At 44.0% G+C, this 288,358-nt stretch overlaps 2 protein-coding genes across 12 annotated transcripts; one reads left to right on the top strand and one right to left on the bottom strand.

Moving 5' to 3' along the window:
• Positions 1-49,001: 49,001 nt before the first annotated feature.
• On the bottom strand, positions 49,002-176,948 carry STPG1 (sperm tail PG-rich repeat containing 1). 6 transcript variants are annotated; one of them, XM_068268986.1, is made up of 9 exons: positions 176,855-176,948; positions 143,137-143,220; positions 123,365-123,486; positions 109,372-109,470; positions 107,063-107,242; positions 101,131-101,242; positions 98,642-98,810; positions 85,280-85,470; positions 49,002-51,198 (listed from the first exon to the last, which is right to left on the bottom strand). In XM_068268986.1, the coding sequence occupies exons 2-9, from the start codon at positions 143,216-143,218 to the stop codon at positions 51,125-51,127; spliced, it is 1,029 nt and encodes a 342-aa protein (XP_068125087.1). In that variant the 5' UTR covers positions 143,219-143,220; positions 176,855-176,948; the 3' UTR covers positions 49,002-51,124. The 6 variants fall into 6 exon arrangements, with proteins under 6 accessions (XP_068125087.1, XP_068125088.1, XP_068125085.1 ...); XM_068268987.1 differs by lacking the exon at positions 176,855-176,948 and adding an exon at positions 176,301-176,365; XM_068268984.1 differs by lacking the exon at positions 176,855-176,948 and adding an exon at positions 176,081-176,207.
• NIPAL3 (NIPA like domain containing 3) lies at positions 176,563-271,847 on the top strand. Of its 6 annotated transcripts, none has more exons than XM_068268978.1 (13): positions 176,570-176,620; positions 212,255-212,369; positions 216,296-216,540; positions 222,031-222,099; positions 229,637-229,808; positions 233,838-233,897; positions 236,483-236,628; positions 239,530-239,626; positions 253,321-253,456; positions 261,805-261,893; positions 265,953-266,016; positions 267,767-267,861; positions 271,458-271,847. In XM_068268978.1, the coding sequence occupies exons 3-13, from the start codon at positions 216,451-216,453 to the stop codon at positions 271,643-271,645; spliced, it is 1,206 nt and encodes a 401-aa protein (XP_068125079.1). In that variant the 5' UTR covers positions 176,570-176,620; positions 212,255-212,369; positions 216,296-216,450; the 3' UTR covers positions 271,646-271,847. The 6 variants fall into 6 exon arrangements, with proteins under 6 accessions (XP_068125080.1, XP_068125079.1, XP_068125083.1 ...); XM_068268982.1 differs by lacking the exon at positions 176,570-176,620 and adding an exon at positions 177,052-179,656 and having other exon boundaries at positions 236,507-236,628; XM_068268977.1 differs by lacking the exon at positions 176,570-176,620 and adding an exon at positions 177,054-179,656.
• Positions 271,848-288,358: the final 16,511 nt, after the last annotated feature.

Genomic DNA, 288,358 nt, shown 5'->3' with positions numbered 1-288,358 from the left:
AGGGTGACTAATTGAGTAGAAGTGTCTAACCACTCTGTGGGAGCCAGAACTCTTAATGGTTGGTAGGGGTTCAAAAACTTATTTCACTCAATGAAATGCAAATCAGTTGCTATCTTTTATTTAAGGTTATTTTTTCGATTTTCCTTTTGATGTGCTATCTGCCACTGTTAAAATAAACCTACCATTGAAATGATACTGTTCTGAGACTTTTCATTTCTTTGTCATTGGACAAACTTACAAAATCAGTGAGGGGGTCAAATAATTATTTCCTCCACTGTACTGCAAGCTTCTAATCTACCTGAATTTCATATTGCTACTGACTGCTTGTTGCGTTGTAGGTTATCCCTTTCATTTTAGAGAAAAGGAAAAGGCTAATTTATGAGCAGTATTTAAAGTAAACCTGTAAGGATAAAAACCTCCTCTTGGGGGTACTCATCTCAGGATCCTAAAGAGACTTCCAGACACAGGAAAAGAAAATCCAGCCGCCGCTGCACGCAGACACAGTAGCGGCTTTCCCTTCAGGTTTTTGAGGAATTAGCTGAGTCTGATTGTGTCCACTCTACTGCACAGGTGCAGATGGCTCTCACATTCTTATTTTAGGTTTAATGCTGGGAATACACAGTTCGTTTCTGCCGCTCTATTCTCCGCTCGATCGTTTTTGTCGATCGATTCTGCAGTCGATTCTCTTATTTTCCACTCGTTTTTCTTATCTTTTTTCATTCACTTCATTTCAGAAATCAAGCGGCGAAACGATCGAACAGGAGATTGGACACGTCGGAAATTATCTATCGAGCCATCTATCTGCGGCAGAAACAAACCGTGTATTGCCGGCATAAGAGTTGCAATTCTAATATGTATGAGTATAAACAGCAGTCATGAAACTGTGAGGTGGAATCTGGTTCATTCATCACTATTTGAACCTTTATCTCATCATCTCACACATCAATCCAGGTACATATTAAAGTGGATCCGAAATGAAAAAAATAACTTTAGCAAGAAACTTGTCTATATATCTTACCTAAAGTTTAGATGGCGACGTTTCGGAGCGCAGCTCCTTTCTCAAGTTAATGACATCCTGAAAACGTGTATGTGATATCCCCTGGTTTATATACCCACCCACCCCTATGAGCCAACCAATCATGTTGTTGGATCAAAAGAAACCAATCACCGCTCTTGCTACAGAGCGGACTTGATGGGGAACTTACTACTAGGAAATGGAGCCAATCATGGAGCGGCCTACACCCCATGTGACCAGATGAAAGAAGAAGCGAAAATGTAGGCGCGGCCGCCGGAGCGGACGCCGCCCTTCCTCCGCCCGTCTATGTCACTGTACCTCCCACAGGTCAGACGGACCTGATGGGAGACAGGACTCCTATGCGTCTACACGTAGGTGTGATGCAATCCAGTACGCATGCCCCCGACGCCAGCACACGCGACTTGCCTCTTCCGCCCACCTCAACCCGTCATCCGCCCCCATGGCAACCAGTAAACAGACGGCAAGTGTAAACACTATGCCGCTCTGCTCATCTGGACTACCACAGCTAGCGGGTAGCGGGAGGGGCAGCGGAGAGGCACAGCCACAAGAGATGCGGGGACCGATAGTGCACAAAGTACACGCCGGATCCCCCCATACTCAAACCGCTGTCACCACTAGCGCAGGCGCAGGGCACATACCTGGATAAAGAAGAATGTTAAAGCTGAGGCGACAAGCGGAGGAGATGATTCGCCCCTCCATTTACAAGTCAGATGAAGCAATGTCACATAAGACCCTTCCTGTAAACAATAAATAAACAACAAATAAATAAAATAAAATAAATGGTAAAAGGTCATATTCTCTATTGAGTCCACGTGGTTCCATGCAATCAAGGGTTTTCATCCAGTATGCTTCTCTAAGGAGCAATTGTTTGTATCTATCACCACCTCTTTTAAGAGAAGGAACTGTCTCAATAATTTGACATCTTAACTGGCTGACGTTATGTCCACAGATTTTAAAGAGATAGGAGACAGCTTGGTCCTCTAATTTTTTACGAATGGCATGCTTATGCGAAGACAGACGCACCTTAAATTTAGTGGTGGTCTGCCCCACATAAACAAGACCACATGGACATTTTAATAAATATACCGCAAATTGTGTGTCGCATGTATAACAACCCTTAATCTCATATCTTTTTCCTGTATGTGGATGGGAAAAATATCTACCCCTGGCTATGGAATTGCAGTGGACACAATTTAAACATAGGTAAGTGCCCCTTCTGGTGGACTCTGGGGGTCTTACCAGAGTTTTCATCTCTGCGTGACACAAACGGTCTTTCAAAGTGGGTGGTTTTTTGTATGACATGAGGGGTGCATTCTGGAACTCAGCCACCGACGGGAAGGACTTGCTCAAAATAGACCAATGTTTTTTAATAATATTATCAAATATCTTACTGTAAGTACTATATTGTGAGACAAACGGTATACGTGCCTCATTGGTCCTTCTCCTTACCGGCCGAGCCCCTCTTGCACCCCCAATGTCCCTACTAGCTGTGTCTATGAGATCCTTTGGGTATGATCGGGCTAGGAATTTGTCTGACATCTCCCTAAATCTTAACTGTTTGATGTCCTCATCATTAACTATACTATATACCCTTTGGAACTGACCCTTTGGAATTGCTCGTCTAGTGCTAAGGGGATGAAAACTTTCATACGAGAGCAATGCATTGCGATCTGTTGGTTTAACATAAAGATCAGAACATAGTCTGCCTGTTTGCAGACATACCATAGTATCCCAAAAATTAATTTTACTTTCATCACAAAGCATTGTCAATCGTATGGTCCCACATTGCAGATGGACACATTTGATAAGCTCCTCTAGGGCCGAACGCGGCCCCACCCACACGCAAAATACATCATCTATATAACAAAGCCATGTTTTGGCATATTTCTGAAAAATCTTATTACTGTAAATGAACATCTCCTCATAGATATTCATGAAGATGTTTGTGTAGGATGGGGCTACGTTCGACCCCATCGCCGTTCCTTGTACCTGTAAGAAAAATTAATTGTCAAAAATGAAATAATTAGACATCAACACCAATTTAAGCAGTTCCATAAGAAACTCAACCTGAGGTGTGGAAAAATCTGAACAAGTGGTCAGAGTGTGGAGTACTGCTTCTACACCCCCATCATGTAGGATGGAGGTGTAGAGGCTCTCCACATCTAATGTCACCAAAAGACTATAATCAGGTATATCCTCCATAGAGCTAATAATTTCTAAGAACATATTTGTGTCCTTTAGATATGATTTCTGAGAGATAACATAAGGTCTAAGATGAAAATCCAATAATTTGACCAGAAGAGATAATACAGAATCAATCCCTGATACTATTGGCCTACCAGGCGGCTTGGATAGGCTCTTATGTATTTTAGGGCATAAATATAGTGTTAAAGTCCTTGGGTGTTGACATACTAAGAATTTGGCCAATTTTTCATCTATAATATTTCTCTGAACTGCCCTATGGAGAACCTCCTCTATTTTCTTTTGTGTCTCTGGAAGGGGGTCGCAGGGTAGTCTGGTATAGGTAGTTTCATCCATTAGTTGGCGATACGCCTCATTTCTATAGTCCTCAATATCCATGACTACCACTGCGCCCCCTTTATCTGCCGGCTTGATAATAATAGATGGTTCCTCCATCAGTTCTTTAAGTGCAGAACGTAAATCTGGTGTTAAGTTGTGTGTGACTCTAAAGTCAATTTTTCCTTTTCTCATGAATTCATCAACATCTTTCTGAACTTGCTGTATAAATGTGTCAATCACTTGACATGACGGAGGATTGCATGTACTTTTCAATCTTAATGATGTGTCTCCTAGTCTGAGAAGTTCGATATCTCCACTTGTGGTATCCACAGTATTGAAACAAGGTTGATTAAAATAATGTTTCAACTTTATCCTTCAAAAAAATCATTGTAGATCTATGTCCAACTGCAAAGGGTCAGGCCAATGAGTAGGAGCAAAAGACAAGCCCTTATTGAGGAGGGTGATTTGTGCAGATGAAAGTTCATATGACGAGATATTAGTAACCAGGTTGTTCACAGTTAGGGTTTCTGCTTGGGGCGCTGACAAGCCTTTCTGTTGGGATCCTGTGGTGGTGGTGGATTGTTGCCACTCTGGGTTTTTTTTGGACCACGTGGTTTAGGTGGCCTATTAGGTTTCTTGTTAGGCTGTTGCCATACATAAACGTATCCCGTGGTATAGTCAGCCTCATCACGTTGGAATTTTTGACGTTTAACTATTTCAATCTTGTGTGTAACATTGATGCAGAAAGTTTCCAGTTCCTTTTGTTGAGCCTCATATTGTTCTGCTGTTAATAATAATTTCAGTTTCTCATTCAGTTGTGTTATCTGAAGTTCTAATTTAGGAAGTTCTACTTGAATCTCTGTGATGGTTAGTAGCATAGAGTCAAACGATGCTTTGTTCCATATCATCGCCCAAGTATTGCAGAATGTGCTATTATTTGGAAACATGATAGGGCTGACATGTGCTCTAATTCCCCTAGGGATTCTTCCTTTACGATGATATTCAGCTAAAGTTGCTGCATGTAATTCAAACACTATCCATGTTTTATGTAGGCGTTCAAGATGGCGACGTATGGATTTTGTATCTGCTCTGTACAAGAAGGCAGTCTCCAGCGTCACTGATGTTACGATCCTTGCTGCATCCTCAGGTGAAAATGAGAAGGTGATGGCATCAACCATGTTTGGCTCCATTGGTAGGTAAAATGCAGACAGGTGCACAGCAAAAGGTAAATATGCATATATTGTAGTTATGCACCCTGTCACTGAAGTTGTCGTGCCAGGCAAAAGGATGACCAATCCAAAAATTAGATAAGGAAGAGGCCGGCACCGACTTGTTCTGATGCAAATCTTCTTATTTATTCAGTATTGTCATAGAAAACGACGTTTCGGAGCGCAGCTCCTTTCTCAAGTTAATGACATCCTGACAACGTGTATGTGATATCCCCTGGTTTATATACCCACCCACCCCTATGAGCCAACCAATCATGTTGTTGGATCAAAAGAAACCAATCACCGCTCTTGCTACAGAGCGGACTTGATGGGGAACTTACTACTAGGAAATGGAGCCAATCATGGAGCGGCCTACACCCCATGTGACCAGATGAAAGAAGAAGCGAATACTGAATAAATAAGAAGCTTTGCATCAGAACAAGTCGGTGCCGGCCTCTTCCTTATCTAATTTTTGGATTGGTCATCCTTTTGCCTGGCACGACAACTTCAGTGACAGGGTGCATAACTACAATATATGCCTAAAGTTTAGATGGTTTACACAGTATATGGTAATTTCTTCATGTGATACAATGAGAGCAGCCATGTTTTTGCTTGTCATCGTCACACACAGGCAAAGCTGCTCTGTATCTCCACCCCTCAGCCTGTGAACTTTACTCCCCTCTCCACCCCCTTGCATCTGTATATACACTATATAGTATAGATGGCCCCAGTATAGACAGTATACTTGCCCAAGTCAGTATAGCTAGTATAGTTTCCCCAGCATAGCTAGTATAGTGGCCCCCCAGTATAAATAGTATAGTTGGCCCAAGTCAGTATAACTAGTGTAGTTTCCCCACAGCAGAGATAGTATAGTTGGCCCCAGGCAGTATAGCAAGTATAGTTGGCCCTTAGAATAGATAGTATAGTCAGTCCCAGTCAGTATAGCTAGTGTAGTTGCCCCCCAGTATAGATAGTATAGTTGGCCCCAGTATAGTTCCCCCAGTCTGTATAGCTAGTATAGTTGTACCGCTCAGTATAGGTAGTATGGTGTCAGTTCAGAATACCCCCCCCCCTCGCGCGCGCCGCCAATCGTCCTACGGTGGCCGGGCCGCTTCCCCTGTAAACTGTCTCCCTCTCCCTCCGGTACTCAGACCCGCATGTCAGAGCGACCGGCGACAGGACAGCGGGTCGCCTATCAGGGTGTATACAGGAAGACTGCCTGTATGCGCGCTGATAGGCGACCCGCTGTCCTGTCAAAGTGGCGCAGCGGGTCGCTCTGACATGCTGGTCTGAGTACCGGAGGGAGAGGGAGACAATTACAGGGTAAGCGGCCACCAATCTAGATGCCAGTGTGCGCTGCCTATGGCCCCCTCCTCGCAAAGCAGCTTCCTGCCTCCGCTCCAGCCCCACTGTGCTCCTCCACCAATCAGCGAACAGTGGGGCAGGCCAATGATAATGAGACCTTCCTCCTCGCCAGGCTCAGCTCCCATGATTAATTGCAGCATGGGACTGAATGACTCGGCGTTGGATAAGTTGGGGGCGGGGCTCCTGTAGTTTTATTAGTTTAAAATTTATCAGTGTAATTAATATAAGCATTTGGGGGGAAGAATGCCCCTGAAACTATATGTAAGGGGCACAAAAATGAAAACAACAAAAGTTTGTCTGGGATCCACTTTAAGGTCAGACACAAAGTGGAGGTTAATGCTAGGCAGAAGCATGAAGAGTAAAGCTACCCATATATCTAGCGATTCTGATTCAATTGACAAAGCAATCGACTTTATTAAGGAATCGGCTTCAGTATGGTTAATCGAAAGACAACTGACTAGTGACTACACACTACAAACGATATCCTATGCGATTCACATTCACATTGAGTTCAGAGTCGATCGAATGACATGTGAATTGTAGTCGATTCCTGTGCCATCAACCGATATCTTGCATCCTGCTTGATCGACTAAGCTGGTCAATTCGATATGTAATCAGCCACTTTTCATCGATTGGGAATTCTGGAACACACTCGATTCTATAAAATAATTGAATCGAATGGTCGATCGTACAGCCAAATTACTAGATGTATGGCCACCTTTAGAGCTATACTCTCCAAAGTTGTGGGCTTAGGAACCACGTGGAGAGGATAGGTTGTGACACCAAAGAGAGTTAGGGTTAGGCATTGAGGAGTGGTTGGATTTCAGCACCAAGGAGGGTGATTATGGTTATACCCTGGGGTAAGGTTAGCATTAGGTATTGGGAGAATGTTTGGTTAAGTATCTTGTGGTGTTTAGGGTTATACACCAGGACTATGTTTGAGTAGGGCACCAGGAAGGGAGGTTATAGGTAGTTAGGGTAAATTTAAGATTAAAATGAAAATATTAAAGATCAGGTTTTGCCAACATTCAAGCTATTCAGATCATTCAGATCTCATGGCATATAAGCACATATGAGCACACCTGAACCAGTAGCTCCACCTCTCGGCAGGCAACAGGTGGCGCTACTGGTTCAAGTGTGCTTATATGTCAATGGCTTTTCTGTGTAAATATAGCTATGATTAAGGACTGAGCGAGTCCGAAACATGTCAGCTTGAGATGTGATGGTATTTTATCTTGGACATGTCCATCAATAAAGAAGAAGTATAATGGATTGGTGCAAACCTTCTTTGTATCTATAAATTCAATCGGGCCTTGCTGACCTGGTCCTGCACGGTCTATTGCTTGTTGGGTGTAGGAGTGTCCATCTTTTCTAAAAAACTGGAGAGCACATTGGTCTCCAAATATGTGTACCTCATGAGTCACATGTGTTGCTGTTGGTTATTATTTCTGAACAATACTGACCTTTCTCCAGAAAATTGTGTATTAAAAGACACTTTAAGTGAGAAGCATATGTGGGCTCCTGTGTTTATCTCCTTTTTAACAATACTAGTTACCTGGCAGCCCTGCTGTTTTTTTCTGCCATTAGTAGTGTCAGAATCCCACACATGAAACAAGGATGTCAGATCCAGTCAGACTTCAGTCAGAAACACCTGTTCAGGGTCTATGACTGGCCTGTTTCCACTACACGCAGATTCTGCATGCAGAAAACTGACTCCAATGAATGCCTATGGGAAATCTGCATCAGAAAAATTGCGTTCAGTGGAAACAGGCCCATAGGCTTTCATTGGAGTCAGTTTTCTGCATGCAGAATCTGCGTGTAGTGGAAACAGGCCCTAAAAAAGTATTACAGGCAGAGGATCAGCAGGACTGCCAGGCAGTTTGCATTGTTTAAAATAAATAAATACATATGCCAGCCTTCATATCCCTCTCACTTTAGGGGCTCGATTCACAAAGCGGTGATAACTCAGTTATCACGCCTAAAAGACTTTAGGCGTGATAACCTTTGCACCACTGAGTTATCACCGATTTTTGCTCTAACTCGCGCGAAGTTTCCGCTCGTACGCGCGCACGTGCGCGCGCAAAGTCCCATAGGGCTTAATGGGAGCTTCGCGCGGGGAACACTTTGCACCGCTTTGTGAATCAAGCCCTAGGTGTGCTTGAAATACATTTGGTGTGGATTTCTTTCGATATTTAATATATGGAGGATTCAAAAGTAAAATATAGTAAAAAAAAAATATATATAATAGTAGCTCCTATACATCATTATTTAGGCTTTTTATTTTAATTCGCTTGAGCTATACTGGAGGTACACAAATTCTTGTGAAAATAAAGGAATTTCACCTACAGAGCTTACATCTTTTTTCAATGTTGCTTTAATACAAGCATATAAATATTTTGAGCAAAACATGCAAAGTGGATTTTTGTTTGAACATAAATAAGATAAAGTCTGTAAAACCTGGTATGTATACATGTAGATATTCTGAACAAAAACAGTACCTGAAATCAAACAGCATGAATATACAGTATAGAGGAGATATGTAAATTTTTAACATTTCATGAGATTCAATGGATTAATAGCAACATTAAATATTAATTACACTGTACATCATCACATACATACTGTAATGCTGGGGGGTCATACTTTCTGACCACCCAGCGCAACAAGGCTAAGAGCTGGATAATGGAAGAGGTTACACAGGCTGCCCAGAGCAACTGCAGCTCTGGGCTTCCGATATCGCTACAAATAAAACACAATGGCAGCGCAGTGCGATGTTGCGCTGCCTTAGTTCGATAGTAAGCATTCAGACAGGTACAAGACAGGACTATAGATTGGAGTGTAACTAGTAGTAACCGCAGCTCACAGTCCCGTCCACAGAAGCAGAGCAAGCAGGCTACCAACAGTCACCAGCAAGCATCCACCAAGGCAAAACTACAGGTTAGAACGTAACTAATAGCAACTGCAGCCTATAGTTACGTTCCCAGAAACTAGAGTAGCAGAAAATGGATAATGGACTTCACTGACCCACCGCGGATGCAGCGAACGTCCATCAAGCATGGAACTAGGCAATACACAATAATAAGAAAAATAACTGCTCAACTAACGTATAAATATATATAACCAAGTCTGCATGTATATTTATCAAGAACTAGCTAAAGCACAAGTAATAAGGTCGCATAGAACTACAATAACAGAACTATACAGAGTAACAAGGTGCCCAGTAGATCAGTGTACTGACCACTATGATGGGCTGGGTATGAAATGGGAGGCAGACTTTTATGTTGGCATCAGCCAATGGATGCAGGTATGCAAATCTCCACACAGCTGAATGGTAATCACTCAATCCTGAGCTGGCTTGATTACCATTATTTGTTAGCTGGCTGTGAATGCAAAGGACCCCCATAAGAAATACATGCAGTATTATGTAACAACATGCATGCAAGAAATCCAGGGCTATCTGGCCGCAGCTAAGCTGCAACAAGCAATTGGTGGAATGATGACAGCATCCTGAGCTGCCCAGAACTGCAGAGCGATTGCAAATGACAATGAGACCCATTGCAAATGCACAACCGAAAGCAAGCAGATAAGCCAGAACTGTCCGTTTGCAGCTCCACTGCAATGGACAGAATACGCTACAGGAGGGATCCTTACACATACACTTTGCTTCTTCAGTAAAAAAAATATCAATGTTGCAGTAAAATCAATTTTGCAGAAATCAGAAGCTTAAGCCAACAAGGAGAATAAAATAAACAAGGATTTATTTATAAAAATGGGAGATAAAAAGCATTAAAACAGACTAAAAATATTTTTTCCTTCGGATTTGCAGTATTAACCTCCCTAGCGGTATGGACAGAAATGTCCGTTCAAAAAAACATGCTGTGAACAGTATAAACATGCATACACATCAATACTCTCCTGCACTGTATACTAGACCCTTGCTTGACACATTTTGGCAAGTTACAGGAAAAAAAAAGTTTTAAAAATAAATGTTATCACTGTTTGCACAGAAACCCTGGGGAAATTGAACGCTGGGTAGGTTAAAAAGCTTCAATATACTGTGAGGAACTATGGAGTTAATGAATCAACAGTGGAATTTGTACCAGGTGCTTCAAAATATTCCAAGCATAAAGTAAGACAGTTACACAGAGCGGGGTCAGGGTGGGTTGATAATGCAAAGGAACAATGCATAACCAAACCGATTGTGTTCATTTACATGTCTCTGCTGGTGAGAAGAAGACAACAAAGAAAATATTGAGCACATTTCTGATTTTAAGCCAAGAATTCATGCATTCTAATATTTTTTATGTGACAGTAATATGGTAACAGACGATCAGATGAAAATGTAGTTGGCTGTTTGTATTCTGGTCAGAAGCCAGATACTGTTGAAAAGATAGTCAAAATAAATTCTCATGTTTCACTGTCCACATCCTCAAGGAGCAATAAGAATTGATTCATTAGCTGACTGATGTCTTGTTGCATCTTCAATGTGGATTGCAAAAACTTCATAAAGGACATGAGAGATGTAAAGTGCACACAGGCCGTTCTTATCACTACAGACCCAACTCAACTAGATGTAATAAACAGACTTCAGAAAAATGTGGGAGAGAGCATTCTAACAAGATACGCTAATATGAGTCTTTTCTGTATCTAGATTGCACTACTACCCCAATATAGGCAGACTTAATGGTAGTGAAGTGATTTAAAAGGTGGGTAATTTAAAAGGTGGGGAAGTGCAACATCTGAACACCAGAGTTATGCTATCAGCAGTAGCCCTAAAGGCAGTCCTGGAGCATTCTTTTCTTTTCCAACAAAGCCCTGTTGCTGCTTTATTGTGATCAAGTTCCTATGTGAATTCCTGAAAAAAATCAGAACCTGGCATTTCTGCCAATTTTTCATAAATCCCATTTTTTTTTTTTGACAAGAAAGGCTACACCTGACACCCTTCAGAAATGTAAATAGGTTTGCTAGGATCATTGTATCTATGGTTGATAAGCACAGTTGAAGTTGAAAAGAAAGAGTGCTCTTTACTTTATGGGGCCTCTTCCAGCTCCCATAGTCTTGTAGGTCCCGTGCTTTCCTCCAAGTCCTTATCCTTAATCCACTGTGTGGCCAGGTAAAGTGCACAACTTAACTAAGTGAAGCACTACTGCACATGCACTTTACCAGGCAGCACAGCGGATCAACAATAAGGACTGGGAGGACAGCGAGAGATCTTCAAGACTACGAGGCCGGAAGAAGCCTTGTATTAGCCAGTAGCTTTTAGTGCCAGTTGCTTCTGTCTTGTTTGGCTCTATTGTATGTTTACTTTATGTGCAGGGCCGGATTTACCATAAGGCACTGTAGGCACGTGACTACAGGCGATTGATGATGGAAAGTCAACTCACTACCCTCCCCAAAGTGCCTCCCTTGACTCTGCAGAGTCCTGAACAGAGTGTAAATGGGTCACTCGGGTCTCTGCATTCCACTGACGACATATCCCTTCAGCCAGGGGCACCTCTAGCTACCACATACTTGGGGGCACCTCTAGCTATTTAATAATGAGGATAGCTCTGGCTACCTAATACTAAGAGGCACCTGTAGCTATGACGGGTGAGGGAGAAGTGACAGCTGTGCCAGCCAGCACACTTGCGGAGCGGTGCAGCGGAGGTTTGTAGGTTCATGGAGGTTAAAGTCTAGGGTGCCAGGACATCTGTGCTTATAGGCTCCTGTGATGTAAATCCAGGCCTGTTTATGTGTGCTTCATTATCATGATCAAAGTTACATATTTTACTTTGCTGTTGTACATTGCAAAGACTATTAAAATTGTGTTTTTATGAGTTTGGGTGGTTAACAGGAATATTGCTCCATAAAGACTTTGCAACATCTTTAACCCTGTGTTGCATACATACTGTAATTCACTTGCCTAAACCGCGAGTCTTGGCAACTTAACACCAGCATTAGTGGTCTGGTGGTATTGTAGATTTAATGTTGAGTTGTACCTTTTAATCTAGAATTCTTTGAACCCTTCTGTAAATAAGCTGAACAGTGTATGCAGTCCAGGAAATAAATGCTATCACATAATGTGCTAAAAAAATAACCATTGAAGAAGCCCCTCTATTAAGATTTTGTTGGGTTGCTCAGCAACTGAATGGTCTACAATGTTACCGCATATAGATACTTGTACATCTGATGCCTCCTAAGAATCTTCCATCTCAAGCTTTGAGCTTGCATCAACTGATGGCAGATGTACTTCTACACATCACACTTTCGCATGCCTCTTACTAAGAGTTTCACCTTCAAAATTGTTTCATGATGTGACATTATTTCCTTCTGACTACTTTCTGAGAGAACAGAAAAGGTCACGTGGAACATTACAGCATTCAGACACAAGTACTACAAAGGGCATGCTAAGGGAAGCATGTTCCATTACAAAGGATTTTTTCCTCAATGACTTTCTTTACCTATTGAATGGATATTACAAAGGTGTATGTTCTGTGCATTTCTGTTGCTAAAACCAACATAATAAATGCAGTGATTTTCTATTAGGTTCACACACTTTGAAAATAATCATTGGTCTTAACAGTCATTGCAAGCATTGATGTGAATAGCATAACTGTCAGGTAACCAACTTCAAAGTCTGCATCAGCTTACTTCCACCACATACCCATAATTAAGGCTGTCACATTAATGGATTATCTGGCTGTACTGTACTCTTCATCCAGGGGCTCCTAAGAGACATACTTAATGTACATGTGCTTCTTCAGTTTATACTGTCCAGTCCTGTTCCAAACTATGTTATTCATAAAATTGATGAAAAACTGATATTTACAGTTAGGCTTTATTAGGTATTGCTGAACTGACTCTTGGCTGAGAGTCTGGCCGAAAATATTCACTCTAGAAAATCCCTTCAACTTTTTTACACCACTGCACAATCTTTCTTCTAACGTCCATTCTTTCAGTTCAAGCGATATTTGCTATTAGCCTGTTCACTGTACAGCTTATAGGAAAGAGAATGGTACTGCAGGAGAATGTCCTAGCATGGACAATATTGGCCAGGTTCTTAGCTAACGTTGCAAGCATGCATGAACATGGTCCTCTTCTCGTCCTGTGTCATAGTTTGTTCTCGTCAATATAACTTATAACTATTCATTACCTTTTGTTTATTGAAAAGCATTGTAATATTAAGTATGATATGTTATGTTATAGCAAATACAAATAATAAGATTAATTAGGCGGGGGTTTGCATTAGAAGGGGATAGCACTCATATTTGTCATTGTTGCCAACTAAAATTCAGTATATCACAAAAATGTATAGCTTGCAATAGGTTGATTGCTGAATTATTTCAAGAAAGGGCATATTTACTGAACTCGCTGTACACCATAAGACCCTAATGGAGCGCAATCTTTCTATAGACATTTGTATGCTGACACACTGTTAACCCTGTCACTAATGGCTGACAAGGGCTCTCCTGGGGCATAGAGTTTTTTGTTCGTTTTCCTTGCCAGCACATATATTAAGTGATGAAAGTGTAAAAATTATTCACTTTTTTATCTATGTGTAATTTTCTCAATTGATGAAACATGTATGTGAATCTGACAATTGTCAAGACCCTTTTTGAACCCTGAGCTATAATTTATCATCTGCCATACAGAGCTCAATTCACTAAGCATTGCCACATTTGTTAATGCAGAAAACTGCTGATTTTACCAAACATCTTATCAAATGTCAATTCAGTAAGACTCAATAAGTGCCTTCAATACCTCAATAAGTGTAATTCACAAAGATTAGAGCATTTTGGTAAGTGAGAATTAATGGGCTACAATGTAAGGCAGTATCATAATTCCCCAGTAATAATGCTATATCATAGACTTTCCGCTGGAGCAAGAAGAAGATACAACAGAAAGTATCAGCAGTGGTCATGTCACCAAAACTTTGAATAAAAACGCTTCTAGATATTTATTTTTATTGAAATATCTGGAAACAATTGGAAGGTGGGGCCCGTACTCCAGGTTTATTTTATGGTAACTGAAAATAAGACTGTAAGGGAGCTCAGAGTTTACCAATATACAAAAACGTTATTGCACATTATAAACAATATAATGCTTTAATATCCAGCTTAAAAACACCTTTAAAGCAGCAGAGACAGCCATACTATCCCAGGAAAAAAACACATATACATAAGTAGATAACTACTTGTTCTACTTACATAACATACTGTATGTATTGTACTGTCAACATTTTGAATTAATTTCATACAGTTAATAAAGAGAAAACTGTTCCTGGCATTTTCCATCTTAACTCCCTCTGACTGAAGCCAATCCTGATTCCTACCTTACTTTTTTTTCTCATAGAAACTGCTCTGTCATAGCTAGCTTGCTTTGTAAACACTTGTGAGCACAGCATAGATCATATTTCAGCAGCTCACTGATCTGCCCTCAGCCAATCAGTGAGGAGCAGGAATATGGGAGGGGGGGTGACAGGCTTCCTTATTGTTGGCAATGTACCAAACAGAGCCAGACTGACTGAGATATGATTTATTACAGCAGAAACATTTTTGAATAGACTGGAGTGCTTGCGATGCAGGGTTAGGTTGCAGGCTAACTGTCAACATTTTGAATTAATTTCATACAGTTAATAAAGAGAAAACTGTTCCTGGCATTTTCCATCTTAACTCCCTCTGACTGAAGCCAATCCTGATTCCTACCTTACTTTTTTTTCTCATAGAAACTGCTCTGTCATAGCTAGCTTGCTTTGTAAACACTTGTGAGCACAGCATAGATCATATTTCAGCAGCTCACTGATCTGCCCTCAGCCAATCAGTGAGGAGCAGGAATATGGGAGGGGGGGTGACAGGCTTCCTTATTGTTGGCAATGTACCAAACAGAGCCAGACTGACTGAGATATGATTTATTACAGCAGAAACATTTTTGAATAGACTGGAGTGCTTGCGATGCAGGGTTAGGTTGCAGGCTGGTTAACAAACACAGAGCAGTGGATACATTGAATTTGATCTTGTGGCTGACAATCCCTCTTTAAAAACAAATCTATGAGGTCTATCCAACTAATATAAAGAACGTACTCCTTAACTTTAAGGAATGTACTCCAATTAAACCGAATACTGGTATTTTCATATCTTCAGTCCCAATTTACAGGATTGTCCACCTAAGCACGACATTCACTGAAGGAGTCCACTTTCAACCATCTGTCAGTATATTTGAATTGCCATTTCATTTCTATGTCACATGTAGGCAACCACTGACTGATTGAGAAAAAAAATCAGTTGGACAGGCTTGAAAACTTGATTAAAGTTCAATTCTCCTGCCAGTTTTGGGAAGTTGTCCTATTTTCTCTCGTCCCCTTAGCTTATATATACAAATATACATATTTATGTTACAACACATATATTAGCCTGGGCTGGAAGACAGAACCTTCATATACAATCACCTTTGCACATACTGTACATGCAAACAGAACTTAAGATATTCTTCAGTGTTCACTATATTAAATCACAGAAAAATACCAAGAGCCCCCTGAAAAAAGATCAAACTGGTAGACCTTGAAAAACTGGAAAAGCCAGTATGAAGCCAGAGGCTCCTGCACTATTCTCTCAGCACCTAAGGAGAAAAAGAACTGGAGGGCTTCTTGTCTCTCATTAGCTCTACCTTAAGGAAATCTCTTGTTGACTGTCTGTCTCCAAAGTCCCCTAAGGGGGTGGTTTGACATTAGTCACCTCTCCTAGGTTTTGACATATTTATTGTTCCATTGAGAACCTGGAATGTGGTTTTATTGTAACTCATTTTCAAAGTCTGAATGCATGACCCTGATAATTTACTGAAGCACCTGTATTATCCAGGTACTCCATAGAAATCACGCAGCATGTTTGCAAAAGCTATAATTCCTATCAATACCAGATCTGAAGAAGACGCCAGTAGCTAAAACATAACCTGTACAGAACCAAACAATTCAAACCGTTTCTGCTGAACAAAGAAAATCTAAATGACTGAGACAAAAAAAAAACCTCTTGCGTCATTTCATAGGAGTCTGACACATAGTCATCTTTATATAGGGGTAAATGGTATATGGTCTAAGTCAACCAGAACTGAAGGCACAACAGTGGGATTTAGAAGAATTAGTACTTGGATTGTGAGACTTCACAAGCGTGGGTCAGTATATCAGCAGTATTTCTCTCAGACCCTTTTCATGGACATTTTTAAGTCTCATTTAAGGAGCATGTCATGACCCAAGCCTTTTCTTGTATTAAAACAATTACAAATTACAATTCTACAATAGATTATCATCACAAATAAGTAGCTTTCTGTAACTGTCACCCTAGGTCCATACCAAAATTCAACTGACTCATATTGATCTTTACACGTGATAGCTCAGGTCTTAGTCCTGTCCTTTTGCTCTAGTTTTTGTTCCTAGCATTTAAAGAAATAATGTACTTATGTATGGCAATGTACTTCTACTGCAATTTTCGCATAGATCTTTCTTATGGTTGCACCAATCATATAGCATAACAATGCTAATAATTTCCCCTCCTCCCAATATGGGGTTTTGAATAAATTATCTAGGTCGTCAGGAGTTTAATGGGGATAAGCATAAGAATAGAGTCAGGAGAATCACATGCAATTCAAAAATATAAAGCCTTAAAGTGAATGGGAACCGCATAAAAAAAAAATGAGACAGATACTTACCCAAGGAGAGGGAAGGCTCTGGGTCCTATAGAGCCTTCCCGCTCCTCTCCTGGTCCCCTCGTTCCAGTGCTGTCTCGCCCGGTAGCAGTATTTGACTAAATTAGTCAAATACTGCTTTACCCGGCTGAAGGAGGCTTCAGAAGTCTTCAGGGAGCCCAAGTGCTCCTGAAGAAGGGCGGCCTGCGCAAGCATGCTCTCTTGCATGCTCACGCCTGTGCAGTATGGAGCCGCACGTCTTCGGGAGGACATGGCTCCCGAAGACTTCCAAATACCCTTTCGGCGGGGGGTTGAAACGGGGGGGGGGGAGCCAGCACAGGATAGAGAGCACCGAGAGAGGAGATGAAAGGCTCTATACAACCCAGAGCCTTCCCTCTCCTTAGGTAAGTATTTGCTTCATTTTTTTTTAAATGCGGTTCCCATTCACTTTAATTCTTATTTTCAACATTTTTAATTTTTGGGGGATTTACAATACAAACATGGAAATATGAAAATAAAAAAGATTGATATTTTTATGTCTCATGGTTACATATAATGCCATTACATCACATACAGTGTATACAAACTTACAAACCACATAAGGAAAGATAAAGATAATTTTCTTATGGCGGGTGCGGGGCAATAATTCCCTAATAGGTCACAAGACATATCGATTCAATGTATTACAAATATATTTTTCAAGGCCAAGCACGTAACTCAACACATTTTGTTGAGATACACTTCACTTCCTTACTCAGGAGGTGTTCAGCCCTTGATTGGGCAGTTTGATATAAATAAATAAACAAAGATAAATATATAAATATATATATATATATATATATATATATATATATATATATATATATATATATACACACATAGGGTTGAAGGGGAAGGAAGGGAGAAATGAGGGAGAGGGGGAAGGGGAAAGGGAGGAAAAGATTGGGAGAAGGAAAGGAGAAAGTGGAGGAAAAGGTACTTGGATTGTGAGGCTTCACAAGTTTGGGTCATCATTATTTATTTCAGACCCTTTTCATGGACAACTTGCAGTCTCATTTAAAAAGGATGTCATGATGACCAAAGACCCTTCTTGCATTAAAACATTTACAATCTACGGTAGATCAGAATTTAACCTCCTTGCCGGTTATCCCGAGCTCTGCTCGGGGTAACCTGCGTAGGAGGATTTCTTAGGCCCCGCTGGGCGGATTTTCAAAAAAATTTTTATTGCACGCAGCTAGCACTTTGCTAGCTGCGTGCATAATCCGCTCGCCGCCGATTCGCCGCTACCCGCCGCGCCACCCCCCCCTCCAGACCCCTTGCGCAGCCTGGCCAATCAGTGCCAGGCAGCACTGAGGGTTGGATCGGGATTCCCTCTGACGCCCGACGTCCATGACGTTGGTGACGTCATCCCGCCCTGTTGCCATGGTGACCGGGGAAGCCCAGCAGGAAATCCCGTTCTGTACGGGATTTCCTGCTTACTCTGATCGCCGGAGGCGATCGGAGTGGGTGGGGGGATGCCGCTGCTCAGCGGCTATCATGTAGCGAGCCCTGGGCTCGCTACATGATTTAAAAAAAAATAAATTAAAAAAAGTGCTCTGCTGCCCCCTTGCCGCAGGAATTAGACCGGCAAGGGGGTTAAAACATCTCTCTTTGCAGACGATATCATTTTTTCCTTAACTAACCCTACGGTCTCCCTCCCAAACCTTTTTCTAGAAATTGACAGATTTTGCACTTTTTCTGAGTTTAAAATCAACCACACCAAATCCGAAGCTATACCATTTAGCATTGCAGACGAGCAACAGATTTCCTTTTCCCGCACTTTTGGATTTAAATTTAAGCCAGCAGGAATTAAGTATTTGGGAGTCATTTTATCCCAGAATCTGGACGACCTATACAAACTAAATTATACTCCCATGTTTAAAAAGCTTTATAGTCTAATGGAAGAAATGCAACCCTATCGTATCTCCTTATTGGGGCATATATATTCATTGAAAATGACCTTATTGCCTAAAATCCTATATCTGTTTAGAGCGCTCCCTATTAGAATTGTTAGAAAAGATATAGAAGTCTTACAGTCCAGAATAACTAACTTTATCTGGAAGGGCAAGAGGCCCAGAATTAAATACTTACACTTAACGCCTCACACGCTTCAAGGAGGATTGGGAGCTCCTAGTATTATGCATTATTGCCTCTGCTGCCAGACTAGCTCAACTATTCACAATGGTCCTCCCCCAGAGGAACAGTTAGATGGGTTGATTTAGAACAGGAAATGATCTCCCCCTTCCCAATTAGCTGCCTTTTTTGGACTCCTAAGCCCTGCCTAGGCCTTGACACCCTTCCACTCCCTATACATGAATCCCTCAAGTTAAAAAAGACCCTCGTCAAAATGTTAGGTCCGACAGGCCGACGTTCCTGTTTAGAATCATTATTTTGTAACACGGATTTCCCTCTGGGGATTTTTCGATTGGTTTGGGGTAACTGGAAATCCAGGAGAATAATCTCCATTGGAGATATGATGAAGGACAGCCTCCCCTGCCTTGGGCACAACTGCAGGAGAAATTCAATTTACCAGACTCAGAAGCCTTTAAATACCTCCAGGCTAGCCATTTTTTACAATCACGACGATCAGATGGTCTGCCATTAGCTCCTTCTGGTTTAGAACCATTACCCAACGGCCTTATCTCCTCTCTATATCACAAACTTTGGTACTCTAGACACGATTCAATCTCCACAGCCATGTTGAAATGGCAAGATAGACTGAATGCTACCTGTGACACAAGGCAGTGGGAGGCTATCTTTTTGGGCATGTCCACATCATCTAGGAATATAATAACTAAGGAACGCAACTATAAGATCTTTTTTGATTGGTACAGGACACCTGCCCAACTGTTTAAGTGGGGGCTGCTCTCATCTGATTTATGTTTCCGCGTTGCGAAACCGCAGCTGATCAAGTACACTGTTAGTGGCCGTGCTCTTTAGTAACAGGCTTTTGGGACATGTGCTATTCACTTGCATCTGCAGTATTAGATAAGCAAATTCAACCAGATCCATGGTCGGCTTTGTTCCATAGGCCTCATTCTCAACTTTCCAAATCTCAGAACAAACTACTGGGACAAATTTGTAATGCTGCAAAGGCTCTCTAGAATTCAAAGTATATATGCGATGGAAAGAATCACTGCAACAATTCGAGAGTCCACTCCCCAATTTGACCTGATATGGGATCCTTGGACAGCATGGTTGACTTCACAGAATTTCCAGTAACCCCACCCCCTTTCAAATCTGATCGCTTTAAAACTATTATATTGGCATATGATAATCTGTTTTATCACTGCTGTTGTCACCCGCTGGACAATGTTCAAGTATGTTTACTGCTGTTGTATTCCTGATATTGTTATATGTTCTTTATTGTTTTTGAATAATAAAAAGATAATTGCAAAAAAACATTTACAATCTACAATTCTACAATGTATTGTTATCACAAATAAGTACCTTTCTGTGGCTGTCTTCTCAGGCCCCTAGCAAAACTCAACTGTCTCATATTGATCTTTGGAAGTGGTAGTGGTAGTTCAAATCTTAGTCCTGTCCTTTTGCTTCAGTTTTTGTTCCTAGCATTTAAAGAAATAATGTATCAATGCATGGCTATGTACTTAAACAGTCTGACAGTCAGTCTGATATTGAAACTATTTCCAGAAATTCAGAATGTTGTAAAAAGCTTAGTGCACATTGCATAACTATCAAAATAGGAACAGTACAGGCAACATTTGGTTGGAACTTTTTTTAATATAATTTTTATTTGTACTCAACCAATGAAAGTTAACAAACATTTTCATACAGATTTTACATTATTGCTGAACAGGTGTTTTCCAATAATTACCTCTGCAATGCTGTTGCAAAGTGCTCAATGTAATGCAAAACCTTAAGCAGTCTCACGTATACCTTTATAATTTACACATTATGTTAATCTCCCTTCCTGGTGAGTGAAAATTTAAAGAAGAAGAGAAAAGGAAAAATAAAAAGAGAAACAAAAAGAAGAAGACTAAAAAGAAGAAGAAAAAGAAAGAGAAGTGAACAACGTAACATATAACAACTACCGTATATACTCGCAAGCAAGCCGAATTTTTGACCCCCCAAAAGTGGGCCAAAAGTTGGGGGGTCGGCTTGCTTGCGAGTCATGTGTGGGTGGGTGGGTGGATAGGTGCTGTCCCTCCCCGCTCCCCCCGCGGCCACCGCTGCTATTACCTTAGGCGGCGCCGCTGCCTCTATCCCCGTCCTCCTCCGGTAACTCATTCACAGCAGCGCGCCCCCCGCTGCTGTGATGACGCAGGAAACCATAGAGAGCGGTTCCCATAGTAACGGCATCACGCTACAGGAAGCCGCTCTCTATGGTTTCCTCGTCATCACAGCAGCGAGAGGCGGGCTGCTGTGAATGAGTTACTACCGGAGGAGGACGGGGATAGAGGAAGCGGCGCCGCCTGAGGTAATAGCAGCAGCGGCGGCCGCAGGGGGAGCGGGGAGGGACAGCACCTACCCACCCACCTACCCACCCATACTGGGGCACTATGCTAGCTATATGGGGCACTATACTAGCTATAATGGGGCTCTATACTAGCTATACTGGGGGCACTATACTAGCTATACTGGGGGCACTATACTAGCTATACTGGGGGCACTATACTGGGGGCACTATACTAGCTATACTGGGGGCACTATACTAGCTATACTGGGGGCACTATACTAGCTATAATGGGGCACTATACTAGCTATAATGGGGCACTATACTGAGCACTATACTAGCTAAACTGGGGCACTTCACTAGCTATACTGAGCACTATACTAGCTATACTGAGCACTATACTAGCTATACTGAGCACTATACTGAGCACTATACTAGCTATACTGAGCACTATACTAGCTATACTGGGGCATTTTACTAGCTATACTGAGCACTACCTACCTATACTGAGCACTATACTAGCTAAACTGGGGCACTTCACTAGCTATAATGAGCACTATACTAGCTATACTGAGCACTATACTAGCTATAATGAGCACTATACTAGCTATACTGAGCACTATACTAGCTATACTGGGGCATTTTACTTGCTATACTGAGCACTACCTACCTATACTGGGCACTATACTAGCTATACTGGGACATACTGGGGGGATCACGCGGCCAGCGTTTCCTACCCCCGGCTTACATGAGGGTCAATCATTTTTTCCTGTTTTTTGGGGTAAAAGTGGGGGGGTTGGCTTACATGCGGGTCGGCTTGCTTGCGAGTATATACGGTATATGCGCACATCATACCTCTTAACTGTCTATTCTGTCATTTCTCTAAGTAACACCTCGTTTAGTCCAAGTTTTCCACACTCACTATCTGTTTATAGGTATCTGTATCCTGGAATAGGAGCCATGGGAACCATACCTTCCTGTGTTTTCCCCTTTATCTCTACCTGTCATAATTATTTCTTCCGCTTCATGCAATTTATTTATTCTCTGAAACCATTCTTTAATGGATGGGGGACTGGTCGAACGCCAATATCGTGGGATCAGGCTTTTTGCTGCATTTAGTAGAAAGGGCATGATAGAGGCCTTATAATTTTTTGAGGGTATTGGGGCTAAATGTGATTTCTTTGATTATTGTAATGACCTTTTCCCAAAAGGATGAGCGTACAGGACACTCCCAGAATAGGTGAAGAATGGTTCCACAGCCCCACATCCTCTCCAACATTTGTTATCAGTCCCATAGATCCTTGCTAGAAAGACCGGGGTTCTATACCATCGTGTCAATAGCTTATAACAGCCCTTCTGTATGTGAGTGCTAATAGAAGACACATGAGACATGCTTAAGACTCTGGACCGTTGTGCTTCCGAGAGTACATGGCCCGTCTCCCTTTCCCACTCCCTGAAGTATATCGGTTTGCCCTTATTTAATTCTAACAACAAAGCTTTGTATATCCAGGAAATCGCATGAGGAAGTTTCTCTTCTTGAACAAATAGCTTTTCCCACTCCGTCATGTCAATAATTGCCCTTATATTTCCTCTAGTGCTGAGCCAATGCGCGATTTGGTTTAGTCTCCAAGCATCAAAGGGAAAGGGGCCATACTCCCTTCTTAATTCGGTAATTGTTTTCAATTTAGTCCCATTTAGGAAATGCCCTAGCATCATTGTTTTATCCCCTTTCCATTTCCCAAAATATCCCTTCTCTAATCCCGGAGGAAAATGCATAAAGCCTTCCAATGGGGTTAAAGGTGAGGGCTCCCGTGTCCAACTTGCAGTTTTCCTTGTTTCATCCCACTGTCTTAGTGTGTACCTTACCCATGGAGGTGTCCCGTCTGAAAGGCTACGATATTCCGGCTCTACCCATACTGCACCCGCTAAGTTCCTTCCTGCTAGTATCTTCTACAATTTTACCCAGCCTTTATTCATCCCATTGTGTTGCCAATCTAAGACTCTATTGAGAGCAACCGCTTTATGGTATGTCTTAAGATCTGGTACCCCCAGACCACCCCCTTCTTTTGATCTAATCATTATTTTATATGCCAGCCTAGGTCTTTTTCCCCTCCAAAGAAATTTTATTAATAGGGAACTAATTTTCCCAAAATATGTTCTGGGCAGGGAGATTGGAATCATAGACATCAGGAAGAGTAATCTAGGGAGCACGTTCATTTTGAAAATACTAACCCTCCCCAGCCAAGTGTAGCTATGATTGTTCCATCTGTCTAGGACTTTACCTATGGTCTCCAATAGTGGGATAAAGTTTAGTGCATAAAGCTCAGCTATATTAGCAGGTAATTTAATTCCTAGATACTTCAGGGACCCTTCTTTTGCAGAAAAAGGGAAACTTTGTTTAATGCTATCGAGGTCTGTCTGACTAAAGCCCACCTCCAGAAATTCTGATTTGCTCGGATTGATTTTAAAGTCAGAAATGGCTCCATAATTTTGGAACTCTACTAACAGTTCGGAGAGGGAGGCCTGTGGATCTGTCACATACAACAATATATCGTCTGCGAAAGCCGAAAGTTTGTAGGTTTGATCCCCTAACTGTACTCCTTTAATTTGCTGATTCATTCTTATGCTTCGAAGAAGCGGCTCCAGGGTTAACACAAAGAGCAGCGGGGAGAGGGGGCAACCCTGCCTTGTGCCATTCGTCAATGGGAAACTTTGGGACAGGGTCCCATTCACTCTGATTCGCGCTGAGGGGTTAGTGTATAGGCTAGATATCCAAGACCTCATTATGGGCCCAAGGCCTACATGAGCCAGCACCTCTTGTATAAGACCCCAGTTCACCCTGTCAAAAGCTTTTTCTGCGTCCATGGAGAGGAGAAGAAGCGGGGCCCCACTATAACGTGCCCAATGAATCAGATTCAATGCTTTATAAGAGTTGTCTCTCGCTTCTCTTCCCACCACAAAACCCGCCTGATCAGGGTGAACCAGAGCCGGAAGACCAATTTTAATTCTATTGGCTAGTACTTTTGAAACTAATTTAATATCTAGATTAATGAGGAATATTGGTCTGTAGCTCGGGCACAAGGCAGGGTCTTTCCCCTCCTTTGGGATAACAACAATGTGGGCTTCCATGCTCTGTGCCGGAAAATTTCCTCCTCCCTTCAGTTCATTCAGAGCTGAGGTTAGGTGAGGGAGCAGTTGATCAGCAAAGGTGTAATAATATTTTTTCGAAAGGCCATCCGGTCCCGGCGCTTTACCATTAGGCATATCTTTTAGGACCCCCTTTATTTCCTCTACTGTTATATCTTTTTCCAGATCCACACACCACTCCTCCGACCATCTAGGCATTCTTACCCTCTCTAGGTAGTCTTTAATTTTTAATTTACCCTGTTCTGCAGATTCCTTGGACTGTTATTTTCTTATGTTGTACAGAGCCTCGTAGTATTTCCTAAAAAGACTCACTATTTTGTCGGCCCCATACTCCATCAGACCCCTCTGATCTTTTATCTTATGGATATAATTCAGGTCCCTCTTCTTCCGTATACTATTGGCCAGCACCCTTCCACATTTATTATTAAATTCATAAACTCTAGCCCACCAGTGCCTTTGTTTATGTTTCGTTTTACGCTCCAGAATCTTAAGCAGAGCTCCCCTTTCCTCTCTTAGGGCCTTTTCTATTTCTTCTGATGGATTTTTTTATGTATCTGCTCTAATGAAGAGATTTTTTCCAAGGTATTCACTATCCACCCTTGTTCCTCCCTCTTTATACGTGCCCTCTGGGATATAAGCTCCCCCCCTTACCACTGCCTTATGGGCTTCCCATACAGTGCATTCTGAAATCTCTGCAGAAATATTTTCCCTGAAATAGTGAGTAATTACCCGTTCAACTGTCTGTTTAACCTCAAGGTCTTCTAGGAGAGCCTCATTCAATCTCCAGTGGAACCCCCTAAAGGAAGAGGGAGACAGATGTATATCCACCCATACCCCTGCATGGTCAGAAACTGTTATATTTTCAATTTTGGCTTTTTGCAGGTCATGTAAGTGATACTGATCGACCCATATCGAATCAATACGGGTGTAGACCTTGTGTACTTGTGAGAAATATGAGAAGTCCTTATCCAACGGATGCATGTATCGCCAGCAATCTATCAAGTGCATTTGCTTCATCAGGTCATTAAAATCTTTCAAAGTTTTGTAGGATAAGGCGGATGAGCCGGTAGACGCATCCATTTTAGGATTACTCACTATATTCAGGTCTCCCCCAAACACTAAAGCCCCTTCTGCAAAGGCCCGGATTTTCTTTTGAATATTTTTCAGAAAGTGTACCTGGTGCACATTAGGCACATATACGTTTACAAATGTGAATTTCCTCTCCCCCAATTGTGTCTTCACAGCCACATATCTGCCTGAATCATCCTTATCAGATGCAAGAATTTGAAAGGGTACTTCTTTAGCAAAGGCTAGCGCCACACCTTTAGCCCTACTGATATTAGCGTTATTAAAGAACCAGTTATTAAAAATATGTTTAGGCAGCGTGGGATACATCCATCTCTAAAGTATGTTTCCTGAAGGAAAAGCACCTGCGGTCTCAGCCGCTTGATTTATGACCATAGCCTTTCCCGTTTACAGGGTGAGCATAAACCTCGGACATTATATGTCATCACTCTTAATTTTCCCTTTTGAGCCATGACAGAACACTGATATAGATATACAGTAATACAACCCAGTATGTGTGCACAAACCAGAAATTCGAAAAATAATAAACTAAACTCATATAATAACATAGAACATAACCAAATGAGCCTGTAGTGTGGCTCAGAGAAGGTTTCTGCCAGTCAGAGCAAAACTTATAGATCTCTGAGTATCTTCCCTTAACCAAGGGAGCCCTATTGGGGGGAAAGCACATCACCTCTCAACCGACCGCTCTTGCTTTCTTCCCCCCAGCAAGTGCTTTTGAATATGGCTAAAAAGGGAACCTCTCTCTTCCGCCATCATAAACCAAAGTACATTTCCTGCATTCAAAGTATCTGGTGTTCTCCTATATAACTGTTAACCTAATGATCGCACAAGGAAAGGAAAAACCCCTCTTAACCCTGCTCTTGGTGTTCTCCCCGTCTCTTGCTACACCTCTAAGTTGCCTCTTCATCTTGGCTCCGGTGAGCTGTAGGGGAGCCTGGATGTGAAAAGTGGGCATGTGCCCTCTTTCTCTTAGGATCTTTTGTTTGCCAGCGTTTCCTTTGCGACAGGGGTGTGATGCTGGGTGGGCCTCTCCAATCATCGAAGGTAACTGATGGCAGGCTTAAGTCCTCCAAAAATTGAGATAGGTCATCTTTAGTTTTCAATGTAGCAGAGACTCCGTCTACCGTTGCGTGTAGCGCAAAGGGGTATCCCCACTTATACAGACCCCCTTTTTGTTTAATGGCTGCTAGTAATGGTTTCACCGCTTTTCTTTGCATTAGTGTCCTCCTTGAGAGATCAGGGAAGAGCGTGATTCTTGCGCCTGCATATTCTATAAATTCTTTATCCCTCATGTTGTGCAGTAATTGCTCAGCATCTGTGAATCTGAGTAGGCGGCAAACTATATCTCGTGGTCTATTTGGGTCGGTGTTCTTGGGTCCCAGGGCGCTGTGCGCCCTTTCAATGTCTATGTGTTCTAAGATCGGGCGGTTCAGGATTATATTGTAGATTTCAGAAGCTGAGGCTTTAGGGTCCTCTGCTCCTGTGACTTCAGGGAGACAGCGAATTCTTACATTTTGCCTCCTGGAGCGATTCTCTTGATCGTCCATTTGTGAGATCTGCTTGTCCTGAGTTTTCAGTTTAGTCTGCATGGCCGCCATCTTGGTATCAGCCTCCTCTCTCTGATCCTCTAAGTTCACCACTCTGTGCCCGATTGCTGTTATGTCTTTGTGGAGCTCATCCATTTCCCTCCTAAAAGACCTCTCAATACGGCTAGCAAATGAATCTAGGTCCTCCTTTGTAGGTAAGTTGCGGATCTGTGTACGGAGATCCTCTATTGCCTCCTTCTGCTGTGTGGACTGGGGGCCCGGCGAGCCACGGGATTTCCCGTTTTGTAGGCTCGGACTGTCCACCTCCCCTCTCTGAGACCCAGTACCTGGTGAGCTCGGCTGAGCTTGGGGACTTTGTGCTGCTCGAGGTGTCTGAGGTGGGGTATTTTCATCCGTAGCTGCGCCGGCCTTCTCCTGCTGTACCGGCGTCATCTTAGAGAGCATGGTCTTTTCCGTATTTGCGTCTTTCAGATAGCGCTGGATACCGGACCCTTTTATGGACTCTTTCCCCTTCTTTCTGTTGTTTTTGGGGGCCTGCGACCCCTCAGGCATCCTTCCCTCTCACGGAGGTGTAGCAGTTAGCGGGTTAGCTGTTGTCTATTGCAGGAAAATAGCTTCTGCTTGCCGGGAGCTCAGAGCGCAGCGTCCTACTCCTCCATTAGTTGGCCACGCCCCCCATTTGGTTGGAACTTAAGATATAATCAGGGCACAGTCAAGATCAGAACAGATGCTTTAAAGTAAACCTACACCGAAGATTAAAAAACAGTTTCACTCACCTGGGCTTCTACAAGCCCCTAGCAGCGCCCTGTGCCCACACCATCCCTCAAGGATCCTCCAGTCTTCTGCAGCAGCTAAGTTTCATTTCAGAGAAGTACCTGAATATTTCGTGCTGTGCATGTGCAGAATGCTCCCACCAACGGGAGCGTGATTGAGGACTCGTGCGGCCAGGGCCGTGCAGGCGCAGTGGCCATTGACTGGCCAGTCGCTCTGAATCGAAACTTAGCCACTGAGGGGCACCAAAGGATCCTTCAGTAACGGCGCGGGCACAGGGTGACTGCAGGGGGCTGGTAGAAGCCCCAGGTAAGTGAACTTCGGTTTAAGTTCACATTAAACATATGGGGCCCCTGATGAGTTAGATAGAAAGTTAAAACATGTTGCAAATTGGAATGTGGAAGAGATTTGTAAATTGGAAGGTGAAGGAGATTTGCAAATAGGAAGGTAAAGGAGTGGGGCAGATGGAGGCCATTGAGCGGAATGCTGCTCGGGTGGAATGTTAAACACTTTCTTGAGTCATATTCACATTCAAAGAGCTTTTGCAGTAGGTCTAGAGGGCGATTTTAAGTTTTACACGATGGATGTTGAATTTTATTTTAAGAAAAAAAGTTGAGGGAAAGATTTTAGACTGGACCAAGTAATTCAGGAAAAAAAGTACAAAGCGAGAAGCCCACCAACAATTTGGCTTCAATTCACTAAGACAGGTTTGTTAAAAAATAAATGGTAAGTGAAATATAAATGGTTGGTAAATTACTGCATGTAGTGTTTTAGACTTTTTTTTTATTTTTACCAAATTAACTAAGATTTTCACACATACAGTAATAGTAATTTACCAGAAAACTGCATGACAATTCACTAAGATTTTTACCTCATGTGGTATTTAATTTGGTATTTGATGGATTATTGCAGTGCAGGGGAAAAATATTAAAAATGTTATACAGATAGCAATATTTTATTATACTAAGTAAAAGGTAAGCAAAGTGCAAATCCAAGGTGCATAAACTTAACATAACATTTGTACCAGCTCAGAACTATTAGCACCTTATTAGCTATTTTTCTATTTTTAGTTTCTACATACTAATATTGTGAAATTAGGGAAATATGTTTTTTCTTATTAACCTTCTTATTTTCCTGAACAGTTGAATTAGTTTTTGCCTTTTTTTTCCACTCTGTTTCCTCCCTTCTATAATCTTTCTAATATCTTATTGTTAGTTACTGACAAGTCCAGGCGGGTGATAAAATACTGAAACACTGCATGCTCTAATCTTTGTGAATTGACATTTATTGAGGTATTTACCTCGCAAGTTGATAATTTACCACACTAGTTGGTAATGTTAGTAATGTTGGTAATGCCAAGCGTTAACAGCATTAGTTATCTACTCAAGGAGGAAAGATTTTTTTATATATTTATATATTGGGATTTATTTAAAGTACACCCTTAACTTTTAATAAACAAAAAAACTGATACCTCGGGAGGGGGAAAACTCTGCATTCTTAAGAGGTATTCCACTCCTCCTCCAGTGGCACAATCCAGCTCTGTCACCCCTAAACTAATTAAATGTATAATCAGTGGCGTAGCTACAAACCTCTGGGCCCCGATGCGGAATCTGGATGTGGGCCCCCCCCCGGCAACAACAGCCCCCCCTCCCCCGGCAACACCCGACGCACACACATATCAAAATCCCTATAGCCAGCTATAGGTCCCCCCAGTATAGGTAGCCAGGCATAGGTAAGCCAGTATAGTTGCCCCCGGTATAGGTGAGATAGGCAGGCGCCGCCGGTATAAGTTAGATAGATAGGTGCCCCCAGTACAGGTTAGCTAGGTGCGTGCCTCTAATATAGGTAGCCAGAATAGTTGCCCCCAGCGTAGGTTAGATAGGTAGGTGCCTCCAGTATAGGTTAGTTAGGTAGGTGCCTCCAATATAGGTAGCCAGTTTAGTTGCCACCTGTATAGGCTAGCTAGGTGCCCCCAATACAGGTTAGATAAGTAAGTGCCCCCAGTATAGGTTAGATTAGGTAGGTGCCCCCCATTATAGGTTAGATTAGGTAGGTGCCCCCCAGTATAGGTTAGATTAGGTAGCTGCCCCCCAGGATAGATTAGGTAGCTGCCCCCAGGATAGATTAGGTAGCTGCCCCCAGGATAGGGTAGGTAGGTAAGTGCCCCGTCCCCATAATGGAGGGGGGAGCCGCAGCCGCGGGGAGGGCAGCCCGACCTCTCCCTCCCTTCCTCTCCCCGGGGCCCCCCCTTAGATGCAGAGTGAGCGGCTCACGGAAGCGCTGTAGGCAGAACTCACCTCCCTGCGTTCCAATCGCCGGTCGTCTCCTCCCGCTCTGCATAGATGCTGTTACACACGCAGCTTCCTGTTTAGCCGGAAGCAGTGTGTAACAGCATCTATGCAGAGCCAGAGAGGAGATCAACGGCGATTGGAACGCAGGGAGGTGAGTTCTGCCTACAGCGCTTCCGTGAGCCGCTCACTCTGCATCTGAGGGGGGGGCCCCAGGGAGAGGAAGGGAGGGAGAGGTCGGGCTTCCCTCCCCGCGGCTGCGGCTCGCCCCTACCAGCGCGCATGGGCCGCATGGCCCTCCAAACGGAGATGGGCCCCCCGGGCCCCTCCCCCGCCTCCTCAGGAGCCGGGCCCGGTCGCCAAGGCGACCGCTGCGACCGCGGGCCCTACGTGTATAATAATAACAGTCACCAATGCACAGTAGAGCAGACCCGATCGGGCTCAACTATTTCCACCAGAGCATGAGTGGAAAGCTGCTGGTGCACCTTTCTGGGGAGCCAGAGCTGGATCCCCTCTGCTGAGGAGAATGGGGAAGCCACTGTAGGATCCACACACTTTCCCCTCCTGAGGTAAGTACCCCCCAGGACACTTTTTCACCTTCAGTATCACCAGCACAGTCTGACAATGGTGCCTGGATGGGAAGGCAGTGTGCTGTCATTTACTGGTTATGATAATGCACATCTACAGCCTTTGAAGGGCCACATAAAATGGGCAGGAGGGCCAGATTTGGCACACGACCTTGAGCTGTAGTACATTGGGTAGATTACCCAATGTACTATTTTCCATTGTGAAGTGCTCATAAGCACAAAGGTTTGTGCAATCAAAAAAGGTTTATGCAAAAATTTAGCAAAATACACATTACAGTTTTCAATGCACACCCAGTAAAGCTGATTCTATTTGACTAGAAGACTGGAAGATCAGTATTTATCACTGCAAAACAATCCAAAGGTGGAATATCATTATTTCATTAGTGCAGGAACATGTTAAACTAATTTGTTTAGATTCCTAGTAGTCACCATGAGTACGAATCAATGAAATACAACGCATTTGCTAGAGACCCTAGCAAAGAGGAGTAGTCTTCACTGCATGACACTCCCATGTTATGGCCTCCAACTTACCCCACAGGTGACACATGATGAGCAGACATACTATCAAAGGGAGTACCAGGCAAAAATGTAGTGTGCAAACTGGCAAAGATGAGAGAAAGCTGTTCTCTCTCAGTCATTGCACAGGTAGAAAATCAAGGTAAGTTACAATCAAATGATAGGTAGAAACCAGAAACTAGGCCAAGGTCATGGCCAAGGTAGAAGACAGGACACAAAATAATGAGGAAATCATTGATTAATCACTAATTTGAAACTACAAGAACATTTGTTTAGGCAGTGAAACAATGCAGTGAGCAGGAACTGTACTAGTTAGCTGGTGGTGACATCAGAGTCATGCTGGAACATGTTAGCATTGCAATTCTCCATTTCAGGAAGAGGATACCATGGGTTTTTGCCCAGCAACAGAGCTTCAAAACAAAGGAGAAAGACAAATCCACGTGGGCAGACCGCCTTGTGAAAGGACATAGACAACAATACCGTATACACATTTTAACTCTCTCCTGGACTTGTTGAAAACAAGAATGCTTTCATTTACAGTTAAAGGAGGTCAAAATCTAGTTTTCACCTTGTATTCTATGGCTCTCAATACAGGTTAAATGAGGCTTAAAGGGAACCTAAACTGAGAGGGATATGGATGTTTCCTTTTAAACAATACCAGTTGCTTGTTAGTCCTGCTGATCTCTTTGCTGCAGTAGTATCTGGATCTCACTCCTGAAACAAGCATGCAGCTAATCCAGTCTGACTTCAGTCAGACCACCTGATCTGCATGCTTGTTGAGGGGCTGTGGGCATAGACGGGTCGATCCGGCGGCCGATTAGCCGCCGGATCGACCCCAGCCGTGTCTCCGCTCGTCCGCGCGTGCGTGCCGATCGATTCCCGCTCATCCCCGCCGGCGGTCCTTATCAGCCGCTCGATTCCCTGCCATTGTCCGCCGGCGGGAATCGAGCGGGCGCGGGTCGAGCGGCTTGATCGGGCCAGCTGAATATTATCAGCTGGCCGGATCAGCTGGTCGATACACGGTACACAAACGTACCGTGTATCCCCAGCATTAGAGACACAGGATCAACAGGAGAGTCTGACAGTTGGTATTGTTTTAAAAGGAAAAATCCATATCCTTCTTACTTTAGGTTCCCTTTAAAGAGAATCTGTAGCCTCCTAAAATGTCCCTTTTTTTCAGCCAGTCTTCTTAAACAGGAACTCCAGTGAAAATAATGTAATAAAAAAGTCCTTCATTTTTACAATAATTATGTATAATTTAGTCAGTATTTAGTCAGTATTTGCCCATTGTCCAAATCTTTTAAATCCCTGATTAACATTTTGACATTTATCACATGGTGCATTTTTACTGTTGGCAGATGATGTAGCTGCTGCATGTTTTTTTGGCAGTTGGAAACAGCTGTAAACAGCTATTTCCCACAATGCAGCAAGGTTCACAGACAGGAGACTGCCAAGAGTACATACTTTTCTTGTTTCTTGTGGGAAGGGTTTCACCACAATATCAGCCATATAGAGCCCCCTGATGGTCTGTTTGTGAAAAGGAATAGATTTCTCATTTAAAAGGGGGTATCAGCTACTGATTGGGATAAAGTTCAATTCTTGGTCGGAGTTTCTCTTTAAGCATTAATAAATTAACTGAAACTCCGCTATCCCACAGCAAAACGAGGCTTTAATCACCCCGAAATTCCCAGGGCAAATTGCGGGGCTCCTTCCTGTTGGAGGCAAAGCTTTTAGCTGTAGCTCTGCCTCCATTTGCGCCAATCTCCCACAGATCTCCACCTCCTCCCTCCCCTCTCAGTCTTCTTTCACTGAGAGGGGCAGGAGGAGGCGGAGATCCGTGGTAGATTTACGCGAATGGAGGCAGAGCTGCAGCTCGAAGCTCTGCCTCCCCGGGCAGCAAAATCCACGACTTTGAAAGTGGTGGATTTTTGCCCCGGTATTTGGGGGTGATTAAAGCCTTGTTTTGCCGTGGGATAGCGGCGTTTCAGCTAATCCATTCATGCTTAATAAGACAAAAAAGGGGCATTCTAGGAGGCTTCAGACTCTCTATTTAGCATTTGACCTTATACTAGCAATTACGGTTGTGTTGCATGATGGCATTACAGCTCTCATTTAGGAGCAAATCATTAAAGAACACATAGTTATATAACCATACAGCAGAGTTATTTAACCTAATGATTTCCATGACACAGCTGTCCATTATTTACAAACCATTTGCACCATGTTAAATGGCTGGTAAGCGCATTTATAAACTGAAAGCATACTTTAGTATCTTCTAGCTGTAGTAAGAGCCAGATTTCTGGAAAGGCCACAAAGGCCAGAGCCTTGTGTGGCTGCAGCCTAAGGAGGCACCTGGACATGAAAGAGGGGTTGCTACATATGGAAGAGGAGGCTGAAAATTGAGAATATTGGTACATTTTATTGAACTGTGTGTATGTGTGTGGGGGGGGGGGGGGTCACTAGACACCAGGGAATGGTTTAGGGGAGGGAGCCACTGGACACCAGGGAACTGTTTAGGGGTGGGAGTGAGCCAGTAAGCCAGTAGACAACAGGGAACTGTGTAGGGGGGGGGGGGAGACCACCAGGCTCCAGGGAACTGTATGGGGAGAAAGGGGGCCACCACATTGTATTTGAGTTTGACACACCCGTCCTAGAGTGTGTAAATGTAATCCAGAGGTTACAACTCTTCCATGTGCTATACAATATTAAGAAGTATAAAAAAGAAAATGTCAAAAGTAAAGTGGAAGCCTTCTTATGTGATCTGTGAAGCATTCCTTTGTCTGCTAAAAATGACTTTATAATGCATAATAATCCTCTGAAAGACATTGGCACGCATTATGAAATAGCTACCTTTAGGACATACTGCCAGTAAATACATTGGATTTTGCAAAAAAAATAATTCTAACCATAAATTAATTTGTGCACAAATAAACAGATTCTTCTTATCCACTTTTTCCACTGCTACAGTATGTCTACATCCTCTGTGACTTCATGTCCTCGCGTCTGCTTGCCTGCCGCTTGAGGCCATGTTTCACGCTATGTTATATCAACATTCTTTCTCCTGAGGGGCATGCTGGAGTGGAATTGCCGCTGAAAAGAGTGCAAAGAGTTTAATCTTAAAGGGAACCTGAACTGAGTAAAATTATTTAAAATAAATACATGAGGTAACTTCAAATGAACATTACATAGTTGCCTTGCCATCAGTTCCTCTCAGAAGCTCACCATTTTCTTCTGATAACGATCCTTTCCAGTTCTGACAACATTTTGTCAGAACTGAAATATATCAGTTGCTGTCAGGTATATGTTTCCCTATGGCTCAAGTGGAGATACTACAGTTTAACAGTTTGCTGACCAGGAAGCTGTTATGGGGTAATAGCCATTTTCAAAATGGAGGACAGAGAATACCATTGATCACAGTGGACAAACATGACACAGGAAAGGAGAAAAAGATTGAGGAGTAGACTACATGGGAGGTAAGTACAGCTTGTGTATGTTTACTTTGACTTTTAATTTTCAGTTCAGGTTTTCTTTAAGCCTATTTTGCTGGTCCGTAGTTGAATCAGCCTCTGAATCTGGTGAGCCTCTAGTTTGTCTAAGTGTGAGCACTGGGCACATATTGGATCACACAAGGAGGTGCTGGATAAACAAACTGGTTCTTTGAAGCTTGATTACGCTATGTAAGGTTTTCTTGTGTCTCCCTGAGTACCTATATAGGAGAAAGGAAGACAACAGGAGTGACATTCATCAAAAAAACGAACTAGCTGATCTGTGATCAAATCAGCCACTGAACGTCAGTGACAGTGTGTAATATTGCTAAAAGTTTGAAGCATATTGCTGAAAACAGTAGAACTTTTTACAAAGGAACTTTTGTTGCTGACTGTGGGGTGTGAGCGCTGTACGGACACTTTTTGAACATTCTACAGGGGAGGTGATACCCCCATTCTGTATAGCGACCCATCTGCCAGAACTGCCGAGTATTCTGTAGAGGCTAGGGAAGTGCCCATACCAACCTCTACACATAAGCTGTGTATTAGGAGAGGAGCGCCCATACCACTTTTGTATAAATAATATAACAAACCTTTTCCAATTTCAACTGCTATATAAATCCAAAGCGATAATACTAATAAATGGTAGTTTTTAAAGGGACTCCGAGCACAAAAAAAAAAAGAAAGTTGTACTCACCATGGGCTTTCTCCAGCCCAGTGCTGGTCGGGAGGTCCCACGCCGGCGTCCTGGCTCCTCTCCTTCTCCCCGCTCCGGAATGGCTGGCAGGCCGCAGCCCGGGCGACACTCTCCCGAGTGTCGGGCTTCTTCTTCCGCATATGACGCGGATTACGTCACACGCCGGCCGCCTCGCGTCATCATGGCGGCCGGCGTGAAAGTACTGCGCATGCGCGCTTTGTTCGCGCATGCGCAGTACTTTCACGCCGGCCGCCATGATGACGCGAGGCGGCCGGCGTGTGACGTAATCCGCGTCATATGCGGAAGAAGAAGCCCGACACTCGGGAGAGTGTCGCCCGGGCTGCGGCCTGCCAGCCATTCCGGAGCGGGGAGAAGGAGAGGAGCCAGGACGCCGGCGTGGGACCTCCCGACCAGCACTGGGCTGGAGAAAGCCCATGGTGAGTACAACTTTCTTTTTTTTTTTGTGCTCGGAGTCCCTTTAAGGATTTTAACAACTGTAAAAATGAACAAAACAGTAAAGAATGTAGTACTTGACCGTGTCACTCATTTAAACTCAAAGACTTAAATCCAAGGCTGGGAAGCATGTCTGGTCTAATTTCACAAATAAGATACCAACATGGAATGAGGAAGAATTAGTGTCAGATAATATATATATATATTGGAACTGTCTCCTATGGTTAAGGAGGTTTATGTTACACATGGATGACATTACAGGCTTACTTCATGCCTACTGATGTATACATACATTTGTTCCTATTTTGATGAGGGTTTCATGTAAATAGCTGTGGTTTGTACTCCTCTATCTGCAAAACAGGCAAAGGTTAGTGGAAAAAAGGTCACTATGACAAGACTACTACCCATCAAGATTTTCAAATTGTTTCAGGTGGTAAGCCTCTACTTACTTGGAAATTTGACATTCTCCACGGGCATCACTTTTTTTTTTGTCCAATCATTTGGTCAGAACATAGAATAAATATTCATAGCATAGTGTTTTCAGTGGGAAATTAACACCTTCATTATGGACAATATACCTTTTGAATGAAAAAGCCATGGAATTTTGTTGGATTGGGCATTGAATATGAATAACATTTATATGTATACTTTTCAATGTCACACATTCTTTAGGAACTATAGTGCTTTAGCTTGCGTGAATGCTTCTAAGCAAGACATGGCAATCATCAAAGAGAGCTACAAATATCGCCAACACACCAAAGCCTTTTTCAAACTTGCCAGACACAGAGCGCCTTACGGATACAATTTAATGCAGCCAAATTGCAGTGTTTTGTAACCCCAATTCATAACATGTAGTGTGGTTACCCGGCAGGGAAAAACCCCATAATGTCGAATCTAAGTGTAGCCACACTCAGATGCGACTTAATGCGGTTGCAGCCTCTCCACCACCCGCGAGAAGCTCTACCAAGCACCCACGGCTTTTGGGCACCAGTGCCATTTCCCAGAACAAATCAAGCCGCATAGACAGTGGATCACCTCGGCCCTGAGTGGGGGTCAGCTCTTCATCGACCTTGCCACTCTTGTCAGTCCGGTACACCTCTGCACTCCCTAGCGTTGCTGGACACTTTCACTTGGGACCTCTTTTCACCGCTGTGTTCAACCTACACTTAGCGGTTTGGTCTCTCTTGCACTCCTTCTGGTTTACTTCCTTCCTGTTCACGCAGGGCAGTTTCTCTTGCACTCTTCCTCCTTCACTTCACTTCTGTCCATGCAAGTTGGTTCTGTTTCCTCATCTCCCATTTCCTTGGTATTGGTTGTTCCCCTCACCTCCGGCTACAACCAGTGGCATCCCTACCATTGGGCGCAGGGGGGCATGGCGCCCCGGGTAACTGACACTCAAGGGGGTGTCGCCACGACCCCCCATGGTAGGGGAAGAGCAACGCTAGAAGGAGGGGTGGGGAACAGCGGCGGGGAGGGGGGACGGATCCCCTCCCTCACCTGGGTCCCCTCCTTCTGCCTCTCTTCCCCGCTGCTCACCCAGGACCCCCCAGGTGTTCGATTCCCCAGCAGAGCAGGGCTTTGGAAAGATGGCTGCCGAAGTCCTGCACTGGAGACTATTTGTGTCTCCAGTACAGGGCTTCGGGCGCCATCTTCCCGTAGCCCTGCACTCTGCCTGTTAGGGCGAGAGATTTGGCTGCAGGAGGATCGTCGCTGGAGGATCGTCGGGGAGCTGCACGTCAGAGGCCGGCCAGGTGAGTGAATTTTTTTTTACAGGTTTATTTTCTGGTGACCGCACCCCACATAGCGATTATTTTCTGGTGACTGCACCCCACATAGCAATTATTTTCTGGTGACTGCACCCCACATAGCGATTATTTTCTGTTGACTGCACCCCACATAGCGATTATTTTCAGGTGACTGCACCCCACATAGCGATTATTTTCTGGTGACTGCACCCCACATAGCGATTATTTTCAGGTGTCTGCACCCCACATAGCGATTATTTTCAGGTGATTGCACCCCACATAGCGATTAGTTTCTGAAGACTGCTCCCCACATAGCGATTATTTTCTGGTGAATGCTGCCCCCATTATGATTATTTTCTGGTGAATGTTCCCCACATAGCGATTATTTTCTGGTGAATGCTGCCCCATTACGATTATTTTCTGGTGAAATGCTGCCCACATTACGATTATTTTCTGGTGAAATGCTGCCCACTTTACGATTATATTCTGGTGAAATGCTGCCCACTTTACGATTATTTGCTGGTGAAATGCTGTTCACTTTACGATTTCTGGTGAAATACAGCTCTATTTACGATAATTTCTGGGTGAAATGCTGCTCTCTTTACGATTTCTAATGAAATGCTGCTCTCTTTACGATTATTTTATGGTGAAATGCTGCCCACTTTACGATTATTTGCTGGTGAAATGCTGTTCACTTTACGATTTCTGGTGAAATACAGCTCTATTTACGATAATTTCTGGGTGAAATGCTGCTCTCTTTACGATTTCTAATGAAATGCTGCTCTCTTTACGATTATTTTCTGGTGAAATGCTGCTCACTTTACGATTATTTTCTGGGGAAATGCTACCCACTTCACGATTATTTTCTGGTGAAATGCTGCCCACTTCATGATTTCTGGTGAAATGCTGCTCTCTTTACGATTACTTTATGGTGAAATGCTGCTCTCTTTATGATTATTTTCTGGTGAAATGCTGTCCACTTTATGATTATTTTCTGGTGAAATGCTGCCCACTTTACGATTTCTGGTGAAATGCTGCCCACTTTACGATTTCTGGTGAAATGCTGCCCACTTTACTATACAGTGAGCACCTATACCTGGCATTACCCACCGTGGCACGCTTAGTATGCCACACTCGCTCCTTTTTTTATTTTTTGAAGGGGAGAAGTTTTTTCTTTTTTTTCATCAATAAGGTTTTTATTGACATATTGTAAGCATACAATTATACTATACGTATACAAATGGCAGTAAAGAACATTTTGACAGAAATTAGTTTCCGGTGTGCGCATTGTCCTTTGGAATTTACACGACCTAATAGGTATCCAAGGCAATTCCGCTGCATATAGGTCTTTGATGTCATCAGTCGGCCAAGGCCAGCACCAAAGATATAGGCTATGAAGTCTGTCTTCTGCATGCTAATGATGGCTGTTTGGTTTCTTACATATTTTCAAAATTTAACAGAGGTCGCTTAGATAGTATAATCACGAATAAACATTAGTCATACAAATAAATTCTATAATAGTGTATTATAATATAAACATAACCATAAACCGAGGTCTAACTCAAACCTCAACTGTCTATCTATGTTCCTCTCACTCTTTAACTTATGACATCCTGTGTGAGTATTGCTTAAAATAAGCGCTCATCATGTGGGTAGGGTCTGATCAGGGATAGGTCAAGTTTCAAGGGGTGCTATGTGTGGGGACTGTCGAAGGCAGCCATGCTGGAGGGATAGAATAATGTTCTCTATTTATGCCTAGTCTGCTTCTGATCATTAGTTCCATGTTTAAGTTGGATCTGGTGTTATTTAAAATATAGGCTGAGGAAAGTTCTTCTTCTGATTTCCAGTTTGAGAGAATTAAGTGTTGGGCACTGAGTATGAGGTGACAGATGAGGTTTCTGGATTTAATGGGCAAGTCTCCGGCACCCACAAAAAGTAGGGCTAGCTGGGGGGTAAGTTTAAACCTAGCCCATAAGGTTCATCTAATTAGGGATTCAACGCTGGACCAGAGGTGAGAAACTATAGGACACTCCCATAACATGTGTATGTATGTGCCTGTACCTTCCTTGCATTTCCAACATAGATGGGAGGAGTTAGGTGAGAATGCGGCCATTTGTCTGGGGGTCAAATACCATCTGAAAAGAATTTTCCTCAAGGTCTCCCAGTGTGTGTTGCATTTGGAGATATATAACGCCATTTTATTAGCTAGAAGTAGTTGTTCAATTGTTATGTTTCTTTTGAGATCAGTAGTCCAGACATCGGCATATCGTTTAAGGGGAGAAGATTGGGTTGTGTTCAGAGTTTTGTACCAAACAGCCGTACTACTTTTAGGGGGGCCTTTGTAGTTGAACATAGTGGCTATGCTGGCTGGTAGGCAAGGTGTAGTTAGGCCCTTTGTTTTGATAAGGTGATAGATTCTGTGGTACGTGAATAGTTGGGATTGGGGCAATGGAAATTGTTTGGTGAGCACAGAAAAGGTTTTAAGTTGAGCATTGTCAAAGATGTTGTGTAGGTTGTCTATCCCTGCTTCTTTCCAGGCCGCAAGATCTAAATCTTGTGTGAAGTGTTCTAGGGCTGAAATTGAGGTTGTGATGGGGATTGATTCGCCCACGGGAGGTGGGTGTTTTACAAAAAATTCCCAAGATTTCAGTGAAGCTTGAATTGTTGGGTATGTGGACGGAGGGGCTTTTGCTCTCATTAGGATGCTAGTTAACATAGGCCTAAATTCAGTGTCTAAAACATGAGATTCAAAGACCACCCAAGGTTTTAGAGAAGTCGGGGACCACCACTGTCTTATTGTTTCCAGGAGTGAAGCTCTGTAGTATAATTCTAGGTTGGGGAGACCCATTCCTCCCATTTTTTTTGCGAGGGTCATTACTTGGAATGAGGTGCGGATTCTCTTCCCCTTCCAAACAAAGGTATTCATACATTTCCTCATATCACTAAACCAAGAATTAGGGATCACCATATGTACAGTACGGAAGACGTAGAGTATCTTGGGCAGGAGAAACGGCTTAAAAGTTGCAATTCGTCCTGACCATGATAGCCAAAGATTAGACATGTCAGAACATTCTTTCTGTATTGACTCTAGTAGAGGTACATAGTTTAGTTTGAACAGATTAGATAGTTGACTAGGTAGTTGTATTCCGATTGAAGGGGAGAAGTTGGGGGGGGGGGGGGGTCTTATAATTAATAACCAGCACCGGGTGTCAAATGTCCTAGGTACGCTACTGGCTACAACCACTAATCTGGTCTTTCTTTGAAGTTATTTGATGACACAGGTTTTAATTGATTACAACCCCTCTTGGTCTCACTCAGGTCTTACCGAGGCTACTTATACTGGCGCTTGTACTGTCTACATGTGAAGAGATCATATTTATATTGTACTATATGGTAACTTACCATGATGCACCCCTGCTCATTTTGCATTTTTAAGTGTTTTTAATTGTTGTACAATAAGGGTATAAGAGGCGCCCTGGTGTAATAAAAACATCTAAAAACAGTTTAAAAACTTATTGTACACCAGGGCGCCTCTTATACCCTTATCGTCCTGGCGGGTCTGGAGTTTGTCCTCACCCGGAACTCATTCCTCTTTGACCGCCAGTGGTACCATCAGGAGGTCGGCACGGCAATGGGGAGCCCGGTGGCCCCCACCTATGCCGGCCTCTTCATGGGCCGCTGGGAGGCGGATTACATTTATTCATCGAGGAATGGGTTCCTGGAGCGGATTAAACTCTGGACCCGCTATATTGATGATATTCTAATAGTATGGGAGGGGCCACAAGCAGTTTTTGAGGAATTTATGAAATATCTGAATTCTAATAATGTCAACATGGCCTTTACCCATTCCTGGGGGGATCAGCGGCTACAATTCTTGGATTTAGATATTCAAGTGCAAGAGGGAATGTTGGTGACTAAAACTCATAGAAAAGAAACAGCAGTTAATACACTTTTAAGTGCCACCAGCTATCATCCATCCTCGACAATCAAGGGGGTCCCCTATGGACAATTCCTCCGGTTACGGAGGAATGCTAGCTCATGGGAGACCTTTCTTGAGCAGTCTGAGGATCTTAAGTCTAGACTGGTAGAGAGAGGATATAAATCGAATGTTATACAGCAAGCATTCTTACGGGCAGCGGGTAAAGATAGGGCCTCTTTATTACAACCAAGGAGGGAAAGGAATCATGATTGTACCCAAGATAGGTTTTTTATGCACTTTTCCTATTCACCAATGTTTCAACATATCAAACAGGCGATAGGGAAGAATTGGTGGATCATTCAACAGGATAAATTATTGAGCTCAAAAAATACATTAAGTCCCTGTGTTTCTTATAAGCGGGTCCCTAATTTGAAAGATAAATTATCACATAGTGAATTCACCAGTCCTCAGTCCCAATCTTGGTTAGGCTCTAACCTCCCAAGGGGCAATTTTAAATGCCAGAGATGTTCCTGCTGTAACTTTTTAGAGTTGGGGAATATCTTTATACGTTTTGGAAAGACATGCAGGATAAAACAATTTATCAACTGCAGAACAAAAGGCCTAGTTTATGCCCTTATATGCCCATGCCAGAGAATCTACGTTGGCGAAACTACGAATATGCTCAAGGACCGTTACCAGGCCCATTGCCGGTCTGTCCATAGTGGGGAAGGTAGCCCCAGAGTGATCGAGCACATGCGAACAGCCCACAATAGTGATGTGACAAAATTGAGATTTTTAGGCTTAGAACAAGTTAAACGGGATAGACGGGGTGGAGACTGGCACCGTAGGCTTCTACAGAGGGAGAGCTTTTGGATATCATATTTTGATGCGGTAGGACCCTTAGGATTGAATGAAAAAAATAATTTAGCAGTATTTATCTGAACAAGTGTTTGTATTTTAATATTATTTTAAATTTCCATAAGTACTCATTCTAGTATATGGTTTACCCCCTTTTTGTAACTTGCATAATCTTTATGATCCCTCCATTAATCCTTTTGTTAATTTTCAGAAATGGCTATGGATCCCGATTCAATGGTCCGTCTCTGTGGGTCTGTGAGTATTTAATGACAGATGTTTGTAATTTGTAATTTATTATACCTTCCTTACCTGTTTGTACCGCATTCCCGCATAGACGGACCTAGTATCCCAGAATTGGGATATATATTGATAATTGGGATTATATATAAGGAGCAGCTGCCATATCTATTATTACTTCCCTAACTTCCATCTATTTGAGAGATTATTTGGTGGCACTAACTTTCTAGGCCACATGATGGCAGTAGTGGACATTTGTACCTTTTTCGGGCATAGGTTTAAATTTATCTACACTCTGGTCGCCCCCTGGTGGATAAAAATTTCTTTTTCCGCGTTCCAAGCGTCCTATGGAACGCATTGGACTGATGCATTGACGTCCAGCGCATACCGGATATGACACGTATGCGTCTTCCGGGTTGCGCTTCACCCAGGCGGAAGTGCCATTTGAGAGGCCAGCAAAACGACTTGGCGTGCGTTCCATGCGCGAATAGTGCGCTATTTTGAAACATCATTGGCAGCTGCTGCTTATGGATGGGGTAAGAGTTTATTTAAGGCGTGAGCACACAAGGGGTGATTGTCCTGACGATGCGCCACAGTGTATAGAGGCGCGAAACAGCTGTCGACCTCCCCACCAGCCTAGTACCTCTCTCAACATTGTACTGGATGTAATGTATGCCGTTTTTATTACCTTTCTACAATAAAAGTGAAGTTTTATAAGGGATGTGCATAGCCCCTTTCTCTCTACCTACTGGATCTGCTACCTGTATTTTGGCAATTTGCACTCCTGCAGTGATCTTTTTCAGCCCATCCTGTGCATGTTTTCCTTGTTTTCTTATATCATCATACCCTTATTGTGCAATCATACCCCCTTACCTCACCCGTCTGAGGGGTGGGTACAGACCACACGTGGCTTCGACCACGGCGGATATCTGTCCCCTTTCTTTTACCAAGGAGAGCGACCGCATCCAGGTCCCTAGGGACCACCCCGAGTGGAGTCGGGTTTGTTGTCTCCACCTGCTTCCTGTGGTCGGTTGCCCCTCTGCAACCCACCTTTGTGAGTAGTGTCTTACTTTTATTACGTTCAATTGTTTTTGACATACTACACTATTGGGCTCCCACTTTTGTCTCCTGTATCTTTTCACTAGAGGGTGTTTTTGACACCCACATCCCACTACTTTTAATTGTTGTGCTCACTATTGTATAAAAATAAAGCTTATTTTGTATTTTTCTTCATGGTTTTAGTGGTGCGGTTTGTATGATCTGATTTCCCTTGTGTTCTTGTCTATATTGATTAATCCTTTCTGCACACTCCCTAGCTCATTTGAATTATCTAGCTTGTTAGCTTTATCAGTATTGGGATTTATGGATGGTGCTTACCTTATTTTTGTTAAATGAAGTTTTCAGAACAAAAAAGGAAGAAGCATAATAATAAATAATAATAAAGCGGATATAAATATAAAATAACAGAAGAAAAATAAAAGAAGCAATATCTTTTTACTTATTATTTTGTTTATTTAACTTTGCACTATAAATGATTAAGGGGTCAACAATAACCCAAACCCATGTACATGGGAGGAGGCTCCCCTTTTTGTCCCAAAACATCAGAGTCCACAATAAGCTCTGCCCCCGGGTTTACCATACAACATAGGGGAACTAACCTCAACATCCCCTGGCATCAAGTAGGGATGAACTCCCTACTCCCACCTTCTTTTTAGACTGCCCTTAATGTTATGGCCCATTTAGGTTGGTAGTGCTGTCTGTATGGGGGGTCAAGGATTAGAGCAATCTTGTGCGTGTGTTGGGGGGAGAGGAGTTAACAAAGGCACTTTTAAATATATTTGCTTATTTAAATACAAAATCCTTTTTTTTCTGACAAAAAAAATGTGGGAAAACATTTAGACTTCTTCCTCGCACACAGTATCTGTACCGGCTATTGAGCATGTGAATTCTGCACCACTGGAAGTGGTAGGCTTTGCCCATGTCTAGAGTATTGCTGGTCTTTCTTTCATAATTGTGTGGATGCCACCAGGAACAGGTACTGGAAAAAAGCAGTTTAACAGTTTAAAAAGGATAGAAGTGGACTTACTGTACCTCTAATTAGAGGATACAAATGCTCTATATCAAGAAAACTCAATTTGCTTTTCCGAAGTTAAGGTACCCATACACTACATTGATTTTCCGCCTATATACAGCATCACTGTGATCAAATCTGCTGTGAAATCATTAACGCAAATGTTGACCGATCGACTGATTACCATCCGAAATCAATCGATTCAGACGGATGTCCAGGCGGAAAATTTTGCTCAATTGCCGGCAGCTCGGGAGCACATCATTAGGGGTGTTCGATTCGGTGACGACCGACGCAGCAATAATCTCACCTGTCCCGCTGGTGTGAGTCCCTGGGTCTGTGCTGTCTCTTTCTCCGGCTGGCCTTCTTCTCCATCTCCTCTTCACTTCCTGTCCCGTCCTGTGAGAAGGCGAAGTTCAAACAGTAGAGCACCCTCTACGGTTTGAACTTCCACTTGTCACAGGATGGGACAGTAAGTGAAAAGGAGATGGAGAAGAAGGCCAGCCGGAGAAAGAGACAGCACAGACCCAGGGACTCACACCAGCGGACAGGTAATATCAATGCTGCTGGCCGGGGGAGATCAAACGGGGGCAACAAGCAGGCAGCAGCTCTACAGGTTGTCAATCGATTTCATGCTGAAATCAATTCAAAATCTGTGTGCAGTGTATGGGCAGCCAATAGATCCCTCTCTGATCAGATTCAATCAGAGAGGGATCTATCTGTTGGTCAATCTGGTGGCAATCGACCAGTGTATGGCTGCCTTAAAAAAAGCTGTTTTGAAATATACTCTATGTGTCGTCTAATTGCAGGTAAATCCACTGCTACATCCTTTTTAAACTGTGTTTAGTGTATTTTAATCTTGTTGGAGTGTCTGTTTTACCTACTACTACATTGCCTATTGCCCACCCTTGATGGAGGGGTGTTACCCCTTGTTTACAGACTCTACAGATAGTGACTTCTTTATTAAAGTGGGATTGGATTTATTCTTCCCACCTGCCTTTACAGTGGTGGCCTTTGTGGTAACCCATGTTTGTAAAGTGTCACTCTACTTTATGTCATTTGAGATCACTTTGAATGGGTACATAATACTACACTATATTGGGCTCTCAGTTTTCTCCCTTTTGTGTTTTCTTCAGACACTGAAAAAAAGTACATACAACCAAAAACTCCAAGTCGTCCATAGTTGGCCACTGTCATCAGAGCAATTTGGGGTGTTTGTTTGTGTGTATCTAATCGGTTCCAATGCCTGTTCCTGGTGTCAACCTCAGCCTGGTTATGCACAGCAATTTACAGCATTTGTTGCGATTCTCTTCGATTCTGAAGTCAGCTGTGTCAGGTTAGTTTTGCCTTACTGCAAACAGATTGTGAACCGATTTCAGCCTGAAACCGTTCACAATCTGTGGTGGTGGTCATGCTGCTGCCGCTCCTCCCTCCCCCCCCCCCCCGCATACATTACCTGCTCCGCCGGCGCGACTCCCCAGATCTCTGCTGTCTTCTTCTCCACTCTGGTCTGGTCTCCGGCATGCTTCACTTCTTCCTGCCTGGCAGGAAGTTTAAACAGTAGCGCGCACTCTACTGTTTAAACTTCCTGCCGGGCAGGAAGAAGTGAAGCATGCCGGAGACCAGACCAGAGCGGAGAAGACAGCAGAGACCAGGGGACTTGCGCCGGCCGGAGCAGGTAATGTATACCCGCTGTATTGCGTCGGTCGCCGGGCATTCGAACACCGCTATCGATGCACTCCCGACCCGCCGGCAATCGTGAAAAATCTTCCGCACAGACGGATCAACGGGAATCGACGGGAACGATCGGTTTCGGACGGAAAACGATCGTTCTGTCAGCGGTGTGCGCGGCGATTTCACGGCCGATTCGATCAGTGTGATCGAATTGGCCGTATAGCAGCGGGAAAATCGTTAGGTGTATGGGCCCCTTAATGCTGGGATTACACAATACGTTTTTTGCGCTCGAATCGGCACACAATCTATTAACCATTCTATTTTCTGCTCGATTCTCTTATCTTCCACTCGTTTTTCTTATCTTTTTTTCCATTGACTTCTATAAGAAATCGAGTGGAAACGAATCGAGCGGAACATCGGACAGGTCGGAATTTTATCATTGAAGGCATCTATTGGAACGATTCTTACAAAAAAACAAATCGTGTAATCCCAGCATTAAGGTGGCCATACACTGGTCGATTTTCCATCAGATCGACCAACAGATAGATCCCTCTCTGATCGAATTTGATCAGAGAGGGATCGTATGGCTGCCTTTACTGAAAACAGATTGTGAATCGATTTCAGCATTAAATCGATTCACCATCTGTGACGCTGCCGCTGCCCCCCCTCATACATTACCTGCTTCGCCGGCGCGTGTCCCCGCTGTCACCGCTGCTCCTTCTCCACTGGGTTCCGGCAGGCTTCACTTCTTCCTGTCGGGGGAAGTTTAAAAAGTAGAGGGCGCTCTACTGTTTAAACTTCCTGTTGGGACAGGAAGAAGTGAAGCCTGCCGGAACCCAGCGGAGGAGGAGCAGCGGTGACAGCGGGGACACGCGCCGGCAGAGCAGGTAATGTATTGCCGCTAGCGTCGGTTGTCGCATATATTCGAACGCCGCTATCGACGCACTCCCGACCCGCCGGCGATCGAGCGAAATCTTCTGTACGGACGGATCGACGGGAACGAACGATTGCGGATGGTAATCGATCGTTCGGTCAGTGTTTGCGCAACGATTTCACAGCAGATTGTATCACAGTGATCGAATCTGCTGTATACCGGCAGGAAAATCGTTAGGTGTATGGACCCCTTAAAGGTGGCCATACACTCATTAGATTAGCAGCAGATAGATCATCAGTAGATTTTCTGATCTATCTGATGTGTTTAGGGACATTTTTTACTAGGAACAAATTTCCAATAGATTTCAGTATGAAATCTATTGAAAATCTATCTGATGGCATTTTGTTGCCATCAGGTTTCTATTAGGTCCAATGCAAAATGATAAGCCATCTCAAGAGATAAGCCTACATTTTAAAACATGTCAGATCGATTGAAATTGATCGAAATTGGCCACAAATCGATCGATTAGTCAATCGATTTGTGATCGATCAATCAGCCGAAAATTGGCTGAGTGTATGGGCCCCTTAACAGAAAATCTAACAGAAAAATCTTACAGAAAATTGTATGGTGAAATCTAACAGAAAATTGTATGGTGTGTGTACAAGGCATAACATGTATTTGCAAATTAATTCAACTTGTACCTGTCTTTTGTTCATTAATTAGACAAAACGTTGCAATAATTTGAGGGTCACCTGAAGTATTTGTCTGTGTGTCTAATATGAAACATTTAGGCAAAAACTGACATAGTACTACAAGCAGAATCATCTTTAAAGAGAGCAACACCAGTATTAAGGGCTGAATGGCATGGAGAGGAAAAACTATTCTCAACTATCCCCATTGTGTGGTGGAAGAAAGTTATAATACCATGAGGTTTTGTTTTTTTTTGGCAGATAGATGGCTCAATAGATAATTTCTGACAGGTCCAATCTGATTGTGATAGTTTTTCTGAACGTTTTTTCATAGTAGTGAACAGAAATCGTTAAAAAAAAGAAAAAATCAAAAAATTGATCGGGAAATCGAACGGAAAAACATTCGGCCAGTAAATCTGCCAATAAAACTCATTGTGTATTCCCATTAGGGTTCCTTGTTTGATTGGCACTAGATTTTACAGAAAATTATGTCTTAACAATTTTATGAAGAACATTTTAATGAATCTTCATGTGAATGAGAAATGTACAGAACATCAATGAAAGCTGCTAACAGTTCACCTATTCTTTTCAAGGGTGGTGTATGAAAGGTCATTATTATTTTTGGCCAGACAACAGACCACAGAGATATTGTATTATTAAACTGCATTGGGTAGTGTACCTGTATTGTTTGTGGGCCTACAGAACATAAACAGATTATAACTTTTCCTAAAACACTTTCGGACGTAGTGTATTGCAATCTACACCCTGGGCTTGAATCATTCCTAAAAACTCAGTTATCACGCCTAAAAGCTTTGCACGTGCAAACTAGGGTGCTAAGTAGTTTGCACCCTAGTTTCCACGTGCAAACTAGAGTGCAAACTACTTAGCAAAAGCTTATAGGTGTGATAACTCAGTTACCACCCTTTTGTGAATCAAGGCCCCTTTGTGTAGCCTCTTATTTCTGCCAGGGTGTAGATTTCAATGGCCTGTCCCCCTGTGCTCCTGCCACCTCTACACTTAGCTATTGGATGACAGCTGACCTCTGTGTGTTGGTCAGGACCATGACCCTATGATCACTGTGCGCCAATCAGGGTAGTATTGAACACTTCAGATCTGTTCATATTTCAGCTAATCAACAGGTTACCATTTATTTATATGTTGGGGAGATATCCCTTTAAATGTCACAGATGTGATAGCAAAAAACACAACCCATACACTTTAAACAATTACAGATTATACTGGGCATTCAATGTTAAATGGCAGAGAGTGAAACCTTAAACTATCTAATAGGTATGAAATACTCATTATTAATTACTGTTTTTTGCTTCTTGATACTCTTGTTGACTTTCTAATTTCACATTTTAGCTTGTGTGCAGAGGACAATAAATACTGAGCAAATTATACACAAAAACCTCTCACTCCTCATTTGTTCAGTAAACTACGACTCTTGATGACCATATGTACTTCTGCATGCCAGATGTCTTTGTCAATCAAAGCTTCTTTCATCTGTTACACAGACATGTTCATAGCTTTACATATGCTGTCTATCCATCTTAGCCTCTGCCATCCTCCTCTTCTTTTGCCCTCAGTTTTTTCAAGCATCAAGGATTTCTCCAAATCCGGTCTACTCATTATGCGAACAAAGTATATATATAGAACTAACACATGTAGCACCAAGTGTTGAAAGTTAAAACCATAAGCGACCCTGTTCTTAATAAATGCAGTGGCACTCCAGTCCCTTCTTCATCTGGACTGCTCCCTACCGATGGCAGAAGAGTCATCATTTATTTTCTTGGAAGACTTCATTACATCAGCAGGTTACTGTATAGGGAACCTCCAAATTATAAAACCGCACCTGTGATAACAGAAATTAAGAAGCTGCCTCTTATTTTAGAAGGTGACAGTATGTTGGCTGATGTCTTGACTTCATACTTAGTTGATACCCTGATGGGAGACAAATATGCAGCCAGTGAAGTCTGAGGATCCTTTTCTACTTTATGTGATACGATTTGCATGTGGCTGCACCGCATTGCACCATTATACACATTTTACACGCATTTTAGTATATGCAGAAGACTATGGTGACAAGGAAATTGTAGGCGACCTGCCTTCAAAAAGTCTCACCCTTTAGTCACGTTCATACTGCTGCACAGGAAGCACGTCATCTGAAAATCTGCATCTGTGCATGCGCACCGCTGACGCACCAAAAATTAAAAATCTGCATGTTACCATTAACTTTAATTGCTTCTGGGGCCGTGCACGTTGCACAATATTGCACTGCAGCTTCTACATCAGCTAGAGCACTTCCAGCGCATCACAGGAAGTGTAACATGTTTCATTGACTTTAATGGCCATTGTGATGAAATGCGTTAGGTGAAAGTGATGCAACGTGGCAAGTGTAAAATGGGCCTTAAAATCTTGACATATATGCTTATTCTGGTAGAAAAGCCAGAAGATGAACAAGATCACCAGGGAACTTCTAAACAAAAGTGAGCAAATTCAGTTCCCACACTGTCAACATCACAGACTCATTTTCCTAGAAAAAAAATAATGTAGTCTACATAATTGGCACAGAAGAAAAAGAACAAAAGTTTAAAGAAACACTGAAGCCAGTTTAAAAATGGCTTTTTACCTTTTATTTATGTGAGGCATGTTTTCCCGTTAAAACACTGCTATCCAGAACAAGGGGTCTTTATCCCCCAAATCCCCTGTGCAAAATCCACGACTTTCTTAGTCATGGATTTTGCTGCTCATGGAGGCAGAGCTTTCGGCTGCAGCTCTGCCTCCATGCGCGTCAATCAACCACGGATCTCCACCTCTCCCCGCCCCTCTCAGTGAAGGAAGACTGAGAGGGGCGGGGAGAGGCAGCGATCAGCGCTGATAGACGCGTGTAAAGACAGAGCTACAGCCAAAAGCACTGGCTCTCACGGAAGTGCTCCCCGCAGTGTGCCCCAGGGGATTTGGGGGGTAAAGACCCCTCGTTCTGCCGCAAGATAGTGGCGTTTTAACAGGGGCAAACATGCCTCACATAAAAAAAAGGTAAAAAGACGTTTTTAAACTGGCTCAGTGTCTCTTTAAAGCATGTTTGAAATAATAATATTACATTATAAAGTATGGCTATAGTTATCCACATAATAGAGTATATTTATATGAAAGTTCGGAATGTTGAAATGTAAAGTTGGGATGATCAAAGAAAGTAGCTATAAACTACGTTTCAGTTACAGTCCATGTCTATGGATACATCCTTATGCTGGAATCCATTTCTTGCCACTGTTGTAGAGAAACGACTGTTTGGTCATACGCTCAGGATCATAAGCTCCTAAAAAAGAAATTCTAATTTAATATAAAACATAATTATCATAGAAATACCGATGGAGGTTAATGGTTTTGTCATGATGGATAAACACGCTATTTGTAAATGTACCATTATCATAAGGATAAAATCCATTAATCATTAAGCCACAGTGCCTTAACAAGCTTCCTGGTTCAACCGTGGTCTCTCTTGTGTCCTAAAATGACGTATTGCATGAGTATAAAACACAGGAACATTGGAAACCAGCACTGCATTAGCCTGATGTAGAATTAAAACAGAAAAACACAAATCCTGTGATTCTCTCGACATTCCTTATAAGCCATACGAAGGGCAACTCCCAGATGGGCAACAATCATTTTTAATCGTCTAATTAGAATTATATTATTTGTAATATTTACATCACCAATTTCCTAGAAATCAGATCATGATGTTAACTTGTACCTATTTTCATTATTTAGCTCTGCATTGTGTTTATATGTTGGACTGTACATTGAATGAAAGACCTGATAAAGGAGAAATAGGGTTTTATTCACTAATGCCAAGTAAAATGTATGTGTGCAGACAGCAAATGTAAATGTTACCAGTCATTACGCACATTACACAGGTAATGCATGAGTAGTGGGTATTGCACGAGTTACACAAATTATGTAACCAGGGTAACATACCCTGATAAGTGAGCAAATTTCTCATGTAGAGGTTGATTCATGAACCTACAGTAAAATTGCCATACACATCAATTTTACCAGTGTTTACGCATGCAACAATCTAACTCCTGCTATAGCAACACACACAAATTAGACTAATTTTTTGCAATGTAATTTTCCCAAAAAATGTGTGAACACTGAATATTGAGATAGTAATTGTATTTTTATATTTGTGCTTGGACATAGGCTTTAAAGCACACTTGAACTGTGCTTAAACTTGTAGCCCTTTACTTAGCTGGAGCTTCTTCCAACCCCCAGTAGTCCGTGAGGTCTCTCGGCATCCTCTGGGTCCCCTCCGTATGGTGTGCATTACAAACGCGACTCGGGTGAACTGCACGTGTGCAGCCCCATCTCAATTGTGCACCCATCGCTGGGAGCATTCTGCATATGCAGGGTTCATTCTGTCGAGAACCACGCATGCGTAGAATGCTCCCAGCAGCGGGAGCACAACTGACATGGCTATAGGTTTAACAGTTTAACAGTTCATGCGTGCTTTAATAATAATTATTAATAGGGATGAGTTTTTGGCATGCAAAATGCCATCTGCCAAGTCGTAACGGAAACAGATTTGGCCTGTGGACAAGGAGGGTTAACTCAACCTGGCAGCAGTCCTCCACCCTTCTGATACTTCCTCATTCACTTTCTCCTGAATAAGGAACTAATCAGTGATGGATCGCAGTGTGAAGGGCTGGCACCAGGGGTGAGTAAACCCCCACTACCCTGGTTGCATCTTTTTTCCATTCAGACTTGGCAGAACAGCATTTTGCATACCGAATGCTCATCCCTAATATTGATCTGTGCTCTGTTCTGATATAAAAAGTGTGATTTAGTAATTGAAGTTTTTCGTCTATAAAATGTCAGAACTATGTGAATGTATTCATAAGACTTCAATGCTACAACAGGATAAGCTCCCCAATATACAATGTACAAACTGTACTCACATGCCATGGAAATACAGTAAAAACAAGCACAAATCAGGTAGCAGTAGCTCCAGTGTATGAATCACATGTTAGGTCACATTTTTCTTACATCCTTTGTTATTGTTTGCTTTGGTGTAGATGGTTCCTTGCTTCTACACACATCATGGCTCTTCTAATAAACACAGACCAAACCATGGGGGAAGGAATGCTAAGAGGGACAAATTCTTCACAAAGCATGTCTCTGTCATGATGAACTCATGCTTTTGCAAAATAGCATTTCCTTCCAATGAAATCATACGTCACTGACTGGAAACATACACCCATATCTTGTCACTTAAACTGTCTTCAGGTATTTCAATATTGATAACCTTAAAGCACAATTCCTGGCACAAATGATTTCCTAATCCTATCTGGGAATTCATTGCAGAGTTTGTTTTAATGTGTGTTTCAAATCTTAGATTGCCTTATGTTCAAGGGCGTAGGGCCCGCGGTCGCAGTGGTCGCCTTGGCGACCGGGCCCGGCTCCGGCTCCTGAGGAGGCGGGGGAGGGGCCCGGGGGGCCCATCTCTGTTTGGAGGGCCATGCGGCCCGTGCCCGCTGGTAGGGGCGAGCCGCAGCCACGGGGAGGGCAGCCCGACCTCTCCCTCCCTTCCTCTCCCTGGGGCCCCCCCCTCAGATGCAGAGTGAGCGGCTCACGGAAGCGCTGTAGGCAGAACTCACCTCCCTGCGTTCCAATCGCCGCTGATCTCCTCTCTGGCTCTGCATAGATGCTGTTACACACTGCTTCCGGCTAAACAGGAAGCTGCGTGTGTAACAGCATCTATGCAGAGCGGGAGGAGACGAGCAGCGATTGGAACGCAGGGAGGTGAGTTCTGCCTACAGCGCTTCCGTGAGCCGCTCACTCTGCATCTGAGGGGGGGGGCCCCGGGGAGAGGAAGGGAGGGAGAGGTCGGGCTGCCCTCCCCGCGGCTGCGGCTCCCCCCTCCATTATGGGGACGGGGCACCTACCTACCTACCCTATCCTGGGGGCAGCTACCTAATCTATCCTGGGGGGCAGCTACCTAATCTATCCTGGGGGCCAGCTACCTAATCTAACCTAATCCTGGGGGGCAGCTACCTAATCTATCCTGGGGGGCAGCTACCTAATCTATCCTGGGGGGCAGCTACCTAATCTATCCTGGGGGGCAGCTACCTAATCTAACCTATACTGGGGGGCACCTACCTAATCTATCCTGGGGGCAGCTACCTAATCTATCCTGGGGGGCAGCTACCTAATCTATCCTGGGGGGCAGCTACCTAATCTAACCTATACTGGGGGCACCTACCTAATCTAACCTATACTGGGGGGCACCTACCTAATCTATCCTGGGGGCAGCTACCTAATCTATCCTGGGGGGCAGCTACCTAATCTAACCTATACTGGGGGGCACCTACCTAATCTAACCTATACTGGGGGGCACCTACCTAATCTAACCTATACTGGGGGGCAGCTACCTAATCTAATTTATACTGGGGGGCAGCTACCTAATCTAATTTATACTGGGGGGCACCTACCTATCTAACCTATACTGGGGGCACTTACTTATCTAACCTGTATTGGGGGCACCTAGCTAGCCTATACAGGTGGCAACTAAACTGGCTACCTATATTGGAGGCACCTACCTAACTAACCTATACTGGGGGCACCTACCTATCTAACCTACGCTGGGGGCAACTATTCTGGCTACTTATATTAGAGGCACCCACCTAGCTAACCTGTACTGGGGGCACCTATCTATCTAACTTATACCGGCGGCGCCTGCCTATCTCACCTATACCGGGGGCAACTATACTGGCTTACCTATGCCTGGCTACCTATACTGGGGGGACCTATAGCTGGCTATAGGGATTTTGATATGTGTGTGCGTCGGGTGTTGCCGGGGAGGGGGGGCTGTTGTTGCCGGGGGGGGGGCCACATCCAGATTCCGCATCGGGGCCCAGAGGTTTGTAGCTACGCCACTGCTTATGTTAAAGAGTTTGTTTTTTAAGTACCTGGTTGGGATCAGTTCACCATGATGCCGGCCCGGCACCCTGTGAGTGGATCTGGAAGCAAAATATAACTTTCCATTTATGTGAGTAAACATCTGGTTCAGAAATGCCAGGATGACACAGGTATTAATATGAACAAAGCCAGACCTCACATACTACATATTGCCTCTGTGCCAGGAGGAACTCTAGGTAATTATGGATCTATTCATATATGTGTCATATTATTTTTTTTGTGCTGCTCCCTTGGATCACAGCTATTGTGCTATTTCAGCATTGCTCTTCTACACAGATGCCATCATCAAACTTGGTGTTGCACCGCTGACATAAGAATTGAAGGAGAATCATAAATAGAGATGGCTCGAACCTCCAATTTTAGGTTCGCGAACCTCGATCACGAACCTCCGCGAAAAGTTCGGTTCGCGCAAACTTTTCGAACCGCAATAGACTTCAATGGGGAGGCGAACTTTGAAAACTAGAAACATTTATGTTGGCCACAAAAGTGATGAAAAGATGTTTCAAGGGTTCTAACATCTGAGTTTTTGCATGGCGGAGTGGGATAGATGCCAAAAGTCCCGGGGAAAAATCTGGATTTGACGCAAAGCAGTGTATTAAGGACAGAAATCACATTGCATGCTAAATTTGAGGCCTAAAGTGCTTTAAAACACCTTGCATGTGTATACATCAATCAGAGAGTGTAATTAGAGTACTGCTTCACACTGACACACCAAACTCACTGTGTAACGCACCGCACACAGCTGTTTGTGTAGTGACGGCCGTGCAGGCGATAGCGGTTTTCAAGCCCATATAGTCGCCGGACTGAGGTAGCTCAATGACAGAACAACAGTGACTGTCCAGCTGATTGAAAGTGGTCTGTCCACAATGAAGCAACGACCTTATTATTTTGAGTGTGCACCCTGAGACACTAATATAGCCGGCGGTCATTGCTTCATTGTGATACGCTAGCCCCTTCACCGCGGCAAGGTAACGATCACGAAGGGGAATTGACACATGTACATGCCTTTTGTGTTGTTGTTGCAGCTGCAGTGCAGCCAGAAATATTAGGCAGGCATGTACACGCACCAGAAAAATGATTATAGCGGCTGCTGCTAGCAGCAGCCTTAAAAATTCAGGAATCCGCCTGGAGTCCTGGACCCTGTTGGTGGTGGCGGAGAAGGCAGTCAAACGGCCTAGAGATGCTGTGTGGGGACCAACTTAGTCATGGGGCAGGCAGTCACACAGCGTGCATGCAGAGATGCTGTGTGTGGGGACTGACTTAGTCTTCGTACGGGCAGTAGCCCTCTGGGATCCATGCCTCATTCATTTTGATAAAGGTGAGGTACTGAACACTTTTGTGACCTAGGCGACTTCTCTTCTCAGTGACAATGCCTCCAGCTGCGCTGAAGGTCCTTTCTGACAGGACGCTTGAGGCAGGGCAAGACAGAAGTTGGATGGCAAATTGTGACAGCTCTGGCCACAGGTCAAGCCTGCGCACCCAGTAGTCCAAGGGTTCATCGCTGCTCACATTGTCTACATCTACACTTAAGGCCAGGTAGTTGGCTACCTGCCGGTCGAGGCGTTGGTGGAGGGTGGATCCGGAAGGGCTAAGGCGAGACGTTGGACTAAAGAATGTCTGCATGTCCGACATCACCATGAGATCACTAGAGTGTCCTGTCCTTGCCTGCGTGGACATGGGAGGAGGAGGATTACTGGCAGTGGCACCTTTATTCCGTTGTGCTGTGACATCACCCTTAAACGCACTGTAAAGCATAGTTTCCAGCTTGTTCTGCAAGTTCTGCATCCTTTCGCAAAAGGTGGATCAGCGCAACACCAGGCCGCCTCCGAATGGCCTCCATCAGAGATGCGCTGAGCCCCCCCAGGAACTACAAATGCACCTTGAACCCAAACAGAAGCTCTGCATATACACCAAAAGCATGGCTGTTAAGTGGGAGCAGCTGACCAAAAACGAATTACATTATTACATAGCAAGGAAATGAGCAGCGCTACTTAAAAACAGACTAGTGCCTACCTGCAAAAGAGTGCAAGCCCCACTTGTGGGGTCGAATACACACCGAGCATACACATGACCTGTCTACCACTAGAGGAGGATGTTGGTTTCCATTAACAGCTTGCATGCAACCTATTAAGTACTCGTCCCTCCCACTGCGAAGAAGTCAATCCTCCACGGGAGGGGCCTAACACTAACTAAATCCTAACCTATGTATATGCATAGCCTGGGTGCGGCTAATCAAATAAAATTGAAAATTGCGCAAAAGGTGGATCAGCGCAACACCAGGCCGCCTCCGAATGGCCTCCATCAGAGATGCGCTGAGCCCCCCCAGGAACTACAAACGCACCTTGAACCCAAACAGAAGCTCTGCATATACACCAAAAGCATGGCTGTTAAGTGGGAGCAGCTGACCAAAAACGAATTACATTAGTACATAGCAAGGAAATGAGCAGCGCTACTTAAAAACAGACTAGTGCCTACCTGCAAAAGAGTGCAAGCCCCACTTGTGGGGTCGAATACACACCGAGCATACACATGACCTGTCTACCACTAGAGGAGGATGTTGGTTTCCATTAACAGCTTGCATACAACCTATTAAGTACTCGTCCCTCCCACTGCGAAGAAGTCAATCCTCCACGGGAGGGGCCTAACACTAACTAAATCCTAACCTATGTATATGCATAGCCTGGGTGCGGCTAATCAAATAAAATTGAAAATTGCGCAAAAGGTGGATCAGCGCAACACCAGGCCGCCTCCGAATGGCCTCCATCAGAGATGCGCTGAGCCCCCCCCCCCCCCCCGTGGAGGATTGACCTCTTCGCAGTGGGAGGGACGGGTACTTAATAGGTTGCATGCAAGCTGTTAATGGAAACCAACATCCTCCTCTAGTGGTAGACAGGTTATGTGTATGCTCGGTGTGTATTCGACCCCACAAGTGGGGCTTGCACTCTTCTGCATCCTTTCTGCCTTCTGGTGATTTGGAAACATCTCCGCCACTTTGTGTCTATACCGAGGGTCTAATAGCGTGGCCACCCAGTACAGCTCATTCCCCTTGAGTTTTTTTATACGGGGGTCCCTCAACAGGCTGGACAGCATGAAAGATGCCATCTGCACAAATTTGGATGCAGACGTACTATCCATCTCCTCTTGCTTTTACCCAGTGATGTTAGGTAAGTTCTCCTCCTCCCCCCAGCCACGAACAATACCACGGGAAAGTTGAGCAGCACAAGCCCCCTGCAACACCTGCTGCGGTTGTTCTTCTGCCTCTTCCTCCTCCTCCCAAAAAAAAAAACACCTTCCTCATCATCTGACTCCTCTTCCTCCTCCTCCTCCCCACTCTGGGCTGCCGCAGGTGTTGAGGAATCTTCTGCTTCTGCTGAGTATTGATCCCACAACTCTTCCTCCTGTTCCTGTTCACACTCCTCCATAGCTTGATCCACAACTCTACGCATGGCACGCTCCAGGAAGAAAGCATATGGGATCAAGTCGCTGATGGTGCCTTCATTGCGACTCACCAGGTTAGTCACCTCCTCAAACGGCCGCATGAGTGTCCAGTACTTTGGCCAGAACATCCCCATCTCCCTAGAGCATGTCCTTTGACTGTAGTTGTAGTGATACTGTTTGACGGCTTTCTCCTGTTGTAGCAGGCGGTTGAACATCAGGAGCATTGAATTCCAGCAAGTCGGGCTATCGCAAATTAAGCGTCTCTCTCTTTGTTTCTCCGCTGAATATTGGCAAAGCGTGCCATGGCCGTGTAAGACCACCTGAAATGCCCACACACCTTCCTGGACTGCTTCAGGATGTCCTGTAAGCCTGGGTACTTACACACAAATCTTTGAATTATTAGATTCAGCACATGTGCCATGCAGGGTACATGTGTCAACTTTCCCAAATTCAAAGCCGAAATGAGATTGCTGCCGTTGTCACACACCACTTTGCCGCTCTCCAGTTGGTGCGTAGTCAGCCACTGATCCACCTGTTTGTTAAGAGCAGCCAAGAGAGCTGCTCCAGTGAGACTCTCCGCTTTGAGGCAAGACATGTTTAAGATGGCGTGACACCGTCATACCTGGCATGCAGCATAGGCCCTGGGGAGCTGGGGCTGTGTAGATGGAGAGAAGATCGCAGCACCAGTAGAGTTGAACTGCCACTCAGCCAAGGAGGATTAGGACGACAGTGAAGAGGATGTAGCAGGAGGAGAGGAGGTTGCAGGAGACTTGCCTGCAAGCCGTGGAGGTGTCACAATTAGGTCCGCTGCACAGCCACGTACTCCCTGCTTGCCAGCGGTCACCAGGTTGACCCAATGGGCTGGGTAAGTAATGTGCCTGCCCTGACCGTGCTTGACAGACCAGGCATCCATGGTCAGATGGACCCTTGACCCAACGCTGTGTGCCAGAGATGACACCACTTGCCTTTCAACTTCACGGTACACTTTGGGTATCGCCTTTTGGGAGAAATAATTGCGGCCTGCTATCTTCCACTGCGGTGTCCTAATGGCCACAAATTTACGGAAGGCATCAGAGTCTACCGGCTGGTATGGTAACAGCTGGCGAGATAACAGTTCCGCCAAGCCAGTTGTCAGACGCCGGGCAAGGGGGCCACTGGCAGACATGGGCTTCTTCTGCTCAAAGATTTCCCTCATGGACACCTGGCTGCTGCTGTGTGCAGAGGAGCAGGAACCGCTCAAGTTGAGAGGCGGAGTGGAGGAGGGTGGCTGTGATTGTGTAGGTGCAAGGGAGAAAGCGGCTGAAAATGATGCACCTGAAGGAGAAAGAGGAGTTGGAGGGTGGCTTTTCTTTTGTGTGCTGCTTTTCCTCAGGTGGCCTTCAATTTTTGGCGGCAGAAAGAACAGATGGCATTGCTCTGATCTGAGGCAGACACACAAAAAAATTTCCACACCGCTGAGCCCAGTGGTGTGGGCACTATGGTGGCATCAGCAGCTGACGTTGAAGGGCATGTTGGCTGGCTGTCCATAGGTGGCGATAGTCTCCTCCTACTCCTCTCTGACTCCCCCTCTGAACTGTTCCCTTGGTCATCTTGTCTATTAGGATCCCACGTGGCATCCGTATCATCATAATCATCCTCCCCAGCTTCGCTTGCCTCAGACACCTCATAAACTGCACCAACAGCAGGTACTTCATCATCCTCCTCCTCACACCTTACGTCCATAGTGCCGCCTAACTCAGACATATGAAGTGGTGTAACTTGCTTAGCACCTTCATCTACCTGTGTGTGCAGCTGTCACACACAGGTAGTCACTGAATGTGCTGGGCCTGGCAAGGCACAGTAGGAATTACCAAGGGGCCAAGGTCCAGCAGCTGCAACTGACTGACAGGGATGTATACGCAACACAAGAGTCTGTGGGACACACACACACACACACACACAAAAAATAGATCACAAGAACAACACTAGCTCTCAAAAGAGCTGTTAAGGATGAGGAGTGTTTTTTTTAGCAATAAGTATCAGCAAGAAGGAGCAACCTAAAAAGCCTAACACAAGAGCCTAACTAAGCTTTCCCTATGTCAGCAGGTTCTCCCCCTTCTCTAATTACTGCAGCCACACAAGTGATTGAAAAGGCTGATGCTGCCTGCGTTTTATAAGGAGGGGGGGCTCCAGGAGGGAGTGTAGCCTGATTGGCTGCCCTGTGTCTGCTGACTGTGATGTACAGGGTCAAAGTTGACCCTAATGATGTAGTATAGGGGGCAGGTCAAAATCGCATATAGTTAGAGGTTCACCGTGAACGCGAGCCACTGAAGTTCGCGCAAATAAGTTCGCTGTCGAACCGTTCGGGCCATCTCTAATCATAAAGCCCAACTCTATGCCAGCACGACATCCAAATGCAAGCATGCTGGTGATTCAATAAATTCCAGATAAAACTTTTATATTTTGCCTTTATAGTTCTGCTTTTATTATTTAAACACGAGTGTGTGTGTGTGTGTGTGTGTGTGTGTGTGTGTGTGTGTGTGTGTGTGTGTGTGTGTGTTTTTGTTTCTTTTTAGCACTACACTGAATAAATAGACCGTATAAAAATCTCCATACATTTTAAGAGCAAACACCAGTATCAAAACTTTAATCAGGTTAGTAAGCTGTTGCCAAAATATTTTGCTAATTATGAATAAAGAAAAATTAACTTTACTTAAAATGATCAAAGAACACTGCAGATGCAGAACAAACATTGATCTGTCTTGGATATATTTGCATGTAACAAAACATCAAAATGTTATTGTAAGCTACATGAAGCAATATCAATTTCCTGTTATATACTGTATATATATAACTTGCCATACAGTCTAAATTGTCTCGCTGTTTGATGACTCAGCTCTATTAGGTGACTAGGCATAAAGTCATGCCCTCACCTGAGCAGCAATAAATATAGACAATGACTCTCTACCAAGATGTATTTCTTACTGAATTGTATCTGTAGGGGAAAAATGATAGAAGAAAGACAATTTAAGTCCCCAGTCATGTGGTTACAGTGGAGGAAATAATTATTTGACCCCTCACTGATTTTGTAAGTTTGTCCAATGACAAAGAAATGAAAAGTCTCAGAACAGTATCATTTCAATGGTAGGTTTATTTTAACAGTAGCAGATAGCACATCAAAAGGAAAATCGAAAAAATAACCTTAAATAAAAGATAGCAACTGATTTGCATTTCATTGAGTGAAATAAGTTTTTGAACCCTCTAATAATAAAAGACTTAATACTTAGTGGGAAAACCCTTGTTTGCAAGCACAGAGGTCAAACGTTTCTTGTAATTGATGACCAAGTTTGCACACATTTTAGGAGGAATATTGGTCCACTCCTCTTTGCAGATCATCTCTAAATCCCTAAGGTTTTGAGGCTGTCTCTGTGCAACTCTGAGCTTGAGCTCCCTCCATAGGTTTTCTATTGGATTAAGGTCCGGAGACTGACTAGGCCACTCCATGACCTTAATGTGCTTCTTCTTGAGCCACTCCTTTGTTGCCTTTGCTGTATGTTTTGGGTCATTGTCGTGCTGGAACACCCATCCACGACCCATTTTCAGTTTCCTGGCAGAGGGCAGGAGGTTGTCGTTCAGAATTTCACGATACATGGCTCCGTCTATTTTCCCGTTAATGCGATTAAGTTGTCCTGTGCCCTTAGCAGAAAAACACCCCCAAAGCAAAATGTTTCCACCCCCATGCTTGACGGTGGGGATGGTGTTTTGGGGGTCATAGGCAGCATTTTTCTTCCTCCAAACACAGCGAGTTGAGTTAATGCCAAAGAGCTCTATTTTGGTCTCATCAGACCACAGCACCTTCTCCCAGTCACTCACAGAATCATTCAGGTGTTCATTGGCAAACTTCAGACGGGCCTGCACATGTGCCTTCTTGAGCAGGGGGACCTTGCGAGCCCTGCAGGATTTTAATCCATTGCGGTGTAATGTGTTTCCAATGGTTTTCTTGGTGACTGTGGTCCCTGAAAATTTGAGGTCATTCACTAACTCCTCCCGTGTAGTTCTAGGGTGCTTTTTCACCTTTCTCAGAACCATTGACACCCCACGAGGTGAGATCTTGCGTGGAGCCCCAGAGCGAGGTCGATTGATGGTCATTTTGTGCTCCTTCCATTTTCGAACAATCGCACTAACAGTTGTCACCTTCTCTCCCAGCTTCTTGCTAATGGTTTTGTAGCCCATTCCAGCCTTGTGCAGGTGTACAATTTTGTCTCTGACATCCTTGGACAGCTCTTTGGTCTTTCCCATGTTGGAGAGTTTGGAGTCTGTTGATTGATTGATTCTGTGGACAGGTGTCTTTTATACAGGTGACTAGTTAAGACAGGTGTCCTTAATGAGGGTGACTAATTGAGTAGAAGTGTCTAACCACTCTGAGGGAGCCAGAACGCTTAATGGTTGGTAGGGGTTCAAAAACTTATTTCCCTCAATGAAATGCAAATCAGTTGCTATCTTTTATTTAAGGTTATTTTTTCGATTTTCCTTTTGATGTGCTATCTGCCACTGTTAAAATAAACCTACCATTGAAATGATACTGTTCTGAGACTTTTCATTTCTTTGTCATTGGACAAACTTACAAAATCAGTGAGGGGTCAAATAATTATTTCCTCCACTGTATAACACTAAGGGCCTGATGTACTAAACATCGGTCAGACTGCAATATCATTCCTGTACACACACTAAAGACACCTTTTCCTTGTGCTTTTGTCTGTCTTATCCAAAAGTCTGAAGTGATTGGACTGCTCAGCTTTACAGTCACTGAAGGAGCTATAAGGGTATGTACACACGTGTTGTCCTAGCGCGACATTGCTTGCTGGCCAGCCTGTACAGACGTGTGTCAGCTATGTAGCTGACCATGCATTGTGTTTCTATACGGAGGGTTGTGGATGGATGATGGAGCAGCACGTGCATGACATTGTACAGCAGGCTGGGGGGCAGCGCAGACAATGTGATTGGCTGTCGCAGGGGGTGAGTTAATGCGCCAGGCAGATTGCTTGCGGGTTGAGGGTCAGCTGCCGTTGCACACATGCCTGACAATTGGCTGAGGCAGTGTTATCGCCCACCTTAGTCAGGCGTGTGTATTGGGCCTTTAGAAGAATGAAAATGCAAATACAGCAGGCGTGAAGGCTCATATCATGGGCAAATATGTTGTCATGACTGGAGTTGATATTCATGACTGGAGGTGTGCATTCAGAGTTGATATTTGCCTATACATTGAGTATTCAGTCCTGCTTCATTTGCATTTCACACTACTCTACTCATCACAGTTCATTCAGTAACCAGAATGCGAGTTTACAGCTGAGTCACTTGCTGGATTTACAGACTGTAACTCTTTTGTTGTTGGGATGAAATACTCTAACACTGTCTGATAAAGGCTTGTGTTATTTATCTAGAGTTTCCCTTTAAGGTGAACCTATGAACTCTGTTTATTCTGCATTTGCCGGTCTTCAGTAATGTGCCTGACACAGGGAAAGGGAGGGCCAATGTTTACGTGAAATTGCATACTTACCTGACCAAATCAAAAATCAAGATTTCTTACAGGTATCTTCTTGCTGCAGCTGTAGAAACAGCATTTAATTCATGATCTGAGTCCTCTGGTGGTTTCCTCTTTTCTGATGATGTCATGGTTTGCCTACTCATCTGACAAGTTCTCCTCTGCTCTCCGATTGCTGCAGAAGGGGCATGTGTAGGCCGTCACTAGTAAAGGTGTGTACACACAAACAGTAACTATGGCAGTACAATTGTCTTTGCCAAGTTTTCTTTCTACCATGTATATGAGGCTTAAGATGTCTGGGGCATGGCAATTTAGGGACAGTAAGGCTGCTCAGAGGCAGCACATCCATCCCTGAAATATAGCTCGGGCTTACCTGCCTACTTTCAGTGACAATTTACTGTGGAAGGAAAGTTACTGAGCCAATATTAAACATATTCTCTTCACAACAAAGTCATTATCTTATCTGATGTGTACATACAGGTATCATTCCTTTTCCATGTATGGCAAAATAACAGGAAGAACATATTGGGTGTGCTCAATATTGTAACAAAGGTGTTGCCTTATTTCCTGAAATGTGTATGAATATATACATAGGCATTTTAATTTAATTTATGCAAAGCTTACAATCTTTACATCCACCTTTTAAATGGGTCATGGTGTGATGCCTATATGCAAACTACCGTATAAAATCTGCCCTTATATTGGTTTATAATAAGTACTCTGTACTTGCACCTACATAATGTATGCTCCAAACTATAGCAGTGGATCTTCGGTAAAATATGTGTCTAGCTTTATTGATCATAAAATTACAAAAGAGGCCATGGCCCTTATTCAGTTCACTTTTTCTCCTAAGAGATCATTTTTATCTTCTATTTAATTAAAATAACATTTGAGCACTCTGCCAAAAAAAAAGTACCAAAAAGTGGGCGAAAAAGTACTGCCAAAATTATTCTGATTATTGTCTTTCTTGCTGCTGGCGTAACAGGCATTTTATTGATTAGAAGTAAAAATATCACCTAGGAGAAAACTTTGGAGAAAAAGTGCTAGATCCCATCCATATCACTGAATAGCATTTGACATTGGGGGCTACCAAAGAACACTTTGCAGAAATATCTGAAAACTGCAGTTGAGAGAATGGTTCTAAATTTGAGAAAATTAAAGTGGCGTGCAAAAGAACCGTGTTCTGTGCTGTCAGGAAAAGCTCATTCATGACTATAGGAAGTGCTTGATTTCAGTTATTCATTCCAAATGGTGTAATAAACAATAGAATGTCAATTTTACCAATTCATTCTTTTATTTTCTGAGGCTGGTTTCACACTGTCAAACGATGTAGTAGCAGTGTTGCGGTGCAGCAATCGCATTGCACCGCAACACTAAAATCAGCCTTCGAGGTTTACCACGGCAATGCGGGGGTAATCTCTCTTCTGGCTAGAGCCAAGCAGGAAGTTAGCTCTCTAGCGCTCACTTCCTGTGGCCAAAATTTTATTTGCACTTAAAGTGAACCTCCAGACTAAAAATTGACTCAGGCTTGGTTTTTCTTTAACTGCTTCACAGCATCAGAACTTTTTTTCTCTTATACAAGCCTCATTTTTAACTGCACAGAAAAAAACTGCCCGGGCATATTTCCCCTAATGCTGTGCAAAGCATGATGGGATTTCTGATGTTGTTGTTCTCGTTCTGCTGTTTTGGTGCAATTTTTTTTTTTTTTACATTTTGAATTTGACATTTGAAGCCTAGCACATGCAGCTGGGAGGAGTGATCAGGACACAGGACAGTTGTAACTGTGTCTCCTGCTCCCTGTTACCTCCTTTCAACCAAAAAGATGCCTGCCCCCATGACAAAGATGGCAGCCCCCATGAATCACAAACATTTGAATGTTCTTTTAAAACGGGGTGGGTAAGAGATTATATTACCTATCTATTCTAATTAACATAATTAATGTAACTTAATGACAGTATGTTTGTTTAGGCTGAAGTTCCCCTTTAAGTATATTGGAAAAAATACACTTCTATGCATGCAAGCCGCAATGCAAATGCCAAAAATGTAAAAAAAGCGTCACCAAACACTGACATGACTTCTGGTTGCAGCACATTGCTGTGCATGTTACCCAACAATGCACTGTTGCCCGTGCATCAAATTCATGACTTCTGGTGGATTGTATCACACCAGATATGAAATGTCCCATAGACTTTCATTAGCGTAGCATTGCCGTGCGACAAAACAACAACACGCCAGTGTGAAAGGGGCCTAAAAGAAACATGCTAAGTGCTCAGTGGAATAACACCATTCTGCAATATTTATAAGAATGATAGAACAGGATTGGACCTACTGCGACCACACACACATGAGCCAAAGGGAGCCAGGAATCCACAGAACTCATAAGACATCAAGTAGAAAAAGGTTCCGCTGCACCAAAGGTTGGGTGAAAAAAGATTGGCTTTTATTATTCCATTAGTGAATACAAAAGATAAAAAGTTCACGCGTATCGGGGCTCATGGCCTCTTAATCATAGCTTGCATACTGATACAAAGTGCTGGTTTATATAGTCTAGTACCTCCCCAGAGAAAAGTGAGGAGGCGTGACTATCAATCTTAAAGTGACATGCACACAAATTTCAGTACAGAGTAACAGAAAATCCTATTTGCAGTAAATTAAAACCAATATACAAGAGTATAAAAATTCTTTTACAAAGGCAACAACAATATCAAGTCGTATGAATGGCATAGGAGAAAAGAAGTATATGTTAGAAATTTCAAAGATCGTTATAAATATTATTATGCAATACAAAATATTCACAATAGAGGAGACATCACTATTTGTAGAAGGACCTATGAGCCAAGGTCATATACTAGATTGATGTCCATCCTAGAATTTAGTCCCTTTGGGGTTCGTGTGTCCAGCCTCCAAATCCAGAGAGCCTCCCTTTTACGTAAGAGTTTGTATGTATCCCCTCCTCTAATGGAACGGACAACCCTCTCCACCCCCTGGAAAACAAAGCCCTTCATGTCACCCTGATGTGTGTTCAAGAAATGTTTTGCTACACTGGACACTTGGGAAATATAGGCCTCGTTCCTAAGGCATCTAGAGGGTCCGTTAAAATGTTCAGAAATGCGTTTGCGTAGGGGACGTGTCATACAACCCACGTATTGTAGCTTGCAAACAGTACAACCGACGAGATAAACCCCATAATTGGTATTACAATTAATGTATTGTTTGATTTGAAATTTAGCATTGTTAGAGGTGGAAATTATCTCACGGGATGGACTGTGAATGCGACAATACCTACAGGTGTTGTACCCACATTTGTAGGAGCCTGTATAAGTTAGCCAGGTGGGGGCCCTCCTCTCCTGACTGGAAAAAAGACTCGGAGAGAGTTGTGACCCCAAGGTAGGGGCTCGTCGCGCAGAGAAGCTGCAACCCCCATTTAAAATTCTATGGAGTTTAGGGTTCGAGTGCAGAATGGGTAAGTATTTTTTGACAACATTGATTATTTTGTTATATTCTAAACTATAGGGAGTTGTGAAGGTCAAACCCCTCTGTTTGCACCCAAATCTGCCATCAGTACCCCTATGCAGCAACTCTACGCGATTCCTGCGTTTTACCTGTTCTTTGGCTTTAGCAATAACAGAATTATCGTAGCCCCTATCCTGGAGTCTCCTCTCAACCAAGTCCAATCATTGGGATCCGAGCAATTTTTGGCAGCCCTCAATAGTTCCCCATATGGGATTGCTTTCAAGGTATGTTTGGGATGACAACTAGAGGCCAAAAGAAGAGAATTTCCAGCACAAGCCTTGCGATAGGTTTTAGTGACAATCCTATTGGAAATCTGTGATCCGCTCAGAGTCAAGTCTAAGTAGTTGACTTCTACCGGGTCATGACAGATCGTAAACGACAAATTGAGGTTATTGTCGTTACAGTAGGACAGAAATTGAGTCACATATTCCGGGGGGCCCTCCCATATCAGCAGCAGGTCATCTATATAACGACCATACCAAAAAATGAATTCTTTAAAGGGGTTCTCCGGTCCAAAGATGCGGAGCTCCTCCCACCATCCCATGTATAAATTCGCTCGGGATGGGGAGAATTTGGCTCCCATAGAAGCTCCGCATCTTTGGAGATAGAAAACCCCATCAAACATAAAGTAATTATGGGTCAACAGATGACCCACCGCCGATATGAGAAAGTCCCCCTGCTCCTGGGCAAAGGAGCCATGCTTGTGGATATGAAAACTCAAAGCTTCAAGTACCAGGTCATGGGGAATCGATGAATACAATGAGGCCACATCCATCGTGATCCACGAGGAGTGATTATCCCATCGCAAAGGTTTCAGACTGTTAAATAGGTGGGTTGTATCTCGTAAATAACCGGGTAATCTCTGGACCAGGGGCTGAAGACAACCATCTACCCACTGGCCCAGACGTTCTCCCAGGGAGCCAATGTCCGCAACAATTCGGGGGAACATCCGGCTTATGTACTTTGGGAAGGTGGTGGAATATAGGGATAACCGGTGTTTCCACCATGAGATAGCTCCTCCCACCATCCCATGTATAAATTCGCTCGGGATGGGTAGAATTTGGCTCCCATAGAAGCTCCGCATCTTTGGAGATAGAAAACCCCATCAAACATAAAGTAATTATGGGTCAACAGATGACCCACCGCCGATATGAGAAAGTCCCCCAACCTTTGGTGCAGCGGAACCTTTTTCTACTTGATGTCTTATGAGTTCTGTGGATTCCTGGCTCCCTTTGGCTCATGTGTGTGTGGTTGCAGTAGGTCCAATCCTGTTCTATTGTTGCATTGCTCGCCCAGGACCTACTCCTACTACACTGGGTGATACCGCATGGCAATCACATAAAGATTTAATCATCCATCAGTGTTTGCTACATATCAAGTCGGACTGGCACCTACCTTGTCACCAGACTGCCTTTTTCCTTTGGACACTTGCTCCTGTTAGCATCTCTCTTTATCGGGCAGAGGAGCGCATTGCTGGAGCTGAATCTGCATTTTAGTGTGGCTTCGTGGTCCATGGAGTCACGGACCTTACGCAGTCGTACTGTGCCCGGCGCTGTGACAGGCGAGCGGCCAGATTCCATCTTCTCGCTGAACAATCCAGGCCAGACTACAACAAAATGGCCACCGCTGGAGACTACCCTAGACGCTGACTCTGCTTCCACTCTACTTTCCGTCCAGAGTGGAAGTCAGGAAACGTCACGCCGCCTGTCGGGGACACAACTGTCTGGTCGCATGATTGCGTCTGTGCCATCCAGCAAGCCCACGGAAGTTGTCCGAGGACACTCTTGGGGCCAGATGCAGATGACAGCACAGCACTCAATTACCTCACATGGGGAAGCAATCTCAGCCATAGTCGATGGCTTGCGGAGGAACTTACATCCTCAGCCTCCTGCACCCACCACAAAAGTGAGTAACCTAACTCCCCAGCCCATACAGCAACAAGACAGTTCACAGGGGTGGGCTAAAACAGGAGCTATCCCTGGGACTGCTTCTAAATCTACTCATGTTCAGGATCTGATTAAGGGGTTTTCTGCCTTGAGGAACCATGATGATAGTGCCTTTAATACACATGGAAACAAGGTCAGTCACAATGTGAACATTACTCTCAACAGCTCTAACTGTGATTCTGTACCTACTTCACATTTACAGACTGTTCCACTAATCGCACAAGGGCAGGAGGACATTGTTTTGAAAGCGGATCTGGAGTCTGTTTCATCGCAGGTCTCAGTGACCCAGCAACCAGCTATTGCCACTGATGTCTCTCATGATCAGGACTTACCGGGTTCAGATTACACGTTGGATATTATAGGGGAATTATTATTAAACCCGGATAGGATGAACAAGTATATTTCTGTGTTTTCTAAACAACCTGGCGCGTTCAGCTTTGGCCATACCCTTAAAGGGACACTTAAAGAGAATCTGTATTGTTAAAATCGCACAAAAGTAAACATACCAGTGCATTAGGGGACATCTCCTATTACCCTCTGTCACAATTTCGCCGCTCCCCGCCGCATTAAAAGTGGTTAAAAACAGTTTTAAAAAGTTTGTTTATAAACAAACAAAATGGCCACCAAAACAGGAAGTAGGTTGATGTACAGTATGTCCACACATAGAAAATACGTCCATACACAAGCAGGCTGTATACAGCCTTCCTTTTGAATCTCAAGAGATCATTTGTGTGTTTCTTTCCTCCTGCAGCTATCTTCCACTGAAGTGTCAGGCTGTTTCTTCCTGCAGAGTGCAGACAGCTCTGCCTGTATGTAATTCCTCAGTATGTGAAAGCCCAGCCAACTCAGAGGAGGATTTATCCAGCTTGTAAAAGATAAGAGAGAAGCTGTCCTAATCTAAATAATACACAGGCAGTGTGCAGAGAGGGGCCTGGAGGGAGTAGATGCATCACAGAACCACAACACTGAAGAACTTGGCAGCCTTCCAGACACAGGCTGACAAGTCTGACAAGAGAGAGATAAGCTGATTTATTAGAGAGATGGTGATAGTAGAACGTGCTGCAGTAAGCCAGAACACATTAGAATAGCTTTTGGAACTTGTAGGATGATAAAAAACAGGATGCAATTTTTGTTACGGAGTCTCTTTAAGTAAAAAAAAAATGAGTTTTACTCACCTGGGGCTTCCAATAGCCCCCTGCAGCTGTCCGGTGCCCTCGCCGTCTCCCTCCGATCCTCCTGGCCCCGCCGGCAGCCACTTCCTGTTTCGGTGACAGGAGCTGACAGGCTGGGGACGCGAGTGATTCTTCGCGTTCCTGGCCACAATAGCGCCATCTATGCTACTATAGCAGATATCATATACCATATAGCAGCATAGAGGGTGCTAATGTGTCTGGGAATGCGAAGAATCACTCGCATCCCCAGCCTGTCAGCTCCTGTCACCGAAACAGGAAGTGGCTGCCGGCGGCGGCGGGGCCAGGAGGATCGGAGGGAGAAGGCGAGGGTACCGGACAGCTGCAGGGGGCTATTGGAAGCCCTAGGGGAGTAAAACTCATTTTTTTTTGTTTGACTTAAGTGTCCCTTTAATTTACAGTCTTGTTTTACAGGTCTAGAATGTTTATTGGATAAAGAGGTACGACTCTGGTGGGACATCACCACACTGAAACATTATGTTTCAGAGGGAATGATTCCTCAGGGTTTCCGTATTAAAAAGATACCCACCACTGTCTACTCCAGTCAGTTTGTGGTCGAGTGGAATCAAATTCTTTCAGATTGTTCCATTCGACTCACGAAACTGATTATCTCTTATGAAGAGAAAAAAACTTGCTGATATTAAAATTCAAATTGCAGAGACCAGAGAGGATGTGAAGAAATTCTCCTCTTTTGATCTGTTTGACGATTTGAACAATAAAATGAAAGAGAATATTGTAAAGATGGAAAATATCATCATGAATACTAAACGTATCAAATTTCTTCGGGATACAGGGGACTACAAAAATGGGGTAGTTTATGAGTGGGGGAGGTGGGAAACGATCCACCGATCCCCCAAACCAATCTTACGCAAACCTTAACTCACCCGAAACAAGAAAGTGAGCTTCAGTTCCGCTGAGAGTTCGGGATCTCTCTCGGACATATCAGAGGACTTAGAAACTAGGGCTCAGTCAGTCTTCGCTGGCACCCCAAATGCGGCTGGGCTCCAGCGTGGACAGACATCAGAATTGAACCCTGCAACGCAGGCCCCTTATTATCAGAAACAAAAGAAAAAACATCGAAAGTACAAAACCAAAAAAGGAAACGCAGAAGGAGGGCGGGTAGGAAACATAGGAGATTAAACAGTCATAATGTTATTAATCTTTCCAAAGTTACGTTAACAGATGTCCAGCTCTCTCTACTTTCCAGAGGCCTTTCTTTTTCCCCTTCGTGTCACATTGACATTTTTAACACTATGTTAGACGTCAATAAATTTGTTCGCAATCTCATGGTGAAAAAACATTTCCTTGATGTGGAGGACTCAAATGTTATGGGGGAGGGCTCGGGGCCGACCGCGGGGCCCGATTTTTCCGCCCTGGCGCCCGGGGGGTCCCTCCTTATAGAAGGGCCTCTACCGCCCTCTCCCTGGGATACTGTCCCAGGGAGAGTGGCGGCCCGGTCGCCGGGGCGGCCGTGGGCCCCATGTCCGTCTCCAACCCTTCTTTTTATCCCATACAGGCCAGGTCTGGGGTGGTTGACACATTTCAGGATATGGTAGAGAGTGAACTCATGCGGATTCAGCGAGTTTTCGGGGCTAAGTCAGACCTTTCCATACGGGAACAGGAGACACTACGGTCCCTCCAAAATGATAAATCTATTGTAATACGCAATGCTGACAAAGGAGGGGCTGTGGTTATTTTAGATGCTGACTCCTATAAAACAGAAGCCTTGAGACAGCTAAATGACACTGACACCTATCAAATTCTTAGTGGGGATCCCACTGCACGTTTCCAGACTGAACTTAAAAAATTGTTGGATGAGGGAGTATCTTTGGGTGTGTTCACTGAGAGGGAACGGGACTATCTCATGGTGGAAACACCGGTTATCCCTATATTCCACCACCTTCCCAAAGTACATAAGCCGGATGTTCCCCCGAATTGTTGCGGACATTGGCTCCCTGGGAGAACGTCTGGGCCAGTGGGTAGATGGTTGTCTTCAGCCCCTGGTCCAGAGATTACCCGGTTATTTACGAGATACAACCCACCTATTTAACAGTCTGAAACCTTTGCGATGGGATAATCACTCCTCGTGGATCACGATGGATGTGGCCTCATTGTATTCATCGATTCCCCATGACCTGGTACTTGAAGCTTTGAGTTTTCATATCCACAAGCATGGCTCCTTTGCCCAGGAGCAGGGGGACTTTCTCATATCGGCGGTGGGTCATCTGTTGACCCATAATTACTTTATGTTTGATGGGGTTTTCTATCTCCAAAGATGCGGAGCTTCTATGGGAGCCAAATTCTCCCCATCCCGAGCGAATTTATACATGGGATGGTGGGAGGAGCTCCGCATCTTTGGACCGGAGAACCCCTTTAAAGAATTCATTTTTTGGTATGGTCGTTATATAGATGACCTGCTGCTGATATGGGAGGGCCCCCCGGAATATGTGACTCAATTTCTGTCCTACTGTAACGACAATAACCTCAATTTGTCGTTTACGATCTGTCATGACCCGGTAGAAGTCAACTACTTAGACTTGACTCTGAGCGGATCACAGATTTCCAATAGGATTGTCACTAAAACCTATCGCAAGGCTTGTGCTGGAAATTCTCTTCTTTTGGCCTCTAGTTGTCATCCCAAACATACCTTGAAAGCAATCCCATATGGGGAACTATTGAGGGCTGCCAGAAATTGCTCGGATCCCAATGATATGGGACGGGAATTGGACTTGGTTGAGAGGAGACTCCAGGATAGGGGCTACAATAATTCTGTTATTGCTAAAGCCAAAGAACAGGTAAAACGCAAGAATCGCGTAGAGTTGTTGCATAGGGGTACTGATGGCAGATTTGGGTGCAAACAGAGGGGTTTGACCTTCACAACTCCCTATAGTTTAGAATATAACAAAATAATCAATGTTGTCAAAAAATACTTACCCATTCTGCACTCGGATCCTAAACTCCATAGAATTTTAAATGGGGGTTGCAGCTTCTCTGCGCGACGAGCCCCTACCTTGGGGTCACAACTCTCTCCGAGTCTTTTTTCCAGTCAGGAGAGGAGGGCCCCCACCTGGCTAACTTATACAGGCTCCTACAAATGTGGGTACAACACCTGTAGGTATTGTCGCATTCACAGTCCATCCCGTGAGATAATTTCCACCTCTAACAATGCTAAATTTCAGATCAAACAATACATTAATTGTAATACCAATTATGAGGTTTATCTCGTCGGTTGTACTGTTTGCAAGCTACAATACATGGGTTGTACGACACGTCCCCTACGCCAACGCATTTCTGAACATTTTAACGGACCCTCTAGATGCCTTAGGAACGAGGCCTATATTTCCCAGGTGTCCAGTGTAGCAAAACATTTCTTGAACACACATCAGGGTGACATGAAGGGCTTTGTTTTCCAGGGGGTGGAGAGGGTTGTCCGTTCCATTAGAGGAGGGGATACATACAAACTCTTACGTAAAAGGGAGGCTCTCTGGATTTGGAGGCTGGACACACGAACCCCAAAGGGACTAAATTCTAGGATGGACATCAATCTAGTATATGACCTTGGCTCATAGGTCCTTCTACAAATAGTGATGTCTCCTCTATTGTGAATATTTTGTATTGCATAATAATATTTATAACGATCTTTGAAATTTCTAACATATACTTCTTTTCTCCTATGCCATTCATACGACTTGATATTGTTGTTGCCTTTGTAAAAGAATTTTTATACTCTTGTATATTGGTTTTAATTTACTGCAAATAGGATTTTCTGTTACTCTATACTGAAATTTGTGTGCATGTCACTTTAAGATTGATAGTCACGCCTCCTCACTTTTCTCTGGGGAGGTACTAGACTATATAAACCAGCACTTTGTATCAGTATGCAAGCTATGATTAAGGGGCCATGAGCCCCGATACGCGTGAGCTTTTTATCTTTTGTATTCACTGATGGAATAATAAAAGCCAATCTTTTTTCACCCAACCTTTGGTGCAGCGGAACCTTTTTCTACTTGATTTATAAGAATGAATCCAATATTATTTTGCAGATTATTTTATTATAGGAAATGTTGAGTAGCAACCCTAGCCTTGAGAGTACCTACAGTATATTTTCTCTCCTTTTTTTAATTCAGTAAAAACATACTTCACTGTATTGCACAGCCCTTGTTTTTTTCTTCTTACCCTCATTTTTCATTCTATATATCGAATAAATCCCGCAGGTAGCACAGTAGGGTAGTGGATATCACTCTCGCCTTGCAGTGCTGGGTTCCTGGTTCAAATTCTAGCCAGAGCACTATCTGCATGTTTGCATGTTCTACCCTGTGTCTGCATGGGTTTCCTCTACGCACTCTGATTTCCTCCCACATCCCAAAAACATACAGGTTAGTTAATTAGCTTCCCCCAAAATTGGCCCTAGACATAGGACTACGGTAGAGATAAGACTGTAAGCAGATCTGAGGGACAGTTAAGTGACAAGACTATATATACTATGTACAGCGCTGCTGAAGATGGTGGCACTATATAAAGAAAAATAATAAACAATAATAATAAAAAAAACTCTTATACATGCATTAAACTGAAGTATGATAGGAAGAAGACAGGCTGTAAACTCAGTACAATTGCTATTGTTGTATAGCAAGATGTTTTGAATCAGGATGATACCATTTACTGGCTACGGTAACTTAAAAGAATAAGAGTACGTTTTGGGCAATTCCGCCTTCATCAGAATGGAATCCTGTATGCTAACAAGTCTTTAAAGCAAACAGCTACATGTATATACATGTAACATCAAAAGGCGATACATAGATTTTTGGGGAAACATAAATACATGTCATTACGATGCCTTAATTAAAACAAGACATTCAAATAGGGTCTGGAGAGGATGTGTAATGAATAGCGGAAATGCCGCCGCGCGGACAGGTGGCAGGGCGGCGGTCTCCGCGTTCAAGCCGGCGGCTGTTTCCGCGCAGCAACATGTCTCTAGTTTGCCTGGTCCTTCTGGTGCACACAGATGGAGAGAGCAATGTGCGCGCGCGCTAGGCGACAGGACCTTTATGCCAGCAGAAGGGGAATCAGCTGATCAGGTCGATCAGCTGATCCCAGCTGGACTCCTGATTGGCTGAGTGGCTGGGGCGGCGCTGCGCAGCGCTGGAAGTATATATAGAGCTTGCTTGTCAGTTGCTGGTTGTCTGCCGTTGCGAATACTCACGTGTGAGCACTCAGACCTCAGTCAGATCCTACAGTGTGTTAGAACCAGTTGGAACTGGGAATTCACACTTAGCCAGATTCTGTTTAGGAGATTACTGTGATATTACTGTGTTATACTTCAGACTAGTTCCCGGGTGTTGAGACCAAGGACCTCACACCCAAGTCTAGGAGATTACTGTGTTATACTTCAGACTAGTTCCCGGGTGTTGAGACCAAGGACCTCACACCTAAGTCTAGGATATTACTGTGTTATACTTCAGACTAGTTCCTGGGTGTTGAGACCAAGGACCTCACACCTAAGTCTAGGATATTACGGTGTTATACTTCAGACTAGTTCCTGGGTGTCGAGACCAAGGACCTCACACCTCAGACTAGGAGTGTGCTATATTGATACTTGTTATGATCTCTAGCTTCGCTGACCTCTCTCTTGCTTTCTGATTCGGTACCTCGCATATCTGATTACCTGTTGCCAACCTTGCCTATACCCTGACACCGAATCAGCCTTCTGTCTCTGTACCTTATCTGCTCGTGTGTTGCCAACCTGGCTTGTATGACCTTTCTGGCTGTCACCCATCCCTTGGGTGAACAGTTACTCTGTCATCCTTGAGACACCAGCTCTATAGGTGTCCATTAGCTGTAAAGGCTGCCTGCTCCTCAGGAAGTCTTCTTACAGTCCAGTCAGGGGACTTTACCTATAGGAGTCCACTGGCTGCAGTACAGTCTGATTCCCAGCCCATCAGGGAATGCTTGGCTGCAGTACAGTCTGATTCCTGAGTCATCAAGGAATCCCTGGCTGCAGTACAACCTCCATCTCCTCCTCCTAGGAGGTTAGTATCTACACCGTAAGAGACCACCTGCTCCACAGGTGTCCACTGGCGGCAGTGCAGTCCAATTCCCTGCTCTCCAGGGGATACTTGGCTGCAGAAGTGTCTGTATCTTCCGCTCCTCGGAAGATAACCTTTCTTACTGTTGCACCAAACACTCACATTACATTGGTGTCCTGTGTCTTGCTGTACTTGTATTATTGGTGATTCTACAGATCACCATATAATCAGGTATAACTTCTGTATTATTGGTGATACTGCAGATCACCAATAATCAGATACACTCTGTGTGCTGACACCAATCGTTACAGGGTGTTAGTTGATTTATGACAAATAGAGAAAACCCTTTGTTTACTCAATCCTCACATAACTGAGACTCTGCCTGGCACAGAGGTATCGAAAATTTTGAGTTCAAGAGTTAGCTACAAGCAGAATGGATGCAATTTGTCCAGGCTCAAATACATATGAACAGACACAGGTACACTATTACAAATCCCAAAACTAATCTCTCAGTTCCTACACACTTTTGTTCCCATGGACACAGCTTAAATGATCTTCGAGTTACTGCCCTGGAGGGTGGCTTTACATCACAGAAAGAGAGATTAATAGCAGAAATAAAATGTATACATTGGTTCAAAATTGTACATAAATAGAAAACAAGGATACCAATTTCTTAAAATTGGTATGAGGATGATGATGATATTTAATGTCATAATAATTGTTCAGCCCAGACTGCATCCATTCATTTGATGTTGCATGTATATAGCTGTGTGCTTTTACAACTTGTCAGCACACAGGATTTTAGTCTGATGAAGACAGAATAGCCAAAAGCTTACTCTTAAGTTAGCCATACACTGGTCGATTTGCCATCAGATTCGACCAACAGATAGATCCCTCTCTGATCGAATCTGATCAGAGAGGGATCGTATGGCTACCTTTACTGCAAACAGATTGTGAACCGATTTCAGCCTGAAACCGTTCACAATCTGTTGTGGTGCTGCCGCCGCTACCCCCCCCCCCCCGCATACATTACCTGCTCCGCCGGCGCGACTGCCCCCGGTCACCACTGCTCCGTCTCCGCTCTGGTCTCCAGGTCCGGCATGCTTTACTTCTTCCTGCCCGGCACCCTCTACTGTTTAATCTTCCTGCCGGGCTAGAAGAAGTGAAGCATGCCGGACTGGAGACCAGACCAGAGCAGAGACGGAGCAGTGGTAACCGGGGACAGTCGCGCCGGTGGAGCAGGTAATGTATGCGGGCTCTATTGCGTCGGTCGTCGGGCACTCGAACGCCGCTAGCGACGCGCTCCCTACCTGCGGGCGATCGACAGTAATTTTCTTCACGGATCAATCGACGGAATCGGACGAAATGGATCGAAATTCGTCGTGTAGCGGGAACGATGTGACAGCAGATTCGATCCCAGTGATCGAATCTGCTGTCGATCTGGCGGGAATCGGCCTAGTGTATTGCCAGCTTTACTCTTTTAACCACTTCAGCCATCAGTCGTTTTCACTTTATGCATCCGAGTAATTATCACCTCCCATTCATCAGCCTATAACTTTATCACTACTTATCACAATGAACTGATCTACATCTTGTTTTTTCCGCCACCAATTAGGCTTTCTTTTGGTGGTACATTTTGCTAAGAGCCACTTTACTGTAAATGCATTTTAACAGGAAGAATAAGAAAAAAAAATCATTATTTCTCAGTTTTTGGCCATTATAGTTTTAAAATAATACATGCCTCCATAATTAAAACCCACATATTGTATTTGCCTAATAGTCCCGGGTATTACACCATTTAAATGATGTTCCTATCACAATCTATGGCAACAATATTTTATTTGGAAATAAAAGTGCATTTTTTCCGTTTTGCATCCATCACTATTTACAAGCTTATAATTAAAAAAAAAAAAAAAAAAAAATTTCATCTTTACAATGATATTTAACCACTTCAGGATTCTGCGTACGAATAAGTACGCCCCTGAATCCTGAAGCGGTTCACGGAGGGTGTCTCCGTGAACACCCTGCGAGCCTCCGATCGCGGCTCGCTTGGTAAATGTAAACATGCGGGGAACATCTTCCCCACTGTTCACATACATACGGCGCTGCTGAAGCCTATCTGAGGCAGCGCAGGATGGATTTCCGTCCTGCGCAGCCCATAATGAAGAGGGGAGGGAGGGAAGGAGGCAGAGAGAGGAATAGCGGCGATCAGACCCCCCCAGCAGGACATCCCCCTAGTGGGGAAAAAAAGGGGGGGGGAGTCTGATCGCCCTGCCTGATATCTGATCTGTGCTGCGGGCTGAAGAGCCCCCGCAGCACAGATCAGCCAAACCACCCGAAATCCGGAAGTGGTTAAAAAGTTTAGACCCTTAGGTAAATATTTACGTTTTTTTTTTATTGTAATGGTTTTTTTTTTTTTTTTTATTAAACATTTTATTTGGGTATTTTTGGGAGGGTGGGGTGTAAATAGTAATTTTTTTATGTAAATATGTGATTATTTTTTATTTTTTTCACATGTAGATGTAGTTTTACTTTTTGGCCACAAGATGGCAACCTTGAGTTTGTTTACATGACGTCACTCTAAGCTCAACATGTACGCTTAGAGGGACGTAGGGGGCATAAGAGGCAGAAAAAGAGAGGCTTCCGAGAGAAGCAGTCGCTTTTTCTGCCGGGGAGAGGAATCAATCATCGGGCACCATGTCCCGATTAATTGATTCCTGGACTAACGACTTGCGGCTAGGAGCGCGCATGTACACGTGTGATCGGGTGCGGGAGCGCACATGGCCTTCTGGATGTAGCTTCTACGTCCAGAAGGCTTAAAGAGAACCAGAGATAAAGCACCCTCTTGTATTTTACCTTATAAATCAGTGGGAACATGACGGTAAACACCTAATCTGCTCTTTGTTTCATTGTGTAATGAATAGCGGAGATGCTGCCGCGTGGGCAAGCGGCAGGGCGGCTATCTCTGCGTTCCAGCTGGCGGCTTCTGCCGCGCAGCAACATGATGCTGGTTCGCCTGGTCCTTCTAGTGCACGCAGATTGAGAGCTACGCGCGCGCGCCAGGCAACAGGACCATCATGCTAGCAGAAGGGGAGTCAGCTGATCATGCCGATCAGCTGATCCCAGCTATGCTCCAGATTGGCTGAGTGACTGGGGTGGCGCTGTGGAGCGCTCTGGGTATATATAGGACTTGCCTGTCAGTTGCAAGTTGTCTGCTGTTGCGAATGCTTACGTGTGAGCGCTCAGACCCCAGTCAGATCTTACAGTGTGTTAGAACCAGCCGGAGCTGGGAATTCACACTTAGTCAGATTCCGTTGATAGCCTCAAAAGTATTATTGTATTGTGTATGTATTAGACTAGTTCCCAGGTGTTGAGACCAAGGACCTCACACATAAGACTAGGAGATTGCTACATGGCTACTGTTTATCTGTTGGACTAGTTACCAGGTGTTGAGACCAAGGACCTCACACCTAAGACTAGGATTGAGATATATTCTGTTACCTGTTATGATCTCTGGCTTTCCTGACCACTCTCCCGCTTACTGATTCGGTACCTTTGCCTATCTGATAACCTGTTGCCAACCTTGCCTGTACCCGGATACCGAATCAGTCTCCCGTCTCTGTACTTTATCTGTCCGTGTGTTGCTGACCTGGCTTGTCATTTCTTGGGTGATCAGCCTTACTGTACTATCCGTGACACTTGCTCTCCAGGTGTTCATTAGCTGCAAGGGTCACCTGCTCCTCAGAAAGACCATCTTGCAGTTCAGTCAGTGGTCTCTAACCCTCCACCGGCTGCAGTACAGTCTGATTCCCAGTCCATCAGGGAATCTTTGGCTGTAGCACAGTCTGATTCCCTGCCCCTCAGGGAATCCTTGGCTGCAGCCCGAGCACATCTCTCACTTTACCAGTTACCACTCCTGCAGCCCAGTCAGTGGTCCCTGCCCCTCAGGTGTCCACTGGCTGCAGTACCATCTGATTCCCTGCTCATCAGGGGATCCTCGGCTGTAGTTCTATTATACCTCTCTTTCACTCAGTTTTCTCTCCTGCAGCCCAGCCAGTGGTCCCTGCTCCTCAGGTGTCCACTGGCTGCAGTATTATCCAAGGTTCCCTGCTCCTCAGGGAATTCTGCACACACAGTTATTTGGTTGAGGTGTTGCAGACACTCCCTAGAAACTACCTCAGGGAATTCTCGGCTGCAGTACAGTCTGCATCTCCTCCACATAAGGAGATCATCTTCAGCACAGTCAGTGGCAACCTGCCCCTCAGGGGTCCACTGGCTGCAGTGCAGTCTGATTCCCTGCTCTTCAGGGAATCCTTGGCTGCAGTAGTGTCTGTATCTCCCACTCCTCGGGAGATAACCTCTCTGATTACTGTTGCATCAAACACTTTATCACATTGGGTGTCCTGTGTCTAGTTATACTAGTATTATTGGTGATTCTGCAGATCACCATATAATCAGGTATAGCATCTGTATTATTGGTGATACTGCAGATCACCAATAATCAGAAAAAACTCTGTGTTGCTGACACCAATCGTTACACATTGTTCTCTGTTTAATCTGACTGTTATCTCCTCTGATAAGACTCCCCGACTGAGCATTCAGTCTGGCTTTGCTACAGAAAAATTATAGCTGAGTCTGACTTCTCTGGTGTCTTTTCAAGCCCAAGCCTGCCCCCTTGTGGCTCTGCTATAATGACTCAGCTATAATTATTCCCTGCAAAGCCAGACTGAATGCTCAGTCCGGGATTCTTATCACAGCTGATAACAGACACTTTTAGCAAAGAGGATGAAACAGAGCATGGTAAGTGTTTTCTCTAATGTTCTTACTGATATATATGGTAAAATACACAAGGGTGCTTCGTCTCTGGTTCCCTTTAAATGGTTAAGTTAGACAATAAATGGTACCATCCTGGTTCAAAACTTCTTGCTTTTACTGATGGTTAATACTGTACAATGCTCAACTGTTATCACTGTATTGGTGTGAGATGGTTGGAATTTCCCTATTACTACAAATGCTAGAGCAAACTAACAGGAATACAACAAGAAGAGGTGGGGCTGTGCTGGTTCCTCATACGGCTTAAGGTGGCCATTAACGATACAGTTCTCCAGATGATAGATCGTGCAATTCGATTGTAATATCAATCAGAAATTATCATTCGTGCCCACTAACGGAAAGAAAGCTGCGATTCAATCAGATTGATGGACTTGATCCATTTTGGATCAATTCCATTAATCTGCTCTAATTACACAGCAACTTTCTTTCTGTCAGTGGGCCAGAACGATCATTACCACTCGATATTAGGATATCATCGGACAATCGTTACTGGCTTCCTTAACGCTCAGTTGTTGGACATAAATGCTAGGTAATTCATCCTAACTGTCAAAAATGTATGCTTTCTAGCTTTAAGAAGCTGTTGTTATAACATTAGCTAGATTTGGAAGGTCTATGCCAGATAAAAGGGGCAGCACACTGAACCTCTGCGCAAGTCTTAAGTACTACAATGGCACAGATGGTTTTAAATAAACATTGGTGCTTCTAAATAGTGTTGGTGTTGGAATTTGAGCACCAACATTACTTATAAATAATGTAAAACAAGTTAAACATCATTATCTTGCATAAATCTGTCCAGGCAATACTATCTATAAACATTTTTTTACCTTCTTATGCTGCTTTTCCACCTGCTGCGATCCACTTCAAAATGCAGATTGCAGCCATTTTACTGATCACAACAGCACCGCAATTTATATGCAAATCACGTTGCTCCTTTTCCATTAGTGTGATTTGTTTTTTGCCCAATTCGCAAACGCTGGCCTGCATGATTTTCGATGCGATTGCGCTTGGTTCACGACAGCTGCATTGCATAATCACGGCGAATGGAATTAACAGGTTGCGCGATCACAAGCACAGTGCGATTGTGGTCATGCTTCCAAGTGGAAAAGGGCCCCAAATCTAAACTTTTCCATAACTTTGCTTGAATCACTCATTCCCTTCATCGGTGTAAACAATAGTAACTGTGTCATCTACAGGTATCTACAGGTCAGAAGAGAGCATTACATTGCATTTCAAATAGAAGCAATGACATGTATTTTTTTTGTCTGTAAAAAAGGATTGATTGATCATCTGTACAATTCTAAATGACTATAGGTGCTGAACCATCACACTTTATTCTTTTGAAAAGCTAAGCTATTTTTACAGGAACAACATGATATCAAAAGCTGTTGTATTGACAGCAGCCTTATACAGTACATACACATAGGGTCAAATCAACAAGATGGCAATTCTTCAGTGTTGAGGTGGTTAAGCAGCCTGCAGTAAGAACATTACGTGCCTAAACTGCATTCCTTCAGAGAATAAGCCATGCACCCTGGAAAGCACTATCTTATACTGACATCTTCATGCATTTAGGCCTTAAGGGTGATTACAAGATCTACTGTTCTGGAATGTGAACTGTTACGAACTCCCCCATGACATTAATAATGAAAACATTATTGTGCGTGGATTAGTAAAATGGAATGGCTGTGAGTCACAGGTGGCTGAAGGATACAAAGATGGGCATGTGCTATTTTTCAACTATTAAAGGACCATGAACTCGAAAGATTGTAAAATATATGTATGCACATGCTATAAGAAATACATTTCTCTGAGAGTAAAATGCACTACAAATTACTAAATTTCTGTCACTTAAAGTAGGCAGTAAAAATCTGACAGGTTTTGGACTAGTACATTGCCTTATGGGGGATACTCAATATTTCCTTTATTCTTTACTAAAGCCATCTCTGGAAAGGATCTATACAAACATGTCAGCCAACTTCACTACTCACTTGCACACTATTTTGGCAGTTGGACTGAGCAACTACCAACTTCAGTAAGTGCTTCTGAAAATAAAAGAAACCATGAGAATACCCCATGAGGAGACAGACTCGTCCAAAAATTGGCAGATCTGTCAGATTTTTACTAATTACTGTAATGGTGCCCCATACATGGTACAATTTTTTCATTTTTTTCGATTAGATAATTTTGTTCGGTTATTTCATTAGATCGAATATAAGTATTTTTCCAACATGTCCAATCGGATTTTTATTGAAAAAACGGGATAATCAATTATTTTTTCTTGATAAAAAAAAATGATTCTTTTAATCTCTCATTCGATTTGATCATTTTGGTTGAATAAACGGGAACATTTTTATTGTACCATGTATGGGCACCTTAAGTGAGAGCGAGGTAGGAAAAAAAATAATTTATAGTGCACTCTGTTTACTCTAAAACAAAGGTACATTTTATACATATGCACTTTTTTTTTTTTTTACAATTTTTCATGATAGTGATCCTTTAAGATCTTTGCAAAACACTTATGGGAAGTATTTCTAAAACATCTTCATGTAGTTAAACTTTAGCTCCAAAATTTTAACAAAGACTTTCTGTTGCCTTAAATTTGGAAGTAAAGCTCTACTTTGGTTAGAGCTTTATTTCCAAATTTACACAGGAAAAATGCAAAGAACCACTGCAGGTATGGCTGTCCAGCTGTCCAGCTCTATCAATATTACATGTGTATAAATCTGGAGGAGCTCATTTTGAAGCAGGATTTTTATCTAGAATGTTTTCATCTCCTGTCTTCGCTATGCAATGCCAATTTCATTAACATGTGGGCATTTGTTTATCCCTCCTTACCCCCAGTTTCCTGGTATTTTACCTTTAACACTTCAAGGTAACACGTTTGAAACCTTAAAATGATACTTAACCGCAAAACAATCCTGACACAAACCCTAGCCTCCAAACAGCAGCAATTCATTTCCATATTCAGCACCTTGGCAGCCTTGGACAGTCCCATACTTTAACTGTCATTAAAAATATTGTGGTTGGCGGTCTGCTTCCTTTTTCTTTCCAACCCTCCACTCTGTGACAGGCACAAACACAGTACCTCTACTAATTATTAAGCTCCGGTAAGATACACCTCCTGTCTGCTGCAGTGAAAATCTTGTCTTGTCTGTCTAGAAATCAGAATTACCGGCACTTGACCAGAGGACACTAACTTGTCGGAGTTAGTAGCTAGCGGAAGGGACTGCTGCTCATTGGATTGCGACACTACTATTTAGACTGCAGGGGAGGGAGGAAGGGGAGGGGACATAGACAGAATTTAGTATAGAGTTGGCAGAGATGGAGTTTCTGACCAGATAGTTTTGAAATTGTTTATTTGCAATCAACTACAAGAAAGAAAAAAACAAGGTCAGCCAATGAGTCCCCGCACAAGACTGCAAAACCATAGATGATTACCACTCCAATGGACTGAAAACATAGTCTGTATCAAAGCACTATGGTGTAGGAAATTCCTTCTGTCTGCTTGGAAGTTGCTGCTTGAGGATAATGGCACACAACATAAAACCCTTTTTTTCTGATATTTCTTCAATATAGAAACCTGAACATAGGCATTATTGCTGGAAGAACAAACATTTATACTACGGGATCAAAATAAAACAAAACAAAAAAACAGGTAAAGGGTTAATCGCCAGAAAGTCAATAAGCCCTTATTCAATTCAATTTTTTCTCCTTGAAGATAATTTTTCATCTTCTCTTTATAAAAAAAAAGAGAGCACTCTACAATTGAAAATGTACCATAAATAGGTGAAAATGTCAATATTATTTTGAGTGTTTTCTTACTTGCTGGTAACCTAAAGGGTATTTTATTGACAAGGTGCTAAATATCTTAGGAGAAAAAGTTAACTGAATAGGGGCTGTAGTGTCATTAATTAGCCTTTTCCCCCAAAAACAGATGAAGCTTTACTTTACTAACCCGGGCCAGGAACATCTCCTCCAGAAGCATCTCCAGCCCATCGACTAGTGTTGGAAACAAAGGAAGAAGTGGAAATGTACTGTCTGGGAGGTCCTTCATAGTCCACAAGCTCATAATGTCCAGGGCCTGGTACATCCGGTGTTTTGGGAACTGGTAGTGCAGGAGCTGAGAAACAGAGGTAATTTTTCCTCCTAAAACAAATGGCAGGTATGTTCTAATTGTGAGCATAAAAACATTCTGTTACAGGTTATTGTATAGCATACACTAGTATACTTTCTATAAAGATTAATAATGACAATTAAAAAATGTTAAATAATAAATCATGAGGATAAAAAAGAGAGAACAAAAGGCAGTTTACTGTTCCACTTTAAAGTGAACCTCCAGACTAAAATCTACTCAGCAGCACTAAAAAGGCTTGGTGTTTCTTTAACAGTTTCACAACATCAAAACGTTGTTTTTCTTACCAAAGCCTCATTTTTAAGTGCTCAGAAGCTAAGCTCCGCCCCATCAAAGAAATCTGCCCTGGCATTTTCCCCTTTATGCTGTGCAAAGCATGATGGGATTTCTGATGTTGTTGTTCTCGTTGCCTAGCGTGCCCAGCTGGGAGGGGTGATCAGAACACAGGACAGTTGGAAATGTGTCTCATGCTCCCCGTCACCTCCTTTCTACCAAAAACAAGGCTGCCCCCATGAAATCACAAAAATGTGTCTTTTCTTTTAAAACAGGGTGGGTAAGAGATTATATTACCTATCTATTTTAATTAGCATAACTAATGTAACTTAATGACAGTATGTTTGTTTAGGCTGAAAATCCTCTTTAAGTAAGAATATTTATATACGGTAAATATGTATAAAAATGGACCTGGAAGGAAAACGTTATAGTAAAATCCTTGTACAGTGCCATAATGGTGGCTGATAAGCATTTCTGAAGAAATGCAATTATCTCGAGAATGTCCCTGTGTGATGGAGGCTGATCTGGTGAAGAATTCCTCTTCAACATGCTGTTGAGTCCATTTAGTTACAGACACTGGAACCCAGAGAAAGGCAGGGGTGTTGCTAGGAACCTAAGAGATCCGGAGCACTTTTTGGCACTCTAGCTGAAAAATGGGTGAGGCATGCACAGAATGTGAGTGTGGTTATGGGTGGAGCCACATTTACATGAACTTAACAGACAACTAAGTAGATCTTCCCAGCAAAATGTTGGATAAAGCCCCACTCTCCGTTAAAATAAAATAACCTAAATGCAGCATATCACTTAAATAGGCAGTGTCACACATAGGCAGAGTTACCTGGCTTCTGTGCTGGCTGATGGGTGGGCTGACCTGATGCCAGATTGTCTGGCAGTCGACCCATAGCATTCCCTGACCTTCTAGTGCATCCCCTCACATGGGCCTACCATTGAGGCACTGTAACTCCCAGCATGCCCATAGAGAAGTACCACAGCTCCATGCATGCCCCCATAAAGGCAGCACAGCACCCAGCATGCCTAGACATACTGCATATATATTGCAGGATTTGTATCAGCTGTAACAGAAATGTTTTTTCTTTAAAGCTTATTATGCTGTTGCATCTTGTAGAGCAGAGAAGAAGTTTTGAGCTCAGATCCGATTTAATCAATACTGCTCTCACTGTTTTTCTATAGCCCTTCTGGTAGAAAGGGGACAGACATGATGGTTATCTTGAAAAAGGAGACTGATAACCAAAACTCACCATTATATTCTGCAGAAGATGGCTTTGTGTCTCTGAAACTGCCTATTAGTGCAAGGTGAGAGGGAATAGAAGAAGAGGAGTCAGCACTACAGTACACTTTGCATGCGACAGAGGGATGTTGGCAGGGTACACAGCCTTCCTTTCCTTTGGCACAGCCAGCGTGCTCTGGCTTGATAGATACAAGTTTCTGAGAGGGAGATAAGAAAGTGCATAAGTCGGCACTGCTGGCAACTGTGTTTATTTCCAAAGGGTGATGGCACATCAAAAATACATATGAGGCAAGAGGTTGCACATACCGTGATGCTGGAGGCTGTGAGCTGGTGGTGGGTGCTGGGCACAGATTAGCCTTACAGCCGTTTCGCACTGAAAATGCGCTTCTACGGAGGCTGTGCCTCCGTAGAAGCGCATTTTCAGCGCGAAACGGTGTAAGGCTAATCTGTGCCCAGCACCCACCACCAGCTCACAGCCTCCAGCATCACGGTATGTGCAACCTCTTGCCTCATATGTATTTTTGATGTGCCATCACCCTTTGGAAATAAACACAGTTGCCAGCAGTGCCGACTTATGCACTTTCTTATCTCCCTCTCAGAAACTGCCTATTAGGCAGCAAGAATATGCTGCACAGAGAGATAAGTATAATCTCCTCCCTAAAGGTACATTCTATATATAGCATTAATGCTTAGAGATCTAATTTAACATTTTGCAGTAAATACGATACCTCTAGGAGGCCATTGGTGGTAATCTGTGTACGTAATGTGGGGTGTGCAGCTAATAGTAAAATATTAGTAATTTAAATTACTTATATTCTACTATGCAGTACCCAGCATCCATTCTCACTTGAACCCTTCACTATACATGCCTAACCCTAACCCCCCACCAAATGCCTAACCCAACCACCCCCCATAGGTACCTAATCCCCCCACCTAATGCTTAAACATAGACCCCCACAGGTGCTTAACTCCCACCAAATGCTTGTACCCTTACTTCCCCCCTGTAGGTGCCTAACCCTACTCCCCCCCATAAGTGCTTAACCTTAACCCCCCTCCTAATGCCTGGTGCCTAACCTTAACATCCCCCTGATCAATGTCTGCCCCTCCAAAGGGGGGTGCCTAAAACTAACCTTGAAACAACCAATAGTTGTAGCCAATCATCTTTGATTGACTAAAACCATGTAATACTATGTAGCAGCCAATTGCCTGCTCACCACATCAGGCACCCAAATCACTGATTGGGCATCCGCTTACTGATAAGTAACAAAGGTGTCCATTAGACCAATGACTGGATCCGATCCATCTACCCTACTATTTAAGAATAAATATAAACATTTGTTGCACTTCTATTGCTAATACCATCAGTTTTTGATGGGAACACTGTTTAAACACTACATAGTACTTGTCATAGTAGATGGAACACACTTTAGCCCCACTCCTAGAAGTGGGAATAAACATGGTGGAGGGGTGGGCATTCTTCTCTCAGACAAATGCTCCTTCAAGCCTCTCACTCCTATTCCTTCTCTCTCCCTGCCATCTTTTGAAGTTCATGCAGTCCGACTATACTCACCCTCAAACCTCCAGATTGCAGTTATTTACCGCCCTCCAGGCCCTGCTTCTGTTTTATTAGATCATTACTCTGCCTGGCTTCTCCAGTTCCTGTCCTCTGACATCCCTACCATCATTATGGGTGATTTTAACATTCCTATTGACACCAAGAACGCTGTCTCCAACAAACTTCTTTCACTCACTTCCTCCTATGGGTTGTCTCAGTGGTCCCCTACCTCAACCCACACTAATGGCCATACGCTTGACCTCGTATTCACTCGTCTCTGCTCTGTCACTGACTTTACTAATGATCCACTACCACTCTCTGACCATAACCTACTTAGCTTCTCTCTCTCCTCCTCTCTTCCTATCACTCTGTCACAAGCACGCTCACATATGCGCAGAAACTATCGCAATCTAGACATGCAATCCGTCTCTGATGGCCTGGCACCTCTCCTCACACAATCCTTCACTGACCCAGACTCAGCTGCTATACACTACAACAGCTCCATTACAAAAGTCATGGATGACTTCGCCCCCCTCGGCAATGTCCGCCCTCACCGTGTCAGTAGCCAACCCTGGATGACCAAAGACACTAAACAGTTAAAAAGATGCTCTAGAGCAGCGGAAAGGCGTTGGAGGAAAAGTAACACCAATGAGGACTTCATTGCATATAAAATAGCCTTGAACAACTTCAGAAACTCTGTGGCAAAACAGGCCTATTTTTCCTCCCTAATATCCGCCCAAGTACACAATCCAAAACGCTTGTTTAGCACCTTCAACTCCGTTCTCCATCCCCCTCCTCCTCCTCCTTCATCTTGCTTATCAGCTGAAGAATTTGCAACATACTTCACTGATAAAATTGACAAAATCAGAAGTGAATTCTCCACACAACCCTCAAATCCCACCTCCACACCTCTCATTGACTGTTCTCTAACTGCCTTCTCTACACTCTCTGAACATTCTCTCTCCTCTATAATATCCAAAGCTAATCTAACCACTTGTTCTTTGGATCCTATTCCCTCCCATTTCATTCCGCAGCTATCCTCATCTCTCATGCCTGCACTAACATCGCTATTTAATCTGTCCCTCTCCACTGGCATCTATCTGTCGCCACTCAAAAAGGCTGTTGTGACACCACTACTTAAAAAACCATCTCAAGATCCTACCACACTCGCCAACTACCGCCCAGTCTCACTTCTCCCATTTGCATCCAAACTAATTGAAAGCCACATACATGCAGAATTAAGCCATTATTTATCAGCTAACTCCCTACTTGATCAGTTCCAGTCTGGCTTTCGCTCCAACCACTCCACGGAAACGGCCCTTACCAAAGTGGCCAATGACCTCCTTACAGCCAAATCCAAAGGTCAATTCTCCATACTCATCCTTCTTGACCTGTCATCAGCATTTGATACGGTTGACCACACCTTACTCTTATGAATACTTTCAAATGTAGGAATAAAGGGCCTTGCTCTCACATGGTTATCTTCCTACCTCTCTGGAAGGTCCTTCAAAGTCTCCTACTCAGATCAGATCTCTTCTCCTCATGCTTTGTCTGTCGGGGTTCCTCAAGGCTCTGTCCTTGGTCCCCTCCTCTTTTCCATCTACATGCACGGTCTTGGTGACTTAATCAACTCATTCAGTTTTCAATACCACCTGTATGCAGACGATACGCAACTGTACCTCTCGGACCCAGACCTTAACTCCCTCCTCAAACGTATTCCTGACTGCTTGTCTGCTATATCCTCCTTCATGTCCTCTCGCTTCCTAAAATTTAATATGAGTAAAACGGAACTAATAATTTTTCCACCGTGTCTTGCCACCTCTCTGCCTGAAGTAACTATAAATGTTAATAACACTCCCATCACTTCAGTTCCCAAAGCACGGTGCTTGGGGGTAATATTCGACTCTTCTCTCTCTTTTATTCCTCATCTTAACTCCATAACCAGCTCCTGCCATCTCCAACTCAAAAATATATCTCGCATCCGTCCCTTTCTCACTCAAGACACAACCAAAATGTTAATACATGCTCTTATAATTTCTCGTCTGGACTACTGCAATGTACTACTTTGTGGACTACCTTCTAACAAACTGGACCCACTCCAGTCGGTACTGAACTCAGCTGCTCGTCTCATTCATCTTTCTTCTCGATCTTCCTCAGCTGACCCTCTCTGTCAAGCTCTTCACTGGCTGCCAATTAACCAGAGGATCCAGTTCAAACTCCTAACCCTAATCTACAAAGCTCTCCACAATCTCTCTCCCCGGTACATATCATCACTCATTTCCAGATACAAACCCAATCGCAATCTCGGTTCTGCACACGATCTTCTGTTGTCCTCCTCTAGAATCACCTCCTCACATTCCCGCTTACAAGATTTTGCACGCGCTTCACCCCTTCTCTGGAATCCCCTCCCACAACACATCCGTCACTCGCCAACCTTTGTTACTTTTTTTTTTTTTTTTTCTTTCCGAACTCAGCTCTGTATCTATGCTACCAGACTCAGCAAATAGGCTTAATCGTAAACCTCTTTATGTCTGGTAAATCAGTTTGCATCATAGTTCGTCATTCTTTATATACTTTCTTTTATTTTGTCCAAATATAGTAAATGCATATTAAATTTACAAAAAATATATACAAACCAACCACAGATTCTTACTCATCCCATCCCACTTATACAACCCGACACATACCCCCTCCCCCCCATTCATCCTACTACTCCTACAAACCCATCTATACCTTCATATACCCATAAACACAAGCTCATATACCCTCATTCAAAAGAATACAGACCAAGTCATTCCCCTCTAACAACCAAACATTCACATCCTGCACCAAACTCCTCGTCAGCCGGTATTACTTATATTCTGTATATTCTGTAAGGGTACTAATCCCATAAAAAACCCAATCTGCACAATCCGGCCCTCAGTGTAACCCGATCCCACCCCTATCCACGACCCAGCCAGATCCGGCATACCCCGCCAGGACCAGATCCCGCCCGACCCACCGCCGTGAACCGTGGTGAGCCGAGCCGAGACCCGACCGGATACGCCGGACCCAGCCGGACCGCAAACGGAACCGCAGCCGAAACGCACAAAGATAATGCACTGCGGAGATGGGGCCCGAACAACAGCCTTCATCATACCAATCATAACCGAAATATACCTCCATACTACCCACCATGGACTCCACATCCTTTTCAACGTTATTTATATCTAACAATCTGCCCCTACCACTAATTCCATCCACCCCTTTTTAAGTCTCCCCAACCAGTTCTCATCACGCATTCCCATATTGTATATTTCTCCATCTGCAGCGGACGCCTCCTCCCAAAAATCAAACATACCTGCTAACCACTCCGATATTTTAATAGGGTCTTTACTTTTCCATTTCTTAGCTATGATATTACCGGCAACCAATGAACCAATTTCTCTCAATTCTTTTACTAGCATATTACTTTCAGAGTCAACAATGCCAAAAATTGCCTCCATTTCATCGATCTGAATACATTTTCCCAAATATTTACCCCAAAAGTCCTCTAGTTCTCCCCATAATCCCCTAACCACCGGACAGCTCCACCACATATGTATCTCATCGCCCCCCCCCCCTGATCACACCGCCAACAATGATTGTTTTGGTTCCCTGAAAACCTTACCATCTTGGCTGGTGTAAAATACCATCTGGCCACGGTTTTGTATTGGGTCCATTGCAGTTTTCTAAAAGGGTATTTCCAGATTATATGGGTCACCTGATTCCACCTATGCTCATCTAAAGTGACTTTCAGATCTTCCTCCCATTTTTCTCGCCACTTAGAAAATCTACCGCAGGTATTCTCCTGCATATATTTATAGCATTTAGATAGAAGCTTTTTTGGTTTCTCATTCATGGCGATCCATCGTTCAATTATATTTAACTGCTTACTAATACCCCCTTTTTTTTCTAACTTTTTTATAAAGTTGCTTATTTGCAGTTTAGCCCAAGATGTTATCTCCCAGTTGGTACCCAAGACCCCCATTATTTTTAAATCCTTGTTACCTTGAATATCTAAGAGTCTAATGTCAGGACTGACATTATTGATTCTGAACCAATCCTTATCTAATGCAGGCGGAAAATCCATGTTATGTCTAAGTGTGACCAATTGGGAAACTCCAAAGTCAAAGGCCCATGTTATTAACATATCATATAATGTTCTAAGAGTTGGTTTAATAATAGGGTGTGATGTTTTCTCCAATAATGCTCTTATATTATCTAGGATCCATGTATTAACCATTTCTAGATTTAAATCTTCCTGTTCTACCTTTATCCAGATTCTTTCGCGGGCAGTTGGACAGCACCATTCTACTATTCTTGTAACATGGATACATTTATAATAGCCCAATACATCTGGGGCCCCCAATCCCCCCCACGTTTCCGCTCTCATCAAGTAATCATAAGCTATCCTATGTTTTTTATTTGCCCATATAAAATTTTGAAAAATACTTCTCCATTCTTGAAACCATCTTTTCGGAAGGGCAATTGGCAAACACTGTAGAACATAAAGTATCTTTGGCAAAACCAGCATCTTAATGATGTCTATCCTGGCTAAAGCTCCAAAACACGGGCGATCTGCAGATCTCAGTATAGCTTTACAATCCGTTGTATAAATCCGTATAGTCACTACATAGTTCAATTCCCAGATATTTAATTGATCTTTTACACCAAGCCAGATGGTCAGCCTTCTGTAATATAGATTTTGTTATTTCGGAACATCCAATATTCAGGATCATAGTTTTCCCCCTATTGATTCTAAAATTAGAAAACTTACTAAATTCATCAAGTATTTCCAGAGCCCTATAAAGGGACACTGAGGGATTTAACAATGTCAACAGAAGATCATCTGCATAGGCGAGAAGTTTAAGCTCATAGTCTTTCATAGGTATACCTTTTATAAGCTTCTCCTTTTGAATTAGATTAATCACCGGTTCCAGACCAAGATTAAAAAGGAGGGGCGACAATGGGCAACCCTGTCTCTCTCCATTATTCAATTTAAATTCTTTTGCCACCCGGCCATTCAGCCTTATGCACGAGTATTGATTTCGATAAAGTTTTTTAATTCTGGAGATAAAGGAATTTTCTATCCCAAATTTTTCTAAAGTATTAAATAGAAAATCTCTTGATATTCGATCAAAGGCTTTCTCTGCGTCCACTGTTACCAAAATACCTTCTTTTTTCCCCTTTTTACACTCGTGCATAAAACCAACAGCCGCATAGACATTTTCTTGTATCAATCTTTTTTTTCTAAAACCAATTTGTTGTTTACCCAATAACTGTTCCACAATATTTTCCAATCTTGTTGCCAATATTTTGGAGTATATTTTAACGTCTACGTTGATTAGGGAAATTGGTCTGTATTGGCTGCATTTGTCAGTAGATTTCCCCTCTTTCGGTATTAATGATATATGAGCCTTGTTTGATTCTCTGGAGAAGGTGACTTCAGAATCTTCAAAATTTACTAGACTGCAGAATATAGGGGCCAAACCCTCCAGACTGTTTGGTAAAATTCAGCTGTATACCCATCTGGGCCTGGGCTCTTCCCTTTTTTTAATTTAAAAACTGTTTCTTTGAATTCTGATTCAGCAATGGGTGCCTCCAGCATCGACCGCATATCCTCATTAATTACTGGTAATCCCGCCTTTTCGAGAAAAGTACTCGGCTCTAAGGTCGAGTCCTTTTCTAGATTATATAATTTTTCATAATAGTCGGTGAAGATTGCACCAATCTCTTTGCTCTTAGTATAAAGGTTCCCACTGTCATCCCGAATCTTCTCAATAAAATTTTTCTTATTCCCCTTCCTTAAATAACCTTTGTTACTTTTAAACGCTCTCTAAAAACTAATTTGTTCCGACAAGCATATGCGCTACCCTAGGCCACTTCCCTTTGTCCTAAGACCAAATTGCACTCTCACTAGGTATCCTAAAACACACTGCCTTTATATATTTTATCGTATACTACCCCTCCTCTTGTTTCCCCCCATTCCCTTTAGATTGTAAGCTCGCAAGGGCAGGGCTCTCTCCCCCTTTTGTGTCTTGGAAATCATTATACATTTTATTCATCATGTTACTTTTATCACTGTCATTACCACTTCTGTATTTTGTACTCTGTATGCTGTATCATTTTTTGTATTTTGTCACTAATTATGTATCTTGTATATTGGTGTACATCATTGTCTGTATTATTCTGTACCCCATGTTTGTTTCTTACTTTGTACAGCGCCATGGAATATGTTGGCGCTTTATAAATCAATAATAATAATAATAATGGGCAAATAAAATGTATGGGATACACTGTGTATTATGTTAGAAACTGAGATGAACTGCCATTAGAAGAATGAATCAAGTTTACTGTCCTGAGAAGAGAAACACAAGACAAAAGGTATGACCTCAAAATGACACATAACTTAATACATAACAAGTTGAGCATTGTTAAGACCTATAGTAGCACATAGAGCACTCTAGGCCAAACTGACTGTTACAGTCCCACAGAAAGTTATTCCTGTATTCTAAAAACATTTGTAAAGTAATGAACTGCCTAAAGGGTTCATATAAAGATCTTCAGAAATATGTCTTTAGAGTCTTTTGAACAACAATTACCCTTTTAGTACTTGTAACCAGTCAGTTACAACAGCTAAGATTACATCTAATCTTGCAGTGATTTTCTTAAGTAGTGATTTCCGTGCCAGCTTTGTCAGCAGTCCAAATATAGGAATATCAAAACATTTTTCTTAAATCAGCTAGGTCAATGGTTTAGTATGCACCGTTAATTTCTATTTGTTTTTGCATACATCAAAATTTGAGACGATCATTAATATGCACTATAGCTAGTAGGGCATGCCACCCATATGCCATTCAAAATGAGTTAAATTTTTATGTAAATAATGCCTAACAGTGCTGCATTAAGAATTGCATAAACAGACTATGAGATCTAAGTCAGTCACTTTGCTCCTGTAGCAAAGAAACCTTGCAGTTTTACAAACCACATTAGAGCAACACATGTATCTGTATGGTCACTGTCAAGGATTATATGCATTCATAGACATGTCCAGCGTGTGATATCAGTACTACTGGATAATCACTGGCATGTACTTGGAAGTTGAATGTGTTTGATCTTGAAGTGGAACTGTATTAAAAATAAGGTAATTAACAAAATTGCTTATTTTGTAACAATATTAAATTATATATTATTTACTCATTTTTTTTCATCCAGATTTACTGTACATTCTGAAATTTATCACCGGTGGCGACATATTTAGTCCTGCCAGGTGATCTATGCAGAATGTTTCTTTACTGAGAGTTGTATGCAGAAGGAGATACTGATTGCTTGGCAGCCTTAAGCAGCTTTTATTTCCCACAATGCAAAAAGGTTCCCAAACAGGAAACGGTCAGGGCCATGACATCACCCTGTGGGAATGGTTTTACCACAGTATCAGCCATACATATGTCCCTGATGATCTATTTGAAAAAAGGTGTAGATATCCCCTGGAAAAGGGGGCATCGGCTACTGATTGGGTTTAACCAGTTCAGCCTTCAGTCGTTTTCACTTTATGCATCCGAGCAATGTTCACCTCCCATTCATTAGCCTATAACTTTATCACTACTTATCACAATGAACTGATCTATATCTTGTTATTTCCGCCACCAATTAGGCTTTCTTTGGGGGGGGGGGTACATTTTGCTAAAAGCTACCTTACTGTAAATGCATTTTAACAGTAAGAATAAGAAAAAAAATGAAAAAATTCATTATTTGTCAGTTTTCGGCCATTATAGTATTAAATTAAAACATGCCTCCATAATTAAAACCCACGTATTGTATTTGCCCATTTGTCACGGTTATTTCACCGTTTAAATTATGTCCCTATCACAATGTATCGCGACAATATTTTATTTGGAAATAAAAGAGCATTTTTTCCATTTTGCATCCATCACTATTTACAAGCTTATAAAAAAAAAAAAATAGAGAGAAATATTTCATCTTTACATAGATATTTTAAAAGTTTAGACCCTTAGGTAAATATTTATGTGGTTTTTTTTAGTAATGTTTTTGTTTTTTTTTATTAAAAATTTTATGTGGGCATTTTTGGGAGGGTGGGATATAAATAGTGTTTTATTTGGGGAAATATTTGTGTATTGTAATGTTTTTTTATTTTTACTTGTAGTTTTACTTTTTGGCCACAAGATGGCAATCTTGAGTTTGTTTACATGACGTCACTCTAAGCGTACAATGTACGCTTAGAGGGACATAGCTTCAGAAAAAGCGTAGCTTCCGAGAGAAGCTGTCGCTTTTTCAGCGGGGGAGAGGAGAGGAATCAGTGATCGGGCACCATAGCCCGATACATTGATTCCTGGGCTACCGAATCCGCGCCTGGGAGTGCGCGTGCACGCGCGCGATCGGCCGCGGGAGCGCGCAGACGCGCACGTGGCCTCCTGGACGTAGGTACTACGTCCTTGAGGCATAAATGGTTAAGTTCAATCCTGTTAAGTTCCTCTTTAACGGAAGTGTTGTATGTTTTTGCTCATTATCTTGCTGCAGATGCCAGCTGTGCTTTACCTGATGCTCATTAATAGGTGACACACCCTGGCCCTTATTCAATTTACATTTTCTCCTAGGTGATATTTTCACATAGTATAAATAAAATGCATTTCAAGCCTCCAAGAAGCAAGTAAATACTCAGAATATTTGGCAGTACCTTTTCACCTACTTTCTGGTACATTTTCAAATGCAGAGTGCTGAAAACTTTTTAAACATAAGATGAAAAATGATCTCCTAGGAGAAAACTTTGGAGAAAAAGTGAATTGAATAAGGGATGTTGTCTTCTAGCAAGAAGTATTAACCACTTCAGGATTCTGCGTACGCAAAAGTACGCCCCTGAATCCTGAAGCGGTTTCCATGGAAACGGCCACTCGTATGTCTCCGTGAACACCCTGCAAGCCTCCGATCGTGGCTCGCAGGGTAAATGTAAACACGCGGGGAACATCTTCCCCCGCTGTTTACATACATACGGCGCTGCTGCGAGATAGGCGATCCCCGGCCTCTGATTGGCCGGGGATCACCGGCATCTGATAGGCTGAAGCCTATCTGAGGCGGCGCGGGACGGATTTCCATCCTGCGCAGCCCATAATGAAGAGAGGAGGGAGGGAAGGAGGCAGAGAGAGGAATAGCGCTGCAGAGGAGGCCCCCGCTAGGCACAGCAGCGCAGCGGGGGCGATCAGACCCCCCCAGCAGGACATCCCCCTAGTGGGGAAAAAAGGGGGGAAGTCTGATCGCCCTGCCTGCTATCTGATCTGTGCTGCGGGCTGAAGAGCCCACGCAGCAAAGATCATCCAAACCACCCGAAACCCGGAAGTGGTTAAAGTATCAAATATTCCCACAAACAGTGTTTTCATTGATTCTTCTTTTACACATTTTAAGCAATATGTTAGGGGGTTTCCCAAGACCCCTGTATACATTAGCCAGAATGAAGGTGCCAAATTCTCTGGTTTTAAGGCAATCAGACAGCACTGTAAACCCTCTTCTTTTATTGTGCATCCCACTTGGACAGAGGGTCTTTCAAAGATCTCTTGAGGTCACCAGCAGTGATTGCAATGCTCTGGAAGGGAATGGAGGAGAAGCTATGCCCCCCTCCTTTTCAGGGCCATGACCCCATTGCTGTTATAGTGGTTATGTATAGTTCCAAAGAGATAAGGTGGCTTTGGGTTTTTTGTTTTTTTTGCATGCTTTCGTGGAGAAAAAACCATTGCAGGCTATGCAAAGAAGCTTTTTATAGCTGTAGCTTAACAGAAATGTTCAGTTGGCCAATAACGAGTAATGCTGTGTCGTAAAGCATCAGCTCACATGTAAGAAAAAGCTCACATTAGTACTATAGCCCAACAAGCCGAAATGCAGACTTTAGCAGTCAGCTGCAATTTATGTGCTGGTTATTGCAGTCTCACTGACGTTAAGTAATTCAGTCTTTGTATCTGTAAAATAACTTTTCAGCACACTGCATGCAAAAAAAGCATGTTTGCTATAAAAATACAGTATACTACGTTCCAATGAAAGGCGTCATTTAACTTTTAAATTGAAACTTGAAATAACTCACGGGAAAACAGTCTTCTTTGTTACTTCAGGGGATCCATATGGGTCATAGCTAGCTGGTCCTGGGTTATTCAAGGCTACGTGCAAAACATCCCGAGTGGTTGTTGACTTGAAGCATGATACTAGGACCTTGGGAGATTCTTTAACCAGCGAATCTTTAACTGTATAGTGGCCTAAAACAACACATTGTTAATTTATTTAAGGCTTACGTGGTGCATGTCAAGCCAGTTGCTTCTTTGTCTGTCCATATTTGTAAATGTACTATTTTGCACAATTCAAAGCCTGTATGTGGACTTGAAAGATTTATAGTGTACATGTTATGAGGAAATACGTGTAAATTGTTTCTTTGTTAACTTTCTTGCTGCAACCTAAGTTAAACTATATTTATTTATAACATTTACAGTATTGTCATCAATAACACTAGAAGTTTCTAGTCCTCAAAGCTTTTATTTTACTATTATGCAGAAATATCCCATCAAACTGAATAGAATAGCATGTCAAGCTATACATTATGTTACTAATACCATTCCATGCATTTCCTATTTATTTAGCCTGTATTGGACGCCGCTGATTTCAGTTTGCGCCCTGTTTATTGCCTCTAATCCCTTCCAGGGCATAGATTTCACTCTCCCGTCCTATTGCTACCATTGAACTGAGCTTCATGCTACAGTCAGAAGCCAATAAACCAATCACAGTGATCACAGCTCTAAAATAGGGGGAAAAGGCTCAGGTCCTTAAAGAAAAGGTAAGAGCAAATAAAAATAAAAAAAATCGACTTACCTGGGGCTACCTCCAGCCCCTTGCAGCATCCTGTGCCCTCGCCGCAGCTCCACATACAGCCGGTGGCCCAGGGTCCCCTCTGTTGCAGATGTCAACCTTGCCAGGTTGGCATCTATTGCACCTGCACGAGAGCTGCTCACGGTTGTGCTGGTGTGGTCTGGAGTGTACTGGGCAGGTGCACTAGTTCTGCGCCTGCTCAGAATACTCCAGACCATGTCAGCGGGACCGTGAGCGGCTCTCGCACAAGCGCAGTAGATGCCCGGGCTACCGGCTAGGAGCGGAGCTGCGGCGAGAGCACAGGACAGGTCGGCTTCCAGGGGCTGGAGGAAGCCCCGGGTAAGTAGATAGTAGATTTAAAAAAAAAATTGCTTGCATCTGTCCTTTAAGGGAAAAAGTGACTGCGGGTCCCAAAAGGGTTAAAATGACTAAGTCTGACTTAGAGAGTGAAGGTCCATACAAACTGTACTTTTTTGATTGCTGAAATGATCATTTGTGATTATTTTGGTCGACAGTCTGATGTTCGTACAGGCATCACCTATGTTCTGTAGCTGTCAAAGAACAGATGACCAGCAATTTCTCAGCTAATTGCTTTGTCTACACACATAGTAGGGAGCCTTCCTTCCCACCTTCTCCAGAACATACATCTTGTCCAAGCTCAGTGTGCATGATTGTCAGAGGTCTGCTTCCAGAGTGTCAACTGAATGTACAGTATTTCAGACATCAGTAGTATACTGTCTGTATAGGGCGTAGCTGTTACGGATGATACACTCTGCGTTCAACTGTGAATTGATTAAATAGCAATCAGCACATAGCAATGTTCTCCCCAGGTTCTTGCGCAGAGAAGCAATGGCCCTGTATTCTCTCATTGCACCCCACCCAGCTACTTTTTTGTGCCACCCAGCTAAATAATTCTGGGGAGAACACTGCATAGGTTCTGAATTACTATTATAGTGTAAATATGCAATATTTACTAAACATAAAAGGTTGCATGCATACCTGAACCATAAATATACACAGCCCACAATAGCAGAAAGGGGAATTCATAAAGTGGTTCCTGATCATTGAAACCCTAGCAGCATTGGTTGCAGTGCTTGTCACCTAAATAACTGGTGATGGTGCAGGGACTGGTATATTAAAACACACAGTGATGTTTTATAAACATTTCATGTGACTTTTTTTGTCCCTGCTGGGTTCAATGGGTAAACATTTCAATTTGTCACAAATATAAAAGCAAAGTGCCTCTCCCAAGACTAATCTACCCTCTCTCCACCATGCTAGCAGGTATTGCCTAAATAGGCAGAGCCATTAAGCATGGGGCTCTGTCCCCTGAACAATACCAGATCATTGTCTACCAATGTGTCCCTCACCGGACTCTGCTTCAACTGAATGAATAAACTGAAAATGTTTGTTATTTTGATTGACAAAATTCTTCAAATCAAAGTAATTTTAATAGGAACTAACATTATTGATGTGCATTATTTCTTAATAAAACTACATATTTTTACATACAGAAGCAAAACAAATAAAAGCATGGCATAATTTGTCCCTAATGTTCAGTCATCTGTAGGTTGGAACTTTCTAACATTACAAAAATGATTGTTGGTTGAGGGTTGCTCAACAAAATGGATAGCCTTCTGTTTCCACATTTACTACTGTATTTATTAGGTCTTACTGAATGTTTATGGTAGGAATCACTTCATGCAATGTACTTACAAGGTGAAGGTCCCTTGAGAGGGTTTAATTGCAGACCTTCTCTCTTTGTTCTTGACACAAAAGCAGCATGAGCTGATACATTATTATTGGGATGGGAATAATTTATAGATGCCTGGAAAAAAACACATTTTCAGAGAATATTAACATACATCTTAATGAGAAATGCATGTATTCATAGTTTAGGTAGGCAAGATGTCAAGATTTATAGACGAGAACAAAGCTGCTCTTGAAAATCAACCACATGCTATAAATCTGCCAAGCAGTTTGCTCGGAAAAGGAGTGAAGATTCAAAATGTGGTATTTGAAGACATTTGTTAGATTAACAACAGACTGACAACAGGTGAAGTGGGGATGTTCAGGGAATCAGGAAAATAATTATTAAATATGTATTTATTTCAGCTTTAAGAGTCTCCGATTGGCCAGAGCTTCTAGATAAACAAAGCCTTTCACCTTCTCAAGAGTTTATTTACCTTGAAGGTCCAAAGCTGGTCAAAGACTATTAGAACAAGGAAATGATCAAAATCTGTACCTGCTCCACTATTTTGCACCACTCAGAAATAGTTTGGCCTAGCTTTCAGATACATAAGATTTCATGAATGCATAGCATCTAATGAAAATATTGATTGATGTTTGATCAACGGGTCATTAGAACAGAGGCACCAAAATAGAATAAAATAGAATAAAAAATGTTTTAAAACTGTTTAAAAAGGAGGTAGTGGTGGACTTACCTCCCATGAAGACAGACACAAAATCTGTTGGTTATAAATCAACAATGCCATTAATTGGGGTACTCCACAATCCAACGCATTTTGCAGGGTCAATCCCGCTTCATCAGGCAAATAATAGATCAAAAACTGGTTAGGGTCTGGTAACAAGCCAAAGCACCTCTGTGGCGCCAGAGGTGCTTTGGCTTGTTACCAGACCCTTACTAGTTTTTGCTCCATTATTTGCCTAATGGAGTGGGATTGAACCTGTGAAACGCGTTGCATCATAGAGTACTCCATTAAAGTGGACCCAAATTGAAAATACAAGATTTCAGAAATAAAATCTATTTTCTAAATTATAATAATAAATACAAGCCTTTTTTCAGCTGCATGATGACACATATACAATATTTTACATTTATTGGAGGAACCCCTCCCTTCCTTTCATATTGCCAGACAGAAACCGGCAGACTGGTGGAGTAGGAGGTGTCCGGCAAAGAAGGAATTGCTAATGGCTGCCACCTGTATAACCTTAGTCATGAAAAGAGAAGGGTGAAAGCATGTACTGAAATGCTGATAGGCTTGCAGGAGTGTTTATCTTTGTAGGTGTCAGAGTGGTGCAACTAAATATTTAGAATTTAAAAAAAAAATTTTGTTTGGGTCCGCTTTAAATGTCATTGTTGATTTAAAACCAATTACACACTGCCCATAGGGCTAAGCCACAAATACCAAAATTGGTCAGAAATGGACCTGTTCCATATACACGACAATGTTATTGTCATAATAATTTATGGGAGGTTTCCTGTCTCGAACAAATGAGGAACAACAAACTGTATGCCTGGTCTGTGGTACTGTCTGTACTGAGGGATGAGGGTCTTTGCTGATCTCCCCCACTAATCGGCTCTTATAGTGGGGTGTAGCTATCTCATTCACAGTATCACCACACGAGACCTGTATCACAGTTCTGTGTCCCCTAAAATATGATACCTAAACAAGTCACATTGTTGTGGCTACACACTGAGCGCAAATTCCCCTAGTATTAGGGTAGCAACGTATTTGCACACAGGTCAATATTGTGGCCAGCCACACTTAAAGGGACCCCATAGGGGTCAGAGTTATAGGTACTACTCCTTCGCAGAAGGTAACTGGGGTGCAAAGTATAGTGGGTGTATAAGTGTCAGTATATACAGTGCTCTCAACAATTGTTTCACCCTAATATAGGGCGTCGTCATGAGAAAATCGTGCACAAAACAATAAACACAGTAAAAAGCTATCCCCACACCGAGTGTCAAAGTTTCCCACAGCAATAGTCCAAGTTAGAGCTAATCGAGTTGCCGGCTGGCTGTGTTTAAATAGCTGTTACCATGCCACACCCCATCCATCAGATCCGCCCCTCATATCTAACCCATCCATGTTGCCTGCATTGAGAATCCTACCTGTCTTCACAGTCTCCCCACATGGCTGCCCCATCCACAGTATATGAGAGCGGTGGTAGTGCGTCCAGCCACCGCTCTCCAAACTTCGTTCTAGCCGCTGACGTCACACCCTGTGATGTCATATCCGCCCTGGTTGCCGTGCGTCCATAGCAACCCATACACTACATGTGGATGACAGCGCTGTGTAAACAAATCTGCGCTCGCCGTCCTAGTTTTAAGGGCGCTGCCATGGCAACCTGGCTGCCCATAGTAGAGCAAGTGATCAGCGTCTGCTGAATACATAGGTGGCGCGAGGTACCCACTACAATTACATCCATTGCTCACATCTTAGTGGATTCACAATCTATACACACAGCTCATATAGATAGGGGGATTAGATGGTCAGGAAAATAGACAGCACACTTGTTACTGTCTGTCAAGTCAAAATATCCCCATACAACTTGCTGTGAGTGCAATGTTGATTGTGCAATGCAGTGGATGGTTCTTAATAGTAATGTCAGGGTGGGGGGGGGGGAAGGTGATGGGGGAGGGAGGGGTAGGAGGATCGCAGGTGCAAAATGGATGGGAGACCATCTATACGGAGGGGGGGGGGGAGGGTTGGGGGATGGCGTGCATAGCGCTATATGTATTAACGGTGGTGACAAGAGATGTACACAAGGTACTATGCCTAGGAGACCAGATAATCAAAAAATAATAGACCAGATAATCAAAAAATAATAAACTTATAGAAAGCATTTAACAGAAAAGTCGTCATTTAGCCCTTTGGGGGCTAGAATATCCAATCGGAAAATCCATGCTGCCTCCAACTGTAATAACTTTTTATCTAGATCTCCCCTCCAGGCTCCACATTTCCACTGCTGTAACCCCCAAAATGAGATTGCATATGAGTTTCCAATATGTAGCGAGTTCATGTGTTTTGAGATAGGGGTGTCTCTTTTGTGTTTAATATCCCCTATGTGTTCCAGGATCCTATCTTTTAAGGCTCTTGTGGTCTTTCCCACATAGAGCAATTCGCAGCTACATCCTGCCACATACACCAATCCCTTGGTATTACAGTTAAAAAATGATCTTATTGGGAAACTTCTGTTTGTAGCTTTTGAGATGAAATTTTTTACTGTGGGCATGTGGTTACAGGCCTTGCAGTGGCCGCATTTAAATGACCCTTTGGGTTTTGGGGGTAGCCACGTAAGGTGGGTTGTCACTTCTTTTTTGGTTGCGTATGTGCTATGCACCAACATGTCCCTCAGATTTTCACTTAGTCTATAAGTGACTGATGGTTTGGTTGTTAGAAACTTAGTCAGGTGTTTGTCCTGGTGTAAAATTGGCCAGTACCTCTCTAGTATTTTGAAAATCTGGTGGGACTGGTTTGAAAATGTCCCTATCATTCTGACAGTTTGTTTTTCGGTGTTCAGAGTCTTGTTTTTAGACGCCAGGGTTTCAGTACGTTTGGTGGTTTTGGCCCTATTATATGCTCTGTCGATAACATATTTAGGGAAGCCCCTTTGGGCGAATCTCCTGTTCATTAGCACACTCTCTTCTTCAAACAGTTCCTCAGTAGAGAGAATTTGCACTCAGTGTGTAGCCACAACAATGTGACTTGTTTAGGTATCATATTTTAGAGGACACAGAACTGTGATACAGGTCTCGTGTGGTGATACTGTGGATGAGATAGCTACACCCCACTATAAGAGCCGATTAGTGGGGGGGGGGGGATCAGCAAAGACCCTCATCCCTCAGTACAGACAGTACCACAGACCACGCATACAGTTTGTTGTTCCTCATTTGTTCGAGACAGGAAACCTCCCATATATTATTATGACAATAATATTGTTGTGTATATGGGACAGGTCCATTTCTGACCAATTTTGGTATTTATGGCTTAGCTCTATGGGCAGTGTGTAATTGCTAAGATATTGCCAGTACCCTCATTCGGTAGTGTGACAGTTGATTTAAAACCAACATAGTAGGGACACGAGTGAAGTATCGCGGTAACAATACTTAAAGTGGATGCGAGGTGAACTTTTACTCATTGCATAATTGTGTTCCTTTCCTATTGTTTGTTTATATGGCATTCCTCAAGCCAAATACTTTTTTGTTTTTGTTTTAATACTCTAATTCCCTATAAACTAAATAAATCACGCCCACAGGTTTTCAGAGAGCCTAGGCAGTAGCAAGGGCTCATGGGAGCTCAGTCTGGGCAGGAGGAGGAGGAGGTGTTACTAGCCATTGATTTCAGAGGCAGAGGGAAGGAGGGAGGAGGGAGGATTAGGTTTTTTTCACAGGCTGAGTGCTCAAGATACAGATAAGCCTGCCTCTGTGTAATGTTTACAAACAGCATGGCTGCTGTCATTGTATCACAGGAAGATATAATCATTTTCTATTAAAGCTGTTTGCAGCTAGATTTGCTGTGTAAACTATCTAAACTTTAGATAAGATATATAGACAAGTTACTTGTTATAGTTAGTTTTTCATCTCGGATCCGCTTAAAAGAGACCGCCTGTGCTGCTATGTAAGGAAGGCAATTTTAGCAGTGCAGCTTGATGAATCAGGCCCTTTGTGTCTGCCTTCTCGGGAGGTAAGTCCACCACTTCTTCCTAACTGGTTTTTAAATGTTTTTTTTCTCCAATTTTAGCACCTCTTTTCAGAACTTGTGTCTCATTGTTATGTCCACCCTTGGTGGAGGGGTGCTATCCCTTCCTTTCCAGTCTACAGAGAGCGACTTCCTCAACTGAGTGGGTCTTAATCTGCCCACCTAATTTTAGAGTGGTTGCCTTTTGTGGTAACCCACACTTGTGAGTTTGTGAGATCAATGACTACATAGCTTTGTACTGCACTGGACAATGCACAGCTAGCAGTCACTTTGGTGTCATCAATATTAAGAAACAATCTGCTGGAATGTGATCTACTAATGGGCAGTGCAACGCTGTAGACCAGGTAAACAATTTCAGAAAGATATTAATCGTTCTACTGATCTAAAACAAATTAGTTTAGATTTTCATTAGCATCTACCTTTGTATCAAATATCAACATAATATCTATTAAAAAGACTCAAGTGATCTATAGAAACAAAGCTAAAATGTAGATTTTATTATATTTGTTGCTATCAGTTGCATTGAAGTTGCCAGTATCTGGATCCTACGTGGGGAGTCTTCAGGGAACTCCAAAGAGACTCTAATGATCCTCTTTGGTGCTTGGCACGAATGTACTTTGCTTTTTTAAAGCAAAATTGCAGCAAAAAATGTTTAATTTGCTCTGCCTAATAATCAAATGTAGACATGACAGTTATATTAAGAGTATCTCGTTTTATACATTTTAACTGGGACTAAATAAACACATATTATTATAAAAATTTATAATATACAGTATAAATGTTTACAGAAGCTGAGACACATCAGTCAGAACAGAAATAATTTTACAGTTACACAGAACATTAAGCTGTATATTCTTAATTTTCCATTTGAAGCCTATTTTAAAATTACCTCACCATACATATTATACTGTTATGACATACTGAAGCCATGAAAAGGAATGAGCAGAAACATCTAAGTCAAATCTCTGATTATCAAAGAAATGGAAGCAGTGCTGGCAAATTAAGGTCAATTCACTGGAACCTATGTTAGTTTATAATTAATTGACAGCAGATGCCTTTTATTTGCGAGAACAGCTTCTACTTCATGGGACAGTGGCGATTTGTATTTCAACAATCTTAACATCAATGAAAATTGATGAGTTGTCAAGAAAAAATGAGCATCAACAAGTATAGCTACTGCTACTTATAACTGATACACTTACATTATACTGATTTGGAGAAGGGGTTTTATGTTTTGTATCATTCACATTTCTTGCAATAGGCTGTTGGAACATGCTGGAGCTGCCTTGACTAAAATCCTTTTTTAAAAACAAAGCATCTTGAATGTGGTATGAGTTAGGTGCAGGAGTACGTTGGACTTTGAAGAGGAACTTTCGAGAAGCCTATGGCATAACAAGAAAGGATACACATATAAGATCATTACTGGAACAACTGAAAAGCCAAAACATATTTTTGTAATGCTAATGGTGCCCATACATGGTACAATTTTTTTGATTAGATTATTTTGTTCAACTATTCCGTAAGATCGAATATTAAGATTTTTCCAACATGTCTGATCAGATTTTTATTGAAAAAAACGGAATAATCGATTATTTTTTCTTGATCAAAAAAAGATTATTTTAAACTTTCATTCGATTTGATAGTTTTGGTTGAATAAACGGGAAAATTTTAACATTTTAATTGTATATGGGCACCATAAGAAATTGACTACCATCACTCTATCTGCAGACTATGATTTGTGATGTCCGTTTGAGGCCACCTCTGTTGAAAATCCGTTGTGTGCATGGCCGCCCCGATGTTTCGACGAAAGATCCCAACTTCGGCATAATCTCGTCTGAGTGCAGGTCAAGGCTATTGTTCTCCTCCTTACCCCTCTCACTCTGTCATGCACCAGGCCATTATCCCTCCACCCTCAACAGAACTCACTGCTAGCTTCTAGGTTACAGAACTCAGCTCCTAAACTTCATATAAAAGTTTTCATTGTTGACAAATCTTTGAACCCTTTTTTATCCTCTAGTGCTTGCCAACCTAAAATGGCAATAACTTTCTGAAAATCCACCAAGATAGTGTCTACTGAAAACATTCAACTCAAGAATTGTATGGACTATTTCTCGAATTCACACTTCTCAGGTCTGGCATAAGTCCTTAAAATATTGTTAATAAAAAAAATTGAGACTTTTCTGGATTCTGAAACCAGTGGAAGTGGACAGTGGCTCTTAATTGTAATCTAGTTTAAATATCTGTAGTCCACACAAAGAAGAGAATGGTCTTTCCTGTACACAAAACAAAAATATCTGAAAAAGTAGACAGTTGAAACCTTTTCTCACATTCTTATCAATATAAATGTCTCGCTCAGGTTCAGATAAGAGGTGCATTTGCCTCTGCCCCTGGCAATATTTCAGTGAAATAGTCATATGCTCAATGGGGTGGAAGCACGTCAGCTTTTTGTCTGTTAAACACATCCAGGAAAAACAGATACCAAGATGGAGCTAATTCTTGAAGTGGTGTTTCAGTACATGAACAAAGATCTGGAAATGATGAGCTAGGGAAACATTTGTGTAGGCTATAGAAGTAGATGAACTGAAGCTCCTCAGAGATCCAATTAACAACAGGTTTGAGGGCTTTATACCATGGAACACCAATGATTACTGAACGGCGTATGACATTGAGTTGGCAAGTTAATCAATTCCTTCCACTTGGGTTAATTTATCCATAAGGACTTCAAGAAGGTTGAAGCAAAATGCTTTAACCTCCTTGGCGGTATGGACGAGCTCAGCTCGTCCATAACCATCACAGGGCAACGCTCCGATTTTTCTTTTAAAACACGCAGCTAGCACTTTGCTAGCTGCGTGTTTGGGACAATCGCCGCCGATGTGCCGCTACCCACCGCGTAACAGGGCCCCCAAGACCCCGTGTGCAGCCTGGCCAATCAGTGCCAGGCAGCGCTGAGGGGTGGATCGGGACTTCCTGTGATGTCACGACGTCATTCCGTTCGTCGCCATGGCGACGGGGGAAGCCCTAAAGGAAATCCCGCTCAGAACGGGATTTCCGGATGGGCTTGATCACCAGCGGCGATTGGAGGGATGACGCAGGGACGGGGGAATCATGTAGCTAGAGCTAGGCTAGCTACATGATTTAAAAAAAATGCAAAAAATACTGCTGCGCCGCCACCCTGGCGCAATCAATAGAACGCCAGGGTGGTTAAGTACTAATTCACTCCAACTGGTATCACTTGTCCATCAACGGAATTCGCTGATGGTTGTTCCACATGCAGGTGAATTTGCACCCAAATAATAGAGTTTCCTAAAAAGAAGTCAGAATTTCTGAATCTGAGCGCTCTTATGTTTTAGCTTGCAAAGAGAAATGCAATCCTATAAATATCAGCAGTCTCACCTGTGAAAACTCCCCTCTCAAGTCCACTTCGTTGTTTCCATATATACTTTTTATACTGGTTTAATATTACGTTTTGACAAATCAACATTAGTCTCTCTAGTGCTTATAATGGGTTTACCTTTGAAGGAAATCCTCCTGTTCCTTTTGCTGACAAAGAGACACTATTGATATCTGGTCCTTTTGCAAGATTGTAAGAACCTGGACCTGGATTATCATTCTGTAATTAATCAAAGCATCATTTATAATGTAAATGTATTGATCATCTTCATGAAAAAGATACATAAACAAATAAACTAGTAATGTTTGCTTGATAATGAATGTTTGGATTGGTTTTAAGTCTTCAAGATATCCCCAAACTTCAACAGAGACCTTCAGCAGAACTGAACTAACTGAATGGAGTGCATAAATATGGGCCTGGGTGGAGGATAACTCACTTTCCACTTGAGAAATATTTCTACATATCATATGGGTGGATCCCACTTTCTAAACAGGAAGGAGGGCATCACATCAGTATGGATAGATATGCAACCGAGGAAACCACAACTTTAAAATGGATTTTGAAATTTGAAAATGCCATGCTAAACGTGATGTTTATTATTTACACTAAACAACATTCCATATATCACCACAGAGAAGCCAACTTTTTGACACCCTCATTTTGGGTGCAAAGGAGGGGAGGGTTGGCCTATCTGTAGGTGATATACCACAGGTGACATGTGTGCAACTCCCGTATTCAGAGCTGGCATTGGAGTGTGTATCTATACCTCCAGCTTCTTGCATCCTGTTGTTTCCCCGGTAACTTCTGAACTGGCCACTACATCTCCAGGCGAACAGTTCAGAAGAATGCCGGGAGTTGCGGGGACCAGAGCCAGAGTGAGTACAAGTAGATATGCATGCTGCACCACGCTTCAATGCACACTCTGCATCCACAGGCACGCTCCAGTGCATGCTCTGCTAAGGTCACTATGGCAGCACATGGGGGGTTTCAGCATTTCCATTGTTTTGATCTTTTTAGGCCAAAAGTGTGTGTGGGTGGGGTGGTCTTATGAGAGGGGTGGCCTATATGATCATATATACTGTATGTGATTTCAGGATTTCCCAACTTTAATTTTAGGTTTGGCACAGTTTTTTGTACACATAAACTCTTCAAATGTATCTCATGTTTTAAAAAAAATTCTGAAAACATGGCTCATTAGTGGGATACTTGACACAAATATAACACAATCATATTTTGGGGAATGTACCATGAACTATCACTTTATTGCTTCTCTTTGTACGGGTACCCTATGTATTTCAGCCATAAGACTTAATGGTGTCAGGGGTGGCAATAGGCAGCACATTAAAGAGCCATAAAATCAACACACACTGATTAAAATGCATATGTGTGGGTAGTGATTAATTCTTTTTTTTCCTCACCCGATCTGACTCAGATAAGCTCCAGGCCTATTCTGAAAAAGAAAAAAAACAGGGAGGGAGAGGAAACAAAACAAAATTCAAACTTGCCTAGAATTCTGTATACTGACAGCTTAAGCTTTTAATGAAACATGGTGTCACGTCACCAAGGAGGAAGTTTCAATACTATGTTTGAGCAAGGACTCAATACACCCATGTGTGTCTTAAAGAGAAACTGTACTGAAAATATTGTAATAAATAAAATTGCTTATTTTTACAATATTACTTTATAAATGATTTAGTCAGTATTTGCCCAATGTAAAATCTTTCCTCACCCAGATTTACATTATGAAATGTATTCCAGGTGGCAAGGTATTTACTGCTGGCAGGTGCATCACTGCAGATAGTTTGTTTACTGTGTGTTCCAAAGCCAAAGCCAACAGAAATATTGCCTAGTCTCCCAGAATGCTCTGGGAGTAGTATTCTGCATAGCTAAACAGCCTAGGCTGTGACATCGCTGGGAGGGCAGGGCTTTATACCAATATAAATCGATAGATATAGTGCTTCTGATGCTGAAGCCAGTATAACTAACAGAAAAGTGGATATCCTGAATAATTTATTACATTCTACTATATGTCACTACCGTGCTCCTTTAAAGCATACCCAAGGTGACATGTGACATGATAATAGAGACATGTGTATGTACAGTGCCTACACAAATAACTATGCTGTGTTCTTTTTTTTTTCATTCTCTGCCTAAAAGAGTTAAAAATCAGGTATGTAAGTGACAGTTTCTGGCCAGGTCGGACTGGGTAAGACTATACCATAACTTTTACTGATTAGTAATTACAGCCATAAAACACTCTTCTGTCAGTAAATTGCTTCTGAGAGCAGGAAAGAGATAAAAAGGGTCAATCCTACCTATTAATAGGCAAGTGCCCCTGCCTTTGTCCGTGTGTCAGTGCTTTTTAGCACTGCGAATGTGCAGGGACAAGATGCAGAGACACTGCCGAGAGCTGGAGGAGGACGGGGCCAGAAGGGGCGGTCGTGTGTGTGTGTGTATGCGCGCGCGGCGAGTGCGCGAGGCGGGGGCGTGCGCGAGCGCAGCTGGCGGCGTGCGCACGCACGGCGGATTACTGACAGACTTAGCACATTTTTAAACGGGCTAAGGTCACTAGTAATTCATAAATTTGAGCTCTGACATACTTCAATGAAGATGTCATTAAGCAGAGACAATGAAACAGTAAAAACGTAAAAACTAGATTTAAATATAAAATAAAACTGTCATAAAATAAAAAAGTCATTATTAGGAGAAGGAGGACTGTATACAATTGTTTTTCTCATAAGCTTATTTTCAGCTCGGATATCCTTTAAACCTGGCTGCATTCATATTGAAGCAGAAATACAGTCTGTTCAGTGACTGTTCAGTCACTGACAAGTGTTATTTTTTTCATCAACCATTGCAAATATTTGGGGTTGGCCATATGGGAAGACCCAACAAACCTTCAAAAAGTGAAGGTTTGTTGTGTCTAGGGGGCACCAAGACTAGGACTTGGGTGTGATTCAGGCACTACTGCAGCCTAATAGGCCAGCAGGGCTCTCAGGCAACTGGTATAGTTAAAAAAAGGAAATAAAAATGGCAGCCTTCATATACCTCTCACTCCAGTTGTCCTTAAGTGAGAGAAGTGGTAGGTTTACATTTATGAACAAAGAACAGAATGGCAATGATGTCGAAATAAGAACTAAAACATGACACTACAGCATTTCTCCATTCTTTTCCTGGATTTACGCTTGTTGTAATATAGAGGAAGGATACACGTATAGAAAGAATGTAGAAAAGATAAAATTAGTGTTCATCTTCCCAGGAAGGTAGTCCTGTTCTGTGAAAAATGCTTCTATTAAAAGCTGCACAGGTGAATGCTCTATAATTACTTAAAGCACCTCTAGTGTGTAGTAAATGCAGTGGCTATCCCTCAGGGCTGATTGCTTAAGAACTTAAAAAAAATAATAAGGAAGGAACGCAAGTCAGAGGGTGTTGCCTGAAGTGCAGCTTGAACTGGATGTACTGAAAGATTGATTGATGAGCTCTCTTTTGAAATAAGAAGCTGCTTATCAAATTCTGATGATGCAGAATGTATTTTTAGGCATGATCACACATTTGTCACATGACACTATAACAATAACCAGTGCAGTTCCTGCAGTGATAAATGTCCAGTGCAAACCAATGATTACATCCATCACACAGTAATTTACTGCAAAACAAAATATAGTGAGATGACAGTAACAATCTATAGAAGCCCAGTGTCATGCAAACTGGTTGTAATGCAGACCACACACACATACACTTATTTTCATTATTTTTATTGTTATTTTGGATTTATATAGGGCCATCATCTTTTATGTTGTTGTAAAAAAACGTATACAACACAGATGGTTATATGGCAACTTTCTTAAAAAAAACTATTAGTTTTACAACAATCACACAAAAAAATCTTAATTGAATGTTTTAGTACGATCTACTTTCTTCGATGCCATCAACATTTTCCAACCCTTCCATTCAATAAAACAGTCACATTTGATTGAAAATGATCACAAGTATATATAGTATAATATACTATATATTGCAAGTATATCCTTTTTCACTTGTCAGTTTGATTTTGCACAGATGTGACTGGCAAATCGAAAAATGTCATCTATCACAATTAAAAGGTGAGTGACCAGCATTAGTGAAGCAGTCAATGTTGATTCATCCTGATAAGTCATTGTCATCACCAGTATTCTCTCTCCTGTCACTCTCCTCCTTGATAATACCTTGTTTAATGGCCGGGTTTACTAGGACCTTTTAGCCTAAAGGCTATATCAGATCATGGCTGGATACCCAAGGCTGTTATTACACAGGCACCTGACAAAAAGATATGTTTACCACTTCAAATATTCACAGGGCACTACGTATTGTGAAGTCTAATGCAAATGCAAATGAAAAGTTTTTTCGAAGTAAGAGAGATTAATTAGTGTAAATGGTTAATTCTATATATTTGCCAGCATACTAGAAAATCTCATCCACCATCCATACTGCCATCTTGAAAAAATTGAGCTTTCTCGTATGTGCTGCAAGTTAAAATGGCAGTGGATTACAATAAAAAAATAACTACACAAAATAACAATCCGACTATACTACAGCGTGTTCTAATGAATACATATAAAAACCATCCCACACATACATTAAAAACAAAAGTTTGCTTTCTTAAAACACAAAGAATTTGCGATAATTCAGGTTGGAGTGAGCTTGAGATGTCTCCCAGAGCAACACTGCTGAATATATGCAAATTAACCATTGTTACCCTTAGAAGCAGTGTTGCACTGGGAGATATCTCAAGCTCACTCCAACCTGAATTATCGCAAATTCTTTCTGTTTTAAGAAAGCAAACTTTTGTTTTTCTTAACATCTTAGTAAGGGGGCTTTTAGGACCATTGTAGTCCCTTACACACTCCAATGAGTTCTGGGTCACTCACCATGAGCTTGCTGGTTAGTCTGTGCCTCTCGACACATACATTACATTCCCAAACACACCTGTATCTATCTGAGAATAAATAACTGATGTTATCTTCATTTAAGTTGTTGATAAGCACTATATAGCAGGCAGCTGGGATAATCCAGTATGCATGGTTTAGCAATCTTCATATCAAGAGGAAAAGACGCCACCTTGCCTTGTTTTTATAACCTCATCAACCTCCAGTCTGTGATAAAAGTTTCAAATGCAAACGAAAGTTAATTCCAAGGTTGCAAAGCCAACTGCTATACTCAAGAACCAAAAACACTGTCTCTCACTCAGGCCAGACAGACTCCTCATCAAGTAAGGAGGAAAAAGGGAGATGGTTCTCTCTGGTGTCCATAAACCAGCATACAATGGGGAACTTATTTCGTGAGGTACTGTGGGTGAAACGGGCCCGAGGAGTGCCTGGTGATTTGGACACCACCATAGGCCACAATGCTATCTGTGGCAAAGGTGGTGCTGAGGCAGTACTTTGGGTGCCAGATTTTGGCTATAGTATAGCTGAATGTGGGGATGCAGTGTGCGGACTCCGGCTAGTGGCGTTTTTTTCATAATGGTCGCTACAGCTGAGCACTGTTTGTCTCCAGCAGTTCATTATCGGAAATAGGTGCTTGACCAATTGCCAGAGAGTTAGTTTGGGCCCTGAGGTTTGGTTACACGGGGCATTAAAGCTTACTTTAAGTCAGTGGGCACATGGCTAAGCTGAGCACTGGGGGGGGGGGGGGGGGGGTTACTTGCTAGTGTTAAGTGTAATAAGAGGGGAGTTTAATGTTAGGTTTAGGTCGGTGGGGGTTTGAGTTAGGCATAGATAGGGAGGAGGTTAGTGTTCGGCGTAAGTAGGGGAGGTTAGTGTTAGGTGAAGTTAGAAAAGAAGTTAGTGTTAGGCATAGGTAGGGAGAAGGTTAGTGTTATGCATACGTAGGGGAGGTTAGTGTTAGGCGTACGTAGGGGAGGTTAGTGTTAGGTGTACATAGGGGGGGGTTAGTGTAAGGTGTAGGTAGGGAGAGGTCAGTGTTAGGGAATAGGTAGGGAAGAGGTAAGTGTTAGGTGTAAGTAAGGGAGGTTAGATTTAGATTTAGGCATAGGTAGGGATAATTTCAATGTGAGGTTTAGGTTAGTGAAGGCAATAGTAGAATAACGGTAACATGTCATGCCCATTTTAACAGGTGCCCCTTTCAAATGAACACACTGCTGGATAGGCTAATGGGAGTATGGATGTTGTCATTTGGATGTCTTACCCGGATGCCTGAGAGTGATTGGTCCGTTTGACTTGAGTGAAAGATGATGATTTCTGCTCCATGCTTATTGTCTTTGCCAACATTGAAAGTGTCTTCACCTAGAGTTGGGGACTTTATAATATACTGGATGTTTATAAGGAAATCAGGAAGTTAACCTGTGCAAACTGGATTACCCTGGCTGCCTGTGATTTATTTATTATGAACAACTTAAAGAGAGACTGAAGTCTCATAAAATTCATGTTTTTATTTTAACTACATAAGGACCACAGTCTTTTCGCCCCTTAAGGACCAGGGCCTTTTTTCCATTCAGACCACTGCAGCTTTAACAGCTTATTGCTCGGTCATACAACCTTCTAAATGAATTTTACCTCCTTTTCTTGTCACTAATACAGCTTTCTTTTGGTGCTATTTGATTGCTGCTGCGATTTTTTGTTTTTATTATATTCATCAAAAAGACATGAATTTTGTCAAAAAAATGATTTTTTTTTAACTTTCTGTGATAAAATTTGTCAAATTAAGTAAAATTTCTGTGTTCATTTTTGTCCAAATTTATTGTGCTACGTGTCTTTGATTAAAAAAAAACCATTCAGTGTATATTTATTGGTTTGGGTAAAGGTTATAGCGTTTACAAACTATGGTGCAAAAAGTGAATTTTCCCATTTTTAAGCATCTCTGACTTTTCTGAGCATCTGTCATGTTTCATGAGGTGCTAAAATTCCAGGATAGTATAAATACCCCCCAAATTACCCCATTTTGGAAAGAAGACATCCCAAAGTATTCACTGAGAGGCATGATGAGTTCATAGAAGATTTTATTTTTTGTCACAAGTTAGCGGAAAATGACGCTTTGAGACAAAAAAAAAGTTTCCATTTCTGCTAACTTGTGACAAAAAAAAAATGAAATCTGTCACGGACTCACCATACCCCTCTCTGAATACCTTGAACTGTCTACTTTCCAAACTGGGGTCATTTGCTGGGGTCATTTGTGGGGTGTGTTTACTGTCCTGGCATTTTGGGGGGTGCTAAATTGTAAGCACTCCTGTAAAGCCTAAAGGTGCTCATTGGACTTTGGGCCCCTTAGCGCAGTTAGGCTGCAAAAAAGTGCCACACATGTGGTATTGCTGTACTCAGGAGAAGTAGTATAATGTGTTTTGGGGAGTATTTTTACACATACCCATGCTGGGTGGGAGAAATATCTCTGTAAATGACAATGTTTTGATTTTTTTTTACACACCATTGTCCATTTACATAGAGATTTCTCCCACCCAGCATGGGTATGTGTAAAAATACACCACAAAACACATTATACTACTTCTCCTGAGTACAGCGATACCACGTGTGGCACTTTTTTGCACCCTAACTGCGCTAAGGGGCCCAAAGTCCAAAGAGTACCTTTAGGATTTCACAGGTCATTTTGAGACATTTGGTTTCAAGACTACGCCTCACGGTTTAGGGCCCCTAAAATGCCAGGGCAGTTTAGGAACCCCACAAGTGACCCCATTTTAAAAATACAACACCACAAGGTTTTCTGTTAGGAGTATGGTTAGTTCATAGAAGATTTTTTTTTTTGTCACAAGTTAGCAGAAATTGACGCTTTGTGAAAAAAAACAATAAAAATCAATTTCCGCTAACTTGTGACAAAAAATAAAATCTTCTATGAACTCGTCATACACCTAACGGAATAACTTGGGGTGTCTTCTTTCTAAAATGGAGTCACTTGTGGGGTTCCTATACTGCCCTGGCATTTTAGGGGCCCTAAACCGTGAGGAGTAGTCTTAAAACCAAATGTCTCAAAATGACCTATGAAATCCTAAAGGTACTTATTGGACTTTGGGCCCCTTAGCGCAGTTAGGCTGCAAAAAAGTGCCACACATGTGGTACCGCCGTACTCAGGAGAAGTAGTATAATGTGTTTTGTGGTGTATTTGTACATATACCCATGCTGGGTGAGAGAAATATCTCTGTAAATGACAATTTATTGATTTTTTTTACACACAATTGTCCATTTACAGAGATATTTCTCTAAGGGGCCCAACGTCCTATTCACAGGTCATTTTGAGGCATTTGGTTTCTAGACTACTCCTCACGGTTTAGGGCCCCTAAAATGCTAGGGCAGTAGAGGAACCCCACAAGTGACCCCATTTTAGAAAGACACCCCAAGGTATTCCGTTAGGTGTATGACAAGTTCATAGAAGATTTTATTTTTTGTCAAAAGTTAGCAGAAATTGATTTTTATTGTTTTTTTCACGAATTGTCATTTTCCACTAACTTGTGACAAAAAATAAAATCTCACCATACACCTAACGGAATACCTTGGGGTGTCTTCTTTCTAAAATGGGGTCACTTGTGGGGTTCCTATACTGCCCTAGCATTTTAGGGTAGCTTCTTGGATTGGCGGTTGCGTATTGTGTGGCATAACGGTTGGTCTCAGCCACAATTAAGTGGTAGAGACCAGCAGTGATCAGAAAAAAAAATTTCTGTCACTGCGGTGGGGGCGGGTGAGGGTTTGGCTGGGTGATCAGAAGCTCGCAGGGGGCGGATTAGGGCCTGATCTGATGGATAGGAGTGCTGGGGGGGGGGGGGTGACAGGAGGTGATTGATGGGTGTCTCAGGGGGTGGTTAGAGGGGAAAATAGATGCAATCAATGCACTGGGGAGGTGATCGGAAGGGGGTCTGAGGGGGATCTGAGGGTTTGGCTGAGTGATCAGGAGCCCACACGGGGCAAATTAGGGCCTGATCTGATGGGTAGGTGTGCTAGGGGGTGACAGGTGGTGACAGGAGGTGATTGATGGGTGTCTCAAGGTGTGATTAGAGGGGGAATAGACGTTAGCAATGCACTGGTGAGGTGATCAGGGCTGGGGTCTGAGGGCATTCTGAGGGTGTGGGCGGGTGATTGGGTGCCCAAGGGGCAGATTAGGGTCTGATCTGATGGGTAGCAGTGACAGGTGGTGGCAGGAGTGATTGATGGGTAATCAGTGGGTGATTAGATGGCAGAACAGATGTAAACAATGTACTTTGGAGGTGATCTGAGGGTGGGTCTGTGGGCGATCTGATGGTGTGGGTGGGTGATCAGATGCCCATAAGAGGCAGGTTAGGGTCTGATCTGATGGGTGGCAGTGACAGGTGGTGATTGATGGGTGATTGACAGGTGATTACAGGTGAGGATAGATGTATAGATGTATACAGTACACAGGGGGGGTCTGGGCAGGATCTGAGAGTGTGGGGGGGGGGCTCAGGAGCCCCCAGGGGGCAGTTTAGGACCTAATCAAAAAAATTGCGTTGACAGATAGTAACAGGGAGTGATTGATGGGTGATTAGGGGGGTGATTGTGTGCAAACAGGGTTCTGGGGGGTGGGCAGGGGGCGTCTGAGGGGTGCTGTGGGTGATCAGAAGGAAGGGGGGGCAGATCAGTGTGCTTGGGTGCTTACCTGGGGGGCTGCAGCCTGCCCTGGTGGTCCCTTGATCACTGGGACCACCAGGGCAGGAGGCAGCCTGTATAATATGCTTTGTATACATTACCAAGCGTATCATACGCTTTGTATGCGGCGATCGAGCAGCTAATAACCCGCCGGCGCGGTACTGCGCCAGGTGGGTGGAGCCTGTCACCGGCGGCAGATCGTGTCATGCGTGACGCGATCACCACATACCCACGCCCGCCACCACCGATGGGCGTATTGCGGTCGTTTAGGCCCAGCCCTTGCCGCCGCCCATCGGCTTAAAGGAAAGGTTCAAGCAAAATAAAAAAAATGAGTTTCACTTACCTGGGGCTTCTACCAGCCCCATGCAGCCATCCTGTGCCCTCGTAGTCACTCACTGCTGCTCCAGTCCCCCGCTGGCAGCTTGCCGACCTCGGAGGTCGGCGGGCCGCATTGCGTACATTTTTACGCATTCCCGCTAGTGCAGGAACATTAATACACACAGTTTACGCATTACTGGTTCAATGCATACATTTTTACGCATTGAACCAGTAATGCGTAAAAATGTATGTGTTAATGTTCCTGCACTAGCGGGCATGCGTAAAAATGTACGCAATCCGGCCCGCCGACCTCCGAGGTCGGCAAGCTGCCAGCAGTGGACTGGAGCAGCAGTGAGTGACTACGAGGGCACAGGATGGCTGCATGGGGCTGGTAGAAGCCCCAGGTAAGTGAAACTCATTTTTTTATTTTGCTTGGACATTCCCTTTAAAGGGAAGGTTCAGGGACAGTTGGTAAAAAATAAAAATCCGAATCCACTTACCTGGGGCTTCCTCCAGCCTGTGGCAGGCAGGAGGTGCCCTCGGCGCCGCTCCGCAGGCTCCCGGTGGTCTCCGGTGGCCGACCCGACCTGGCCAGGCCGGCGGCCAGGTCGGGCCTCTTCTGCGCTCCATTGTGCGTTCCACGCCGGCGCGCTGACGTCATCGGATGTCCTCCGGGCTGTACTGCGCAGGCTCAGAACTACTGAGCCTGCGCAGTACAGCCCGGAGGACGTCCGATGATGTCAGCGCGCCGGCGTAGAACGCACAATGGAGCGCAGAAGAGGCCCGACCTGGCCGCCGGCCTGGCCAGGTTGGGTCGGCCACCGGAGACCACCGGGAGCCTGCGGAGCGGCGCCGAGGGCACCTCCTGCCTGCCACGGGCTGGAGGAAGCCCCAGGTAAGTGGATTCGGATTTTTATTTTTTACCAACTGTCCCTGAACCTTCCCTTTAAGGCGGTCGGCAAGTGATTAAAAATGTGTTCAACATCATAGTCCTAGCTAAAAAGCTGCATCCTTGCGGCTGTAATCGAACTAAATCCCCCCAAACTCCACGGGGGGCAATTTAGGCAGCGCTTCAGTGAGAGGCAGTGCTTTCAGCTGCAGCTCTGCCTCTCCACGCGTTGATCAGCCCGGATCACCGACTAACGCCCGCCGTCGTCAGTCTTCCATCACTGAGAGGGGTGGGGGAGAGGCGGAGATACGCGGCTGATTGACGCGTAAGGAGGCAGAGCTGCGGCTGAAAGCTCTGCCTCCTCCAGCAGCAAAATCCATGACCAAGAAAGTCGTAGAATTTGCGGGGGAGAGGGAGGGGGGAATTAGGGGGGATTTAGTGAGATTGCAGCCACGGGGATGTGGCGTTTTAGGTAGGACTATAATGTTAAACACATTTTTAAAATAAAAACATGAATTTTATGAGACTTCAGAGTCTCTTTAAGATCAAGATAATATCCATTATGAAATTTAACCTCCCTGGCGGTTAATTTTTTTTTTCCTAATTGAAAAATTCCTTTTTTTAAAAAAATTTTTTTTTTGTTTCATGTAAAGCTACCAGAGTGGTAGCTACATGAAACACCACTAGAGGGCGCATGTGGCCCTCTAGTCCGATCGTCGCCGGCATCTATTGCAAACAGGGGAACGCGTATATAACGCGTTCCCCTGTTTGGCTTCTCCTGTCGCCATGGCGACGATCGGGATGACGTCATGGACGTCAGCCGACTTCCTGACGTCAGGCACACCCGATCCAGCCCATAGCGCTGCCCGGAACTCATTGATCCGGGCAGCGCAGGGCTCTGGCGGGGGGGCCCTCTTCAGCCGCTGCGTGCGGCCGATCGCCGCAGAGCGGCGGCGATCAAGCTGTGCGCGCGGCTAGCTGCGCGCACAGCAATTTACAGAATGAAAATCGCCCCACCAGGGGCTGAGATCTCCCCCTGCGCGGCATAGCCCGAGCTCAGCTCGGGCTTACCGCCAGGGAGGTTAAGATAGTATCAAGTTTGTTTGGGAATGCAATCTACATGTTGATGACTGGCATTTTTATTTAACAGAGCACTCTGCAGTATAGCAGGACTGTAATTTTATGTAGGGGTTTTTATTCAACTATAATTTTGTCATGTTTTAGTTATCCTAAACCCGAAGTGAAAATAAAATGATTAATGTGTGAAACTACAGTGCTAATCCCAAGAAGGGCTTTCCTGAAATAATGTACATTAGCCTTGTTTTCATTTTAAAGGTTAAATAAAAAAAACTCAGTTTAAAGTTTTGACTGTATCAACTGAATTAGAACACTTTTTAATGATTATAAAACGTCTAGATGGACAAATCTTAAATGATTTTTCAATTTGTTCCTTGCACTCAGAAGTGTTCCTCAGCCATACATAAGTTTTATAACCTCTAATTAATTATCAAACGGAGTTTCGCTAAGGTCTGGCTACACAGAAACATCATTTAGAATAATTTAGAGCCCTGGATTCTTAGCTCTTAAAGTGAGAAAAAAGAAAAAGAACCTTAACTACTAGTTCCAAGTTGGATTTGGACTGAACATGCATACAGTATGTTTATCTCATCATATTACATATTACTTCAGGTATCCTTTAAGTCACGTGTATCAGCAAGTAATTAAAATATATTGGTTTGTAATCCAGATTAGTAAGCAATCATTTTGTCTGTTTGTTATATTTCTTAATAATGGAAATTTAAGAGTAACTTTAAACAAGGATTGAACTTCATCCCAGTAGCCAATACCCCCTTTCCCACAAGAAATCTTGACCTTTTCTTAAATAAATCATCAGGGACTTCTGTATGGCTGATATTGTGGTGAAACCCCACCCACAGTGTGATGTCATGGCCCTGACAGTTTACTGTCTTTGAACCTCATTGCATTGTGGGAAATAACCAGGGTTTCTAACTGCCAAGCAAACAGTATCTCCCTCTGTGCAAAGGAATCTCAGTAAACGAATATTACAGTGATCTCCTGGCAAGAGTAAAGATATCGCCACCTGTCACACTTTTCAGACTGTTATCCAGGGAAAGTAAAGATTTTACAATGGTCAAACACTGACTAAATAGTATGGTAAAAAAAAAAGTTATTTTATTAATTATGGTATTTTCACTACAGTTCCTTTTTAATTTGCAACTAAATGCCCATCAATGATACAATCTTGATTGTACAATCCAAATCTATGCAGTAAAAGTTGAAATGGATACTTTGGATAGTCCCCATATTACACAGAAGTGGTAAGATTGTACAATTAAGATTGTATAATTAATGAGGACCTTATAATGATCCGAGGAACAAAAAAAAAGGTTCTATTTCCCCGGGGCTTCCTCCAGGCTCTGGCAGCCAATATTTCCCTTGCAGCAGCTCCAGTGTCCTGGAGTCCCATCCATTGCAGATGCCGGCCTTGCCAGGTTAGCATCTTCTGCGCCTGTGCGAATGCGCAGCTTGTGATTGTGCTCATGTGGTCTGGAGTGTTCTGAGTAGGTGCAGTCCAGACCACGTGAGTGTGATCACGGGCGGCGTGGCTGCGCATTCGTGCACGAGCAGTAGATGCCGACCTGGTGAGGTCGGCATCTGCAACGGAGGGGACCCCAAGACACCGGAGCTACGGCAAGGGACATACCGGCTGCCAGAGCCTGGAGGTACGAGAACGTGTTTGTTTGTTTTTTACTTGGATCTTCCCTTTAAGAATTCTGCTGTGATCTTATCTATGATGATTTGGAAAAAGGCAAGAAATCAATACTTCATTCAATTTGCCAGCGTTTGTGCAGTACTGAAATATAGAATTTGTGTGGAGCTGTGTTTTAATTCCAACACAAGATGATTCTGGTGGGCTGGTTTAATTTGAGAATGCTGCAGCATTTTTTGGGGAGAGCCAAGATCCTTTACTTTGGCATTTTTTATTGCTGTGTGTTATGCTTTGCTGCAAATGCAAGGGTTAAAACGGATTTGCATTTGATTTGGCCACAACCCTTTGCACCTCCCCTGCTACTATTTGTGGTCCATCTGGAGGACAGAAATTTAGATTGTTTGGTTTAATGTCAATATACATTCCTTGCTAATAAAATAAATATTCCTCGATTATAATCTACACTTGTGTGAATAATTTATAAAACTGACTACTGTAGAAAATTTCAGAAAAAGTTCAATGATATATGCACTTGAGATTGCACAGATTATATTGAAAGCGTTTTCACATCACCTGATTCTGACTACAAGGAAATCTCAGCGATCCAGAGTTGAAACCTTTCTGTTCTGAGTCAGCAATAAACACAGTCTGGTATTTCGTAGGAATTGAGGAAGGAGTAGTGGGGATCTTGAAACCTTTAATGAGCATAATCAAAAAAGAGAATAAAATAAACAGAGAATCCTGCTATCTGTTAAACCAAAGAAAACAAAATGTGTCAGTAAGTTTAAGAGGCATATTTTGTGTTGTGTAACAAGACATTGTGGCATGTAGGTGAAGATGGAAATTTAGACTTCAAGTACAAAGTAACAATCTGCAACTGTGTTAGGCCTGGGGCCCGCTGAGGATCGCTCCTACACTTGGAAATATGCAAGCACTTTGTCCGGTGATCCAGCAGGATTTGTATTCACCAAACAGAGAAGCTCAATCCTTAGAGTTAGGGGGCTGGGCTACGCAGCAGAAGCTGGACATTGGGACACCAGGCAAGTACCGTAGTTTAAACTTTATTTAAAGTGGACCTGAACTCAGAACTTCCTCTTTCCTCTAAAGAATAGGCAACAACATAATAACCTTTAACCATTCAATGACATTGTAGCATATTAAAATGTCCTGTTTGAGCCTGTTAACGGCAACAGCACGTTTTAATACGTCACTCGCTCCCACCGCCGCTCCGCACGAGTGCGCGCTCCCCTGCCGCCGCCTTTTACCGTTGGGACCCCTTGTTCAAAGATTGGGGAAGAGGACCGAGCGGTCCTCTACCCAATCGCAACGCCTGGAATGATTGGACGTGACCGCAACAGAAAAAAAACAGAAAAGAAAAAGAAAAGTGATCACTTCCTATAAAGGGGGAGAGTGTTCACTAGCGCCATCTAGTGGCCAAAAAGTAAAAATACACATACAGGCAAATACATACATATACACTTATTAAAATATCAATAAAATGAATAACTTACACTTTCAAACCCAACCCCCCCCCCCCCCAAAAAAAAAAATACTTGTACAAAAAAAAAAATCTGTTGTTTTTTTTAAATACATAAATATTTGCCTTAGGGACTCAGCTTTTTTAATCTATATTTTCTGAGGGAAAATTACTTTTACTTTACTACGTAGGGGCTTGTAATTATGGACCAGAAAAGGAAAAAAACTGAAAAATAACACCTATATATTTCCAAATAATATATTGTCGTCATAAATTGTGATAGGGACATAATTTAAATGGTTTAATAATCGGGACAACTGGGCAAATAAAATGTATCGGTTTTATCCACAGGAGAACATTTTATTTTAAAACTATAATGGCCAAAATCTGAGAAATAATTTTTTTTCATTTTTTTCTTATTTTTCCCATTAAAATGCATTTAGAATAAAACAATTCGTAGCAAAATGTACTACCCACAGAAAGCCTAATTAGTGACGAAAAAAACAAGGTATAGATCATTTTGTTGTGATAAGTAGTAATAAAGTTATTGACAAATAAAAGGGAGGAGCACTGACAGGTGAAAATTACTCTGGTCCGTTAGGGTAAAAACCCTTGGGGTTGAACTGGTTAAAAACAAACAAACATACAAATCCTGCAATGTGTCTACTTCCTGCTTTCATGGAAGCAGACATATTGTTAACATCCTGTGTTTACCAGTTAGCTCTCTGCTTTGACAGCCAGCTGACAGATCAAATTACAACGTATGATTAGACACAGATGAGGGGGAATTAGACAGGCTAAACTCTCTAAATACATACAGGGTGCATTTCTCTATGTTTTCTTACTGTCCTGTACAAGAGTTCAGATCCACTTTAAATAGAACAATCACCCACAAAGTCGCTGCAAAATCACTTTTGAAAAGTGATTCAAAAGTGATTTTGCAGCACTCCTATCTCTTTCATTAAAGCACAATCACTCCAAAAATGCTGCACTCAATCATTAGTGTCTAATTTTTTTTTACTCTTCTGCAGCCAGGTTTGCATGCATTTCACAATGTCTACAAAGGGTTTCCGTGTTCGGTTTTGTGCTGTGCATCGTCTCTCCTCTTGTGCTGTGCATCATCATCCTCTCTCTCTAAGGCAGAGGTCCCCAAACTTTTTCGGTGAAGGGCTGGGTCAACATACTTCAGACTGCCGGGGGGCCGGAACATACATACATACTTTCAATCTAGGTATTGTTTCCCCCCCCCCCCCCCTGCCTTCCAATCATGCCTGGAGGAGAACTCCCAGCAGCAGCCATTCAGTCATGTGGCGCACCAAAGAACGTCTTTGTGCACCAGACAATAAAGCATACCCAGGTGACCAAATAACTGCTGGAAGTCAGCGAGACCAGGGTTCAAATCTCGGCTCTGCCTGTTCAGTAAGCGAGCACCTATTCAGCAGGAGACCTTAGGCAAGTCTCCCTAACACTGCTACTGCCTATAGAGCGCGTCCTAGTGGCTGCAGCTCTGGCGCTTTGAGTCCGCAAGGAGAAAAGCGCTATATAAGTGTTTGTCTTTTGTCTTTTATTCTATATGTTAGTAGCCGATATTTACAGGTACAGTGGGCCGTATCTATAAGTTATACATTTTGCGTTTGGGAGGCCAGTGAAAAAGCCTCAGGGGGGCGCATTCGGCCCACGGGACTTAGTTTCAGGACCCCTGCTCTAAGGCCTACAGAACATTATTATATATGTTCAATAGATTAAACGTTATTTAGAACAGAAGCATTGAACCTAACAAAAATCGAATGAAAATCCAGGCCCTCAGGATTGACATGATGGTTAGGAAAAGCTGTTCTTTACAAGTTTGATGTGGATAGACGTGGAGGTGGAGTGGGCAGAAGCCGTGCTGATGTAATATTTCCATAGTTTTGTATTGCATTAAGCAGTACAAAGCTAATGTTGGCAACTGTCTGGTCAACATTACATCAGATGTAATAAGGAGTGTGCATGATCGCTACCCAGGTAAATGGATTTAAGTCACATGTAATGTTTTCCTGATAAGAGGTCACCAGTAATGTGTTTGGTGGTCTTAAGGCCTAGTTCATGCAAATGGTTGAATGGTGCAGTTGCCATGCACTGTTCAGCTACCCTTCTGACATCCATTTGTCATATTATGCAAGCATATTAGGCTTAAATAATGCTTCAGGTGCTGGCAGCTTGACTGATGGTCAACAACCGCACAGTTGCTGTTTGTAATACACTGCCCAGCTACTGCTTTCCAAGATTCCAAACATGGAATACTTGGCTTTTAATGAACTGAAAAATGTTGTTAAAGCATCTGTTTTAAATAAAGAGTGTACAGTATTTTTCTGTAAGGCATCACTCAAATAGATGGCAGTTCTGGTGCACATTATGTCCAAATGTTAAGACTGCATTCCACCCAAGCCAGTCACTGGTATTTTCCCCTGTCCTCAATATACTGCCAAGCTTCAGGCAAGTTCTAAATAGAGATGACAAAAAATAGCATATCTTAACATTTAAAAAGTTAGTATTTGTATCTTGCATTCTTTTTTAAAGTCAGTGACTCATTAGGGAGTGCACTAAGCAGTGAAAGCACAATCTGTTTGACAGTCCTTGACCTTGAACCTTCAAATCAGTTATGCACTCTATATACTATTTTACTTAAAAAAAAATTACATAATAAAAAGTGTCCTAACATAACTCTATTGACTTACTGGACGTAAAGTCTGCATCTATAACACCTGGTTACCAGTACGAAGTTGGAAGATGTATTAACCTCGCCAGTATCACCAAAAATCTGATTCCCTTACCTGCTCAGTATCCAATCAGCCTGCCCCTTTATTTCACCACGGGCTATAAGATCACCAAACAGCACGGTTGGCTCAGACAGCCAGATTGCATCCTGCTTGCAGAAGTGATTCCCAGCCATGAACCACATCGATAGGTATCAACAAATGAAAAAAAGGCTAAAGTGGCAATAAACTGAGATTACACAGTGATGCAATAAGTTATTATTTGTTTATTAAAGGACATCTGAGGTGACATGATGAGATAGATATGTGTATGTACAGTGTCAAGCACACAAATAACTATTCTTTTTTTATTTCTCTGCCTGAAAGAGTTAAAAATCAGGTATGCAAGTGACAATTTCTGTCTGGGTCGGGACTGGGTCGGACTATTGCGGAACCCTCACTGATAAGGAATTGCAGCCATAAAATACTTTCCTGGCAGTAAATGGCTTCTAAGAGCAGGAAAGAGATAAAAAGGTCAATGGCTTATAGATTTTAGCTCTGGCATACTACAATGAATGTGTCAGCGAGCAGGGGCCATCAAACATTAAAAAAAATGTAAAAAGTAGATTTAAATATAAAATAAAACTGTAGGATTACAAAAAAAAAGGTCATATTTAGAAGAAGGAGGATAGATACAATTGTTTATCTCCTTAGTTTATTTTCACCTCGGATGTCCTTTAAGGATTTCATGATACATTACCCCCCCCCCCCCCCCCCCAAAGAGTTTAAAGTAAAAGCATGTAAAAACTGCCTATTAAAAAGAATCATATAAATCAATGTCCAGCAACAACAAGGAAAGTGACTTCATTTCTCATAATTAGCTAAATTGCTAAATATGAAAATACTTCAGCTAAACTTTAGCAGGATGAAACAACATCTACAGAGGCCCGTAAACGTGAGAAGAGCGAGTCCACGCATGCTCAGTACTCATTACATTTTGTTTCCTGATCAGTCTTCTTTTATGTTTTTTTTTATTAGGCAGTGATACTATATTTAGACAGCAGCACTGGTTGCCAATGTTCTCTTTTCATTCACAACCTGATCACAGATGTCGCAGTTGACAAACATTTTGTCAAAAACCGAGGTATAAAAGAATGTTTGTTTGTGACTACAAATATATGCACAATAAGTTGTGTGGTTTACATTTTCTTTATCAACACTAACACAAACTTGTAGTGCAAATATACTACAATGAGACCCACAACCCAAAGCAATGATGATGGACTGTCAAAGTTGTTTGTGTCTAGAGTTGAGCCGAAATTTTCGTAATTTCGCATTACTAAAATTACGCATGCGAAATTTGCGATTACGATGCGAAATTACGGTAGCGTAATTGCCATTAAAATCGTAATTGAAAATACCGTAAGCGTAATTTCCAACGCGTAATTTCGCCTTTCGTTCATGCCGTAATTTCGCATTAAACGCTACCGCAATTTCGCGTTAAACCGTAACGCTCCGTATAATATAAAAAAGCCGCCGACTTTAAGGGTTAATAGCAAAGCCCCCTTAAATGCTAAGAGCCTCAAATTTGGAGAATATATTAAGGAGATCAGGAGGAATAAGAGGAAAACATTTTTTTTCAAAAAGACCTTATAGTTTTTGAGAAAATCGATGTTAAAGTTTCAAAGGAAAAATGTAAACATTTAAAAACCCGCCGACTTTAACGGTTAATAGCAAAGCCTGCTTAAAGTTTAGGAACACCAAATTCACAGGGTATATTAAGGGGATCAGTGGGAATAAGAGGAAAAAATTTTTCTTCAAAAAGACCTTATAGTTTTTGAGAAAATCGATTTTTAAGTTTCAAGGGCGAAAATGTCTTTTAAATGCGGAAAATGTCAGGTTTTTTTGCACAGGTAACAATAGTGTATTATTTTCATAGATTCCCCCAAGTGGGAAGAGTTTTACTTACTTCGTTCTGAGTGTGGGAAATATAAAAAAAAAAACGACGTGGGGTCCCCCCTCCCAGACCTCTTTAACCCCTTGTCCCCTATGCAGGCTGGGATAGCCAGAATGCTCCGCACCGGCCGCGTGGGGCTCCGCACCCTGACTATACCAGCCCGCATGGTCCATGGATTGGGGGGTCTCGGAAGGGGAGGGGCAGCCAAGCTTTCCCGTCCCCCTCCGAGCCCTTGTCCAATCCAAGGACAAGGGGCTCTTCTCCACCTCCAATGGGCGGTGGAGGTGGAGGCCGCGATTTCCTGGGGGGGGGTTCATGGTGGAATCTGGGAGTCCCCTTTAAAAAGGGGTCCCCCAGATGCCCACCCCCCCTCCCAGGAGAAATGAGTATAGAGGTACTTGTACCCCTTACCCATTTCCTTTAAGAGTTAAAGTAAATAAACACACAGACACTTAGAAAAAGTATTTTAATTGAACAAAAAACATAACCACGAAAAAAGTCCTTTAATATTCTTAATTAACCATTAATACTTACCTGTCCCTTTAAATAAATGATCCCTCGCAATATCCTCGGAAATGTTCTATCAGTTACAATGTAACAAAGTTATTACAATGTAACAACTTTGTTACATAGTAACTACGCCGCACCCGACGTCACTCGCCACCGCTGCCGCCGCCGCGTCTGTGCTGCACGGACCCGACAGAGCTCTGAGCTATAGCTCAGAGCTCTCTAAGCATCTTTGTATTTGGGCTCCAAGGAGCCCCATTGGTCCTTAGCAGACCAATGGGGTTCCTTCTGATTTAAAGGAACCCCATTGGTCTGCTAAGGACCAATGGGGCTCCTTGGAGCCCAAATACAAAGATGCTTAGAGAGCTCTGAGCTATAGCTCAGAGCTCTGTCCGGTCCATGCAGCACAGACGCGGCGGCGGCGAGTGACGTCGGGTGCGGCGTAGTTACAATGTAACAAAGTTGTTACATTGTAATAACTTTGTTACATTGTAACTGATAGAACATTTCCAAGGATATTGCGAGGGATCATTTATTTAAAAGGGACAGGTAAGTATTAATGGTTAATTAAGAATATTAAAGGACTTTTTTCGTGGTTATGTTTTTTGTTCAATTAAAATACTTTTTCTAAGTGTCTGTGTGTTTATTTACTTTAACTCTTAAAGAGGAGCTGTTAGGTATAAGGTCTCAGAGAAAATAAACACATATATCAGTAGCTAAAGATTGGCTGTACTTACATTACATATGCATTTCACTGTCCACGTTTGTACTTCACAGAATTTTTATATAGTATATGCAGAGATTGATGCTCCTGACAGCTCATGGCAGGTTCCATGTTTTTCTGTCAAATGTGTCGTCATGTCCTGCCTGCTTCCTGATCACAGAAAAGCTCGTACTGAATAACACAGTGTGCAGTGAATATTAATGAGCCATGTGGCTAGGAACAATAGCTGACTCCTGCAGTGTACTCGGCCCGGAGATTTATCAGTGCTACGCGCTGGACTGATTACAAGCTGCTGTAACGTCTCATTAGCAGCCGAGGGGAGGGCCCCAGAATGCTTTGCAGTATAGTATGCGGCTTGCGTCCTCTTAGGTCTAACAGCTTTTCTGATAAGCACACATCAAAGGTAACTGAGATTTTTATCTTCACTAATGGCTTTTTGGCTTACTTCTAAACTGTTTAACACAGGAGAATAGAGGTTTAAATTAGCTTCTGCAGCCTGACAGTTACTCTTTAAAGGAAATGGGTAAGGGGTACAAGTACCTCTATACTCATTTCTCCTGGGACGGGGGGTGGGCATCTGGGGGACCCCTTTTTAAAGGGGACTCCCAGATTCCACCATGAACCCCCCCCAGGAAATCGCGGCCTCCACCTCCACCGCCCATCGGAGGTGGAGAAGAGCCCCTTGTCCTTGGATTGGACAAGGGCTCGGAGGGGGAGGGGAAAGCTTGGCTGCCCCTCCCCTTCCGAGACCCCCCAATCCATGGACCATGCGGGCTGGTATAGTCAGGGCGCGGAGCCCCACGCGGCCGGTGCTCCGCATTCTGGCTATCCCAGCCTGCATGGGGGACAAGGGGTTAAAGAGGTCTGGGAGGGGGGACCCCACGTCGTTTTTTTTTTATATTTCCCACACTCAGAACGAAGTAAGTAAAACTCTTCCCACTTGGGGGAATCTATGAAAATAATACACTATCGTTACCTGTGCAAAAAAACCTGACATTTTCCACATTTAAAAGACATTTTCACCCTTGAAACTTAAAAATCGATTTTCTCAAAAACTATAAGGTCTTTTTGAAAAAAAAATTTTCCTCTTATTCCCACTGATCCCCTTAATATACCCTGGGAATTTGGTGTTCCTAAACTTTAAGCAGGCTTTGCTATTAACCGTTAAAGTCGGCGGGTTTTTAAATGTTTACATTTTTCCTTTGAAACTTTAACATCGATTTTCTCAAAAACTATAAGGTCTTTTTGAAAAAAAAAAATGTTCCTCTTATTCCTCCTGATCTCCTTAATATATTCTCCAAATTTGAGGCTCTTAGCATTTAAGGGGGCTTTGCTATTAATCCTTAAAGTCGGCGGCTACCTAACATTGATACATGCGTCAACTTTTCCGCTTGGGAGCATGGCCATACGCATTAATTTCATAATACCGACTGTAATGCGAAAATTACGCGAAAATTACGCTTACGCGAAATTTCGCGAAATCCTTCTTCATTGCGATTATGTACTTACGGCCATAATCGTAATTACACTAATTACGCGAAATTTCGCGAAATCGTAATTAGGTCATTACGCTCATCTCTATTTGTGTCTACAATATGTAGATAAGCAATAGTGCTGCTCAATGCATGATCTACTATTTTGCATTTGCAGATGTAGTGCAATAAGCCCCACAACAAAAAGCAATGAGCAGTAAAACTGGTTTATTACAAAACTATATGTGGCTGACATATATCCTGTACATACTAAGTGTGTCATGCAATGTTGTACACAGGCTATCACAACTATATTATAAGTGATCACAGGCATACAATTGTATACTTGCTACCACAAACATCATGGTTTCTGAGCTCCATGCAAGGAGACAGGCTATTGATAATGCTCAGGGCATTATGAAATAGCCAACAAAATGTTCACATTAACATCACCATCATTCAATATTATGAGAGAGTTATACATCATAACCTTTACTAAAAACAAAACAAAAAAAAACCTTCTTTTAACCCCTTTTCCTGGCCCAACTACTGTACTATCTCTCTCCTCCCCTTCTCTTTCAAACTACTTGAGCACCATATCTACTCATACTTCGTCCATCAGTGCCTAATCTAAAGGCTTCTACTCTATATTCATACTTTTAGATCTCTCCTTAGCCTTCATCACCATCAACCAAACTCTCCTTCTCCAAATGCTTTCATCCATGGGTATTCATGGTCTCGGCCTCACCCAGCTTGACTTTTATTACACAGACAGGACATTTAGAGTAGATCACTCTGCAGAAGCGTAGCTAGGTGGGGGCAAGGGGGGGGGGGACATATGTCCCTGGGCACAGCCTCCAGGGGGTACTGAAGAATGCCCTGGACCACAACATCCTCAAAACTACTAGCAGCTTTGAGAGCAGGGCACAGCAACGTTCTACTTCAAGGGACCGCGGGACGTCGGGAGGCCCCACCCCCAAGTTGCCGCTCCAATACCCAGTAAGCCCCCCCCCCTGGTGGAGCAAAGCCACGCCCCCACATGTGACTCTCCAGCACAGGGTCCATAGCAGCAGCAAAAGGCTCAGCATGGCATTCCTCATTGCCAGGTAAGGCTTCATATTTACCTTACTCCTGTCTCATTGCACTGCTAATCTGGTAGGTCTACCTCAGACCTACTGAGCACTTTTAATACACGCTGAAGTGCACTTTTTTTTAATTGTTTTGCATGAGCTGTTTGAATGTCAGTGGCATGGCCAGCCTTTGAGCTAAGCACAGCGCAGTTTCCGGGGGCATATAAATTGCTTCCCATCTTTAGTTGCCTTCAGAAGCAGATATGTGAAGTCCATCCCTCTATTCTCTTATAGTGGGTCTCACCTGCAGCTGGGTGTGGTAGCTCCATTCTTATGGTGCAACTGAAGTTTATGGGGCAAAAACCAAAAGCCCCAGCGTGCTGCAGACAGTGTGAGTGCACTGTTTGTGCGAGTGTGTGTCGCCTATCACCAACAATGCGAATGGAACAAGTAGGCCCCAGCTAGGTGAAGAAGTGATTGTAGCTGTGGTCAGGAGTAGAGGACTACCAATAGGGAAGAAGGGTGTCTCTGTTAGCTGCCTGTTACTGTATCAACCAGGTGATGCCTAACCATGTAGCCTAAACAGCTTTTATCAAACAACCCAGACAGCGATCCACATTGCCTTGTCTCATTTGTGTTTTCTATTGTATAGCACGGAGCTCTATTGTATAGCACGGAGCAGTCTTCCAAGTTACCTATACGCTCTGAACCTTCTTTTTCTGCCGTAATCACTAGACTACCAGGGAACACTATGGGGGGGGGGGGAGAAGACCACTAGACTACCAGCAAACACTATGGGGGGGGGGGGGACACTAGACTACCAAGTAATGGGGGGGGGCTGCAAGTCAAAGTGGCATCAGGCCAGCCAGCCTAGGATCAGGGTAGCCAGCATATATCAGAAGCCAGGCCAGCCAGCCCAGCATGTAAGCCAGGTTTCTCTGCCCGGATATATTTAGAGGACACTGCCTCTTATGTGTTAGGGTGTGTGTGTGTGTGTGTGTGTGTGTGTGTGTGTGTGTGTGTGTGTGTGTGTGTGTGTGTGTGTGTGTGTGTGTGTGTGTGTGTGTATTTATTATTTTTTGTATTGGAGGGGAGGCTTCACCCAACATTTTCCTGGGCAGGCTTACTTACACGGTTGCTAAGTTCATGTACATTTAGCTCCACCTAGGACCACATCCACATTAATTTGCCACACCACACCCACACATTTGCCCACACCCTATTTTTGCGTGGAGCGCTTTGCATGTCCCAGGTGTTCCCAGGGGGTTCCAAAAACTGTCTTTGTCCCCGGGTGCAGAAGACCCTAGCTACGTCTGTGTCACTCTGACACCACCTCCTCTTTGCCTCTCCTTACCTTTAGAGTTCCCCAAGGCTGAGTCCTTGGACCTCTCCTTTTATCTCTCTACACGTATGGTCTTGGTTAGCTCATCAGTTCCTTTGGTTTCTAGTTCCACCTATATGCTGACGACACACAAATATACCTTTCAGCTCCTGACTTAACAACCCTAACAGATCATGTTCCTGACTGCCTCAATGCAATCTCCATCTTCATGACCTTTAGTTTTCTGAAACTCAACATGGACATGATTGAAATGGTATTTTTTACACCCCACAATTCAACAACTGCAGGCCTGCTTCCCCTCTGCACCACACTTCCTGTACCAGTCTCATCAGGATTGTATTCACATACATTTATGTATTGTGAATGTATGATTTGGAGGAAATAAAGCAACAGTGCCCGACCGGGGGTCAAGCTTTACTCTTCCTTGGTGTATTATTTCCAGATACCATCCTACATGCAATCTCCACTTCACTAACAATGTTCTCCTGTCTTTCTGCCTTTCTGGACACCTCTTCTAACTTCTGCTTACAAGACATCTCTCAATCCTCTGCCTATCTCTGGAACTCCCTCCCTCAACACATCCATTGCTCACCCAAACTTACCCTTTTTAAGCGCAACCTGAAAATTCACCTCTTCAGTCAAGCATACTCTTACTCAAGACTCTTCGGTAGTGATGAGCACGAAATTCGCATAATCGAAATTCGCAATTACGATGTGAAATTGTAATGTGAATTTTGGGGAAAATCATAATTAATGTAGTTTGTAAACATGATCAGGACCAAAAATTTCTCAATTTCTTGTAATTTTTGTGTTATTTCATGCCGCCTTTAGCGGTTAATAGAAAAGTCCTCATTTGTGCCATTGTCACCAAAATTGCTACATATGTAAAGGAGAAAATCGACTTTAAAAATGCAAAGTAAAAAGGTTTTTTAAACTAAAACGACAATTAAAAAAATATTTTTCCTTCTCATTTAAAAATTATTTTCTCAAAAGCTACAAGGTCTTTTGAACATTTTTTTTTTTACTTATGTATAGTGCCAAGCACACAAATAACTAGGCTGTGTTCCTTGTTTTCTTTCTCTGCCTGAAACAGTTAAAAATCAGGTATGCAAGTGACGGTTTCGATCCGGGTTGGGAGCGGGTCTGACTGGGTCAGACTATAGCATAACCCTCATTGATAAGTATTTACAGCCATAAAATACTTTCCTGTCAGTAAATGGCTTCCTATAATAATAATAATAATCTGAACATTTGTATAGCGCTTTTCTCCTGTTGGACTCAAAGCGCTCAAGAGCTGCAGCCACTGGGATGCCCACAAGAGGCTACCCTGCAGTGTTAGGGAGTCTTGCCTTGAACTCCTTACTGAATAGGTACTGACCCTAGAGCAGGAAAGAGATAAAAAAAATGGTTAATAATTCATAGATTTCAGCTCTAGCATACTTCAGATTTAAATATAATATAAAACTGTGGGATATCTTAAAAAGTCATTTTTTAAGAGAAGGAGGATAGAAACAATTGTTTTTTTCATCTGTTTATTTTCACATCGGATGTCATTTAACATACGTAGCAATTTGGTGACAATAGCATGTATGAGGGCTTTGCTATAGCCGGCACAAAATTTATGAGAAAATTATGCGAAATTGCGAATGCAAAATCAATTGAATGTCTAAATCATAATTTACGTAGGGCCAGAATTTCTAAAATTTACACAACATTTTGCATAATCGTAATTAGCAGATTAGGATCATCACTACTCTTTAGCCACTGACCACCATTTTTACTATCTCATTCACCCGTTATTATCCCTTAAACCTGTATACTATAAAGTTGCCCATACATCAGGCAACTTTGGCGGCTGATCAACAAAACCAATTCGATCATTATTATCAAATTGGTTGAAAATTGGTGCCGCCAAGTGCAGACCTGATCGACGATATGACCAATTTTGGCCTGGGTTCCAGCATGTAGCCCTGCCACCATACAGAAAAAGACCTCTACCTTTTCTATATCTGATATAGAAAAGGCCACAACCATTTTTTGCAAGGGGGCAGATCTATGGACCAGAGACCCAGCTGATACGGGGTTCCAGTGAACCTTTTTAAACAGACATTGGCCTCAATTCACTAAGCTTATCTCCTGTCTTTAATAACTCTTCTAGAGTTGTTACCATGGTGATAAGGCATGTGGTATTTAGGAAACATTTTACCTCAGGCAAACCTAAAGTTAACTCTTCTGTCTTTAAGTTAACTCTTCAATCCTTAAAATAACTCCAGAGTTAAAGACAGGCTGTTTATTAACTGCATGTGAAAATAACTACAGAGGAGGTAAAATAACTACAGAGGAGGTAAAATAACTACAGAGGATGTAACTTAACCTTCCTGGCGGTAACCCCGAACTACGTTCGGGGTAAGCCGCGCAGGAGGTTTTCTCAGGCCCTGCTGGGCCGATTTGAGTAAATTTTTTTTTTTGCTGAACGCAGCTAGCACTTTGCTAGCTGCGTCAGCACTTCGATCGCCGCCGCCCCGCGCTCGATCGCCGCTATCCGCGTCGCAACACAGCCGCCCCCCCTAGACCCCTGCACTGCCTGGCCTATCAGCGCCAGGCAGCGGCAAGGGGTGGATCGGGACTCCCTTAGACGTCACGACGTCCATAGCGACGGGGGAAGCCCTCCAGGAAATCCCGTTCTTTGAACGGGATTTCCTGATCGCCTATCGCCGGAGGCGATTGGCGGGGCTGGGGGATGCCGCTGAGCAGCGGCTATCATGTAGCGAGCCCTAGGCTTGCTACATGATTTAAAACATAAATAAATAAAAAAAACGGCTGCGCTGCCCCCTGGCGGTTTTTAATATACCGCCAGGAGGGTTAACTATAGAGGAGGTAACTTAAGGAATGAAGAGATAAGATAACTCTCTCTTATGTGGAGGTAAGTTTTCTCTTGCCTTATTATCTCCAGCATGATCTTAGTGAATTGAGGCCAATGTGTTGGGACACTTTAAATTTTAAGCATTGGTGTACCTCTGTGTTTTTTATGCACACCAGAGATGCATTTTAACTAAACCTAGGATATTGCTATAGAATATTAAAGGGACCCTGAAAAGAGAAAATAAATGGAATCTGGACTTACCTGGGGCTTCCTTCAGCCCCACGGCTGAAGTCCCGCATGAGCGGCCCATCTGCATATAAAATCTGCATAAATCTGCATGAACGCAGAATTATCTGCATTTAATTGACCATCCCTATTAGTGACACATCAGGCTTCATTCTTACAGCAAAGATGTCATTTAATATATATAAAATATTCCTGTGTACACATCAAATATACAGTCACAACCAGATATGTATATCTGACTTTAAAAATACAGTGACTGCTTTATTGCAGCAGTACAAATAACTATTTTTGGTTATTTCATTTTTGTGGGCTAAGCACAGCTACTACTGTATATACAAGTTATTTATGATGTCTTGACAGATCTCTCTTACAGATCTCTCTTACAATTGGAATCCCGCTGGATTTTCAACTTAAGAGCCACTGAACATAAAGGACTTAATGATAGCATGAACTATCAGGTATTTTTACCTACTTAAACCTATGCTGCTAGGGTTTCTCTTTTTTTGAGGTAGTGTGGGGTGATTTGCTCCGTCTTCTTTTCGCCCTCTCTGCCCCGTTTGCACCCTATGTTGCCATCAAGTGATTCCCTCTCCCTCCCCTTATATAGTCCATCACTGTTGCCGTTTCTCTTCCATCTGCAGCAACTTTGTTTTTCCAACCTGTTGCATCTGGTTTTTTGATATTTTGATGCGGATGATGTTTATAGTATTGAGCTGTTCATATACAACGTTCACTCATGTTATATTTATTTGATTATAACTTGTTTGCACCGGTTTTGTGCTTTTGCCCATATGCTCCTGTTTTTATGTGGGGCTTTGTGCTTTAGCACATATACAGTGTTTACCGATGCATTCATGTTTAATATGCATGCACCTATATTGGTCTCACGCTTAGTGTTTTTGTATATGTTTTTGCTTTTTCATTATTATTTTTTCTTGAGTTTTTTCTCTTCTTTTTCTATTTTTCTTTTTTTGTGTTAGTAATATATGTTTTTCAATGCCCATGTTCCCCTCTTTCTGTCTCGCCCCGCCAGGCACTCTGTCTGGGGGCAGGTGTCACATGGCTGCCTGGGCCGGGAGCCCTGGCTTCCGGGTTCGCCGGCTTGGAGCGCATTTGCGCTTCAGAGACGTCCCGGCCGCACACTCGCATTTCCAGGGTCTGGGAGGGCGTGTCTGTGGGCGTGCGCCGCTTTGACGCATGTTTACGCATGGGCTTCCGGCTATGCGGCCATGGAACGCGTCTTGCGTTCCAGTGACGACATGCCCATACTTCTCCGAGTTTGGTGAGGTATACGGGGGGCGTGTTTGGAGCCAGACGGAAGGGGAATGGTCACGTGGGGAGGCATAAGAACGCCATTATGGAGTCTGGCCGTTTTGATACTGCTGCCTTGCCTTTGAAAAGGCCGCCAGGGGCGGCGAAACATGTCAGGCACATTGACAGCGGCTTGGGCTTCATTCCACCATTCTTCCTGACCCACATTGGATCTACCATCCAGCCAGCTTCTGCAGCTCATATTCTAGGAGGACTGGTAACTATGCTGGAGGCCAATCTATGGCAATGTGATCTCTCCATGATGCATCTACTGGCTCTATTGGCTTATGCTTATGCTTTGGCTTTCACTGCATGAACAATCTCATTAGAAGCTTTGCTGCTCTGCCGTGCTTGTGTTCTATTGTGCTTATGCCTGGCTGCATATATGTTGGAACATTTGCTCAATTCTCTATGCAATCAACAGCTGGTTTATCCATTTGCCAGTGGCAACATACCTGAAGTTGGTGGTATAATCTAATGGCCCGACTGCTCCTGCATAAGGAACAACTTCTCTGGAAAAATCAAGAAGCTGCTTGGGGCTTTCTTTGGCTGAAAATGTCTTCAGGATCACATTTTTTGTTGCACCAGTGACCCCTGCGAGTGGGGGGTCAATAACCTTAAAAGAACGAAGCCTGCTTGAATGCTATTTACCATATTTTGAGCCCACAGGATTTACATTGGCCATTTGTTTGCTACCACATTTTTCACAATTTTCTAGATCTTTACAGCTTCCATTCTTTTGGACTTATGGGGACTGCAGCCCCAATCTTTAAGGGCCAGGGTTTGGTTTGGTTTGTTAGCCCAACCTTTTGAATTGTTTTTATGGATCTTTTACGAATTTATATATATTAGGATTATGCGAGTGAGGTTGCTACATATACGTGTAGAAAATATATATATATGTAATTTTTTTCAATAAAGTATTTTTTCTATCTTCATGCACCCAAGAGCCAATTCTCTTTTTTGTTTATCGTATGTATGATGTCTATTATCTGAGAAATGTTATCATATTTCCTATTTTAATTACAGTTTAAATTCATTAGGAGTCGGTGCTTTTTTCCCAATTCCAACTCCAGGTACCCAAAAATTGCTTGACGAGAGAGAGAAAGAGAGAGAGAGAGAGAGAGAGAGAGAGAGAGAGAGAGAGGGAGAGAGAGAGAGAGAAATTGTGTGTGTGGTGGGTGTGTGTGATGCTTCAAAGATATGATGATGAGTTGGTGCCTGACTAGGCTGTGTCAAACAAGGTACAACTCAGATATTGGAAATTACCATGAAGTGCAGAAATCTGCTTTCTCGAGACATTCATTGCATGTAAAACAGGTGGAATGCAAAAGATACAAGTAGAAGAAAGGTTGGGTTCGGTTATTACACCTACTTTCCCTGTAGGGTATTTTGCTATCCTAAGATCTTCTGTTTAGGTGATCTTGATAATAAATCAAATTGTCACATTCTTGTCACTACTGAAATACTTAAACCATTCCTGCTTTTAACAGGGAAGGGGGTAAAATTTGGTTCGTCCCTGCCCTCTAGTGACAGCTGGTAGGAAACACTGTAAGTGATCTCTTTGTTCTAGAATTTCACACTAATTATTGCCAGAAGCACCCTCAGAGGTGGAAATTCTCTCAGCATGATTTACATCTTCGTTGTCACCTTGTACGAGTAATGCTTGGCATGAGAATTTTTAGCAGGTGGAACACAAATTCCCATGTACCTATTTGACTGTTCTGGAAATGCCTCAGTACCCAGTCAATAAATTAACCAATAAATCACTTATGAAGCTTCTTGATGTTGTCTGCACTGCCCTAATTACAGAAAGCAAGGTATTCTGGTCTTATAAGACACCAATTTTTATCATGTTATCAGGAATTGGTTGCAAATATTATCAAAAACACATTGAGGAGTACAGGACTACAGGCGGATTATATCAAGGCAGGTAAAAAGACAACAGGACAGGAGAAAAAGCAGATCTGTTGCACCGTTCAATGAGACCACGGCATCAATGTACAGAAATGTTCTCATGAGTTACCCTGTCTAATCTCTTGTTCTTGTTTATCTTATCTGTTAAGGGGCCCATACACTTACCGATTTTCCCGCCGATATACAGCCGATTCGATCCCTGTTATCCCGTCTGGAAGATTTCCCTCGATCGCCGGGAAGTCGGGAGTGCGTCGATAGCGGCGTTCGAATGCCCGACAACCGACGCTAGCGGCAATACAGTACCTGATCCGGCCGGAGCGAGTCCCCTGGTCTCCATTGCTCCTTCTCCTGCTGGGTTCCGGCTGGCTACTTCCTGTCCCAGCAGAGTGCCCTCTACTGTTTAAACTTCCCCGGACAGGAAGTTCAGTGAAGCTGGAGCCGAGCGCGGAGAAGAAGACAGCGGAGACCAGGGTGCTCGCGCCGGCCGTATCAGGTAATGTATGCTGGGGGCGGGGGCAGCTCCACGGATGCTGAAATCGATTCACAATCTGTTTGCAGTAAAGACAGCCATACAATCCCTCTCTGATCAGATTCGATCAGAGAGGGATCTATCTGTTGGTCGAATCTGATGGTAAATCGACAAGTGTATGGCCACCTTTAAACCCCTCCTCTGCATTGTGAATGAGAGAAAACAAACACTAGACACCAGTGGCCTGGTGCATAACGTGTAGACACGCAAGGTTACCGAAACTAATGACAAAGGGTCAGCTCGCTTAACCCTACTAGCACCAAACATGTTACCAGGATTACGCACGTCTTGCTATGGCACTAGGTTAGAAAAGTAATATTTAAGCTAAGTTAAACAGAAATAATTCATTTTCTTCAGCACATAGCAAGACGTTAACCAGAAATATTTGATTTGTGTTTTATTATTTTTTGCTTGCACTACACTGAAACTTTAATTCAAATATCTAGAGGAAGGAAATACTAGGGGGGGTCATGGATTCAAGACTCCAAAAGCTTTAAAGAGACTGTACAGTTACAAATACATTTTCCTCTGATCTTCATCTCAGAGAAAGTTACAATTAGCTCTAGGGTCAGATGTTTCTAACTCTCTCCTTGAGTCCTGGTGTGCGGCAGAATCCGGTGCTTAAACCCAGCCCCTTTGAAAGAGGTGCCATGGCACTCTCCGTATCGAAGATACAGAGTGCCATGGGAATGCCACCGCAAGTCTCAGAAAGGGGGCAGGGCTAAGAGCCGGAATCCACAGGAGATAATTATAACTTTCTCTGAAAAGAAGATCAGTTTTTTTGTCCCTGTACAGTCTCTTTAAGCAACAAAGGCCCATATTCACAAAGCAGGTGTAAAATTGCTGTGGGCAGCATATGTCAGTTTTACCAGTGGTTATGCAAGTAGCCTTGTGCACGCAACTCACATTATAAACACGATGCTAGTGTTGCTTCTATAACACACATAACTCATGTAGCACAACACAAAAGTAATGCAAGCGTAGTGTACATAACGTGAGTTGTGCTATGTGTGCAAGGCATGCTATGCTACTTGTGTAAACACTGGTAAAGTTGCTGTGTGCTGCGTGCGCATGGCAATTTTACATTTTTCCAGTTTTACACATATCGCCCAAGGAGAGGCAGGACCACGGCATGATAATGTCTGTTTAAAACGTCGGGTGGAGGTGCCCAAAATGTATAAAATAATAAAAAGCAATATAAAAGGAGAGGTATTGTTGGCTTACCTCCCTCTGAAGATACACACCAGGCATATAAGGTGGAATGTTTCTATTTTATTTGCACAAAAACCCCAAAAACATAAGGTTAACGCATTTTGTGGGGCTGTCCTGCTTCTTCAGGTCAGTGACGGTAAAGTGCCAACAACTAGAGTCAGTCAGGTATGGCGCGCGATAATAACGTGAAGTAACACAGTGGCCTCAATTTTGGTAGGGTTATCAGATAAATTACCTCATGTGAGGTAACTTACTTAATGAGGTAATGACATTTAGCAATTCCGGTAGGTTTTAGTCATGTTTTACCTCATGAGGGAAATTATGAGGTAATTCACGAGGTAATTTGCCGAAAATAGCTATTCTCATGGAAATTAGGGAGCATGTTAGCACATAATTTACAGATCAGTTTAAGCCCTGTCTGTACCTGGAGGTAAAGTCAATTTTGTATGCATTTTGCAGTTTTTAGTGGAGTTCCTTTTGCTGTTTTAGTGTTGTTCCTATTCAGGTTGAGTAATAGAAAATAGTAGAAATAACACTCCAAATATTTACTGGATTTTTTTTATAAGGGATGCCTATAAATATACTTTTCATAGGTTGCTACATAATCAAATACACCTCCCCTCCCCCCCCCCCCCCTCAAAAAAAAATTTCAGAAGACTATCCTAACTTATGGAAGACAATTAAAGACTACTATTATTTATTTACTGTATGCTTACCGCTGAAATACCTCATGTTTACCCTCACTGTATGCATTTACCTCATGTTCGGAAATGGAGAAAAATCTTTCAGAATTGCTAGAAAAAAAACGTACCTACAAAAAAATATTCACTTCTCATAGCTACCAGAAATGAGGCCAGTGTCTTTGACTATGCATAAATCTACCTGGGTAGGATTTCATCTTGATGTACAAAAAGGATTTAAACACTGAGCATACATTTTTCTTAGAAATAGAAAAAGAGGCATCAAAAGTGATTTACTATTACCATTCTGCAAGTGTTCTGCCCATAGCCGATTCTTCTTCTTTAAGTTCCGTTCATTCAGAGTTCTTACACAGGATGACAACATGCCTTTGAGGAAAGTTATAAGCAATATACCTGATAAATACACACACGTTACACATGGAAATAATTTTCATATAATAGTTCTTGAAATTGCCAATCTTGTCTTTAAAAGGACTACTGTAGGGGGGTAGGGGGGAAAAGAGTTGACCTTACCCAGGGCTTCTATGGTCCATATATTTCAGTAATTCATCTTAAAAGGTGAAACTAATATATGAAATACACTCATTGCATGCAAAGCGAGATATTTCAAGCCTTTATTTTTTTTAAAATATTGATGATTATGGCTTACAGCTTATGAGATCATAAAAATCAATATCTCAGACCATTCGAATATTTTCAAAATGTTTAATATTCTAGGCTCAAAAGTGTCAGACTTTAACCAGCTAATTAATCCAAAACACCTGCAAAGGGTTCATATTTTATATATTAGTTTCAACTTTTAAAGCGGAACTGAAATCTCCTAAAAAAATAAATAGTTGCCAGCCCCCTTCAGCCGACCTATGCCCACGCCGTCCTGGACCGATTCTCCGTTTCCCTGCAGCGGCTCACTTATCTTCACGCAGTGGAAGCCGACTTCTAAGTCGACCTCCATTGCACCATGGCCATGCATATCCTCGTATGTGTTCACGTAGCCAGGAGTATCCTGCGCAGACGCAGTACGAGAAAATCTCTACTGCGTCTGCGCAGTACGCTCTTGGCCACAGGAGCGTGACTGAGGACTAGCGTGGCCAGGGCTGTACAGGTGTAGAGCACTCCAACTGTGCAAAGTGAAAGTGAGCCGGGGCGGGGACCGGAGTATCAGTGATTGGCTGTGCGGGCACTGGTCGGCTGCAGGGGGCTGGAAGAAGCCCTAGGTAAGTGAAACTTTATATTTTTTTAGGAGATTTCCGTTCCCGCTTCGAGTTGAATTACTGAAATTAATGGACTTTTGCAGAAAATTCTAACTTTTCGAATTTCACCTGCATAGAGATGAACTATTTCATAAAAAAAATAATTCTGTTCCACCTATTTTGCGGAGTTATTTTGCTGCAACAAATAAAATCAGGCAAAATAATTCATATACATCAAAGCTTCACACCATACGGTAACATACCACAATATTACGAAGCTGTCCAGTGTCTACATATATTTAAAAATTCTACAGAGAAAAGCAACATGACCAAGGCCATTTTTAGGCATAGGCAAAACCGGCAAATGCCTAGACTGACACCTTCAGGAGGGGACACTACAAAGCTTTTCTTAGCCCACAGTGCTTTGTGGGATGGGATTGTCATTTGTAGCTGCTAGTTTCATTAAAGTGAAATAAAACTCTGACATAACATTAAATGAAAATGTGTTTACCTTCTTTTTATTACCCATACAGTTATCATATTTGCTTTTGTGCATAAGTAATATTGCCTGTTTGCAAACGACAAAGTCCCAAAGTGCAGTTTATCTGCTCTGAAACCTGCCATTGCATTTTGTTCATAGATTTTAATATAAATACAGCAGCTATCCAGTGATAAATTTCTCATCTGTGTCTGTGTAATGAATAGCGGAGATGCCGCCGCGCAGTCTGGTGGCGGGGCGGCTGTCTCCGCGTTCAGACCGGCGGTTTCCGCACAGCAGCATGCGTCTGGTTTGCCTTGGCCTTCTAGTGCACACAGATGGAGAGCTACGCGCGCGCGCTAGAAGGCAGGACCTTTATGCCAGCAGGAGAGGTATCAGCTGACCAGGACGATCAGCTGATTCCAGCGGAACTCCTGATTGGCTGAGTGGCTGGGGGCGGCGCTGAGGAGCGCTGGAGTATATATACATCTTGCCTGTCAGTTGCTGGTTGTCTGCCATTGTGAAAACTTACGTGTGAGCACTCAGACCTCAGTCAGATCCTACAGTGTGTTAGAACCAGGTGGACCTGGGAATTCACACTTAGCCAGATTACTTTCTTGTTATTTGCTGTGTTATACTTTAGACCAGTTCCAGGGTGTTGAGACCAAGGACCTCACACCCAAGCTTAGGATTACTGTGTCATTGCTGTGTTATATCTTAGAACAGTTCCGGGGTGTTGAGACCAAGGATCTCACACCCAAGATTAGGATTACTGTGTCATTGCTGTGTTATATCTTAGACCAGTTCCGGGGTGTTGAGACCAAGGACCTCACACCCAAGCATAGGATACTGTGTTATTCCTCAGACTAGTTCCTGGGTGTCAAGACCAAGGACCTTACACCCTAGATTAGGATTGTGCTTTATATCTGTTATGACCATTTGCTCCGTTGACCTCTCTCTTGCTTTCTGATTCGGTACCTCTGCCTATCTGCCTACCAGTTGCCAACCTTGCCTGTACCCGGTTACCGAATCAGCCTCTTGTCTTTGTACCTTATCTGCTCGTGTGTTGCCGACCTGGCCTGCCCGACCCTTCTGACTGGCACTCATCCCTCGAGTGTTCGGTCTGTCTGTACTACCCGTGACACTAATCCACCAAGTGTCAGTTAGCTGCAAGGACCTCTATCCCATAGGAGTCCTTTTGCTGCAGTACAGTCTGATTACCAGGTTACCAGGGAATCACTGGCTGCCAGAATATCTCTATCCCCTCTCTTAAGGAGATAGTCCCTGCACAGCCCAGAGCCACCTGCTCCTCAGGTGGTCTCTGGCCTAAGTTATCTGTGTCTCCCACCCCTCGGGAGATAGCCTACAGTTGCACCAAACACTTACACTTCATTAGGTGTCCAGAGGTTAGTCATACTTGCATTATTGGTGATTCTGCAGATCATCCATAATCAAGTTACATCTGTATTGTTGATGATTCTGCAGATCATCAACTATCAGATTCTCTCTGTGTGCTGACACCGATCGTTACAGTCTGCTTGTCAGCTTTGTGTAGTTCAGTTTCAGCCGTTGCTGGCTATAACTAATTATCCGTTGTTTACATTCCTCTTTTGATACAATGTTATCACCTCTGATCACAAGCTAAACTTTTGGATCACAAGCTTCCACTGCAGAATTAAGTAACTGTTTGAATGCTGTTCAGCTAAAAAAAAAATTGCTGGTATTTGGATTACGGCTGTAAATAATCTTTCAGAGTAAAGAAGAATTGCTGAGTTTCAGACCATTTTAAGAAAGGAGTGAAGGGTAATTTAAACACCTAAATGGGTACTGCAAATTAGCATAACCAAGGAGGCCTCAATGGCATAACAATGATAAGGCAGGCAACATTAAAGTGTTAATTAAACTGTAATTGTGTTATATTTGGTCCATTTTGAGTGGCTACACACTCCCTCATAACAATTACTGGAAAGGTGTGTTATGTTAGTGCAGTGAGTGTGAACCGCCGAGGTGTATGTTGCTCGGTAATAATTTGTGCATTTTTTATATACTTTTTTTAAGAAATAACATCCTTTCTGTGTATGACCTGAACTATGAATTTGTCATTGGTGCTGGCAAAACTAATAAATACAGCCTTCCTATAGACAAGATGGGGGGGGGGGGGGGGTGTACAAACGTGCATTACCCAGGGTACCAAAATGTCCACAAACAGACCTGAGCATGTCTCTGCAATACACGTGTGACTTAGTGACATGCTGCAGCCTTTTCCTACCAAGCCTGTATAACCCAGCACACCTAGAGTGGATTCTTTTAAAAGAGAACTGTAGTGAGAGATATATTTATTTTCTTTTAGGCTACTTACACACTAAGACGTTGCGTTTTAGGGGACGTTATGGTCGCATAACGTGCCCCTAATGCAACACATGGTGGTGCGGGAGAGGACGTTAGAGTGAGCCGCGTTAGGCGGCTCTATACGCATAAGGTCTCCCAGAGTGGCGCTGATTGGCCGGCGGGACCACGTGATGCGGAGCGAGACACTCCGCATCACGTGGTCCCGCCGGCCAATCAGCGGCCGCCAGTGCAGTGCATATTAAGTAGCCATGTGCGTGGCTACTGTAGCGGCATCTCCCCGCCTCCTCTCCGCCCCCCAACGAGCATGTGCAAACAGTCTAACGCGGGAACGCACAGCATGCTGCACTTTCACTACAATGTGCAGCGTTACATGTAACGCAACGTGGGCACTGTGAACAGCCCACTTGTGTTACATTGCTGTGCGTTGGGGGAGTGTTACAGGCTGCACTAACGTGCACCTGTAACGTCCCACTGTGAAAGCAGCCTTAAGCATTGCCAGTTGCCTGGCAGCCCTGCTGGTCTATTTGGCTGAAGAAGTGTCTGAATCACATCAGAAACAAGCATGCAGCTAATCTTGTCATATCTGTCAAAACTATCAGAAACCCCTGATCTGCTGCATGCTTGTTCAGGGCCTATGGCTAAAAGTATTAGAGGCAGGGGATTCGCAGGATAGCCAGGCAACTGGTGTTGCTTAAATGGAATTAAATATGGCAGCCTCCTTATACCTCTCACTACAGTTCTCCTTTAAAAGGTTGTCAACAAACAGACATTGTGGAAATATAAATGAAATAAAAGCTGTGTAATTGCAGAGGCATACACAAACTGCAGTAACAACTGAATTACCGTATGTCTGCACCACAGCGGTGTGGATATATGGCTACTACTTTGCTCATCATTTGAGCAATCCCCAATATGATCTTAAAGTGGAATAAAATTCTGACATAACATTTAATAAAAATGTGTTTTCCTACTTTTTTTTTTTACCCATACAGTTATCACATTTGCTTTTGTGCAAAAGTAATATTGCCTGTTCACAAATTACAAAGTCCCAAAGTACAGTTACTGCTCTGAAAGCTGCCATTGCATTTTATTTTAATATAAAATACAGCAGCTGTCTGGTGATCATTTTTCTTATGTCTCTGCGTGTCAGCTTTGAGCATTTCTGTGTCTGCATGTAACTATTTGTATCAACTGAGGAATGTAAACAAAAAGATAATGTTGTCTCTTCTTCGGATGTGTATCATAAGCTGAAGGGGCTTTCCAATGCAAAATAAAGTGCTGTGTTTAGTAGGTTGAAGGCTTTAGTAGGTTGAAGGCTTTAAATCTTTTACAGCAAAGAAGAAATGCTGAGTTTCAGACCACTTTATGTATATGTTACGGCCAGAACCCGAAGTCTGGCCACTTCGGGTTCTGGCCGGTCAGAATGCGAAGTGGCCGCTCTCTGCGGCCAATACACAAAACGCTGCTTAATTTTAGACTTTGGCTGGCCAGATCGCGTACTAACTAAGGCCTGGTGCACACCAAAAACCGCTAGCAGATCCGCAAAATGCTAGCAGATTTTGAAACGCTTTTTCTTATTTTTATGTAGCGTTTCACCTAGCATTTTGCGGTTTTGTGAAGCGTTTTTGGTGTAGTAGATTTCATGTATTGTTACAGTAAAGCTGTTACTGAACAGCTACTGTAACAAAAAACGCCTGGCAAACCGCTCTGAAGTGCCGTTTTTCAGAGCGGTTTGCGTTTTTCCTATACTTAACATTAAGGCAGAAACGCATCCGCAATCCAAAATCTGCAGCAGCCCGGGAGTATGAGTTTCTGCAAAACGCCTCCCGCTCTGGTGTGCACCACCCCATTGAAATACATTACTCTAGCAGATCCGCACCCGCAAGCGGATCGCAAACCGCAGCCGAACCGCTCTGGTGTGCACTAGGCCTAAGTGTGGCCGGACAAGTCCCGAAGCTTACCTTTCTGCTTAATGTCCCCTCTCCCTGCCCTGTCTCCGGCTGTCAGTTCTGTTCTGTCCCCTCTCCCCGCGCTGTTTCCGGCTGTCAGTTTTACTCGCAAGGACCCCTGGGCTGCCCTGATGCCAGCTGCTTTATGTCCCCTGCTCTCCGATGAGCTGCTGTCCGCAGCTCAGTCAGTTGTTTGTGTCCTGCTGGTGTTCCGCTGTCCCCCGTTCGTCTGCACTCTCCTGTTCAGCTTTCCCCTGCTAAGTTCTCCGTGTCTCATTCTCCGTTCGTCTGCGAGGACCCGGGGCTTGAGAAGCAGGGGGATTGGTGTATGCTGCAAAGCAGGGGGGGATTGGTGTCCCTGAAATCTGCTGTCCCCGCTCAACTCTTCACAACGGCTGCTTTCTCCTCGAACGACCCAATGCTCCAGGTGACACGGGGTGGACACAGAGAATGGAAGGGGGTGGGGGGAGGAATTTGAGCGGAGGATGGCAGTTTATGGATAACTAGTGACCTTATGCTGGATACACACGTTGCGTTTTGCTGCGCGATTCGCGGGATCGATTCCATCGATTCGAATATTTCCAACATGTTCGATTGTGTTTCGATGGATACAGCCGTCGATTTTGCATATTAAGTAGGCAAAATCGACGGCTGTATCCATCGAAACACGATCGAACATGTTGGAAATAATCGAATCGATGGAATCAATACCGCAAATCGCACGGCAAAACGCAATGTGTGTATCCAGCATTAGCCCATTTAAAAACGGGCTAGGTCTGTCCCCGCGCGCACTTGCACACACGGCCTACAGCTATGTCATCACTAATAAAAATGCTAATATAATATGTTACGGCCAAAACGGGAATAGAACTGGCCGGTTTGACGTCGGCCAAAGTCTAAAATGCTGGGAATTTCTGACTTTGGCCGACTGACTTTGCATTTTGGACTTTGGCCGACGTCAAATCGGCCAGTTCTAGAAACAACCGTCCAATTCTAAAATTGGCCAATTTCTGGTTTTGGCCGTAACATATATAATGGCCCATACTCACGAGGGACTTTTGTCGCCTCAACACGCGGCGCGCGCGTGTTGCGGCGACAGGTCGCCCGTGAGTATGGGCCGCGCGCACCCCGAACTGTAGCCCACAACGGGCGCGCACCCCGAACTGTCGCCCGTCGCTGATGTCGCCAGGCGATTGAAAAGTTCAATCGCCTGGCGACAGTCGCCGCCGCAACTCCGCCGCAGCTGTCGCTAGTCCGCGTGAGTACGCGGACTAGCGACAGCAACCTCCATTGAGGTATGAAGAGCTTCCGGCGGAGGGAGGAGGAACGTCGGCGACAGCTTCCGTCATGCCGCTGGTCCCTCTTCCGCGTGAGTACGCGGAGGGACCTGGCGAGGAGCTGTCGCCGGCCTGTCGCCCACACGTTCACATGTGCTGGCGACAGGCAACATTTGCAGCCCGTGAGTACGGGCCATAAGGGCCAGAGTCTTTGTTGCTGCTGGTGACAGTTTCACAGCTACAGATGTTTACCATTGGCAGAGACTTTCTACCTAGAACATGCCTACCCAACAAGTATCAATTTTGTGTGTAAGGGAATCCTTAGAAAACTCAAGCCCACGATGCACTGATTTTCTGACATGAAGTTCAGTCTCAGCCCTTCCTATCATCCACAAACCAATCACAGAACCTCTATATACAAAAATGGTGATTTATCTAAACTGTGTTCAACGGGAAAGTGCAGAGCAACTGGTCAAAAATCAAGGGTTCAATTGAAGAGACTTGTAGCATAACAAAGGTATTTGCTGCCCTCTTGTGGTATAAAGCACTTAAACTGCATCATCAGTTGAGAAGTTTAGAGAACTCATGGTCACTCTTTATCAAGGGCATAGCAATAGCCATAGCAGCTGCTATGGGGCCCTGGAGCAGAGGAGGGCGAATGGTAATTGATGTAGTCACTATTAACATGTGTTCATTTACACTCTGACTTTGTCTCAGTGCCCAAGGACTTTACTAGATTGCATGAGAATGTAAAGTGTCCAATAACTCATAGCCATAGGCTAGGGGCAGGTGGCATTGCTCAAGAGTGCCTACAGAGGGCCCCATGAAAATTTTCCTAATGGGCCCCAAAATATCTAGCTACGCCACTGCATCTTTATTATTATTTATTGTATTTATATAATAAACAAATTATGCAGCACTGGACAATAAATAGGGATGGATACAGTACAATGTTTACAAGTGGTGTCAGAGAGGTAGTACAAGGTAATACAAATAAAGGTAATACAACATAACCATAGCACAAGGACAAAGCTATACACGCAAACAGGGTGTTAGATGCATGATCATGCTATATTACAGAGACCCAGCTATTCAGTGCTGACTTAATCCATGGGAAGGGTGTCATTGCTGGGGTCGCAAGATCAAGAAGGACAACATCCTATATAATAAAATGCCTGTGGCTGCATCCACCAGTGTTCCTGAGCTGTGCCTTGTGTGCATACGTGGCATGTGGGCAGACTTCAGACAGAAGAGGACGGGCGCAAGCGGACGGGCGTGCATGGCAGGTTTTGTGCGTCGTGGTGGCAGGCACCCGCGGGTCGTTCCCGTGCTTGCAAGGAATTTGCAGCCATGCGCGCGTTGTGGCAAGGGCGGGTTGCGACCGAGGCCTAGCGCCCGTTTTTTTTCATGGGCAGGCTTTTTAACTAGTCTTACATAAAACAGATGTTTGTAGCAGGTACACATCTCTACAAGTGCAGTTTTGCATATGCTGTTCAACGCAGCTGCTAATATCATACTAGCGGCAGCCTGAAGCTGCATAAAGATGACTGCAGAATACTGTTAGGGATGGTTCACACTACAAGAGCTTCCCTAAGCGCTTTGTGATTTTAAAAGCTCTTGCTAATGTAATGTTATGAGTGTATTCTCACTGGAGGGATGTGAAAACCCCCCAAAGCATTGTTTTAAAAAGAGCTTTTCAAATCAATGGCACTTAAAAAGATCGTGTAGTGTGAATCAGCCCTAAAGTTTTGCTACATAATAGTGTGGTCATTAATTCTTGGTTTGAACCAGTTTGTCATTCTTTAAGTCTTATTTTGCACAGACAGTGCTCCAGAGTCAGACAGTAACCCAAGCACCAACCAGTTAAGGAGCATAGTAATTTTGGTCAAACCATCAATTCTTGCCCACACACAGGTATTTGCAACCATGTGTGGAAACATGACCCACACGTCAGGTAACCAGTGTCATTGCAGTTCTGACACTTTTTTTTTGGAACCACGCGTGTGACGCTGACTCCTTTGTTGTACTATGCCATTCTTCTACTGTCTAGTGTAGGAAAAGCAATATGAAACTAGATATGAATGCTGCCTCTATGATGAGCTACCAGGCTATTAGAAAGACACCTCTTCGTAGAGGCTAAAGTTTCTTTTTTTTTTGTTGACCTGTGGTGTCTACCATTATCTGTAGTGTCCGTAGCTGTGGCGGTATGTAGCAGACCGGGGTCCTTCAGCTGCTATGCTACCGTAGTGAGAGTAGCTTTTTAAATGAAGCTTCCGAGGGAGATGAAGATGTCAGTTAAATGATCCAACAATGGATCTAATGTTCATAAGTTTGTTCTCCTCTTCATTGATAAACCTGGATTTCTCTTCCCCTGTAGCCGTAGCTCATCTACGGGCCATTGGTAAGAGGATTTGCCATCTGACTTTTTTCTTTCTAAATGAATTATTTTTAAGCTTCCTATTTAACCCTTTCTCTTTCTAATCCTTTATTAATTTTCTGTATGATTATTATTTTTACTTTTTTTTAGCTGATTTTGCTATAGTACTCCTTTAAAAGGACACCTGAAGCGAGAGGCATATGGAGGCTGCCATATTTGTTTCATTTTAAAGGGGCACTTAAGCCAGAAAAAAAAAGTTTTACTCACCTGGGGTTTCTACCAGCCCCCTGCAGCAGTCCTGTGCCCTCGCAGCCACTCACTAATCCTCTGGTCCCCCGCTGCCAGCTAGTTTCGTTTTTGCCGACAGGACTGGCCATGAGTAGCTTTCTCCGCATTGCCGACTGTAATTAGCGGTATTGCGGGCCGCAACGCGTACAAAAATACGCGTTGCCGCATTACCAACACATAAATATGCGGCAACGCATATTTTTGTACGCGTTGCGGCCCGCAATACCGCTAATTACGGTCGGGAATGCGGAGAAAGCTACGCGTGGCCGGGCCTGTCGGCAAAAACGAAACTAGCTGGCAGGGGGGAACCAGAAGATTAGTGAGTGGCTGCGAGGGCACAGGACTGCTGCAGGGGGCTGGTAGAAGCCCCAGGTGAGTAAAACTATTTTTTTTTTCTGGCTTAAGTGTCCCTTAAGTGTCCCTGTCCTGCTAATCATCTGCCTCTAATACTTTCGAGCCATAGGCTATAGACCCTGAACAAGCATGCAGCAGATCAGGTGTTTCTGACATTATTGTCAGATCTGACAAGATTAGCTACATGCTTGTTTCTGGTGTTATTCAAACACTACTGCAGCCAAATAGATCAGCAGGGCTGTCAGGCAACAGGTATTGTTTAAAAGGAAATAAATAGGGCAGCCTCCATATCACTCTCACTTTAGGTTCCCTTTAAAGCAGGGGTCTCAAACTCGCGGCCCGAGGGCCATTTGCGGCCCTCGATACAATATTTTGTGGCCTGCGCCGGCAAAAGCTTCCTTATAGTTCACTTCAGTGCTCCCAAGTAATCCGCCGCATCCCCGCCGCTAAACGAGGGCTGCAGAGCCCCCAAATCGCCCAGGGGGGCAATACGCTGGCATTTCCTGGAAGGGGCAGAGCTTTCAGCTTCAGCTCTGCCCCTCCTGACATCAATCACGGCGCATCGCCGCCTCTGCCCACCCCTCTCACTCTTCCTTCACAGAGAGGGGCGGGGAGAGGCAGTGATGTGCCGCGATTGACATCAGGAGGGGCAGATTTGGGGGCTCTGCAGCCCTCGTTTTGCGACGGGGACACGGCGGATTACTTGTAATGGGAGCACTGAAGCGAACTATACGGTAAAATAGGCAAAATAGTTTGCATCAGTGTGAATTCTTTTTGAAATAAAAATCAGTGCAAGGGATGGTGGTGGTGGGGAAGGGGATGCTGCTGATTGACTTTTTTGTGGAATCCCTTATGCGGCCCAGCCTCATCCTGACTTTGCCTCCTGCGGCCCCCAGGTAAATTGAGTTTGAGACCCCTGCTTTAAAGTATAGCAGATATGCCCTAAAAGAAAGATTTGATACTTACCCGAGGCTTCCTTTAGTCCTATAAGCACCGCTGAGTCCTTTGCCATCCTCCTGCATGCCTCAGTTCACGGAGGTCCGCACTTGTGCAGAAGACCCTGACTGACACAACTTAGCCAGTTACCGGGGCTGATTGCGGCTGAACGGCAGACAGCGGGAGGACGGCGAGGGACTCAGCGGTGCTTATGGGGCTGGAAGAAGTCCCAGGTAAGCATCAAATCTTTCTTTTAGGACGGCTCTGGTTTCCTCTAACCACCTTATGACCGCCTTATGTAGATTAGCGGCCGCAAGGTGGCTCCCCCAGGACCGCGTAACGCCGATTGGCGTCAAGTCCTGGGGGAGTGTTTTTCAGGGGATCCGCTCGATTGACAGAGCAGAGCTCCATCTACAATATGCCAGCGGCAATAGCTGAAAAGAAAACAGCCATTTCTTTTTGTTGTACAGGGCTGCGATCTACTGCAGCGCTGTACTGGGGACAGCCCTGTCACTTGCCGGTCCCCTGGATGGGCTCAAAATGCGATCCCTCTCATAGGCTAATGCCTATGAGAGGCTATCTCCCTGATTGGCTCTCGGGGGGAGAGAGTAAAATTTTTTAAAAAGATGATTTTTATTAATAAAAAAAGACCATAAAATAAAGTAAAAAAAAAAAAAAAAGTAATGTCTGCAGCAGCGATCAGAGCCCACCAACAGAAACCTCTGTTGGTGGGCAGAAAAAGAGCCAAGATTAATTGGCTGCTAAGTTGTATGGCTCTGCAGTGAGCTTTTAAAGCTGCAGAATACTGAAGTGTAAAAAAATCGCCTGGTCACTAGGGCTGTGTAAAGGCTCATACACACATCAGACTATAGTCTTTGGAAAATGAAAGATCACAGACCAATCTTACCACCCTTCATGTAGTACGAGAGCCATACTCTACACAGTCTTTTCTATGGAGCTGAACTCCACATCAGAAAAAAATCTTTGCAAGATGCTGCACACAAGGATGCTGTACAGACACAAAAGATCAGTATCTGCAAAAGATCTGTTCCTGCCAAAAATCCATTCCTGCAAATTGCAATGATAGTCTATGAGATCTGCAGATCATCATACACACATGATTTAACTGACATTCATCTGCAGATCAAGCAATCATCCGCAGATCTGAAAATCCATCCTGGTGGATCTGATCTGCAGATGAATGTCAGTTAAACCATGTGTGTATGATGATCTGCAGATCTCATAGACTATCATTGCAATTTGCAGGAATGGATTTTTGGCAGGAACAGATCTTTTGCAGATACTGATCTTTTGTGTCTGTACAGCATCTGTGTGTGCAGCATCTTGCAAAGATTTTTTTCTGATGTGGAGTTCAGCTCCATAGAAAAGACTGGGTAGAGTATGGCTCTCATACTACATGAAGGGTGGTAAGATTGGTCTGTGATCTTTCATTTTCAAAAGACTATGGTCTGATGTGTGTATGGGGCCTTAGCCTGTGGTCCTTAAATGGTTAAGTGGTGCCAAGGGTCTGGCCTTTAAATAGCAGAACCACTGATATCGGCATAAGGTGTGAGAAAGCAGTACACAGAGTTCGGCTACTATATAGCCCAACTCTGGATATGGATGTGGCTAAGTGATAGAGTGCCTGGGGTTCAGCTACTATGTAGTCGATACACACATCCACTATATTTTAAGTGTTATTCAGCATTATACAGTACCCAGTAGTAGAATACTGGCAACATTACTGATACTCTACGAACGGTTTCATTCGGTGTCCAAATTTCCAGGTGCACTAGAAGTACCTCCTAGAATCCTGGGACAGCAATGCAACAGATACCTACCCCATACTGAGCAAGCCTAAGGGCGCTTTCACACTGGGGCGTTGTGTTGCGGTAAGTTTACCGCACCACGCCCAATTAAAGTCTATGGGGGAGTTCACACTTCCTACGTTGCGGTACGCTGCGCCAGAAGTTCCCTATCTAACACGCGCGCACACCTACATTACTGTGCGGTGATCTGCATCGGCCCGGAGTCATGTAAGTCTAAAATAACACGCGTCTCTTTAGAAAACCACCCTACAGTTTTCAGCGTTGTGCATGCCGCCAAGCTGCAGTGTGAAGCCAGCCTAAAAGACTCAAATCAGTTACCAGCCCAAGCATTCCAACCCACAGGATGTTTCCACTTTAACCATTTCAGCCCGCTGGGAATTTTCACCTTATTCATCAGAGCAATTTTCACCTCCCATTCATTCGCTAATAACTTTATCACTAATTATCACAATTTATTGATCTATATCTTGTTTTTTCCGCCACTAATTAGGCTTTCTTTGGGTGGTACAATTTGCTAAGAATTATTTTTTTTATAAATGCATTTTAACCACTTGCCGACCGCGCACTCATAACGCGCGTCGGCAAAGTGGTAGCTGCAGGACCAGCGACGCACATCTGCACATTCATGGCGGGGGGCTCCGTGAATAGCCTGCGGGCTGCCGATCGCAGCAGGCAGGCTAAATGTAAACACAAGCGGAAATAATCCGCTTTGTTTAAATTTTTACAACGCTGCTAACAGTAGCAGCGTTGTACTAGATCAGCGATCCCTGGCCAATCAGCGGCCGGGGATCGCTGTCACATGACAGGCAGGAGCCTGTTAGAGGCTGCACAGGACAGATCCGTTCCTGTGCAGCCTCCGATCTCCAGGGCAGGGAGGGAGAAAAGGGAGAGGGGGAATCCTGCGGTGGAGGGGGCTTTGAGGTGCCCCCCTCCGCCACCTACACGCATGCAGGAGCGATCAGACCCCCCCAGGACACCATCCCCCTAGTGGGGAAAAAAGGGGGGCGATCTGGTCACTCTGCCTGTTATTTGATCTGTGCTGGGGGCTGTAGAGCCCACCCAGCAGAGATCTTAGAAATCAGCGCTGGTCCTTAAGGGGGGGTGAAGGCCTGAAGTGAAGTCCTGAAGTGGTTAACATTTTATTTTATTTGCCCGTTTGTCTCGGTTATGACACCATTTCAATTTTGTCCCTATCACAATGTATGGTGCCAATATTTTATTTGAAAATAAATGTGCATTTTTTCCGTTTCACGTCCATCACTATTTACAAGCTTAAAATGTAAAAAATTTTTGTACTATACCCCCTTCAAATGCATATTTACAAAGTTCAGACCCTTAGGTAACTATTTGTCTTTTTTTTCCATTTGGGTAATATTTTGGTGTGGGAAATAAACAGTTAATTTTTAATGTTATTATATGTGTAAATTGTAATGTAAAAATGTAGATGTAGTTTTACTATTTGGCAACAAGATGGCCACCTTGAGTTTTTCTTTCTCCTTGTGCTTCTCGCTAAGCGGGGGACGTGGAAATGTTTACGTGCAGAAAGACTGAAGCCTCTAGTAAGAGCAATTCGGTTTTTCTGCTGGGGACACGGATCGGTGATCGGGAACGCACAGTATACCAACCCCCCCCCTTTGTTTGCTTTTTGCTAATGTGTGCAATAAAATAATTAAATCAGTCCTTATCTGCCTGCTCTGTGGTCGGGCAGGCCTCGGAATTGGGGTAATAGAAGCCTCTGCTAAACTTTTAAATGTAAAAAGAGGTAACATTTAAGATATTTTTTTTTATTAATAAACCACATTGTTAACATGCAATTTTAAATGTGTTATTGAGATGCCCTGGGTGCCAAAAATGGTGCTTGGGTCACTTTAACCTCTTTAGCGGTAATCACTAGTTCACCTCGAGGTGGAAAAATCAAGCCAGGAGCGCTGGTGAACTCGTGGTAGCCGCCAGGAGGTCTGTGGAGGGCAATGCGCGCAGCAAGCGTTTTAACCCACCTCCCGGGAAATCCCGACGTCGGACACCATTCTTCCTCTCCTCCGAGGCTTTGCTTCCCCTGGTGAGATCGCAGTCTGTCATCATGACGACAGCCGGAAATCGTACTATAGAGTTACACCACCACCCGGAGGACGGAGGGAAAACTGTAGCGCTGGATCCCAGGGAGGTGAGTGAGTGCTTGGCTGCTGCAGAACTCCCAAGCAGCATGATTTTTTTTCCAGGATTTAGGGTCTAAAAGCATGCAAAAAAAATTGCACTGCTTTTAGACACTAAAATCCAGAAAGAATCATAACGCGAAGGGAGTTAACAGTAATGCCTTGTTTTAGCCAAACTGGACTCCTAACGTGAATGATTACCTGAGACCTACAGGATCCTGCCAGAGACTATTGCCAGAATACATTCTGCCTGAATCCTGGGGCTGCTACTTTATTATTGCAGCAATGTAGGTTTGTACTTCTGTGTTACATATTCCACAATAACGCCAAATTCACAGGAAATACGCTTATGTCATCTGTCATATCATACTGCATATGTCAAGTCACCTAATTTATTAAAAAATAACTAATAATCATATCAATCGGCTGCTAGAGAATGAAAAAGAGTAAATAGCTCATTGCGTGAATTATTCCTAACAAGTACAGGTAGTCCCTGGTTAACAAACGAGATAGGAACTATAGGTTCGTTCTTAACCTGAATCCGTTCTTAAGTCGGAACGCTGTGCTATCTCTGTCCCCTTTGCCTCCTATGTGCCCCCCTTTGCCTCCAGTGTCCCCCTCTGCCTCTCGGTCTCCCTCTGTGCCTGTTAGTCCCCTTCAGTGACTTTGTTCTCCCTCTGTGCCCTTCTATGTCCCCGCCTCTGTGCCTTTGTTTGTACCCACTGTGCCTCCGTTTTTACCCACTGTGCCTCAGTTTGTACCCACTGTGCCCATGTATCACTCTTCGTACCCCTTGTGCCTCCGTTTGTACCCCTTGTGCCTCTATACCCCCTGTGCTTCCTTGTGTACCCCCTGAGCCTCTGACCCCGCTCTCTGCCTGTTTGTACCCCCCATGTCTATGCTTTGCCCCCTCCCTTGTGCCTCTGTACCCTCTGGACTCACTTTCCAGCCCCAGTCTAACACTGTCTACCCTCCACCTCCCTCTAGCTGCGTACAGCACTGCTAGAAGCAGCATCCCATCACTTCCTGTATGTCATCTAGCGGTCTGTACAGGGCTAGAGGGAGCTGTAGGCGGAGAGCGGAGGACAGACAGCGCTGGACACACTACTGCGGGGACACGCGCCGACACTAGGGGGGAGTTTTAAGAAGCTTCTTCAAACTTCCCCGCACACAGAAATGACGTAATCACGACGGGATCAGGTCATTTGTAAGTCGGGTGTTCGTAAGTCGGGGACTACCTATATTACTGTTTATAATTTTGCCGCATTAAAACAGAAGGTATTTGCAATAATTCAGCTTTAAATGAGCAACTGTGGTTTCCCATGATGCAGTAGTGCGTTGCACTGCCATTTTGTAATGCGGCTGCAATGCACCACTTATGCAACGTTCACAGAGAGCATTGGGTATAACAGGTTGCGGCATCGTAATGCACTGCAGTGCGCTACCACTAAATGTGCACATTAACAGTAAAAGAGAAGCCTACTTTTCACAGTACCCGATGCAACACAGGCATAACGTGTGGCGGCACTTTTCAAACCTGTTGCTTTCCAGCTGGTGCAGGGAGTGCAATGGCTGCTGTAAATGTAGCCTTTTGCCCCTGAAAGCAGGCACACATCTAGAACCACTGGTGTATAGTGAGCCTAAAGGTGCGTACACACACACACGCACGCACGACAGCAGCCAACGACGGGTCCGTCGGCACACGGGTTTTCAGCAGACTGTAGTGCGTGTGTACGCACTGTCGGCGGACTGATAAGGCTGTTCCTGAACGATCCGCCGGGCCTTAGGCAGCTGGGCAGTTCCATCAGTCGGCGCAGGCACAGTCCGACCGCACGCATTCCCCAGTTGTTGATGCTCCTGATGAGTCACATGGTGACAAAATCGATAGGGCAGAGCTTGATGTGAAAGCAAGTTTAGCTGGCAGCGGTGACGACACTACACGGGAACACACGCACCGACCGAGTGCGCGGTGGAGGTGACGTGATTGAGTCTGGATACGGAAACCTGCCAGCCAGCCAAAATATGGTTGAGAGCCCGTTCTGAAAAACTCTACGCCTTATATACGATTTGGGGCATGTCAGTGCAGAACGATTTTATTTTAATAAAACTTTTTAGCAGTATCACGCTATGTGCGCTTTTCTTAGTGAGGTTGATCATCATAAGTGGACCAGTGACAAGTATTAGAATAAGAAGAGTGACCTAAAGACTGTCCGAGTGGCAGGGGAAGACTGGGACCTTTCGGCCTGGGGGGAAACACAAACTAGAGGCCCATTATCATGGCAGCCCCAGCCCAAATGACGTCACACATGCCCCCCCACGTTGTATATGCCAGTAGTCACATGGAGCGCCAATGTGGACACATTTGAGGGACAGTGTGACGGGTAATGTACAGGCACCGGGGGGCATATAATACATTTTGAAGGACAACGGTCGGGGTTTCCGTTGTGCCTATCATTCGTGGTTATTGCACGCCGTGATTATCGCACCTGTCAAACACATTGGCCCGAGATTTCCAAACATCTCAGATCGATACATTCAACCAATTTCCACCCAAAATTTTTATCCGATTTGATAATATTAAAACAGTTGGTCGATCGGCTGTCAACAGATGTATGGCCACTTTAATATCCCGAGGCTCATACCTCCCCCCCCCCCCCCCCCACACACACCTTATCCACCATCTCTACTAATCCCTCAAATATGCCCCTCTTCCATCTCTGATAATCCCTCCCCATTTACCAGACCACCATTACCCTCAGTCAGGTAACACATCTTACTGACCTCTCTCCTGGCACTATGATCACTGCCTCACTAATGCAAATTTCCAAAGTTTCTGTACCCCTCCTTCCATCACTGTTTTCACTCCCCCCCCCCACCCCCCCCCCGCCCCAACATCCATGCCTTGCTTACCTGCTTTTTATTGGTGCTCAGTGACAGTGCATCACTGCCTGCCCGCCACCCACTTTACTATAGTATGGAACCGTATATGCCCCATCCATACTCAGTACTGACAGGCGGAAAAGCGATTATGATTCAATCATAGTGAAAGAATCTGTCAGTAACAATTGATGCATGTATGGCCAGCTTTAGATTATGGTTTCTAATAACAAGATTTGAGACAGGAGAAAGAAGGCAAAGCAGGTGGTTTTGGTGCACAGCGCTCAGCACCGGTTACCCAAACAGGAGCCCCATAGCAGCAATAATATGCTGGGCGGGAGTGTAAGCAGAGGTTTTTTAGCGCCCGGGGACAAAGGCCATTTTAGCGCCCCCCCCCCCCCCCCAAACAGGTGGTCGTGCAGCATGTGAAGTGGAGTGTGGTCAGGGGTGGAGCCAAATGTACATTGTCCATCTGAACAGCAGGCTCCAAATACATTACAATCCCTTTATAGTGAATTTCAAGGGACGGGGCCAAGTAGTTTACTATATCAGAAGTTTACTGTATTGGACACACATTGTATATTTTTGGGACCCAGGGACTGAGATTACTATTTGAGGATAGGTCATACATTGTGTAGTCATGCAGGTACATAATAGGGAACTGAGGACTGAGTTTACTACTGTATATCCGGATTGGTCATACATAGTAAACATAACGACTGTCGCAGTGGATCAGATCTTTAAGCTTCCTGAGGACTCCGGGCAAAGTACCGCGATCGCTTGACTTCCCGTTCACACTCGATGTGTAACATCACGCATACCTGCCGCCAGAAGATGGATTGCTGAACTCGTGTGAGGGAGGACGTCGCTGGATCCATCTTCCTCTGGTGAGTACTTCTGAGTATTTAGCTTAAAGAGAACCTGAAGCGAGGGGTACATGGAGGCTGCCATATTTATTTCCTATTAAAGGAGTACTATCGATTGAAACGACTTTTTTTTTAATACTCTATATTAGTGTACACATTACCACTAGTGCTAGGGGCACTTTATTTATTCACCCAGGTCTCTCTCTCACTATCCCTGCTTAAAAATTCATTTCTCACACAGCTCATAGTAGTTTGGGTCACCCTGAGCTGCTTGGTTACTCTGTCACACAGCTCACAAATATATTTCACTGTGTCACTCACAGCATGCAGCAGACATGAGGAGAAATAGGCTGATCTGAGGTGGTAACAGGTAACTAAATGAGCTGGAATATTGCTGGAATATAACTAGCTATACCAGGAGTCTGTGTTTACACTCAGACTGGCTGCCTGCTTGAGGCGATTCACTCCAGGCTGCATCCACTTTACAAGCTGCTGAGAGGGGCAGACCACTGTCTACAATTAGCATTATTAGTATCTTTATCAGTAAAGAGAAGCAAAGAAAATAAACACACATTGCTAGAATCTTTAACCCCTTACCACCATATCAACAAGATTCTTTCAGCAAGGTGATAATTAAACTATAAACTGAGGAGTTGATAGCATCTCCCCTGTGCAGAGACATGGTCTAGCCCTCTGGGAGCTCAGTATTAGATACATTTTGTATCCAACACTGACGCCAAAACTGACGGAGGATTTTACAGCTGAGAGGAACAGCTGTGTGAGGAATCAAATTGCTCCTAGTACTTGTCCTAATGTGTGCTACAACATACAGCATTTAAAAATAAATGCATACATCGATAGTATTCCTTTAAGCAATACCAGTTTCCTGGCTGTCCTGCTGATGCTCTGCCTCTAATGCTGGATACACACGGTGCGTTCCCGCACTCGATGCCCCGCTCTATTCCCGGCCGCTCGATTATTTCCGAGCATTTCCGATCGCGTTTCGATGATTGTTAGGTCGATTCTCATGTAAAGTATGCCAAATCGACCTAACGATCCATCGAAACACGAATCGGACATGTCGGAAATTATTGAGCGCCCGGGAATGCACCGTGTACCCAGCATAAAACTTTTAGCCATAGACCCTGAACAAGCATGCAGCAGATCAGGTGTTTCTGACATTATTAGCTGCATACTTGTTTGTGGTGTGATTCAGACACTACTGCAGCCAAATAGATCAGCAGGGCTGCCAGGCAACTGGTATTGTTTAAAAGGAAATAAATATGGCAGCCTCCATATACTTCTCACTTCAGGAAGCAGGATATATATATATATATATATATATATATATATATATAGGCAGCAAGGTGATAGTGGTTAGCACTCTCGCCTTGCAGTGCTGGATACCCAGTTCGAATCCCAGCCAGGTCACCATCTGCAAGGAGTTTGTATGTTCTCCCTGTATCTGTATGGGTGTCCTCCCGGTACTCTGGTTTCCTCCCACATCCCAAAACATACAGATAAGTTTTTTGGCTTCCCCATGAAATTGACCCTGTACTACGATACAAACACTATACGATACATACATAGACATATGACTATGGTAGGGATTAGATTGTGAGCCCCTCTGAGCCACAGTCAGGTGACAATATACTCTGTACAGCGATGCTTATGATGTCGGCGCTATATAAACACACACATATACACTACACACTACACACACACACACACACACACACACGTGTCCCAGCAGGTCAAACAGCAAGCAGATCAAACATAGTGCAACTAGAATGCATATAAACACAATGCTTACACTGTAGGTCACACATAAAATAATCAATTACTGCTGGGATAATGCTTATGATAGGGTGATCAGGCGTCATCTTTTGCCCAGACAGGTCCACTTTTTCCGACCTGTCCGGGGCGTCCTGGCGGGTTTTTGAAATGTCCAATTAGTGAGGAGCCATTTGGGAGCCAAACACGAGCCGGCTCTTTAAAGGGAGCCGAGCGGTCAAGCCAGAAGAGCCGATGCTTTCTAAAGAGCTGGAATTCCCATCACTAGACTAAGACTCAGTCTAGTGATGGAAATTCTGGCTCTTTAAGCATCGGCTCTTCTGGCTCAGCCGCTCGGCTCCCAAAGCTTCTGTGTCGCCCGGCAACACCACTCGCATCCCCCTATTGATTGGCCCGAAGCCCTGCGTGCGTGCCGCCGAGGCTGATGGGAGAGGAGAGGATGTATGTGTGTAGCTGGAGCTGCCATGCGGTGAGTGACACACACCGAGCAGACATGCTGCCAATCTCATTGCATTTGTGGGGAAATCTGCTACCAATCTCATTGCAATAGTGGGGAAATCTGCTGCCAATAAGGTTGCATTTGTGGGGAAATCTGCTGCCAATAAGATTGAATTTGTGGGGAATATGCTGCCAATCTCATTGCATTTGTGGAGAATATGCTGCCAATCTCATTGCATTTGTAGGGAAATCTGCTGCCAATCTCATTGCATTTGTAGGAAAATCTGCTGCCAATCTCATTGCATTTGTAGGGAAATCTGCTGCCAATCTCATTGCATTTGTGGGGAAATGTGCTGCCAATCTCATTGCATTTGTGGGGAAATGTGCTGCCAATCTCATTGCATTTGTGGTGAAATGTGCTGCCAATCTCATTGCATTTGTGGGAAATGTGCTGCCAATCTCATTGCATTTGTGGTAAATGTGCTGCCAATCTCATTGCATTTGTGGTAAATGTGCTGCCAATCTCATTGCATTTGTGGGGAAATATGCTGCCAATCTCATTGCATTTGTGGGGAAATATGCTGCCAATCTCATTGCATTTGTGGGGAAATATGCTGCCAATCTCATTGCATTTGTGGGGAAATATGCTGCCAATCTCATTGCATTTGTGGGGAAATATGCTGCCAATCTCATTGCATCTGTGGGGAAATATGCTGCCAATTTACATTTCTGGGGAAATATGCTGCCAAGCTGATTCCATTTGTGGGGAAATATGCTGCCAATCTCATTGCATTTGTAGAGAAATATGCTGCCAATCTGATTCCATTTGTGAGGGAATCTGTTGCCAATCTCATTGCATTTTGTGGGGAAATCTTACGCGAATCTGATTGCATTTTGTGGTCAGCCGGCCCTCCACCATGTGGGCTGGAAAAAAAAATGGCCCTCCATGCCCGCAAAGTTGGACAGCACACTGCTAAGGTCTTGTATATATGGCCCCACCCATGACCACGCCCACATGCTGTTGTGATCGTCCTCTTTTTTGGAAATCAAAATATGGTTACCCAAGCTTATGAGTCCTCTCACCAGTCACTAGGGTCAGGGCTTTGGGAGATAAGCATCCAGTATGCTAATGCTGGCTTCCCAGGAGAGGTGTGCAGAGCCTGTCTCACAGCAGGCTGGTCAGTGTAGCTGCACGAGGAGAGGAGTGTTAGAATGTAAGGCCTCAGTTGCTTTAACTGAGTTTTGTCAAAGGACTTGATTTGCAGAGTCTCCCTTTAAGCAGAGTTTCTCGGAGAGGAAATGAGGCAGTCAGTTACAAGGAACCTGTTCCTTGTGGAAGGCCACATAATGGGTTATCAGGTTTAACCACTTCACCACTGAGGGGTTTTACCCCCTGAGCACCAGAGCAATTTTCACCTTTCAGCGCTCCTTCCATTCATTCGTCTATAACGTTATCATTACTTATCGCAATGAAATGAACTATATCTTGTTTTTTTCGCCACCAATTAGGCTTTCTTTAGGTGGGACATTACGCCAAGAATTATTTTTTTCTAAATGTGTTTTAATGGGAAAATAGGAAAAATGTTGGGAAAAAAATAATTATTTTTCAGTTTTCGGCCATTATAGTTTTTAAATAATGCATGCTACTGTAATTAAAACCCATGAAACGTATTTGCCCTTTTGTCCCGGTTATAAAACCATTTAAATTATGTCCCTATCACAATGTTTGGCGCCAATATTTTATTTGGAAATAAAGGTGCATTTTTTTCAGTTTTGCGTCCATCCCTAATTACAAGCCCATAGTTTATAAAGTAACAGTGTTATACCCTCTTGACATAAATATTTAAAAAGTTCAGTCCCTAAGGTAACTATTTATGTATTTTTTTTAATTGTAAATTTTTTAATTTTTTTTTAATTACAAAAAAAAAAAAAATGGGGAGTGTGGGAGGTAATGAGTTAATTTTATGTGTAAAAGTCATTTATTTGTATGTGAAAAATGTGTAGGGTGTAGTTTACTATTTGGCCACAAGATGGCCACAGTAACTTTTTGTTTTAATGCGACCTCCAAGCTTCCGGAAAGCTTGGAGGAAGTATAATGAGCATGGACACGTGAGTTTTTTCTCACAATGATCGCGCTGCCCATAGGAGAGCAGCTGATCATTGCGGGGCTTAGATCAACGAACGGGAATGGATTTTCCCGTTCATTGATCTCTGGGCGAGCGGGCGGCGGCGGTTTTACTAGCGGCGGGCGGCGTGTTTACGAGCGGGAGCGCGGGCAGCGTCGGGAACGCGGAAAGTACGTGTTTCTCCGTCCCTGGTTTTTAAAGGATGGAAAAAGGGGCGGAGAAATACGTACGCGCGGGGGTAAAGTGGTTAAGGTCTAACTGCTACGACCGTTAGACGACAGAAACAGTAAACAAAGCCGATATTTACAAAACATTGCATTCTTTGCAACTAGGTTATAAAGCAATGGAATATTAATAGATGAGGTGGGTCACATGCCCATGCCCGCCAATTGTAGGCTTGGGGGTATGGCTCAGATGATGTCAAATTTAACTCGTTGGTGATCGGTATTAAAGCCGGGGACGGGCTGCAGAGAGGCACTTCTGCTTCCTGTGACTGCTGGCTTCAACCCTTTACTTTTATTTATAATATGTCTTGTCATCTTATCTAACTGTATGCTGTATATAGGCCTAGGGGACACGTAGTCTAGATATCACGTAGTCTAGATGTAACTTAGTATAGATGGAACATAAGCTAAACCCTGGTTGCTATTCACCAGGAATGAACCAAGAGCTGTAACGCAAAGGACTTACTACAGAACAAACTGCTTCGCTAAGATGTAACCACATGTACTGTGTATCTGTTTACTGAATAAACTCCTGAAACTTTGAGGACGCCTAAGAAGTTCTATCTCCTATGCTGTTGCAGTGATGAGTCAAGTTATCTCACTTCCTGTGAGTTGCAGCTCTGAGTTGCTGGTGCCGAAACAAAGGTGTAGTGGTGTTGCCAATAGCAACCAACGTATAGTTTCTTCCATTTGGTGCCATGAAACCCAGTGCTGTTTCACAGAAAAAGGCAGAAAAGGGCCGAGGCCAATGATGTCAGTCTATCAAGGATTGTCACAGCAAAACAAGCAGAGAAGACAGACGCTGGAGGCTTATCAAGTAAGATAAGTGTGTGCGAGGTTGGCTGCAAAGAAGCCGGAGCACGGAATTCAGTTCGAGGAATAAACAGCGGCGATTCTCGTGGGACGTAGCTAGCTGTGCTGTACACACAGCTAATGCCAAAACAGGATCCAAAGAAGGAGCGATCCCAGGCAGCGGCTAGGCAAATAGCCGTGAGGGAAACGAAAGGGTCCACTGTGCAGAGAGTCTCAGAAGCTCCGAGGGTGTCCAGAGATTCGTGAGAAAGATTTGCCACGGCTGTAGTGAACTGTTATTCGAGTGAGGAGCGTCTTAACGGAACAGGCAAGTGTGGTGTTTAATTGGTTATAAGGCATTATCTGTATTGTATTTGGTGATATACTATGAGTTTTATAATGCATTCTGCGCTGTGTTGCACTGCTGTATTTTTTTGTGGGCTGCGAACTACAAGGTGGGTTTAGCTCAGTGAGTTTGCAGCTTATGCATGTGAGGATTTCTTCCCCTGAAGGGGGTGGGGGGGAGTGGAATATTTCTTGTGATTTAACGTTTCTGTATGTGTAGTATGGTATGGTTGAATTAGTGTGTATGAAGTTTGAGTTATGTGTTTGTTTGTTTTTCGGAGGCAGCGCAGTGAAAGGTATATTTAGTATTTAGACTGTCAGTCATGCTGCCTCCCTCGCATTCCAGAGGGTGGGGTGTGAGGCTGCGCAGCGATATATGCTAGATCTAGTAGTGGATGGTGGTTTTTTTTGTAGCTTTCTATTGTAGGTTGAGAGATTTTTTTTTCCCGGGCAGTTTGGGTTTCTCTCTCTCTCTCTCTCTCTCTCTCTCTCGGAGGGAAAAGGGGGGAGAGATGGATGGATGACATCGGCATATGTGGAGAATGTGTTTTTTTTTCTTTCCGTAAGAGTTACAGCTGTGAGTTTGTTTGTGTGTTTTCTTTCCTTTCCGGAATCGGAGTTCTGTGTGCAGCTGTATGAATGAGGTGTCTGTCACATAGGACCCAACCGTCCCGATCTCGTCGGGACCGTCACGATTTGGGGGGGCTCTCCCGCTGTCACGGTATGAGCCCCCCAAGTCCCGGGCGGCAGTGGGCAGCGAGTAAAAAAAAAAAATGATCGAGGCGCCAGCCGCGCGTGGTATGCGGGATGCGGCAATAGCATTACTACCTCCCTCCCTCCTTCCCTTGAGATCTGCCCCCCTGTGTCCCCCATAGCAGAGTGCGCAGCGAGCGGAGCGGGCTGTCATTACCTGCGTCCATGCATGAGTACCGACGTCCGGCTTCACTCTGCTTCCTGTGACGTCACAGGAAGCAGGATAAAGACATCGGTATGCGTGCATGGACGCAGGTAAGATGACAGCCCGCTCCGCTCGCTGCGCACTCTGCTATGGGGTACACAGGGGGGCAGATCTCAAGGGAAGGAGGGAGGGAGGTAGTAATGCTATTGCCGCATCCCGCATACCACTTAGGTGCGGCTGGCGCCTCGATCATTTTTTTTTTTTTTGCAGTGGCACCCATCCTCCCCACCCACGGGCACCCTTACCCTCCTCCCCACCCACGGGCAGGGTGTATGAGGTTATATTTATTAAAAAAATATATAAGGGCCTAAATGTTAATAAAATAAAAAAAATCTTTTAAAAAAAACGTTGGTAGGCGTGTTGGGGGTGTGGTTAGGGGGTGTGGTTAGGGGTGTGGCCAGTGTCCCGGTTTCTTATCTTAAAATGTTGGGAGGTATGCTGTCAGCATGTAGGAGTTAGATGCAGGAGAGATTGTGGTGCACGACCAGTTTGTCTGCGAACAAGAGTTTTTGAATCAAGTGGATATGTGTCGTTCACAGTTTAAAACTGTCAATGTGTTTGCATTGTTTTTTTTTTTCCTTTTGTCTGTCTAGCCGACAGAGGGCTGATTTTAAGACAAATAGCAGATTTGCGGTAAGTGTCTGGCATGTTGCAGTTTCCAAGATGGAGACGCAGTTCAGGGAAAGGCCGCCCCAACCTTCGTGACGTATGAGGTTCCCGTAAGTGGGAGGGAATGAGAAGCTGACGAGCTAGCGTCATGTCGGCGAGGGATCCCGGGATCAGGGCTGTGCACACGGGCACCTTGCATGGAGCAGCTGATCGGCAGATCCATAGATGGAACAGTGAGACTCTACAGAGTATCTCAGATTCCAGATTATTTTCCCAGAGTCTGGTCACGGGGAAAAGAATGCCAGAGATGTGCAAAGGGCAGGTTCTATAAGATATTATAGTTTCTGCGTGTATAGGAAGTGTTCTCCAGCAAGGTACATGGAGACACATAGATGTCAGATATTTCCCGGGGAATGATTTGCAAGTGCGGATCAGGGGTTAGGCCCGGTTCACACTTGCGTTATTTTGCGGACCGCAGCCGGACTGCAAACGGAATGGACGATTGAGGGTCCATTGTTAATCAATGGACCCGTGCGCACTCGTCCGTTCCTCCGAATCCGGTCCGGAATTTTCCAACCTGCTCCAATTTTCCGGACGGCTCCTCCGTCCACCGCTGCTGGACCGGATCCGGACAAGAAATCCAGCACAACAGGAACTGAGGAGCAACGGAAGTGCACAACACACTTCCGGATGAAAGTCGGATGTCCTACCCAGCGCCAGACAGCCCCCAGCCTCTCCACAGCCACCCCAGAACACAGCGGAGGACAGGAAAGGACCCGACCATCCAGACGCAGGGCCCCGCAGGACGAGGATGATGTCCGCACAGCAGGCTCTCCCCAAGAAGAACTCCAGACCTTCCAGGCCCCTCTTTGAAAACGGAAACGGATCCAGGACGCATGAAGAATGGAAGAAGATCCGGATACAAACTGAACGTGACCTGACCGGATCCTGATGGCCTCCTGATGGCGAACGGATGTTCTCAGAACGGACCCGTGCCACCGGTAAGTATTTGATCAAAATGCAAGTGTAAACCGGGCCTTATCTGGACAGGGTTACTTAGGAGATTATTCCTTTAAAGGAGTTATCCGGGCACAATAAAGAAAAAAAAAAGCTACTTACCGGGGGCTACCTCCAGCCCTAAGCTCCCAGCATGTCCCATGCCGCAGCTCTGCCCGCAGCCGTTCACCGCAGGTCCGTCCCGGTCCCCGGCAATGACGTCAGAGCGACCTCCAGGTCGCTCTGTACTGCGCCTGCGCGAGCGAGTGGCGCTGTCAATCACCGCCACTTGGGCCGGAGCAGACTGCGCAGGCGCAGTAGTTCTGCGCCTGTGCAGTCCGCTCCGGCGAACGTGGCAGTGATTGACAGCGCCGCTCGCGCAGGCGCAGTACAGAGCGACCTGGAGGTCGCTCTGACGTCATCGCCAGGGACCGGGTCGGAGCTCCTGCGAACGGCTGCGGGCAGAGCTGCGGCGAGGGAGATCCTGGGAGCTTGGGGCTGGAAGAAGCTCCCGGTAAGTAGCATTTATTTTCTTTATTGTGCCCAGATAACTCCTTTAAGTGATGCACCTTAAAGTGCGGTGCAACATGAGTTCCTAATAGAGAAGGGGGACAGTGCATAAGGGAGTACCGGAGTTGAAAAAAAAAAAAAAAGAGTTGACCAATCCAGGTGTCCATCGCCGTGACTGCAGAGCGGTAAACTTTTTTTCGTTTTTTGGCGTGGACAGGGCCAGAGCTTGACAAAGAGGTCAATGCTGGGCTGTTTGTGTGTTTTTGCTCGTCCACTGATTGGTCAGATATATTTTTTCCAGCTCCTATCAAGTTTAGCACAAAACAGAACTGAAAGCAGTTCATGGGGCAATTACAAAGAAGCAAGGAATTGCCAATTATAGAGTGACAGTGTATCAGTGCAGTGTTTGCCATAGGACTACCTACCGAGTGGGCATTCAGGGATTCTCACGCAGGCATCTGAAGCTGGCATGCGTAGCCCTGCACCGTGTAGTTAGTGCAAAGCACACCTTCCTACAGGGAGGTAGCCATTTCTTGTAGTATGGAGGTAGTAGCATTGGCAAACATTGGTCAGAGAGTACAACAAATAGGACTTCTAGCAGAGCTGGTTGCGATCAATGAAGTTCTAGGTAAGTTAATACGAAAATGAGTAAGAGCATTGCAAGCTCAGCTGCAAGGCAGCAACAGGTGTGTGGCATCCGTACTCAGTACATAGTGCGGCCGAGTATGTACAGGGGGGGATGAGGTAAGAGGTTGCAATGAGGTGAGAGCTTCCAAAGGTGAGGACCAAGGGAGCATATTTTACAAAGGTAAGTACTTATGACAATGTACATAAGATAATGTCTACCAAAAAGAGTAAACAGAGTTCAGGAGAACTATAAAGAAATGGGATCAATTACGGTATATATTGATCAATCTAAAGTGTACAGAGTACAAGCCGCAGGGCGAAACTCACATCATTAATAAGAATTGACTTGTTTGTATTTCGGTTTCAGGAGTTTGGCAATATGGAATCGATAAAGCTGAGATGCTGGCAGCAGAGACAGAGATGTCAGTCGGATAAGCGAAAGTTTCCAGAGGCCAATCCGGGTTTGGAGAACAGCGAGAGTTCCGAGATCGGAAAGAGACTAAAAGAACTGACTGAGCAAAGCATAATGCAAATTGCTAATGTTTTTCTTTCCCAAGGAAATGCTCTCATAATGAAGAGTACTGTACTGATGGTGATCCTAGGCTGCCATTTCGTCCTAGGAGACCGAGGAGAGGACATTCTTATGAACAATAAGGGGTCAATGAGAACACAAGGCCCAAGCATGTTAATGTTTGGAGAAAAAGGCAGGGCTGTGGAGTCGGAGTTGGGGCAATTTTGGGCACCCAGAGTCTGAGTCGTGGTTTCAGAAATGGAGGAGTCGGAGTCGGGAGTCAGAGTCGCATGATTTTTGTACAAAATCCACAGCCCTGTTAAGTATTAGACTAAGGAGTCGGAGTCGAGGAGTCGGAGTCTGAGCAGTTTTGGGTACCCGGAGTCGGAGTCGTGGTTTCAGAAACTGAGGAGTCGGAGTCTGAATATTTTTGTACCGACTCCAAAAGGTACTGATCCTTTTGCGCTTCCCTCTGATTGGCCCGACTGTACCGAACCGGGAAGAAGGAAAAGATGCCAGGTGGAAACAAATTTCATGGCACAATGTTGGTGAAAGGTATGAAGGGTCAGGTGTGCTGGAAGTGTGATGTGAACAGCAGCTTAAATCTGCTCTGGAATGTCACACTCCCGGAACCAACGCACCGATCCAAAGTTTTGTTAAAAAGTACATTGCAGTACAATGGGTACATGCAAAAGGTGGAGTGTGTTGTTCAGGTTTACCTTGTCGGTTCTCTGGAGTGAGATGGTTTTAGACTGGAGAGGAACGGGCAGTAAGCGTCACTTCTCCTCCAGGAGAGACGCAGGGAACAATATCACACTCTGGAGCAACCAACAGCGGGTGTCTCTGAGACAACTATACACACGTAAAGGCTGGAAAGCAGAAGGGTTTTGGTTCCCGGAACGAGAAGTAAAAATAGAGATCCAGCCACATTTTCAGGTGACAAAGAGGGTGGGGAGAGCGATCCCGAGGAAGGGAGAGCTAACACAGGTAACACCATCCTCACTACATGGGTCACAATACGAGACAATACCACACAGTCCATATTCAAGCACTTATCCTCATTCTAGATGGGTAAGTGAGGAGGTACTCTTAATCGAAAGATTACAGAGTACATTCTTCCTGACCTAAGGTACGCATTTTGCCTCAGGACATAAGGGGGGCAAAGGTCCAGTCAGGACAGTTGGGAACATCTTTTCTCACTGAGATGCTAATCAATTTCCCAGAAGAAAGAGTACCTACCGTATTCTTCTGGGGAGGGCCACAAGGGTTAGCATGGGACGTGAGTTTAATGGATCAGGGGACTTTTTGGAGTAGAGGTAGAATCCTGGGATACATCAGGTAGCACCCCGGGGACTCTCTATAATGGAAGGGTGATGGGACTAAAACGGTGGAGTTTAAAAATAGCGCACTTAGTCCGGGAGGATGAAGGACCATGGACATACGTTTTTTGCATCCCACACTCCCTCGAGTTTAAAGGTCCAAATAGATCTTGCATAATGAGAAGAGGAACCGTCACAGTGAAAGTGGGGGTTCCCACAACTCCTAAAGCTCAGGTAGTCACCCTGCCAGTGACTACCCAGGAACCCCACCTACCGTCATGTGATACACATCAAGTTGTAAAAAGTGGCCTTTTTCAGTTAAATCAACTGAGGGCGACTCCAGTTATCGTGGAGGCCCAGCTTCAATTGATCACTTGGCAGATTAACTTAGAAGAGTGGGTAATATCTAATATCTACCCAAACTGCAGCACTGTCACTGCCACCCTGGTACAGGCTTTTATGTCATGGGCACATTCCACAGGGAAAAGTGTAGCCAGAAGAAGGTCCTGGGATTTAGCAGATACAATCTTGGGAGGCATGGGCGCTGGGATGGGGGTAGCAAACAGTGTAGACATAGAAGGTATGACAGAGGTCATTCAACAATTAGGCACATTGGGATAACAGAATGTGGGTACCCAACATCATCTGAACTTGGTTTTGGAACAGTTAACACACAACACATAAAAGTTCAGGGGTACACTCAAAGGCACATTCAAATAATTCTTCAGAAGATGATATCACATTTAACTCATTGGTGATCGGCATTTAAGCCGGGGATGGGCTGCAGAGAGGCACTTCTGCTTCCTGTGACTGCTGGCTTCAACCCTTTACTTTTATTTATAATATGTCTTGTCATCTTATCTAACTGTATGCTGTATATAGGCCTATGGGCCACGTAGTCTAGATATCACGTAGTCTAGATGTAACTTAGTATAGATAGAACATAAACTAAACCCTGGTTGCTATTCCCCAGGAATGACTCAAGAGCTGTAACGCAAACTACTTACTACAGAACAAACTGCTTAGCTAAGATGTAACCACATGTACTGTGTATCTGTTTACTGAATAAACTCCTAAACTTTGAGGACGCCTAGGAAGTTCTATCTCCTATGCTGTTGCTGTGATGAGAGTCAAGTTATCTCACTTCCTGTGAGTTGCAGCTCTAACGAGTTGCTGGTGCCGGAAAAAAAATGTGTAGTGTTGTTGCCAATAGCAACCAACGTATAGTTTCTTACAAGGAGAACTGATAGCCCTTCAGTATAGAAGCAGTCCCAGCCTCACCCATCCTCGTCTGTCCCCAAGCTTGCTCCTTGCTGCTCTTTGTAATGCTGCTGCCGCCCTTCTACTACTTCCTCCCCTCACCAGCGTGACCCAATCATCATGCAGCACAACAGAGGGGAGGGGGTTGAAAGAGGAAGCAGTGTGTAGCTGTTGTGGGCTCAGACTGTTCCTATTAAGGATCGGGTGTGAGTTGGTTCTCAGGAAGAGACAGCAGCAGCAAGTCCCAGCGCCCGGGGGCATTTGTACCCCTCGCCCCCCCCCCCCCCCATAGCTATGCGTCTGCAAGTAAGCGTAATTTGGGGTTCCGGTGATCACCGTACCCCAAATTACATGTCCCTCCAAGTTGCAACAAATCGGCAGGGGAATAGTATTTAAAGCCGCCAGGGAGTTTCGAGGCAGCATAAGAGCCATCATTCAGCTCTCCCGGTGCCCAACTCACCCGCAGCGTACAAATACTAAGGGCTCAGACACACTACAAGTGCTTTTCTGAGCCCTTTTTAGCCATCAGAGCTTTCTGAGAGCTTTTTAAAAAACCCTCCCATTGACTTACAATAAAATCACAGTAAAATCGTGATTGCAGTAGAATTGTTCAGAAAAGTGCTTATAGTGTGTTTGAGACCTTATGTAGAGAAGGGGAGAAACTGTGATGAGAGAAAAAAGCAGAAAGAGAGGGAAGAAGATATTTGCCTCACCAGGATTGCACTTTATTGATGGAAACAAAGGTGAATGAGGGAAGGCTGCTGCACACCAAGAGTGCTTATGAACGTTTTTCAAATCAACAACAATATGAAAAGCGCTTGGCTAAGCCTCTGAGGGTGTTCTCACAGCATTGTGATTTTTTCAAAATCGCAAACACGTTGCATGTAAAAATTTTTGGAGTGATTCATTCAAAAAAATCGCTTCACAAAATCGCACTCGCACATTGCTAGCAATTGCTGTTGCGATTTTGGCGTGAAGTAGCCCATGGGAGAAAATTAGTGGAGAGAAATTGAGAATAGCCTGAGATGGAGCAGAGAGCTTATCTGTATTGCAGTCCCACATCACACAGAGGCTACTTGCCTGTAACAAGACTCCTGTTCCTGCCAGTCACTCACAGAAGTCAGAAAGCAGCCCTACTGGAGTCTAGGGACTGTCAAAAACTTTTCAACTTGTTTAACACCTTATCAGCACATGCAGGCCCGTTTTTAGGGCCGTGCAGCCCGTGCCGCCGCCCTGGGCGCTGTTGTGAGGGGGGCACTGTAATGGAGAGGGGAGCCGCAGCCGCGGGGAGGGCAGCCCGATCTCTCCCTCCCTCTCCCCGGGCCGCCCTCCGTGCTCCCCCCTCAGACGCAGAGTAATTACGCACCAGGAAGCTCTGTACATAACTACTCACCTTCCTGCGTTCCACTCGCCGCTGATCTCCTCTCGTCATACGTCATAGACGCTGATACACGCGCTGCTTCCTGCTGCTAATTTTTACACCCTAGCCCTGGGTGCATTTTAGCCTAGAAACTGCACTGAGCACATGCAGTCATTATCACAATGGGGAAAGACCAGACAGATTTATCCCACAGACCCTCCAGACACGCTCTGCATCATGCTGTGTATATTTACTAGCTTGTTTGCCCTCTAATTGCACTTTTATCAGCTAGCCTAGTGTTTCAATTTGCCTTACAACAACAAACCTGAAATACACCAGGCACCAGACTAGGATGTTTCGTCGGAACACCCGATCACCGCCCCTAAATCACTGAATCACCCCCCCTTCCCAGTCCAAGCCTGGATCACACTTGCCTTCTCCCATGGCTTGCAGCAGCATAAAATACACACCGCACAACAGCCTTGAACACTGGTTGCTCAGCAACAAACAAGCAGAGTTCTTTCCGCACACATCGCCATGCTGGTACACCCTGTCGCACCCGGTGTGGCCAATGGCCATGGGCGTGTATAACCTAGGAGGAAGTTCTGTCTCACTCAATAGCGAAAGACTCAGACACAGCAGTTTTATAAATACATGTATGGAACTGGCCGGCATATCTACTGTGCAATCCATCAACCTCAGTCCCTCGTCACTCATCACCAGATTACAACAAGATCTTTATTCTGAGCTATTTGGCTAGAAGATGAGCTCCACTCCCCTCCGTGACTTCCTGGCTCTCCTCCTTGGCTAGCTCGCCTCTTACGACTGATAAACCAATAGCGCTGGCGCAGTATCAATACTGGCCAATGGGATTGTAGAGAATAATTTGAGAGCAGGTGTAAGGGCCAATCAGGGCACTATCACAAGTGTAGTGGGAAGGTGGATCAGAAGCTGCTGAGGGGAGAAGGGAACAGGTGAGACAGATGTCTGTAGGCAGTAGTGTCGTCGTGACGGGGGTCCGGGGGGTGCGATCCGCACCAGGTGGGGTGATCCCAGCCTCCCTAGAGGGGGTGCGCTGGAGGGGAGGGCAGCCCGACCTCTCCTTCCCTTCCTCTCCCCGGGCTGCCCTCCATGCTCTTTTTAAAAAAAAAAAATTTTAAGAACCTCTTTCCCCCGGGGGGGCCCCTCCTATCCTCCCCCTCCCTCACCTCGGAGGGCCCCCTCCTATTACGAGCGGCGGTTACAGCAAAGTTCCGGGGAGGTGAAGCAGAAGATAGAGGTCCAGCTGCCTCCCAGGCTACGCTGTCTCCTCTATGCCGCTCGCACTGCTTCCTGGTTTAGTGCGCGGCAATTACAAAGGAGACAGTGTAGACGGGAAGCAGCTGAACCTCTATCATCTGCTTCACCTCGCCGGAACTTTGCTGTACCCGCCGCTTGTAATAGGAGGGGGACACCCAGGTGAGGGGGAGCATAGGAGTCGGGGCCCCCACTGGCTGCCCATCCGACTACCTAACTGCCCACCCGGCTACCTATCTACCCACCCGGCTACCGATCTTCCTACCCTCCCACTCGGCTACCTAACTGCCTACCCGGCTACCTAACTGCCTACCCGGCTACCTAACTGCCCACCTGGCTACCTAACTGCCTACCCTCCCACCTGGCTACCTATCTACCCACCCGGCTGCCTAACTGCCCACCTGGCTACCTATCTACCCACCCGGCTACCTAACTGGCTGCCCTCCCGGCTACCTATCTACCCACCCAGCTACCTATCTGCCTACAGTCCCACCCGACTACCTAACTGCCCACCCGGCTACCTATCTACCCACCCGGCTACCGATCTTCCTACCCTCCCACTCGGCTACCTAACTGTCTACCCGGCTACCTAACTGCCTACCCGGCTACCTAACTGCCCACCTGGCTACCTAACTGCCTACCCTCCCACCTGGCTACCTATCTACCCACCCGGCTGCCTAACTGCCCACCTGGCTACCTATCTACCCACCCGGCTACCTAACTGGCTGCCCTCCCGGCTACCTATCTACCCACCCAGCTACCTATCTGCCTACAGTCCCACCCGACTACCTAACTGCCCACCCGGCTACCTATCTACCCACCCGGCTACCGATCTTCCTACCCTCCCACTCGGCTACCTAACTGCCTTCCCGGCTACCTAACTGCCCACCTGGCTACCTAACTGCCTACCCTCCCACCTGGCTACCTATCTACCCACCCGGCTGCCTAACTGCCCACCCGGCTACCTATCTACCCACCCGGCTACCTAACTGGCTGCCCTCCCGGCTACCTATCTACCCACCCAGCTACCTATCTGCCTACAGTCCCACCCGACTACCTAACTGCCCACCCGGCTACCTATCTACCCACCCGGCTACCGATCTTCCTACCCTCCCACTCGGCTACCTAACTGCCTTCCCGGCTACCTAACTGCCCACCTGGCTACCTAACTGCCTACCCTCCCACCTGGCTACCTATCTACCCACCCGGCTGCCTAACTGCCCACCCGGCTATCTATCTACCCACCCGGCTACCTATCTACCCACCCGGCTACCTAACTGGCTGCCCACCCGGCTACCTATCTGCCCACCTGGCTACCTATCTACCCACCCAGCTACCTATCTGCCTACTCTCCTACCCGGCTACCTAACTGCCTACCCGGCTACCTAACTGCCCACCCGGCTACCTAACTGCCCACCCAACTACCTATCTACCCACCCACCCGGCTACCTAACTGGCTGCCCACCCGGCTACCTATCTGCCCACCCAGCTACCTATCTGCCTACCCTCCCACCCGGCTACCTATCTGCCCATCTAGCTACCTATCTGCCCACCCGGCTACCTATCTGCCCACCCAGCTACCTATCTGCCTACTCTCCCACCCGGCTACCTATCTGCCTACCCTCCCACCCAGCTACCTACCCTCCCACCCGGCTACCTACCCTCCCACCCGGCTACCTAACTGCCCACCTGGCCACCTAACTGTCTACCCTCCCACCCAGCTACCTAACTGCCCATCCGGCAACCTATCTGCCCACTCTGCCTACCATGCCATAGGCGTCCCTACATAGGGCAAAATGGGGCATGCGCGCTCCCCTGGCTAGCTGCTGCCCCCCCCCCCTTGCCACCCAGACGTGGCCGGCCCGCCCTTGGGTGGCAGCGGAGAGAGAAAAGAAGCGGCGGGCACAGCGGCGCTGCCTGCTGCATCACTTAATTTTAAAGGGGGGAGCGAGAGGAGGAGCCCCAAGGTGAGGGGGGGGGGACGTCCTCCCTTCCGCACCGCTTCTCTCTCCACTGCCACTGAGGACACCTATAGATCTGGCTATTTAAACTGGGGACACCTATAGACCTGGCTATCTATACTGGGGGGCACCTGTCACTACCTAAACTGAGGGGGCCCTGTCACTACCTAAACTAGGGGCTCCTGTCACTGCATACACTGGGGGGCTCCTGTCACTACCTGAACTGGGGGGTGCCTGTCACTACCTGAACTGGGGGCTCCTGTCACTACATACCCTGGGGGGCCCCTGTCACTACCTGAACTGAGGGGCTCCTGTCACTACCTAAACTGGGGGGCATCTGTCACTACCTAAACTGGGGGGCATCTGTCACTACCTAAACTGGGGGGTATCTGTCACTAACTAAACTGGGGGGCTCCTGTCGCCACCTAAACTTGGGGGTCCTGTCACTACCTAAGCTGGGAGGCTCCTGGCGCTACCTAAACTAGGGTGCACCTGTCACTACCTAAACTATCCAGGCCAGCCAGCCCATTATCACCACCAGCCAACCAGCCCAGAATCACTGTCAAAATGGCCACAGCATCACCACCAACAGTCAGGCCAACATTTACTTCAACCAGCCAAGCACAGCCCAGCATCACCGCCATCCCGGCCACAGCATCACCGCCAGGCCTTTCAGCCCACACATCATCCCTAATCCAGCCAAAAACAGTATTGCTAGGCACAGCAGCCAGTAGAGGAGAATTCAGAAGCCAGGTGAGAGGTGTCTACCATATTAAGGGGGCATTCTGCCTATTTATGTGAAATGCTGTTTAATTATGTGCCTCATGACTGCTGAATTTGTCTTGTTGGGGGCCTCATGGTTACTGAATGTCTTGTTGGGGCCTCATGATTGCTGAATTTGTCTTGTTGGGGGCCTCATGATTGCTGAATGTGTCTTGTTGGGGGCCTCATGATTGCTGAATTTGTCATGTTGGGGGCCTCATGATTGCTGAATTTGTCATGTTGGGGGCCTCATGATTGCTGAATTTGTCATGTTGGGGGCCTCATGATTGCCGAATTTGTCTTGTTGGGGGCCTCATGATTGCTGATTTTGTCTTGATGGGGGACCTCATGATTGCTGAGTTTGTCTTGTTGAGTCACATGATTGCTAACTGCGTGACTATGGAAAAAGCTGGATCATCATCATATGAGACAATAGCTACTTTTTAGCTTTTTAAAACAGAAAATAAAACTGGGAGGTTCTAAAAAAAAAAGAATACATTTTTCAGGAGTAGGATGGATGAAATGGATTATCTTTACAGTTTATTTTCAAATTGGATTTTCCATAATGTTCCTGTATGAGTTAAAACGTTTGTATTTAGTTTAAATTGCTGTTGCCACTGCGATAGATAAGTGACTTTTGGGTTGCAGTTTAGGCACTCTGCCTTCAAAAGGTTCGCCACCACTGTCCTAATCTAATGTCCCACCATTGCTAAATTCATGTAAATTTGTCTCCACCCATGACTACACCCACATTCTGGTCCATGACCACACCCAATTCTTACATGACCGCACCACTTCTTCCCCCTCCCCTTTTTGCCTATGCCCACCCGGCTAGCTACCTGTCCACCCTCTCACCCTGCTAGCTATCTAACCTATACTGGGGGCAGCTACCTATCTAACCTATACTGGGGGCAGCTACCTATCTAACCTATACTGGGGGCAGCTACCTATCTAACCTATACTGGGGGCAGTTACCTATGTAATCTATACTGGGGCACCTACCTATGTAACCTGTATTGGGGGCACCCACTTGCTAGCCTATACTGGTGGCAACTATACTGGCTACCTATATTGGAGGCACCTACCTATCTAACCTATGCTGAGGGCAACTATTCTGGCTACCTTCATTAGCCCAGTGCCTTACTGTTACAGTTACATTACAGTTGCCTCCACCCCTGTGATGTCATGTCCACACCCATTTTTTTGCCGCTGCGCGGTATGCTTTTTTTTTGGGGGGGGGGGGGGGGGTGTCGGTAAATTATCCGCACCGGGTGTCAAATACCCTAGCTATGCCACTGTCTGTAGGTTAGTAATTATGTCATCCTTGTCTAGTTTTGGCTTATTTATAGATGTTTAAAGCAGGTCTGTCATACCACTTACTCTAATAAGGGTCCAGGCATGGGACGGGGGAGATTTCCTCCCATGCTGCCTTACATTCAGTGATATAGGGCCGTTTACTGGTCTGGTGCCTGGTGTATATCAGGTTTGTTGTTGTAAGGCAAAGTGAAACACTAGTTTAGCTGATAAAAGTGCAATTGGAGGGCAGGCAAGCTGGTAAATAAATACAGCATGATGCAGAGCTTGCCTGGAGGGTCTGTGGGGAAAAAAATCTGTCTGGTCTCTCCCCATTGTGATAATGACTGCATGTGTGGATACGTGTGGCTGCTTTCTGACTTCTGTGAGTGACTGGCAGGAACAGGAGTCCTGTTACAGGCAAGTAGCCTCTGTGTGATGTGGGACTGCAATACAGATAAGCTCTCTGCTACATCTCAGGCTATTCTCAATTTCTCTCCACTAATTTTCTCTCTGGGCTAGTGCACGCTAAAATCGCAACAGCAATCGCTAGCAATGTGCGAGTGCGATTTTGTGAAGGGATTTTTTTGTAATTAATCGCTCCAAAAAATGCTACATGCAACGTGTTTGCGATTTTGAAAAAATCAGAACACTGCTGTGAGAGCACCCTCATAGGGTAACATTAGCCAAGCGCTTTTCAAATTGCAGTCGATTTGAAAACACTCAGAAGCACCCTTAAGGGGCCCATACACCTAACTATTTTCCCGCCGATATACAGCCGTTTCGATCACAGTGATCGAAACGGCTGTGAAAACGCCGTGCACACCACTGACAGAACGATCGATTTCTGCCCGAAATCGATCGTTCCTGTCAATTCCCGTCGACCCATCCGTGCGGAAGATTTTTCTCGGTCGCCGTCGGGTCGGGAGTGCGTCGATAGCAGCGTTCGAATCCCCGACGGCCGACGCAATGCAGCGGGTATACATTACCTGCTCCGCCGCCGCGAGTCCTGCTGTCACTGCTGTCTTCTCCGCTCTGGTGTGGTCTCCGGCATGCTTCACGTCTTCCTGCCCGGCAGGAAGTTTTAACAGTAGAGCGCCCTCTACTGTTTAAACTTCCTGCCGGGCAGGAAGAAGTGAAGCATGCCGGAGACCAGACCGGAGAAGACAGCAGTGACAGCGGGACTCGCGCCGGCGGAGCAGATAATGTATGCGGGGGGCGGCAGCACCACCACAGATTGTGACCGGTTTCATGCTGAAATCGGTTCACAATCTGTTTGCAGTAAAGGTGGCCATACGATCCCTCTCTGATCAGATTCGATCAGAGAGGGATCTATCTGTTGGTCGAATCTGATGGCAAATCGACCAGTGTATGGCCACCTTTGGTGTGCAGCAGCCCTCCCTCATTCACCTTTGTTTCCCTCTTCCTCTAGTGCTGGGTGTCTGTGTCTTCTTGTCATACAGGAAAGCTAAATAAAAGTGCAATCCTGGTAAGGCAAATATCTTCTTCACTCTCTTTCAGCTTTTCTCTCCTCACCATTTCTCTCCTTCTCTGCATAAGGTCTCAGACACACTATAAGCTCTTTTCTGAACAATTTTACCGTAATCACAATTTTACCATGATTTTATTGTAAGTCAATGGGAGCTCTCAGAAAGCTCTGATGGCTAAGGGCTCAGAAAAGCGCTTATAGTGTGTCTGAGTCCTAAATATTTGTATGCTGTGGGTGAGATGGGCACCGGGAGAGCTGAATGGAATTATGCTGCCACTAAACTCCCTGGCGGAGTTAAATACTATTCCCCCGGCCGAGTTGTTGCAACATGGAGGGAGGTGTAATTTGGGGTACGGTGATCACCGGAGCCCCGAATTACCCTTACACGCCCCGCGCAGCATATTATTGCTGCCAGTGGCAGACATACGGCCGTGCAGGGCCCCTGAAGTTCCGTTGCTTCAGGGGCACATTAAGTATTGTATGTATGTATGTATATGTGTGTATATAGATAGATAGATAGATAGAGATAGATAGATAGATATAGATAGAGATAGAGATAGAGATAGAGATATATATTAAAATCAAGGGATGAGCAGCACAAGCCAAATTTTTTTTATGCAATTCTATGCAAAGCATGCACGCAGCGCTGGAGGTCCCCAGACTCCATAAGAAATATATAAGTACAGAGGGGCTGCAGCACACAACAGGAAAACAGTGACAGGGGCTCTTGGTTACGCTTTAACGCGCTTAAGCTCACCAACTGCGCCAAAGTGTCCCGGATCTGGTGAGTCCTACTCTAACCAGGCAAAAATGCTAGTTTTTATCAGCGTTATACTGGGAACCATGCCAAAAGCCCAGGGGTCAGCTAAATGGGAGAAATGAAATTAAAAACACCTCACCTTCTACTAGCTACTAACTGAACTATGAGCACCGCTCATTTATATGCTTAACTGTGCTAGAGGTGGGCGTGGTTATGCACGCTCACAAGGGAAAATATTATAAACCAAGGGATGAGCAGCACAAACCAAATTTTATGCAATACTATGCAAAGCATGCACGCAGCACTGGAGAACCCCAATCTCCATAAGAAATATATAAATACAGAGGGTGCTGCAGCACACAACAGGAAAACAGTGACAGGGGCTCTTGGTTACGCTTTAACGCGTTTAAGCTCACCAACTGCGCCAAAGTGTCCCCGATCTGGTGAGTCCTACTCTAACCAGGCAAAAATGCTAGTTTTTATCAGCGTTATACTGGGAACCATGCCAAAAGCCCAGGGGTCAGCTAAATGGGAGAAATGAAATTAAAAACACCTCACCTTCTACTAGCCACTAACTGAACTATGAGCACCGCTCATTTATATGCTTAACTGTGCTAGAGGTGGGCGTGGTTATGCACGCTCACAGGGAAATTTTTTATATATATATATATATATATATATATATATATATATATATATATATATATATATATATATATATATATATATATATATATATATATATATATATATATATATATATATATATATATATATATATATATATATATATATATATATATATATACATATATATACATTTTTATTTATTTATTTTTTTTCCTGGGGGGGCCCCCGACTCCTATCCTCCCTCCCTCACCTTGGGGGGCCCCCCTCCCGGTATGCGCGGCGGGAGAGCGGCAAATACAGGATGTCTCCGGGGCTCCAGGCAGGCGCTAGAGGCTCAGCGGCCGCTTGGTCTCCGATGTCTCCAACTCTATATATACGGCTCGCTACTAAAACCGGGAAGTAGCGAGCAGTATACAGAGTTGGAGACATATTGGAGACCAAGCGGCTGAGCCTCTAGCGCCTGCCTGGAGCCCCGGAGACTTCCTGTATTTGCCGCTCTCCCGCCGCGCATACCGGGAGGGGGGCCCCCTGAGGTGAGGAAGGGGGGGGGAGGATAGGAGTCGGGCCCCACACCCGGATAGCTACCCACCCACCCGGCTACCTAACCACCTACCTACCCACCCACCCTCCAGGCTACCTACCCACCCACCCGGCTACCTACCTACCCACCCACCCGGCTACCTACCTACCCACCCACCCGGCTACCTACCTACCCACCCACCCGGCTACCTACCTACCCACCCACCCGGCTACCTATCCACCCACCAGGCTACCTATCCACCCACCAGGCTACCTATCCACCCACCAGGCTACCTATCCACCCACCAGGCTACCTACCCACCCAGCCACCCACCAGGCTATCTACCCACCCACCAGGCTATCTACCCACCCACCAGGCTACCTACCCACCCGGCTAAGGGCTACCTACCCACACACCCACCAGGCTTCCTACCTACCTACCCACCCAGCTACCTACCTACCCACCCAGCTACCTACCTACCCACCCACCCGACTACCTACGTACCGGGCTAGTTACCTACCCACCCACCAGGCTGCCTACCTACCCACCCACCAGGCTACCTACCTACCGGGCTAGTTACCTACCCACCCACCCGGCTACCTACCCACCCACCCGGCTACCTATCCACCCACCAGGCTACCTACCCACCCAGCTACCCAGCCACCCACCAGGCTATCTATCTACCCACCCACCCACCCGGCTAAGGGCTACCTACCCACACACCCACCAGGCTTCCTACCTACCTACCCACCCAGCTACCTACCTACCCACCCGACTACCTACCTAACCACCCACCCACCCGGCTACCTACCGGGCTAGTTACCAACCCACCAGGCTACCTACCTACCGGGCTAGTTACCTACCCACCAGGCTACCTACCCACCCACTCACCAGGCTACCTACCCACCCGGCTACCTGCCTAACCATCCACCCACCAGGCTACCTACCCACCCGGCTAAGGGCTACCTATCTACCCACCCACCAGGCTACCTACCCACCCACCCGGCTACCTACCCACCCGGCTAAGGTCTACCTACCTACCCACCCACCCACCAGGCTACCTACCTACCCACCCACCAGGCTATCTACCCACCCACCCACCAGGCTGCCTACCCACCCACCAGGCTACCTACCCACCCAGCTAACCAGCCACCCACCCGGGTACCTACCCACCCACCCACCAGGCTACCTACCCACCCGGCTAAGGGCTACCTACCTACCCACCCACCAGGCTGCCTACCTACCCACCCACCAGGCTACCTATTCACCCAACCACCCATGGGAACTGCGCGCCAGATGGAGGCTGGGACAGGAGGTCTGCTGCTGCAGGTGAGTAAATGTTTTTGTTTTTTTATTTATATTAGCAGGTGTATGTTCTGGGCAGGTCTGCCACATGATTGCACGTATTTTCTAGGCAGGTCTGCCACATGATTGCACGTATTTTCTAGGCATATCTGCCGACTTGATTGCACGTATTTTCTGGGCATATCTGCCGACATGATTGCACGTATTTTCTGGGCATATCTGCCGACATGATGTGTATTTTCTTGAGAAAACCTGCATAATTATGTGAATTTTCTGGAGAAAGGGTCACCAAAACTTGGGCCCACTGTCTTTGTGTTGCACTTTTCAAGGGAACCTGAGGTGAGAATAATCTTGAGGCTGCCATGTTTCTCTCCTTTTAAGCAATACCAGTTGCCTGACTGCCATGCTGGTCCTCTGCCTCCTATTCTTTCAACCATAGACCCTGAACAAGCATGCAGCAGGTCAGGGGTTTCTGACAATATTGTCAGAACTGAGATTAGCTGCATGCTTGTTGCTGGTGTAATTCAACTTATTACTGCAGCCAAGTAGATCAGCAGGGCTGCCAGGCAACTAGTATTGTTTAAAAGGAAATAAACCCTCACCCCGGGTTCGCTTTAAATTACAGTTAGCTCCTCCCTCATCCGGTCATTGCCACGCCCATTCGCTAAGCGCCGCAGGTTCTGTCCACACCTATTTTTTGCCGCGGCGCATGAAGCGCACTGCAGGTTGTAGCCACACCCATTCATTGCCGCGGCGCGCGAAGCAAGTCGTAGGGGCCCGCAATTGCAATTTTGCACAGGGGCCCACTGCTGGCTGTGTCCGCCACTGATTGCTGCTATAGGGCTCCTGGTTTGGGTAACTGGTGCTGAGCGCTGTGCACCAAAACCACCTGCTTTGCCTTCTCTCTCCTCTCTCCAATCTTATTAGAAACCATAATCTAAAGATGGCCATACATGCATCAGTTGTTACTGACAGATTATTTCACTATGATCGAATCATAATGGCTTTTCCACCTGTCAGTACTGAGTATGAATGTGGCCTATAGGGTTCCATACTATAGTAAAGTGGGACTTGGGCAGGCAGTGATGCACTGCCACTGACAACCAATAAAAAGCAGGTAAGCAAGGCATGGATATTGGGGGGGGGGGAGGGGTAAATGGAATGTAAACAGTAATGGAAGGGAGGGGTACAGAAACTTTGGAGAATTAGCAGTTGAGAGGCAGTGATCATAGTGCCAGGAGGGAGGTCAGTAAAATTGTGTTACCTGACTGAGGGTGATGGTGGTCTGGTAAATGGGGAGGGGATATCAGAGATTGAAGAGGGGCATATTTGAGGAATTAGTAGAGATGGTGGCAAAGGAGAGGACATAAGGGAGGGGAGGCATGAGCCTTGGGGAATTAAAGTGGCCATACATCTGTTGACTTGACAGCCGATTGACCAACCGTTCTCATATTATCGAATCGGATAAAAATTTTGGGTGGAAATTGTTTGAATGTATCGGTCTGAGATATTTGGAAATCTCAGGCCAATGTGTTTGACAGGTGCGATAATCACAGCTTGTGATAACCATGAATGATATACACGACGGAAACCCCGGCCGTTGTCCCTCCAAAATGTAGTATTTGCCCCCCGGTGCCTGTACATTACCCGTCACACTGTCCCTCGAGTGTCCTTGCTGTATTTCCGCATTGGCGCTCCATATGACTACTGGCATAGAGAATGTGGGGTGCGTGTGTGACGTAATTTGGGCTGGAGCTGCCATGATAACGGGCCTCTAGTTTGTGTCCCCCCCCCCACCCCCAAGCCAAAAGGTCATAGTCCTCCCCTGTAAGGGTCACTTTATAAAGTGTGTTTTCACGTTCATCTGAGGTGCAGCTGATCGGGTTCGCAGGTTGGTCAGGAAGTAGTGATGAAATGGGACAATGGAATAACCATTACCTGCCCTGAGTATTAAAAAGTCCCCCAGGCTATTTCTTTATTTATGGGAATGAGGTACATTGTCAGATTTAAATTGTAAGATGTATATCTTACGGCCAGAACGCAACGTCGCCGTGCCCCTGCGGCCAATGTTAGAAATGAAATGATTCCTGTAACATTTATGTATTTTCTGGCCGTCTTGCTGCGGCCAAATGTATAAAAGTGAGTTAATTTAATTAAATTAAGTCGCCGGCAATGTAACAGATGAAGCCGCCGGCTTCAGCTCTCTCTCCTCCCCCTGCATCTCTCCTATACAATACTGGCAGTCGGGGACATGCGTGTACCCCCAGAGTCGTTCATCGCGGCAGGGCATCCTGCTGTTCCTGCAAAGCGGGTGCTGGCAGAAGCAATGTCTGCAGCCTCCCCGCTCTGCTTCCCTGGCTCGACGAACGACTCTGGGGGGGACACACATGTGTCCCCGGCTGCCAGTGTTGTATAGGGGCAGGGAGAGGAGGCAGAGCCGAAGCCGACGGCATATTCTGTTACATTGCCGCCGGCTTAATTTAATTAAATTAACTAACTTTTATACATTTGGCCGCAGCGAGACGGACAGAAAATACATAAATGTTACAGGAATCATTTCATTTCTAACATTGGCCGCAGTAGCCGGCCACGTCGCGTTTTGGCCGGCCAGATCCCGAAGTGGCCAGACTCCGACTTCTGGCCGTAACATATATAAATAGCCAAGTCTTACTAGTAATGGAATTGTAGAATCCCTTTATAGTAAACTCCAAGGGACCAGAAAAAGTAGTTTACTATATCAGAATTGTTCATAGATTGTATATTTACACATATGCATTTGCTGGGACCTGAGGACTAGGTTTACTATAGGCAGACGATTACTATATCACAGTTTACTATAACGAGATTCTACTGTATATACGCAGTGGCATAGCTAAGGAGCTATGGGCACCAGTGCATGTTTTGCATTGTAAGCACTCTCTATACCTAACAATTGATACAATGTACCAAAATCTGTCAAGGACAACCAAAGTGTCAGAGGTGCAATAAGGGGATGGGGAACAGTTTAATTATTACTATTATTCAACGCATCTATAGAAGTGATTACTACAAGCATGGGACCAATAAAGAACTAATACTGCTGTTGAGGGAGGGCCCTACAGGGCTCCTTTGACCCAAGGGCCTCGGTGCAGTTGCAACCTCTGCAACCCCTATTGCTACGCTACTGTATATAGGTTTTATTCTCAGTAGTGTGTTCTCAGCAATTGTAACACGGAATGTCGCACTGCAACACACCACCTACAGTGGGATGCAAAAGTTTGGGCAACCTTGTTAATCGTCATGATTTTCCTGTATAAATCATTGGTTGTTAGGATAAAAAATGTCAGTTAAATATATCATATAGGAGACGCAGTGATATTTGTAAATCCAATAAACTTCATTTCACTTCTCAGAGTGTGCAATAATTGTTTACCTCCCTGGCGTTCAATTTCCCCAGGATTTCTGTGCAAAAGTGGTTCAATTAATTTCACATAATTTTTAAACTTTTTTTTTTATTTTTTTTTTAATTAATATTGTATTCAATACATGTTATTGTATTGAATTCATAAAAAAAAAGTTTGCCGCCAGATGTTGATGACGCTGCGTTGCCCTCAATCACCAGAGGAATATGTAATCAGAGGGAGAAGCAAATCTGTCCAGGGACATGGAAGACACTGGGGAAGCTATCAGAGGTGCGTGTCGAGGGATCAGCACGCCAATGGTGAGCATAGGTTAGCCAGGCATGGTTAGCCAACGTATAGGTGCCAGGGCTGTGGAGTCGGAGCAATTTTTGGTATCTGGAGTCGGAGTTGCAGTTGAAGTCGGTGGTTTCATAAACTCAGGAGTCGGAGTCTGATGATTTTTGTACTGACTCCGCTGCCCTAATAGGTGCCACGGTGTAGGTAGCCAATATAAATGTCCCTAGCATATTTGCCCAGCTATAGGTGTAACAGTATAGGTTAGGCAGGTATAAGTGTCCCCAGTATATTTAGCAGCTATAGATGCTACAGTACGAGTTAGCCAGGTATAATTTTCCCCAGTATTAGTCAGCTGTAGGGGCTCTCTTCCCCCCTCCTGTTGTATTCCTGATTTCCCCCCCCCTCCCTCCACTCTTCATCCATCCCACCCCCCTCCCTTCTGATCCCTAGGGTAAAATTGTGGACCCCCCTCCTTCCACTCTTCATCCATCCCTCCCTCCTGATCCCTAGCATGGCACTGCTGTCCCCCCCTTCCTGATCCCCAACATGAGATTGTAAATCCCCCCCTTCCTCCACCGAGCACCCCCAATTGCCTGTAGTGTCCCTGACACCGCTATGTATAGAGCGGGGGGGGGGGGAGGTTTGCTCACCGAGGCTCTTTCCGGCAATGATTGAGTATTCTTCTCCATGTGCAGCTCCGGGCTACTGTATATAGTACAGGGGACGCGGCTGTCTGAGGTCTAAAAGAAACTTTTTACTGTCCAGTCCTCTTCAGCAATAAGACCATAGCTGAAACGCTGCATCTGCATGTCTTTATACCCCTAAAATCCCCGGGGCAAAATTCCACAACTTTCCAGGTCATGGATTTTGCTTCCTGGGGAAACCGGAGCTTTGCGCTGTAGCTCTGCCTCTGCTTACGTCAATCTCCACCTCTTCTGCCCCTCTCAGTGAAAGAAGACAGAGGGACGGGGAGAGGTGTAGATCCATGGAGATTGACGTGAGCAGAGGCAGAGCTACTGCACAAAGCTCTGCCTGTACCCAGAAGGAGCCTGAATTTTGCCCCGGGGACGTGCCCGTAGCCTCCGAGGAAGCAAGGCTCACCCCATTGCGAAACGGTCGTAAGGCCGTGCACCCTTTGGCGCCCACAGCTGCCTCCCCACTCCAGCAGAGCACGATAAGTACTTTATCTTTTCACGTGAACACATGCTTTTGTGAATCTACCGTGATTTCCATTTATTGTACACCTGCCACCTGCATTAAAGCTACAGTGCCAGACATCCATGTACCTTCTTTTTTAGTATTGCAATGTGATGACTATCTTTGTCTTGAGCACGTAGCTCCTGCTGGAGCTGTATACCTGCAATTGGCCATTTTTGACATTATCCACAGTTCTTTCTGAGTGCCTGCCACCCCCTCTCTCTCAGGCTGCAATCCTATAGAGCCTTCCCGTCCTTCTCTCGGCCCCTGCGTTTCAGTGGCAGTGCTGATCTTGACTCAAACTTTTTCCTTCCGGGAGTCCTCGGAATTCCATGTGTCCCCGAGTTCTCCCGAAGAAAGGGCGCACTCATGTGCTTGTTCTTTGCAGAGCAATCAGTCTTCGGAAGCACTTGGGGACAGGAGTGGTTCTGAGAATTCCCAAAGATGTATTTGTTTATAAAACTACTGTGTCTCAGTCAGTCGGAATAGTGTGCGAGACAGAATTTTAGTACACGCCCCTTGGCTGCGCCTGGTGCGACAGGGTGTACCAGCATGGTGCTGTGTGTGGAAAAACTCAGCTGCTTTTTTGCTGAGCAACCAGGTTACATAGCTGTTGTGCTGTGTGTACTTATTGTAGACTTCTAGGCAAAATATTACTTCATTGCATAACTGTTGTGCTGTGTGTATTGAATGTAGACCTTTAGGCAAAATATAAAGTAATACCTGCAGCCATGATTGAAAATAATGTTGTTCCTTGGCTTGCTTGTTATCTCTTGTATTTACCTGCAGAAGTAACCAAATATTTGCACTCTCTGTTTTGGCATAACAATGGAAGTTGGGAGTAAATTTCCTCCTTCTGTTGTCACGTATGGCCGGCAGAATTATAAACTTGCAACAATCACTGGGGTTTTGTTAGTAGGGGCTAATTGTCAAAGCTAGATATTGTGGGAAGTATAGTCCTGTGTACTATAAGCATTTGGCACAGCCCCTATTATATGGAACTTCCTCCCCCATCAGGCTCGCTCCAACCTACAACGCATTTAAGTAGACCATAAAGACTGACCTGTTCGCTGTCGCTTACTCACCATCTTCATAGCACCAATTCCCACCCTTGGACATACAGCCCTCAATGTTGAGCCGTCTCCTTTAAAACTGTAGTTCTGCCCACCTGGAACTGCTTTTTTAGTTTTTTGCCTTTGTGCCCTGATCCAATGCCCTGCTATCCGGCCATTATGATGATTTATTGTTGGACTGGAGGATTGAGGAAGTGGGGGTATAACATGTTTGGTTTCAAGATGGCAAGCAGTTAGAAATGGTATCTTACAGGGAAGTACTAAACAGGAGGATGCACAACCTGATAGTGCCTACATACATTGGAAAGTAGTAGCTTAAACTCCGTCTCTACTTTTCATTAACCCCTCTGACCACTTTCAACAGCCCAGGAATAGGCCTCTGCTAGATTGAAGGGAATCTGAAGTGAGGGGTATATTGAGGCTGTCATATTTATTAAAGCACGAATGACAGAGCCTGTCATGACTGGCCCTTTCTGAATGATGGAGGGGATCTCTAATCCTGATATCCTCCCTCCCTCACCTGAGGGTCACCTGTGCCCAAAAACGTACTTAACCCAGTCAATCTCCCCAATCCATCCTCATTCAGACTGAGCCTGTCATTTTAGGATCTGTCCTTTTTAGCCTTATGTCCTGTACAATACCAGTTGCCTGGCAGTTCTGCTCATCTTTCTGGTAAGTAGTGTTTAAATAACACACCTGAAACAAGCTTGCAGCTGACTTTGTCAGATTTTTGTTAGCCTATATAATAAAACGCCTGTGTCTCTGCGTCCTGTCCCAGTGTGTGTATCCCTGCGTTTGCGCTACTGCGCATGTGCCTCAGTGACAGCCTTGGACAGGAGCAGCCGGGGGGCCGGGCGGGCCGGCGTGTGCGAGGGGGGGGCAAGCAATGCACGCTGACAGGTGTTGGCGGTGACAGACCTAGCCCGTTTTTAAAGGGGCTAAGGTCACTAGTTTTATTAGAAACATCTAAAACGGCTTGTTCAGAGTCTATGGCTAAAGGTACTAGAAGCAGAGGATCAGCAGGACAGCCAGGCAACTGGTATTATAGCAGTGATTTTTCTCCCTGCACATATGTAATTCTCTCTACCTCTGGAAGTCCTTCCTCCTTTCTAACAAGGCAGAAAACAGCCTAGAAGTAAAAAATTTGCCTCTGGGCCAGAGCACAACAAAAATCGCTACCATAATCGCAAACGCCTATCGTTTTTTTAAGCGATTTTCAGAGCGAATTCAGGCATGTGCCTAGCGATTTTCTAGGTGTGCCTAGCAAATTTTGGCGCGTTTTGGTATAGCATTTTACACTTTTTTTGTACAGTTTGACTTGGAAGTGAACAGCTTTATTAAAAAAAAAATGCTTGGAAAATCGCTCTGTTCTAGCGGGTACTTACGGTAACATTGAGGCTGAATCGTCTCCAAAATGCTGCTGGACCAGCGTTTGGGGGGAAAAAAATCACATAGCTCTGGTGTGGTCCATCCCATAAAAATACATTAGCCAAACGCTTTTCGAAGCGCTAGCGTTTTAAATAGCAGAAGCTCAGAAGCGCTCTTGGTGTGCACCAGCCTTATGACACACAAGGTTCTGAGTTCTAGAACAGAACTATACTAATTTAGCTGCCTACTTACAAATTCAGGCTCCTTGCACACTACATGCGATTCTGATTTGCGATTTTTGACCCCAATTTTACATGCAATTCCGATTTTTAATCAGTTCTGCATGCTGTGTTTTTTTTTTTTTGCGTTTTTCTTCTTGTGTTGATAGCATCCAGGGAAAATCAGAATCGTAAATTGTGATTTGCAGTGTGCAAGAGGCCTTATAATGGTTTCAACAGTAAATACACTTCACAGCACTCAAGGCTGCGTTTTATGTGAATGTTGTGTGCGGTTTTTGTGCATTTTTCACGCATTTTGCATGCATTTAATGCGTTTGCGGTTCACATATACAAAACACATATGTATGTGTTCTTCATGCGTTTTTATATTTATGCAAATCACTAGGAAGACAACAGGAAGCAGAAATAAAACATAAAAAAATATTTTTGGGAAAAAACGCATGAAAAATGCATAACATTGCGTTCCCATTGACTTTCATTATGTGCGTTTTTGATGCGCCTATGAATATTATGCAACAAAGCCTAGCAATTTTTGGCGCGTTTTTGAAAATGCATATGCGTTTTTTTTGTGGGTTTTTTTCCTCAGCCCATAGACTTCCATAAACTGCAAAAACGCAGCATTTTCCGCAACGCTAGCGTTTTCTGCTATGTGTGCACCTAGCCTCAGAGTTCTGTGTCACATCAACTTGACAAATAGCTGCTTAGTAAAGAGATGCAGAAAGCAGAGCAAACCACGTGGGGAGGAGAAGCCACATCATTAAAGTGGACCTCCAGTGTATATTATACAATAGCAAGTTATAACTGGATGGTGTCGTTTCTGAAGAAACCACATGATGTTGGCTATGGAACGCATGAGGTGTTGTGGCAAGTCGCCCCTGGTGCATAGAGAGTACACAGTCAGTGGAACCTGGTTTTAAAACTGTGAAAATTGAAGCAGATCAAAGTTTACCATTAACCTCATTGCCGCTTATCCCGAGCTGAGCTCGGGGTAACCTGCGCAGGAGGATTGCTATGGCCCTGCTGGGGCGATTTTCGCAATTTTGTTTTTTATTGCACTTTGCTAGCACTTTGCTAGCTGCGTGCATAACTCGTTCGCTGCGCCCCCAGACCCCTTGCGCAGCCTGGCCAATTAGTGCCAGGCAGCACTGAGGGGTGGATCGGGATTCCCTCTGACGTCCTGACGTCGATGACGTCATCGCGATCGTCACCATGGCGACAGGGGCTGCCTAGCAGGAAATCCCGTTGTGAACGGGATTTCCTGCTTGCGCACATCGCCGGAGGCGATCGGAGGGGGTGGGGGGATTCCGCTGCTCAGCGGCCATCATGTAGCTAGCGCTAGGCTAGCTTCATGAAAAAAAAAAAAAAAAGATTTAAAAGTGCTTGCCAGCCTAATTGGAACGGCAAGGAGGTTAAAACCAAAAAACCTGATTGGCTGTTTTTGGCTCCTTCCACTTTTAAAATTTGAATTCCAGTCACCCAGTGACCGACTGTGCCAAGTTTGAAATCCCTGCCACTAACAGTAAAAGAATGTTAATAACTTATATATTACCATTGATTAGCGATAGGTAACATTTGATTGGCTGCTTTAACCTCCGCCCATTTTTCATAATTTTTTTAACCGCAGCCACCACATTATGGTCTGTGCCAAGTTTCTGACCTCTGGCTTTAAAACTGTGAGCGTGGCAGTATTTGAAAGTTTTACATTGAAGTGCATAGGTGAAATTTGATTAGGTGTTAGTGGCTTCACCCACTTTTCCTAATTTTTGACCGCAGTCACCCAGTGAGTAATTGAGCCAAGTTTGAGACACCTGGCATTTAAACTGTCGTCATAGCAGCAATTTATAATTTTTTTATTAAGGTCAATGGCTGAAATCTGATTGGTTGTTGTTGCCCCACCCCTTTTTTTTCCTAATTGTGAACCACTGTCGCTCAGTGACTAACACTCCAAAGTTTGTGAATGCTAGCATATACAGTAACGTGTAAAAATGGCAGCAGTTTTATTATTTTCCATTGAAAATCAATTAATAAAATTTGGTTGTTGGTGGCTCCGCCCAGAAAATATTTTTTTTCTATAGTGCCCCTTTTTTGCATCAAGCATGTCATTCCGCATAGTTGCGTGGGGCACAGCTAGTGAAAAATACACGGGTACTGTTATTGAAACAAGTGTCTGCGTGCAATTGGGAAGTGCTTGCCGGACACAGTGGAAATTGGCCCCAAGGCCAGGTTTCCACTAGAGCTGAGTGTCCATCTCTAAGGGCTCTTTCACATTAGGGCAGATTTTCTGCGTTTCAACGCAAAGGATAAAGTTTGCGTTACCCAAGGTGAAATGAAAGTCCATAGACTTTCATTTTAGCTTTCACATATAACGCAGCCTTTTTGTGCGTTGCGTTCCACTGCACCCAGGCGCAGTTTTTTGGCCAACGCTAGCTTTATGCGTTACAATGTTAGTCAATGTAAAACGCACACTATGCGCGTTTTTAATCCGTTAACGCAGGCAATCAGTCCCAGAATGCAACAGAGGAACAATGTAGAAAGTTGACAACTAAAAGAAAAAAAAATTACCTGCGTTTTTCTATGTGCAGTAACGGATTGAAAACTAATTAAAAACGCACACTCACTGCAGTGCAACGCATATCAAAACGCAGTAAAAGGCATACAACAAAACGTATGCTTTGAGCGTTCTCCAACGCAAGCTCTGATGTGAAAGAGCCCTAAGGGCCCTTTTACACTTAATGCGTTAGTATGCATTGGTACTTGTCTTTTCCATAGCAGTGCATTGTGAAAAAGATTTATATGCGTAGAGTGGAAACTGTGCCATAGGAAACCATGGGCATTACTTTGAAAATCCGTTTTTCTTTCAGTTATAACAGAGAGCAACTGATTAAGGGCCCGTTTCCACTACAAAATTATGCAAATGCGGCTACCTAGCTGCATCGCATCACTTCCGCCGCCGGCCGCATCTCTTCCCCATCTCCCGATGCGGAAGTCAGTGGAGGAGATGGGACGCAGCTGAGGGCGGATGCGGCCATGCGAGAATCTGCAGCATGCTGCAGATTTTCGTATTGCTCCGCAGTGGAAACTCTTCCATTGCCGTGCATGTGTTTCAGGACACCTGCGGTGCGATGCGGCTATGTAGCCGTATCACACCGCTCCTAGTGGAAACGGGCCCTACGGGCCTATTTCCACTACGCGCAGATTGGATGCAGAAAAACTGACTCCAATGAAAGCCTATGGGCCTGTTTCCACTAAACGTGATTTTTCTGATGCAGATTTTCCCATAGGCATTCATTGGAGTCAGTTTTTCTGCATCCAATCTGTGTGTAGTGGAAATAGGCCCTAAGTGTGAAAGGGACCTCAGACAGACGTTGGCATTTGTGCAGCATGAGTATGCATCCGAATCCCTGTAGCTGTGGCATTTGTAACTATAGGGATTTGGCTGTGTTGTCTGAAATTCTGAAGCAGTGCTTCAGTTTTTTATCACGTATGCAAATTTGGAAGCAGCCCATAGAGTTCAATAACCTGCAGTTCCGGATTTGTGCCTGTAAAATCACATAGAATACCCCCCCCTCCCCCCCCCCCTTGAATGTACAGAGCATTAAAGAGACTCCGTAACAAAAATTGTATCCTGTTTTTTATTATCCTACAAGTTCCAAAAGCTATTCTAATGTGTTCTGGCTTACTGCAGCACTTTGTACTATCACAGTCTCTGTAATAAATCGACTTATCTCTCTCTTGTCAGCCTGTGTCTGGAAGGCTGCCAAGTTCTTCAGTGTTGTGGTTCTGCTATGAACTCCCCCTTCCAGGCCCCTCTATGCACACTGCCTGTGTATTATTTAGATTAGAGCAGCTTCTCTCTTCTCTCATCTTTTACAAGCTGGATAAATCGTCCTCTGAGCTGGCTGGGCTTTCACATAGTGAGGAATTACAGACAAGGGCAAAGCTGTTTGCAGGAAGAAACGAGCAGCCTGAAACTTCAGTGCATGAGAACTGCAGGGGGAAAGAAACACACAAATGATCTCTTGAGATTCAAAAGGAAGGGTGTATACAGCCTGCTTGTGTATGGATGTATTTTCTATGTGTGGACATACTATACATCAACCTACTTCCTGTTTTGGTGGCCATTTTGTTTGTTTATAAACAAACTTTTTAAAACTGTTTTTAACCACTTTTAATGCGGCGGGGAGCGGCGAAATTGTGACAGAGGGTAATAGATGTCCCCTAACGCACTGGTATGTTTACTTTTGTGTGATTTTTAACAATACAGATTCTCTTTAACATGAATTGCAAGTAGACACAGTTGCGTAGAAAAGGATTTAAATGTGGGTGTGTTGGAAACACTGCTGCCAGTGTTGTGGTTTAGAATTGTATTGTGCATCTATAAATTCCTGAAGTTTACAGCAAAGCCATTATAGAAGATGAGATCATATGTGAGAACAGGCCTGACGTCAGGAAATTCAAAAGATCACAGAAATCTCTGAATACCTTTACTCTAAGGTAAAGAAATATGATATTCCATAAGCTTTGTTTGCCTCCAAAGGTCCTTTTACTTGGTGTGAACGAGTATAGAAGTGAGGCGGGAACTACTGCAATCTTTTTTATATACTGTCACATTATACATTACTATGAGGTCTCTGTACCGCTGTACCTCTAGTTTATTAACGCTATGTTATGCTGCGCAGTGGTACAGATGCATGACACTTCAAAGCCCCCTGGCAAAATAGTATTAAATTTTTTTTTAAAAAAAAATAAAAATCGCTTTGATGGCCTAGGAATGTATAGATACAAATTGATATGAATATGATAATTAAGGGATCTCCTTGAGGAGTATATAATTAAAGTATGTATATGCTTTATCTTCATTTGTCATTACTTAACCACTTAAATGCCAGACGTCTTTGGCCCCTAAAGGACACATCCGAGCATTGAAAAAAAAAAAAAAGGTTTTACTCATTTGGGGCTTCATCCAGCCCCTAGAAGTGTGTAAGGTTCCATGCAGCGATTTCACTTTCAGAAAATGAATCTGTGGGATATCTTAAAGAAAATAAAATAAATAATAATAAAAAAGTTACCGTATTTCTCGCTGTATAAGTTGCACTTTTATGGGGAGAAAATATCCCAGTGAGGACTGCAGACACCTGTCTTCTCTGTCGCCTCCTCTAGTGCGCGCCTACTGTTGACGCAATCAGTAGGCACAAACTAGAGAAAGCGGCATGGAGAAGACAGGTGCCAGTCCTCGCGTTGGCATGTATTAGGTAAGCCGCTGCACACACAGAGGGGGGCCAGCAGATACAAGAGGGATAGCAAAGGCATGTGGGGCGAGTGGAGGCACACGGGGAGTGGGGACACTGGAGGAGACACGGGGCACGCAGGTGGGAGACACTGGGCACGCAGGAAGACACCTAGGGGACACAGGAGGACACCATTTGGGGAGAACATGTACAAGACACTCCTGGAATATGAACGCACCAGGTTTAGTTTTGTTTTTACTGTGATTTGCCCTCTAAACCTAGTTGCGTCTTATATTCCGGAGCGTCTTATACGGCGGAAAATACAGTATATTCAGGAGTAGGAGGTTCGTTTATCAGTTTATTTTCCCCTCAGGTCTCCTATGGGGTGGGCACCATGTCATTTCCTGTATTTTATTTTTTTGTCATCAATGCATAAGATATAATGGATTTTAGTAAATGGCAACTATTCCATAAAAAAGTGGATATTGCACCTGTGATATGGATTAGGTCAGAAAACTTGTAGATTGCAGGTTATGGTGTTGGAGGACTTTTTTGGCGGTCAATAATTGGCAGTTTTACTCATCCCTTCTAGTGATCACACAATTACTAAAGAGAAAATTCCTCCACTTTCACATTGTAATTGCAAATCTCAAATTTGCAAAGCATACAGTAGCCACCTCATATGATCATGGGCAAATGGCAGATGCTGCTGTTTTATTAACCATGTGTTTACACATTGCTGGAGCCTGCAATAAGATCTAAATATTAGGGCATACAGTAATTGTTTATAAAGAAATGCCTCCATTCACCATCTTCTACCTTTTTTCTATTTTTTTTTCATATACTATACATTCTTCAGCATATACTATACTTTTAATGATGTCCCTTTTTCTATCAGGCCCCTTTTACACTTCCCTTGCAAGCGTGCATTACCTTACTCTGTTTTACCGCAGGGTAACGCAATGACAATGCAAGGTAATGGGGCTTAGCACGCTGACGACGCGCTGCAAAGCCCCTGCAAAGTCAACAGCACATTACTGTCGGACTTCCACGATGCAGCGGTGGTGGAAATAATGTAAGTCAATGGCCGACGCAGAAATTTTAAATATGTTGGTGCCACAGAAGGACAGGAATATGATTAGAGAACCAGGGAATCCCAACAACGTACTTCTTGTCCAGCAAGGAGTATGTCGCACGTTGAAGGGTGATGAGCAAGGGGTGGGGGGGGCGCACTATGCATACGAATTAATTACACCAGAAAGGAAAATGTGTGCATCAACCAAGTGAACCTGACAAATCTGGCTTTGCAAATTTGGCCTATTGGCCAATCACGAGACATTGCTTTTGCTTTCGCATGCCTAAATATGCAGGGTCAAAAACCAAAAACCGCAAAACAATCGCCCTGCGGGAATTAGTTCATGCTACATAGCACTATCCAGGGGCGCCACGAGGAGGCTTCCCATTGCTCCCATACAACCGGGGGGCCGCGGGGGTCCCAGGCTCTCTCACCGCCTGGAACCCACACAGCGGCACCCCGGAGGGGGAGGCTGGGGGTGCAGGCGATCTCCCCAGTGTGGCCAGCGCCGGGAAGAGCCGCCCGCACACACCTCCCAAGATTAAAAACAGGCACTTACCTTAACATCCATTGTGTTCTGCTACATGCGCATGACCTGGGCGCGACACATAAGGGGAGGACAGGTGCAAACAGCCTGCTCCAGGGCTCTCACCTCCTAAAACAAGCCATTCACCACTTGCCTCCAAAGGGAAGAAATGCAATGCTAATTACGGCTCTTCCTGGCGCTGGCCACGCTGGGGAGATCGCCTGCACCCCCCAGCCTCCCCCTCCGGGGTACCGCTGTGTGGGTTCTAGGCGGTGAGAGAGCCTGGGACCCCCGCGGTCCCCCGGTTGTATGGGGGCAATGGGAAGCCTCCTCGTGGCGCCCCTGGATAGTGCTATGTAGCATGAACTAATTCCCGCAGGGCGATTGTTTTGGTTTTTGACCCTGCATATTTAGGCATGCGAAAGCAAATGCATATTTGCATGAGCAATGTCTCGTGATTGGCCAATAGGCCAAATTTGCAAAGCCAGATTTGTCAGGTTCACTTGGTTGATGCACACATTTCCTCTCTGGTGTAATTAGCATTGCACTATGCATACGACCCTGTTGGCGCATTCTGATGCAGGATCATATGAATCATTTTTAGTACGCAATGGTCAAATGCAAAACCAGCCTTAAAACAGCGTACATATAGTTACAATGCCGGTGAGCTCAGCACAGGGTGAGCCGAACAGCGCCTCACCCTGCTGCCGTGATTCCCGGCCACATTAAATACTATTCACCTCCCCTAGCAACTCAGAGGGAGAAGTTATAAGGGGTCTGGCGATCACCGGAACCCCAAATTACCCTTACATGCCCGTGCACTATAACATTACGGGTATAGCTGTGCCTAGTTTCAGCGGCGAGTGGCGAAACCACCTGCATCGTTAAAACAAGATATATATATACATTATGCACATGGAATTTTTTCTTCTCTCCTTATTTGCATCTGTTTCATCACATAAAATTTACATCAACTGAACATGTTTGCATCTCACTGGCCATCTCTGCATTTCACAGGTCAGAATCAGAATCGCATTTATTTCGCCGAGCACGACTGGGTCATGCCCGGAATTGGGCTTGGCACATGAGTACAGGGCATGAACATAGAAACATAAGAAACAGCCTGGCATAGAGCCTAGTGGCATCACTTCATCTAACAAAACATATACATAAAAGTTTCTAAACACAACTGGATCCAAGTTAAAAAAAAGGTGGGGGGGAAAGGCTGCACGTCCCTAAACACATGTTGCAATTGAATAGTTAATCACACGGGCATACACCGCCTCTGTCAGACTGAAAAATGCATGCCCTGCATCCTAGACAAGTGCTAACATTTATTAAACTAGGAGGAACTTTAGCTTCCAATATGGTTTACATGCAAAGTATATTATACTAGACACTTGTGCCGATTAACCATTCAATTGCAACATGTGTTTAGGGATGTGCAGCCTTTCCCCCCACTTTTCCTTAACTTTGTAACTATGTAACTGTCAGGTTAGCTGCTCCCAGCCCCTCCTCCTGAGTTTCCTGTTTGCATAATAAGTAGTAGCAGATTTGCATATGATTTGCATCTGAATTGAATGCAAAGTGTGCAGAAAATCTATTTAGGTGCTTCACACTGAGTTGGTGGTCATTTCACAAAAAAAGTGGGATCAGCGCATCACCAGGCCGCCTCTGAATGGCCTCAGCTCAGAGATGCGCTGAGCCCCCCCCAGAAACTGCAAACGCACCTTGAACCCAAACAGAGGCTCTGCATATACACCAAAGGAAAACTATTAAGTGGGAGCAGCTGACCAGAAATAAATCAATCAAACATAGCAAAGAAATGAACAGCGCTACTTAAAAACAGATGAGTGCTTACCTGCAAAAAAGTGCACACCCCACTCATGGGATTCAAATACACAATGAGCATACACATGACCTGTCTACCACTTGGAGGATGTTAGTTTCCACTAACAATTTGCAATTTGTTAGGTACTCGTCCCTCCCACTGTCGAAGAAGTCTTTCCTCCATGGGAGGGGACCTAACACTAACTAAATTCTACCTATGCATAGCCTGGGCGCGCTACCAGTAAAATTGAGAATTGCGCAAAAAAGGCTGCATCATTTCAGATGCAGCCTTAGTGGTATGCGCTGGCGTTCTCCTCGCCACAACTGGATCCAACCATATACATACTACTTTTACTTTTCAAAACACATCTGTCAAGTGGATTACAAGCAGAAAGTCAGGGGAGGGGCAGTCAACGGGGGGAGAGCATGGCAGAGTTTATGGAGTTCAGTGACATTACAGCCGAGGGGAAGAAGCTGTTTGTGTCTCGTTGTCTTTGTTGAGATGGACCGGTACCTCAGATACCTCCGCCCCAAGGGGAGCTGATTGAAAAACTGGTGGCCAGGGTGGGAGGGATCCTTGGCAATCTTCAGTGCTCTGGAGCATAGTCTGGTATTGTAGAGGGAGTCTAGGGCAGGGAGTGTGTTCCCGATGATCCTTTCTGCTGACCTGATGACCCTCTGTAGTTTGCTTCTGTCGCCTTCGGTGGATCCAGCATACCAGACGAGGATGGAAGAGCAGAGGACGGATTCGATGGTTGCGGTATAGAAGTTCGTCAGGAGTTTTTGTGACATGCCGAACTTTTTCAGTTGGCAGAGGAAGTAGAGCCTCTGCTGGGCTTTCCTCTTGGTGGAGACTTGGTTTGCCTTCCATTTCAGTGTGTTGGAGATGGTGGTGCCCAGGAGTCAGACACAGGGCACTTCCTCCACCGCCATTCCTCCAATGTGCAGTGGGGGTGGGGAGGAGGCATGTTTTCTAAAGTCAATGATAATCTCCACGGTTTTTGCATTGTTGAGGACCAGCTTGTTCTCCTTGCACCAGTGGCAAATCCTGTCCACTTGCTGGCGGTATGCCTGCTCGTCGTTGTTGATCAGGCCGACTATGGTGGTGTTGTCTGCAAATTTGATTACCTTGACAGAGCTTGCCGAGGATCTGCAATTGTTCGTGTACAGGGAGAACAGGAATGGTGACAAGACGCAGCCTTGTGGGGCCCCCGTGTTGGTGGTCTTTGGTTGCGAGGAGGTGGAGCCCAGCTTTACCACCTGGGATCTGTTTGTAAGGAAGTCATTGATCCACAGTTGGAGTGTGGGGTGGACCCCGAGCTCAGCCAGATTTCCTGTAGTATATGGGGGCTAATGCTGTTAAAAGCGGAGCTGAAGTCGAGGAGGACGACCCTGGCGTATGAATTTGGTTTGTCAAGGTGGTTGTTGACAAGCTCCAGACAGATGTTTATGGTGTCATCGGTCGACCTATTTGCCCTGTATGCAAATTGATACGGGTCTAGTTGGGTTTCTGTTTTGTGTTTAAGGAGAGGCAGGACCGCCTTTTCAAAAGTTTTCATTATGACCGATGTGAGGGCGACAGGCCTGAAATTATTGAGGTTGGACGCGCCCTGTTTTTGGGTACAGGGATGATGGTGGACCTCTTGAAGCATGCCGGTACTTTGCCACACTGTAGGGACTTGTTGAAGACGGAGGAAAGGATAGGAGCGAGCTGCTGTGCGCATGTTTTCAGGCAGTCTGGCGACACTCCATTAGCGCCTGGGGCTTTCCTGGCCTTTATCCTGGATAGGTGGCACGCCGACTCATTTACGGCCGGGGGAGGCAATTTTTTTTTTATTTTTTTTTTTTTTTTTTGTCCTGGTGGAACTGCGGTATGTGGTGAAGTGAAGGGAGCCTCTGGCATCAGAAGCTCCGCAGGAGCATCGTTCTCCTCGAACCTGCAGTAGAAGTCACTGAGGTCTTCCAACAGCTCAGTGCTGGGGGGTGCGCTTTAGGGGAGGGGGGGCTTGTAACCGGTGGCACCTTTAAGCCCTCGCCAAACAGCTTGTGAGTCGTTTGAGGAGAGGTCCTCTTTCAGCTTATCTGCGTATCCTTTCTTAGCGTTTCTCAGTTCCCTGTCAAGCAAGTTTCTTGCCCTCCTGTATTCCTCCTGGTTCCCGGACTTGTGTGCGGCTTCCTTGATTCTGCACAGTTGCCGAAGTTTCTTGGAGAACCATGGCTTGTCATTTGGGTAGACTTTGAGTTTTTGTTGGTATATAGGAGTCCTCGCAGAACCTGGTGTACGAGCTCATGTTGTCTGCCCACTCATCCAGGTTTGGTGATTCCAGGGCCTTCCAGTCTGTGCAGTCAAAGCAGGCCTGAAGTTGGAGCTTGGCCTCGTTTGACCACACTTTGGTTGATCTCAGGACCGGTTTTGCAGATTCAAGGCGCCTCCTGTAGTGGTAAAGTGGTGATTGATCCTCCATCTCTTCCTTTTGCTTCTCTCCTTCCACTCTAAGCAGTATGATCAATGGTGGCTGATCAGTCTGGCCATAGCTGACAGATGTCATTCTATAAACCTTGCTGATGAAATGAGCAGAAACCAAAGATGAGATGACTGTGTCACTCTTGTAATGCTGGACTACAAACTTCTGCTCATCTATTGTTTATATTATATAAAAACAAAAAACAGTGCAACGCCTTTCACGGGTATGTTCCCGCTTCCTCGGGCAACAGATAGGAAGCGGGAACATACCTGTGAAACGCGTTGCACTGTTTGTTTTGGAGTATATTAATAAACCTGTTGTCATAAAACTGACGGTATCTTGTCTGCTTCGGGAAGGCGAGTCCACCACCACCTCCTGAGGGATTTTAAGCCTTTTAGAACCTTTTATCCTGCTGGCGCCTCTGTTCACTCTTACATTATCAATATCCACCCCTGGTGGAGGGGTGTTGCCCCTTATTTCCTTATCTACAGAGAGCGACTTTTTTAATCCTGAGTGAGGACAGGTCTAATCTCCTCACCTGCCTATACAGTGGTTACCTAGGAGGTAACCCACGTTTGGGAGTATATACATTATATACTTTTCATTTCCAACCCCTTGTTTTGCATACTACACTATATTGGGCTCTCGGTATTTCTTTTGTCTACACCAACAGTGCAAGTTTTGTATAAATTCACAGAGGTAGTTAATCAGCTCTGCTGCAACACTAATTTCTCCACCTGTGATTGTGTGTGGTTTCCTGCAAAACATGTACTGTTGGTGGCCCTTGAGGACAGGGTTGGGGAACTTTGCCCTACAGGACACTACAGTGATTAAAAAAAGCTGATATAATTTTCCTACTCTAGAGAAAAAGTTCCTCTATGGCTGACTGTGTTGCTGCTGTGGAGATTTCCAAACACTTCCTTTCCTGTGACACTCATGAACACAACAGGAGGTGGTTGAAATGCTCACTAATGTGGACCCAGACAACATTTAAAAGCTATTACAGGTCCATGCTCTATAAAACACCCCAGGAAATAATATTTATAGTTTAACCTCTTGACGACCAGCTAACGCCGATTGGCGTAAACTGGTCGTCTGCGGGTTACCATGGAAACGGCCGCTCGATCGAGCGGCCTTTCCATGTCAGTTCACGGAGGGTGTCTCCGTGAACTGACACAACTGATAGCGGCTCGCCGGCAAAATGTAAACAGGCGGGGAAGAAATCCCCGCTGTTTACATGATATGGCGCTGCTGCGCAGCAGCGCCGTAAGGCAGATCAGCGATCCCCGGCCTCTGGCCGGGGATCGCCGGCATATGATAGGCTGAAGCCTATCCCACAATGCGCAGGACGGATATCCGTCCTGAGCAGCCCAGCAAGGGAGAGGGAGGTAAGGGGAGGGAGGGAGCGCACAAAACGCTGCGGAGGGGGGCTTTAAGGAGCCCCCCCGCTACTCACTAATGGCCGGCGGCGATCAGACCCCCCCCAGCAGGACATCCCCCTAGTGGGGAAAAAAGGGGGGTAGTCTGATCGCCCTGCTGCACTCCTGATCGGTGCTGCGGGCTGTAGAGCCCACGCAGCACCGATCAGTGAAAATTCCCCTGGTCGGCAAGTGGTTAAAAGAAGATATATTTGTCTTTCCTAATTTTGGCAATGTGAGCTACAATTAATAATGTACTGTAGTTTCCATGCTCAGCTTTCCTAAGGGCTATGCCACACAAGCTACTCAGTTGCAGTAACTAGTATATACCGCCTGTACCTAGTCTCCATCAATAGACCTACATTAGGAGCTACTGTCACTTGTGAAATGGGCAGGAGGTTGCTGGGTAACTAAAGGCAACAACTGGTGTGACCACAGATTCTCCAAATACAAATATATTGCTGGATAGCAGTAGCAGCATGTAGTGACAAGGTGCAGTGATTGTGATGTGACAAAGTTGCTCATTTTACTTTGCCCTTAGTGGTTGGTAACAGCATGGCATAAACATTTTTGTAAAGACATTAAGCATATTATGCCTCCTCTTCCCCCTCCAACAATAAAAGGCTTGCATTGGATATAGAAATACTATCTTTTCCCCTGTTTTGGTCATGTGGTCTCTCTGGCTACATCTTTCCTTGACCATGAAGCAGGAAGCTATGAAAGCATTGTGCTTCTCCCTATATAAACTACAACACACTGTCCAATGCTTAGACCAGTGGTTCCCAACCTTTTCTAATTTGTGACACATCAGGCCAGACATTCAGATCCCCATGACATATGTACGGTATAACAAAAAAAATACTAATAATAATCATGAAATTGAATGAAGAGGGTGCATCGTCCTGGATACACGTAAAAATTAAACCTAAAACCTTTCAGGAATATTGATAAAGAGAATCAGTCTGACAATAAAAACTAGAAACTGGTTCAGAGAAATAGATGAGGGTCTGAAGTTCAGAAAATACACAACAACTCAAACAAGGTCGCTTTTTAGATAGATAGATAGATAGATAGATAGATAGATAGATAGATAGATAGATAGATAGATAGATAGATAGAGATGCTAACGGACCCTGCATACTTACTGCTACTGATGACAGATGGCTGCTAATCGGTGGCTCTTGGCTGGCACAGTAATGGCTGCTAATCAGTGGCTATCACTGCTCCTGGCACAGGCCACTTTATATGTCCCCCTAACATACAGGTGCTCCCTTGATTGGTCTGCTGCAGCCAAAGCTACAGTAGGACTACAATAAAATGGCTACCAAAGTCCGCGTTTGCGGACATGTCTTTCGGTTTATACTCTGGAAGCCAGTGGAAGGGGTCAGAGTGGCGACACATACCCGAAACCGACACTGCCGCAACACATTGTGTCACTACACACGGGTTGGGAATTGCTGGGTGCTGGCTTAGACCAAGCAATATAGATGTGCTGCCACTCAGTAAATTCAGGAAAATATTGTAGAATACTGCAAAATATACGTCAGGTGCTTACATTGTCTTATATTGTTAATTTCAGGAGTACTGGTATGTTGGATCAGTGAAATTGACTTTATACCTTATAATCTCGTTTATAGTAAACACTGATACAGTATAACTTTGGTTATAGTAAATTAAATGTCCCAGTCAAGCACCCTTATAAGTATATATTAATTAGAAGTATAAACTCTGATGTATTAAAACATCTGTTATATTGTAGAGTTTTTTTCTGGCCCCGGCGGTATTTTGTCTGGCTATAGTGGAAGGGTGCATGTGTCAAACGGCAGTCGGAGAGCCATCAGTAGGGATGATCAATGATAAGCAAATGCTCCCAAGATTAAGCAAATTTATGTAAATTTTTATGTAAATATATGAAGCTTGAAAAGGACTTGATTGGTCCATTTTCAAGCTGCATATATTTGCATAAAAATGTACATAAATTTGCATATCATTTGTCATCCCTACCCATAAGCCATGGTCGGTGGGCGGGCTGGTAGCCACTTGCAGCCTGCTCCCTATCTGCACACTACTCTCGGACCGCATGGATTACCTCAAAAGCACCAGCCGGTGAGACCTATGCTTCCTGTGTAAGCTGCTGCCTGATAATTGAGGGCATCATCTTTCATCTGTGACTTGCTTGTGCATGACTGCAACACTACAGTATCATCCAGGCTACACGGAAATGTGGACAGCGGAACATACTATCAGTACTGTACCTGCATTAATTGGTGAGATCTATGCTTCCTGTTCAAGCTGTTGTGTGATGATTGCATGCAAATCCCTTGCATATTTAGCACCGTGCATTCTGATCTAACTTCGACACTGTCTGTGCTTGCTTGCTGAAGCATGGAAAACAAAAATGGCTCCCAGTTATTTATGTTATGGTATACTTTGTGCTTGAGAATGACAATTTCTAATATAGGAAACTACTTTGCCTGGTCCCTTGGAGTTTACTATAAAGGGTTTATATACGACAAAAATATCTGCGCCAAATACAGTAAAATACCATACTACTTTATTTAAACCCAATCACATGAATTAAAATCAATTGTAGCAACTTCAACCCAATAGACACTCCTATAGGAAGAATGACACTTTGTGTGTTAAATGAATCACATTTCCATCATTGCACTCTCCTATATGATTCCACACTCTAGCGTTTTCTATCAACCTATACAGCTCTAACCAGGTATCCACTTGAACGGTTTTCACCAGTACAACACTCTTCTTATTAATGTGTCCTTATTTCTTCAATTTGACAGATTGCGTTTCACAGTCATCAATAGACGTTCTTCCACTTTGTTCAATGCAATATTCATTAGTGGTAGTATCTATAATTATTGATAGTTGTGGAGGTGCACCTCGCTGTAACTCACTTTTACGTAGTAGTCCAGGAGAGGGGAGAAGGTTCCAGAGTCCTCGTACCTCAAAGGTAGCAGAGTTTCTCAGCTCTTCCAGCGGCAGTGAGTCTCGGCCGAAGACTTCACCCAAGCGTCCCCGCAACAAACGCTCCCGCTGCTTCTCCGCAGCCCGGACCCAACAAATTGACAGACCTCCGGCGTACTCTACCAGATGTTCAGGGTGACGTCACCACTTTCAAAGCCAATCAGCCGAAATGTTTCAGTAGGCATGCCTACCTTCCTCAGGGCTCTGAGGAAGGTAGGCGTGCCTACTGAAACATGTCGGCTGATGGTATTTTACTGCGGGGACGCTTGGGTGAAGTCTTCGGCCGAGACTCACTGCCGCTGGAAGAGCTGAGAAACTCTGCTACCTTTGAGGTACGAGGACACTGGAACCTTCTCCCCTCTCCTGGACTACTACGTAAAAGTGAGTTACAGCGAGGTGCACCTCCACAACTATCAATAATTATAGATACTACCACTAATGAATATTGCATTGAACAAAGTGGAAGAACGTCTATTGATGACTGTGAAACGCAATCTGTCAAATTGAAGAAATAAGGACACATTAATAAGAAGAGTGTTGTACTGGTGAAAACCGTTCAAGTGGATACCTGGTTAGAGCTGTATAGGTTGATAGAAAACGCTAGAGTGTGGAATCATATAGGACAGTGCAATGATGGAAATGTGATTCATTTAACACAAAAAGTGTCATTCTTCCTATAGGAGTGTCTATTGGGTTGAAGTTGCTACAATTGATTTTAATTCATGTGATTGGTTTTTAAATAAAGTAGTATGGTATTTTACTGTATTTGGCGCAGATATTTTTGTCGTATATAAATATTTTAAACGTAGGGGTGGAGGGCTTAACCCCTTTTATATCTTGCAGCCTGACGAGTACGTTTAATTTGAAGCGCTACAACTACGAATTTGTTTCATTTCTTCTTTACTATAAAGGGGTTCTACTGTAACTTATTTTCACTTGTTGGTTATAATAACCCTGTGTCAATTGCATTTATCTGCCACATAGCTCTTTCATTCTGGTTGGTCCTGTTGCACAGCTGTAATTGGATTGTGGCTATGACTGCATCTGACACAATGATAATATGATCCTTGACCACACCCTCCTTTGGTATATGTTATGACAGTGTTTGAGCCACAGAACCTTTTAAAAGTGAGATGAAACTCCATATTAACTGAAAAATATAAAATAAATCCTTGAATAAGAAATTATTTAGCTTACCTACCTTGTTGTTTTTAAGCGTTCACTGCCAAGTTTAAAGTGTACCAAAGATGGGGCCCCTGCCATAAATTATACATACCGGGGCTTCTTCCAGTCCACACCGGCCTGATCACTGTCACGGTGCTCTCTGTTTGCCTGCAACTGGCCCCAAAAAATCCTACAGTTGGGGCAAGTCAATCCTGCAGTCAAGCACAGTCCAGCCCTTGTCTCGCTCCTGTTGCCTGGAATGTTCTGCTCCTGTGCAGTACTACGCTCAAGGCAACGTGATCGCATACGCATTGGGCCCTGGACTGGAGGACTTTCTGGGGCCAATTCTGGAGAAACGGAGAGCAAGAACAAGACGGTGTGGGAGCAATCAGGCCGGAGGGGGCTGGAGGAAGCACCTGGTATGTATATTTTATGGTGGGGGGCCCATATCTGGTTCCCTTTCAGAAAAATGTGATATGAAAAATACAATATTTTTGCTGGTTTCCATTTTTACTATTTCTCTGTGATGTCAAAAGTGACATCACTTCTTCCCTATTTTTTTAACCCAGCTCACTGTTAATTTACTGCTTATTTTATAGATTGCTGTTCCACAGCAAACATCACATAGATAACAGGCTTACGTCACTGTGTAAACTCTTCAAATGGGGAAGGGGGGGGGGGGGAGGCAATAATCTACTGGTGATAGTGTCCTTATATTATCTGAGATTGGAAGTTTCTTTTTGCATTTTGAGATAAGCTAGTAATTTTATTTAAAATCCACTAACCTGTTGGCACAGTTCAGCTAAGGTACACAAAGAAATTAAGGGGCATATAGATACCTATTTTAGAAAAAAGGGTGGTTTAACCTATATTTTTAGGGCAATTTTTTGATGTTACAACCACTTTAACCTCTTGTGGACCGCGGTCTTAAACCACCTTAGTGACCAGGCCATTTTTTTACAAAATAGGCCACTGCAGCTTTAAGGGTTCGCTGCAGGGCTTTACAACTCAGCCCACAAATGATTACCCACCCCCTTTTCTGCCCACCAACAGAGCTTTCTGTTGGGGGGCTCTGATCGCTCCCAGGTTGTTTGTTTGTTTGTTTATTTTTTGATACAAATATTTTTTTTAAATCAATATTTATATTTTATTGTTTTGTCTTCCCCCTCCCTCCCTCCCCCCGCCAGCCAACCAGCGTGATCGGCTGTCATAGGCTTCAGCCTATGACAGCAGATCACTTTTGTGCCACCTAGGGGGACAGCCGTGTCACATGGCTGTCACTTCTGTCACTTGCGCTCAGTGTGAACCTGCTTTCTTTCTGTGAAGGGCACAGGACGCCAGTGGCGAATTTGCCAATCTTGGTGTTCTATGACAAATGCTAAATGTCCTGTACGGTGTTGGGCTGTGAGCACAACCCCCACCTGTGGCCCTCATACCACCCTCATGGAGTCTGTTTCTGACCATTTGAGCAGACATGCACATTTGTGGCCTGCTGGAGGTCATTTTGCAGGGCTCTGTCAGTGCTCCCCCTGTTCCTTGCACAAAGGTGGAGGTAGCGGTCCTGCTGCTGGGTTGTTTCCCTCCTATGGCCTCCTCCACGTCTCCTGATGTACCTGCCTGTCTCCTGGTAGTGCCTCCATGCTCTGGACCAGGCATGGGCAAACTTGTCCCTCCAGCTGTTCAGGCACTACAAGTCCAACAATGCATTGCAGGAGTCTGACAGCCACAGTCATGACTCATAAAGGCAAATGCATTGTGGGATTTTTTTAGTTCCTTAACAGCTGGAGGGCCAAGTTTGCCCATGCCTGCTCTGGACACTACACTGACAGACACAGCAAACCTTCTTCTTGCCACAGTTCACATTGCCACAGTTCACATTGATGTGCCATCCTGGATGAGCTGCACTACCTGAGCCACTTGTGTGGGTTGTAAACTCCGTCTCAGGCTGCCACTAGAGTGAAAGCTCTACCAGCATTCACAAATGGTCAGAACATCAGCCAGAAAGCATTGGAACTGAGAAGTGGTTTGTGGTCAGCACATGCAGAACCACTCCTTTATTGGGGATGTCTTGCTAATTGCCTCCGATTTCCATTTTTTGTCCATTCCATTCGCACAACAGCATGTGAAATGGATTGTCAATTAGTGTTGCTACCTACGTAGACAGTTTGATTTCACAGAAGTGTGATTGACTTGGAGTTGCACTGTGTTGTTTAAGTGTTCCCTTTATTTTTTAGAGCAGTGTTTTATTATTATTATTATTATTATTATTATTATTACTATTATTGTTGTTCATGTTTACATATGTTATACTGGAATGCGCTCTTAGCCACTTTTTTATATGTCCCAGCTAATCCTTATTCTGCCTGAAGAAACAGGTCACACCTGCGAAACGCATTGCACATTGGAGTGTATAGAAAAATCCTTTTAAATTAAATCAACTAAATCGAGTCATCTCTGGGGAGGTAAGACCACCACTACCCCCCTTTTTAAACTGTTTTAGAAAATATTAATCTTCTTTGCACCTCTGTTGTACTATTATTTGCATACTGTGTCTACCCTCAGTGGAGAGGTGTTGCCCCATTCTTCGATTATTCAGAGAGCAACTTCTTATACTGAGTGTGGTCATGCCTATACAGTGGTTGCCTACCTTTTGTGAGTATTATTTAACTCAAATAATCTTTATCCACATTATTTTGATGTACTACATAACTACATCATTGTGGGTTCTCATTTTTTTTCTTTTTGTCTTTCCACAAGTTGTTTAAAGATATGGCAGACTAAATGGTACATACTAGCTGTCACATGCACAAAGCTGGTATACAGTTCAGTCCTAGGCCCCACTGTGGCAGCCTAGGGCACACCAACCTTCAATACATATGCACTGCAATAGGTGTATCGCTGATAAGGATTGTAGCACTCTCTCCCCAATACTGGTAGAGGTGAGGCAGAGGAGAGCAGGCTTGATCACACAACTATATCCTATGAACACAAAATACATATTATGGTGTATTGGTTAAGGGCTCTGCCTTTGACGTGGGAAACCAGGGTTCATATCCTGGTTAGTGGTAAGGCTCGGTACCTATTCAGTAAAGTGTCCTTAGGCAAGACTCCCTATCACTGCAGGGTGATCTCTTGAGTGTGCTCTTAGTGACTGCAGTACTTGAGCTCTTTGAGTCCGACAAGAGAAAATCGCTATACAAATGTTAGGATTATTATTGTTAAGTCCTGTAGACACTAAAATAAATAAATTTGCTGAGCTTTGTTAATTTACTATTAAAATAAATGTATATAACACTGACAAGTTTTCCAATTTATGGTCTTAATCCAAAATGTTATTTCAGTAATCATTTGCAAAGCTGATAATTTTGCTTTTCATTCAAGCATTAGCTTTTACTAACTGAAACGGTGAGATGTGAACATATCTGACTCGGCACACATATGATCATGTTTTGGTTATGCATAATTAGTGTTTTGTGAATAATCAAATAGCATTAATATCCAGCTACATAATTGTAATGTTGTTAGTATGTTATGAATTTACAAGGGTGCAGCAACAAATTTGTATTTGGCCTACATGCTATACTGCCTGATAGCTTGACGTAATCCTGTGCTAAAAACGACAATTCTGTTTAAAGGTATGACTGCATTAATTGCAGTGCTCACTTTGTAAAAGTATGCAGAAATCTGCCACAGGTCCAGACGTTAATAGAACTACATTGTAGCTTTGTTTGGCCACCAGATAGTATAACAGACTCTGCATTGGAACAGAAGCTAACCTTTAAAGGATACCCTAAGTGACATTTGACATGAGATAGACATGTGTATGTACAGTGCCTCGCACACAAATAACTATGCTGTTTCTTTTTTTCTTTCTCTGCCTGAAAGAGTTAAATATCAGGTATGTAAGTGGCTGACTCATTCCTGACTCAGACAGGAAGTGACTACAGTGTGACCTTCACTGATAAGAAATTCCAACTATAAAACACTTTCCTAGCAGAAAATGGCTCCTGAGAGCAAGAAAGAGGTAAAAAGGGGGAATTTCTTATCAGTGAGGGTCGCACTCTAGTCACTTCCTGTCTGAGTCAGGACTGAGTCAGCCACTTACATACCTAATATTTAACTCTTTCAGGCAGAGAAGGGAAAAAAGAAACACAGCATAGTTATTTGTGTGCCAGGCACTGTACATACACGTGTCTATCTCATCATGTCACATGTCACTTCGGGTATCCTTTAAATGGTCGGATGCCAGGGGGATTATATGGCCAGGCGTGTGATCAATGGCATGATTTTGTGTAGAATGGCCACTTACATGACTTTCCAGCTGACTATAAGCCTGACTGTGCCCAGTGCAGGAGTTAATGTATGGTCTAGTGGTCAGGGGGAATCTCCACATTTGCAAATGCAGCCATACTCCTGGACTAGGAAATGAAGACTTTTATGCACACGAAATGCAGAATGATGCAAAAAACTGCTTGTTATTATAACTTCTTGCATTGAGCACTTTCTCAAATGCATAGCATGTGGGGAAGCATTTTCTGTTTGCTAGCACCAGCACATATGGATGGACTGGGAGTGGTAGACCTGTTTAGGTTACAGATTCTGTTTGAGGCTGGGTTGTGTACTGGTTAAGGGCTCTGCCTTTGACATGAGAGACTAATGCCGGGCATACACAGCACGTTTATGCGCCAGAATCGAGCCAGCGCGTCACCGCTTATCCGCGCGGATCGATTCCCGCTCGTCCCCGCGGGCACTTCCTTCTTAGCGCTTATCAGCGCTTCGTTTTTGCCTGCGGGGATCGAGCCGGGAATCGATCCACGCGGTGATCAGACATGTCGGAAACTATCAGTCGAGCCATCAGCGGCTCGATTGATAAGAATCTGGGCCGTGTATGCCCAGCATTAGGTTTGAATCCTGGCTAGGGTCCGTACCTATTCAGTAAGGCGTTCAAGGCAAGACTCCCTAACACTGCATGGTGGCCTCTTGAACACATCCCAGTGGCTGCAGCTCTTGAGCGCTTTGAGTCAGACGGGAGAAAAGCGCTATGCAAATGTTTGGATTATTATTATGGTTATTTTTATTTATTTTGGGGGTAAGGGTACTTTTCATGTCAAGAATTCCAAAATTATGTTTAGATATTACTATAGTATTTAGTTCAGGTTACAGTGCCGTTTGTTTTACCATTTCTAGGTTATAATGTAGTTTGATATCTTCATTGCAATGACAGGTGAATGTGCATTTTGACATATCTGGTCTACAGCCAAAATCGTGGATAGGAGTGATCAAGAAATGCAAATCATTTTTGAGTTTATGCAGAACTTTGCTAATTTTTACATTAAAAAAAGTATGCATCTAGAAAATGGACAAGTCGAATCGTTCCAAGGTTGAATTTTACTGGTTCATTTTCAAGTTGGAGAAATTTGCATCAACTCAGAATTATTTGCATCTCATTGACCATCGCTGGCTGTTGATACACTGGTTAAAGGGACCCTGAACAAAGTTAAAAAAAAAAGGACAAATCTGGACTTACCTGGGGCTTCCTCCAACCCCTTGTAGCCTGCAAACTCCCTCTGCATCCTCTGGATCCCCTCCGTGGTCCCGCTGCGGGTTCGGTATGTGCGCGACTTCGGCCAAAGTAGCCAATTACGGCATACGTGGTACTCGAAAGCCTGAACCACACTTCAGTCAAAGTCGCCTGGTTTATGGATCCACCAGCGTGACCACGGAGGGGACCCAGAGGACACCGAGGGACCTTGCGAGCTACAGGGGGGCTGGAGGAAACCCCAGGTAATTCCAGATTTGCTTTTTTTGTACTGCTGCTCAGGGTCCCTTTAAAATGTTTGTGCCCCCCCCATTGTGGTGTTCATTGCAGCTTTAGTAAATCACCCCTGAAGTATCCTGTATGCCTGTCTACTGTAAATTACTAGTGGAATTTAAAAATGGAAAATGTATGCCTGGAAATACTTTGTCCACATAGTAAATAGTGATCTGCACAGGTCTATGGAGCGAGCCAGACATTAAAAGCACCTGGGGTTTTTACTTGCTCTGAGTGCAGGACCTGACTATCTAAAAATATGTTCCAAAACAGAAAAAAAAACCTTGGCCCTTGTAATATGACATGACTGTCTACTTCAGCTGTTTGTTTTTTCTCTTCTTTTGTTTAACTCTTGGCAGTCAAACCTGCAGACAGACTTCTGAAAATTCAACCTTCATTTCATGTGCAAAAACAGAAATTGATCTGTTAATTAAACAATATAATCCATTTAATGATGAATAATGTAAATTTAACACAATCCTGTTTGATTCTGTAGATAACTTGAAAGCTTGCCCTTTATAAAAAGGTGACAACTGATTGGAGTTACACTGCTTCTATTATGTTTCCATGGTTTAGGAAGAGGTGGTACTTAAGGTGATTGCATGTGGCCACGGATGAAGTCAAGTCTATGATGACAAAGCAAGAGTTCTTTCTGTGTAAAAGAGCTGGTGATCTTATCTTCCGACTGGAATTGAAGATGCTGTAGGAGGATCATAAACTGGCAGGAGAAAATGGAGAATACTACCACTCCTGCTGTGCAGCTGGACACACAGGCACCTACCATTCCAGTAGCCCCTACGAACAATCACTTTTCCTACAAGGTAGTAAACCCAGTTTGATCTTATATCTCCATTTAATACAGTATTTTATTATGAATATTTTAGCTTATGAAACCGGAATCATCAAACTAGTTCTCCTACAGAAGAACTGAAGGAATGTATCAGTTCTGTTCAAAAAACAACCACTCTGCAGCCATTTTTCAAGAGCAAGTTAGAAAATTACATATTTGGTTACTGGGCAATAAGAATAATTCTTGTCTCCTATATCTTCGTAGTATAAATTTCTAAAGTGAACCGGAGGTGAAAAATATGTTTTGTACTGTACATACACATGTTTGTCATCATGTCATATATCGTCTCGGGTACACTTTAATCTCTTGATAGTCTCGTCTGCAGTTTATAGTTGAACAGTGTATATGCAAATACCATGGCTTGGGATGCACATCTGATCACATCAAAGGCTGCTTCACCAATAAAGTCTGCTGACAATGTTTAAGTCCTCGGGCTGAAAACAATGACTTCCTTTTCCACATCTGACCTAAGCACACTCTCTCGATGTTTTCTGTCTATGCTCTGATAGCTTTCCCTACCGCTGTCAATGCTATGGCAGGCTTGCATGCTCCCTCGGATAGTACATACACCTTTTTTAGGTCCAGATCTGCCTTGTGGTGCAATGCAGCCTTAATGGATATGGAATCCTCTAACTGAAGTGTCATATGTCTTGTAGGGATGGCCCTGCTTAGGAGAACTCATGGAAAAGCATGTGATCAGTTTGATCAGCTGATAATTTGTAAGGTTCTGATTTGCTGGTCCTGATCATGTGTTAAACCAGGAAGTCATCACAGCAAATTAGAACCTTACAAATCTATCAGCTAATCAAACTGATCACATGCTTCTCCATGAGTTCTCCAAGGCTGGGCCATCTCTAATGTCTCGCCAGCCGAATGACGGTGCGTCAATGACCTCTAGTAATGATCAATCAATCTCCACTAGTAATGATCAATGAGATGCAAATATTTACGAGTTCATGTAGATTTATATCATTTTTTTTTTATGCAAATATACGCAGCTTGAAAATGGACCAATCAATTTAAACCTGGGTGCGACTTGATTGGTCCATTTTCAAGCTGCATGTTTGCATAAAATCTACATAATCCTGCATGAACTTTGCATCTGCATGAAATATTTGCATCTTATTGACTATCTCTAATCTCCACCATGTACAGAAACCTATATTTTGATGTGTTAAAATGGTTTTTAGTATCTTTTACATTTTTTGACTAGTGAATCTGTGGTTTCTTCCTCCTCTTCTCCCCCCTCCCATTCAACTGCCTCACGAAGCCTTCTTAGTGTAAGTCTGAACCAGAGTGAAGTAGGTGAAGATACTAAGGCACATTCACACTTCAAATAATAGCAATTAATTGATCATATCTGGCATTAACACTAGGCATTGCTTTGGCTGAGTGTTATATTGGTACTGCTACGTAACAGTTGCAGCTGTTGTCCTTTGACATAGTTTAGTCATGTGCAGTATACATGACAGTCTTATGTACAGTATATAGAAATGAGTCCTGGAAGTGAAGAGCATGACTGTTATTGATTGAAACAGTCACATTTTGTTCTGTGGTGTGGCACAGAGAGAAGATAGCACAAGATAACACAGTAGAAGAGAGAGCCCTGCCCTTATAAGCTTACAATCTAGAATGTGGTGTGGACTTTGGATCCTATCATGCAAAAATCTATAGTCTGAGAGGGAAGAGTCAATGACAAGCTCAAGGTACATTAGTATTGGAGTTAGATAAAGCTTGACCGTGAAAGCAGTGGTTTGCCAAATGACATGTAGAAATCCTTCCAAGCACGTCAGCTCTCCAGCTTTAGTAAATAGATGCTGTAACACTTGTTCTGCTTGCAGCTGGCAGGACTGTGTAGGAAATAACTCTCTCCGGTGATGCCCATATGCATGGTAATCTAGTTACCTAACCAGTTTAACTGCCAACTGAAAATGGAAATTTTTAATCACAGCCTTTCCATTTATATCGTGCATTTCTATATTTTGTTGAAAGGGAAACTTTCCCAATATTTTCACATCAGAAAGTGGGACACTTAGGCCACACCCCCAACACACACCCTAGTCACACCCACCAAAAACATATTTTTTAAGAAACATTTTTTTATTAGTGTTACTCCCTCAAACTAAATAACCTGTGTGGGGAGGAGGGTGAGGGTTGCCCATAGGTGGGGAGGAGGGTGAGGGTGGCCTTGGGTGGGGAGGAGGCGAAAACAAAATGATCAAGACGCCAGCTGTCAGCCCCCTTTTGTCCCAGCTGGCTGGGCAGAGAGGGGGGAAAAAAATTATCGCGGCGCTGGCCACGCCAATGCGGTATGGGTGGCAGACATTACATTCCTCCCTCCCTTTCTCTTAATGTGCCCTGCAGTGTCCCCTCTGCTTGCAGAGTAAAGTGCGGAGCGGGCTGTCATCTAATCTTACCATTGCTCCTTGCGTACCTGCATCTGGCTCTTCCTGCTTCCTGTGACGTCACAGGAAGTAGAGTGAAGCTAGATGCCAGTACGCGAGGATCAATGGTAAGATTAGATGACAGCCCGCTCCGCTGCGCACTTTACTCTGCAAGCAGAGGGGACACTGGGGAGCACATTAGGAGGAAGGGAGGAAGGAATGTAATGGCTGCCACCCATCCCGCATACCGCATTGGCGTGGCCGGCGCCTCGATCATTTTTTTCCCCCTCTCTGCCCCACCGGCTGGGACAAAAGGGGGCTGACTTAGGATAGCGGGAGTGCACCCCCAAATCGCGACAGTCCCACAGGATGCGGGACAGTTGGGGGGGCTTGGAAACTCAGAATAAATTACGTTTTTTTTTGATCAGTTTGCCATTTTTTTTTGTTTTGTTTTGACGTAAATGTTTTTTGTGTTTTGTTTTTTTGTTTTGTTTCATCAGCAATACCAAAAATGAACGCATTCTTTTTACAATAGAAGACACCTAAAATCCGTACTATAGATTCTGTCTGTTTCACCCTCCAGGATGTGGTTTACTTCACCTGCCAGAGTTGAGGTTCTGAATTTGAATAATGTCAGGAACTGTCACTAAATAAGAGTCAAAGGAGTGCTCCTGTACAGGATCTTCTCAAAAAATTAGCATATTGTGATAAAGTTCATTATTTTCTGTAATGTACTGATAAACATTAGACTTTCATATATTTTAGATTCAAATACACACAACTGAAGTAGTTCAAGTCTTTTATTGTTTTAATATTAATGATTTTGGCATACAGCTCATGAAAACCCAAATTTCCTATCTAAAAAAATTAGCATATTTCATCCGACCAATAAAAGAAAAGTGTTTTTAAAACAAAAAAAGTCAACCTTCAAATAATTATGTTCAGTTATGCACTCAATACTTGGTCGGGAATCCTTTTGCAGAAATGACTGCTTCAATGCGGCGTGGCATGTAGGCAATCAGCCTGTGGCACTGCTCAGGTGTTACGGAGGCCCAGGATGGTTCGATAGCGGCCTTAAGCTCATCCAGAGTGTTGGGTCTTGCGTCTCTGAACTTTCTCTTCACAATATCCCACAGATTCTCTATGGGGTTCAGGTCAGGAGAGTTGGCAGGCCAATTGAGCACAGTAATACCATGGCCAGTAAACCATTTACCAGTGGTTTTGGCACTGTGAGCAGGTGCCAGGTCGTGCTGAAAAATAAAATCTTCGTATAAGTCTATGGCAGCGCGTATTTATAAAATGCCCGCTGTAAGTTTTACGCGTACGTGGAAGCATATTTTAGCAATGCGCTTCCACGCACGTGAGCGTCACTTCCTGCTTGGCCGGCTGCTAGATGGGGATTACCGCGTACTAACGCAGTAATCACCGAAGGTCACCACACCGCTACCGCCAATCCGCAGTGTCGATTGCTCTATATTGAAATGGAATGGGAGTGTTTGTAACCACAGACATGTCAGCGCTTGACATACAGTGCAATTACTTCCCAGTAAAAAAAAAACACATTTTGTCATGTCTACCAGGCGGTTGCCACCCATAAATACTCTAGTGGTATAAGGATAAGCGCTACATCTTGAAGCCTGGCCACATCCTTTTGCACCACCCTCTCCCTTATTTGTGGTCTCTGTAGGATGAGCAAAGATATTTTGTATGTTTGAGACCCCTTTCACACATAGAGCATGACATCCCGGTACGCTCCCTCACCACTCCCTTGTTGCAGTGGCCATTAGTCCCTATGAGACTGGTCACAGTACCGGCGGTGCGACATGATGCGGCAGAAGTGGTCACGCCGATGCAAACCCTGCAGTGTGTTGCTCTGGGGAACCATGCAGCAGGCATTTGCATTGGAGTCTATGGCACCGCAACAATCTATTTAGATTGTTGCGCCAGTTGGACAGAAATAGTGATGTACTTCCTGTCCAGCAGGGAGCATGTCACTGTTTGTGGGCAGAGCTATGCATATTACCCTGTAGTCATGCTCTGCCGCAGGGTAATGTGCACAGGGGGAACAGTGCAGTGCAATTGTCCTGCCCTGGACTCTCGTGCCGGAGGACAGCCGCACCACAACCTATTTGTAACCAGTCTGAATGCTTCTGGAAGCCATTCTGGCCAGGCTCCAAGCTGTAGCTCTCCTATCCTCCTGTCCTAACTCAGGAATAAGAAGTCACTCACTGTAGATAGAAAAAGGGGTATCCCCCTCCACCAAGGGTGATACGTAGTAAGGACCAGAGGCGCCAACAGGATAAAATCAAGCAATTGATAATGCTGCATCATTTTTTGGAAAACTAAGATCCTCCATTTTGTTTGGCAGTTTATTGCTGTGTTATGCATTGCTGCAAGTGTGAGCTTTGAGTGCAAGGGTTAATATTGATTTACAATCATGTGGTAAACCACTTCATATGATTGCTACTCTTGTACTGGTATGCCTAGGCAAGGCACTAGCTTTGTACAGACAGTTTGATAACTTTCAGCACATTCAGTTGAACAACCCTTCAAGTGGTTTGTGTTTGTATGGGCTGTATATTGTCAGATGAATTTTCCACTTTCAGTTATTAACAGTGAAGTTTAAATAAATGCACCTTTTACATGAGAGTTAAATAAATTAGACAATACAGTGTTTTTCTTATCTGAACACATTCTTGATTAGAAATCTAGGCAAGCACTTGGCACACTTTCTCTAATTTCTAATTTATCACAATGTTTATTTACTTGATTATTTCTGACCTAAAAGGATATGAAAAATGAAGTGTTGTGTGTGGAAGTTCACCATGGTCCCAGCTGACCCTTTTCATTCCTCTGCAGTGTATGTACATAGAAGCCATAATTGCATAGAGATTGTGTGTATAGTAAATGCATAATATGCAGACTTACCGTGCTTCCTTTGAAATGTACTTATCTGCCATGACCGCAGTAACACAGTCTTTTAGTTTTTGTCCTGTTCATATTGGAAGTACAGTGTACAGAGAAACATTTACCATCCACTGTGCAGTAACACTAACAAATAACTTATGTATTTTCAGGACAACCTTATTGGCTCTCTTCTGGCCATATTTGGACACCTTCTTATCAGTATTGCTCTCAACCTACAGGTAAGAGATTTTGCAAAATAAGTGTCTGAGATTAACATTTTATTTACTGAGAGTGAAGCTGGACTTTTGATAATTTTTTTTTTATTATTTAAAAGTTTGAGGATAAAAGGCCTTCGATAGAATTGACTGGTCATATATGCTAGCAGTATTAAAGAAATATGGATTCGCGGGCAACTTTCTGAATGCTATTAGAGCCCTATATTCTCAACCATCAGCCTCCTTGAAATTGCCATCTACCCTCAGATCTTCTTTCTCGATAGAAAGAGGCACAAGACAGGGGTGCCCTCTGTCACCGGCCATATTCGCCTTAATTATTGAGCCTTTGGCAGCACAAATTCGAAACTCCCAGGAGGTTCGTGGAGTCCGTATTGGATCCCGCGACTATAAATTATGCCTTTTTGCGGATGACGTCTTATTAACCTTAACGTCACCCAACACATCAATACCGAATGTCTTAAAATTAATCACACAATTCTCGGCCTTCTCAGGATTCAAACTGAATCTCAATAAATCAGAGCTAATGCTTACCCAAACCCCTCCTATAGAAGCCCAACAATTAGCGCTATCTCTCGGACTGCAATACAAACCAAAATTCATTAAATACTTAGGCATTAATCTTTCCCTAAACCCATCTAACCTTTATCAAGACAACTATCCCTCCATGCTCAGAAAATTAGCCTCTGATCTTGAGACTTGGAATGAATATCCCATTTCTTTGTCAGGTAGAGTGACCTCGGTCAAGATGACCCTTCTCCCTAGGATCTTATACCTTTTCCGTGTTCTCCCAATTCCAGTTAAGAAAGGCCCCCTAAAACATCTACAATCCTTAATACAGGCCTTCATTTGGAGAAAGCGTAGGGCTAGAATTAAGTACACATCTCTGGCTCGTCCCAAAACAGCGGGAGGTTTAAATGCCCCACTCCTTTTTCACTACTATCAAGCCGCTCGCTTATCTCAGCTGGCTCCCATTAATGCTAAAGTTAATCCCCCGTTGTGGGTTGAAATTGAATCCCAGCTCCTGTCCCCTCTTTCACTGCCTGCCATAATGTGGGCCCGTAAAATCCCCATTAACCAAATATGGAAACTGTCACCAGTTTCCGCACATTCTATGTCCATATGGATAAAATTGAGATTTGCCCACCACTTAGTCACCAGTCTCACGTTTGACACATATTTTTCGCAGTCCTGATTTCAGAGCTGGACAAAATGCTCGGCTCTTTTCATGGTGGTTTCACAAAGACCTCACCACCTTAAATAAATTCACCTCAGGATTTAAGCTGGCTCCTCGGAGGCAGTTTGGAAGTGATCATGATGTCCCGGTGGAGGAGGCCCCTCGAATGCAGATGATTTTTGATTATTTACAAGCTCTGGATAACTCTAATGAAGTACTAATGTACACTTCTTTTGAAGTTAGATGCGAGAACTGCCCTTTGGATGGTGGCCTAATTTCTGATCTTTATGGTATACTCACTGAACATATATCTTCTAATAAGCTGAAAGTGCAAATGGATTGGGAAAGAGATTGCAATCTTATCCTTTCAGAATCAAAATGGGCCCATTGTTGTTCCTCCTTGACTAAGGGCAGCCTGTTTTTCTCCTCCATCGAGACATCTCTCAAATTGCTCCATCGTGTTTACTATACACCAGTAAAATTACACTTCTTCTCACCCCTTAACTCAGACTTGTGCTTTCGGGGTTGCCAGCACAGAGGTACCACGTGGCACATATGGTGGGAATGCCCGAAAGTTCACTCTCTGGACTACAATATGGTCAAAAATCACTCTCATGTTGAACCTCTAATTACCCTTAGAACCTGCTACAGCTATCTTAGCTAACCGACCACACTCTCCTCCATTCGCAGCCCACAAGTTGGTTCAATTTTTTATGGCACAAATCAAAAGACATATTGCCCATCAATGGAAAACCCCTGATTTATTTGTTGACACGGTGCTCCAGGAGGTCAACAAAACGATGTTAGCCGAGCATATCAACGCCAAAATTATGGATAGGCTTGATAGCTTTCTTAATGTGTGGACGCCATGGATAGAGTGGCAAGATAACCAAGGTTTGACTTATACACTACACACGTTTTGAGTTCCTCGCCCCCCGAATTCCTTCTGTCTTACCCATTCTACGTGTATCGTGTTCTGGACTGGGAAAGGATAGAGAGACAGTTCTTTGTACGTATGTGATCTCCCCTGGGCCCGCTGGTTTGGGCCCGTGGGACTTATTATAAGCATTAAAAATCCTCGGCATACTGCTATTTAAAACTACCCCTATTCCCGTCTTTCCTCCCCTTCTCCCTCTGGGTGCCCCCATTGGAATGATGTGGTATTACCACTCATGGTGACAACCTTGTATCCCCTCCCCTTACCCTTTCCTTTTCCCCACCTTTAAAACTTCCCCTCTTTTTCCCTATATCCCCCCCTCTTTATGGTGAAGCAATTGAGCACCACTATTTGATGTTTATACTATACTTTTATTCTGATTTTCCTACTTACTCTGCTTTTCCTTTTCATATTATTCGAACTGTTATGACATTTCATACACCTGGCAATTATTTTTGCTTCCCCACATGTGGGGTCTGTTGTGCACTTGATATTTGTGTAATGCTTATTGCTTCTAATAAACACCCTTGAAACGAAAAGTTTGAGGATAAATGTACACAGGGATCCCCAGGTATTGGTATTCTTGGGGAGGCCCAGTGCGCCCTTTAAGGAATATGAGATCTTCTTACCTGGGGCTTCCCCCAGCCCCTGGAAGGCTATGTGTCCCTCTCCGCAGCTCCACTCCAGGCCGGTGTCCGGGGTCCCCTCCATAGCAGCCACTGATTGATACTACTTCTACACCTGTGCACAAAGCACCTGGCTACGTCAGTGCAAGCGGTGAAGCCGTGCACTCGTGTATGCGCAGAGGGGACCCCAGGGCACCGGCCTGGAGTGGAGCTGCGGCAAGGGATACATAGCCTTCCAGGAGCTGTAAGAAGCCCCAGGTAAGTAGAAATCAGGTTTCTTAAATTGCCTGATGTTTCCTTTAAACAATAAAAACCTGAGGAAAAGGTATCCCTGTCAAAAATGTCAGTCAGCAGCTTCTCCACAAATTGCTCAGGGTGGTCTCCTTCAGATTTCTCAGGAAGACCAACAATCCTCTCCTTGGACCCCCTATTGCAGTTTTCAAGATCCTCATGATGCGCTATAAGGGCCTGCAACTCATGTTGAGTATCGCTTGTGGCAGGCTGGAGAGGCCTGACATCATCTTCCAGGATACTGATCTGGCCCTCGGTCTCAATGATTTGCTGCATAAGATCTGCCAGAGCAGTGACACATCTGACCGAACCTCTTCCAGTTTCTGCGTCATGGAGAGGCTGGTCTGGCAGCTATTGATTCCCTTCAGAATCTGCTTTAGGGTAAAGGAGTTAGAGCCTGCTCCATGCGCCTCTTCCTCAAGGGCATCGGCACCATCTTGGGTATCCTGCTGTGTCCCATATCTGTATTATTTAGCTTTGCCACCACTGAAGACATGCACTTGGTCATTTTGAAGATTGCAGGGGAATGCCAGGAGAGTGCCCTACATGGAAGGTATGCTAACAGGGAGTTATTGACTCTGTACAGGATCATTAATGAGGGTAGATGTAGGAGCTCACACCAAAAACGTCCTCAAATACTGCACTTCCGGCCATGCCCCCATAGGACTTTCGTTTATAGCCATACCAGCTAATCAGACATCAATTTATATTTAAGTACAATACTGTTAAACTCCTGTTGCTTTATGATTTTTTTATTTTATATTTTTTTTTTTTTTGTGTGGGAAAAATATCTTACCAATATCTTATTTGCCCATAAACCTGGTAAAATGGGTAACAATCCTTTATCTGCACGTTACCTGGCAGGGTGATCTTGTGGTGAAGGGAGGGAGAGGAGCAACCAAACTAGATAGAAAACTTTTCTCCTGTTCTTGCCCCAATATCATAAAGATCTTCACCAAATCACCTCTTCATCGCATTAACAAGACACTTGTCATCCAAGCACTTCCTGGGTCTCTTGGGCCAAATGACATACATATTTAATCAGTCTTAAACGATTTGCCAGCACATGACTGGATAAATGGCAGTCCTGCATGTGGTGATATATTGCGGTGCTTATGATGTAAGGATAATACAGGAACATATTTTTCATTTTTCACTTTTCACATGGGATTGTCTGTTAGCCAGTCTGGCTTTGAAGGCTGTCAGCTAGCTTCCTGGAATTCCTTATATAATGTAAATTAACTCTATCATTGTCTGCTTCTAATTAGGAAACCCTTAATCAGACAGTTGCTGTGAAGCCTATACAGGTGGTCAGACCCTGTTGTCTGAATACTGTCTCAGAGGCAGGGGCGTAGCAATAGGGGTTGCAGCGGTAGCGACCGCATCGGGGCCCTTGGGCCAGAGGGGCCCCAAAGGGCCCTCCCTCAAATGCAGTATTAGCTCTCTATTGGTCCTGTGCTGGTAATAATCACTTCTATAGATACTTTGAATAGTGGTAATCATTAACAAGCTGTTCCCCATCCCCTTCTTGCACCTCTGACACTGTAGTTGTCCTTGGCAGGTTTTGGTGCGCCGTATCAATTGTTATGTATAGAGTGCTTGGGGGGCCCCAATGTAAATGTAAAATCTGCATCGGGGCCCACAGCTCCAAAGCTACGCCACTGCTCAGAGGTGTATTGTGCTTGGGAGCAATTGTCACCTAGACTGGCTGCTGTATGCTTTGAAGCCACTCACACCAGCCTGAGCTAGGACTTTACATATTACATCCTGCTGCAATGTGAAAGCCTTAATCAATTGTCACCTTGAACCGGGAGTAAGGAAGTCTTTTGGTGTGTGTGTGTGTGTGTGTGTGTGTGTGTGTGTGTGTGTGTGTGCTATAATACACTCTTTACATGTGGAAGTAGATCTCTGGGAATCAAATGATGTCTGAGGATGTAATTAAAACTATCCCCCCCCCCCCCAAACAGGCTTGCAGCCTCAAGGCAAATATTCCAGCATAAAAAGCAGGGGGCAGATACCTAAAATCAGTCCCCTCCTGACAGTAGCTGAAGCTGGACTCCCGGCCCACGCTAAGTGGGCTCCTGGTCCAACCAGAACTGTGTCCGTCCACAAAAGTCCAAGGTTCTTCTATCTTGATCCCTGTTATTTTGGTAAGCAAATAGCCTTGTGTGTATCGTTGTAACTTTTCATTTTGTAACTTTTTACTTGGTTTTTGGAAATCTCTTGTATATATTATTTTCTGCATTGTTCTACTTTTTTTCCTGGAATATTAAATTCTTATTTAATAAGTTTGACTTCTGCTGTACTAAACTAACACTCATAGCCTAGAAGAGACTGAAGTGTAACGAAGTTCATGCCTGATTGTATGATTGAGCGACACTACCGTATAAGATTGTAATTGCATTGTGTGTGGGGCGTTTGTCATACGTTGGCCTAAAGCGCGCAGCTGACCCATTGTACGAAAATGCCAGTGCGAGTAGCTCGAAAGCAGAGTGGCTAACAGTATCGTTCGGAACGACTGTTAGTTGTTTTGCTTCACTACAGTGTAAGATTGCAATTGTGTGTGCGTGGCGTTGCCAAATTCGGCCTAAGCGCCAAACTGACCCGAATACGAAAAACCGGATTGCATGAGCACTCGACCGCAGAGTGGACGTTTCTAGCAACAGCTAGTGGTGGCAGTAAGGAACGTTTGATGGGTCCCAGCCTTGTCTGTAGCTTGAATAAGGCTGTTCCCCGCTTGATCTGGTCAAACCCGCAGTCGGGAACCGTATACGCAGGCGTGCCGCGGGCCGGTTCCTGACACTGCAGACTGGACCTCTATGAGGAAGTTGCTCTTTATGAGGTGGTTACTCTATCTACTAGTGAGTTTCATCCACCTGGATCCAGACATTGTAATTCGGGTTGGATTGCAATTGATGTAATTACTAAGATGATTGACTAGACGATAAGACCATGTTTAACATCTGATGGCGTGGCTGTACACCCTGTTTTTATTCATCATTACTCATGAATTATGTACCTGAAAATTGTGCCCCTGAAAGAGCAGCCAAGTCAGAAGTTGTGGAACGTGTGTTATGCTGCAAATACAAAAATTTGGTGTATTAAGGACATTATTTTTTATGTGGTTTCACACGATTATTACATGTTATAATGAAAAGTTATGTTTTATGTTACTCATGAGTATTAGGACAGTAGGCATTAGGATTTGGTATTTCTGGGGTATTAATCACCTTTATAGTAACTGAGAGAAATTGAAAGATGTTCATTTTAAGTTAAAAAAATAAATAAATCAAGACGATAAGAATGATTACGAAATGGCTGATAGATGGTTGGGAGCTATGAAATAATGGGCAGTGAGAGATAGGTTAGAGGATTTTCAGCATAAAATTGATACCAAAAACCAAGTGAGTGCAGAAGGGACTGGTCCCAAGAACATATCCTTGTGATACACCAACAGACAGTGGTATATGATATGTCCTTGTTGCCTAGTTAAAAGGGACTTGAGAAGCCAAAAATGTGAGACCATGTCAGAGGCTGAGTAAACGTTGAGTATGGAGAACTGGCCTTTGGATTTTGCGACCAAGAGGTTGATGAGGATGAGTAGAAAGCTTCTTTCCTCAATAACCATGTGCTTATTCCTCCTAGACTTTAAATCTTCAAAGCCCCATTAAACTTCCAATAGAATACAGGTGTGTTTCATACTAATGCCATTGCATACTGGGAATTGGACAAATGAAGTGTAGCTTGCTTTCAAGTATTTTGGAGGAAATGTATTTTGTTTGCACATACCTCTAGGTAGCTATTTTTTTTTCTACCATAGCCACTTGCTTCTGAGGGTCCCCTGCAATGCCTTTTAATCTCACTAATATTATAAATGCAAAAGTTTGGATGTTTGTTACTCAATCACGCAACAGTGGCTGAACAGATTTGAATGAAATATGGCACACATAGTACATTACCTGGAATAATATATAGGATACTTTTTATCCCCATAACCAAACAGTGGGCGGAGACAAATATAAACTTCACTGGGAAAATGTAAACTGCAGCCAGTCTTACACTGTTAATTGCAGGGTTCTCAAACTTTGCACAGTTGGTCACAGGGTGACTGGAATTAATATTCAGAAAAGTGGGTGGAGCATACAAAAACCAATCAAAATTCACCTATTGATTGTCAAGGGGAATATTTAATTGCTGCCGTTCTTGCACTGTTAATGGCACAAGCCTCAAACCTGGTACAGTTGGTCATTAAGGTGACTGGGGTTCAAATTCAGAAAAAAAGGGTGGAACCACAGCCAATCAGATTTGTTTCATTTCAATGCAAATTAATAATGCCAAAGACCGCAAAGCTCATAGACTAGGTCATTGAGTAATTGTGTGTTAGATTTACAAAAGGTGGGCGGAGCCAACACCAGCCAAATACATACCCGAGCAACGCCGAGCCATTAGCTATAAAACATACTGTTTTGACATATGCCAAATGCTTACTAATCCTATTTTTTCACGCTTTAGAAGTACAGTCATGTACGTCTGGTTTCTACAAAAGACTCTCGCCCTTATTACAAGACAAAGACTTGGTGGTTTGGAATCATCTTGATGGTCCTGGGAGAGATAACCGTATTTTGTTCCTATGCCTTTGCTCCACTGTCTCTTATTGCACCTCTCAGTGTGGTTTCTTTCATTGGTGAGTGCAAAACCTTTTCCAAGGTAGAACACATCATGATGAACCATCAAATGTTCGTGACACATAGCATGATGCATTACTTGTAAAGACTGTAATATGATCACAGTATTAAACTTCATGTTTTCTTCCTAAAAGCTACTTTGTAGTGAGAGAGATGTGGAGGCTAGCATATTTATTCCCTTTTTGAAAAGCATTAATTCCCTGGCTGTCCTTCTAATACTCTGCTTACAAAACTATACTCTACAGGGCCAGAGGGAGTAAGCAGATCAGTTGCTGTGACTAAGGTTTGACCATGTTAACTGCATGCTTGCTTCAGGTGTGTGATTCAGAAAGTATAGCAGTCCAGCTGGGTAGCCAGACAATTGGCATTATTTAAGAGAAAATAAATATTGTAGCCTTCATATCCCTCTCACTACAGGGTAACTTTACAGGACAACTTAAGTGAGAGGGATATGGAGGCTGCCATATTTATTTCCTTTTTAAACAATACCAGTTGCCTTGCAGCCCTGCTGATCTATTTGGCTGCAGTAGTTTCTGAATAACACCAGAATAATACCGCCTCTGGACCTCCTACACACCTCCAGTCTGTGGGCCAGAGCGAACAGGATACGTAACGACCCCACCCACCCCGGTAGTCGCTACTTCGACTGCCTGCCATCGGGTCGCTGCTACAGATCCATCCCCACCAAGACAGGCATTTGAACACCTTCTTTCCTCAAGCTGTCCTCCTGCTGAACTCGAGCCACCACCCTTGCAAAACCCCCTAGCCTTGCACTGCTGCCCAATTCATCAATCATCATGCTTGCAATCCTTTAGTATGCTTGTATACTGTAAACTTTCTGCTTCCTGAATTTGCTGCCCAAATCATGTTTGCAATCTTTTTAGTATGCTTGTTATGTTGTAATGTTTCAGCTGCCTGTATTATGCCGCTAACTCTTGTCTCTCTTTTTCTACTCTATACATCTGATTGTGTATCCATGCCGTGTGTTCCACAAAAAATTCCAGGTGCGATGTCTGTCACACTCTGTGAATAAACTGATTCTGATTCTGAATCAAGCATGCACCTGATCTGCATATGCTTGTTCAGGGTCTATGGCTAAAAGTATTAGAGGCAGAGGATCAGCAGAGTAACCAGGCAACTGCTATTGCTTAAAAGGCTGTTTTTGAAGCCAGTACCCTCCTTTGCTGCATCTGCTATGAATGCAAGTTGTGTAATCTGCCCGTATTTGGGCTCTGCACATCTATGCAGCTGGTCAATTCGGGTGCCTATATTTGAAAGCTTTAATTTCCTCCTCTTGAACAAGAATGTAAGGCCACATACACACATCAGACCATAGTCTTTTGAAAATGAAAGATCAGGAGGAGCTGAACTTCACATCAGAAAAAAATCTTTGCAAGATGCTGCACACACAGATGCTGTACAGACACAAAAGATCAGTATCTGCAAAAGATCTGTTCCTGCCAAAGATCCGTTCCTGCAAATTGCATTCATAGTCTATGAGATCTGCAGATCATCATACACACCTTGTTTAACTGACATTCATCTGCAGATCAGACAATCATCTGCAGATATGACAATCCATTCTGGTGGATCTGATCTGCAGATGCATGTCTGTTAAACAAGGTGTGTATGATGATCTGCAGATCTCATAGACTATGAATGCATTTTGCAGGAACAGATCTTTTGCAGGAACAGATCTTTTTGCAGATACAGATCTGTTGAATGTGTGCAGCATCTGTGTGTGCAGCATCTTGCAAAGATTTTTTTTCTGATGGGGAGTTCAGCTCCATAGAATAGACTGTGTAGGTATGGCTATCATACTACATGGAAGGGGGTAAAATTGGTCTGTGATCTTTCATTTTCAAAAGACTATGGTCTGATGTGTGTATGAGCCTTAAGTCTACTTGTGGCTAGCTGCATTCATGTGTATCAGTTTGCATTAAATTTATTTAGATCAGGGATTAGTGCATAGTTTACATCTGATTTTGTATTTAAGGTGTGTATTAAGGTGCGTAGATAAAAGTCTTTGGAAAATGAAAGATCACAGACCAATTTTACCCCCTTTCATGTAGTATGAGAGCCATACTCTACACAGTCTATTCTATAGAGCTGAACTCCCCATCAGATAAAAAAATCTTTGCAAGATGCTGCACACAAAGATGCTGTACACATTCAACAGATCAGTATCTGCATAAGATCTGTTCCTGCAAAAGATCCATTCCTGCAAAATGCATTCATAGTCCATGATATCTGCAGATCCCATACACACCTTGTTTAATGGACATTCATCTGCAGATCAGACAATTATCTGCCGATCTGAAGATCCAACCTGGTGGATCTGATCTACAGATAATTGTCCATTAAACAAGGTGTGTATGAGATCTGCAGATATAATAGACTATGAATGCGTTTTGCAGGAATGGATCTTTTGCAGAAACAGATCTTTCGCAGATACTGCTCTGTTGCATGTGTACAGCGGTCTTTGTGTGCAGCATCTTGCAAAGATTTTTATCTGATGGGGAGTTCAGCTCCATAGAATAGACTGTGTAGAGCATGGCTCTCATACTACATGAAAGGGGGTAAAATTGGTCTGTGATCTTTCATTTTCCAAAGACTTTTATCTGACGTGTGTACCCACCTTTAGTCCCTGGGAGGCACTGCACACCTCTGTTGGTTTCATTACATTTGCAGCCTGACTAGAAGTGCTGCCTATTTCTTGCTGTTCTTTGGAAAAAAAATGCTTATTTTGAGATGTTAAAGGGAAGGTTCAGGGACTATTGAAAAAAAAAAAATCCGCATCCACTTACCTGGGGCTTCCTCCAGCCCGTGGCAGGCAGGAGGTGCCCTCGGCGCCGCTCCGCAGGCTCCCGGTGGCCGACCCGACCTGGCTAGGTCGGGCTTCTTCTGCGTTCCAAAATGCGCCTCACGGCGGCGCGCTGACGTCATCGGACGTCCTCCGGGCTTTACTGCGCAGGCTCAGTACTTCTGAGCCTGCGCAGTAAAGCCCGGAGGACGTCAGATGACGTCAGCGTGCCGCCGTGAGGCGCATTTTGGAACGCAGAAGAAGCCTGGCCGCCGGCCTGGCCAGGTCGGGTAGACCACCGGGAGCCTGCGGAGCGGCGCCGAGGGCACCTCCTGCCTGCCACGGGCTGGAGGAAGCCACAGGTAAGTGGATGCGGATTTTTATTTTTTTTTAATAGTCCCTGAACTTTCCCTTTTTAAGGGTTTTTTTTTTTTTTTTTTTTTTTTGTGTGAATTAGATCTATTGTTCTCAAGCATGAAGTTATTCACTTGCTTTAAAAGAATAAGTAAACTTAAAACTCCATGTTGGTTGTTCATGAAATTTAAACAATGTACTTTTAAGGTTCTAGTTCAGATGGATGGTTGAACAGCAGGTTGATTGCCTGATGCCTTTTTTTAGTCAAACAAACATTACCAGACATCAAGCTTGTGGAACCGTGTACATACAAGAGTTAGAACCTAGCGGCAGCAAGCTGTATGGTAGCTGTGCAATTGAAATATATTGCATGTGATTTCTAGTAGTGGTTCCACAACTAAGGTGCCACAATGGACTTCAAAGGGAGTGCTCCTTCAGTTTTGAAATGATGAAGAAAGAGATGGAATTAGCTTGTTTGTTTTGTCATGTATTCTTAGATTGAGAAGGATCAGCTGTAGAAGGCATTCGTGTAGAAATTCAAAGGCACAAAAAAATGCACACACACCCCCCCCCCACCCCCCCACAAAAGCCAGGAAGTACAACAAAAGCTGGTTTTAAACTCCCCATTACGATGCTAGATTTGGACCTGGGTTTGAGGAATTCTCTCTGAACTCCTCATAGACTATGTACAAACGTTGCCAACCGTGCAGAAAACAGAAGCAAGTAGTATGTAAGCACAAAAATATGATCTGAATTAACCAAAGAAATAGTAATTATGGACATCCCGCCTATAAGCTAGGCTGCTTAATTTATTTAACTTTAGTACTACTTCCACAAAATGTTTTTTTAACAGATTAATTTTTCTTTTCAGCTAGCTCAATTATAGGCATTATATTTATTAAAGAAAAATGGAAACCGAAGGAATTTTTAAGTAAGTACAAAATGTTATCATGTATGTTCTTCATCTCTTGCATTTAACACCTATCTAATCAGTCATTTTATCATGAAGGCCTGTAGCTTGGCTTATCACTTATGTACTAAATGTCCACAATATTTATTTGTGAAATTATTTTCTTTTTGAAGTTTTAGTTGGTGCTCAAAGCTATTATTTATAAAAGCCTTAAAACCAGCTAGGCCCATAGGTTATTGTATGACTTCCCCACTGTTAAGATCTTAGTGGGATCCAACCACTCCTGGCACTGTTCCAATGGCTTAGGGATTTTCTGCTGTTATTGTACCTCAAGCCAGTTCATTACAGAAGGGGCATAACACAGTATTTATGTACTTTGAGAATTACTTCTAGACATATTTAAAAACCTCACATGGAAGCAGATAGTGGTAGTCTGACTAACACAGATGGTCAATGAGATGCAAATAATTTCATATTGCATGTATGTGTCCTGCAACTAAATGTAGCTTGGAACCGGGACAAGAAAGTGCACTGCGTGTAGATTCTGGCCCATTTCGAAGCTGCATACAAGCCAGCATTGACAATCTCAGCTAATGGTAGATCATACTGTCTGAGCTCTGTTAGCATTAAAAGCCCATTGTTTGGTCAGACCAGGCATCAACCAAAATTTAGCTTGATCACAAACTTGATCCTTTCACCAACATAAAGTCTGCTTTTCATAGAACATGCCTACTAAATGTTTAATAGATGCCTGTATAGATTATCGGTAACTAGGCGCTCAAGCAATGATTTGGCAAATCGCTACTGCATAGGTGATACCATCCATGCCATGGGAGGTGGGCCTGATTGCCACCCTCCACCAAAACCACACCTCCCTAGCAACTGACAGTCTAACACAGTGGCTGGGATAGCAGTTGGCCCAACCCTCCTTATGACATGGACCATGTCCATGCAGTTACCAGGTCACTTGGCCAGTTGTCTAGAAGGAAAAGGGAATGCACTGATGACAAACTGCAGATCTATAAAATGTGATTAAAGCTCTGGTTTCTCTTTATACTTTATAAAGTGATTACAAATGAAATTAAAATCATCAAAACTAGATGACAGAATCTTGAAATATGATTAAGGACGGTTAGTCCGAAACATGTCAGCTACTTGATGTTAGCCCTGGGTGTTTCTGGATATGTCCAACAATAAAGAAAACCTTTCGTAGCTACAAACAAAATTCTTGCGCTCCTGGTCCCAAGTTGTCACAAATGGCTGATTTCTCTACAGGTGTATACACTGCGACGCTCCGTGGTAGGGTTTGTTGCACAATGATCACTAGAAAAGAGTGGAGCGCGCCATAGTGTATTACATCAAAGGATGGACATTTATTGCACTTACAAGTTATACTCACAATGTTCAAAATTCAATTGAGCGTTTCAGCGGGCAGCCAGCCGCTATGGATCAGTGGAGGATAGCGCGCTGTGGCCGGCAGCGCGGGTCCCGATGGTCTGGGCTCCGTCTCACTGGTGGTGGGCGTGGCTTCGTCCCTCAGCACGCGTACGACGTCATTACGCGTTTCGGCGCTCTGTGCCTTCGTCAGATGTCGATGACGAAGGCGCAGAGCGCCGAAACGCGTAATGACGTCGTACGCGTGCTGAGGGACGAAGCCACGCCCACCACCAGTGAGACGGAGCCCAGACCATCGGGACCCGCGCTGCCGGCCACAGCGCGCTATCCTCCACTGATCCATAGCGGCTGGCTGCCCGCTGACACGCTCAATTGAATTTTGAACATTGTGAGTATAACTTGTAAGTGCAATAAATGTCCATCCTTTGATGTAATACACTATGGCGCGCTCCACTCTTTTCTAGTGAATAAAGAAAACCTTCACTGACACGTGCGGACCCGTTTCTTCTGTTCGTGACTTCTGGATTTGCTAACCAGGTCGTGCACTGTCGTGAAGTTTGGTGAGATGTAGCGGTGTTCACTCTATACAAAGAATCTTGAAAGACTTTGATTTTTCTTAGAATTTATACAAAACAGTTAAAATATTCAGATTACACTATTCAACAATTTTATAAAATTGTTTTTGAAGAAAGCTCGCTATAAATAGACTGACAAAAAATTACTAATTGGGTAAAAGTTTATACTTTTTTTTTTTTTTCTCTTTTTTTTTTGAGGCTGGCACTAGTCTCCAGTCTGCCTCTTCAGCACTTCACAAACACCTTCTCCCTTTATGTTAGGCTGCTGAAGAAGACAGAATGGAAACCATTGACTGTTCTACTACATTTAATACAATGTGATTAGTCCCTCTTTTTTATTACAATGTGATTGTTTGCTTCTTTAAATCAATCTTATCTTAATGCCATCAGCCTGTGTTTACTGTATCTGACATTGGCAGACACTTTTTGTCATTCTTTAAACGCTGAACCTGCCTGAAATCTTTTACATCCCTTGCATTGTTTTTCATTGACAAAATTTTGCTTAAGTGAGATCAGTAAATTTATCACAATTGTCATTTCCATGTCCTTTTCACTTGCAAATTCTGTAGTGCATGGCAACTAACCAAGCATGCTCTGATGTGTGTATGTATGTCTTCTCTTTCCATCCTCCCAAAGGACATTATATCTTGTCCTTTATAGGCTGTGGATTAACCATCATTGGCACATACTTGCTGGTAACCTTTGGGCCTAATAGCCATGAGAAGATGACTGCAGATAATATTGTGAAGCATTTGGTGAGCTGGCCATTTCTGCTGTACATGGTAAGTTGTGAATTTTGTCAGCAGTTTCTTTTTAAATAACACTCTGGATGTAATGGTGTGAATTGAGTATGGACTTCATGCAATTGCACCCAGACGAACATGAGTTGCCGTTAACTTTGTAGGCCTGTTAAAGAGTAACTGTTAGCCCCCAAATTGAAATTTAAATCTCTATTGCAATGTTTTATTTAGTATTTAAGAGAGCCAAAAAGCCAATGCAGAACTTAAAAATCAATCTAATTTTTTTACTATGTAACCTTTTCCACCAGCTCCGGACGCAAAGCCGCATATCAGATACTGCTTAGCATGCAGAGCATGCCTATGTCTGGCCGACACCCCTCTCCCCCCCCCAGGACCAGGAGCCAATATATTCTCCCCCCTAACAGCTGATCGCTCTGACACGGAGAGAGAGCGGGAGCACTTCCAGCGCCGCCACCGCAGAGCAGCCGCCTCCGTGCATCTCTCTCACATGTGAGAGAATCACATGTGACTCGGCGGCGGCTGCTCTGCGGTGGCGGCGCTGGAAGTGCTCCTGCTCTCTCTCCGTGTCAGAGCGGTCAGCTGTTTGGTGGGGAGAATATATTGGCTCCTGGTCCTGGGGAGGAGAGGGGGGTCGGCCAGACATAGGCATGCTCTGCATGCTAAGCAGTATCTGATATGCGGCTTTGTGTCCGGAGCTGGTGGAAAAGGTTACATAGTAAAAAAAATTAGATTGATTTTTAAGTTCTGCATTGGCTTTTTGGCTCTCTTAAATACTAAATAAAACATTGCAATAGAGATTTAAATTTCAATTTGGGGGCTAACAGTTACTCTTTAAGCTGGCACTGTGTTCTGAATCTGCACTGGTGTTTTTCCCCCTAATCTCAATCTTTTATTATGCTTATTGCTATATTTTTTATCAGAAACATTGGATAGAAGTAATAGTTCAATATATTAGAGCACCCCTGCTGCCAAACTTTGTACATTCAAGAAATGCCTCATTTCTTGCTCGAATGTACAAAAGAGAAGTTGACTTCATATAGAAAAGCAGAGCCTGCTTACCGAGTCTGGAGTTCTTCACTGCAGTGAAATGACATTATTCTGCTCACAGACACAGTGAAACTAATGAGCCCATCCAGGGACAAATGGATATGAGACCATGTAAATGTTTTCCAACATTTTGATTAATTGCTGCATAACCGTTTCAATTTCAAAGGTGGAAGTAGAACTTGCAGTGGTGCCCTGCATACCGATCAGGGAGTAAGGCTTCATTCTATGCATCCTTACCACTTCAGCAGCTAATCTGTGGTCACTTATGGAGCTCTGCTGGGACTGGGAGACCTCATAGTGCCTCATAGACCTCAAGTGAAAACCTAGCTATTGGTTTGACAACCAAGTTTGTCTTGCTTACCCACCTGACAGCTGAATGCTTTCTGCAATGGAGTAGGCTGTACCTTGACCAAGGGTGCAGAAATGGGCATAGCATAGGCAGGCAGACTCATGAAGGAGGCATGATAGAGGCTGGTTTTAGCGATCCTCTCTGGATTTTCAATACAATTTCCAGCACTCTGGAAAAGTCCTAAGATTGATGAACACTTGTTCAAGCCAAGTGGAGTGCCTTCTCGTTTGGTTATTAACACTACACGTTGGTTGGCTGTAACCAAGTGACGCATCTATATGGGTTTGTGCCCGAAACTGTCACCTTAGGGATTATTTTTCAATCCCTACAGGCGACAGCCTCACTTCAAATATTGTTACAGTTATGACTTTGCCATATGATGGATTTCATGATTGATTCACTGAAAAGAAACCTACCTGACAAACCTCTTTGAAACCACTAAGTTTAAATTGCAAGATCAAATTTCACCAGTAGGTGGTGCTTCAAATGAATTCTACAATAGGAACTTTGGATTTGGTCAAATCCATCCTTCCTTCTGCATGCAGCCTAAACAGGTAGGGGACTTTCTACAGCTTGTATGCACACATTCTAGCCACACATACTCTAAATACATTTGACTTAAATCTATGATCCTCAGTAGACTTAAACTTCCTGCAATTTATGCCATTAATGAACATTGCTCCCTTCCTGTTCTGGGTTGTTTTGTCTAGAAAGAAACAATAAATCACAGCAAGATTCATTCATCTGTTGTGCAACAGGTATGCGACACATACATTTAAAGCAAACCTGAACTGAAAATGAATAGTCAAAATCAACATACACACGCCATACTTTCCTCCCGTGTAGTCTACTCATCAAACTCTTTCTCCTCTCCTGCGTCCTGTTTGTCCACTGTGATCAATGGAATTCTCCGTCCTCCATTTTGAAAATGGTCATTATCCTATAACGGCTTCCTGGTCAGCCTACTGTTAAAACTGTAATATCACCCACTTGAGCCATAGGGAAACATGGACATTACCTGGCTCCTCAGTTGTCCTTTCAGTTATAACTGACAGCATCTGATATATTTCAGTTCTGACAAAATCTTGTCAGAACAGGACGGAATCCCTGTAAGAAGAAGATGGTGAGCTTCTGAAGGGAACTGATGGCGAGGTAAGTAATATTCATTTGCAGGTACATCATGTTTTTATTTTAAATAATTTTACTTGATTCAGGTTCCCTTTAAATTCCCTGTGAAAAGGTTGTCGCTATAGCATAACTAGAATTTGTGTTTTGCATATCATATATGCATGATGAGTCAGAAAAACGTTTTGTTTTTAAATATTTTAAAAAAAACTCTTAGAAGAACACTACTGCATTTTCCAAATCTTTGTCAGGATCTGGGATGCATCTCTTTACTGCATCTGGTATGCTTCATGGACTTAGAATCTATTTCCTATTAAAGAAAAACAACAACAACAAAAAACTAAAAGAAAAAAACTCACTCTATAGGTATAATAATGTTTCTTTTTTACATTTTTCTTTAGCTGGTGGAAATTCTTGCCTTTTGTTCCCTGCTGTATTACTACAAACAGAAGAATGCCAATTACATAGTTGTCATACTATTGTTGGTTGCATTATTGGGTATGTAAAATAAGTAAGCTGCTATTCAATTTTCTTTCCTCCACTTTACTGCTCCAACTCCTTTCAAGACATTAGTTCTGATCATTATACCCAAGGACTTCTCTCACTTCTCCTAAGGGTGTGGCCCTTTCTTGCTTCCTGTTATGACATTGCAACAAAGCATTGCTGAAACCTGTTGACACTCCCTGGAATATGCGTGCCTGGAAAATGCAGTTCTAATGGTCACTACTGCTACAAGTTTACAGTGGATAAAGTGTATTTAAAGTCAAAATATAATATGAACTGGCTGGCATTAGAAACTATAAATGCTGCACAGATATATTCATATATTTTTCAGTTCCTTTTTCCTATGGTAATTTTGTCAAGAGTAACTTTACAACTGTACTGAATATAATGTATTTAAATGATAGCTATTAATATAGATTTATAAAATATTTAGTCAATGTCTGCCCATTGTAAAATCTTACCTCCTTCTGATTTACATTCTTACATGTATCAGTGGTGCTGACATCTTTGCAGCTTATAAGTTGAATCGCTGTGGGATGTTTCTCCCCCCAACCCCCATCGGTGTAGTGAGCAGTAATGTCAGTTGATCTCCCAGTGTATTCTGGGGCAGAAGTCTGTGTGACATCAAGCCTAGGCTAAACATCTCTGGGAGGGCAGGGCTATATACCAATATACAGTTATAAAAAAAAAAAAAAAAAAACATTCTTGGTTTGACCACTGAACCAGGATAATTCATGTAATGTACAGCGCTGCGTAATATGTTGGCGCTATATGAATCCAATAAATAATAATAATATTTTTTATTTTTTTTTATGTTCTGCTATGAATTGTTACATGTGCTCTTTAATTGTACCCAGGCAGATTGTTCTGCCCTAGCTAGAGATTATGAAAGATGTGAAGTCCATGCAAAGGTGAGAGGGAAGGGGACAGTTTGTACTGAAATGTATTAGCCAGACGAGGTTGAAGAACAGAATGGAGAGGAACTGTACCTCTGAATTATATAGACAACCATATGTTAAAACTTCTTTAAATCCATTTTGTATACTAGACAAATAGACAAGACAAGCAACATTTTTATTGCGCTTTTCTCCTGGCGGACTCAAAGTGCCAGAGCTGCAGCCACTAGGACGCGCTCTATAGGCGATAGCAGTGTTAGGGAGACTTGCCCAAGGTCTCCTTATTGAATAGGTGCTGGCTTACTGAATAGGAAGAGCCAAGCTTTGAATCCAGCTCTCCTGTGTCAGAGCCCTTAATCAGTGCACTATCCAGCCACTAGTACACTATCTGGCCACTTAACCACTTGCCGACCGCCCACTACCTATGGGTGTCGGCAAAGTGGCACCCCCAGGGCCGTGTAACGCCGATCGGCAGCGAAACCTGGGGGACTGAGTAGCCGGGGATCGCGCGCATACATGCACGTGCATCCGCCAGCATTAGGCTCTGCCCAACCGCAACGTCAACTGGCCGGCCAATTAGCAGCACCGGCGGGTTGTTAACCCCCGATCTGCCCGATACAAAGTGTATAATACACTTTGTTAAGCTAGCAAAGTGTATTATACAGGCTGCCTCCTGCCCTGGTGGTCCCAGTGATCGAGGGACCACCAGGGCAGGAGGCAGCCCTTCTAGTAAACACAAAACACACTGATCCTGCCCCCCCCCCCCCCCCCCGATCACCCCCTCAGACCACTGTTTGCACCCAATCACCCCCCTAATCGCCCATCAATCACTCCCTGTCACTATCTGTCAACGCTATATTTTAGATTAGGTCCTATACTGCCCCCCTGGGGGCTCCTGATCACCCCCCCCCCCCCCCCCCGCACTCCTCAGATCCTCTCCAGACCCCCCCCCCCCCCTGTGTACTGTATACATCTATTCTCCCCTGTAATCACCCACTGATCACCTGTCAATCGCCCATCACTCACTCCCCGCCACCACCTGTCACTACCACCCATCAGATCAGACCCTAACCTGCCCCTTGCGGGCACCTGATCACCCGCCCACACCCTCAGATCGCCCACAGACCCGCCCTCAGATCACCTACCAAGTGCATTGTGTACATCTAAGGTTATAGAAACCCGAGAGCCCAATATAGTGTAGTATGTTCAGCATATAATTAGTGAGAAGAGTATACTCACAAACATGGGTTACCACAAAGGCAACCACTGTATAGGCAGGTGAGGAGATTAGACCTGCCCTCACTCAGGAACAAGAAGTCGCTCTCTGTAGATCAGAAAAGTGGTAGATCACCCCTCCACCAGGGGTGGACACGGTACAGCAAACGGGGAACAGAGGTGCCAGCAGGGTAAAAGTGGATAAAACCTTTAAAATTTGCTTGGAGGAAGCGGTGGACTTACCTCCATAAAGCAGACACGAAAGACTGTCTGTATAATGGTAATCACATTTATTATATAGTACCCTAAAAGTGCAACGCGTTTCGCAGGCTATGCTCACTTCATCAGACAATAAACGTGGAGACAAACAGAATTTTAGCAGTAGCAGTAGTAGCGCCTCAGTTTTGCAGTACTATATAATAAATGTGATTACTATTATACAGACAGTCTTTCGTGTCTGCTTTATTGAGGTAATTCCACCGCTTCCTCCAAGCAAATTTTAAAGGTTTTATCCGCTTACAATTTAGCACCCCCAAAATGCCAGGACAGTAAACACACCCCACAAATGACCCAATTTTGAAAAGTAGACACCCCAAAGTATTCAGAGAGGGGCATGGTGAGTCCGTGGCAGATTTCATTTTTTGGGGTTGGGGTCACAAGTTAGCAGAAATGGAAACTTTTTATTTTTTTAAATATTTTATTTTTTTGTCACAAAGTAAATCTTCTATGAACTCACCATGCCTCTTAGTGAATACTTTGGGATGTCTTCTTTCCAAAATGGGGTCATTTGGTATTTATACTATCCTGGAATTCTAGCACCTCATGAAAAATGACAGGTGCTCAGAAAAGTCAGAGATGCTTCAAACTGGGAAAATTCACTTTTGGCACCATAGTTTGTAAACGCTATAACTTTTACCCAAACCAATAAATATACACTTATTGGATTTTTTTTTTTATCAAAGACATGTAGCACAATAAATTTAGACAAAAATGTATGTAGAAATTTTACTTTATTTGAAAAATGTCAGCACAAAGTTAAAAAAAAATCAATTTACTTCCGGTTCCGGCGCCTGGATGGAAGGAGGCTGAGGGCAGAGCTCCGCTAGCCGAGACTCCTTCCAGCGATCCGCAGCACATCTAAGGCGCTCCCCGCCTGCCAACACTTACCGCTGGAGTCAGATAGACCCCCCGGACGCCATCTACCCGCCTCATGGACTGGTATTTAACGCGGTCCACAGCAAATCACCCGGCGCGGAGGAGGCAGCACCCAATATGGCCGCCGCACCTTCTTCCTCACAGCCATCGCAGCCACAGTCGAAAGCGCACGAACCCGACCCTCCCCCCTCACCAGCAAGAGATCTCTCTCAGGACACCTACGCTTTGTATCCAGGTGAGGGAGGGAGAGGGGGCATAGATTATCAGATCTTAGCTGCGGCGGTAGTGGAGAAACTTGCTCCTGAGCTACAGTCAGTGATACAATCAGCCATAGATCACTCGCTCAAGGAGATAAACTTTAAGGTGCAGGCCCATGACCAGTGTTTAGACCACGCGGAGGAACGCATTCAAAAGATAGAGGACGACAGGGCTCAGGAAGAAAAAGAAGATGAGAAGCTGAGCGCTGAGCATAAATTGATGCAAGAGAAGCTACAAGATTTGGAAAACAGATCACGGCGCAATAATTTAAGGGTGGTGGGACTCCCTGAAGCTATGACAGCCCAAGCACTGCGAGACTTCTGTGCATCCACACTTCCTAAGATGCTGGGCTTCAAGAGAGGCTGCAAAGTAGAACGGGCCCACAGAGTGGGACCCCCACGCCACCCTTCTGATAAACGCCCTCCACGTCTGGTCCTGGCTAGATATCTGGATTTCGCAGAGAAAAACGTGTTACTGCGGGCATACAGAGATCTAGATCACCCGCTGGAGCACCAAAATACGCAGATCTGAATCTTCGATTACTGAGCTGAGGTATCTAAGAAACGCCAGGCTTTTAATCCAGCTTGTGCATTATGCATTGAGAAGAAATGGAAATTTGCGCTACAGTATCCTGCTATAATGAGAATTACAGATGACGCAGATTAAACGCATGTATTTCACTCAGTAGCTGATGCTCTAACCTTTTTAAGAAGAAACAATTCTGATCCAGATTGAAAAAATCAAGCTCTCCGGTCTGCATTGTTTATTATCGACTGGCAGGGGGCACTGCCATACTGAAGATAGCTCATCTCCCTGTGTTAACAGTTGAAGTCTGATATATCTTGTCTTTCACAGTTTTGAGTTCACGGTTTCCACAGGGTTTTTTTTTTATTTTATTTTTTTTTTTTTGATGGGAGAAGGAGCTTCTCACTACTATCCACAGCTAAACAGCTAAAGATGTGACGCTGGTCGGAGCATCGAATTGGAGCTACTCTGAGGAGGACGTCCAGGGAAGAAGTGGAGTCAAGTAGCTATGCTTTTGTTTATCTTTGTTTTGTTTTAGCTTTTAGTTTTTTTTTCCCCCCAACTGACTCGGTCGTTAACTTCCATGGAGTTTTTTAGGAGCAGACCAGCTCCACTGCCAAACTTCAAGTCATTTGGGGAGGGGGATAGGGGTGGGGGGGGGGGGTAAAGGGTGGGTTATGGGAGGGTTCTGTCATCTCGGGAGTGGGAGCAAGTTTATATGGTAAATGTGAAATGTAATCAACCAGCTGACTTGATCCGTGACACATTACACCCATGTCACTCAAGATAACATCTTGGAATGTTAAAGGGCTAAGATCCCCGGGAAAGCGCTCAATAGTGCTTCGCCATTTAAAAAAGATTAAATCAGATATAGCTATGCTCCAAGAGTGTCATTTATCACAAGACCAATTCAAATATATGTCCAAATGTTAGGTGGGACAAGTTTTTGGCTCTCCAGCTCAGGGGCGCAAAGCCGGGGTGTTAATTCTACTCCGTAAGTCCTTACAGGGGCAGATTATGGATCATAAGTGTGATGGGGAGGGACGGTGGCTATGGATCAGGTTACGCTTGGCGGGAGAGGAACTTATATTGTTTAATGTATATGCTCCCAATGAGGAAGATAAACTGTTCTATGATACGATCAGAAATGAGATGTTACTGCTGGGGGACACCAAGATAGTACAGGGGGGAGACTTTAATGCCATTATGAATACACTGGAAGATAGATCTAAAAGAACACCTGCCAGTAAGTCCACTACTACCAAGTCTCAGACACTAACCGAATATATATCATCCTCAATGTTATGTGATAGTTGGAGGGCTTTGCACCCAGATAATGAGGAATATACCTTCTATTCCATACCCCATGATGTGTGGTCTCGGCTGGACTACTTCTTTGTTACCCCCTCATTGATGCCCCAAGTAACTCAGACGGAGATTCTGGACCTGGTGATATCAGATCACGCTCCCATACAAATGACATTCTCTACCATAATCCCTAAAACACAGATATCATATGGCCGTTTCCCTCCCACTTATATGAAGACGAAGGCATTGCTCAACTGCTTTTACAATGGTGGTGGGAGTATAAGGATGACAATTCCTCGCACATATGGGACATATATTTTTATTTTGGGAGGCAGCCAAACCGACACTCAGGGGCAGAATCATAAGCTATATAGCAGGGAAGAGGAAGAAGTCACATGAAGCTTATATGTTATCTATTGAGGAGCTTCGTTCGGCCCACAAAATCTTTCTGAATAACCCCACCCCTGAATCACGTCTAACATGGATGACAGCAAAACAAAAATCAGACGCAGATTGCAAAATTAGAGAGAGATACCTAAAATCGTATAGGGATTTATACTTTTATAAATATGGAAATAAAATGGGGAGCCTCCTCTCGAGAATGTCGAAACCCCCACAATTGTGCACTGTGATCACCAGCCTCAGATCTCCGTCAGGCCAGATCCTAAACGACCCCAAATCTATAAATACCCTCTTTGGTAAATTTTACAAAAATCTATATGAACAGCCCGACACTCAAACTTCAAGACCTTCAACCCCACACTGGCTTGATTATATCTCCCTCCCGTCCTTATTGGACGAGGAACTGCTGGCCCTAAATGCACCAATAACCCCAGAAGAAGTGTGCGCTACAATTAAAGCTCTGTCAAATAGAAAGGCCCCAGGACCAGACGGGTTCACCCCCGAATTTTATAAGATCTTGAAACAGGAACTAGCCCCATACCTCGTTTCTTTGTTTAATAAAATCCTCAAGGGAGGGCAATATCCTTCATCAGCGAACATGGCTTACATTAAATTTATTCCAAAACATGGTTAAGATCCTTTAGAGCCAGGCTCGTATCGCCCTATATCCTTAATAAATCAGGATCTCAAGATCCTTTCAAAAATAATGGCTAACAGATTAGCAGATTTGCTCCCTAAACTTGTGAGTCCTAATCAGGTGGGTTTTATTCAACACCGATCCGCTATAGCTAACATTCGCAAAGTATTGATAGCTCAAGATCATGTCAGAGCTTATCCCAAATCGGGTAAAGCGCACGCTCTGCTGTTAATTGATGCCGAAAAGGCCTTCGATAATGTTAGCTGGAGCTGGTTGGAGAAAATATTGGACAAAATGAATATCCAAGGGGGAATCAGAAAATTGGGGCTATGCATATCAATCCTAAAGCTAGAGTTTATACCCCGGGCTTCCTATCAGAAGAATTCATATTACAAAAGGGCACTAGACAAGGGTGCCCTCTGTCTCCCCTATTATTTAACCTGGCACTGGAACCTCTGACCCAGATGTTGGATAGAGGGATAGATGGGATAAAAATTGGTGAGGAGATGATCTCTCAAGCCATGTTCGCTGATGACATCTTACTATTTTTATACGACCCAGAAACCCAGCTCGACAAAATATTTGAAATTATTTGCGAGGTAGGTTCTCTTAGTGGGTTCAAGGTAAATGTATCTAAATCTGAACTACTGTATCTATCTCCCTGTGCTCCCAGATATACTTTGATGCACCTTCCAGTCAAGGTCAGCTCGGTGGTTACATACCTAGGTATAAAAATACACAAAGACCCAAATATGCTGTACTCTCTAAATTACGACCCATTAATCAAAGACTTAATACGCCAACTAGCTAGCTGGGAAAATTTGCCAATTAATCTCTCGGGGAGGGCGGCACTAATCAAGTCAGTCTCCTTTGGTAGGTTGCTCTACCCCTTACAAACTATACCCTTAATGTTGAGACACAAGGATATCCAAGATTTGAATAGAGCCTTCACTAGGTTTTTGTGGAGGGGCAAAAAATCGAGGATAGCTCTCTCCAAGCTGACACTCCCTAGAATGTGGGGGGGTCTGGCGATACCAGACATTCGCCCGTTACAACCTGGCCTGCCTGACCAGACATGTGATAGACTGGATAAATAAAACTAGCTATTATTCAAATTTATTCCCTCGAGGCATCTTTTTCCGATCCATGGTCGCTGACTGGCTTATTACACACCCCTCAAAAATACATGCCCCCCAAACTCAAAAATAGCAGAGTTATTAAAGATACGGTGATGGCCTGGAGAGCTCTCAGGAAAATATACACAACACCTCAGCAAATCTCGAAATACATGCCACTATGGGGTCTGCCAGGTTTTCAAGCCAGCCTTGCTCATGGGGGATTTTTGTCCTGGTTAGATAAGGGGGTTGAGAACCTTGGGCAGCTGTGTGATTTGCGCAGGGGGAGACTTTTATCACTTTTGGAGATTAGAGCAAAATTTGGAATGCCAAGGAGTCATTTCTTATATTATGGCCAACTACAGTCGTATGTGCATAGCAAAATCAAGGATATACAATCCATAGCCACTTTGGATTCTTTCGATAGGTTTCTTTCCCCCCATCGACCACATCAGTCACTATCTGAAATGCACGCTAAATTACAGGAAATAGATCTGGAGACTAAAGCTCAGTACAATTTTTCTAAATGGAAGAAAGATCTCCGTTGAGAACATAGAAGGGAAAATTCTTGAGGGGTACAGGGTAGTACATAAATTGGTTCCAGGGGAAAATTGGAGGGAATCACAGCTCAAATTAATACACAGGGCAAAATATGCCTTCAATATAAAATACCGGTCACCTCCTGCGCACTATTCACCAAGATGCCCCAAGTGTTCCTTACAAGATGCTGATTTGTTCCATTGTTTGTGGTCTTGTCCATCAATAGTAGTATTCTGGGACAATGTTTTTTTATATATCAAACGTGTGTGTAATCTTCAACTTAACCCATGCCCGCTTATGCTCTTGTTCAAATACGTTGAAATGACTGGGTCTGACCCTGCTGCAGCAGCTACACCGGTTGTGAGCAAAATGGCACATCTGATTGTGGTGGCTGCGCGCAAAGTCATTTTTAATAGATGGATTTATCCAAATGTCCCCACTGTCTGGGATGTGCAGGAAGAACTTCAACATCTCTTTAACCAAGACAAGTTGGACTATACACAAATATAAGAAAACAGCGGGGGGTTTTAAAAAGTGGAAAAGCTTTATTTTTGCATCTTTTACGGACCCGGAGATCAAAACCTTAACTATTTGACATTCCTGGACGTGAAACTCACGTCCAGGAAGCCATGTGCGCTCCTGCGCGTCCACGCGGCTGATCGCGCGCGTGCACGCGCGCTCCCGGCCGGCGGTTTGTTAGCCAGTGAATCAGTGAATCGGGCAACGGTGCCCGATCACTGATTCCTCTCCCCCGCAGAAAAAGCGACAGCTTCTCTCGGAAGCTACGCTTTTTCTGCTTCCTATGTCGCTCTAAGCGTACGTGGTACGCTTAGAGTGACGTCACTGTAAACAACTCATGGCTGCCATCTTGTGGCCAAAAAGTAAACTACATCTTAAGGTTAAATAAAAATAAAAATACACATATATTTACAAAAAAAATACAATTTCAATCCCACCCTCCCAAAAATACCCACATAAAATGTTTAATTAAAAAAAAAAAAAAACATTACAATTAAAAAAAAAAAAAAAACACAAATATTTACCTAAGGGTCTAAACTTTTTAAATATCTATGTCAGATTGAAATATTTCTTTTTTTTTTTTTATTATAAGCTTGTAAATAGTGATGAATGCAAAACGGAAAAAATGCACTTTTATTTCCAAATAAAATATTGTCGCCATACATTGTGATAGGGACATAATTTAAATGGTGTAATAAACGGGACAAATGGGCATATACAATACGTGGGTTTTAATTATGGAGGCATGTATTATTTTAAAACTATAATTGCCGAAAAGTGAGAAATAATGATTTGTTTCCGTTTTCTTCTTATTCTTCCTTTTAAAATGCATTTACAGTAAAGTGGCTCTTAGTAAAATGTACCCCCCAAAGAAAGCCTAATTGGTGGCGGAAAAAACAAGATATAGATCAGTTCATTGTGATAAGTAGTAATAAAGTTATAGGCTAATGAATGGGAGGTGAACATTGTTCGGATGCATGAAGCGAAAAACGACTGAATGCGAACTGGTTAATGGAACATTTCAAACACACAAAATGGTATCTCACAGAACATCTGCAGGGGTCTTTGGGTAGATTGGACATAACATAGAAGACCGTGTATTTGACGAAAAGCTCTCTGAGATGACAGAAGGGGAGGGAAGGGGGGGTTAAAATATAAGGGGGGGAGGATATACAGGAAACTAAAAACTTGTCATTGGAATTCAGCTTGGGAACAAGCTGAATTCCAATGCTCTGTTAATGCTCTGTTAATTGCTCTGTTTGTCCCAAGCAATGTGATTTTCTGTATATCCATCTGTTGGGAGAAAAATAAAAAATATGTTTAAAAAAAAAAAAATCTCTTTTTTAACAAAATTCATGAATTTTTTTGATGAATATAATAAAAACTAAAAATCACAGCAGCAATCAAATAGCACCAAAAGAAAGCTGTATTAGTGACAAGAAAAGGAGGTAAAATTCACTTAGATGGTAGGTTGTATGACCAAGCAATAAATCGTTAAAAGCTGCAGTGGTCTGAATGGAAAAAAAGTGTCTGGTCCTTAAGGGGTTTTAAGACTGCAGTCCTTAAAGGATACCACAACCGAAGGGTTGTGGTAAAATTGATTGCATCACTGGGTTGGTAGTAAGCAGCACATACCTCCTGTCCCTCCAGTCCCCCTCCGTCTTGTGCCGTTCTCACGCTATCCCTCCCGGTGTTGTGCGACTTGCTTGAACTTTGCCCCGGACATACTGCGCCCTGTGCGCACAGTATGTCCTTCCCCCTTCACTTCTGGCCGGCGCATAATGCGAGGCTCAGAAGCACGCTGTCCCCTCTGTGCTGCGTGTGCGCTCCATTACACCGAGCGTCATGTGACGCTTAAAGGGAAGGTTCAGGGACAAAAAAAAAATTAAAAATCCATATCCACTTACCTGGGGTTTCCTCCAGCCCGTGGCAGGCAGGACGTGCCCTCGGCGCCGCTCCGCAGGCTTCCGGTGGCCGACCCGACCTGGCCAGGCCGGCGGCCAGGTCTCTTCTGTGCTCCATTATGCGTTTCACGCCGGCGCGCTGACGTCATCGGACGTCCTGCGGGCTGTACTGCGCTGGCTCAGAACTACTGAGCTTGCGCAGTACAGCCCGGAGGACGTCCGATGACGTCAGCGCACCGGCGTGAAACGCATAATGGAGCACAGAAGAGGCCTGGCCAGGTCGGGTCGGCCACCGGAGACCACCGGGAGCCTGCTGAGCGGCGCCGAGGGCACCTCCTGCCTGCCACGGGCTGGAGGAAGCCCCAGGTAAGAGGATATGGATTTTTAACTTTTTTTTTTTTTTATTGTCCCTGAACCTTCCCTTTAAGTGGTTAAACTCAGACAAGCTTATCCCCATGTTGGATCATGGTACAGCTCCAAATGCTCCATTCTTATATCAGTAGAATGCCAAAAGCTGGACCTTCTACAACGCCCAAACATCAGATGCTGAGATTACATAGCAGTTAGTGTAATGCCAACTTTGTTCATTTCAGCACCAGCTTCTATTTATCTCAAATAGGTGAGAATTTAAGAGGGGCTTACAGTAGTTGTATAATTTTGGGGGGTTTAGTTGCTGGATGGGAACGTTATGAGGAATAGAGGGGAAATAATAGGCAGCACAGTGGTGTAGTGGATAGCACTCTTGTATGTTCTCCTTGTGTCTGCGTGGGCTTCCTTTGGGCACTCTGGTTTCTTCCCAAAAACATACAGACCACGTAATCACCTTAATTTGGCTTTAGACTACAATGGACATATTACTATGGTAGGGAGTAGATTGTGAGCCCCTCTGAGGGACAGTTAGTTGCAGGACTGTATACTCTGTAAAGCACTGGGTAAGGTGGTAGCACAATATAAATGGTAAATAATAATAATGTTCTTGCACTGGAGTAACAGGTTTCTGCTAGGTTACAAGCATTTTACATTGGGAGGAAATAGTATTAAATATTGGGAAGGTTAACCATTTCTAATCCTAAAAATTATTTTAGTTTTTTTTATTTTAATCATGCAAAAATGCAAATACATACCGTATATACTCGCATATAAGCCAATCCCCAACTTTTACCTGAAAAACCAGGGAAAAATGATTGACCTCCATATAAGCCGGGGGTAGGAAATGCTGGATTGGTGCAGGCCGTGTGATCCCCCCAGTGTGTCCCAGTATAGCTAGTATAGTGCCCCAGTATTGGTAGGTAGTGCCCCAGTAGAGCTAGTATAGTGCACAGTATAGCTAGTATAGTGCCCCAGTATAGCCAGTATAATGCACAGTATAGCTATTAAAGTGCCCAGTATAGCCAGTATAGTGCCCAGTATAGCTAGTATAGTGCCCAGTATAGCTAGTATAGGGCCCAGTATAGCTAGTATAGGGCCCAGTATAGCTAGTATAGGGCCCAGTATAGCTAGTATAGGGCCCAGTATAGCTAGTATAGGGCCCAGTATAGCTAGTATAGGGCCCAGTATAGCCGGTATAGTGCCCAGTATAGCCGGTATAGTGCCCAGTATAGTGCCTAGTATAGCTAGTAAAGTGCCCAGTATAGCGCCCCACCTCCTCCGCCGCCCCCCCCCCCCCCCTTCCCCCGCGCGCTATTACCTGTTCAGCCAGCGGCCACTTCCTCTAATCCGGGTTCCCCTTTCCATCATGTGTATAAGTGTATCACAGCAGCATGCCCGGCGCTGCTGCTGTGACGAGGCAGGAAAGAGCGCGGCTTCCTGTAGCGGCGATGTGTATCGCCGTTACCAGGGGAACCGCTCTTTCCTGCCTCGTCTCAGCAGCAGCGCCGGGCATGATGGAGAGGGGAACCCGGATTAGAGGAAGCGGCCGCTGGCTGAACAGGTAATAGCAGCGGCGGCCGCGGGCGGAGGGGGGGCCGCGGGGGGGGGGGGGGGGGCCGCGGACCACCACCCACCAACCAAGACTAGCATACAAGCGGACCCCCCCCCCGTATTGCCGTTACCAGGGGAACCGCTCTTTCCTGCCTCGTCTCAGCAGCAGCGCCGGGCATGATGGAGAGGGGAACCCGGATTAGAGGAAGCGGCCCCTGGCTGAACAGGTAATAGCAGCGGCGGCCGCGGGCGGAGGGGGGGGCGCGGACCACCACCCACCAACCAAGACTAGCATACAAGCTGACACCCCCCCCCCCCCCCCAACTTTTGGCACCCTTTTTGGGGGTCAAAAATTTGGCTTGTATGCGAGTATATATGGTAATCCTCTTCAGAGGCAATATTCTGTTGCGCTACAAAAGTTTACATAGCCTGGCAGAATGTATGAATTATTTCTCAGAGAATATAAATGATAATACAAAAACTTCTTTCATGCATGGTTAGTGGCTGGCTGAAGCCATTTATTGTCAGACTGCTGCAGTTACTCCTTTGAAATCATTATCACTTCTGTGATTATGATTTAAAATCAAAACAACCGCAAGTATTGCCCCCTTTAACATCAATGACAGCTTGCAGTCTTTTTTGGTAGTTGTGGATGAGGTTTTTGGCCACTCCAGAACCTTCACTTTATGTTACAGTGACAGGTTAACTTGGACTTTTTTGTGGATCATAGTCATTTTAGAATGTCCAAGCAAGTACATTCCATGCTGTGTGTGTGTGTGTGTGTGTGTGTGTGTGTGTGTGTGTGTGTGTGTGTGTGTGTGTGTGTGTGTGTGTGTGTGTGTGTGTGTGTGTGTGTGTGTGTGTGTGTGTGTGTGTGTGTGTGTGTGTGTGTGTGTGTGTGATCACAGTAGTGATTATTATTTAAAGAGTGAACCCAGTTCTTTGACAAGAAATGGCTTCAGCCAACCACTAACCATGAGTGATAGGAAAGTTTTGTGTTATTCATATTCTCTGAAAAATGGTTAAACATTCATAAATTCTGCCAGGGTCTTTTCTTGTAGATAAGACCATAGATCAAATCAAATGTAGACCTTATAGGAAACTTTGATGTATAGCAACGGTATTTTCTAGATTTCCTCTATGATGTTGATCTTTGGTAATTCCTGTGCACGATATGTTTTAATATGGCATCATTAACCACTTACTTTTGCTGTATCTTTGCCACATGTTAAGAATTTGACTTACCTGAGCAAATATTTTATATTAAGAAATGTCTTGCTTGCTGTCATTATAGGCACTATAACCATGATCTCGGTGAAGGCACTAGCTGGCATGATCATGGTCTCAATACAAGAAACCATGCAGCTGGGATACCCAATTTTATATATCATGTTGGTGTGCATGGTTGCTACATCTGTGGCTCAAGCATCGTAAGTACACAAAGAAGTTCTAGAACCTCTTTTTCTTAAAGGGACTCCGAGCAGTGCAGAAACTATGGAAAGATGCATATCATTTTAAAGCTCTCTTTCTCCTCTTTCCAATGATATATAAACCACCACCCTACGCCTTTTAATTTTCGCTATTTTCGCGATCGAAATTGCCGCAACTTCGATCGCGAAAATAGAGAAAACTAAAAGGCGTAGGACGACGATTTAGGTGATTAATATAATAAAGAAAGAGGAGAAAGAGCTTTAAAATGATATCCATCTTTCCATAGTTACATTGTATTACACAGGGTGACTTTTTCTGCTGGATGGAGCTGCTGACTTTGAGAAAAAATCGCCCTGTGTAATACAATATAACTATGCAAAGATGGATATCATTTTAAAGCTCTCTTTCTCCTCTTTCTGACGACACCTAAATCGTCGCCCTACGCCTTTTAGTTTTCTCTATTTTCACTGGAAAGAGGAGAAAGAGAGCTTTAAAATGATATGCATCTTTCCATAGTTTCTGCACTGCTCGGAGTCCCTTTAAATACTCACCTCTTGGCTTAATTTACATTTTATGCAGAGAATTAAGATATGAAGTATCTCTGAAAAGTCAATGCTACCATGACTTATGTTACGTGCTAGAATAGGGTTCCGGGTTCCCATCTACAGCTGTAGCAAGAGAAAAGCGGACATATTTGTCATGGGTTACATTGTAACTTACATGCATGCATATTCAAGTTCAATTCAGAGCTACTCCAAGGGAGAAAAGGCTCCCTTGTATTGAAGGCCATATTCACTTTGAAAGCATGCTTTACAAAGAGCAGGACTTCACTTGCCATACTCTGCACCAGTATAGCTTGTAAATATTCTAAGAACAAACCCACCTTGATCCATGGGCTGCCCTGTTTTTAGTCCAACAGCGCTATAATGTATTTCAAGGGTAATTGTTTGCCCACACCATGAATGCAGACAACTAGTTCACAGCTATTAGCTGGTTGTTTAACGAATTTCTTTGTTTGTTTATACTAATCGTGGAATACATTAAAACGAAGAAATAAAGGAAAGAAATGTTTTGGTCACCACAGTCTGAATATGTTAAAACAATTCAATGATGTACTGTGTATGATACCTGTTATCCAGAACTCAGGCAACTGGAAGTCTCTACTAACCGGCATGCCTGAGTGACAGAGACTTTGTCTTTTGGGCTGGTTTTGAGGCATTTGAAATGCTTACCGAGCCTCCAGCGATTTCTAGCAGCTTTTGTGAATCACCTAGCGGCTTGCGACGTTACCCGATGCAGGTCACCTGACATGCTGGCTATCATCCTCGGGGAAAGCCACTAGGTGATTCAGAAAGGCTGCTAGACATTAATGGAGGTTTGGTAAGTATTTGGGGGCGAGGTTATGTGTAGATGTATCCAACATCAGGTGATCCTTGCCAGTGCCGAATACTAGGGACTCTGTATTAAGAATATATTTGATTTTTTTTAACCACTTCATGCAAAATGTACGGTAAGTTAATAAACATCCTATTTGAGCACTATTAGTGCAAATAGGACATTTATATATAAACATCTAGCTCGTTGAAGTGTGCGTGCATTTTAACACTTCAATGTATGGCATGAAGTGGTTTAAATGTGGTTTTATTCACAAATTTCACGCAAGTGGGTCACTGTGTCAGGCATACTGCTGTAGCCTTAAAGAGACTTTGTAACTTCAAGAAAAAACCCTCTGGGGATACTTGCCTCAGGAGGGGGAAGCCTCAGGGTCCCAATGAGGCTTCCTGACCTCTGAAGACAGCAGGAATCCAGCGCTGGCTCCCCCAAATCCTCCCCTGACAAGTTGACAAGCTAGGATTTATTTACCTCTCCAGGATCCAGTGTAGGTGCAGTAGCTCTTCCTTCAGGTAAGGCGGAAATGGCCAAACCCAATTGTATCTGCTCTACTATGCAGGCACAAAGGATTCGCGCCTTCGCAGTAGAGCGGATCCGGTCGGGTTCAGCTATTTCCGCCATAATCCAAATGGAGAGCCGCTAGTGCGCCTGCTCAGGATTGCAGTAGGTAAATATTTACCTCGCTGCACTTTGGGGTACCCGTGCAATTGAACAGAGGGATGGAGGAGGACAGGGAAAGCCTCGTTAGGATCCAGAGGCTTCCCCCTCCCGAGGCAAATATCTCCCAGAGGGTTTTTTTTCCCCACAATATTTCAGGGCAAGGTGAGACGTAGCTCCTCCCAGGAACAGGGACAGCACTTCCCCTATAAAAAAAAGTCACATGGTTAGTCCACCCTCAGTGCTGTTTGTTCCTGCGTCCAGGCAGGTCGGCATCTCCCCTCTGGGTGAAGCCTGTGTGCTGGGCTGCAGGTGGATCCTTCTGGGTGGCTGAGACTGTGGTACTGAGGCAGTCTGGCCATGCGCCCCAGGCTGGATCTTTACTGGGGTTTGCCTACTTTTCTCTCCCGCTGCCAGGGAGAGCAAGTGTGGAAGGCGTGGGTTCCCCTTGGCGGCCTTGCGGCAGAGGAGCAGGACGGAGGTAAGCCAGCGGCCATGTGCAGCGTGGAGCGCATTGCGGCCATTAGGACGCTTGGCCGCGTCCGGATGCGTAATTTCTGGCGGGTATGCCGAATGTAGCAATTTGTAGAGCTGGTTCATTACTCCTTCTGAACCTCCGGTCCGCCCCTCATCCAATTGCGGCAGGCCGGATATGTTTTAAAAGGGAGGCTGCGCAGGCCTGTTTGCACTGTTGCTCAGAGGGAGTTTGGTCCTGCGCTGGACATGAAAGTTTGGAGACATGTCAGACGCTGTGAGGATTGAGAGCAACCAGGCCGCCCAGAAGGTGAGATAATGGCTTCTCTTTCTGGGCTAAATGTGCTAAAGCTGTACAGAGTCACATGCCTTGTTGGTTTTGTTTGTTTGCAGGCCAAAACTGAGGCCGCTGCTAAATCTGCTGAGGCTGCTGCTGCAGATAAGCATAGGCTCCCTCCTAATTATAAGAGATGCCCTTTGTGCAATGTTAAGTAATGTTGCCCTATGCAAAGACTGTCAGTTGTGCATAGAGAGGGTTATGAGGGAGGAGCCGGGTCACTCTGTTCAGAATACATTGAGATCCTTTAGAGAGGAGATTAATGCTTCATTGGAATCAATTAAGTCTTCATTATTGAATGCTAATCCATCTACTTCTCAGGTTGCTGTATCTGGAGTATCTGTGACTGAGGTTGATGTTAGTCAGGCTGAGTTTGCAGCTAGTTCTGAGGATTCAGACATTAGAGAAATAAAATCTGAGTCTGTTCCAAAGTTTAAATTCCGTATTGAGGATACGGAGGTGTTGATTGCTGCCATTAATTACTCTTTTGGAGTTGAGTAAGGATGTGGTAGCTAATTTGTCTATTCATAATCAATTATACAAAGCTAAAGGATCCACTGGATAAAAAAGTGGATGCTTATTTGAAGAGGTCTTTGGAGGCTAGTGTGGCTATGTTTAGGCTGGCTGTTGCCTCTACATGTGTGGTCAGAGCTTTGGAGCTGTGGATTAATCAGCTCAGAGCTAATATACTGGCACCTGTTGAGCATTTGTTGAATTCTATTGCGATTCTCATTAAATCTGCTGCATATTTAGCTGATTCCTCGGCTGAGGCAGCAGTAGGTTTACACCCACTGCTGAAATTAGTTTACACCCACTGCTGAAATTAATGATCAGCTTTGGAAAGTACATTGAACAAAAAGAAAATTTTTTTCCTAAAAAGAAAAAAGCTGTTGCAACGAAAGTTTTTTTGTGTGATCAAAGAGATGCCTCTAAAGATCAGAGAAAAGGCAGAAAGTGGACTTCTGACAAGTCCGGGAAAAGGGGCTTTAAAAATAAAGCTCCGAAAACCCAGTCAAAATCCCAATGACTCGTGTAAGGCGGTGGGGGGAGGCTAAGATGCTTCTCTCTCAGGTGGGCAAAAGGGGCAAAAAGCCCGTTTATTTGCCGAACAATAAAGTTTGGTTACCAAATAGTTTGCGCTCCATCCATCGTCAAGATTTGTGGTCTCAAAGGCCCCAGGAGATCCCACTCGGTTTCCAGAAATTTTGAGTATATTGCAAAACATGCTAAAACAGAATGTATTTTATCCTGTGCCGGATCGAACAATCCGAAACAGTCTGTATGCATGTTGGATCATTAGGGCTCTGTACAAATTAACAAGCTGACACATCATTGCATTTCAGCGGTGTGTAGCTGCTAAGGGTAACAATGGTTAATTTGCATATAGTCAGCAGTGATGCACTGGGAGACATCTCAAGCTCACTCCAACCTGAATTATTGCAAATTCTTTCTGTTTTAAGAAAGCAAACTTTTTTGCTTTTCTTAGCATTTTAGTAAGAGGGCTTTTAGGACCATTGTAGCCTCTTACACACTTTGAGTTCTGGGTCACCATGAGCTTGCTGGTTAGTCTGTATCCTGTGCCAGTAAAGGAACAAAAGCAAAGCTTCTGTTTCACTATTTTTGTAGTAAAAAGTCGTCGGGCAAGTTCCGCCTGATTCTGAACCTAAAAAGACTTAACCTGTTATGAGACAGAAAAAGTTCGGATGGAATCCATTTCTTCAGTAAGGGAGCTACTGTTTCCAGGGGCCTTTATGGCATCTCTCGATCTAAGAGATGCATATTGGCATTCACCAAAAATCGCAAAAATTCCTAAAATTTGCAGTTGGAGTAAATAGGAGGGTAGAACACTACCAGTTTGTTTGCCTTTCGTTTGGGATCACTTCTGCCTCAAGAGTGTTCACAAAGATGCTGGGAGAAGCATTGATTCCGTTAAGAGAGCAGTCGATTTTAATCATTCCGTGTTTAGACGACTTGCTTATTCTCGGAAGTTCAGCAGATCAACTGACAAACCATTTAAATCTGGTATCGGAACATCTCCGATCCCTAGGTTGGATTATCAACCTAGAGAAGTACTCTTTGATTCCAAGTCAGAGAACGCCTTTTCTAGGCATGCTAGTGCATTCATTAAAACAGAGGATTTTCTTTCCTCCGGAAAATATCCTAAAGATAAATTTGGCAGTGAAATCATTACAGAGGGAAGACAAGGTTTCCCTAAGGATGATTTTGTCTGTGCTGGGATTGATGTCATCCACAATGGTGGCAGTACCCTGGGCACTGGCGCACATCAGGAAGTTTCAGAGTTTCCTTCTAGGAAATTGGGACGGTCGTCCATAAACATAAGATTTCAAAGTCACAATTCCTCAAACTGTGTTGTCTCTGCAGTGGTGGTTGGAGGAATCCAACCTTGTGAAAGGAAGGCTTTGGAAGGAGCCTGTAGACAAGGTAATTACTACGGATGCAAGCGCTTGGGGCTGGAGAGCTCGTATAGCTCACAGAGCCTTTCAAGGGAAGTGGACAGAACTGGAGTCTGAGGTCATCCAACTGGAGGGAATTAAGTAAAGCGGGCCTTATTTCAGGCGCGATCGATACTGTCACAGTCCAATGTTCTGATCCACTCTGACAATGTTACGGCAGTAGCGTTTTGTCAACAAACAGGGAGGCACGAGATCCCTGTTGTTGCAAGAAGAAGTGGAGGAGATCTTGACCTGGGCAGGAAAGAATGTGTTATCCTTGAGAGCTGTTTGTCTCGAGGGAAAACTCAATATAGAGGCAGACAAACTGAGCAGGAGCAGGATTCTGTCATCAGAGTGGTCTCTAAGCAGAGAGAGGTGTTCCCAGACATCACAAAACGATGGGGAACACAGTCAATCGATCTGTTCACAACAGAAGACCATAGCCAGATTCAGAGTTTCTTCTCCCTCAATCCAAAAAAGCATATATCTGGGGGTGACTGCATTCATTCAGGAGCGGAACTTTCCACTTCGGTATGCATTTCCTCCTCTCAATTTGATTCCGGCAGTTATCAGCAAGAGGTTGTCAAAATCGGATAATTTTGATTGCACCTTAGGGGACCCTTGGAGACTTCCTTGCAGGCCAGATCTGCTGCTGCAAGGGGACCTGTGGCATCCACATCCTGGTAGATTGAATCTGTCAGTCTGGATCCTTACTCAAAAATTGGGAGTATCTGACAAGGCAGCCTCTACATTGATGGGTATCCGTAAAGAAGTTACTAGGAAGATTTACTTGAAATACTGGAAAACTTTCCATCTTTGGCTGTCCGGCTTTAAGTTTGATAGCCTGTCAGTTCCAGCAGTCCTGGATTTTCTTCAGGAGGGTTGGGATAAAAATGTTTCTGTAAGTACGCTTAAAGTGCAGATTGCTGCTTTATCTGCTTTTTCAGTTATCCCCTTGTCTTCCTCTCCTTTTGATAGTGAGGTTTCTGAAGGCTTTTTCTAGGAAACTGCCAGTTTATAAACCATACGTTTCTCCTTGGGATTATCAGGGGTTTTAAAGGGACTGTCCAAAGGTTCCTTAGAGCCTCTTAAGGACAGTTCTTTTAGATATCTTACATTCAAAACAGTATTTTTTAGTAGTCATCACTACAGCCAGAAGGGTCAGTGAGCTACAAGCTTTGTCTATGAAAAGTCCTTACTTTCAGGATACATTAGGGTTACAGACAGATCCAGAGTTTAGTCCGAAGGTTATGTCTAGGTTTCACAGGTCGCATGATTATTTTGCCTACTTTCTGTGTGAATCCAAAGTGTGGAAAAGAGAGGATTTTTCACTCATTAGATGTTAGAAGATGTGTTCTGGAATATTTGAACAGAACTGCAGATGTCAGGAATACAGATTCTTTGTTTTATTTTCAGGGAAAACTGTAGGTCAGAGAGCTTCTAAATCTACTATAGCTAATTGGACTAGGTTAGCTATTATAGAAGCTGTCAGAGTTATGGGAAGTGAGGCTCCTGCCTCATTTAAAGCGCATTCTACTAGAGCTAGGGCAGCTTCTTGGGCTAATAATGCAGGGGCTTCGCCTGAGCAAATATGTAAGGCAGCAACGTGGTCAAGCTTTTCTACGTTCATCCGTCATTACCGAATTGATGCAATGTCTGCACACGACCAGGCGGTTGGTAGAAACGTTCTCCAAGCATTGGTCCCACCCTGAGGTTGTATTACTTGTTAATCGTCTCACCTTGCCCTGAAGGATTGTGGGGAAAAAGCAGAGTTAGTACCTGCTAACGATGTTTTCAACAATCCTTCAGGGCAACGATCCCACCCGGGTGTTAATTGTCTGTGTCTGATAGTTGCACGGTTATGGGTAGTGGAATGTTCACCTGTCGGGTACTTGGCTAAACGCACTGAGGGTGGACTAACCATGTGACTTTTTTATAGGGGAAGTGCTGTCTGTTCCTGTTCCTGGGAGGAGCTACGTCTCACCTTGCCCTGAAGGATTGTTGAAAACATCGTTAGCAGGTACTAACTCTGCTTTTTTCCTTTACAGATCCTCTTTAAGCTAATTTTTCTTGCCTGATACAGTGTCGGACATACTGCCCAGGAGGTTAACTCTTAGGCTAGGGGCCCACTGGGGGCACTTTCCAGGAAATGGCAAGATGCTGGAGATCCCAAATCACTGAGGTCCTGCAATTTCAAATGTGATTACCTGAGCCACTGCGATTTTGCTTTTGCAGGCATTGATGCACTCACTTTGGGATTGCTCCCAAAATGCAGCGTGCAGTGATTTGCTATCGCTTCACGATCGCAATGCTGCCAGTGGAACCACTCCCATAAGTTTCAACTGCTGCAGCACTTTGGCGATCACAGGCAGTCGGCAAGCATGGCAAAAGCGCTGGCTCCCAGTGAGTCCAACTGGGACTTACTGATAATACAGTGTGCATCTGTAGCCCAGAGATAACTAGAAATGTCCATTAAAGGACACCTGAAGTGAGTGTAATATGGAGGCTGCCATATTTATTTCCTTGACAGATAGCAGGAAGTTGTAATCTTGCGCTACTTCGAGATGGCCTAGGCTTTTTTATATGTGCCCAGTTGTCAGGGATATCCCTTTAAATGCACCTGAGTGCTTTTGTGATTGACAGAGGCCAAGCTAATTTCCGGTTTCCATCAAGCATCAAGATCCTTTTCCTTACTCTTTCCGGCTAGCAGCAATCTGGACCTCCTCTCCTTCCAAGTCTTTCTGCTGTAAAGGGACACAGGAGTTGCAGAATCTACAGTAAAGGAGCCTAAACATATTATAAAAAAAAAGAATAAAACGGTGTGTGTTTTCTTTTACCAAAATAAGAGTGCGTATTAGACTTGACAATTTCTGATGGTAGCCTTGAGTGCCCTCATCTGCCTAGCTTGACATGACAAATGTTAACAGAAAATGGTCAACACTGTTGCCTTTATCACTGCAAATTATTTTCTTCTGGTATTTCATTTGCATAACAAACAATCCTTTTTTTTTTTTTTCTTTTTTTCCCCATCCAGGTATTTGAGCCAAGCATCTCAACTGTATGATTCTGGGCTAATTGCTAGTATTAATTACATCCTGTCAACAAGTCTTGCTATTTCAGCAGGTAGGGGAAAATGACTGGTAATATTATGGTTGAATCTCAGTCTGGCAGCATGCATATTTTGAATCATGAGAGTGAGAGCAGAAAGACAGAAGGCTGCTGTTAAGCTGAAAAATAAAGAAAAGCGCCTCTTTAGTGCATTAAAGCTCATTTTATTCCAAGATGCAAAATACATTGCACTCACTATGTGTGAATTCAAAAGCGTGTAAGAGGACGCCGGCCGCCTGCGTCATCTCCTCCTTCCTAGAATCTGGCTGGGACTTGGGAGCGCTGAAGAGAAACTCTGTCTATAGTTGGAGATTCGGGGGACGCTGCCTCATCACGTGAGTGCCAAACATCACTACCGGTTTCGGCGTGGATGGCGTAAGCCACGCCTTCCTCTTACACGCTTTTGAATTCACACTTCTAGTAAGTGCAATGTATTTTGCGTCTTGGATTAAAATTGGCTTTAAAGAGACTCTGTAATAAAATGTTCAGCCTTATTTCTTCTATCCTATAAGTTCCTATACATGTTCTAATGTGGTCGGTCTTACTGCAGCCTTTCCTAGTTGCACAGAGGCTGTATTATCTCTGTTATATGATCTAATCTTCTTTCCTCTGACGGCTTTGTCGGTCTCAGGCAGGAATGTGCTGGTCTGCTTGTGATAGGATAGAAGCTTTACACACCCTCTCCACGCCCCCTGCAGGCTCTGTGTGAGTCAGACTGAGCTCCTCTCAGCCTATCACACTCTGGTTAGAGGCCATGTCTTTTGTTTGTAAACACTGCCTAAAACTGGCAATTACAAGCCAGGATTGCAGCAGGGAGTGGCAGAAACCGCACAGAGGGGCCCAGGAGAACATAATGAATAGAATGGTGTGCTTTTTATTGTAAGAATTTTATAGTACAGATTCTCTTAATGCACTATAGAGGCACTTTTCTTTCTTTTTCACATGTTGTTTACAGTGCACCTGGAGCCACCCAGTGGAAAAGCAGATTGTTTTCCTATATACATCCATCTATCTGTCACAGTATCAACGGCGCAAGATAATTTTCTTACTTCTGCTGTTGTCAAGCTGTCTGTTATCAATGGCACATAGTTTATACAAACTAAAAATGATTTTTACTGTTTTCAGTATTTATCTTCCTTTAAAAGCTACACAAATGCAGAATGTTTGCTTTTGTTATCAATTGATAGAAGGCAACGTAACTGCCACAAACAAATGATAGAATGAGTGGCTAGATTAATCTCCGTTCAAAGTGGACCTAAAATGTTGCAAAGCATGGCCAAACTAATAAGACCACTACAGTTCATATGCTTTGTGGTTGCCTGCATGTGCTATAATCTAAAGGGCTACTATTGCAAAAAAAAAGGTAATACAGTATTTAAAATGTATATACATGCATACATACAAGATATACTTTTGGCCCAGTGTAAGATGCACTGTAAATGGCTTTTTCTGATGCTGCTGTCACTTAAACTAGGTAGTAAAAACTTGACGGATTTTTGACTAATCCATCTTTTTATGGTTGATTCATATGGTTTTCTTTATTTTTAAAAACACAACAGTTGCCCAGAAAATGTGCAAATAAATAGAGGCCATCAAGTATCTTTCTATAAATGCTTTCCAAGGACCCACTTTTGTAAAGACTTAAGTAATTAAAAAAAAAATCCCCCATGAGGGCTAGTCTAACACTAGTTAGATTTACTTTATGGTGCATTTTAGAGAAATCTATGCCTTTTATATATGTGTGTTTACATGTATTTTACATTTTATACTTTTTCGGGACATTGGTCTCCCATACCCAGGCTGTGTTTGAATTTAATAAAGTAATAGCAGTCGTAAGCCTGAGCATGATTAGAAACCGTGTGCAGCCTCAGCATAATAAGAGGTCGTCCGGGTGGCTTTGTAGCAACTCAATTGATTTTCCAAAAGAGCGGGATCCAAAAAGCAGATCGGGTTGCACGCAGTGGAAGCTGTGCCTATTTTAAACAATTACGTGTAATAATATCCTATTGTGTTACACCCTTGCCATATTGACAGTTGTACAATCTAATTTCTGTAATTGGAGAAACCCTTTACTGTTAAAAAGGTGATCTAGCAAATATTTTAGTACAATTCACCTATTTACACGTTTGCTACACTCATTGGCCCATATGCAATTCACTTATTCTCCTGAGTTTTCGCCTAGGTGATATGTTTATACCTAGTCATAAAATGCATTTTAAACCACCAGCATGCAAGAAAATACTTAAAACCAGGCATGGGCGAACATCCTGATTCGGGCGAATCCGGATAGTTGCTATCCGGATTCACCCAGTAATGCTGTGCGGGCTGGGCGGGGGAGTCAAGCTTACCCTTCTGATGTCTTCTTTGTCTGTCCCTCGTCACCTCCCACAATGCGTTCCATTCGGCACTCACGTGACTACAAACACTTCCTCCTTCCGGGTTGAAGGAGGAAGTGTTTGTAGTCACGTGAGCGCCGAGTGGAACGCATAGTGGGAGGCGACAAGGGACGGACAAAGAAGACATCAGAAGGGTAAGCTTGACCCCCAACGCCCAGCCCGCACAGCATTACTGGGTGAATCCGGATAGCAACTATCCGGATTCGCCCGAATCAGAATGTTCGCCCATGCCTGCTCAAAACAATATTTTCTGTTTAGGGATAAGGGATAGGGGAAAGTAATCACTGGCTTTTGTTGGCAATACTCTCTCTGTACTACTGAGGCACTCTGACAGCTTCAGCAATAAACTCACACTAAGGGCCCGTTTCCACTTGTGCGGTGGGAATCGCTGCTGTAAAAATCCGCGTACGGATGCGAATTTCGCATGTGGTTGTATGCATATTTTCATGCAAATTCGCATGGATGACGATGTATGCGAATTTCATATTCAAAATTTTTATTGAAAGTTTTCAAGATAAGGATACAACACCAGTATGGGATCAATATTCACCCAGAACTGGGCAGCATGACAGTAACCATGTTAGCATAACATTTTCACAAAAGCGGAAGGTGGCATGCCGCACAGTGTCAGGTAACGAGATAGGGGGGCTAATTGCCGGCCCTTTATTCAACCAACCGAGGATTCCGGCCCAGAGCGGCCGAGTTCCCCTAGAACCTGTGAACTTAGTCCCAAATCTGGCCCATACCCCTCCCCAAAAGCCCACCCACCCTTTACCCACCCCCCAACCCCAAGAAGAAGAGTAAGGACAAAGGGGAGAAGAGAAAAAGAAGAGAGAGGGATGAAAGGAGAAGAAAAGAGGTGGGAAAGAAGAGGGAGAGGGAAGGAAAGACTCAGGCACTAGAACCGCAACCATGCATTCTCAGGCACCTATGGACTCCCTAGCATCACTGGACTTATCTTCTACCCGTTATGGTCAAATAATCCTTCCATGGCTGCCAGATCTTATCGGTCTTAGACGACCTATGATGTATGCGAATTTAACCATGGCAGTGCCTGTGTGCTTTTCCATTGATTCCATGCAAATTCGCATGAAAATTCACATGAAAATTTGCATACCAAAACCGCATGCGAATTCTCTATTAAATACATTGTATGCGAATCGCATTGCGGTATGCGAATTCTGATGGCTCTGCCGTGCAGATTTTTTCTGCACAGAAAAACTCTCCGAAATCCTGACAAGTGGAAACAGTCCCATCCACTTGTATTGTCTATGCGAATCTGCATGCAGAAAACGCATGCAGATTCGCTCTAGTGGAAATGGGCCCATATTGTAAAGTGGACGCTAGCTCTTAGCAGTAAAAGGGTTAGTAATCTGCACAATAAGTTGTGACAGTTACTTACCCATCTGGAAGCCTCTATCTACATTCTAATGAAGATCCTTTCTGGTTTCTCTGCCACGGCCAGACAAAAACAGTGCATAGTGCAGGAAGGGAGGCCCTTTAGAAAGTTGAGGGTTGGTTTTCTGTGGAGCCTTTCCACTTGAACAGTGAAGGATTATCACTGGTATATGAAGGCATATGCAGTAGACTGCACTGTTAATTTGGTAACGTTTTGTATCTCTTCCATGTTTTTCTCATTTTAATAACCATAATGCTACTTCCATATGTCTTACTTTAGGAGCAGTATTTTACATGGACTTTCGAAATGAAGATGTTTTGCATCTTTGTATGTTTTTCTTGGGGTAAGTGTATTACTGTGTATTTTAGAAAGTAATGTAACCCAAGACAGACAATATGACATTATGGATACATGATGTAAACCTCACATCAATTGGAACAAAAGCTAGTCATTTTTAAATGCATCAGGTGTATAGGCCCATATTCATTATCCATTGTAAACTGCATGCTACATATATGCAGTATAAAGCCACTGTATATTGACTAAAAGCAAGCCTGAACATTTTACATTTATATAGGAAATCTTTCCTATGACCAAAGTTCTCTTGCTTTCTCTTATAAGTCCAGAAAGCAGCTCTTTTTTAGTTTGTTTTGGCCATGTAGGGAGCTGTGCTGTGCACTATAAATTATCTGAATAACTGCAACCTAAGCATTTGTTAGTTATTGCTACATAAGTTCAGTGTTACTAGGATCCATGCCTACTGTCCAATGACTGCCCTAAGCTTATAAGGCTGAATCTATAATGTTATATTCTCAGTGGTGCGCTGCGGTTCAACGTAATGGATGCATAGTAACATGGAACATCACACTGCAATGTAACATCTATACGACGTTCACAGTACATCTGGTGCGATCTTAGTGCAGCATCACTGCATTACCACATAACACGCGAGAAAACCTTTACAGTGAAGCATCCTTTTCATTGACTGTATGCTTCACTACATGCAATGCAACATTTGTATAACATGCAGTGTAACTTTACATTCCATAGTATTCCTGTTTTTACAGGTAACACTACCCAACTCCTGCTGTGAATGTAGCCTAAGGGGCCTTTTACACTATATGTGTTTTAATGTGTTGTGTTGCGTATTTAATGCTTGTTTTTTTTTTTTTTTTTTCTCCATAGCAGTGCATTGTGAAAAAGCTTCAGTTTTTCAGCATATAGTGTGAAAGAGGCCATGGGGAAACATGGACATGGGACTGTACATCAGTTGTCCATTCAGGTACAGCTGACAGCAACTGATGTAGTGCAAAAGGATGCTTATTAGAGGGTCCTTTTACACTATATCAGTTGCTGTCAGTTGTAACTGAAAGTAAAACTGACGTGCAGTCCACTGTCCACGTTTCCTATGGCCTCTTTCAAACTATATGCTGAAAAACACACATTTCCTATCAGGACACAGTTTTTTAGATACAATATATAAAGCTCACAAAAGTTCCTTTCCACTCCTCCGTGGTTGTTTGAAAAGTGGATACATTAGTAACTTGTAAAAATCAGTACAATTATCTTTTTGTTGCCCACAGTTCCCCACAATGTTAAATGTTGCAAGTTGCTTTCTTTCCATTTTACCTCAATAATGTGGATGGTGTGGTCTTTTAAAATGTGCAGCAGCTGGGCTGTCAACAAAATACATGAGGTTAAACCTCTTTGCCCTAATTATTTTTTCGAATCCGGTAAAAGAAGTTTTCCTGACTTTACTTTGTTTACACTACACATTAGCTTTAGTGATCATCTTAAGTTAGGTAAATTGTGTGTTTTTCCACTGTACCATATTATCACGTATTAAATGTTATGTGGTGGTTGAAGACCTTCCATTATTAAGGGTGCCCGTATAGCATTCGATTTTGCGTGCCAATCGATTTTTCAATCTGATCATTTTATTGGATCAAAGGAGAATCAGTACAACAACATAATGGTCAATCTGGCAATACATTGAGGGATGTATGGCCACCTTTTTATGTATTTATCTTGGGATCTTCGACATTCTACTTTACCTAACTAAATTCTTTTTTTTTTTTTTTTTTTCCTTCTAGGTGCCTTATTGCCTTTTTAGGGGTCTTCCTCATAACTAGGGGTAGAAAAAAGACAAAGGCTTTTGAACCATACATTACATTTAGCTCTGTACCAGGTAAATGATTTCCCTAAAGTAATCCTGTGGTAGCTGCTATTACAGACTGGGCTCTATTTAATCTCAGGAAGTCACCATAGTCTGATAGGAATCCAGCTACTATGACTTGGCATCTGTTGACCCCACCACCGCATATGCCCTGTCTCAGTATTGTTGCAGAGGCCAGGCAATTACATCACCAGGGGCCAGGATGAGTATGATGCTGGGTGGCTTCATCACAGGTTTGGAAAGGGCTGTGGCTGACCAGAAAGTACAGCTAAGCACTAAAAAATGATTGGGGCTCAGGAGATTCTCAGTGAGGGCAGCTGATCACAAGAACTGCTTGGAGCATCACATCTGTAACAAAACTCTCTCTGTATTTCTTTAAAATTCCATGCATGTATAGATGACAAGCAATCACAGAGTGATGGATGGAGGAGCACCTACCAATCGGGGACAAAGTATGTGCACAGACCACCAGCCCAAAGCACTTCACTTGAAGAAGTCCAAGAAGGGGTCGGAACCACATATAGTAAAAAGACAAGCAATGATATTACTTACATCATTCACAAGCACTGATCAGGAGGTGTAGAAGGAAGATCAATCAATTGCTAAAACGGTGATCAGTCCTCCTCCTACACCTCCTTGCCAGTGTTCTTTTATATATGCACTAGTCTACCTAAGCCCATTTAAAAAACGGGCTCTAGTTAGTGAAATTACTGCGCCCCCGCCGCGCGCGCACATGGCCGCCCTGCTCCCTGGCCTGACCTCCCATCCCAACGGCTGTCTGTACTGCGCACATGCGCAGTACAAGAAAACCACGGACGGACAGACAGGGAAAGTGGATGACGCAGGGACAGTTAGGTTTTATTGTATAGGATGGAATTTGAATGAATTGGAACAAGTAAAGAGGAAGTATTATTACAGATGTGATGCTCCTGGCAGTTCTTCTCTTGTGAATAGTGCATGAACTTTAATCTCAGCTGGTGACTGCTCCATCTGTACAAATAGTATGGCAACTACTTCTAATAGCATGCAAGACAACTGAAGTTGAGACTAAGAAGTGTGTATGGTAAACTGTTTTTTGTCTTCCATTATTATTCAAGAATGTGCTACTGAGGTGGCAAGGCTCTATAGTAAAATGCATACCACTACAGGTTTGCTTTTATTGTGATATGAGTAAAATGTGCTATCTGTTGTATCTCTGAGGAGAATCACATGACCAGCTGAGCATCCATCAGACCAGCTGAGCATCCATTAGAAGCCTTGAGGGAGGAAGGGTAGGGATTACAACAGCAACAGACTTCACTCGAACAGTGAAGTCTGTGGCTATTGTAATCCTTACTCTTCCTTCCACACTATGCTATTTCCAATGGTGTAACTTTAGCCCTGTGACCACTAAGTAATACAGAGGAACATCATATGTATATGGTCCACTGCTGGGTTGGGCCTCCTCTCTTCTTCCCGGCAGCTGCATGCGCTGTGCTGTATACCTCTGGCTCCTGTTGCATGTCACGTGATCAGGTCCCAGAAGTATGCATGCCTAAAGCATTTGAATGCATAGAAGAGCAGGGGAGACCTGACACAGTGCACTAGCAAATAAATATAAATCTACCCCTGCTCTTTTCTGCAATGTGGAGCCCCCTGGGTTCTTGTTAAGCCCCTGGCAGTTATATAATGTTTCTTTTACCACAGCTCAGACCCGAAGAATAGGATTTAGTTTTAGACGAGAATTAGGGATCAGTTTATCAGGTGCTAGATTTGTACTTCTCTTATTAGTTGGTCACAACAAATAAGAGATACTTTTACTTGCTGTGTAGGCAGATCTGTGAGCAGCCAGTCTGGGAAGTATAAATTGGTCACCTAATAAACCAGTCATGTGATTCTGCAAGAATTCTCCTCATTGGATACTTCTCCTTGGAGATTTATTCATCTCTTGGGCCTTACATGGAAATTTCTAATTACACAGGAACCGAAAGGCATTTAGCAAATTAAAACCACTGGCTGCACATATTTTATCCAATAAATTCACTAGCAGCCAGTGTCTTTCATTTGCACATCCACTTCCCAGTTGAGCAGAGATGTGCATGATAAGTAAATTATTTCCTTATTTCTGCTGCAGATCTGCAGTCAGGGCCGCAATCAGAAATTTTGGGGCCCCTCACACATCAGACTTGGGGGGGGGGCCCCCTCCCTGGGCCCACCCACTAGCCAACCCACCCCCGTGTCCGTACCTGTGCCTCTCTTGTCCGCTTCTGTTCCCTGTGCCTCTTTTTTTCCCCCTGTGTTACCTCTTATCCCCTTCTGTCTCAGCTCTTCCCCCGCCCTAGCCAGGTGTAGGTGCCCCCAGTATAGTTATCCATAGCCTGGTATAGCTGGTCCCCCAGTATAGACCAGCAAGATACAGGTGCCCCAGTATAGGTATTCAACTATAGGTGGTGCCCTGATATAGGTAGCCGGGTATAGTTGCCCCAGTATAGTGGTGGTGCACCAGTATAGGTTAGCCAGGTACAGGTGCCCCCAGTATAGGTAGCAAGCTATAGGTGCCCCAGTATAAGTAGCCAAGTATAGGTGGTGCCCCAATATAGGTAGCCAGGTACAGGTGGTTCCCCAGTATAGGTAGCCTGGTACAGTTACCCCAGTATAGGTAGCCTGGTATGGGTGGTGCACCATTATAGGTTAGCCAGGTACAGGTGCCCCTAGTATAGGTAGCAAGCTATAGGCTCCCCAGTATAGGTAGCCAGGTATTGGTGGTGACCCAGTATAGGTAGCTAGATATAGGTGGTTCCAGCCCCAGTATAGGTAGCCAGGTATAGGTGGTGCCACAGTATAGGTAGCCTGCAGCCAGATATAGGTGGTGTCCCAGTATAGAAAGTCCGCTGTAGCTGGTGTTACTCTTCTCTCAGCTGGAACGCGGTGTGCTGGTGAGCGAGCCACAGGCTAGCACTTGCGGCTCTTCCAGTGCTTTGGGGGGGGGGGGGGCAGGGCCCCCAGAAGCCCTGGGGCCCTCACTGCAGTGTCAGTTGTTGTCCCCCCCTGATGGCTGCCCTGTCTGCAGTAACCCTATCAATAGTCGTGGAGACTGTATTTTAATGGTGTTGGCACCTCCATTCAAGGTCAGGAAATTACATACCTTCCTGTACTTAGAGGACATTTAGACACTCAGTGCACTTTATTCTCCCGGATGTTGGTTTGCCAATGATCTGAAGGACTGACAGGAGAGGCACAGGGGTACAATTATGTTGGCACAGTGTGGGACTCACCGAGAAGAACGAGAAACAATTGTGATCTCTGTGCTGTGCTAATTTCCAATATAACTCCTCATGTCCTGAGGCATCTGGCAACTACAAACCTGCTTTGGGACGAACTGCAATGCCACAAATCTTAGTTGCTGACCTTGGCAATGCTCTTGTTTCTTCAAGACCAAATCTGTGCAGTCATGTTCCAAAATGTAGTGGAACGCTTCTTACATGAGTGATGCATAGACAATATAGATGTGATGGTAATGTCTCCCCATATTTTTGTACATTTTGCCAAGTAACTTGCCACGATTATTTTTTGTTTTTTTCTAACTGTGCTACTGATGTCAAAAACAAAATGTTTTCTACCTTTCGCAGGTGTGGTCAGCCTGCATGATAGTGGCAGTACGGTTCAGCCTGACATTGGAAACGCATTTTCTTATGGAACGCTAGAACGAAGCAGCAGCTTATCAGACATAAGCACACCAGCTACACTTCCTGTTATAACTGAAGAACTGTCATCATCACTGCCATACAGGATTCTGGATCACAATAAGTTTGAATAGGCCTGATTGCACTTCTTGAGGAAAAAAGACTAACAAATATATTCCTTTGGTTGCACTTTGTATAGAAAAAAATTCTAAATACAGTTTGATATTTAAGGGTTTTTTAATTTAAATGTTTTTGCCTTTTGTAATATATTTTCTGTATTCTTCTACCTCGGTGGTTTGCTTCAAACGGTTGTGTCTATTAAAAGGATTATCACAAGTTTGTGTGTGTGTGTCAGACAGAAAGAGATCTGAAACTGAGAGGAATATGAAGGGAGCCATAATTCTGCTTTTCCACTAGGAAGTGCGATTGCACTGCAATAAGATCACTCAACTTACATTTTCCACTCAGCACGATTGTGCCACAAATCATCGGGAAAAGGGCGGGATCGCACCAAAAATCATGCAGGCCGATGGTTGCATTTTCGGAAAAATAAAAATGTGCTAATGGAAAATGAGCACCGCGATTTACATGTAAATCAAAGTGTTGTTGCGATTGGCAAATAGTGTAAAAGCAGCATAAATGTCTTCTTTATGAATGTGCTTCTTGCCTGGCTAGTTTATTGATGCTTTGCCTAATTTGTAACTTGCCTAAAAAGTACCGGTATGCACATAAGCTGTTTTGGTTATAGATGCATTACTGTTCCAGATGTGGCTTATCAGCTACAAAAGCCAATAGGAGAGTCATTCTGAACAGTCATGCAAAAGTTCTCTGTAAGTAAAAATAATGGTTACACCCTGGCATATATAGGACAATCCAGTGGATTGGGGGGGAGGGCATTAAGATTAGTGATAGGGGAGGATGTTAGCCGTCTGTGTGTGTGTGTGGGGTGGGTTAAGGTTAGCAACCGGGGGGGGGGGGGGGAAGGGGTTAAGGCTAGCTATTGGATAATTAAGGTTAAAGAGACCCTGATATGAAGGGGACTGAAAGTTTTATACATACCTTGGGCTTCCTCCAATCCCTTCCGTGCAGAATGCTCCCACGCCGGTGTCTAAATCCTCCTAGATGCTCCGGTAGCAGCATCTCTGTTCTCTGCAGCCAGTCGGTAGTGCTGCGCATGCACGGCCTGGGTGCGTGTGTCCGTCCCACCGCGTTCCTGTCGCCAGTAGCCGCCTGCGCAGGTGCAGAATGCTCCCAGCCATGTTAGCAAGACATGGGAGCATGCTTGACTGCGGCGACTGGCCCGGACTTGCCGTGAAGAACGGGGCTGCTGCCGGAGCATCTAGGAGGATTTAGATGCTGGGGTGGGAGCGATCTGCGCGGAAGGGGCTGGACGAAGCCCCAGGTATAAAACTTTTAGTCCACTTTGTCTCTGGTACACTTTAAGGCCCTTATGCAATTCATTTTTCTCCTACATTTTCTGCCAGGTGATATTTTCACACCTAAATAAATAATGTCTTTTAAGCTACCAGCAAGCAAGAAAATACTTTTAATAATTTTTTACTTTTTCAGATGCAGAAGTTGAAAAATGATCTCCTCGGAGAAAACTTAGGAGATAAAGTGAATTGCATACATTAACTGTCTAAAACTGAAAATTCATGCACAATAAATACCTATGTGGTCCATGGTTCGTTCAAAAACATTTTATAACCTGCATTACCAAAACTGGCCACTAGATGCCAACAGAGACCAAAAAAACAACTCATTCTATACTGTATATAACACAATTAGGGCTTGTTTTCTAGGGGTGTTTTCTGTCTTTTTTTCAAGCGCAGGCGATTTTTAAAAACGCTTGTGCAATGAATCTCTATGAAAAGGTTCCTATCCATGCGGTTCGTGTGCTGTGCGTACAGCAAAGCGGTACCTGTACCATTTTTGGAGCGATTTTGCCTCAATGAAAGGTATAGAAAAAACGCTAATGCTCACAAAATCGCTTTGTGCATCAATTGCGTTCGCGTTTTTACGCACAGAAACGTGTTTTCCTACTTTTTATTACCCATACAGTTATATTTGCTTTAGTGATCAAGTAAAGCCACGTGCTCCTAGCTTTGAATCTGCCAGGAGAAAAGTGCGATATAAATGTTATTTGTCTTTGACTATCTGTTTACAAGTTCCCAAATGACATGTTCTCTACTCTGAAAGCTGCCATTGCATTTATTGTGGTTATCATTTCTGAAGCTATGTACACACATGCGATAACTATCATCTGAAATTGAGCAATGACTGTTTCAGCTGAGGATCGATATTTGCATAGCGACTGATATTGATCAGGCATCGTTAAAGATCCACCCTGTCGGACCCTTAATGACCCTGATGCCCGAGCTTGACTGTTTACAATGCTTTTTATGAGCCCTGCTCATGAAGCTGCTCTTTTATCTGCTGATCTTTGTCCCTAACCATAGCAACAGAACCTTGCTAGGCTCAAGGCTAGGGATGCGTCTGTACAGCATCGGTCCACAAATTGTCGACCAAGGGATCATTTCTCAATCCCCGATGAGTGACAGTTCTCGCATGTGTATACTTGGCCTTACCTCTCTCTTTTTTTGCTATGTAGGTGACTGAGTTTCAGCACTGCTAGGAATATTTACTAGTTGTGGCTGATAAGGAAATGTAAACAGAAGACCAAAATCGGTTGAATGTATTGATTGAACATGCTGGGTAATCTCGGGCTGATGTGGCCAATCAGGTGCGTGGTGGTAACAACGTGCAAATTCACAACAAACACAACGCAACCCCCACCCGCCGTCCCCCCAAATGTACATATGCCCCCTGGTGCTAGTGCATTTAAATCTCACCTGTTCCAGCTGCCAAGACTGTCCAGCTGCTCCCAGTATTGTCCACTGCTTCTCCACTGCCATGTGTGTGTCATCACACACATGCCACGTGCTTCATGTCACAATCACGTGGGGCGCAAATGGGAAAGAAGCGGTCAAGACCAGGAGCAGCTGGATTCTCGCAGCAGCTGGAACAGGTGAGATTTGAGGGTGGGAAGGTGGGCACATTATCATTTGGGGGGACAGCAGTGTTTAAAGGTGGCCATACATCTAGTGACTTAGCCCAATTGACCAACCAATTTGGTTATTTTATCGAACCGGGAAAGAATCAAGTATGTTCCAGATTGTGCAATCAACAATTTTTGAACGATAGCTGGGTTAATTACATAAATTTGTCGATAGAACATGGTGGACGATATCAGACGATCTTTAAGAAATCTGCTACTGTTCATGTGATTTCGATCCACAAAGTATCAATTTTTGGATCCCACGCATGAAGGGAACATCCTCATTCAAATAAATTAGTTAAGAAGAATTGCATAGGATAGCTCTTGTGTGTGGGCCACTAGTCGTTTGACTTTCAATCAACCACATTGTAGATGATCGCCTAAATAAAGTCAATTGCTTAATCGCTCGATGCAAACTCGCCAGACATATGTCGACCTTAAAGGGAACCTGAACTGAAAATAAAAAGTCAAAATAAGCATACACAGATCATACTTGCCTCCCGTATAGTATACTACTCAATCTCTTTCTCTTCTCCTGCGTCCCATTTGTCCTCTGTGATCAATGGATTTCTCCGTCCTCCATTTTAAAAATGGTCATTACCCCTGAACAGCCTCCTGGTCAGCACACTGTTAAACTATAATATTACCCACTTGAGCCATATGGAAACATGGACATTACCTTGCACATTCAGTTGTAACTGACAGCTGCTGATCTATAACTGACAGCAACTGGTATATTTCCGTTCTGACATCACTGTAAAAAGAAAATGGTGATCTGAGAGGAATTGACGGTGAGGTTAGTATGTAATATTCATTTGCAAGTACATCATGTGTTTATTTTAAATAATTGTCATCGCTTCAGGTTCCCTTTAACTGTTAGAATGCTGTTCTGCTACCAATTTTTTTTCTGGTGGTATGTTTTATTCTGTAAATAATTTTTTTAGAGAACAGAAGAAATACTGAGTTTTATGCCACTTTACTGTGAAGCACACCTGAACTAAAGTGAAAAATGTAACTTGTAACTTACCTGGGGCTTCTTCCAGTCCTCCTCCATAGTGTATAAGGTCCCTTGGTGTTCTCTGGGTACCCTCTGTTCCCCTGCTGGCAGGTCCGAAATATTGTAGCTGAGTACTCACATCTCAACGACCCAGCAACGTCCCCTTGACGACAAGCAAGCAGTGATTCCTCTTCTTGCTCGCGATGTTACACGACGGCACACGACATGAGCAAACAGGTAGTCAAGAAATCGCGGTACTTTGCGTGGAGACGTAGGGGATCTTAAAGATCCGCGGAGACGTAGGGGATCTTAAAGATCCGCGGTAACGGTCGTTATCGGTGCGCATCACTAAATGTCGTTCACACGATTGTAAGCCTGTACCTAGGGCTGCGCCTGGGCGGGCGCATTGCACCCAGGCGCTTGTCTCCGCTGCTCACCCCCTCCGGCCGCCGCTCCCTCCCTCCCTCTAGCAGCCGCCGCCGCCTCAGACCTCGATCAGGCGGCGACCAATAGTGCGGGCGTTAGGACCTAGCGCACCGCACTGATATGCGGAAGTGACATCACTTCCGCATATAGAGCGGGTGCGTCCGGCGCCCGCTCTTACTGGTCGGGTCGCCACCGATCCTGTGGTTTGACGCTGGGCTGCTGCTGGCTGCAAGGTGAGGGGGGAGCGGCGGTGGCTAGAGGGGGGGGGAGGGTCCCTGTCACTCACTGCCTAAACGGGGGTCCCTGTCACTCACTGCCTAAACGGGGGTCCCTGTCACTCACTAGCTATACGGGGGTCCCTGTCACTCACTGCCTAAAGGGCTCCCTGTCACTCACTGCCTAAACGGGGATCCCTGTCACTCACTGCCTAAAGGGCATCCCTGTCACTCACTAGCTATACGCGGGTCCCTGTCACTCACTAGCTATACGGGGGTCCCTGTCACTCACTAGCTATACGAGGGTCCCTGTCACTCACTAGCTATACGGGGGTCCCTGTCACTCACTAGCTATACGGGGGTCCCTGTCGCTCACTACCTAAAGGGGTCCAGGCTGGCTACATATACTGTGGACACTGGCTGTTTGTCATTATGTGCATTTACTGGTGAAAAGCGGTTTCTTATGTGCATTTACTGGTGAAAAGCGGTTTCTTATTATGTGCATTTACTGGTGAAAAGTTGTCTCTTAATATGTGCATTTACTGGGGGAAAAGCTGTCTCTTAATATGTGCATTTACTGGGGGAAAAGCTGTCTCTTAAAATGTGCATTTATAAGAGGGAAAAGCTGTCTCTTAATATGTGCATTTACTGGGGGAAAAGCTGTCTCTTAATATGTGCATTTAGTGGGGAAATGTCAGTAAAAATCTTTTGTCAGTAAATTTTTAGGTAGTTGTCAGTAAAAAATAAAGTGAAAGGTTGGCAACACTGGCAGGCTGCGCGGCGCAACGGGAAAGATACAGGCAGCCCACCTCACGCTTGGGCTTGGCGGGGGGAGGAGCCGACGACAGCGAGCGAGAGTAGGGTGGCCGCAGGCAGCCATAAATACGCAGTGTGTGACTGCGTCGCACTCGCAGAGCCTCTCAACCTGAGTCAGTCCAGAGACTAGCAGACTCGCAGGCAGCCAAAGCCAGCCAGGAGCAAGCCCATGGAAGAGGGGTAGGAATGGGGTATCACATGCATGCGTAAAGAGGTGGAAGGTGTGGGTGTGATTAGGCAGGACATGGGTGTGGTTATGTGGTTGGGCGCGGTTAATTTAACCACTCCCATAGGCGCCAGAGAAAATCTTGCACCCAGGTGCCAGGCACCCCAGGCTCACCCCTGCCAGTACCCACAACGCATGATCAGGGAAACAACTGCCCCTCCCCCCAAGGCTAGGTGCACACGTAACATTAAAAGCTGCATTTTATGTCATGTTTTATGTTAATGTGTGCATTTGCGTTAGCATTTTTTTTTTTTTTTTTTTTTTACCGCAGATTCATTTTTCAAGCGTTTTGCGTGCGTTTTAATGTGTTTGCGGTTCACATATAAAAAACTCATATGCATTTTGTATGCATTTTTTATTTTACATTTTATGGAAATCACTAGGAAGACAACAGTAAATGGAAACATCACAAAACATTTTTTTTAAGCAAAAACGCATACCATTGAGTTTCCATTGACTTTCATTATGTACGTTTTTCATGCAGTTTTGAAGATTATGCAACAAAACGTATATGCGTTTTTGATGTGCATTTTTTCCTGCAGCCCATAGACTTTCATCAGCGGCAAAAACGCAGTGTTTTCCGCAACGCTAGCGTTTCTGCTATGTGCGCACCTAGCCTACAAAAACGCCGGTCTTCGGGAAAGTCGTGTGGTGGGTATGGGCCTTTAGAGTGGAGTTCTAGTTATTTAACATATCTTTATGCCAATTAACTTATCTGTATGTTTTTTGGGATGTGAAAGAAATCTATAGTGCTCGCAGGAAACCCACACAAACTCCTTGCAGACAGTGCCCTGGCTGGGATTTGAACCAGGGACCCAGCGCTGTTTGGCGAGAGTGTTATGCACTACGCCACTGTGGTGACGTAAGGGCTTCTGTGTGGTCCCATCCGTGCACACGCTACAACCAAGCTCCTGTTACTGGGGGCGTTCAAGCACGGCTCATTCTTAAAAGAGCTGTGCATGCGCAGAATGCTCCCGGTGACTGGGGCATATGGACGGGGTCCCACGTGCACAGAAGGTGCGACTGGAGCTCCAGATATTTTGGACCTGCCTACAAGAGAACGGAGGGGACCTAGAGGACATCAAGGGACACACTGCAGAGAGCTGGAATAAGCCCCAGGTACGTAAAAGTCACATTTTTCAATTTAATTCAGATGTGCTTTAAGAAATTTAAAGTATCTCAAGGTAAAAGTGAATAAAGTGGAAAAATTATAGAAACTAATGGGTCAATATTAATTTACACTTATTATAAATACATATAACAGTACACTTTGACTTGGGGGTTATTTATTGGCTAACTTAAACAGTAAGCTTTCAATATAGAATTATCTCCTTCAGACTCTCATCCTTTTCATTCTGCTGCTACAAGAAATATCATAGAAATAGAAGCAAGGTGAGGTTGCCCAAGTGAGGCCAGACACATTAACAAATGCAGGACTCTTCACACGTAGTAGAAGCTATAAAGTGAATGTACATTGCAGTGCACTACCACTAATGTTTCAGTTCACAAAACCTTTCCGCATTTGGTAACGCAGTTTACAGCTGATTATACTGAACATTTTGTGAAATGTGAATAAAGCTATTACCGCATGGAAAAGTAAAATTAATGACTAGTGAGGCAAATTACTTGCTTGTGTGGTAAATACTTTAATAAATGTCAATTCACAAAGAATAGAGCATTCAGTAAAACAAGTGAGAGAATTTTACAGCCATTCAGTAAAATGGAAAGGCAAAGGAGCCAGCCAATAGGAGAAGCCACTCTGTCTAACGTCTCACCCCATTCGTACCAATGTACTGACAGACCGGGCACTCAGAAGATAAAACAAATATGAGGTGCAGGAGCAGGGCATATTCACTGAGGTTTCCCCTGTAACCCTTTAGACATGAACAGGGAAAGGCTGATACAGAGAATTGGAGGGACTATAGAGGTAAAATGCAGATCTAAGGGGATGCCATGGATGCTTTTTACACTATCACTAGATAGAAGCAGCGCCTTGCAAGACAATAGCTCATGTTTTAGGCAGACCACTTTTACCACACGAATCATCACAACTCAGAAGAAGATGAAGTGGGAGAATATCACATAACAGAACACATCTTGCTGAAGAGACCTTCTCCACAGCTGGTTAGACTTTTTACTGAGCAGGTCTTCTCAGTAAAACACTAACCCCAGTACCACCATCCTCTATAATAAAACCCAAATGTCTCTGCGTCCCATGTCCCTGTGTGTGTGTTTTGTAGCACTGCGCATGTGCAGGGAGGGACGCAGAACTAAAGGAGAGGAAGGGGCGGCCGTGTGTGCGAGTGCGCACGTGCGGCCGACGGCAGGTGCGCGGAGACAGACCTAGCCTGTTTTTAAATGGGCTAAGGTCACTAGTTATCGATAATGACTGTATGTTATCTGTAAGGTACTGTTTATATAAATCATGTAAGACTGAATAAAAAACAATTGCTGCGAAGTAATTGTGGGCATGATGCACAAAGCCGTGGTAAAATTGCCCTGCGCAGGCTGCACAGCAATTTTACCAGCACTAACGGTAGGGGGAAGCACGTTACTTTATTAGTGCAACAAGCATTACTAGAGTGACGTGTATGCTGCCCGTGTACCGTGCGTTACCATAGAAAAGCTCATGGTACCCCGGCTGCATGTTGCTCTGATGGGGCAAAGCCAACTGGCCCCTGATGTTAGTGCTGGTAAAATTGCACTGTGCTGCCTGCTCACAGCAATTTTACCTGTGCTTTGTGCATCAGGCCCAGTGGCGGCACTACATTGGGGCACGTGTTTTCATTCATCAGAGGCGGAAACGTGCGCAGAAATGAGTGCGGCAGTGACCGGCTGCTGTCAGATTCAAGGACGATTATCTATGTCCCTGGGCAGGAACTGAAGTCCTACAAGATGCAGATAATCCATCGCAAACCACATAAGTGGTTAAACACAGTGTGCAGGATGGAGACATAAGAACTCAATAGCCTCAATTCACTAAACATTACTGCATTCAATAATGCAGAAAACAGCTGATTTTACCGGTCACCTTGCCAAATGCCAATTCACTAAACCTATTGCCGCACTGAAAAGTAAAATTACTGACTAGTGAGGTAAATTACAGACTTGTGTGGTAAATACCTCAAGAAATTGCAAATCACAAAGATTAAAGAATTTGGTAAATCAAGCCAAAGTGTTTAGTATTTACCTCCAGCCGGTAACTCACACTCTCCATGCGGTAACTGACAGATGTAGCAGACAGCCAATAGGGAGAGCCACACAGCCCTGCTTCTCACCCCATTTGGTCTGATACTCTGGAGGGTGGGACTTCAGAATAGCAGAGCAGGAGGAGACATTTTAAAAGGCTTTTCTGTATCCCTTTAGATGTGTGTATCTGTATACTGTTATACAGAAGAGCTCCCTCTGGTGGCTGCAGCACATCTAAACGGATGGCGGGATGTAATGGACAGAAAAAAACATGCACACCACTTGTGGGAAGATTCACAGCTTCCTGCTTCGCCTACTCCACAGCTAGTAAGACATTACCGAGCAGGGCTTAATTGAAGCATGCTTTTTCAGTAGATTACCAAAATTCTACCGCATGCGGGAAATCTTTGTGAATCTGAAAAAAAAAAGTGTAAAATGCCAAATATGGTATTTTACCGAACTGTCCTTAGTGAATTGAGGTCATGGTATTAAATGGAGCTGCTCACTTCCACAGTTTTCATGCACAACACACTCTTGCATGTATTTTTAGCAGATGCACTGTCATTTTATCAAATGAATGGCATCTCTGCTGTAATGGATATGGCGTATTTTAATGCAACGCACAAGCATTGTGTAAACCATCTCATACAGTAGTTCCAAAGCTGTACATGGAGCAGCCAATTGGCACTATGAGAGCAGGAGAAACAGATGCTGTTCCAGATCTGTTCTCTCCTTAGTACTTTGCAGTACGAGGAAAGAACAGACTGCTGGCAACAGTTGCTATATGTCTGTTAAAAAAAAAGTTATAAAAATTACCCCTTTCTGTAAAAATAAAATAAAAATGTATTCATAAAATAAGGGCCCGTTTCCACTATCGCGAATCCGCATGCGTTGTCCGCATGCGGATTCGCAAAACCAATACAAGTGGATGGCCCTGTTTCCACTTGTCAGTAATCCTGAGCGTTTTTCTGTGCGGGAGAAATCTGCTCGTAAGAGCTATCAGAATTCGCACACCGCTATGCGAATCGCCGCTAATGTATTTAATAGGGAAACTGCATGCGGTTTTGGCATGCGTATTTTACCGCGATTTTGCTTGCGATTTCGCATAGAAACTAAGGTTAAATCACACAGGCAGTGACATGGTTAAAATCGCATAAATACTAACCTATGCGAAATCGCAGTAAAATACGCATACCAAAACCGCATGCGTTTTCCCTATTAAATACATTAGCGGCGATTTTGTCAGCAGGGGCTCTGCAGCAATTCCGCACCGCACAAGTGGAAACAGGCCCTTAAAAAAAACACTGGCAAATCATAAGTTAATATTAAATAATACATGAAACATTGATAAAAATCAAACAATATAATACTATGTTAACTTTTTATAATGAATAGTTTGCATGTGGTAGTCAGTGTTGCCAACCGTCAGTAAATTTACTGACAGTCAATAAAATAGTCAACAAATCTGGGCTGTCAGTAAAGTCCATGAAAAAATTTGTATTTGTATCATTCTGGAATGTACACCGCTCTAGCTAAAGGTGGCCATACATCTGGAGACTTGGCGGCTGATCAACCATCAGATAAGACAACTATTATTGATATTATAAAAATCAGTGCCACCAAGAGCATGCCTAGTCGAAAATCAAACCAATTTCGGGCTGAAATTGGTTGCATGTATCGATTGCATGTATCAGTCGGACATGCTGGAAAATCTCAGGTTGGCATGCTCGATCAGGGCTGCGATAATCGAGAACAAATGTGACGGAAACTCCTGGTCGCATCCCCCAAATGTAAATGTATTAAAGTCCCCTGCTCCCCCCCAGATGCCGTGCATTAATACTTCACCTGTCTGGTGTCCGCCACTGCACTCTTCTTCCTCATTCGTGCCCCACGTGATTGACCGGTGTATTGCACGTAGGGCGCATGTGTGATATCTTTCATTTAATTTCAATATTAAATGTCAGTAAAAAAAAGTGTTCTGTCAGTAAATTTTTTTGTGCTTTGTCAGTAAAAATGTATTTACGAGGTTGACAACACTGGTGGTAGTACTAGTCGCAGCTTGCTGCTTCCATAGACTGCAAGGCAAATCTCCATCTATGGTGTGCCGGGTGCTTAGTTTCGGCATGGCTGCTTGGCTATGATATAGTCCAGCTCATAGATCAGTTATGAGATTGGCTATAGTGTAGCTGAACTCAGATAGCGGCAGGGAAAGTACTTTACTGTAAGAGGATAGGACCAGGGTTTGGCTATAATAGCCGAGCCCCAAAGGTTAGTGTTAGGCAACAAGGTAGCACAAAAGGAGGTTAGTGATAGGCAATATAGTAATGGGAAGGGAGGTTAGTGTTAGGCGATATGGTAGCAGGGAGCGAGTTTATTGTTAGGTGTGGAGTGAGAGGATAGTTAGGCAATATGGTAATACTGTTGCAGGGAAGGAGGTTAGTATTAGGCATACAGTAGCAGAGAGGGAGGATAGTTAGGCAATATGGTAGCAGGGAAGGCGGCTAGTGTTAGGCGTGGAGATATTTCCAATATTATAACGGCAGCACACAATACACCTGGCTGGATAGTGTACTGATTGAGGGCTCTGCCTCTGACACAGGCGACCTGGGTTGGAATCTCAGCTCATCCTTTTCAGTAAGCCGGCACCTATTCAGCAAAGCGTGCCCGAGTGGCTGCAGCTCAAGCTCTTTGAGTCCACCAGGAGAAATACATTTTACTTGTCTTGTCTACACTTTAGGATATGTGGTATAGCCGAGTGGTATAGCCATGCCTGCTAGTCTGTAAGACAAACCACATATGTATGGAACAGCTAAGCTTCAGCTGTGACATTTTTGGAACTGCTAATGAGCACTGCAGTTGTTATTTATTTTACAGATCCTCCTCATTAAACATCCTACACATCCCTTTGGGGTTAACTCCGATATTGAAGAACACCCTTACTTTGCATCTGCAGACTGGGAAATCATGAAGTCTTCTATCTAGACATCTGAGTTAGGGCCCTTTTTCACTGGTCGTGCACCGATTCAATTATTGGAGCGCTTACATTTTGCTGAACGCAAGGGCATCACAATTAAAATGTTAATTGTGGTGCCCCTCTTCCACAAGTGCACTTCAATTTTTGGCCAATCGCAAATGCTTTGCATGCTGCATTTTTTTGTCTATTTGTGATTGGCCCATAGTACTCAGGGCCGGTTCTCTCATGAAGCAAGGTGAAACATTTGCATCAGGTGCAGAGATTATAGGGGCAGCATGTTTGTACTGTGTTTATACTTACAGCATGCATTCAGAGTAGGAGGAGAAGTGAGATGAGAGTGAGCGAGGTGAAGAGGTCATCATTGGGGAAAAGCAGCTTGCTGTGGTGTGTGAGGAGTCTGACAGTGAGTGAGAAGGGGGGAGGCAGGAGAGCAGCAGTGTTTCATTTACTTGCACAGCTGCAGGAAGGAGGTGGCACTGCTGTTCTGACTGAGGAGGAATGGAGCACGGCCGGCTGTCTAAGGGAGAGCAGTTTGTCACAGCTAGCCAGCATGTTATTGTGCTGAGCAGCAGCATGTCATGTCTCAAGTTATTGCATATGCTCCCTTGCTGACTGAAGCAGAGTAAATTGTCGGGTGCTGTGCAATCATTCCAAATTTGTGGGGACGCAGCCTCACAAGTTTGCCTCAGGCAGCAAGTTCCACTGGTGGAACGTAGCGTGACCAAGTATCTTTGCGACACGAAATGGCCGTCGCTCCCCGCCATCCACACCTGCCACCCACCTCCTTCACCATCATCGCTCCACAAGCTGGTATGTTAACCACTTAGCTGCTATATGGAATCCTATGTGATGTTTCTTTCACAGGACGGAAGGTGCACGCATTTTCTTTCTTCATTACCAAGATTTGTTACTTCTATCCCTACTACGCAGCGGAGCACACGTCCCACATGTGAGTGGCAGCAAGGATTTGGCTGGAAGCGGTGAGAGTGTTTTTGCTTTATCTTTTTTATCCTTCCACTGGCTATTTGAATGGGAGTGCCGCACTATTTCTTTTCTAGCACAGTAAGCAAAAAGTATAGAACCTACCCTGCTAATACTTTATCAGTGCCCGCTGAAAATTGCAGCTAAAAACGCACTCATTTTGAATGGATAATGAACATGATATTTGCTAGAATAGAGACCACCTCAAGGTGGCCATACACTGGTCGATTTGCCATCAGATTCGACCAACAGATAGATCCCTCTCTGATCGAATCTGATCAGAGAGGGATCGTATGGCTGCCTTTACTGCAAACAGATTGTGAACCGATTTCAGCCTGAAACCGTTCACAATCTGTGGTGGTGCTGCTGCCGCCGCTCCCCCCCTCCCCCCGCATACATTATCTGCTCCACCAGCGCGACTTCCCAGGTCTCTGCTGTCTTCTTCTCCGCTCTGGTCTGGTCTCCGGCATGCTTCACTTCTTCCTGCCCGGCAGGAAGTTTAAACAGTAGAGCGCCCTCTACTGTTTAAACTTCCTGCTGGGCAGGAAGAAGTGAAGCATGCCGGAGACCAGACCGGCCGGAACAGGTAATGTATACCCGCTGTATTGCATCGGTCGTCGGGCATTCGAATGCCGCTATCGACGCACTCCCGACCCGCCGGCGATCGAGAAAAAACTTTCGCACGGACGGATTGACGGGAATCGACAGGAACGATCGATTTTGGACGGAAATCGATTGTTCTGTCAGCGGTGTGCACGGCGATCTCACAGCCGATTCGATCACTGTGATCGAATCAGCCGTATATCGGCGGGAAAATCGTTAGGTGTATGGGCCCCTTTGCACAGACAGAATTCAGTTTCTTTAGTTCAGCTCCATACAATGTACGGATTGTCGCTTTCTCCTTCCACTGGCCCAGATAAGTTAACATGTCACAGATTTCACTACGACTTTTTAGAAGAGGAAAGTCAAAACATTCTCTTAATGTATTCTTTTTGCAGCCACAGAGATCTCCCTCCCTCTGAATAAACATTATGAAGACGACCAAATCAGGGATTCATTGCATTACCTTGCAGAGTTCACTATTGTACATGATCAGTGGAAGTCATAAATATACCTCTCCATCATCTCCAGTAATGTATTAAGCATGGCTACCAGCTCAGAAAACATCACAGTTATCCTCATTCAAAAAGAAAAAAAAAATCTCACCAATACTTTTTACACCTTCGAGTTGGATACCTCCAGTCCTCTCCAGCAAAACAAATAGGCCCATATGCAATTCACTTTTTCACCTGCGTTTTCTCCTAGGAAATAATGTTTCATCTTCAATTTAAATGAACTTTTTATCACTTTGCAATGGAAAAAGTACCAAAAAGTAAGTGAAAAAGTACTGTCAAAATTATTTGAGTACTTGTTTGCTTGCTGGTGGTTTAAAAGGCATTTTATTTACCAGTTGTAAAAATATCAGGTCGGAGGAAACTTAGGTGAAAAAGTGAATTGCATATGGCCATAATATTTTCAGCCATCAGCGTAAAATATATCAACTGCTTCCAACAGCAAAGAAAGTACAACCAACACTACCCACCAACAAGTACCATCGGCCCATTATCTACCATCAAATACCATCTTCAGCACCATCCACCACTAGAGCAAGTACAACCAACACTACCCACCAACAAGAACCATCAGCCATCCATAGAACAACTACCATCAGCTCTACCCACCACCAGTCACCACTAAAGAACATATCACAAGCAATTCCCCCATTGTCTACCATCAAATACCACCTTCAGCATTAGTCATCACTGAAGCTATGCCATCTGCTCCTATAATTATAAACAAAACAATAATAATAATACTGTGTGTCATTTATAAGTTCATCACTTAGTACTGGTTGCTCAATCAAAGATTTGCTCTTCCGGCTAAAGACTCAGATCATAGTTTCCTGTTGAAGCATTAACATTTTTTTATTTATGTACCCTAGACAGTTTTGTAAGTAGTCCCAGGTGGTGCTTAAAGAAAACGTCACTTCATTTACCAAAATCTCCCCAAAAAAAGATTATATTTACTTCATACCATAAATGTGTTAATTATTTTAAAAGCAATAGATAATAATCCAGTGTCCAGATATCTCTACTCGAGTCATCTGTCCATTAAAGAGAATCTGTATTGTTAAAATCGCACAAAAGTAAACATACCAGTGCGTTAGGGGACATCTCCTATTACCCTCTGTCACAATTTCGCCGCTCCTCGCCGCATTAAAAGTGGTTAAAAAACAGTTTTAAAAAGTTTGTTTATAAACAAACAAAATGGCCACCAAAACAGGAAGTAGATTGATGTACAGTATGTCCACACATAGAAAATACATTCATACACAAGCAGGCTGTATACACCCTTCCTTTTGAATCTCAAGAGATCATTTGTGTGTTTCTTTCCCCTGCAGCTATCTTCCACTGAAGTGTCAGGCTGTTTCTTCCTGCAGAGTGCAGACAGCTCTGTCTGTATGTAATTCCTCAGTATGTGAAAGCCCAGCCAGCTCAGAAATGGATTTATCCAGCTTGTAAAAGATAATAGAGCAGAGAGAAGCTGCACTAATCTAAATAACACACAGCAGTGTGCAGAGAGGGGCCAGGAGGGGGGAGATGCATCACAGAACCACAACACTGAAGAACTTGGCAGCCTTCCAGACACAGGCTGACAAGTCTGACAAGAAGAGAGATAAGTTGATTTATTACAGAGATGGTGATAGTAGAACGTGCTGCAGTAAGCCAGAACACATTAGAATAGCTTTTGGAACTTGTAGGATGATAAAAAACAGGATGTAATTTTTGTTACGGAGTCTCTTTAAGTCATTTCTAAAAATGACAGGCCAATCAGTTTTTTTGTTGTTGTTGTTGTTTTTGTGGTAAGGGCCCTGTTGCTTGCTAGGTTTGATACTGAAGATGTACATACCCACTGTGTGAATTTTTTTCTAATACAACCAGTCCTAGCCCTAGTTGTAGTTGTGTGCATTTAATAAAATAACTATTCACTAACCTTTTAGCTATCCTCACGACAATCTCATATGACCCAGGTGAAGGTTTCAATGTTTCACCAATTAATGGTAGATACTTTTTATCTTTTTAGGTGGGGTGAAATACTTTGACGTATGCCGCTTGTAGGTATGTAAACAGCAGCAGCTACTTAAGCTCTCTACCTAACTACCCTCTCTCCCACCCAGTTGCAACTAGCTAACCTCTATGCACTCTATGCACGCTAAACTCTATGCACTCCCTCCCCCTCAGCAGCAGCTACGTACCCTACTTCCCGTAGCTACCCACTCATCCTAATTATTCTTCTACCCAGATGCAGCTACCTACTTCCCGAGATCCCAGAGAAGCTCAGCTAAGTCAACATTCATATGGTGGAGGAGCTGGCTGCCAGGGTGGGGTAATTGCTGCATTTTAAATGTGGGGCATTTGCTGCTTTTCATATGAAGGTGTAATTTCTGAATTTCATATGTCAGAGTTATTGCTGCATTTCATATGTGAGGTAATTGCTGCTTTTTAAATGTAATTGCTGAATTTCATTAGTGGGGTAATTGCTGCTATGTGTATGTGGGGCGATGGCTGCATTTCAAATGTGGATCAATTGCTGCTTTTCTTATGTGGGGTAATTTCTGAATTTCAAATGTGGGGTAATTGCTTCATTTTAAATGTAGGATGCCTTTAAATGTATGAGTTGTTTTTTATTTACTAAAACCTCAGTATTCAGTATAAATTGCTGTTTTGGCACTTGACAGGTGCTTTGCCATCACTGGTCTAGGACAACCTACTTCTATTACTACCTAAAATAAGAAACCTTTTAATATATCTCGACCAGGTTTTCTCAGCCAGGGTTCGTTGAGGACCCTACAGGAGCTGCCTGGTATTATTCTATCCAGTAAAGGAAGATGCAGTAGCTGTTGCTGGTTTGGCTACAGAGTTGAA

Source organism: Hyperolius riggenbachi, chromosome 2 (genome assembly GCF_040937935.1).
Source record: "Hyperolius riggenbachi isolate aHypRig1 chromosome 2, aHypRig1.pri, whole genome shotgun sequence".
Classification (NCBI taxonomy): Eukaryota; Metazoa; Chordata; class Amphibia; order Anura; family Hyperoliidae; genus Hyperolius; species Hyperolius riggenbachi.
Note: the sequence above shows the minus strand (reverse complement) of the source record. Positions and strands in the feature narration are given on the sequence as shown.

Bases quoted from the DNA above. Each gene is read 5' to 3' on its own strand.
- STPG1 (XM_068268984.1), bottom strand. From the start codon at position 176,105: ATGCTGCTGCAAGCCATGGGAGAAG. The intron at 101,243-107,062 runs GTAAGTGTATCA...GTTTTTTTCCAG, and splicing joins CTTCTCCAAATCAGTATAAT to GCATCTATAAATTATTCCCA. The intron at 51,199-85,279 runs GTTAGTAAAGTA...TTTCTTTTTTAG, and splicing joins AGGAGATGTTCCTGGCCCGG to GAGCTTATGATCCTGAGCGT.
- NIPAL3 (XM_068268979.1), top strand. From the start codon at position 216,451: ATGGAGAATACTACCACTCCTGCTGTGCAGCTGGACACACAGGCACCT. The intron at 216,541-222,030 runs GTAGTAAACCCA...ATGTATTTTCAG, and splicing joins ACAATCACTTTTCCTACAAG to GACAACCTTATTGGCTCTCT. The intron at 229,809-233,837 runs GTGAGTGCAAAA...TTTTCTTTTCAG, and splicing joins CAGTGTGGTTTCTTTCATTG to CTAGCTCAATTATAGGCATT.